The following is a 287,185-nucleotide window of genomic DNA, read 5'->3' on the forward strand; positions in this document are numbered from 1 at the left end:
ATCTCCACTGCTACAATGATCAACACCCCATCCTACAATGCACCTTTCAAGATCAGTGGGTCCTACACATGCCCATCACAACATGTGGTTTTCCTCATCCAGTTCACTAAATGCCCCAATAAGAACAAAGTGGGTGAAATGAGACAACAACCTTCAAATGAACTCACACAGAAAAATGATGGAAGACAAAAACATGTTACCATCCAGGGACAAACACTTTTCACAAAATGATCACTCCATGTCTGACCTCTCAGTCCTCATCCTCAAAGGAAATCTGCACAACACTTGCAAAAGAACTAGACACTTAAAAAAATAAAAAAAAAATAAAGTGAATAGAGACACCTGATTCTTGGCTTATTACAAGAATCTGTAACCCACTGAACCCCTTTCCCCACACCTTTTCCACCCTCTTTCTCCCCCTATGACTGGAGAGATGTTAACAGGCTACTTCACCTTTTATGTTCCCTTGAAATATGTGTTAACTTCTTATGCTAAACAATCTGTTTCCACCTTGCATTGAGCTGTGAAACACAGAGGACCTTTTCCAGACCTGAAGATGAGTTCTGTGTAAGCTCCAAAGCTTGTCTCTCTCACTCAGATAAATTAATGCAATAGGATATCACCTTACCCACCTTGTCTTTGACATATCCTCGGATCCACATGGCTACAACAAAGCTGTGTAAATCCAAAAAAGATATCAAGTTCAACAATCGCTGAGCTGTACACCCATTGGGACAGTAGTGGGCACTGTTGCCACAACAGGTGAATTCCTGCTGGGTCGGTATCTCTTGGAGACAGGGAACAGAGTGGCAACAAACCCTCTGTCCAGTATTCAGGGGCCATGAGGTGCAGATGTGGGGCGAACGCCAGGCAGAGCAGTTACAGTCAGACGCAGACAGGAATCCAGACACACACACACAGAGGCTGCTGCATCAAGCATTGCACCACAAGTGGCATGTGCCGGCTGGAAGGAAGAGGTTAATGAGGGCTTACTCAGCTGTGTCAAGGAACCAGTGTGAACAGAGTGAAGGGTTCATGCACAGGGCAGAATGATGGTCCACACCAGGAGAAGTAGGAACTGAAAAGTTCAGATACGGGACCTATCCCCTGTAGAGGGTAGCAGCTCTATTCGGACCTCAGGAAGTGGGGATTTGATGGCTAATGGGGGAGAGGGAAATGGGACATAGGGACTTTTCCCTCTAGGGGGTGCTGGCTCCAATACCAGCCTTTCTATAGTTGTTGTTGTTTTTCTTTTTTTTTTTTGCACCATCCAAAAGGGTTTAATAGAGAGAATCTGATCCCTGCTCTAGAATCCCACAGGAGAGTCAAAAAACTCTGAGAGACACAAAGGGTTTTATCTCAACATCTATGGACTGCTTCCCCCACCCCCAATCCATTTTGATACCAATCAATTCATAGCATTTTTCTAAGAGTAATGAAGATAATCTGCATTTCACACTCAAAGCCTAGTTAGCCCATGGCTGGTCTAGCCAGGCAAAGAGCCAGGAAAATGGATGTCTACTTCAGTGCTGTTTCTGCAGAATGTTCTGGATACAGGGGATGAAGGTGGAGAGTCTTGTGAACACGCTTGGGTGGTAGAAATTCCCATCAACATATGAAGCGATTCCCTGGGCCACTCCCTCACATACCAAATAGCCACTAGAATCACCTGGGATTAGGAAAAACCCTAATTATGTTTGCATTTCTCTAGCATGTCTTTTTATCTACAGATGTGATTGCATGAGAGTAGAGACAGTTCAAATATTTGGAAAGAAATATGTTTTCTGTAAATAATAGACTTTTTTCAACTTTGGCAACTTCACTAAAATGTTTTCTGTTTGGAAGTGTTTCCTTTTTTTGTTTGTGAAGCACTTGGTAGGGTTAGACAGAGTTTGGTAGAGTTGTGTTTCAGTTGGATAGCATTTCAATTGAGTGGATGTTGGTACGGATGAGTTTGGATAGAGTTTAGTAGGACAGGGGGTATGTTGGGTAGAGCTGGATAGGACAGGAGTTAATTTAGTAGAGATTTGGGAGAGTTGGTAAAGTTTAGGGAGAGTTGGGGTTGGGGAGAGTTTTACAGGACAGGGGTTAAGTTTGATAGAGTTGCATAGGGTTGTTGGGGGTGAGTTTAGTGTAGAGTTGGTAGGTTTGTGTAGGGTGGGGTTTGCATTTGGGGTAGGGTTGTGTTGGTAGGGTTGAGTTTGGGGTAGAGTTGTGTTGTGTTGTGTTGGCCAGGGTTTTGAGATGAAGGAACGTCAATAGCCATGTATAATAATGTATCTTGGCCAAGCTAGTGGGAGCTGTGATGTGCTGGTCTCATGATCGCCTCACTCTTTGGGCCAATCTGCTGTCTCCATCAACACCCCGTCTCCTGAGCTGGGCTAGGTTGGTAGAGGATCACTGTGCAATTAGATATTTAGCCCTGGAAACCACCTCCCACTTCCCTCCCAGCAGCTGCCTCCTGGAACCAAGGAGCCTCTAGGTCAGCAGGATACTTACCCGATAAGGTAATTTCCCCAGGCTGGGCTTCACCACACACAACATTGATGAGAGATTGTACCTATGGTTCAACTGACACATGTCGTCCTTCATGACCTCCAGGTCCACCTCACGGAGAGTATCAGTTCTTTAGTTCCAGCCAGTCTGACCGCATCCAGCCACGCTTCACATGGATCCTGGTCTCACCCTGGACTTGGTCTTTGGCAGAGCGATGAGCCGCACCCAGCTGCCATGGATGTGAAGGAAAACAGGGAACCAGATCAGCACTGGGCTTGGAGATGGGAGGGGCCAACACGTCCTAACAGAGGAAAATGGAGATGTGTCCAATGCTTGAGTGTGAGGTCGCTGGGGGTGGGGTGATGGAATGGGGATGGTACTTGCAGCAGTGGAAGGTCACTCAGGGCGGGGTGATGTGAGAGAGGGGTGGTACCTGCACCAGTGTGAGGGCACTGGAGGTGAGATAATGGGATGGGTTGGTATCTGCACCTGTGTGAGGGTCCCGGCTGTGAGGTGATGGAATGGGGGTGCTACCTGCAGCAGCATGATGTCATTGTTAATGTTCTCACTGTTGTATTGCGGGTGGGGAATCTGGCGACACATGGGATCTCTTGTTGGCTCTGTTCCTGTTTGCTAATGTTATGGGCTCCCAGCTTGACAGTGATCTCGCTGTAAAAGCCAAGAGCAATACCTGGGGCATTAGGGGCAGGAGCATACGTGTGGTGGGGGATGGGCACATGTGGGTCTGACTCATGTACAGTGACATGGAGGGGACAGGGCAGTCTGGGGTTCTCATGCAGAGATCTCGGATTCAGCTTCTGACCTGCACTGTATATAGCACTGTACACCTTGCCAACTCTGATCTGGCACCAGGGCTGGGGACTGGCTGGCTGAGGAGGGCAGGAAAAGGCATGAGCTGCCTTTCCCCTCTAGGCAGTGCTGGCTACAGCAGAAAACACCTGCCCAGTGGCTTTAGGGTCCCAGCCTGTGTCTGCACCAGCCCCTTGTGCTGTTCTCCTGAGCTGCTTCACTCCCCATTGTCCTCCCAGCCCCTGGGTCTCAGCTCTCCTGCACCCCAGTAATCTCTCCCCAGTTAGATCCAGACAGGAGTCTATTCCTAGCTCCCCCAAGCCCAGATCCTTGCCGAGCTGTCCTGAGATTCTGAGCCCCTCCCTGCCCTGATCTGGCCAATGGGCCAGACCCCCAGTTGCTGTCAATGGCCTAACTCCATAGATTTTCCCAGCGCTGGATCTGGACCATGGTTTGCAGAGACCCCTAGGCTCTGCTCTCCCAGCATGTGGTACTAGTTGCTCTTTCCCTGTAACCTACGATGGCGCTAGATCTCCCAGCTCCCCCATCACTCGCTAACGTCCGACCTGCCCCGACAGAAGAGCCAGTCTGAGTCCTGGTCTACACTAGGATTTTAGGTCGAATTTAGCAGCGTTAAATCGATTTAAACCTGCACCCGTCCACACAGTGAAGCCCTTTATTTCGACTTAAAGGGCTCTTAAAATCGATTTCCTTACTCCACCCCTGACAAGTGGATTAGCGCTTAAATCGACGTTCCCGGCTCGAATTTGGGGTACTGTGGACACAATTCGATGGTATTGGCCTCCGGGAGCTATCCCAGAGTGCTCCATTCTGACCGCTCTGGACAGCACTCTCAACTCAGATGCACTGGCCAGGTAGACAGGAAAAGAACCGCAAACTTTTGAATCTCATTTCCTGTTTGGCCAGCGTGGCAAGCTGCAGGTGACCATGCAGAGCTCATCAGCACAGGTGACCATGATGGAGTCCCAGAATCGCAAAAGAGCTCCAGCATGGACCGAACGGGAGGTACGGGATCTGATCGCTGTTTGGGGAGAGGAATCCGTGCTATCAGAACTCCGTTCCAGTTTTCGAAATGCCAAAACCTTTGTGAAAATCTCCCAGGGCATGAAGGACAGAGGCCATAACAGGGACCCGAAGCAGTGCCGCGTGAAACTGAAGGAGCTGAGGCAAGCCTACCAGAAAACCAGAGAGGCAAACAGCCGCTCTGGGTCAGAGCCCCAAACATGCCGCTTCTATGATGAGCTGCATGCCATTTTAGGGGGTTCAGCCACCACTACCCCAGCCGTGTTGTTTGACTCCTTCAATGGAGATGGAAGCAATACGGAAGCAGGTTTTGGGGACGAAGAAGATGATGATGAGGAGGAGGTTGTAGATAGCTCACAGCAAGCAAGCGGAGAAACCGGTTTTCCCGACAGCCAGGAACTGTTTCTCACCCTAGACCTGGAGCCAGTACCCCCCGAACCCACCCAAGGCTGCCTCCTGGACCCAGCAGGCGGAGAAGGGACCTCTGGTGAGTGTACCTTTTAAAATGCTATACATGGTTTAAAAGCAAGCATGTGAAAGGATTACTTTGCCCTGGCATTTGCGGTTCTCCTAGATGTAGTCCTAAAGCCTTTGCAAAAGGTTTCTGGGGAGGGCAGCCTTATTTCGTCCTTCATGGTAGGACACTTTACCACTCCAGGCCAGTAACACGTACTCGGGAATCACTGTAGAACAAAGCATTGCAGTGTATGTTTGCTGGCATTCAACCAAAATCCGTTCTTTATCTCTCTGTGTTATCCTCAGGAGAGTGAGATATAATTCATGGTCACCTGGTTGAAATAGAGTGCTTTTCTTCAGGGACACTCAGAGGTGCCCGTTCCTGCTGGGCTGTTTGCCTGTGGCTGAACAGAAATGTTCCCCGCTGTTAGCCACAGGGAGGGGGGAAGGTTGAGGGGGTAGTCACGCGGTGGGAGGAGGCAAAATGCGACCTTGTAACGAAAGCACACGTGCTATGTATGTAATGTTAACAGCAAGGTTTACCCTGAAAGAGTGTAGCGACTGTTTTATAAAATGTGTCTTTTTAAATACCGCTGTCCCTTTTTTTTTCTCCACCAGCTGCATGTGTTTCAATGATCACAGGATCTTCTCCTTCCCAGAGGCTAGTGAAGCTTAGAAAGAAAAAAAAACGCACTCGCGATGAAATGTTCTCCGAGCTCATGCTGTCCTCCCACACTGACAGAACACAGACGAATGCGTGGAGGCAAATAATGTCAGAGTGCAGGAAAGCACAAAATGACCGGGAGGAGAGGTGGAGGGCTGAAGAGAGTAAGTGGCGGGCTGAAGAGCGTAAGTGGCGGGCTGAAGACAGGGCTGAAGCTCAAATGTGGCGGCAGCGTGATGAGAGGAGGCAGGATTCAATGCTGAGGCTGCTGCAGGACCAAACCAGTATGCTCCAGTGTATGGTTGAGCTGCAGCAAAGGCAGCTGGAGCACAGACTGCCACTGCTGCCCCTCTGTAACCAACCGCCCTCCTCCCCAAGTTCCATAGCCTCCACACCCAGACGCCCAAGAACGCGATGGGGGGGGCCTCCGGCCAACCAGCCACTCCACCACAGAGGATTGCCCAAAAAAAAGAAGGCTGTCATTCAATAAATTTTAAAGTTGTAAACTTTTAAAGTGCTGTGCTTAAAGTGCTGTGTGGCATTTTCCTTCCCTCCTCCACCACCCCTCCTGGGATACCTTGGTAGTCATCTCCCTATTTGTGTGATGAATGAATAACGAATGCATGACTGTGAAGCAGCAATGACTTTATTGCCTCTGCAAGCGGTGATTAAAGGGAGGAGGGGAGGGTGGTTAGCTTACAGGGAAGTAGAGTGAACCAAGGGGCGGGGGGTTTCATCAAGGAGAAACAAACAGAACTTTCACACCGTAGCCTGGCCAGTCATGAAACTGGTTTTCAAAGCTTCTCTGATGTGTACCGCACCCTCCTGTGCTCTTCTAACCGCCCTGATGTCTGGCTGCGCGTAACCAGCAGCTAGGCGATTTGCCTCAGCCTCCCACCCCACCATAAACGTCTCCCCCTTACTCTCACAGATATTGTGGAGCACACAGCAAGCAGTAATAACAGTGGGAATATTGGTTTTGCTGAGGTCTAAGCGAGTCAGTAAACTGCGCCAGCGCGCCTTTAAACGTCCAAATGCACATTCTACCACCATTCTGCACTTGCTCAGCCTGTAGTTGAACAGCTCCTGACTACTGTCCAGGCTGCCTGTGTACGGCTTCATGAGCCATGGCATTAAGGGGTAGGCTGGGTCCCCAAGGATACATATAGGCATTTCAACATCCCCAACAGTTATTTTCTGGTCTGGGAATAAAGTCCCTTCCTGCAGCTTTTGAAACAGACCAGAGTTCCTGAAGATGCGAGCATCATGCACCTTTCCCGGCCATCCCACGTTGATGTTGGTGAAACGTCCCTTGTGATCCACCAGAGCTTGCAGCATTATCGAAAAGTACCCCTTGCGGTGTATGTACTCGGCGGCTTGGTGCTCCGGTGCCAAGATAGGGATATGGGTTCCGTCTATAGCCCCACCACAGTTAGGGAATCCCATTGCAGCAAAGCCCTCCACTATGACCTGCACATTTCCCAGGGTCACTACCCTTGATATCAGCAGATCTTTGATTGCGTGAGCTACTTGCATCACAGCAGCCCCCACAGTAGATTTGCCCACTCCAAATTGATTCCCAACTGACCGGTAGCTGTCTGGCACTGCAAGCTTCCACAGGGCTATCGCCACTCGCTTCTCAACTGTGAGGGCTGCTCTCATCCTGGTATTCATGCGCTTCAGGGCAGGGGAAAGCAAGTCACAAAGTTCCATGAAAGTGCCCTTACGCATGCGAAAGTTTCGCAGCCACTGGGAATCGTCCCAGACCTGCAACACTATGCGGTCCCACCAGTCTGTGCTTGTTTCCCGAGCCCAGAATCGGCGTTCCACAGCATGAACCTGCCCCATTAGCACCATGATGCATGCATTGGCAGGGCCCATGCTTTCAGAGAAATCTGTGTCCATGTCCTGATCACTCACGGGACCGCGCTGACGTCGCCTCCTCGCCCGGTATCGCGTTGCCATGTTCTGGTGCTGCATATACTGCTGGATAATGCGTGTGGTGGTTGATGTGCTCCTAATTGCCAAAATGAGCTCAGCGGCCTCCATGCTTGCCTTGGTATGGCGTCCGCACAGAAAAAAGGCGCGGAACGATTGTCTGCCGTTGCTCTGACGGAGGGAGGGGCGACTGACGACACGGCTTACAGGGTTGGCTTCAGGGAGCTAAAATCAACAAAGGGTGTGCCTGTACATCAAGGAGTATTTCAGGCAGGACTGCACGGAGGGTTCCAATAAGAAATGGTGCACCTAAGTTATCGTTGTTATTGGAACAAGGAGGTTAGCCTGGCCTCTGATTGATACATGGCTAGATTTACCTCGCTGCACCTTCTCTGTGAGTGACTGCAGTGTGATCTAGACAGGGGAGGAGGAAAATGAGTACAAAACAAATCTGGTCTATTTCTTGTTCTGACCCACTCCATCTATCTTTTACATCTTTGGCTGGCAGCAGACGGTGCAGAAGGACTGCATGCCATCCACATCTCATGGCTGCCTGGCATAAGATGGTACAATACGACTGCTAGCAATCCTCATCTCTTGCCTGCCTGGCAGAAGATGGTACAGTACGACTGCTAGCAGTCCATATCGCCTGCCCGCTCACCATAAGACGGTTCAATAGGACTGCAGGACTAAAGAGAATGACCTGGTCAAGTCACTCTAAATTTAGTCCCTGCACCCATGTCTGCCCAGGCGCTCCCAGCCGACGTGGCCAGGAGCACCTCGGACACGACGAGGACGACTACCAATCGTATTGCACCGTCTGCTGCCAGAAGGCAATGGGTTGCTGCTACTGTGCAGCAAAGCCGTACCGCGTCTGCCAGCACCCAGGAGACATAGGGTGACGGTTACCTGAGCTGGCTCCATGCTTGCCGTGGTATGGTGTCTGCACAGGTAACTCATGAAAAAAGGCGCGAAATGATTGTCTGCCCTTGCTTTCACGGAGGGAGGGAGGGAACGGGGGCCTGACGACACGTACCCAGAACCACCCGCGACAATGTTTTAGCCCCATCAGAGTGCTCCATTGTGAGTGCTCTGGACAGCACTCTCAGATGCCCGATTGTTTGCCATTGCTCTGACGCTGGGAGGGGCGCTTACAGGGTTGGCTTCAGGGAGCTAAAATCAACAAAGGGGGTGGCTTTACATCAAGGAGTATTTCAGGCAGGACTTCACGGAGGGTTCCAATAAGAAATGGTGCACCTAAGTTATTGTCGTTATTGGAACAAGAAGGTTAGCCTGGCCTCTGATTGATACATGGCTAGATTTACCTCGCTGCACCTTCTCTGTAAGTGACTGCAGTGTGATCTAGAAGAATGAGTCCCCTAGACAGGGGAGGGGGGGAAGCAAATCTGGTCTATTTCTTGTTTTGATCCACTCCATCTATCTTTTACATCTTTGGCTGGCAGCAGACGGTGCAGAAGGACTGCATGCCATCCACATCTCATGGCTGCTCGGCAGAAGATGGTACAGTACGACTGCTAGCAGTCCGTATCGCCTGCCCACTCACCATAAGACGGTTCAATAGGACTGACTGCAGGACTAAAGAGAATGACCTGCTCAAGTCACTCCAAATTTAGTCCCTGCGCCCATGTCTGCCCAGGCGCTCCTGATCGACCTCACAGAGGCGACCAGGAGCACCTCAGACATGACGATGACGGCTACCAGTCGTACTGTACCGTCTGCTGCCACAAGGCAAGGGGTTGCTGCTCCTGTGTAGCAATGCCGTACCGCGTCTGCCAGCACCCAGGAGACATAGGGTGACGGTTACCTGAGCGGGCTCCATGCTTGCCGTGGTATGGCGTCTGCACAGGTAACTCAGGAAAAAAGGCGCGAAATGATTGTCTGCTCTTGCTTTCACGGGGGGAGGGAGGGAACGGGGGCCTGACGATATGTACCCAGAACCACCCACGACAATGTTTTAGCCCCATCAGGCATTGGGATATCAACCCAGAATTCCAATGGGCAGCGGAGACTGCGGGAACTGTGGGATAGCTACCCACAGTGCAACGCTCCGGAAGTCGACGCTTGCCTCGGTACTGTGGAAGCGCTCCGCCGAGTTAATGCACTTAATGCACTTAGAGCATTTTCTGTGGGGACACACACACTCGAATATATAAAAGCGATTTCTAAAAAACCGACTTCTATAAATTCGCCCTAATTTCGTAGTGTAGACATACCCTTAGAAGAGAAGTGTGAAAAAGCTGGGCTGGATTAGCCTAAAATGCAGGCTGAGATGGGGTCTGATTAATCTCGATATTAGTGGTGAGGAGGGTGGAGAGTTTTTGGAACGTCAGTCAACCTTGTATGGGAAGAGGGGGCTGTAGAGTTTGGATGGTCTCCTCCTCAGGAGACAGGGGGACAGGGGGATGGGATGGGAGTGGAACTTGCAGCTGTGTGAGGTCACCGGGGCGGGGGGATGGGATGGGGCGGTACCTGCAGCAGTGTGAGGTCACCGTGGGCGGGGGGATGGGATGGGGCGGTACCGGCAGCAGTGTGAGGTCACCGGGGTGGGGTGATGGGATGGGGCGGTACCGGCAGCAGTGTGAGGTCACCGGGGCGGGGGGATGGGATGGGGCGGTACCGGCAGCAGTGTGAGGTCACCGGGGCGGGGGGATGGGATGGGGCGGTACCTGCAGCAGTGTGAGGTCACCGGGGGCGGGGGGATGGGGTGGGGCGGTACCGGCAGCAGTGTGAGGTCACCGTGGGCGGGGGGATGGGATGGGGCGGTACCGGCAGCAGTGTGAGGTCACCGGGGGCGGGGGGATGGGGTGGGGCGGTACCGGCAGCAGTGTGAGGTCACCGGGGCGGGGGGATGGGATGGGGTGGTACCGGCAGCAGTGTGAGGTCACCGGGGCGGGGGGATGGGATGGGGCGGTACCTGCAGCAGTGTGAGGTCACCGGGGGCGGGGGGATGGGGTGGGGCGGTACCGGCAGCAGTGTGAGGTCACTGGGGGCAGGGGGATGGGATGGGGGAGGTACCTGCAGCAGTGTGAGGTCACCGTGGGCGGGGGGATGGGATGGGGCGGTACCGGCAGCAGTGTGAGGTCACCGGGGCAGGGGGATGGGATGGGGACGGTACCGGCAGCAGTGTGAGGTCACCGGGGCGGGGGGATGGGATGGGGACGGTACCGGCAGCAGTGTGAGGTCACCAGGGGTGGGGGGATGGGATGGGGCGGTACCGGCAGCAGTGTGAGGTCACTGGGGCAGGGGGATGGGATGGGGCGGTACCGGCAGCAGTGTGAGGTCACCGGGGCGGGGGGATGGGATGGGGCGGTACCGGCAGCAGTGTGAGGTCACCAGGGGTGGGGGGATGGGATGGGGCGGTACCGGCAGCAGTGTGAGGTCACCGGGGCAGGGGGATGGGATGGGGCGGTACCGGCAGCAGTGTGAGGTCACCGGGGCGGGGGGATGGGATGGGGCGGTACCGGCAGCAGTGTGAGGTCACCAGGGGTGGGGGGATGGGATGGGGCGGTACCGGCAGCAGTGTGAGGTCACCGGGGCAGGGGGATGGGATGGGGCGGTACCTGCAGCAGTGTGAGGTCACCGGGGCGGGGGGATGGGATGGGGACGGTACCGGCAGCAGTGTGAGGTCACTGGGGCGGGGGGATGGGATGGGGCGGTACCGGCAGCAGTGTGAGGTCACCGGGGCGGGGGGATGGGGTGGGTACAATACGGTGCCAGTAGGTGGGACATAATACTACACATAATAGTACACCGGCAGCAGCATGAGGTCATTATTACGGGTCTCTCTGTTGTATTGCGGATGGGGGATCTGGTGGCGCACGGAGAGTTTCTGTTGGCTCGGTTCCCCTTGGTTAATGTCATGGGCTCCCAGGCACACACTGATCTTGCTGTAAAAGCCAAGAGCAAGACATGGGCACTTGGGGCAGGAGTGTACTGAGGTGAGGGCTGGGCACATGTTGGTCTGACATAAGTACTGATCTTGTGGGGACAGGGCAGCATGGGACACTCAGACAGTGATCTCAGATGCCTTCATTCCCCTTGACCCCTGGGTCTCAGCTCCCCTCCAGCCAGGGGACCCCGCCCAGCTAGATCCAGACAGGGGTCTATGCCCAGTTGCCCCCACCCCAGAGCCCTGCAGAGCTGTCCTTGGGTTGTGAGACCCTCCCTGCCCCGATCAGGACAGTGGGCCAGCGCCCAGCTGGTGTCAACAGGACATAGCTCCATTGGTGTCAATGGGGCCAGACCCCAGCTAGTGCCAATGGCTGTGGCTCCATTGACTTACCCAGTGTTGGAGCTGGACCATGGTTTGCAGAGGCCCCTAGAGACAGGCTGACGCCCTCTGAGCAACTCAGACCCCTGGGCTCTGCTCTCCCAGCCTGTCACACTAACTGCTCCTTCCCTGCAACCTACGACGGTGCCAGAGCTCCCAGCTCCCCGATCACCCTCTAACCCCGACCGGCCCCGACATCCCCAGCACAGAGGCGCTTACTCTCCATTGCAGTGAGCGGCCGTCAGCACGAAGTTCTCCACCACCAGGAACCCTCCACAGTGAGACCTCTTGTCTCCGCGACGTATATCCAGACAGGCCATGTATGGCCTGGAGTGGGGCTGGGCTTCCCAGCCTCCGATGATCTCACCTGAGGGGGTGGGGGAACAGATTCATATAAAGAGCCCCATTGTTTCCCTGGCCCAGGCTGGGGTCAATCTCCCCATCCCAGGTGCGTAGATGTATTTAACAAATGGCTGTTATTTGCATGAGGGTTGCACCTAGACTGAGATCCAGGATGCCATTGTCCCAGGTGCTGCGCAGAAGCTAACCGAGATCAGGGACCCCATTGTTTCAGGCCTTTCACTGACCGACAAACACAGCCCCAGAGAGCATCCAGTTCAAACAGACACAGACAGAATCATTCTTCACATTATACTGATGGGGAAACTGAGGCCCAGGGAGCTCGTCCCTGGACCTGCATAAGGGATTTGGGTGCCCATCAGCAATCCATGCAAACTCCTGTCCACAGAAATGCTGGGCAGAGTTGGGAACTGGTCCCAGATTTCTTGGGTCCCAGCCCTGTGCCTTAGCCCCACGACTGGCTTCCCAGTGTGGGGCACAGAATGGCAGTGGTGTCGCAAAGGAGCCTGTGAGCACTGGGTCACGCAACCCTTGGGCTGCTCTGAGAGCCCCAGCTGCACTCAAGAGAGGCTGCAGGGTTTGCTACAGCCTCTTGGCCCCAGCAGGATCAGGGGGAGACCCTCACAGCTCCACACAGCTCCCCCTGCTGGGTGAGGGCCCCACTCCCCATGGGCTCTGATCCCACCCCAACTTACCAGCCTCAGCCCCAGGGGGCAGGAGAAAGGCCATGGGGAGCAGGACCAGGATCAAGAGCTGCATCATCAGAGCCATCCAGGGATGGGCACGGAGCCTTTGCCTCAGCCCCGGGGGTTATATGGACCAGGGAAAGGGAGGGAAGGGCAGCGACTGGCAACCACAGAGACGTGTACCCTGCTGCCCAGAAACCCCCACCCCGGATAGTCCAGGGGTGGAGATGCTGATAGGAGAAGCCTGCAGCCACAGCTGTGCCCACATCAGGGTGGGGGGGCTTCCTCCCTGATCTGGTGCCAGCCCGGCCTGGCTGCGGATGTGGTTAATCCTGCCCCCTCCCTGCTACAGGTGAAGAAACACTCCTGGGCTTCTCTGCACCGAGATACCCAGACCCATAGATTTCAAGGCCAGAAGGGACCATTGTGACCTTCCAACCTGACCCCCTGGGCACCCATAGCCAGAATCCACCCAGCTACTCCTGCCTCCACCATGGGTCCAGGACTGTTAGAATCATAGAATCATAGAATATCAGGGTTGGAAGGGACCCCAGAGGGTCATCTAGTCCAACCCCCTGCTCAAAGCAGGACCAATTCCCAGTTAAATCATCCCAGCCAGGGCTTTGTCAAGCCTGACCTTAAAAACCTCTAAGGAAGGAGATTCTACCACCTCCCTAGGTAACGCATTCCAGTGTTTCACCACCCTCTTAGTGAAAAAGTTTTTCCTAATATCCAATCTAAACCTCCCCCACTGCAACTTGAGACCATTACTCCTCGTTCTATCATCTGCTACCATTGAGAACAGCCTAGATCCATCCTCTTTGGAACCCCCTTTCAGGTAGCTGAAAGCAGCTATCAAATCCCCCCTCATTCTTCTCTTCTGCAGGCTAAACAATCCCAGCTCCCTCAGCCTCTCCTCATAACTCATGTGTTCCAGTCCCCTAATCATTTTGTTGCCCTTCGCTGGACTCTCTCCAATTTATCCACATCCTTCTTGTAGTGTGGGGCCCAAAACTGGACACAGTACTCCAGATGAGGCCTCACCAATGTCGAATAGAGTCGAACATTGTTCCAATGGCTCCGTGTTCAATGTCTGTATATTAGTCTCAGCCAGACCTTTTCTGACTCCAGCTCAGAAATGATAACGTGATCATTGAACATCGTCTGCTCTACATGAACCCATGTTGGCTGGCATTAACTTTGTTTCCATCCTTTAGTATCTGCCTATTGGTAGATCCAATCTCAGCCATTCCATTATTTGGCTCTGGATTCCCCTGTTGGAATTGGCATGTCTGATTAATGAGGGGTGGGACCTGTCCATCCAGATATCAGCAGATCTGTGTGTTACCATGTAGAACCATTCCAGATCTGCTCTGTATCCATTCAAGATCAATACAGATGCATGAATTCCCAACCAACTCCATTTAAATTCAAGCTAGATTCATTTCAGTTGATGCTGTTCTAAATCTATCCATACCCATATAGCTACCTCTCGATACCTTCTAGATCAATGCACACCCCCGTACATCCATTCTAGAGCCATCTAGATTTCCATACATCCATTCTAGACCCATCTCCCCACCCTACCATTGATGGACCCACCCGCTATCTGGACCCTACAGGAGGGGTCACTGACCTGACTCGGGGCCAGCAGGGGGATTGGCTGGGAGCATCCATGTCTGGTCCCTGGGGAGGTGGGATGCAGGAATGACTGGATCAGTGATGCTCCTGGCTCTTTGTGTGTGAATCCCCGTAAGGGGACAGCACCTCCCCTGACAGGCCAAGGACCCCTTGGGTGGGGATGGGGCTGAGCCCCCTTGGGGGTTGAAAAACTCAGTGAGGCAGCAGAAGCAGGGGAGTTGTCTGTCTCTGACAATGTGGTGGTGGGGGGGGGGTCAGAGACACTTTGGGTGTTACGTACACAATGTCTGGGGTGGGGCACTGGTATCCGGGTGATCACAGCCACCCACCTCTATCTCACACACAGGGGGACGGGGTGTGTTTTCTCACTCAGCACCGACACCGATCAGTGTTACCCACAGCCCATGGAAACAGGTGAGCTGGGGAAGGGCAGAACTTGGTGCTTGGAACAGTGACAGCAGCACAGAGATGCCCTAGAGGGGAAAGGCCCCACACCTCATTCTGCACCCCCTGAACCAGCCAGTCCCCTGCCATGGGGCTGGATCAGAGCTGCCCCCTCATAGGGGAAAGGCCCCATGTCCATTCCCCACCCCCCAGAGGCAGCCTATCCCCTGCCCCGGGCCCAGTATCAGTCTCACCAACGCTGCATAGAGAGGCAAAATCGTTTTTCTGCTCCTATGCCCCTGTTTTTACAGCCCAGGCTCTGGGCAGTTTTGCCCCAGCGGTGCATGGGGAGCTCATGGCACTGCTTGTTCACTGTATGCCCTCCTAGATCCTTTGCAGAGCCCCAGTTCTCCAGGAGAGAGTCCCAGCTCTGGGGAGGTGACCAAGTCCTTTGGGAGAATGTTTCATTGGCTGGATTCACACCCCTGGTGTGTGACTGGGCCCAACTCACCAAGTGCCCCAGCTCGACCCCTGTACCTTCCCCCGCCTTGTCAGCATTTACCGCACTGCCCAGTGTTGTGACAGCGGCAGATTTGATGGCAGCTTGAGCTGGGACACTGGGTGTGTTCAGTTTCAGGTGTGCCCAGAGTACCAGCCCCCTGTTGTGCTGGGTGCTGTACATTAATTATTAGGTGTATTACAGTAGCACCTAAGTGCCCCAACCATGGCACAGGACCCCACCATGCCAGGTGCTGAACAAACATAGATCACAGTGATGGCCCCTGGACTAGGTTTGTGATGCACCTTTGTTGCAGGGGAGCTGTTGCAAACGGCAAAGAAGTTTGCCCCCTGCCTGAATAGCCCCTGGCTAGAGTTAGATGGGGAGAGAGTCATAGGGGCTTTCTGGGATCAGATCTTGACATCTGGGCTGAGATGTCTGATGGAGGGGGCTAGCCTGCCTGCTGTTTGTGACCCCTCTGTCCCAGAATACGTGCACAGAGTGGAAGAGGAATGATGTACAAGGGAAACGAAGAATACCCTGGTACTAATTTCTCCTTCAGTGGGCCTAAAGTGCACTCCTGTTGGCAGTGAGCTGGTCCAGGTGTCAGCAGTGGGATATCAGAGTCAGGAGAACTAACAATAAATGCAGTGATTCACTTTTTCACTCATGATTTTCCTTGTCTTTCTAGGAGACCCAGCATGAACTATTCCTAACCTAGGGGATTCATTCCCCACGGGGCTGAAACCAGACCATGGTTACACCTGCAAGGTACAACAATTGGCTGTGGGTCCGAGGCTGGGGGCATTCGTTCAATTCCCAGAAAGGTAACACTTCATTGTTTTGCAACTTCATTTTTATTCATTGCTGGTGAAGAGGCAGCGAGCAAAATGAGCAGGCCACATGGAAGGGCAGGGAAGGGAAGGTTAGAAGGAGGCTCTCAGAGCTGTCATTTCATCTGAAATCAGTTCAGGACATTTGCTAATTTCCTTTCCCATGAACAAACTCCCTCTGGCCTTGCCCATCCTGGGAACATGTGGTTTGGAATGGGAAGTGGCCAGTGCAGGGTAACTAACACACGGGAAAGGCCCAGTGAGGACAGGGCAGGCTGCAGTTTTAACACAACTTAGTAAATTAGGTAACAATGTGGGCCTTCCCTAAATTGTCACTCGATCAGTTGAAATGGGGAAGACCTACAAACTTCCGAGTCCTCATGTCCGTTACTCCAGGGGCAAATAAACCAGCTGTTTCCGAAGCGAAGAGGCAGCCTATGAGATGGGATTTCCAAGGGAGCCAACGAGATCTGGCCTTGAACCTGGCTTCTAACTCCCCTAGGCTCCCTGCCTTGATGCTCACGGATTGGGCACTGCCTGAGCAGAGCGATAGCTGTGGGACTCAGCCTTGGGGGAGCTCATCCCCTCTGTGAAGCAGCCCCTAGATCTGGGCCTCTCCAAAGGAAAGACGTGGCATTGCTCCAGCCCCTGTAGCGATTCCCAGCGTGGCTCAAGGCTTCAGCCTCCTCCTCATCGCCCAGATCCAGGGGATAAAGGTGGAGACTCTAGTACACACTGCTGGGGCCAGGGGGTCCCATCCTCGGATCCCCAAGAGACAATGCCCTGGGTTGTTCCCTGGTACACCAGGGGGCCCCCAGAGTCACCCTGTGAAATGAAACAAGAGACAGTTAATTAACAGGTCTCAGCAGCATCCCCTGCAAGCCCAGCCAGTCTCAGCATCACATCCTCCCATCCCTGGCAGCCACCTGGTCTCCACCTCCTCTGGAAGAAGACCAGCTATTTTCCCATTCATTTGTACAACACCAAGTGCAGCGGGGACTGACCTCTGATCTTCTCTCTGCAGCCCGACTGCAACGTCACCAGACTCTTAAATAATAACAATTTGTCAAGGGAGCTTGAAGGCAGGAGGAGATTTACTTGGAAAGAACTTTTGCCCTTCTCTGGGTCCCCCCTCACATAATGGTGGAGGCGTGATAGTCACGGTAGAGCCCATCAGGATTCCTCAGACACGCAGCATCCTGCATCACCACCATGTCCACCTCCCATAGCGTGGCTGAGGTCAGCTCATTCTGTGCACTAGTCCAGCCCCAGCCGGCGACACTGCACACAGTCCCTGGACACAATCGATGATCATAGAATCATATAATAGAATATCAGGGTTAGAAGGGACCTCAGGAGGTCATCTAGTCCAACCCCCTGCTCAAAGCAGGACCGATCCCCAATTAAATCATCCCAGCCAGGGCTTTGTCAAGCCTGACCTTAAAAGCTTCTAAGGAAGGAGATTCCACCACCTCCCTAGGTAACGCATTCCAGTGTTTCACCACCCTCCTAGTGAAAAAGTTTTTCCTAATATCCAACCTAAATCTCCCCCACCACAACTTGAGACCATTACTCCTTGTTCTGTCATCTGCTACCACTGAGAACAGTCTAGATCCATCCTCTTTGGAACCCCCTTTCAGGTAGTTGAAAGCAGCTATCAAATCCCCCCTCATTCTTCTCTTCCGCAGACTTAACATCCCCAGTTCCCTCAGCCTCTCCTCATAACTCATGTGGATGATGGGCCAGGGGCAGAAGAATGAGCCCGACATGTTCACTGAGCCGTGCTTTGTGCCCCAGCTACAAACAAGAGGGGACACAGGGACCAGGGTCAATACAATGGTCAGAGACGATGATGGGCAGAGACATCCCGATCCAAGAAGAGAGAAATTAGAGCCAATGCAAAGCCAGAGAGTCACTGGCAGTGAGGAGATGGGATTGGGGCAGTACCTGCAGCAGCATGAGGTTACAGGTGTGGGGCGGTGGGATGGGGGCGGTACCTGCATCAGTGGGAGATCACTGGGGATGGGTTGATGGGATGGGGGTGGGTACCTGCCACAGTGGGAGATCACTGGGGATGGGTTGATGGGATGGGGGGGGGTACCTGCAGTAGTGTGAACTTCTTGGGGCAGAGTTATACAAATAGGGTGATACATGGAGCAGCATGATGTCATTTTCATGCATTTCATCATTGTATTCTTTGTGGGGGATTCAGTGACGTACCCCAATCTCCTGCCTCCCTGCTTCATCTATTTCAGCATTGTGGGCCCCCAGCAGCACAGTGATGGTGCTGTGAAATACAAGGGGATGCAGGTGCTGCAGACCGGCCAATACAATGGATTCAGTCATGGGCCGTTAACCTCCTTAAAGTGGGTGGGTCCCACAGTCGTCTTGGTCTCAGGATCAATGTACAGAAGCCATTATAAGCTTATTTAGGTAACAAGGAAGCTGAATCATTAGAATCATCACCCATCACACAGGCCTGGCCTACACTTAAAACTTAGCTATGTAGGTTAGGGCTGGGAAAACCCCACATCCCTGCCCAAAGTAGCTAGGCTGGTAACCCCCCAGTGTCAAGGTAGCTCTGTTGATGGAAGAGGGCCTCTGTCAATGTAGCTAACATTATTTGGGGAGGTGGTGTTCCTACACCAGCAGAAAAAACCTGTTTTGTCTGAGTATACTGCATCAGCTCTAGAGCGCTGGACTGATACAGGCTGTTTCATGTAGACATAGCCACAAGCATGTCAGAGGAGTAGAAGCTGAAGTGTTTGACCCAAGGGGTTTCCCTGGGGATCAATCTAGCAAACACAGGGGCTGGGGCATTGATCGGTGGAGCTGTGTGTGTCTGCGAGAAGCAGCAGAAAGACCAGAGAATCTGCCAGAGAAGGCACCAGTCACATCCAAAGAAGCATGGGTAGCGTGACCCTGCTCTGAGCCTGGGGAGAGAGATTTTGGGCAGATTGCTGGCTGAAGGAAGCTTGGGTCTGGGAGTAAAGAAACAGTCACTTGTTGTTTCATTCCAACTGCATTCAGAGAAACAGGACTTTGGACATGCTTTGCAAATAAACAGGAAATAATAGACCTAATGCTACAATCGATTTTTCCTCCTAAGGAAACATCCTGCAACACACCACTTGCTGCTCAGGCCAAGGGGGGGTAACCATTCCTGGAGCAGCAGATCAGGCTATCTGTTGCCGACACCTTCTGTACCCAGCCCAATATTAGTGGCCCAAAATGACAAGAGGCAAGCCCCAGGACAGGGGCTGGCTGGCTCATGGGGCAGGGAATGGCACATGGCACCTTTCCCCTCTAGGGGAACTTGTTCAGATATGCCCCAGGACAGGAATCGGCTTGCTCAGGGATGGCAGTTGGTGCATTTCTTACCCCAGGTTGCAGTTACAATGAGCCGCTGTCACCACCACATTCTCCTGGATCCAGTGTAGTAGTAGGATTTTATGTTTGTATTTTGTATAATTTAGAATGAAGGATAAAGAATAATAATGTAGTGTGTATTAAATGTATTGATGTATGATTTGGCCATATCCTGGCAGCCACCCTTTTTGAATAGCAGAAAGGAATGGCCTAATGAACCATTGATAGAGATGCATCAGCCAGAATCTGTGTTTGGACTGATTTCAAGGCAGTAACAGACCTTTTAGGGTCACCACTTTGTTGTAGGTTTAGCATTTTAAAATAAGTAAAAGAATGCAATGATTGTTTTTCTTTTGCTTTGCAACTTGAAGTTCCCATTCAAAATGTTCTGTGTAAATCAGTTCTGGTTTGTGTGTGATGTGTTAAGAGATAAGAGCGAAGGTCATCACCGAACCAGATGTTCTAGGGAGGAACTGAAGACAGATGCAAGGGTGCCAGGAGGCTGAACACGCCCCTACTGAAATGTCAGAGGAGGGCAGATTGGCGACTCTAAAGATGAGACAGGCACCTATCAATGGGGACAAGATAGCGGTGATCACACTAGCATGGGGTAACTCCTTGAGAGACTTGATGAAAGAACAAGATAAAGGATGAGAAAACAATTTAAGAAAACAAGCATTAATCAAACCACAATTGATTACAGCATAACGGTGCAAAACTCATTGGTCCCAATGAAGGAAAATCACTGTATAAACAGGGGGCCTTGCCATGAAACTTTGGGTTCATCCTGTCAAGACTTCCCCGGACCATCGTGTCGTGACCGACAGAACCTGGCTCCTACCTATCTGTGATCAACCTAGCTGGCCACTAGATTGATCCAGACTCTGGACTGGTAACTATAACATCGACTGGTGGGCACTGTGTGTGTGTTTGTGTGTGTGTGTGTGAATGCATATAGTAATTGTTGTATCTTCAATAAACGTGGTGTATTGCCTTTTCCCCTGAAAAAGATCCCATGTGCTTCTTATAAGCATAACACAGGAATCTTCCACCGCCTCCTTCTCCATCTCCTCTTGTCTCTATATTCACAAAGGCCATGTAGGGTCTGGAGTGACGCCCAGCCTCCCATCCCCTGATGATCTCCCCTGGCAGAGAGAGGGGAGGGGTAAAACTCCCCTGCTTTGGGACAACATGAGGCTGGACAGTTTAACCAAGGACCCCAGTTCCACCCCCACCATCATCCTCAACCTCTGCTGCCCCAGATTGGCCCCTCAACCAGCCAGCCCAGTTTCCCTGCCTCCTTCTCCTGGATCAACCCCTTGACCCAGCTAATGTGGAAATCACTGACAATCCCCTCCCACCCCACTGAGTTCACTGGAGAATCCCATTGAGGCCAGTGGTTGTGGAGCTCTCTTGAAACTCTGCCCCACATGTCTCAGATCAGCTGTGCCCCTCCCCTCCATCATTGGGGTTTTGGTCTTTCCAGACCCACCCTGCCCTTGCAACACCCGCCCCATAAATCAGCTGTAAGCACAATGACTCTGGCAGGCCCCCCAGCAGCCTAGGACTTGGAGGAGCAGATCTATGCCAGGCCATGGAGGTGCCTGGCTCTGACCAGCTACCAGAATGGCCCCTTGGGGCACAGACAGGTTAGGGCAGCCCCGAGGTCATTGTGCCCTGCACAGATGGCCAGAGGAGTCAGCTGCGTTTGGAGCACTGCTGTGCTGGCTACTGGTGCAGGAAGAGTCTGTCTCCAACCAGGGTTGGAAATTGGGGTGGGTTCCCAATCGTGCTGATGCAATAGCCTCCCACCTCTGTGGTTGACCCCAGCCCTGGGGCACAGTCCTTGAGCTAAAGGGGCAAGGCTGTTAGCTGGCAGCAGTAGGAGGTTATTACTTTGCATGTGGCCCCCACGGGATGTCACATGCCCACGGTCTGTGGCTGATGTTCTTTGGTGAAAAGCTTCGCTAGTGCAGACAGGAACCCCATGGATCTATAGAAACAGCTTCCCCCCCTCTGCTCCCCATTCCACCAGCCCACAGATGCCCACCCCACCCCAAGATGTGTGTGAGGAGAACCTGCCTCCTTTCAGAGCTCCCCAGGATTGCTGTATTGGGGGAGCAGCCACAAGTCCTTTCACCAAGCCATGTGCAGGCTATGCTCCCTGTGCGACCCCCCCACCAATACTCAGCAGCTCGAGCCTTGGGGGGCAGAGGAATGGCCATGGGGAGCAGGAGTAGCAGCAGCATCCTCTTCACCAGAGCAGGGAAGGAGAAGGTGCTTCAAACACAGCCCCAGGGGTTTTATAGACATGGCTGGGGCGGAACACGAAACCTCAGCATCAAACTCTCTGCTGTGTGGCTCTCTGAACACCTTCTCGCGTGGGCGGGGAGGAGAGTCAGGCGCTGCTGAGTCTGCACAGCTGGGCATCTTCTGGGGATGCTCAGCAACTGGAGCCTGGCACAGCTGGGGCTGGCCCATGCCCCATTGTGCACAGCTGGAGCCCTGCAGCCTCTGTCTCCATGCACATTTGGTGCTGAGCTGGGGGACGTGAGTTTGCTGCTAACATTAGAGACACTAGAGTCTCTCCCCGCCTATTGTAGTGGGGGCTGTGGTTAACCTGAACTCATCTCAGCTCTGGATGGGAACCTGGCCTTTTGATCCTTCTCACATCTCCCCACACCATGAGAGAGACAGGGGGAAGTGCTGAGGTCAGAGAGACCAAACACTGCATGTCAAGGTGTTGGTGATAGCAGGGCCTCTCACGCGTACCGTGCTGAGGCCGGGAAAATACAACCCATTGAGCCAGCCAGTTCTCTTCCCTGGGACCATATGGGAGCGGCGGCTCCTAGAGGGAAAAGGCCCCAGGTTCAATTTGCCACCACCCCTGAGCCAGCCAGTCCCCCGCTATGTGGCCAGATCAGAGATAGCGCTGCTTGGACAGGAAAAGCCCCATGTCCCATTCCCTGCCCCCTCACCAAGGTAGTGGCTCACATCCCCAGTTGGTGTCAATGGGGCATAGCTCCATTGGGGTCAATGGGCCAGTTCCCAGCTGGGGTCAGTGGGGCATAGCCAGTGGTGAGCTGGAGCCGGTTCGCACCAGTTCACTGGAACAGGTTGTTTAATTTCGAAGCCCTTTTAGAACTGTTTGTTCCGCGAGGGAGAACCGGTTCTAAAAGGGCTTCGAAATTTAACCGGCCAAAAGTGGTGCCTTAGGCGCCGACTCCACGGGTGCTCCAGCCCTGGAGCACCCAAGGGGAAAATTTGGTGGGTGCAGAGCACCCACCGGCAGCTTCCCACCCCACCCCTGGCCCCAGCTCACCTCCGCTCCGCCTCCTCCCCTGAATGTGCCGCCCCCCGCTTCTCTGCCCCCCGCCCCTCCAGGCTGCCCGTGAATCAGCTGTTCGCGGGGGAAGCCGGGGCGAGCTGAGAAGCAGGCGGTGGCTTCCCGCTCAGACCCAGGGAGGTGGAGGTGAGCTGGGGGGCGCGAGGAGGGCCACCCGCACCGCAGCAGGTAACCCGGGGGAGGCACGCAGGGGAACCGCTCCCCGCCCCAGCTCACCTCCGCCACCCTTGGCCTGAGCGGGAACCCGCCCCCTGCTTCTCAGCCCTCCCCGGCTTCCCGCCGAACAGCTGATTCGCGGGAAGCCGGCGGGGGGTTGGGGGGCGCGGAGAAGCAGAGCGGGGCGGTGCGTTCGGGGAGGAGGCGGAGCAGAGGTGAGCTGGGGCCGGGTGCGGGGCAGGGCGGGGAGCTGCCGGTGGGGGCTCTGCACCCACCAAATTTCCCCCGTGGGGGCTCCAGGCCCGGAGCACCCAGGGAGTCAGCGACTAAGGAGCCACTTTTGATGTGATCAGTGGGGGGAGCGGTCGCTCCCCCTACTCCCCCCCAGCTACACTCCCCCACCCCTAGGAACCAGAGGGACCTGCCGGATGCTTCCTGGGAGCTGCCCCAGGTAAGCACCCCCGGGACTCCCCACCTTGCCCCCCGGCAGGTCCCTCTGGCTCTTAGGGGCGGGGTGGACACCCACTACAGTGGCCCATGAGACCCTCCTGCCCAGTTCTTGGGGAAGTCAGGGGACAGGGGAGGGGGGTAGATGGGGCAGGGGTCCTGGGGGGGGCGTCAAGGAACTTGGGGGGTTGGATGGGGCAGGAGTCCCCGGGGGGCGGGGGTGGGCAACGACCTCCTCGTGGGATGAGGAGGGAACCCGTTGTTAAGATTTTGGCAGCTCATCACTAGGCGTAGCAGTGCAATAACCCGCAGGGTAACTCTCAGCAGTTAGGGGTCTACCCTCCCAAGCGTGGGAGAACCCCGCGGTGTTTGTTACACGGCCGGAGACAGACTCTGTTTAACAGGAATTGCCCTAAATACAGAGAAGGAAACACCATGAAGGTGGGAAGGTTTCTGTCACATCGATGCTGAGCTCTTCGTAGAGCCGGAGAGGTGACAGCCAGCGGGGACCATCAGACCATCTCCTCTGCCCCCACCCCCATACAGTGCGGGCCAGAGCGCCCAGCCCAGGGGATCTGAATGACGTTTTCTGGGAATTTCTCATTCAAATCCCTTCAGTGGCTGGGCCAGTGTCAGGCTCAGAGACGCTGCTGCCAAGGCCTGCGCTGGATTCTCCATCCCTGGTGACGTGTAACTCAAGACAGGATGTTTCTCTAACAGCTCTGCTCTAGTTCAAGCCGGGATTAGCTCAGGGCCGTCCCAGGGCCACGGCTATGCAGGGGTCAGGTCAGATGGGAGGAGCACCGTGGTCTCCTCTTCTGGCCTTTTAATGGACTAATCTATCAAAGGAATGTGGCTTTCCTATTGCAGCAGGTTGGGGTGGAGGGGTGCAGGGCAACTGAGGTCAGCTCTGGGAATCTCTCTCATGCCTCTGGCTCAGACAAATCTGGCTTTTAGCCAGACACGGATCAGCATTACGGCATCGCCCGGTACCGGGGAGTGCTGCCGAGCACTGCACTTGTTGCCAGACGGAGAGAGCCAGACAAAGGGGAGTGTGGAGACACACAGATCAGTTTTGTCTGCATCTGCTCTACAGCCCCTGGGTTTGGAGGTGGGGATGGGGTGAATGTAATTCCAGATTATAGGTGTTACAGCCCCACACCCTCTAACCAGAGACCTGCCCTGCCCTGGTGGACCCAGCGCCTGCCCCAGATGTCTTGGGTCAGGAGGGAATTGATTGCTGGAGACATTTGTATCAGATATGTACTGATTGCAGAGCACTAAAAATGGGAAGTGAAATTAACAAGAAGTGTGGTGGAGGGGCTGGGGAGGGGGGTGCTGCAGGGCCTGGAACTGCCTGACTGAGGTGCTGTGAGTTGGGGGGCAGCAGTGTGGCCTAGCAGCCACAGTTCCCAGTTCTGAGGCTGGGTGACTTTGGACAAGTCATGGCCCCTGTCTGTGCCTCAGTTTCCCCATCTGGGAATAATGATCCCAACCACCTTTGAAAAGTGCTTTGAGATCTGCTGAAAGAAAGGTATGGCTCAGATCCTTAAACATACTTAGGGACCTGGTGATTTCAATGAAAGTTAGAATACTCAACACCTCTGAGGATGTGGGCCTAGATGTTCTTATTTAGCACTAATTTGTTTATGGCTCATCCCAGCTTCCTTTCATCCCCCCCACTGCCTTTATCCTCCCCCAATCCTGGATCATTCACACACAGAGAGCCCAATCTACAGGCCAGTGGTAGAAAAGGAAGTGTGAATTGTTCAAAGAAAATGTTTTTTTATTCAAAAACAGCTTTTTTCCCTCAAGTGCCATTTGTTTTTCAAATAAAGGTTCGTTTTCAATATTTTCCAAACATTTGGAATATTCTTTATTTTGTCCCAATATAGCTCAGCAATGCTTTCCAGGTTCCCACGATCTGGGTTTTTCCTACCTCCAGTCAGTATCACAATAATAAATTGTTTCAATGTGCTATTGTCATGGTCTGTTTAATTCGGCTAGCCACGCTTTGTGGTATTATATTGGCCATCTAAAACACATGGCCTTGTTCCTATTCCCTGATTCGGTGAAAGTTTTAAAGCCAGTCAATGACACGCTGCAGCTAGGAATTTTGATAAGAACATAAGAACGGCCATACTGGGTCAGACCAAAGGTCCATCAAGATGAGTATCTTGTTCTCTGACAGTGGCCAATGGCAGGTGCCCCGAAGGGAATGAACAGACAGGTTATCATCAAGTGATCCATGCCCTGTCACCTAATCCCAGCTTCTAGCAAACAGAGGCTAGGAACACCATTCCTGCCCATCCTGGCTAATAGCCATTGATGGACCTAACCTCCATGAATCTATCTAGCTCCCTTTTGAACCCCGTTATAGTATTGGCCTTCACAACACCCTCTGGCAAGGAGTTCCAGAGGCTGACAGTGCGTTATGTGAAAACATACTTTCTTGTGTTTGTTTTAAACCTGCTACCTATTAATTTCATTTGGTGGCAACTTGTTCTTGTATTATGAGAAGGAGTAAATAACACTTCCTTATTTACTTTCTCTATTCCACTCATGATTTTATAGACCTCTATCATATCCCCCCTTAGTCACCTCTTTTCCAAGATGAAAAGTCCCAGTCTTATTAATCTCTCCTCATTCTATAGCCCTAATAATTTTTTTTGCCCTTTTCTGAACCTTTTCCAATTCTAATAGATCTTTTTTGAGATGGGGCGACCACATTGGCAAGCAGTATTCAAGGTGTGGGCGTATCATGGATTTAGATAGAGGCAATATGATATTTTCTGTCTTATTATCTATCCCCTTCTTGATGATTCCCAACATTCTGTTCACTTTTTTGACTGTGGCTGCACATTGAGTGGATGATTTCAGAGAACTATCCACAATGACTCCAAGCTCTCTTTCTTGAGTGGTAACAGCTAATTTAGACCCCATCATTGTCTATATATAATAAGGATTATGTTTTCCAATGTGCATTACTTTGCATTTATCAACATTAAATTTCATCAGCAGTTTTGTTGCCCAGTCACCCAGTTTTGCGAGATCCTTTTGTAGCTCTTCGCAGTCTGCCTGGGACTTAACTATCTTGAGAAGTTTTGTATCATCTGCAAATTTTGCTACTTCACTGTTTACCCCTTTTTCCAAATCATTTATGAATATGTTAAATAGGTCTGGGCCCAGTACAGATCCCTGGGGGACACCACTATTTACCTCTCTCCATTCTGAAAACTGAGCATTTATTCCTACCCTTGGTTTCCTATCTTTTAACCAGTTACCAATCCATGAGAGAACTTTCCCTCTTATCCCATTACTGCTTATTTTGCTCAAGAGCCTTTGGTGAGGGACCTTGTCGAAGACTTTCTGAAAATCTAAATACACTATATCCACTGGATCTCCTTTGTCCGCATGCTTGTTGGCCCCTCAAAGAATTCTAGTAAATTGGCGAGGCATGATTTCCCTTTACAAAAATCATGTTGATTCTTCCCCAACAAATTGTGTTCATCTATGTATCTGACAATTTTGTTCTTTACTATAGTTTCAACCAGTTTGCCCAGTACTGAAGTCAGATGTACCGGCTTGTTATTGCCGGGATCACCTCTGGAGCCCTTTTTAAAAATTGGCATCACATTAGCTATCCCCCAGTCATTTGGTACAGAAGCTGATTTAAATGATAGGAAGTGAGCTGTAGCTCACGAAAGCTCATGCTCAAATAAATTGGTTAGTCTCTAAGGTGCCACAAGTACTCCTTTTCTTTTTGCGAATACAGACTAACACGGCTGTTACTCTGAGACTACAGTGAGTAGTCCTGCAATTTCACATTTGAATTCCTTCAGAACTCTTGGGTGAATACCATCAGGTCCTGGAGACATATTACTGTTTAGTTTATCAATTTGTTCCAAAACCTCGTCTAATGACACCTCAATTTGGGACAGTTTCTCAGATCTGTCACCCAAAAAGAATGGCTCAGGTTTGGGAATCTCCCTCACATCCTCAACAGTAAAGACCGATGCAAAGAATTCATTTAGTTTCTCTGCAATGGCTTTATCATCTTTGAGTGCTCCTTTTGCACCTTGATTGTCCAGTGGTCCCACCGGTTGTTTAGCAGGCTTTCTGCTTCTGATGTATTTTAAAAAAATTGCTCTTACTTTTGGAGTCTTTGGCTAGCTGTTCTTCAAATTCTTTTTTGTCTTTCTAATTATATTTTTACACTTCATTTGCCAGAGTTTATCCTCTTTTATATTTTCCTCATTAGGATTGATCTTCCACTCTTTAAAGGATGCCTTTTTTCCTCTCACTGCTTCTTTTACTTTGTTGTTTAACCACGGAGGCTCTTTTTTGGTTCTCTTAATATGTTTTTTAAATTGGAGTACACATTTAAGTTGAACCTTTATTATGGTGTCTTTAAAAAGTTTCCACACAGCTTGCAGGGATTTTACTTTCGGCGCTGGACCTTTTCATTTCTGTTTCACTAACCTCCTCATTTTTGTGTAGTTCCCCTTTCTGAAATTAAATGCTACAGTGTTGGGCAGCTGTGGAGTTTTCCTCGCCACAGGGATGTCAATTTTAATTATATTATGGTCACTATTACCAAGGGGTCTAGCTATAATCACCTCTTGGACCTGATCCTAAGCTCTGCTTAGGACTAAATCAAGAATTGCCTCTACTCTTGTGGATTCCAGGACTAGCTGCTCCAAGAAGCAGTCATTTAAGGTGTCAAGAAACTTTATCTCAGCATCCCTTCCTGAGGTGACATGTACCCAGTCAATACGGGGAGAGTTGAAATCCCCCATTATTATTATTGAGTTTTTTATTTTAATAGCCTCTCTAATCTCCCATGGCATTTCAGAGTCACTAACACCATCCTGGTTAGGTGGTCTGTAATGTAGCCCTACTGCTATATTTTTATTTTTCAAGCATGAAATTACTATCCATAGAGATTATATAGTACAATTTAGTTTATTTAAGATTTTTACTTCATTTGTTTCTGTGCTTTCTTTCGCAAATAGTGCCACTCCCCCACCAGCACGACCTGTTCTGTCCTTCCGATATATTTTGTATCCTGGTAATACTGGGTACTGGTAGAAAACCAGTTCAGTATTTGTAGAGGGCTTATGGAATTCAACAGAGAAAATTCTAACTTTGCTCCAGAATCCCCTAGGCTGATGTAAAACCCTATACAAAAGTGGGAATTCTAACAACTCAGGAGGAAAGGTCGTCACCGAATATTGTTCAGGGGTAATGGTGCGTGTGGATCGGACAGACACAACAGAAACAGAGAGACCCTGGGACAGAAGCAAGTCAGACACAAAGTAAAAAGCCAGGCAGACACAACGTGTTAGGGGGCTGGAGCACATGACTTATGAGGAGAGGCTGAGGGAACTGGGATTGTTTAGTCTGCAGAAGAGAAGAAATGAGGGGGGATTTGATAGCTGCTTTCAACTACCTAAAAGGGGGTTCCAAAGAGGATGGATCTAGACTGTTCTCAGTGGTGGCAGATGACAGAACAAGGAGTAATGGTCTCAAGTTGCAGTGGGGGAGGTTTAGGTTGGATATTAGGAAAAACATTTCACTAGGAGGGTGGTGAAGCACTGGAATGGGTTACCTAGGGAGGTGGTGGAATCTCCTTCCTTAGAGGTTTTTAAGGTCAGGCTTGACAAAGCCCTGGCTGGGATGATTTAGTTGGGGATTGGTCCTGCTCTGAGCAGGGGGTTGGACTAGATGACCTCCTGAGGTTCCTTCCAACCCTGATATTCTATTATTCTATGATTCTATGAACGTGGAGGCACAGGAATATGGCCTTGAGAGACATAGCCTAGAGAAGAAGCTTTTTGGACATAAGAGTCTTGTCTGGAAAGGCAGGCTCAGGACAGTGAACAAAGGAGCTGTCTGCTGCTGTTTGATTCCGACTGTACTCAAAGAAACAGGACTTCAGATATTCCTTGTATTCCTTGTATATATTCCAGATTGCATCAAAGGAAATACCAGACTCCATTGTCAATTTCTGTTCCCAGCTGGAACAACCGCAGCACCCCGAACATTGACTAGCCGCTTGGGTGGACAATAGAATAGAATAAAACATTGATGGGGTATTTCCAGCCACAAGGCAATTTCAGGACTGAGCCATTCAGAGCATTTCTCTAACCCTAGGAAATAATATTCTGATCTAAAGCACCTCAGGGGTTCCACCCAGGCAAGGATCCCAGTATGGCTAAGTTGGCCATTTAAAGGAGAATGTCTTCTTTAACTCATCTTCATTGGAGATGATGCCCTAGAACACCCCTTCACACACCAGGGGCCCACTGGAATCGCCCTGCCAATAAGTAGAATAACATCGATGACTGGCATTTCCCAGCCCAGCCTGTCCTCCAGAAATCTCAGATGGCATGTGGGACAGTTGCTCTCTGCTGCTGAAGGCTCAGCCCTTTTTGCCAAAAAGAACCGTCCTGGAAATGGGTCAGCAGAGAGAGAAATCTAGAGCTGCACAGCATGATGTAACCATGGAAATGGCAGTTTCTACAAAATTTAAATATTCCACAGAAAAAAATGAATTTTCAATTTTTGCTTTAGGAAAATTGAAAGGAAATATTTCATTTTGGGTCTGTTCAACCTGAATCAGAATATTTTGCTTTTAAAAAAATGTCCTGAAACATTTAGTTTGGAATCAGTTCAACAAGGTGTTAAACTGCTTTCTCCTTACCATGCATTGGCTTATGGGAGTTGTTGTTCAGGTCTTCATTCTCTCCTAAGGACATGGCTCCCTGGAGCAGTATATCTCCCATAATGCAACTCGGATTTGCTTCTGACTGAGCTCTTTGGGGCATCATGGGAATCACATGACTCAGTGCATTGTGGGAGATGTAGTCCCCACAGGGACTACAGGGAGTACATAAGGGAAAATAGAGGCCTGAACTACAACTCCCAGAAGGTAATGTGCTGATAAGGATCTGCTTCTTAATGTTGATCTCATTTGAAATGAAGCATTTCAGGTGAGGTCAACAAACCAAAATCCTACAATCATAGAAATGTTGGGCTGGCAGGGACCTAGAGAAGTCATCTAGTCCAGTCTCCTGCACCGAGGCTGGACCAAATAAACCTAGACCATCCCTGACAGATGTTTGCCCAACCTGGTCTTGAACACCTCCCATGAAAGGGGTTCCACAACCTCTCTAGTCAACCTGTTCAGGAGCTTAACTATCCTTAGGGTTAGAGAGTTTTTTTATGGAGAACATTTGATCACTGTCTTCTTTATAACAGCCCTTAATGTATTTGACAATGGTTATCACATTCCCCCTTCAGCCTCATCTTCTCTAGCCTGAATATGCAGAATTCTTTCAGCCTTTCCTCCTAGATAAGGCTTTCTAAATCTCTGAACTTTTTTTTGTTCTTGTTTCTCTCCTCTGGACTCTCTCCAGTTTATTCACACGGAAGGAAATGTTTCAATCTGTTCATATCTCAGCATGTTTCATTTTGATTAAAAAATGTTGCAATGAAACATTTCAACATTTGTGAGTCAAGTCTGCTTTTGGAATTTCCGTTCTGCCAAAAATGTTCTTTGAAAACAAAGATTGAAATGTTGCTATTTCCTGTGAGATGGGAACACTGATTCTCCCTCAGCTCCAGTGCCATCCTGGCCCAAGGGACATCAACAGCAAAGCTCCCATCCACATGTATGAGGCCAGGATTTCACCCAGGGTCCTATCTGTTGGGTGGCCTCAGGGTTGAGTTCACCAGTAGAGCCTCCAGTGAAGGTGAAGAGTAGAGATGGTCAGAATACGTGGTGGTGCGGGGGATTCCCCTTTTTCATCAACCTTTTCCCTGGAACAGTTTGCTAAAAAATCAAAGCCCAACAATGTCTCGTCATGGTGCATCATGGGAGGTGTATTTCAGGTGCCTCATGCCCTTATGGAAACACAGGACTGGAAGGGCCCTACCGAGTCCAGTTCCTGCTGTCTCAGGCAGCCCTGTTTTATCATCCCATCAATAAACTTATCAAGCTCTGTCTGCATCCTTGTTAGGTTGTTCCCCCCCCCCACCCTACTCCACTCCAACTGCTCCCATTGGAGGTTGTTCCAGAACCTTCTCCCTCTGATGGTTACAAACCTTCTTCTCATCTCCAGCCTCCATTGATCCCTGCCACATTTATCTCCATTTGATTTGTCCTTTAGCTTCAACAGCTTGTCTCCCTCCCTGGTATTCCCTCCCCCTCCTCATGTATTTATAGAGCAATCAGACCCCGCTCTGCCTATGTTTTAGGCTAACCTAGCCTATGTGTTTTATTCCCCTTTCATCAGACTGTGTCTCCATTCAACTGATCATCCCACCAGCCATTCTTGGCACCTGCTTCAGCCGGGATCCCTCTTTCTGGGACAGGGCTGCCCAGAACTCTGCACCAGATTCCAGCTGAGCTCTGCCCGGTGCCTTCTCTACTGGCATTAAACCCTCTCTCTCTACCTGAGACACCTGACCTGGTCCATCCCAGGATAGCATGGTCCTTTCTCTCGGCCATGGCCCATGGTCATCCAGCAATCTATTGACACATCCAGGTCTCCGCCCTGCTCTGTTGCTTCCAGCTGATGAGCCCCTGACTCAGAGAAGTAATTCTTGTTATTTGTCTATGTGTGCATCAACCCATGTTACATTTCCTCCTGTTTCCACCAGCACCTTGCACAAGGCCACTAACACTGGAGATACCTCTCTGGAGACATCCTAGATACTGGTTTCCCTGGGTGGGCTGTATCTCCCATGATGCACTATGGGCTTCCTTCTTGGAGCACTGGAGCATGGGAGAGGCACGGTCATATTGGTTTCAACCAGCTCCTTGCACTGGAGCAGCTTAGTGTACCCCAAGTGTCTCTGGGTCGGGGGGATCTTTACCTAGAATGCTGGTTTCTTGGTGGGGGGGAGCATGGTGATGGGGTTGTCATGGTGGTACCAGTCTCTGCACAGGCGGTCTGACACCACCTCCTGCTCCACCTCCTGCAGCCTGTCGGTGGTGGTGTTCACGCCGGTCTGACCCCACCCGGCCATGCTGCACTCGGAGCCTGGGCTGACGTGGTGATCGGCCTACAGCAGGTGGACGAGCACCACTGACTCGGTCAGCTCCGTGCCGTGCCACAGCCGCCATGGGCAGGAGAGAGAGAGAATGAGTCAGCAGTGTGCCCTTGTTGCCAAGAAGGCCAATGGCATTTTGGGATGTATAAGTAGGGGCATAGCGAGCAGATCGAGGGACGTGATCGTTCCCCTCTATTCGACATTGGTGAGGCCTCATCTGGAGTACTGTGTCCAGTTTTGGGCCCCACACTTCAAGAAGGATGTGGATAAATTGGAGAGAGTCCAGCGAAGGGCAACAAAAATGATTAGGGGACTGGAACACATGAGTTATGAGGAGAGGCTGAGGGAGCTGGGATTGTTTAGCCTGCAGAAGAGAAGAATGAGGGGGGATTTGATAGCTGCTTTCAACTACCTGAAAGGGGGTTCCAAAGAGGATGGCTCTAGACTGTTCTCAATGGTAGCAGATGACAGAACGAGGAGTAATGGTCTCAAGTTGCAGTGGGGGAGGTTTAGATTGGATATTAGGAAAAACTTTTTCACTAAGAGGGTGGTGAAACACTGGAATGCGTTACCTAGGGAGGTGGTAGAATCTCCTTCCTTAGAGGTTTTTAAGGTCAGGCTTGACAAAGCCCTGGCTGGGATGATTTAACTGGGAATTGGTCCTGCTTTGAGCAGGGGGTTGGACTAGATGACCTTCTGGGGTCCCTTCCAACCCTGATATTCTATGATTCTCTATGATTCTATGACCCGGATCAGTGCATGGTTAGCAGCTGGCAAGGAGCAGCAACACCCAGGCAAAGTATGAATGTGAGTCCAAGGAGTGAGTGTGAGCTCACTGGGGGCAGGCTGATGGGATGGGAGCGGCACCTGCAGCAGTGTGAACTCAGTGGGGGTGGGCTGATTGGATAGGGGTGGTACCTGGAACAATGTGAGGTCACTGAGGGTGGGCTGATGGGATGGGGGCAGTACCTTCAGCAGCATGATGTCATTGTGAATGTTCTCCTTGTTGTAGTCCGGGTTATGTGACAGGGCCGGATCCATTGCCAGTTCTATCCCAGGTCCATAAAGTCTGTGACTCCCAGGAAAACAAAGATGTTGCTGGAAAAGCCAAGCGGAGAATATGGGGGCTTTAGTGCCCATTGGACAGCGGGGTGGGGCCATCACAGCCCCTCTGGAAGGGACACCTGCCCTGCTCCTGGACCTGTGCAGATTTCTACCTACATTTGTGTGACTGAGTAACACAGAGACCATTTTATGCACCTACATATGGATGGACTTCCTCCTTCTCCTCTCTGGTTGGCCAAAGAGACCCCAAAAGACTGACCAATGGACTGCTCTGCTATTCGGGGTGACCCATCGTCCAGTTCTTGCATCCACAGTTCAAGAAAGACATTGATAAATTGGAGAGGGGTCAGAGAAGAGCCACACAAATGATGGAAAGGTTGGAAAGCCTGCCTTATACTGAGAAACTCAAGATAAATTGGTTTGAAATGCAGAGGGACTATACAGGATTCTGTTTGTTTTTCTTTCTCAATGATTGTTTCATGATATGAATTTTTAACAAGGACTATAACTAACCATTGGAACAATTTACCGAAGGTCATAGAGGATTCTCCATCACTGACAATTTTTAAACAAGACTGGATTTTTTAAAGATCTGCTGTAGATCAAAAGGAATTATTTGGGAGACATTCTCTGACCTGTGTTGTACAGGAGGTCATATGAGATGATCACAATGATCTTGGACACGCTGAATCATTGAACTGCATATGGAAGAAGAAGGAAAATACCCATGGGAAGGTCTAAGGCCCTAACCTAGTTGTAACTTTGAAATAAGGTCACTGGAGTGAATAAAACATACAAATAAGAAAAGGATCAAAGAGTTTTTTATGCACCGTCACCATATCCTGGATACAGATGGAAGTAGCAAGAAGCCCAGATCTGCCTGTTCAAATAACCCTGGAGAGAGAGGTCATTATGTGGGATGAAAGAGCTTGCTGAGTGCATCAGAGAAGATGTGGAAGTCCAGAAGGGTTCCCAGATGCTTGGCCTAGCCCCTCTGGACAGCTCCTTCCCTCCTCCAGGGTTAGCAGGACAGGAGAAGTAGTGGTGAGACTTCATGACAGAGACTGAATCTCTTCATCTTTCTTTAATCTCAGTATCTGGGTGTCCCCCGGTTGACTCTGCTCTTGGCCTAGTGAGTCCTCAAGGAACCATAACTTGGATTTTAACTAAGCCAGGCTCTCTGCCCGTTTCTCCTTCATAAGTCACATCAATGGCCTACGAGAACCTCCAACAATAACTTGAGGTGAGTGTATTGGATTCTTTAATCTAACACCCCCCCAACAAAACTAGAACTAGCAGGGACCACATTCATAGAGCGCCATAAGGCAAAGGGCATCTTTAGTGCTCAGAGAATTAATGATGTGCAGAGTGAGAAATGTGCTAAGGACACGGAGCCATTGATGGCTGATGATTGTAAGTGAATGTAGTAGGAAATCCTAGGGATTGGATCAGTCTCTGGTGCAACAGCTGAGCCCCAGAGCTTATCTATGTCAATTGCCTACAGGGTTGTTCTGTTCAGTAGGGCTCAGGTCCCCAAAGGCAAGTAGGGGGCTTCTTGATTGATTAAGAACAGCCAAGTCTCTGGGTCTGTGAAGCGATGGCCAAGGGAAAAGACCTGAGAAGAAGCCACATTTCAACTGAGTGAAGTGACTCAATCACAGGGATTTGAATACAAAGGTCAGCTGGGATATTCACCATGGTAGTTTGGGGGGTTGGGCTTTAATATCTAACAGGCACCCAGGGAAATTTGTAATTTTCACATCCCATAAACATCTAGTCTTTGGGGCAACATATTGCCAGCTCCAGTCCTGCCCCAGGTTGCAGTTACAATGAGCTGCTGTCACCACCACGTCCTCCCTGATCAGGAACCCTCTGCAACTTCCTGTTGTCCCAATTTGCACGTAGGCCATCCAGGTTCTGGAGCTGAGAGCGGCTTCCTGGCCCCCGATGACCCGATATGCAGTGAGACAGGGAGGGGTTCAAAAGGGAGTCTGGAGAGTAAGACCAAGAGCCCAGTGCAACACCTAATCCATCAGCCCCATCCCCTGCTGGCCTGGATCAGCTCCTTTGCCCCCCCCCCAGCCTGGCCTCCCCCTGGATCATCCCCTCACCCCAACCAGCCTGGTCTCTACCCATAAACTTACCCGCTGTACACCTACATATTCCCACATTGACCTGTCCATCCATCCATCCATCCATCCATCCATCCATCCCTTATTGCACACTCGCCCATCCATTCGTCTGTCTGTGGGGCCACCCCCTGGCCATCTCCCCACTCAGAGAACTAGGCAAGGGATTCCTTATTGCTCCCCCTCCCTGGACCTATTTTCCCATCTCCTGACACCTGCCTGAGGCTGAGGGTTAGTTCTATTCCCCTGCCCCTGGTGTGGGCTGCACTGCCCATGGGCCCAGATCTCCCCTCTCGCACCAGTAGAGCAGGGCAAAAGATTTTACACAATTGGTAAATTTTCCAAAAAATGCAACTTTGGGCTGTGACGTTGCACCCCGCAATGCTTTATAGGAATATGCTTATGAGTGTAAATATGACATAACTGGAATATGTTTTATGCTTGATAGGCCATGTGACATATCTTTGCAAAGGTTATGATCTACTGAATATATTCATCCTATTTGTATGCATGCATCATTTTTGTAATCGCAGTTGTGAATATTGGCTGTGTACCTGTTTGATTTTAAGTAGCCTCAGTGAAGCATTTGGTCAGCTTCTTGAGAAAAGTCTATTCTCAGTAAGTGCCCAATCAAAAAAACACTTAAGTTGACAATGGACTTTGATAGATGCCAATCCACATCTGAGCTTTTCTGGGAACATTCGGGCTAACATGTGAACCATGGCGTTGCCTGTAAAGAACTGAGTCATGCATGGACATGTGACTTGCCCATGTGACTCCAAAACTCCATCTTGTAGCTGTGATTCTACACGGGGGAGAGAGGGGTTTCCATCCACAAGAGAGGGACTATATAAGCCCCTGGAAACACCTCCATTTTGTCTTCAGCTGGCTCAAGAGATAGCCTCTCCACCCCAAAGGATGCCTGAAAGAAACTGGAACAAAGGACAGTAACTACGGGGTGTGTGAGTGATTGCTGGACCCAGACTAGGAGGAAGTCTAGTCTGTCAAAGAAGCTTATTGGAACATCTCTGAGGGTGAGATTTACCTGCATTTAGTTTCCTACTGTACTAGGCTTAGACTTGGGTATGTTTTATTTTATTTTGTTTGGTAATTTACTTTGTTCTGTCTGTTATTACTTAGAACCACTTAAATCCTACTTTTTGTATTTAATAAAATCACTTTGTACTTATTAATTAACCCAGAGTAAGTATTAATAACCAGGGGGAGGGAAGGGGACAAACAGCTGTGCATATCTCTCTATCAGTGTTACAGAGGACGAAAAATTTATGAGTTAGAATATCAGGGTTGGAAGGGACCTCAGGAGGTCATCTAGTCCAACCCCCTGTTCAAAGCAGGACCAATCCCCAATTAAATCATCCCAGCCAGGGCTTTGTCAAGCCTGACCTTAAAAAAAAGGAAGGAGATTCTACCACCTCCCTAGGTAACGCATTCCAGTGTTTCACCACCCTCCTAGTGAAAAAGGTTTTCCTAATATCCAACCTAAACCTCCCCCACTGCAACTTCAGACCATTACTCCTTGTCCTGTCCTCTTTTACCACTGAGAATAGTCTAGAACCATCTTCTCTGGAACCACCTCTCAGGTAGTTGAAAGCAGCTATCAAATCCCCTCTCATTCTTCTCTTCTGCAGACTAAACAATCCCAGTTCCCTCAGCCTCTCCTCATAAGTCATGTGTTCCAGACCCCTAATCATTTTTGTTGCCCTTCGCTGGACTCTCTACAATTTATCCACATCCTTCTTGTAGTATGGGGCCCAAAACTGGACACAGTACTCCAAATGAGGCCTCACCAATGTCGAATAGAGGGGGACGATCACGTCCATCGATCTGCTCACTATGCCCCTACTTATACATCCCAAAATGCCATTGGCCTTCTTGGCAACAAGGGCACACTGCTGACTCATATCCAGCTTCTCGTCCACTGTCACCCCTAGGTCCTTTTCCGCAGAACTGCTGCCTAGCCATTCGGTCCCTAGTCTGTAGCTGTGCATTGGGTTCTTCCGTCCGAAGTGCAGGACCCTGCACTTATCCTTATTGAACCTCATCAGATTTCTTTTGGCCCAATCCTCCAATTTGTCTAGGTCCCTCTATATCCTATCCCTGCCCTCCAGCGTATCTACCTCTCCTCCCAGTTTAGTATCATCCGCAAATTTGCTGAGAGTGCAATCCACACCATCCTCCAGATCATTTATGAAGATATTGAACAAAACTGGCCCCAGGACCGACCCCTGGGGCACTCCACTTGACACCGGCTGCCAACTAGACATGGAGCCATTGATCACTATCCGTTGAGCCTGACAATCTAGCGAACTTTCTACCCACCTTATAGTGCATTCATCCAGCCCATACTTCTTTAACTTGCTGGCAAGAATACTGTGGGAGACCGTGTCAAAAGCTTTGCTAAAGTCAAGAAACAATACATCCACTGCTTTCCCTTCATCCACAGAACCAGTAATCTCATCATAGAAGGCGATTAGATTAGTCAGGCATGACCTTCCCTTGGTGAATCCATGCTGACTGTTCCTGATCACTTTCCTCTCATGTAAGTGCTTCAGGATTGATTCTTTGAGGACCTGCTCCATGATTTTTCCGGGGACTGAGGTGAGGCTGACTGGTCTGTAGTTCCCAGGATCCTCCTTCTTCCCTTTTTTAAAGATTGGCACTACATTAGCCTTTTTCCAGTCATCCGGGACTTCCCCCGTTCGCCACGAGTTTTCAAAGATAATGGCCAATGGCTCTGCAATGACAGCCACCAATTCCTTTAGCACTCTCGGATGCAACTCGTCCGGCCCCATGGACTTGTGCACATCCAGCTTTTCTAAATAGTCCCTAACCACCTCTTTCTCTACAGAGGGCTGCCCTCTATTCCCCATATTGTGATGCCCAGCGCAGTAGTCTGGGAGCTGACCTTGTTCGTGAAGACAGAGGCAAAAAAAGCATTGAGTACATTAGCTTTTTCCACATCCTCTGTCACTAGGTTGCCTCCCTCATTCATTAAGGGGCCCACACTTTCCTTGGCTTTCTTCTTGTTGCCAACATACCTGAAGAAACCCTTCTTGTTACTTTTGACATCTCTTGCTAGCTGCAGCTCCAGGTGCGATTTGGCCCTCCTGATTTCATTCCTACATGCCCGAGCAATATTTTTATACTCTTCCCTTATCATATGTCCAACCTTCCACTTATTGTAAGCTTCTTTTTTATGTTTAAGATCCGCTAGGATTTCACCATTAAGCCAAGCTGGTCACCTGCCATATTTACTATTCTTTCGACACATCGGGATGGTTTGTCCCTGTAACCTCAACAGGGATTCCTTGAAATACAGCCAGCTTTCCTGGACTCCTTTCCCCTTCATGTTAGTCCCCCAGGGGATCCTACCCATCCGTTCCCTGAGGGAGTCGAAGTCTGCTTTCCTGAAGTCCAGGGCCCATATCCTACTGCTTACCTTTCTTCTCTGTGTCAGGATCCTGAACTTGACCAACTCATGGTCACTGCCTCCCAGATTCCCATCCACTTTTGCTTCCCCCACTAATTCTTCCCGGTTTACCCTGTATAAGCTTTATACAGAGTAAAATGGATTTATTTGGGGTTTGGACCCCATTGGGAGCTGGGTATCTGAGTGCTGGAGACAGGAACACTTCTTAAGCTGTTTTCAGTTAAGCCTGCAGCTTGTGTGGGATGTGGTTGAGACCTGGGTCTGTGTTTGTAGCAGGCAAGCGTGTCTGGCTCAGACAAGGCAAGGTACTGAAGTCCCAAGCTGCCAGGGAAAACGGGCTCAGAGGAGGCACATCAGGTGGTAGTTCCCAAGTGGGTTTCTGTGACCCAGCCCGTCACAGGGGCATCATAAGAACCTGCCAATTCTGGTGGATTATTTTGGCTACAAAAATGGATCTTGATTCTCTTAGGTTTGGGTCTGCGGGTTCCGGAGATGCTGAAGGCAGCATCAAAATCCCTTAGCAACCTCTGCCTCCAAGAGAAATTGTAGGGCCAGATCATAAATTATGCTAAGACCCCCAAGTCCGACTGGGGTCTCAGCAGCAGTGCAAGTCCAGAATCTATCTATCTATCTATCTATCTATCTATCTATCTATCTATCTATCTATCTATCTATCTATCTAAAGAGATCTCTGAGGCATTATTGGTTATCTTAGAGAATCATGGACGACGGGAGAGATCTCAGAGGACTGGAAAAGGGCAAAGATAGTACCTGTCTATAAAAAAGGGGAATAAGGGCAACCCAGGGAATTATAGACCAGTCATCTATATTTTGGTACCTGGAAAGAGAATGGAGCAAATAATCCAACACTCAGATCTCCATCCTTAGAGGTTTTAAGGCCCAGCTTAACCAAGCCCTGGCTGGTATGATTTACTAGGGTTTGGTCCTGCTTTGAGCAGGGGGTTGGACTAGCTGACCTCCTGAGGTCTCTTCCAACCCTAATCTTCTATGGATCTATGTTTCTATAATTTTAAGCACCAAAAAGAAAAGAAGGTAATAAGTAAGAGTTAACATGTATTTGTCAAGAACAAATCACGTCTAACCAACCTAGTATCCTTTGACAGGGTAGCAAGCCTAGTTGATAGGTGGGCAGCAGTACATGTGATTTATCTCAAGTTTAGTAAAGCTTTTGTTATGTCTCACATGACCTTCTCGTAAACAAATTAGGGAAATATAGCCTAGAAGAACCTACTATAAGATGGGCACATAACTGGTTGGAAAACGGTTCCCAGAGAGTTGTTATCAGTGGTTCACAGCCAAGCAGGAGCAGCATATTGAGTGGAGTCCTGCAGGGATCTATCCTGGGTCAGGTTCTATTCAATAACTGCATAAATGGCATAGAGAGTACACTTATAAAGTATGCAGATGATACCAAGATGGGAGGGGTTGTGCGCAGTTCGGAGGACGGGATTAGAATTCAAAATGATCTTGATAAACTGCCGAGATGGTGTGAAATAAATAGGACACAACTCAATAACGACAAATGCAAATCACTGTACTTAGGAAGGAACAACCCATTGCACACATATGAAATGGGAAATGACTGCCTGGGAAGGAGTAGATCACAAATTAAATATGAGCCAACAGTGTAATCCTGTTTCAAAACAAGTGAACATCATTCTGAGATCTATTAGCTGGAGTGTTGTAAGCAAGACACAAGAAGTAATTCTTCTGCGCTATTCAGCACTGATTAGTCCTCAACTGGGATTTTATGTCCTGCTGAGGGTCCAGCATTTCAGGAAAGATGTGGAGAAATTGGAGAAAGTCCAGAGGAGAGCAACAAAAATGATTAAAGGACTAGAACACATGACCTATGAGGAAAGATTGAAGAAACTGGGTTTGTTTAGTCTGGAGAAGAGGAGACTGAGGAGGACATGATAACAGTCTTCGAATACCTACAAGATTGTTATGAATAGGAGAATGATAAATTGTTCTCCTTTACTGCTGAGGAAAGGACATGAAGCAATGGCTTAAATTGCAACAAGAGAGATTTAGGATGGACATTAGAAAAAAAAATCCTGACTGTCAGAGTAGTTAAGCACTGGAATAAATTGTCTAGGGAGTTTGTGGAATCTCCATCATTGGAGATTTCTGAGAGCAGGTCAGACAAACATCTGTCAGGGATGGTCTAGATAATACTTAGACCTACCTCAGTGCAGGGGACTGGACAAGATGACATATCAAGGTCCCTTCTAATTCTTTCTTTCTTTCTTTCTTTCTTTCTTTCTTTCTTTCTTTCTTTCTTTCTTTCTTTCTTTCTTTCTTTCTTTCTTTCTTTCTTTCTTCTCATTTTTGAGTTGTTCAGATCTTATTTGTTTGTTTGTTCATGTTGATTTAATTCTGGGTAATTCTTTGAGGTTAGGTTGTGCTTACTAAGGCAGGAGGGTGCATCAATGTTGTGAGTGTCATCATTATGATGAAAAAGCCCATCCATCTGTTCATCTGTCCATCCATCTGTCCCTCCATCCATCTGTACCTTCATCCATCTATCCGTCCCTGCCTGTCCATCCATCCATCAATCTGTCTGTCCATGTCAGCCATCTGTACATCCATCCCCACACCTAAATTCATAGATTCCAAGACCTGGAGGGACCATGGTGATCATCTAGTCTGACCTCCTGTGTAACACTGCCCAGAGAACTGCCCCACAATTATTCCTAGAGCGAATAATTTAGAAAAAACATCCAGTCTTCATTTTAAAATTGTCGATGATTAAGAATTGACCATGATTCTTGGCTAGTTAATTACCCTCACTGTTAAAAATTTACACCTTATTTCTAGTCTGAATTTGTCTAGCTTCAGCTTCAAGCCTTTGGATTGTGTGAGACCTTTCTCTGGAAGATTGAAGTCCTCATTATTAAATTTTTGTTCCCTGTGTAGTTACTTCTAGACTGTGATCATGTCACCCAATAGGTTTCTCTTTGTTAAACTAAACAGATTGAGCTCTTTGAGTCTATCACTATAAGGCATGTTTTCTAATCCTTTGATCATTCTCATGGCTCTTCTCTGACCCCTCCCCACTTTATCAAAATACTTCTTTAATTGTGGGCCCCAGATCTGGACATGGGATTCCAGCAGCAGTTGCACCAGTGTCAAATCCAGAGGTAAAATAACCTCTATACTCCTACTCAAGATTCCCTTGTTTATGCATCCCAGGATCCCATTAGCCATTTTGGCCACAGCGTCACACTGGGAGATCATGTTCAGCTACTTATCCACCGTGACTTCCAAATCTTCTGCAGAATCTCTGCTTCCCAGGATAGAGTCCCCCATCCTGTAAGTATGGCTGACATTCTTTTGTCTTGGATGTATACACTGACATTTAGCCATGTTAAAATGCGTAATGTTTGCTTGCATCCAGTTTACCAAAAAATCCAGATCACTCTGTGTCGGTGCCCTTTCCTCTTCATTATTTATCACTCCTCCAATTTTTGAGTCATCTGCAAACATTATCTGTGATGACTTCATGTCTTCTTCCAGGGCATTGATAAAAATGTTAAATTGCATAGGACAAGAACTGATACCTGACCCCACAGGAAACACACCTATTTGATGATGATTCCCCATTTACAATTACATTTTGAGACCTCTCATGTAGCCATCTTTTAACCTATGTCACGCGTGCAATGGTAATCTTATATCATTCTACTTTTTAATCAGCATGTGCAGTACCCAGTCAAATGCCTTCCAGAATTATAAGTATACAACATTAACACTGTTACCTTTATTGACCAAAGCTGTGAGGGGATATCTTTTATTGGACCAACTTTTGTTGCTGAGAGATACAAGCTTTCGAGTCTACACAGAGCTCTTCTTCAGATCTGGGAAAGGATATTGGGGTGTCACAGGTAAGTACGTGGAACAGGTTGTTTAGCATAAGTACTTAGTACATATTTCTCTCCAAACTCATCATAAGAAGCAAGCTCCGCACAGTCCAGGACCCACCAACCCGAAGTAGCATGAGACCTTGCCAGAAGAAAAGATGCAAAACTTGCAGAAATATCTCCACTGCTACAATGATCAACACCCCCTCCCATAATGCACCTTTCAAGATCCATGGGTCCTACACATGCCCATCACAACATGTGGTTTCTCACTAAATGCCCCAATAACAACCAGGTGGGTGAAATGAGACAACCACTCTCATATGAACTCACACAGAAAAATGATGAAAGACAAAAACACCTTATCACCTGTCACAGACTCACAGGTTGTGCCCACTCTTGGCCCCGTGTGGTCCGTGAGGGGAACCTCCTTCAGTGAGACAGCCCTTCTTGGGGGTCCACTCTCTCTCAGGAGTTAAGCCCCTCCACCTCCTGCAACCGCACCTCTCTGAGCCTTAGCAAGCCTGTCTCTCACCGTGGGCCCCCTCAGGGAGTCCACTCGCTCTGGACCCCCAGGGCCTCCACTCTCAGAGAGAATAATGTAACCCTGTTCTCTAGACCAGAGTGACTCTCAGCCAGCGTAAAACAGGAGAGTTTATTGAGCATTTAAACACAGCATAGGAAACTCTCAAGCCCCTCAGACCTGGCCTCCCTCAGCACAGCACATCCCAGTCTCCCCTGCATCCAGTCCTACTAACTGTTCCTTCCCTGGAACCCACGACGGCTCCAGAGCTCCCCCATCACCCTCTAACCCCGACCTGCCTCGACATCCCCAGCACAGAGGCGCTTACTCTCCATTGCAGTGAGCAGCCATCAGCACAAAGATCCCTGCCACCAGGAACCCTCCATAGCGTTACCTCTTGTCTCCGCGTCATATATCCAAATAGGCCATGTAGGGCCTGGAGTGAGGCTGGGCTTCCTGTCCTCCGATGATCTCACCCGGTGTGTGGGGTGGGGGAACAGATTCATATAAAGAACCCCTTTGTGTCCTTGGGCTGGGCTGGGATCACTCTCCCCATCCCAAAGGGGAGTCCCCACAGCCTCAACCCAACCACTGTGATGCTATTCCTGGGGGATTCCTGTAGCAGGAACATTGCCCTGTGCTGAGCTTTCCCCCACACTGAACTCCCCACGGTGCTGGAGGGTAAATCTAAAGCTCTCACCTTGCTGGGTGGAGAATCAGTACCAAATACACCAGGAGTGGGTCAGTAATCGCACTGCCCTGAGTTAACAGCTTTGGGGACCAGTATCACCCAGAACGCCACTGACATGTCCCCTGCTGATGTTTTACCTTCTCCATCAAACCACAGTGACAAGCCAGGGCTGCTCCCAAGCTGGACCTCCAAACTGTTTTTGTACAGAAAATAGGGTTTTCTAGATAATGAAAAATCTCCCAGAAAGCATCTCCTTGCCTCAAACATTTCAGCATTTTTCTTGGCAAACTGATCATTTCCCCCAGCTTTCGGCACTTTTCAGCTGACAATTTGTAAGTTTTCGGTCACCAAAATAATTTTCTCTATGGTCACGCTAAAGATTAAGAAGGAGTGGCAAGGTATGCAATGGAAACATGCTGTTCCTCATCCGTTTAGCTCTGATGCCATCACCATCCCTGACCCTTTACTGCTGTCATTTCTCCAAATGTTACCTAGATTGCCGAGACCTATGGCAACATTATATGCACAGCTAGCCAGCAAATTTGAACGAAACACTGATCCTCTAAAAAAGCATTGGGAGGAGGAACAAGACCAATTATTTTCTGCTAACCAAATGGAAACAAACTTTAGCCAGTGCTCCAAACTGTTCCTTGGAGCCTCATTTAAGATGAATTCCACAGGAAATCCTATGGAGGATGCATTGGACCCCTCTTCAACTGTTCAATGCACATGCTGCTAAATCAGCTGTGACACAGAAGGTGCTGACTTCACCCATATAGAAGTCATAGACCAGTAGGCTTTGGGCAGAACTGAAGGGGACGGTGTTTTTTTCCCCCCATCAAATAAAATTAAACCTGTAATTTTCAACCTAGTGGGTGTTAACTGGAAGCAGAATAAAACAGAAAGACTTTGGCTAAGCAGAGCACTAACAGCAGTGAAAAGCAAGTACCGCCAAAACGGAAATCCAAAAAACAACCAACAATCAAAGATTAGAGCGTAGACATCCTCAGCTTGGCTGCCAAGGGAAAGAGCTATTGACTGTTACAGAGATTCCCAAGAGAAGTTGTTAGAGATATGAGATGCTTTCCTGGAAGTATCTGATCATCCTGTCAAATGCATGGGTCCACTTCACCACCCCACTTCCCTACCCACTTCCTTCCACTCCCTGTATCTATCCCTCTCATTTGAATTTTGCTTCTAGCCTTTATCTTACTTTAATAACTTTTCTTTAACTAGCGGGATTTTTATAACGCATATTTTGTTTGTAAATTGTGGAATACAATAAGGGATTGATATTCTAACCATTCATATTATAGATAACTAAATATTTGAAGCCTAGCTAAGGTGAGGTAGCAAATACTTAATACCTTATGAGGTGTTTATGCATTATGAGAAATTTATGTATATTTTGCTGTTTGTTTTTGTTTTCTCACTGTCTCTATATATCTTTTGAAAAAATAAAAAAAAATACTCGAAAAACAAATTACTTTGGGGGTTTTCAATGAAAAGTTGAAATTTCCCAGGGAAAAACTTTTCTGACCAACTCTGAACACGTCTCAGCCCACGTGGATGAAGTCAAAGCTAGACAATTGGTGTAAAGACATCAGGGTGGAGGTGACAGGAGGGGCAGGGAAGAGCTGGTGAAGCTGAAGGACAACGTAGGCAGAAGAACAAATGGGGATAAACTGGGCAGGGATAGATGGAGGTGGAAGTGAGAGGGTCTCTAACCATCAGAGGGATGTAGGACTTAGGAATTGCCAGACTGCATGGTTTGTTTTAACCTTGTGCAAATGCACGTCCTGAGACACTTGTATGGGTTGAAGGCTGGTTCTCTGAGGTTAACTGGCCCCTGGGAAGTTTCCGATGCTTTGGCCAGGTTTAAATCAATATCAGGGCAGCCACAGGCAGAGCTGACCCAGTTGAACTACAGATGTGGTTTAAAATCAGGTTAATTAAAGCCATACAAGTTTGTGTGCAGCTCACATCTGAACGTTTTAACAGACGACTCATGGATGTTAGTTTGACGTCCATATGAAGGAGGCTGTTTTGATAGTCTGGTGCTGTTATTTGCATATGGTGCCACCAACCCAGAGGAGGGCCCCGTTCTGCCGGGTGCTGCGCAGACCCTCAGGGAAAGTCAGTCCCTTCCCTAAAGAACTTCGATTTAAAATGACAGCACAGACAAAGGAAGAATGAGCTAGAACCCAGGAGTCCTGACTCCCAGCCCCAGCCCTGGTCTAATGACTAGACCCTACTCAGACCCTACTCACTAGCCATTCTGGGGCCCTACGCAGCCCCAGGCCTCCGTGGGGTGGGCAGGGGAGAAGGGGGGAACTTCCCGCCACCGGTGAGTGCAGGCCTGACCCTGCTGCAGTCCTCAGGGGAGTGGGGGCGGGGCTGGGGCGGAGGAGGGGCGGGGGCCATGGGGAAGAGGCGGAGCAGGGGCTGGACAGCACGCAGCTGCGTACTTTGTGTATGGTTAGGGACGGCCCTGACCCTACTCCGAAGCAGGGGATAGAACCCAGGCGTCTTGGCTCCCAGCCCCCACTTGAGATACCCCAGTGTCTCTCTCCTGCTCTCTGTCTCTCTGTGTGTCTCTCGGGGCCATTATCTCAGTACCAGCTCCACCACCCAGCCTTCACTCCCACCTCCAAACCCTTCCCTAGCCGGGTCCTGGGAGCCAGCGATCACCCTGGCAGATGTATCTGACTCTGCGGAGGATCTGGGATTTGCAAACAGCCCAGAAAGCTCCCGGCTCCACTCCCCATGATCCCTGATGCTCCCGCACTCACCAGCCCCAGCCCCAGGGGGCAGGAGAAAGGCCGTGGGCAGCAGGATCAGGATCAGCATCGTCACCGTCTGGGGAAAGTGACAATGCTCGAGCCTAATTAAGGTGGTGGGACCGACTCCTGGGGCACTCCACTTGATACTGGCTGCCAACTAGACATTGAGCCGTTGATCACTACCCGTTGAGCCCAACAATCGAGCCAGCTTTCTATCCAGCTGGGTTGATCTTATCAGGTAAGGCAGTTAGACTGAGATCTTTGTGTCACAGAGACGATCATTATTTAGTTATGGAAACTGAGTTAACTTAGCATCTTTTTAGGCTTCGGTTATTTCAATTTAAGCCTGTGTTTTTGCTGCAAAAGTTTGGAGCCTTTTTAAAAAGCATGCTGCTTCAAATTGCCCTGACTGCATGCTAACTCTTCGTTTTGTATTGAAAAACGTTATGTAAACGCCCCTCACTTGCGACAGGTTTCAGCTTCTACTCGGCTCCTGGTTTGGTGCTTGAAAAACACTATTTTTCAAAGGCTAGGCAAGTGTATCGTGAACATTTTTATGTCACTGAACTTCTACAAAATACTGCTAAAAAAGACACCTGGTTACCTTACAGCTCATACAACACTGGTTTTTATGGTTTACTGAAGGCTTGTGTTTCCTCAGATAACCAGGGTGGGCGTTTATCTTAGGAGATGCATCTCTTTGTTGTAAAATACAAGGGTTTCCTTTTTTATTTGAAAAAAGGAGCGACTTTTTGTATAAGCTGCTTTCTTAGCACCATCCACTGTACGAACCTGCTAATATAGGTTCTTTTGAACTTTTATTGTCAATGCTGGGAATGGGACTTTCACGCTTTACAAAGTTTTTAGCTAAAGTCATTTTATGGCTTGGGGTCTTTCTGAGGGTTGGGGTTTTTAACCCTGGAGTTGTCGGTCATTATCTTTATTTTAGAAGCGGGGCCTCTGGTTGTAAAAAGTTGTATAATTTCTTTACAGAATTTTTCCTTTGGGCAAAAGTTTAAAAAGCAAGCCAGTGTTTTTTGAGAGAAGTAGAACATCTTTTCTTAAAAGATGTATCTTTGTATTCACTCTTAGCCAAAGAATTAAGAAAGGAGCTTATCTTCAAAACAATTAGAAGGGAGTTTTATCTACTTCCTTCTCACTGTTGTCTTCTAGGCACAAAAAGGAAGGGGGACCTGTTGCTACATAATTTTTCTCCTTTAAACTTTTACTGTCAGTGCTGGGAATAGGACATTCACTGTTTCGTATAAATCTAAAGCAAGTTGGTGTATTTTTTGAGGGAAATAAAACATCTTTTGTTAAAAGGAGTATCTATATTTTCACTGTTAGCCAAAGAAAATACTTATCTTCAAAACAGTTAGAAGGGGGAGGGGGGGGAGGAGAAAATACAAGGTTTTCCTTTTAAATTTGAAAAACGTAGCTAATTTTTGTTTAAGCTGTTTTCTTAGTGTCATCCAGTATAAAACCAGCTAATATTCCTGACATGCAGTTATGTTATTTCATGATAAGAAAAGAATTCCTGGGCTTTGCAAAAGTGTTAAATGGAGGAAGGGGGGTTTCTTCAGACAGGCTATCTCTGAGTTTCACAAAGCGATAGTTTTTGTCTTATAAAAGCATGCTAATGAACATTTTATCGCAGTAGATAACAGCTTCAAATAACAAGGGAGAACGTGGGGGTATTTAGCATACTCCTTCACGCAGTTACACATTTCTTTTGAAATGTTCTTGGATGTGACATCCTCCCTTTATAAAGCTTAACAGCTGGGGGAGGGGAGAGGGATGGAGGGAGGTGGAGGGCTCTTGTTTTAAAATCTTGGTATGATATGATTGGTTCAGGAAGAATTTGTGTTATGACATAGCTGTAGAACAGCTTCTGATTGGTCCATCCGAGAGGCATGATTTGCTCCCAAGGCTCCCCTCCCTGAACAGTTCTCAGTCGGGGGACAGGGGAAAGGCCGGGGGAAGCAGGACCAGGGTCAAGAGCTGCATCGTTGGAACCATCCAGGGACATGAACGGAGACTCTACCTCAGCCCTGGGGGTTATATGGACCAGGTGAGGGGAGGGGAGGGCAGAACCTGCCAACTACAGGGGCATGTACCCTGCTGCTTGGAAACCCCCATCCTGGTTGGGCCAGGTGCAGAGACACCCAGTGGGAAATTGTCAGGTCACAGCCGCACCCACAATGGGGGAAAGGTTTCCTTTCTGCTCTGTTGCCTAAACAAACTGGCTGGGGACAGTGGCTAATGATGCCCCCGCAATGTAGCTGACACTGCTTCCCAATACCCCTGGCTGAGGATGTGGTTAACATTGCTCCCCCTCCAGCTACCAGTGTAAGGAAACCTCTGGACTATTCTGCACCTAGATTCCCAGACACATAGACTTCAAAGCAAGGAGGGACAATGCTGACCTTCCAGACTTACCCACCTGGACACCCCAGAGCCAGAACCCACCCAGTGTCTCTGCCCTCCAGCCCGGCACTGCAGGCAGAGCTAGGGCAGATCTCTAGAGAGCTGACATCTGGAGACCCTTCCTGGTGGGGAGAGCTCCAAGAAGAGCAATCTCCTGAGGGTACTGGAGGCAAAGAGGGGACTCAGCCCCCATCTATAGGCACCTCCATGGGGTGGGGGTTTCTGAGAGCAGAGGGTTCTTCAACCTCACTGTTAGGGGGCTTATTCCTTCACCCACTTACTTCCCTGGTCCTTCTCGCATGAACAGAGAGCAACAATACCCGAAGTCCAAAGGTGCAAACAATTCGATGTTTATTGGGGTGAACTTCCAGCAAGCATGATTCCAGTTTCCTTCCTTAGTTTCCCCCTTCCCAGCTCTGACACCACAGAATCTTATCTGTGGCCCTGTTCCCATTCCTACCCTTAGCCAAACATGATTCCAATTTCCCCCCCGCCCCCATTCCCTGTTCCCATTTCCCTCTTTAGCTAAACATGATTCCCATTCCCCCACCACACACACACTTCCTGATTGACTGCAGACTATATAGTAAAACTTGAGTTCTGCTTAGCTATACCTTAACCAATCATTTTCCTGAAATTTAACTAACCAATCCTAACATATTGTAACATGATTATGTAACCAATTATATCCCACCACCTTAATTAGTTTACACCCAGCAAAATTAATTATACAGCAGACAGGAACAATCACAGAACCAGACAGAGATTATACAGACAAACAATAGGAAAATGGGGACTACAGTGATACAACAAACACAGAAATGAGGATTTCACATCCTAGCTATTGCTAAGTGAGTTCTTGCCAGACAGGATGCTATCAAACTAAGTTTCCTTTTACATCTTCGAGGCACGTCCCTTTCTCTGGAGGTGACAGGCACTATCAGGACAGGATTGTATCCTAACAGCCCAATAGCACCTTCTTTCAATGTGACTAGTTTGGAATGTGAGGAGGTGACCGGTCGCTTCCCAGCTTATGGCTGCCTCTGTTACTTAGCCAAAGGCCTTAGCCTAAGCACAGGGCCTCAGACTGTCACCGTAAGAGAAGGCCCTTACACTGGCAGACAGTGATTTTGATTCTTTCTTTTATACCTCTGTAACTAGCTAAGTGATAAGAATACACCTAAATTCTTAGAGTCTAGGCCTTTACAGACAGTCCTGAATATCTATATCCTCACACTCACTGGCCAAGGCAGGACAAGACCCAACAGCCAGGAGCTGGAGTCAGAAAAGGGTCTGGCTGGGACTAAAATGTGCAAACATTAAACATGGAGCCATGGGAACAACTGACCTGGGGCCGTGGTGGAGGCAGGAGTCGCTGGGTGGGTTCTGGCTCTGGGATGTCCTGGGGGCCAGGTTTGACTGTCACCATAGTCCCTCCTAGTCTTGCAATTGATGGGTCTGAGTATCTCAGTGCAGAAAAGCCCAGGGGTGTTTCTTACACCTGTAGTACGGAGGAGATAGGGTTAATCACATCTGCAGCCAGGCCTGGTGGACACCAGAGCAAGGAAGAAACCTTTCTCCTGCTCCAAGGGGCCCAGTGTCCAAGGGGTGAGGGGGAATGGGGTCTGTGGGAAGCAGGGCCTTCACCCGGTAGCGGAGTTGTGGGCTGCAATGAGGGTCTTCCTGCTGATCCTGCTGGGGCCAAGCACCTGTAGCAAACCCTGCAGCCTCTCCTGAGTGTGACCAGGGCTGGATTTCCCATTAAGCACAGTAGGCATGTGTCATAAACATACAGCTAAGGGTAGCATAAAATCCCTCCTTTACCTGTAAAGGGTTAAGAAGCTCAGATAACCTGGTTGGCATTTGACCAAAAGGCCCAATAAGGGGAGAAGATACTTTCAAATCTGTGGGGAGAAGGTTTTTGCTTTGTCTCTTTGTGTGTGTTCTCTCATAGAGAAAGAGAGAGATCGAGCAAGTAATCTAGCTCCTATTGAATGATACATGTAAACTTACAGAAATAGTAAGTAATAGCAAGGAAATGTGTTAGAGTATCTTTTGTTTTAGCTTGTGAATTTTCCCTGTGCTAAGAGGGAAGTTTATCACTGTTTTTTGTAACTTTAAAGTTTTGCCTAGAGGGGAATCCTATGTGTTTTCAACCTGATTACCCTGTAAAATTATCTTCCATTCTCATTTTACGGAGGTGCTTCTTTACTTTTCTTTTCTTTATAATAAAGTTCTGTTTTTAAGAATCTGATTGGTTTTTAGTGTCCTAAAAAACCCAAGGGTCTGGTCTGTGCTCACCTGGTTTACCTATTTGGTTGGTAGATTATTCTCAAGCCTCCCCGGGAAAGGGGGTGAAGGGGTTTGGGGGGATATTTTAGGGAAACGGGAACTCCAAATGGTCCTTTGCCTGAATCTTTGTCTAACTCGCTTGGTGGTGGCAGCAGTACCCATCCAAGGAAAAGGAAGGATTTGTGCCTTGGGGAAGTTTTTAACCTAAGGTGGTAGGAATAAGCTTAGGGGGTGTCATGCATGTGGGTTCCCACATCTGTACCCCAGAGTTCAGAGTGGGGAGGGAACCCTGACAGGTGCCTGGGGTGCCAGCATTCTAGGGGCACCTAAAAATTCAAATTTTGCTGCTCCCAGGTCTGGCTGGGGGCAGAGGTGGGGCTGAGGGGAAGACGGCTACATGCAGACTTCGCTCAGCCCGGCAGACAGAGTCATTTCCCAGTGAAGCCGCTGAGTGCTTGAGAGAGGGTCTCTGGGGCAGATTGTGGGGGGTCTCTGAGCAGTGAGGGGTGCTGGGCACTGGGGAGTCTGTGTGGGGCACTGGGAAGTTGTGGTGGGCCTGTGCGATGGATGCTGGGCAGTGGAGGGTCTGTGGGTGGAGGGGCTCTAGATGGTGGGGTGCTTAAAAGATAAAAGTGGTGGGTGAACCTCCACTGCCTGCAGCGGTGTGTGTGGGGAGTTCCAAACCCCTGCTTCTAGGGGTGGCAAATCCAACCCTGAATACAGCTGGGGCTCTCAGACCAGCCCAAGGTATTGTGTGACGCAGCCCCCAGAGGCGCCTTTGGGTCCCTTCTGCCAGTCTATGCCCCAGACAGGGAGGCCAGCTGCAGAGCTAAGGCACAGGGCTGGGACACAAGAAATCTGGGACCAGTTCCCAGATCTGCCCAGGATTTTTGTGGACAGAGATTTCCATGGAACTGCTGATGAGCATCCAAATCCCTTAGGCAGGTTTACAAACAATCTCCCTGGGCCTCAGTTTCCCCATCAGTACAATGTGAAGCATGATTCTGCCTAGGTCTGGACACTATTTGCCAACTTTCCCAACTGGACTGATTGCTGCAAATGGCATCCAGTTGGGAAAATTGGCAACCCTAAGCAAAGGCCAGAGAATTGCTCCACAGTTATTTCTAGAGAAGATCTGTTCAATCAACATCCAACTTTGATTCAAAAATAGCCAGCGATGGCCCATGACTCTTGGTAAATTGTTCCAATGGTTAATTACTCCCACTGTTAAAAATGTTACACAATATTGCCAGTCTGGATTTGTCTGGCTTACTCTAAGGCAGGTTTTCTAAACTTGAATCATTCTTGTGGCTCTTCTCTGATCCCTCTCCATTTTTTCAGCCTCCTACTTGAACTGTGGATACCACAACTGGACATGGCATCCCAGCAGCAGTTGCATCAGTGCCACATAGAGAGATAAAATAACCTCTCAGCTCCTACTCGAGATTCCCCTCTTTGTACATCCCAAGATCACATTAGCTCTTTTGGCCCAGTATCCCACAGGGAGCTCACATTCAGCTGATTAGTTACCAAGAACTCAAATCCTTTTTCCAAGTCCTGGCTTCCCAAGATAGAGTCCACCAACCTCTAAGTATAGATGGCAAACTTTACTCCTACATGTATATTTGACGGGTTTCCTTCCCGCCTGGGGTGACACCTGGAATTGGGGTACCACTGAGCCCCTCTGACCCTCCAGCCTGGGCTCTCTCATATACCGTACTGAAGTGACCAGCCTGCCAAGCTCTCTCCAGGCTCCATCCTGCACTTTCACCAGCACATGTACAGGTAGGGACATGCACATCTGCAGTTATATGCAGTTGCTCTGACCAGCTATTGCACGGGAAGGCTCCAGCTAGGGAACATCCCAGCTAAACAAGCACACACCCCCTCTGGAATGTAAAGCCAAAATTATGCCATCTTGCACTGCACAGGGAACTGTACAGTGTAAGCTCATGAAATTTGCCCCCTCCCTCAATGTGGAGAGGAATATAGAACAGCTTTCTGCCCCTGTTGTATGGTTCCCACACACTGGTTTTAGACAAAGCAAAAACAAGTTTATTAACTACAAAAGATAGACTTTAAATGAATATAAGGGCTAGCAAGCAGATCAAAGCAGATTATCTAGTAAAGAAACAAAAAACTAAGCTTAATATACTGCATAGATCATCTATGAATATCAAATTCTCACCCTAAGTGATTATACAAGCAGGCTGCAAATCCTTAAGGGGCCAGCTGCACTTACTTACAGCTTGGAATCCCCAGGTGTTCCATTAATAGGCTAAAAATCCTTTTAGCTTGGGTCCAGCACTTCCCCCAGTTCAGTCTTTGTTCCTCAGGTGTTTCCAGGAGTCTTTTTGGGTGGGGAGTCAGTGAAGAACCACAATGATGTCAATCCTCTGCCTTATATACTTATATATTGCCTTATTTTGCATATGGCGGGAACCCTTTGTCTCAAAGCTTGGTTCCCACACCAGTCAGTGGAAAAATCCTGACATCACAAGATGAAGTCCGGCATCAGGTGACCTGGTCACATGTCCCTGTAATGTCACAGCAGAGAATTGCTCGCAGACTCTCTGTTGCATCTTCTGGAAGGCTCCCCAGGTGGGAAGTAGGTTTCGTTTTAAGCTTATTGTTTCTTCCTAATGCTTATTAACCTGAAGGGGCCTTCCCAACCAGCCATCTAGACTGAGAGCCTTTTGCCTTGTGGGCATTACTCAGGTGTAACTACATGTGAGATACAGATTCATAGTCAGTATTCATAACTTCAGATACAGAAATGATACACGCATACAAATAGGATAATCATATTCAGCAAATCATAACTTTTCCATTGACACCTCACATGCCTTATCTTGCATAAAATACATCATAACTATGTTATAATCATATCATAATAATATCTCTATGAAGAATGAGGGGTGTCGTGTCACTGTATACATTTCCGTTTACCCGTATTTAAACACATTATTTGCTTGTGCCCAGTTTATCACAGGATCAAGATGTCTCTGTATCAGGGATCTGTCCTCTTTATTATTTACCACTCCCCCAATTTTTGTGTCATCTGCAAACTTTATCAATGAGGATTTTATGTTGTACTCCAAGCCATTGACCTGGTCTCCCAGGTCTATGGGGCTGCAGAGCTTTAATGGCCCCCACTTCCAGAGAAGGGGGACCAATCTCCCTGGGCACAATCTGGCTAAAGGAGTTAAGAGGGGGTTAAACTAATAGTCAAAGGGGTAGGTAAAAAGAGGAAAGTAATGAGCTCCCAGCACAAAATTGAGAACAAAATTAATCAAGGAACCCAAGGACGCAATGAGAAAAAATTCTTGACTTTCCTGTACCTCAATATAAGGATCCTTTTGAACAAACATGAGGAATTGGAACTGCTCATCTATGACCATGATTTGGTCTAGTTCATATGACTAGAACCTGGTGAGATGATTCCCATGACTGGACGGTCAAAATCAATGCTTATAACCTATTCCGGAAGGATGAAGTGGACAAAAGGGGAGAGGCACTCTATGTTGAAACTGATACCACCTGTTTCTAAGTCACTGATACCTTGGAAGAAAATGATCCTGAATGCTTATGGCTCAATGTCCTAGCTGATAAAGCACAAGAGGGCATATTAGTTGGTGTCTGATACAGAGAAGATGGGAGAGGATGAATGGTTCCTCCTGCACTTATCTATAACATGTATTAAAAAAACTACTTCTTCGTAGGAGACTTTAATTGGAGTGCATTTTCTGGAGAGTATGTACTGCCAGCACTAAAACGTCCTCAGAATTAATAAGTATTATAGATGGTGATTTCCTAACTCAAAAATTGTTGCCCATGAGGGAATTTTGTCCTGGCCCTTGTCATGCCAAATAAAGAGGAATTGAGAGCAGTTCTGCGGAAAAGGACCTGGGGTGACAGTGGACGAGAAGCTGGATATGAGTCAGCAGTGTGCCCTTGTTGCCAAGAAGGCCAATGGCATTTTGGGATGTATAAGTAGGGGCATAGCGAGCAGATCGAGGGACTTGATCGTCCCCCTCTATTCGACATTGGTGAGGCCTCATCTGGAGTACTGTGTCCAGTTTTGGGCCCCACACTACAAGAAGGATGTGGATAAATTGGAGAGAGTCCAGCGAAGGGCAACAAAAATGTTTAGGGGTCTGGAACACATGACTTATGAGGAGAGGCTGAGGGAACTGGGATTGTTTAGTCTGCAGAAGAGAAGAATGAGGGGGGATTTGATAGCTGCTTTCAACTACCTGAGAGGTGGTTCCAGAGAAGATGGTTCTAGACTATTCTCAGTGGTAGAAGAGTACAGGACAAGGAGTAATGGTCTCAAGTTGCAGTAGGGGAGGTTTAGGTTGGATATTAGGAAAAACTTTTTCACTAGGAGGGTGGTGAAACACTGGAATGCGTTACCTAGGGAGGTGGTAGAATCTCCTTCCTTAGAAGTTTTTAAGGTCAGGCTTGACAAAGCCCTGGCTGGGATGATTTAATTGGGGATTGGTTCTGCTTTGAGCAGGGGGTTGGACTAGATGACCTCCTGAGGTCCCTTCCAACCCTGAGATTCTATGATTCTGTGATTCTATGATCGCAGAACTAGAAATTAATGATACCTTAGGTACGGATGATCACGGCTTGATCACATTTATAATGTGCAATCAGAGCAAAGTCCAGCCCAATGACAGGAATGCGTGGTGCTTTTAAAGGGCCAATTTCCTAAAGCTGAAAATAATTATGAGCCAAATCGGCCATAGGAATTTAACCAGAAAGATGTCATGGTTAATTGGGAATTTATTCCTGAGGGAATTCTTCATATCTGTGATGTGTCCCACGTAATTTCCCACACCTCACCCCAGCAGAAAACATATTTCCACCGAAGAAGTGCTTCAGATCCACCTTCTGCCTACCAGGGCCTCTGTGGCTTCAGAAACCCAGCAGCAGGAATGCAGCTGGCTGGTCTGTTGCCACAGTGGCCTTTTGTGGGCAAACGACAGAACTGCAGCGCTTCTGTTGCTCTATGTATTTTCTGTGTGGGGGGAACGTTCCATGTTAATATGTCTAGCAAGGAATTCACTTGCTGAAAAAATAAAAAGACCAGAATCTTTTTTTTTTTTTGGTCTGTATTTTTAAAGACCTCCTGGCTGACAGATATTTTGAAATAAATTACCAAAATAATTGAAATTGGCATGATTATATTGCTTTATTTTGACAAATAAAATATACAAAATTTTGCAGAATTTTAAAATATGGTGTGCCGAAATTTTAATTTTTGGCACTTTTTTTTCTGGCACAGAATTTCCCTATGAATAGGAATTGTTGCAGAAGACTTCACTCGATGCCTAGAAAGACACAATCAAGGAAAGAGTCTGTGTTGGTTAAAAAATTGTCCAGTGGCTTCCTTTTATTTACTTCCTTCAGCATCCAAGCCCACAGTACTTTTTTGCAGGCAGCATTTCCCATCAACAAGAAGTCCATTCAAAAATCCTTTTTAATGTTAAGGCCCGTGATAGCCCACCTGATTCTGATAGTCCTTCCGGATGTGTGGGGTGTGGGGTGGAGGGAAAATTCCAATGCTTGGGTTCTCATGTTCAGAGCAAACATTTTGGTGTTATAAATCAAAGTGTGCATATTTCCTTATGGAATGTGTTGGAACACAGACATTGAATGTGAGATAGATGCAGGGAGGTACTTCTGAGCATTTCATAGAGTCTGAACAGTAAATGCTTTCTTGTAAGACTCATCTCTATTTTGGATGAAACAAACACACAGGTGAAAAGTCTGGTCTCCAGCTATGGGTTTGTTAGTTCTCAGTTAATGCCAGCTGCCTGGGTCCGTCTGTGTCACATGGTGTGGTCCACCACTGGCTAGCTGTGTGGGGAGAGGGAGGGGGATGACAGCTCACTCCTGCATGAATGGGCCATCCCCAAGCCATGAGATTCCCTGGATGGTCACCCCAAGACCATTAACCGTAGGTGTCAGGGTAAGGATGTTAGCCATCTATACACACAGCTTACAGTGAGCATGAGACTTGACAAGTTTCCAGCTATCAGTAAAGCCCTCACATCCACTAAAGCCCAGGGAAGTGGTGTCTTAGGTGTAGTGAGTTTGTCTGGTCTGAGACCGGAGTGGCTTGTGAAGGACAGTAAACACTTTGCTTGTTGGCACCAATGGGGTCACAGAGGGCTGGGAGCCAGGAGTCCCTAAGTTCCCTGTAAGCTGCGCAGCCATGCAGCCATCTATTTAGCGCTGCGCAGGTGCTCAAGGAACCTGCCTGGGGACATGCCGCAGCCAGGGGAGAGCCGCCTCTCCCCGGGCGCCAACCTAGCTGGTCCTCCAACATGCCATGGGTGGGGGAGGGGTGGCTGTAACCCAGCCCCGCCCTGGACCTGCCACTGATGGGGTGGCCCTCCCCTGGCTGCAACACTGCCGCGACCCGAACCCAGCCGAGGCCAGGGCGCCCTTACCCTGGCCTGAACTCAGCCGCGGCCAGGGCAGCCCGGAGCTACTGCGGCCGGGGCACCAGGATCTGCGACCCTCCCCTTGTTCCAACCCAGCCCCAGCTGGAACCTGCCAGGTCCGGGAGAGGGGCGCCTTTCCTGCAGCCCCCGCCCTGGACCTGCCATGGTGGAGGGAGGTGCCTCTCCCCCCCAGGTGCTTCTGTAAAGAGAGAGCTGGGGGGAGTCCTCTCTCCTTGCGTTAGCCACAGAGCACCGTCCTTCACCCCAAACCGCTCATCCCCAGCCCCACCCCAGAGCCGGCACCCACAGTCAGAGCCCTCACACCCATGCACCCCAACCCTCTGCCTCAGGCCTGAGCCCCCTCCCACACTCAGAACCCCCCCACCCCGCCACATGAATGTTGTTATGTGCACCAGTCTGAAGGTGATGTGTCACACAGGGTCGTGTCACACCTCACCTCCACACTGGTCCACATAAGAAAATTTATTCCTCAGAGGAGTGGGAAAAATGAGAGGGAACACTGGTGCCGGCCCCAGAACTCCTGGGTTCTAGCCCTGGCTCTGTGAGGGGAGTGGGGTCTAATATTTAGAGAAGGGGAAGAGGAGGGGGTTGGGAGCAAAGTCTCCGGTGCCCCATCCCTGGCTCTGGGAGGGTTGTGGAGTCTAGCAGTTAGAGTGGGGGAAGGGTAGATGGCTGGGAGCCAGGACACCTGGGTTATATCGCTGGCTCTGCTGTGTCACTTCCCCTCTGGTGCTGCAGTCGTCGCTTCCAGCTGTACAACATCACAGATGCTGCCACATCCTCTTCACGAGGTCACAGACTCCCAAAAGGGTGGGGGGGGGGGTTGCCAGAAATGGCTGGTCTGCCCAGACCCACCCAGCTCACAGCTGGGCCAATATGAGAAAGATCCACATTCCTACCAGACACTGAGATCAGTCGCTGTCACTCGTAGCCCCCATAGCAGAGACACGGGCAAGGAGCTGAGCAAGGATGGAGCCAAGTGAGTTTGAGCTGCAGATCTACCCAGCGCTGTCTTCTCCATCCAGTGGTGCATCATCCATCCAGCTGAGCAGGGACCCAGCCATGCAGGATCCAGCCAGCTGTACAGGATCACCGGCTCACGCACAGCGTGTCCTTCCTCCCAGCCCGTGTAGTTGGCTGTGGTTGGAAATTGAGATGCCTGAGCTCTGCATTTAGATGAGTGTGTGGGTGACACTGAGGTTTCCTGCCCCCCCGATACCCCCAAGCTGAGTCTATAAAGCCTGCAGGCCTGAGGCAGATTCACCATCCCTGCACTGACTCCAAACATGCAGGCCCAGATCTTGCTCCTGCTCCCCATGGCCTTTCTCCTGCCCCCCAGGGCCTGGGCTGGTAAGTACAGCTGGGATTAGGGCCCCTGGGTCATTCGGGTGAATGGGGGGGTCTCAGGGATTGGGGTCAGTGGTGGTATCTAGGGGGTCTGTGACAATCTGTACCCATATGGTCACTACTTTTACAGGACTATGATATATTTTATGCAAAGAGTGCCTTGTGAATTATCATCTGAAAACTCATAATTTGCTGATCATTATTGTTCTGGTAAAATATTTGTGGCATGTAAAGTTGTCATAAATATTAAGGGAAGGGTAATATCATGTTTTTGTGTCTTTTTGTAACTTAAGGTTTTGCCTAGAGGGATTCTCTATGTTTTGAATCTGATTACCCTGTAAAGTATTTACCATCCTGATTTTACAGAGGTGATTCTTTTACTTTTTCTTTAATTAAAATTCTTCTTTTAAGAACCTGATTGATTTTTCATTGTTCTTAAGATCCAAGGGTTTGGGTCTGTGTTCACCTGTACCAATTGGTGAGGATTATTATCAAGCCTTCCCCAAGAAAGGGGGTGTAGGGCTTGGGGGGATATTTTGGGGGAAGACGTCTCCAAGTGGTCTCTTTCCCTGTTCTTTGTTTAAAAAGCTTTGTGGTGGCAGCATACTGTTCAAGGACAAGGCAAAGTTTGTACCTTGGGGAAGTTTTTAACCTAAGCTAGTAAGAATAAGCTTAGGGGGTCTTTCATGCAGGTCCCCACATCTGTACCCTAGAGTTCAGAGTGGGGAAGGAACCTTGACATTATAAGATTTTATTGCATGGTATTACTCAGACATGTTTCAAGTCTGGGGAGCAGCCACAAACCACTTCCCTGGAGACAAACAGCTAGCTGATGCCTCAGCCAGGTGTCAGTGTAATCAAATGGATCATCACCTGCTTAAGCGGCTAGTCTTGGGCAGGAAAGATGTGGGTGAAAAATTTACATCTCGACACAGAAACAGCTCAGTGTTACTGTCTGCTCAGACTTTCTGTCTTCTCAATCCCAGCGGGAGATGGTTTTTGAAAAAGAGAAAGACCTATAAGAAGGAGAGCAGACCCCTCCCCCCAGTGACCTCTCCCTTTCTCTCTAACCACTGCACTCACAACACCAGAAGTACAAAGGAAGCAGCATAGGGGACAGAAACTGACTGAAAGCGACTCAGTCAGTAAGATTGCAGAAACATGTGATGAGCCAGACCTCACAAGGCATGCTTTGTACAGAATGTATCGACATCCTGTAATGGGTTTAACACAGGGGTACAGAATGTCAGGGGATCAGGGCATGTTGTCTCACCCAGCACTGTTATCGATCAGTGTCACCCATCACCTGCATAAGGAAGAGCTTGGGAAGGGCAAAAACAGCGACAACAGCACCAAGCAGTTCAGCACCGAGCAACAGACCCTATGTCCCATTCCTCGCCCAGTCCCCTTCTGGGGGCTCTCTGGCCTAATCTGGGGTGATGTTGGCCCCCAAAGCTGTGAACTCAAGGCAGGGCAATTACTGCCGCACTCCTGGTGCGTTTGTCACCCATTGTCCATCCAGCGACATCAGAGATTTAGATTCTCCTGTCAACCCCAGGGGGTGTCCAGTGTGGGGGAAAGCTGAGCAGGGGGCAGGGTTCCAGGCCCAGGGATCCCCCAGGGAGAGCATCACAGGGGTTGGGTTGAGGCTGTGGGGGCTCCCCTTCGGGATGGGGAGCTCGGTCCCAGACCAGCCCAGGGAGATGATGGGGTTCTTTAGATGAACCTGGTCTCCCCCTGCAGGTGAGATCATTGGAGGAAAAAATGCCAAGCCCCACTCCAGACCCTACATGGCCTATCTGGATATACAACGCAGAAACAAGCTTATCAACTGCGGAGGGTTCCTGGTGGCGGAGAACTTCGTGCTGACGGCCGCTCACTGCCAGGGAGAGTAAGCACCTCTGTGCTGGGGATGTCGGGGCAGGTCGGGCGTTAGTGGGTGATGGGGGAGCTGGGAGCTCTGGCGCTGTCCTACGTTGCAGGGAAGGAGCAGTTAATAGGACAGTCTAGGAGAGCAAAGCCGAGGGGTCTGATCTGCTCAGGGGGAGGCAGCGTGTCTCTAGGGGCCTCTGCAAACCATGGTCGAGATCCAACACTGGGTAAGTCAATGGGGCTACTGCCAGTGACACCAGCTGGGGTCTGGCCTATTGCCCAGATCGGGGCAGGGAGGGGTTCATTGCCCCAGGACAGCTCTGCAGGGCTCTGCGCTCGGGGGAGCAGGGCTTAGGCCCCTGTCTGGATCTAGTCAGGGATTGTTCTTTGGGGTGCAGGGGAGATGAGCCCTGGAGAACAATGGGGAATGAAGCAGCTCAGGGGGACAGCACAAGGGGCTGGGGGAGACACTTTGTGCTGCTGCCCTTGAGGGGAAAGGCCACTTGTGCCATTTCCCACCCCCAGCCCCCCCGGCCCCTCACACCTCTCCGAGCTAGCCAGTCCCCAGCCCTGGGGTGGGATCTGCATTGGCAAGGTGTACAATGGTGTATACATTTTTGCAGACCAGAAGCCGAGTCCATGATCACAGCCTGAGAGCCCCAGGGTGCCCTGCCCCATCCATATCATTATTCATGAATCAGACCCACATGTGCCCACCCCCCACCTCATGTACACTCCTGCAACGGATGTCCCATGGGTTGTGCTTGGCTTTTTCAGCAAGATCACTGTCAAGCTGGGAGCGCATAATATTAGTAAACAGGAACGGAGCCAGCAAGAGATCCCTGTGTGTCGCCAGATCCTCCACCCACAATACGACAGTGAGACCACTAACAATGACATCATGCTGTTGCAGGTACCACCCCCATTCCATCACCTTGCACCTAGTGACCTCACACTGCTGCAGACACCGCCCCCAGCCCATCACCCTGTCCCCTTTGACCACATGGTCAACGGGTTTTGCTGGGAACAGGGTGTGTCTGGGTGTCCATGAGTGTGACCCTCACATTGATGTTCATCATTCTTGTCGCTCAGCTGGCAGAGACAGTGAAGCTGAATAAATGGGTGAAAACCATCCCCCTGCCACGCACCAACAAGAGAGAGAAGCCAGGGACCAAATGCAGTGTCGCCGGCTGGGGCTGCACCAGCAAACAGAGTGAATCAGCCCCAGCCACCACACTCCAGGAGGCAAATTTGAAGGTGCTGGAGGATGACGTGTGTCTGAAAAATCCCGATGTGACCTACTATGACTATGACGCTTCCACCATGATGTGTGTGGGAGATCCGAAGAAGGGCAAAGCCTCTTTTAGGGTAAATCTCCTTCTGGCTTCAAGCTCCCTTGATAAATCGTTATTATGAATGAGGCTTTTGATGTTGCAGTTGGGCCTATGAGAGACCAATAGGAGATCAGGCTCCACTGTGCTTGGTGCTGTACAAATTAATGGGCAAAGAACTGGTCTTGTCTCAGGGGAAGGCAGAGACCTGCTGGACAGGGGAGTGGATGTGGTGTTTAGACCAGCTGGGTCGTGGGGTGCCAGAAGAGCTGTGTGGACATTGTGGGGTGACACTGGGACCAGCTGAACCAGGGGGTGTTACTGAGCTGCACATCAGTAGGAAATGACTCACTGAGCTGTTCTCCATCTATGGCTTGTTTAATTTTGCAGGGTGACTCTGGGGGCCCCCTGGTGTGTGGGAAAAGAGCCCAGGGCATCGTTTCATGGGGATCCCAAAACAGCGCCTCCCCTGGAGTATACACAAGAGTCTCCACCTTCATCTCCTGGATAAAGGAGACGATGAGGACGCTGGAGCCCCGAGCCGAGCCGGGAATCGCTGCACGGGCCAGAGCTGCACCACTTCTGTCCTTTTGAGAGGCCCAGATGTAGGGCCTGCTTTGCAGAGGGCAGAGCCCCCCTAGGCTGAGCCCCCTCCCCCAGCTTTTGTTACCATCAGGCAGCTCCCCCCCCCCGCGTCATGAGTGTCAAGGTAGGGAGCTTAGGGGAGTTAGGAGCCAGGTTTGAGGCCAGCTCCCATCAGCTTCCTTGGAAATCCCAACCCTTAGACTACCTCTTTGCTGGGGAAACAGGTGGGTTATTTCCTCCCAGGTAACAGACTTGAGCTGAACCCTGGGGAGGACCCAGTGGTTGGTAGCTCTCATCCGTGTCAGCTGGTCAAGTGACGGTTTATGGGAGATCCTCGTCGTTACCTTGACCTATTAACTCCTGTTGGAACTGCAGCCTGCCCTTTCCTCAATGGGCCTTTCCCAGGGGTTTGTTCCCCCTGGGTGGCCACCTGCTGTTCCAAACACACCTGTTCCCGGCGCCAGCAATGCCAGTGGGAAAGGAACTCAGCAACGGCGACGCTGAACTGACCGCAGATCAAACATTAGTGCTGATCCTCCCCTTCTCACTTCCTCTGCCCTGCCGCGCTGCCTGCTGCATTTCGCTCCCTGCTTCGTAGCCAGCAGTGAATAAAATGAAGTTACAAAAAAGAGTAATTTGTGTACTGCCACATTAACCTGAGCCGTGAAATCCAGAGCAGCCGCTGCATCTGCCAAGGCCAGGAGGGAATTGACCCCTACAGGGAAAGGTGGGCTTGTGGTTAATGAGCTAGGCTGGGACCCAGGACACCTGGGTTCAGTGATTTCATGCAGAATGAGGATCTGGTGGGTGCCAGTGGGGAATTAACCCCCTCAGGGCTGGAGGAATCCCTGCCTGCTGGGACAGAAAGGGAACTACAAGGAAGAAAGCAGCCTGAGCAATCAGCTGTCCAGGTTCCAGAGGTTCAACTTCTGGGACAAAAGTGGGACAGGTTTGAAATAGTTCTAGTGACAAGAAATTGATCTGCCTCTTCCCATCCCCATCCATCGATCTATCCTATCCTGATCTATCTCTCTAGGCAATCCCCATCCGTCCATCTATCCCCATCCCACCCTCACCCACACCCACACCCACCCACCCTTCCATCTATCCCCATCCCACCCCCAGCCCTCCATCCATCCATCCCCATCCATCCATCTATATATCCCCCTCCATCTATTCCTCCATCAAACTATCCTATATCTATCTATCTATAGTGTCTCTCCCCATGCTATGTCAGAACCAGTTTTCATCTCTTTCATCTCTAGGAGGTGTGGGGACTGCCTGGCTCAGTGTGGCAGGGAATGGGACATGGGGCCTTTCCCCTTTGGAGATGCTGGCTCCTGTCTGGCCTGGGCAGGGGGACTGGCTGGCTCAGGCGAGTGGAGAATCAGACACATTATTCCCCCCCCACACACACCTTATCAAGGGGTCTGCAGGAAACCGTGCTATCACAGATTGGGGGATCTGGTCTCTCTGACCCACATCCCTCCTCCCAGCTCATACCCACACTCAGGGCGGGAGGCAGTTGAGAAGAATTCATGGCTTCCTAGATTCCAAGGCCAGAAGTGACCATTGTGATCATCTAGTCTAAGCTCCTGACTTACACAGGTCACAGGCCTGCCCCACAAGAATTCCCAGAGCAGGTCCTGTAGAAAAGCATCCAATCTTAATTCAAAAATCAGCTGTGCTGGACTCTTGGCAAATTGTTCCAATGGTTAATTACTCTCACTCTTAAACATTTACACATTATTTCCAGTCTGAATTTTTCTAGTGTCAACCTCCAGCCATTGGATCACGTTAGACCTTCCTCTGCTAAACTGAAGAGCCCATTGTTAACTATTGCCTCTAGATATTTAGAGCCTGTCATCAAGGAACCAGGTAACCTTCTTTTTGTTAAGCTTCAGAATGAGCTCCCTGAGTCTCTCACTCTAAAACAAGTTTTCTGAACCTTGACTCATTCTTGTGACTCTCCTCTGATCCTACTTGCACTGTGAACACCAGTAGGACGAAACAATAGGCCTAAGGAGAAATTTCTCTCCCAGCTGGGGATCCTTCCTGAAGATGCTATAGAGAGTCTGCGAGCAATGGCTGGTGTGACACTACAGGGACATGTGCGCAGGAATGGGTGGGTGGAGGTGGGGGTGGGGGTGGTGATGGGGACAGATGGATGGATGGGGATTGCCTAGAGAGATAGATCGGGATAGGATTGATCGATGGATGGGGATGGATGGATCGGGATGGAAAGAGGCAGATCAAGGGGTTGCACCAGTGCCACATAGAAAGGTAAAATAACCTCTCAGCTCCTACTCGAGATTCCTCTATTTGTACATCCCAGGATCACATTAGCCCTTTTGGCCACAGCGTCCCACTGGGAGCTCACATTCAGCTGAGTATTCACCAAGATTCCAAAGATTTTTTTTCCAGATCCCTGCTTTCCACGATAGAATCCCCCATCCTGTGCGTACAGAGTGCAAAACTTTATTCCTACATGTATATGTGATGGGTTCTCCCTGGGGGTGCCACCTGGAACTGGGGTATCACTGAGCCCCTCTGACCCACCACCCTGGGCTCTCTCATACACTGCACTGCAGTGACCAACCTGCAAAGCTCTCTCCAGGCTCCAGCCTCCACTTTCACCAGCACATGTACAGGTAGGGACACGCACAGCTGCAGTTACATGCAGTTGCTTTGACCAGTTACTGCATGGGAAGGCTCCAGCTAGGGAACATCCCAGCTACTCAGGGACCACCCCAGTTCTCCTCCACCCTGGAGTGTAAACCCAAAATTATACCATCTTGCGCTGCACAGGGAACTGTACAGTGTAAGCTCATTAAATTCGCCCCCTCCCTCAGTGTGGAGAGGAATATACAACAGCTTTCTGCCCCTGAGTTATGACTGCCACACACTCGTTTTAGACAAAGCAAAAACAAGTTTATTAAGTACAAAGATAGACTTTAAGTGATTATAAGGGATATCAAATAGAGAAAGGCAGATTACCTAGCCAAAAAAAAAAAAAAAAAAAGCAAACTAAGCTTAATATACTGCATAGATTGGCTATGAATAGCAAATTCTCACCCTAAGTGATGATCCACACAGGCTGCAGATTCTTAAGGGGCCAGCTGCACTTGCTTACAGCTTGGAATCTCCAGGTGTTCCATTCACAGGCTAAAAATCCTTTTAGCCTGGGTCCAGCACTTCCTCCAGTTCAGTCTTTGTTCCTCAGGTGTTTCCAGGTGTTTTTTTGGGTGAGGAGTCAGTGAAGAACCACAATGATGTCAGTCCTCTGCCTTATATACTTATATACTGCCTTATTTTGCATATGGCAGGAACCCTTTGTCTCAAAGTTTGGTTCCCACACCAGTCAGTGGAAAAATCCCAACGTGGAGTCCTGCACTAGGTGACCTGGTCACATGTCCCTGTAGTGTCACAGCAGAGAATTGCTCACAGACTCTCTGTTGAATCTTCTGGAAAGCTCCTCAGGTGGGAGATAGGTTTCATCTTAGGCCTATTGTTTCTTTCTAATACCTCATCAACCTGAAGGGACCCTTCCCAGCCAGCCATCTAGACTGAGAGCCTTTTGTCTTGTGGGCATTACCCAGGTGTAACTACATGTGAGATGTACATCTTTCCTGATCACTCTTGTTACAGTCTGTATGGTAACACCCATTGTTTCATGTTCTCTGTGCATATAAAATCGGCCCACTATATTTTCCACTGTATGCATCTGATGAAGTGAGCTGTAGCTCACAAACGCTTATGCTCTAATAAATTTGTTAGTCTCTAAGGTGCCACAAGTCTTCCTTTTCTTTTTATGTATACGGACTAACACGGCTGCTACTCTGAAACTTGTGAGATATAGATCCATAGTCAATATTCATAACTTCAGATACAAAAACGATACATGCATACAAATAGGATAATTGTATTCAGCAAATCATAACTTTTCCATTGACACCTCACATAACAACATAAGAACATCAGAACAGTCATACTGAGTCTGACCAAAGGTCCATCATAGCCCAGTATCCTGTCTACCAACAGTGGCCAATGCCAGGTGCCCCAGAGGGAGTGAACCTAACAGATAAAGATCAAGTGATCTCTCTCCTGCCATCCATCTCCACCCTCTGACAAACAGAGGCTAGGGACACCATTCCTTCCCAATCCTGGCTAATAGCCATTAATGGACTTAATCTCCATGAATTTATCCAGTTTTCTTTTAAACCCTGTTATAGTCCTAGACTTCACAACCTCCTCAGGCAAGGAGTTCCACAGGTTAACTGTGCGCTGTGTGAAGAAAAACTTCCTTTTATTTGTTTTAAACCTGCTGCCCATTAATTTTATTTGGTGGCCCCTACTTCTTATATTATGGGAACAAGTAAATAACTTTTCCTTATTCACTTTCTCTACACCACTCATGATTTTATAGACCTCTATCACATGCCCCCCAGTCTCCTCTTCTCCAAGCCTATATTGGAATAATAACATGACTTATCTCGCATAAAATACATCATAACTATGTCATAATCATATCATAATAATATATGAAGAATGTGGGGTGCAGTGTCACCATATACATTTCCGTTTAGCCATATTTAAACACATTATTTGCTCGTGCCCAGTTTACTACAGGATCAAGATGTCTTTGTACCAGGGATCTGTCCTCTTCATTATTTACCACTCCCCCAATTTTTGTGTCATCTGCAAACTTTATCAATGAGGATTTTATGTTGTATTCCAAGTCATTGACCTGGTCTCCCAGGTCTATGGGGCTGCAGAGTTTTAATGACCCCCACCTCCGGAGAAGGGGGACCAATCTCCCTGGGCACAATCTGGCTAAAGGAGTTAAGAGGGGGTTAAAGTAATAGTCAAAGGGGTGGGTAAAAAGAGGAAAGAAATGAGCTCCCAGCACAAACTTGAGAACAAAATTAATCAAGGAACCCAAGGATGCAACGACAAAAAATTCTTGACTTGCCTGTACCTCAATACTAGGACCCTTTAGAACAAACATGAGAAATTGGAACTGCTCATCTATGAGCATCAGTTTGGTCTAGTTCATATGACTGGAACCTGGTGAGATGATTCCCACGACTGGACAGTCAAAATCAATGCTTATAACCTATTCCGGAAGGATGAAGTGGACAAAAGGAGAGGGGGAGAGGCACTCTATATCGAATCTGATACCACCTGTTTCTAAGTCACTGATACCTTGGAGGAAAATGATCCTGAATGCTTATGGCTCAATGTCCTAGCTGATAAAGCACAAGAGGGCATATTAGTTGGTGTGTGATACAGAGAAGATGGGCGAGGATGAATGGTTCCTCCTGCACTTGTCTATAACATGTATTAAAAAAACTGCTTCATCGTAGGAGACTTTAATCAGAGTGCATTTTCTGGAGAGTGCTGTGGAAGTGTGAAAGGGGAAAAAAAACGGATTTGTGTGCAACCATTTAGTTTGGTTCAGAGACAGAGCAAGACTCAGGCTAACCCTAACTCTAATAATGCCAGACTTTAAGGCAGGGCTGGGCAAGTGGGAAAACTGTAAGAGATGCTGTTTTTTGACCTTGCTTTAGATAAGAATGGAATGCTGATTGTAACAGGAATTGCTGAGAAAAATAAGATATCAGGAAGGAATATTTACAAACAAGACACAGCTATTGACCATTACTGTATGTAACAAAAAGTATAAATGCTTGCCCTAACTGTTTATCTTTCAGAGACCTGCCTAAGGGAGGGATATTCTTTGCCCATGTGCAGACTCCCCTTGCAATTCCTTGAAAATAAACTGTCTCTGACTTGTTACTGACAACATAAGAGTGAAGACTGAGTTTTCTTCTACAGTACGTATTGCCAGCACTAAAACATCCTCACAATTAATAAGTATTATAGATGATGATTTCCTAACTCAAAAATTGTTGCCCGTGGGGGAATTCTGTCCTGGCCCTTGTCATGCCAAATACAGAGGAATTGATCGCAGAACTAGAAATTAATGATACCTTAGGTACGGATGATCATGGCTTGATCACATTTATAACGTGCAATCAGAGCAAAGTCCAGCCCAATGATAGGAATGCGTGGTGCTTTTAAAGGGCCAATTTCCTGAAGCTGAAAATAATTATGAGCCAAATCGGCCATAGGAATTTAACCAGAAAAATGTCACAGTTAATTGGGAATTTATTTCTGTGGGAATTCTTCACATCTGTGGACGTGTCCCACATACTCCCCCCACCCCTCCCAGCAGAAAACACATTTCCACTGAAGAAGTGCTTCAGATCCACCAGGGCCTCTGTGGCTTCAGAAACCCAGCAGCAGGAATGCAGCTGGCTGGTCTGTTGCCACAGTGGCCTTTTGTGCGCAAACGGCCGAACTGCAGCGCTTCTGTTGCCCTATGTATTTTCTGTGTGTGTGTGTGGGGGGGAACTTTCCATGTTGATATGTCTAGTAAGGAATTCACTTGTTAAAAAAAAATAAAAAGACCAGAATCTCTTTTTTTTTGGTCTGTATTTTTACAGACCTCCTGGCTGACAGAGATTTTCAAATAAATTACCAAAATAATTGAAACTGGTGTGACTACACTGTCTTATTTTGACAAATAAAATATACAAAACTTTGCAGAATTTTAAAATATTGTGTACCGAAATTTTAATTTTTTGGCACTTTTTTTTTCAACTCAGCCCGTAAGACCGAGAAATGTGGTGAGCGAGACCTCACAAGGCATGCTTTGTACAGAATGCATCGCCATCCTGTAATGGGTTTAACACAGGGGTACAGAATGTCAGGGGGGATCAGGGCATGTTGTCTCACCCAGCACTGATATCTATCAGTGTCACCCATCGCCCGCGTAAGGAAGAGCTTGGGAAGGGCGAAAACAGCGACAACAGCACCGAGAAGCTCAGCACCAAGCAACAGACCCTGTGTCCCCCTCCTCGCCCAGTCCCCCTCTGGGGGCTCTCTGGCCTAATCTGGGGTGATGTTGGCCCCCAAAGCTGTGAACTCAGGGCAGGGCAATTACTGACCCACTCCTGGTGCGTTGGGCGAATTAATCCCCGCCGAGCGGGAGGGGTCCTCGCGGGCCGGAGCAGAGATGCAAGGGGAGCTCCAAGGAGAAAAGCAGCCTGAACAATCAGCTGTCATGACCCAGAGGTTCAAGTTCCACAGGTTTAAAACTGTTCTGGTGACAAAATAATCGATCTACCTCTTCCCATCCCCCTCCATCCATTTATCCCCAACTCCAGCCACCTGTCCCCATCCATCGATATATTCTATCCCTATCTGTCTCTCTAGCCAATCTCTGTCTAATCTATCTATCTATCTAATCCCCATCCAGCTCTCCGTTTCCTTCCCTCTCTGTCTATCAACCCCCCCAGCCATCCATCTATCCCCACTCTTTGGAAAAGGCAACCGGGTGTCACTGCCAATTCCGGCTGAGGTGCACGCGTCCCAGGAGAGTGTAAACGTCTCCGAGAAGGAGTCTGTCTCAGTTGGCTTCACCGGGAAGAGCTCACGGGGTGCAGCAGGGAGGCTGGAGCCCAGGAGCTCAGTCTTAGAGGTGGTGATGCCACATGCCACGCCCCCCTTAGGCAGAGGTGGACCCTGGGGGGCTGGCACAATGATGGGGATCTGAAAAGCCAGGGTGCAGCAGAGATCCTGTGGGGTGGAAGGGAAATAATGTGTCAGTGGGGAGACGCACAGGCTGGGCTGGCCCTGCTGATGGTGATGGCCTCAAAGAGGGACACAGAGCCCCCAGGAAAGGGAAGCATGGCAACCAAAGCAAGTGCTGGGCTGCAGATGTGCACGGCCACCACGGGGTCCAGCACCCCAGATGTGCACTGCCCTAGGAGTCAGTGGGCCAGATCCTGAGCTGGATTCAGTGGGGCCAGACCTCAGCTGGTGTCAAAGGGATATAGCTCCATTGGGGTCAATGGGGCCAGATCCCAGCTGGGGTCAGTGGGTGTAGCCGTGCAATAACCCACAGTGTAACTGTCAGTGGTTAGGGGTCTCCCCTCCCAAGCGGTGGGAGAACCCCGAGGTGTTTGTTACACGACTGGAGACAGACTCTGTTTAACAGGAATTGCCCTGAACACGGAGAAGGAAACACTGTGAGGGTGAAAAGGTTTCTATCATGTCAATCCTGAGCTGTTCCTAGAGCCGGAGAGATGACATCAGAGGGAAGCATTAGATCATCTCCTCTGCCCTCCCGTACCACAGGGGCCGGAGCACCCAGCCCAGAGGATTGGAATGAGTTTGCCTGGGAATTGGCCATTCAAATCTCTTTGTGGGCTGGGTCTGGATCAGGCTCGGAGATGCTGCTGCCAAGGGTTGGGCTGGATTCTCCATCCCGGATGACATGTGACTCAAGCTGAGACGTTTCTCTAACAGCTCTGCTTTAGTTTGAGCCAGGATTAACTCGGGGACATCCCAGGGTCGGGGCTACACAGGGGTCAGACGGGAGGAGCACCGTGATCCCTTTTGGACTTGGAATGGACGAGTCTATTGAAGGCATGTTATTGCAGCAGGTCGGGGTGGAGGGACCCAGGACATCTGAAGGCAGCTCTGGGAATCTGTCTCATGTCTCTGGCTCAGACAAATCTGGCCTTTAGCCAGACAGGGATCAGCAACATGGCTTCGCCCGGTACTGGGGAGCTCTGGCCAGTGCAGTACCTCTAACCAAACAGAGAGAGCCAGACGGAGGGGAGTGTGGAGATACACAGATCGATTCTGTCTGTATCTGCCCCACAGCTATTGGATTTGGGTGTCAGGGTGGATCTGGGAGTAATTCCAGCCCTATAGTTGCTACAGCCCCATCCCCTGCAACCAGAGACATTCCCTGCCCTGGCGTACCCAGTGCCTGCCCCACATGACAAGGGGCAGGAGGGAACTCAGTGCTGGAGACGTTTGTATCAGGTCTGTACTGACTGCAGAGGATACAAGACAGGAAGTGAAATTAACAAGCTCTGCGATGGAGGGGCTGCAGGGCCGCAGGCCCTGGGCGTGCCTGACTGAGCTGTTGAGAGTTGTCGCGAAACAGTGTGGTCTAGTAGTCAGACCACAGACCTCTGCTTCAGGATGCATGGGTTCTGTTCCCAGCTCTGCTGCTGGGTGACCTTGGAAGTCATGGTCCCTCTCTGTGCCTCAGTTTCCCCATCTGGGGCTAATGATCCCAACCGCCCTTGTAAAGCACTTTGACATCTGCTTATGAGAAGAGCTAGGGGCCCAGATCCATAAAGGCATTTAGGCTCCCAGTGATTTCAATGGGTGTTAGGCATCCAAACACCTCTGAGGTTCCAGGCATAAATGGTCTTATTTAGTTTTAATTTTGTTTATGGCTCAACCCAGCTTCCCTGCATCCTGCCCACCGCCCAATTATCCTCCCCAACCCTGGATCATTCACACATGCAACCTCCAATTTAGAGGCCAGTACTGGAAAAGGTAGAGTGAATTGTTCAAACAAGACTATTTTTTAATTTTTTTAAAATGGATTTTTTTCCCCTGAAGTGCCGTTGGTTATTCAAACAAGTGTCCATTTTCAATATCTTCCAAATAGTTGGAAATACACAATTCTTCTTTTGTCCCAATGTATGTCAGCAATGCTTCCCAGGTTCCCTTCCTTTGGTTTTTCCAACCTTCATTCAGTATCACAATAATAATAATTAATTAAATAAATAAATATCTGTGGGGTGGCAAAGGGAAAAAGAAAAGAAAAGAAAATACTGAAAATAAATAAAAGTTGGGTCCGGCTCAAAATGCACAAAACAAAACATTCAAAATTTAAATATTTTCACACAACCATTTCGGTGTCCTATTTTTGTGTGCTATTTAATTCGGCTAACCATGCTTTGTGGTGAGATGTTGGCCACCAAAACCAAAAGGCCCCATTCCTGCTCTCTGGCTGGGTGAAAGAAAGTTTTTAAGACACCAATGACACACTGCAGCTAGGAATTTTGATGGTAGAAAACCCTTGAAGACTGCAATAGATATAAAAATGATCAGCATTTGTAGAAGGCGTATAGAATTCAACAATGAAAATTGTACCCTTACTCCAGAATCCCCTATGCTGATGTAAAACACTCTGCACACTTGGGAATTCTAATGAATCAGGAAGAAAGGTTGTCACTGAATATTGTTCTGGGTAATGGGGTATGTGGATCAGACAGATATAACACAGAGAGACCTGGAGACAGAAGAGAGACAGACGGAGAGTAAATAGCCAGGCAGACATAACCTTGAAGCACAGAAATGTGGCCCTGAGAAACAGCTAAGCGAAGTAATTTTTTGCGCACAGAGTCTTTTCTGGAGAGGCAGGCTTTGGACAGTGAACAGAAGAGCTGTCTGTTGCTATTTGATGCTGATTGTGTTCAGGGAAACAGGACTTTGATATTCCTTGTAAATAAACCAGATTTCATCAAGTAAATACCAGGCACTATTGTGAATTTCTGCTCCGAACCAGAGCACCCGCAGAGCCCCAAAGATTGACTAGCCGTTTGGGGTGACAAAAAAAGAACAAAATTTCAAACATCGAAGGAGCATTTGTAGCCACAAAAGAATTTCAGGACTGAGCCATTTGTAGCATTTCTTCAACAGTGAAAAAAAAATCCCTCCAATATAAAGCATCTCAGGAGTTGCACACAGGCACGGAGACCAGTATGGCTAAATTAACCCTTTAAAGGGGAGCGTCACCTTTAACTCAGTTTCTGCAGAGTTTCACTGATCCAGGGGATGAATTTGGAGATTCTTGTGTATATGCTGGGGGGGCGCCCATCCGGATTTCCATTGGAGATGATGCCCTGGACCACACCATTGCACACGAGGGGCCCACCAGAATCACCCTGCTAATAAGAAAAATAACATCAGTGACTGACATTACCCAGCCCGGTCTGTCCTCTGGAGATCTCAGATTGCATGTAGGACAGGTGATCTCTGCAGTTGAAGGCCCAGGGCTCATCGCCAAACAGAACCAGCCTAGAAATGGGTGGGCAGAGAGAGAAATCTAGAGCTGGGCAGGATGATGTACCTGTGGAAAAGGCAGTTTCCACAACACTGAAATTTTCCATAAAATGTTTTTGATATTCCTGAGAATTTTCCATTTTTGCATCAGGAAAATTGAAATTAAATATTTCATTTTGAGCCAGTTCCACCCAAATCAGAATATTCCATAGTTAGTAATCAGTTCGACAAAATGTTAAACTGCTTTTTCCTATCTGTGCTGTGGCTTATGGGTGTTGTAGTTCAGGTCTTCATTCTCTCCTAAGGGCTTGGCTCCGTGGAGGACTTCATCTCCCATAATGCAATTCAGATTTGCTTCTGATGGAGCTCTTTGGGGCATCATGGGAATCACCTGGCTCAGTGCATTGTGGGAAATGTAGTCCAGACAGGAGCTACTTAAGGGAAAATAGAGGCCTGAATTACAGCTCCCAGAAGGCAATGCGCTGATAAGGAACTGCAGCTTAATGTTGAACTGGCTTGAAATGAAGCATTTTGAGTGAACTCAACAACCAAAATCCTAGATTCATAGAAATGTCAGCCTGAAAGGAACCTTGAGAGGTCATCTAGTCTAACCCTCTGCATGGGGGCCGGATCAAATAAACCTAGATCATTCCTGATAGGTGTTTGTCCAACCTGGTCTTAAAAACCTCCAATGACAGGGATTCCTCAGCCTCCTTAGTTAACCTGTTCCAGAGCTTAAGGACCCTCAGAGTTAGAAAGTTTTTCCTAATATCCAACATGAATCTCCCTTGCTGCATATTAAGCCCATTACTTCTTATCCCACCTTCAGTGGACTTGGAGAACATTTTCTAACTGTCCTCTTGATAGCAGCCCTTAAAATATTTGGAAATGGTTATCATGTCCCCTCTCCAGCCTCATCTTCTCTAGCCTAAATATGCTCAATTCTTTCAGCTTTTCCTCCTAGGTCAGCTGTTCTAAACCTCTGATCATTTATTTGTTCTTATTTCTCTCCTCTGGACTCTCTCCAGTTTGTTCACAGAGAAGGAAATGTTTCAATCTGTTCATATCTCACATGATTCATTTTGATTAAAAATGTTGCAATGAAACATTTCAACATTTCTGAGTCAAACCTGTTTTTGGAATTTACATTCTGCCAAAAATGTTGACATCTCAACTTTTCTTCGAAAACAAAGATTGAAATGTTGCCAATTCCCGTGAGATGGGAACACTGACTCTCCCTCAGCTCCAGTGCCTTCCTGGCCCCATAGATGTCAAAAGTAAAGCTCCCATCCACATCTATGGGGCCAGGATTTTACTCAGGATCCTGTCTGTTGGGTGGCCTCAGGGTTGAGTTCACCAGTAGATCCTCCATTGATGGTGAAGAGTAGAAAGGGTCAGAATATGTGGTGATGATGGGGGGGGGTTCCCCTTTTTCATCAACATTGTTCCTGGAACATTTTGCTAAAAAATCAAAGCCCAGCAATTTCTAGTTATGGTGCATCATGGGAGGTGTTTTTCAGGTGCCTCATGCCCTTATGGGAACACAGGACTGGACGGGCCCTACTGGGTCATGGAGTCAAGTCCTCGCTATCCCAGACAGCTCCATTGTATCATCCATCCATAAACTTATCAAGTTCCATGGGCATCCTGGTTAGGCTGTTCCCCCAAACTGCTCCTGTTGGAGGTTGTTCCTCTGATGGTTAGAAACCTTCTCCTCATCTCCAGCCCCCATTGATTCCCACCCCTGATTAGTCCTTTAGCTTCAATGGTCATCTTGCTCCTTTGTGTTCCCCCCATCCCGATGTATTTATAGAGCAATCAGACTCCTCTCAGCCTGTGTTTTAGGTTAAGCTAGCCCAGGTATTTTTCTCCCCTTTCGTCAGACCGGCTCTCCATTCCCCTGATCATCCCACCAGCTCTTCTCAGCACCTGGTCCAGCTGGAATCCCTCTTTCTGGGACAGGGATGCCCAGAATTGTGCACCAGATTCCAGCTGAGCTCTGCCCAGAGCCTTCTCTGCTGGCATTAAACCCTCCCTCTCTACTGGAGACACCTGAACTTCTCCATCCTAGGATCACATGGGCCTTTCTCCTGGCCATGGCCCACTGGCTGCCCATAGTCATCCTGCAAGCAACTGACACGCCCTCCCCGTCCCCCTCTGTTGCTTCAAGATCATGAGCCCCCAGCTCAGAGCAGCAATTTTCTTGTTACTTGTCCTTATATGCATGAGCCCATGTTAAATTTCATCTTGTTTCCACCAGCACCTTGCACAAGGGCACTGACAGTGGCAATTCCTCTCTGGAGACATACTAGGTGCTGATCTCCCTGGCTGGGCTGCATTTCCCATGTTGCACCATGGGCTCCCCTCTTGGGGCACTGGAGCATGGGAGGGGCACGGCCATACTGGTTTCCACCAGCTCCTTTCCCTGGAGCAGCTTGCTGCACCCCCAGTGGCTCTGGGCCGGGGATATTTACATGGAACGGTGATTTATTGACATGGGGGCTGCCGGCACACAGCATGGTGGTGGGGTCGTAATGCCGGTACCGCTCTCTGCACAGCCCGTCCGACACGACCTCCTGCTCCGCCTCCTGCAGCCTGTCGGTGGTGGTGTTCACTCCGGTCCGACCCCACCCGGCCACGCTGCACTCGGAGCCTGGGCTGACGTGGTGATCGGCCTCCGGCAGGGGGATGGGCATCACCCACTCAGTCAGCTCTGCGCTGTGCCACAGCTGCCATGGGGAGGAGAGAGAGAGAATGGACCCGGATCAGCACCGGGACTGGGGCTGGGAAGGGGCAGCACCACCTGGCCAGAGCATGGATGTGAGTCCAGAGAGAGATTGTGAGGTCATTGGGGTGTTAGGATGGGGCGGTGCCTGCAGCAGTGTGAGGTCACTGGGGGCGGGGTGATGGGATGGGGCCAGTATTGGCAGCAGTGTGAGGTCACTGGGGTGGGGTGATGGGATGGGGACGGTACCTGCAGCAGTGTGAGGTCATTGGGGGCGGGGTGATGGGCTGGGGGCGGTACCTGCAGCAGTGTGAGGTCACTGGGGGCGGGGTGATGGGATGGGGGCGGCACCTGCAGCAGTGTGAGGTCACTGGGGTTGGGGTGATGGGATGGGGGCGGCACCTGCAGCAGCATGATGTCATTGTCAAAGTTCTCATTGTTGAAGTCAGGGTGCTGGACCCAATGACGGGCCTGGATCCGTTGCCAGTTCTGTCCTGGCTCCATGAAGTCTTGGACTCCCAGGTAGACAAAGATGTTGCTGGAAAAGCCAAGGGGAGAATATAGGGGATTTAGTGCCCATTGGATGGCAGGATGGGTCTATCATGGGCCCTCTGGAAGGGACACCAGACCTGCTGCTGGCCTGTGCAGATTTCTACCTAAAGTTGTGCAACTGAGTAACACAAAGACCATCTTATGCACCTACATAAGGATGGACTTCCTCCTTCTTCCCTCTGGTTGGCCAAAGAGACCTCAAAAGACTGACCAACACACTACTCTGCTATTCAGAGTGACCCACTGTCCAGTTCTGGTGTCCATGGTTCAAGAAAGACATTGATAAATTGGGGAGAGGTCATAGAACAGCCATGAAAATGATCAAACAATTGGAAAACCTGTCCTATACTAAGAAACTCAAGATCATTTGATTTCAAATTCAGAGGCACTACAAAGGATTCTGTTTGTTTTTCTTTTTCAATGATTGTTTCATGGTTTGATTTTTTAACAGGGACTGTAACTAGCCAGTGGAACAATTTACCAAAGGTCATGGTGGATTCTTCATCACTGGCCACATTTAACCAAGACTGGATTTTTTTTAAAGATTTGCTGTAGATCAAAATTATTTGGGAGATGTTCTGTCGTCTGTGTTATATAGGAAGTAATGCGAGATGATCACAATGATGTTGCAATCTATGAATCTTTGAACTACATGGCAGAAGAAGGAAAACACACCTGGAAATGTGTAAGGCCCTAACCTGGTTGTAACTCTGAAATAATAAAAGAAAAAGGGGGAATCCAGATGCCTAGGCTGGGCCGGCACAGAAATAAGATCGATGGAAGGAATGAAACATACAAATAAGAAAAGGATCAAATAATTTTTTATGCACTGTTGCCATCTACTGGGTATGGACAAAAGTAGCAGAAAGCCCAGATCTGTCTGTGGAAATGACCCTGGAGACAGAGGTCAGTATGTGGGATATGAGAGGTTGCTGAGTGCATCACAAAAGATGTTGAAGTCCAGAATGGTTCCCTGATGTTTGGCTCAGCACCTCTGGACAGCCCCTTCCCTCCTCCAAGATTAGCAGGACATGAGAAAAAGTGGTGAGAGTTCATGGTAAAGATCGTATCTAGTTTGTGGGGGTTAGGCTTTAAAATCTAACAGGCACCACAGGGAAATTTGTAATTTTCACATCCCGTAAACGCTTCTAGTCTTTGGGCCAATGTATTTCCAGCTCTGATCCAGCCCCAGGGTGGGGGACTGGCTGGCTCAGGGAGCCTTTCCCCCTGGGTCTTTCCCCTCCAGGGGCACCAGCCCCAATCCAGACTCTGGGCAGAGATCAGCTGGCTCAGGGGTGGGGGTTGGCTTGTTTCTTACCCCAGGTTGCAGTTACAATGAGCCGCCGTCACCACCACGTCTTCCTGGATCAGGAACCCTCCACAGTTTCCCGTTGACCCGATTTGCACATAGGCCATGTAGGGTCTGGAGCTGAGCAGGGCTTCCTCACCCCCGATGACCCAGTCTGGAGAGAGACAGCGTGGGGTTCAAAAGGGAATCTGGAGAGTGAGACCAAGAGCCCAGTGCAACCCAGACCCTAATCCCTCAGCCCAGCCCATAGCTGGCCTGGGGCAGCCCCTTGGGCCCCCCAGCCCAGCCTGCCCCTGGATCATCCCCTCACCCCAGCCAGTCTGGTTCCCATCCATACATGTACTCACTATATATCTACCTATTCCCACATGGACCTGTCCATCCATCCATCCATCCATCCATCCATCCATCCATTCCTTATCCCATACACGCCCATCTATCTTCTGTCTGTGGGGCCACCCGCTGGCCATCATCATTCCCCCTCACCACCGGGCCCCATGCCCAGGACTGGCTCTAGGCGCCAGCAAAGCAAGCACGTGCTTGGAGCTGCACAATTCCAGGGGCGGCATTCTGGCTTTTTTTTTTGCTCTTGGAGCTTGGGGCAGCAAAAAACCTAGAGCCGGCCCTGCCCATGTCCCATCTCCTGATACCCATCTGAGCCTGACAGTTAATTCTATCCCCCTGCCCCTGGTGTGGGCTGTGCTGCCCCTGGGCCCTGATTTCCCAGATCTCACCACTAGAGCCAGGTAAAAGTTTTTAAGCAATTGGTTAATTTGCCAAAAAATGCAACTTTGGGGCATCAGAAGAACCAAATTCTGAGGATTATTTTGGCTTCAAAAAAAGGATTTTTTTTTCTGGAAAAAGTAGGCAATTTTCATTCTAGGTATCTCACTTTTTTGTTTTGAAATGTTTTGTTTAGAAATGGAGTGAAGTATTTTTTTAAAAAATAAATGATTAAAACAGTGGGGAAAACCCCTCTAAAGAGAGCTGAACTCAAATGAAAAACACCCCCCCCAAATTTTGGGGGGGATTGAAGGAAGCACCTGAAAGCAAATAAAAAAGAAAACAAAATTGGTTCTGTTTTCAGAGTAGCAGCTGTGTTAGTCTGTATTCGCAAAAAGAAAAGGAGGACTTGTGGCACCTTAGAGACTAACCAATTTATTTGAGCATAAGCTTTCGTGAGCTACAGCTCACTTCATCGGATGCATTCAGTGGAAAAATTGGTTCTGGATCAACGTTTTCTTTCACAATTGCATTTTGGTTCAAAACTCAGCTAATTAAAGAAAATAAGGGTGAAAAACACCTGAAACAGACCCCAAAATGAAACCAAAAACAAAAAAAGAAAAATTTATTTCAGGTCGAAGGAAATGCCCCGAAGAAAATGGAAAAAAATGAAAAATATTTGCTTTGAAATCATATCTTTTTAGGGTTTTCATTCGGGAAGAAAAATATTATTTTGGGAGGAACCCCACTTTTGTCCGAATTTTTGGACCCTGAACCAAAAACTCAGCGACTCGATCAGCCCCACTCTGACTGTGAACCCCCCAGGGCCGGGGCATCAACCAGTTTCTCAGCTTCACTCACCCATATGAGGCCTCGGGGGCAGGAGCAAGGCCGCGGCGAATGGGAGAAAGGCTGTGAAGAGCAGAAGCAGCATCCTTGGTTCAAATCCAGGGGCTGGGACTGGTGGGTCTGTCTCAGCCCCGGGGTTTATATAGAGTGGGTGGTGGGGAGGGGCCCCTGGGTAGAGGAGAGCTGGGAAGTGCAGGGTCACGTACCTGGTTACCAAGTAATTCCCCAGCAGTGATGTGTCTGGGGTGGAGATTCCCTGAAAGGAAATTTTGAGCGACATCCCCTTCTGCATTGGGCGGGTTTCCTTCCTGCTCTTGTTTCCTCCCTGCCCCCGGCTGGGGCCGTGGCCAGCACTGACGCCTCCCAACTGCAGATGGCAAACTCCCCCCTTGTCTGTTCGGCCCCTGGATGTTTAGATCCACATATGTTCAGGCCAGCAGGGTCCATTCCACCCTCCTGTCTGCCCTCCTGAGTGACCAGGCTAGAGAACCTCACCCAGCTCCCCTGGTCTGAGGCCCATCGTTGGTGCTCTCTGCATGCCTCTTCCAGCAAGGCAGCCGGGCTGGGTCTGATGCCAGCAAAAGACAGAGAAACCCCCTTGCCTGAGGGAGCTGGTTTCCTGGTCAATCCCCCTCCCTGTCCCACATTGGGGTTTCCTTTCCTGTTTGATTTTGTTGGGCTTCAGCTATCCTTATAGGATCTTGCGCTGCCTTTCCCTGCTGGATTGAAGAGATTCCCGATACTTGGCTTCATCTCTCTGTGAAGGTCCTTGTGCCCCGAGCACAGGCACCTCCCCAGGAACTTATGGAGAAGCCAAACAAAGTAAGCTGAGCTCTTTCAGTCTCTCACTGCCAGACAGTTTCTCCAGCTCTCCAATCATTGTCCTGGCCCCGTCCTGCCCCATCTTCAGTTTGCCACCATCCCTTTTAAAATGCACTCTCCAGAATTGCAAAAAGAAAAGGAGTACCTGTGGCACCTTAGAGACTAACCAATTTATTTGAGCATAAGCTTTCGTGAGCTACAGCTCACTTCATCGGATGCAGCTTATGCTCAAATAAATTGGTTAGTCTCTAAGGTGCCACAAGTACTCCTTTTCTTTTTGCGAATACAGACGAACATGGCTGTTACTCTGAAATCTGTCCCCAGAATTGGTGCATGATCCCAGGATCCCCAGGGAAACACTGCTTCCTGCTCATGCTCACCATAGCCCTGTTTACACGGCCAAGGAGAGCACTACCCCTTGTGCCGCTGCCTCGCACGGGGAGGTCATGGGTCTTGTTGGGTCAAAATAACATTTTGCTGGAGAATTCCGCACCAGCTGGGATGGGAGAGGAGCTGCTTCAGGAAAGAGCTTGGTTCTCTTCGGTTTGTTTGTGGGGCACCCTGAGAATGCCGAAGGCAGGATTAAAATCCTTCAGCAACCTCTGCATCTGATAGAAACTGTGGGCCCAGGTCTTAAATTATGCTCAGCCCCCAAAGGCCAATAGGGATCTCAGCAGCAGTGCAAGGCCAGCGTCTGTCCCTCTCTCTCTCTCCCTCTCTCTCTCTATGTATCTATCTATATCTCTGAGCCATTAGTGATTATCTTTCAGAACTCATGGACAATAGGAGGGATCCCAAAGGACTGGAAAAGGGCAAAGACAGTGCCTGTCTATAAAAAGGGGAATAAGGGTAACCCAGGGAATTATAGACCAGTCATCTATATTTTGGTACCTGGAAAGAGAATGGAGCAAATAATCCAACACTCAGATTGTAAGCACCTAAAAGAAAAGAAGGTGATAAGTAAGAGTTAACATGGATTTGTCAAGAACAAATCATGTCTAACCAACCTAGAATCCTTTGACAGGGTAACAAGCCTAGTGGATGTGGGGAAGCAGTAGATGTGATTTATTTGGACTTTAGTAAAGCTTTTGATACTGTCTCGCATGATCTTCTCATAAACAAACTAGGGAAATGTAGCCTAGATGAACCTACTATAAGGTGGGTGCTCAACTGGTTGGAAAACCATTCCCAGAAAGTCATTATCAGTGGTTCACAGCCAAGCAGGAAGGGCATAATGAGACAGGTCCTGCAGGGATCTGGCCTGGATCAGGTTCTAGTCAATAACTTAATAAATGATTAGATAATGGTGTAGAGAGTACCCTTATATAGTATGTGGATGATGCCAAACTGGGAGGGGTTGCGAGCACTTTGGAGGACAGGATTAGAATTCAAACTGATCTTGACAAACTGGAGAGATGGTCTGAAATAAACAGGACACAATTCAATAAGGACAAATGCAAATCTCTGTATTTAGGAAGGACCAATCAGTTGCACACATATGAAATGGGAAATGACTGCCTGGGAAGGAGAACTGCAGAAAAGTATCTGGGGTCACAGTGGTTCAAAAACTAAATAAGAGTCAACAGTGTAATTCTGTTGCAAAACAAGCGGATGTCATTCTGGGATGTATTAGCAGGAGTGTCGTAAGCAAGACATGAGAAGTAATTCTTCGGTTGTACTCAGCACTGATTAGGCCTTAACTGGAATATTGTGTCCATCTGAGGGCACACCACTTCAGGAACAATACGGAGAAACTGGGGAAAGTCCAGAGGAGAGCAACAAAAGTGATTAAAGGACTAGAACACATGATCTATGAGGAAAGATTGAGAAAATTGGGTTTGTTTAGTCTGGAGATGAGAAGACTGATGGGGACATGATAATAGTCTTCAAATACCTAAAAGATTGTTATGAATAGGAGGGTGATAAATTGTTCTCCTTAACCGCTGAGGACAGGACAGGAAGCAATGGGCATAAATTTCAGCAAGGGAGTTTTACGTCGGACATTAGGAAAAAATTCCTGACTATCAGGGTGGTTAAGCACTAGAACAAATTGCCCAGGGAGGTTGTGGAATTGCCTTCTTTGGAAATTTTTAAGAGCAGGTTCCACAAACACCTGTCAGGGATAGTCTAGATAATACTTAGACCTGCCTCATTGCAGGGGACTGTACCAGATGACGTATCGAGGTCCCATCCAGTCCTACATTTCTTTCTTTCTTTCTTGCTTGCTTCCGAATTTTGAGTTGTTCAGATCTTATTTAGTAAAATTTGTTTGTTGTTGTTGATTTCATTCTGGGTAATTATTTCAGGTTATGTTGGGCTTAATAAGAAGGGTGCGTCAATGTTGCGAGCGTAATTCTTATGGTGGAAAAGACCACCCCTCCATCCACCATCCATCCCTGCCTATGCATCCATCCGAGCCACCTTTACATCCTTCCATGCCCATGCATATCCATACATGCACTGATCCCCTCCTATCCATCCATTCATCCGTGCATCCATCTCTTCATCCATCCATCCCATTCATTTGTACATCCATCCATCCCCATAAACTTCCATCCATCCATCTGGCAGGAAAGAGTGAAAATTTAGCTAACATCTAAGACAAAAACTGCAGAACAAGCAGGAATGCTTCAATAACATTCAGTAGCAAGGACACTGACAACCGTAAACAGCTGATAAGATTATATGGTCAATGCCCGCCCAGTAATTCAGTTCTTAGAACAGGACAAACTCTCCCTTCACAGCCCACCGGATATCTGTAAGCACCCATCCCTACCACCCGCCATCCCGCCTCCTTCCCCCACAAGGTAGCCATAGTCATTTGATGGAATTAGAATGACCTCTATATGTACGTACTGTTCTTATTTTTATCTTTGTTCAGGGTTCTCTCTTGACTTGTAACAATGTCTGTCTCTGTATGTACAGATAAATGCAAATGAATTGATAAGAGAATGTATAAAACTGGCCACTAAGGCACCATATCTCGGAAGCTGCTTGTCAGTCTTCCCGGTACCGTGATCAAACCCCCTTCAGTACTGTCTGTGCTTGCCTGATTCTTGGGGAAAAGAATCTTTTGCCGAACAGTTTTGGCGCAGCGAGCAGGGTGTGATCGGGAATCCTCAGAGAGTTTCTCACAACCAGGGATAGAGCTGAGGACCGTTTTACTTACCACCTCTAGCACACACCTTGGTTTGGGACTCCCCTCTGCACCCCTTTTTAATAGGAACCACATATAGGACACACAGGCAAGAGGACTGAAGGGGACTGTGTTTGTGGCCAAGATTGTTGAGGTGCAGGGATCGCTGGAGGGGAAGGCAGCACTGCCAGGCACTGAGCACCAGGGCGTGTCCTGCGCGGATCGTCGGGGTGCGGGGGGAGGCGAAGGCTGCGGGGATCGTCGGGGCGCGGGGGTCGCCGGAGGCGAAGGCTGTGGGGATCATCGGGGCGCGGGGGTTGCCGGAGGCGAAGGCTGCGGGGATCGTCGGGGCGCGGGGGTCGCCGGAGGCGAAGGCTGCAGGGATCGTCGGGGCGCGGGGGTCACAGGAGGCGAAGGCTGCGGGGATCGTCGGGGCACGGGGGTCGCCGGAGGCGAAGGCTGCGGGGATCGTCGGGGCGCGGGGGTCGCCGGAGGCGAAGGCTGCGGGGATCGTTGGGGCGCGGGGGGAGGCGAAGGCTGCGGGGATCGTTGGGGTGCGGGGGGGTCACCGGAGGCGAAGGCTGCGGGGATCGTCGGGGTGCGGGGGGTCACCGGAGGCGAAGGCTGCAGGGATCGTCGGGGTGTGGGGGTCACAGGAGGCGAAGGCTGCGGGGATCGTTGGAGTGTGGGGGGAGGCGAAGGCTGCGGGGATCGTTGGGGCGCGGGGGTCGCAGGAGGCGAAGGCTGCGGGGATCGTCGGGGTGCGGGGGTGGCTGGAGGCGAAGGCTGCGGGGATCGTCGGGGTGTGGGGGTGGCTGGAGGCGAAGGCTGCGGGGATCGTCAGAGTGCGGGGGTCGCCGGAGGCGAAGGCTGCGGGGATCGTCGGGGCGCGGGGGTCGCCGGAGGCGAAGGCTGCGGGGATCATCGGGGCGCGGGGGTTGCCGGAGGCGAAGGCTGCGGGGATCGTCGGGGCGCGGGGGTCGCCGGAGGCGAAGGCTGCAGGGATCGTCGGGGTGCGGGGGTCGCCGGAGGCGAAGGCTGCGGGGATCGTCGGGGTGCGGGGGTCACTGGAGGCGAAGGCTGCGCTGCCAGGTACTCAGCACCATGTGGACAAGGGTGTGCTCAGTCAGGCTCCCCTGAAGCGCCGCTGAAGTGGGTTTCAGCAAGCTGGGATACAATGTCTTATGAATTGACCCCGAATTCATCAACGATTCCCTCATGGGGTGGGGGGGGGAGGACTCGCTGGCGTGCCCCAGGGCGCACCAGTGGTGCCCTCTACGGGAGGGAGACTCACTGACTGGCCCTGGGGAACATCAGAGATGCCCCCCAAGGGAGAGAGACTCATTGATTTTATAAAAGGGAAACATGAGACGGTTCAAAAGACAATGGCAAAAGCTGGACGGAATGAGGGTATGAGTCCGATGAATAGCGTGTTGTGGTGCGCTGCTCAGAGGAAAGGAAGATTCGAGAAAGGGATTGTAATAATGTATTGCGAATATGAAAGGAAATTGCAAGAGTTGGAAACACTCCAAATAGCTCTTACATCAGAGCTGAATCCAAAGGCAGATTTCAGCTACAAGCTGAGTGAGCTTGAAGCAGAAAACAAGGCTCGAAAAACAAAACTCAGAAAACCCAACTCCTCTGCATGTCGTATTGTTGCTAGCACACAACAGAAGGGTGATTTTACTGACCCTGACTCAAGCAGCCATACGGATAAGGACCAAAATGAAATTAATTGGAAACACCTTGAGAAACAAATTCAGAATTGGAACCTGGCACACACGGGGGAAGATCAAGATAATTGGCCCCCTCCTCCTCCTCCCCCCAACCCAAAATTAAGTGCCAGTGCTCCCTTGGCCCCTCTCCAAGTGACCACTCGGTGGTCAGGGACAGGTGAAAACAGAGTGGCTCATAATACTTATAAGCACACTCCTCTCATCACAGAGGAAATGAGGGGCTTACTGAAAGATCTCCCTGATCTAAAGCCCAAAGACCCAAATTTGATATTCTGGAAAAGAATAAACCAGATGGTTACCTTACATCCCAGGGATCTTCATATCTTAACAAAAGCTAAATGCCCCAATCTATCATGGGTCATGATACGTGGCTCTGGGAAGAAGGATAAAGGAGTTTGAGGCGCAAGTGGTGTTCTCGTCCATCCTCCCTGTGGAAGGAAAAGGCCTGGGTAGAGACCGTCAAATCGTGGAAGTCAATGAATGGCTACGCAGGTGGTGTCGGAGAGAAGGCTTTGGATTCTTTGACCATGGAATGGTGTTCCAAGAAGGAGGCCTGCTGGGCAGAGACGGGCTCCACCTAACGAAGAGAGGGAAGAGCATCTTCGCAAGCAGGCTGGCTAACCTAGTGAGGAGGGCTTTAAACTAGGTTCACCGGGGGAAGGAGACCAAAGCCCTGAGGTAAGCGGGGAAGTGGGATACCAGGAGGAAGCACAAGCAGGAGAGCGCAAGAGGGGAGGGCTCCTGCCTCATACTGAGAAAGAGGGGCAATCAGCAGGTTATCTCAAGTGCCTATACACAAATGCACAAAGCCTGGGAAACAAGCAGGGAGAACTGGAAGTCCTGGCAAAGTCAAGGAATTATGATGTGATTGGAATAACAGAGACTTGGTGGGATAACTCCCATGACTGGAGTACTGTCATGGATGGATATAAGCTGTTCAGGAAGGACAGGCAGGGCAGAAAAGGTGGGGAAGTTGCATTGTATGTAAGGGAGCAGTATGACTGCTCAGAGCTGAAGTATGAAACTGCAGAAAAACCTGAGAGTCTCTGGATTAAGTTTAGAAGTGTGAGCAACAAGGGTGATATCATGGTGGGAGTCTGTGATAGACCACCAGACCAGGGGGATGAGGTGGATGAGGCTTTCTTCCGGCAACTCGCAGAAGTTACTAGATCGCAATCCCTGGTTCTCATGGGAGATTTCAATCACCCTGATATCTGCTGGGAGAGCAATACAGCGGTGCACAGACAATCCAGGAAGTTTTTGGAAAATGTAGGGGACAATTTCCTGGTACAAGTGCTGGAGGAACCAACTAGGGGCAGAGCTCTTCTTGACCTGCTGCTCACAAAGCGGGAAGAATTAATAGGGGAAGCAAAAGTGGACAGGAACCTGGGAGGCAGTGACCACGAGATGGTCGAGTTCAGGATCCTGACACAGGGAAGAAAGGAGAGCAGCAGAATACGGACCCTGGACTTCAGAAAAGCAGACTTTGACTCCCTCAGGGAACTGATGGGCAAGATCCCCTGGGAGAATAACATGAGGGGGAAAGGAGTCCAGGAGAGCTGGCTGTATTTTAAAGAATCCTTATTGAGGTTACAGGGACAAATCATCCCGATGTGTAGAAAGAATAATAAATATGGCAAGCGACCAGCTTGGCTTAACAGTGAAATCCTTGCTGATCTTAAATACAAAAAAGAAGCTTACAAGATGTGGAAGATTGGACAAATGACCAGGGATGAGTATAAAAATATTGCTCGGGCATGCAGGAGTGAAATCAGGAAGGCCAAATCACACCTGGAGTTGCAGTTAGCAAGAGATGTTAAGAGTAACAAGAAGGGTTTCTTCAGGGATGTTAGCAACAAGAAGAAAGTCAAGGAAAGTTTGGGCCCCTTACTGAATGAGGGAGGCAACCTCGTGACAGAGGATGTGGAAAAAGCTAATGTACTCAATGCTTTTTTTGCCTCTGTCTTCACAAACAACGTCAGCTCCCAGACTGCTGCACTGGGCAGCACAGCATGGGGAGGAGGTGACCAGCCCTCTGTGGAGAAAGAAGTGGTTCGGGACTATTTAGAAAAGCTGGACGTGCACAAGTCCATGGGGCCGGATGCGTTGCATCCGAGAGTGCTAAAGGAGTTGTCAGATGTGATTGCAGGGCCATTGGCTATTATCTTTGAAAACTCATGGCGATTGGGGGAAGTCCCAGATGACTTGAAAAAAGCTAATGTAGTGCCCATCTTTAAAAAAGGGAAGAAGGAGGATCCGGGGAACTACAGACCAGACAGCCTCACCTCAGTCCCTGGAAAAATCATGGAGCAGGTCCTCAAGGAATCAATTCTGAAGCACTTAGAGGGGAGGAAAGTGATCAGGAATAGTTGGCATGGATTCACCAAGGGCAAGTCATGCTTGACTAATCTAATTGCCTTCTATGACGAGATAACTGGCTCTGTGGATGAAGGGAAAGTAGTGGACGTGTTGTTCCTTGACTTTAGCAAAGCCTTTGACACGGTCTCCCACAGTATTCTTGCCAGCAAGTTAAAGAAATATGGGTTGGACGAATGGACTATAAGGTGGATAGAAAGTTGGCTAGATTGTTGGGCTCAACAGGTAGTGATCAATGTCTCCATGTCTAGTTGGCAGCCGGTATCAAGTGGAGTGCCCCAAGGGTTGGTCCTGGGGTCTGTTTTGTTCAATATCTTCATAAATGATCTGGAGGATGGTGTGGATTGCACCCTGAGCAAGTTTGCAGATGACACTAAACTGGGAGGAGAGGTAGATACCCTGGAGGGTAGGGATAGGATCCAGACGGTCCTAGACAAATTAGAGGATTGGGCCAAAAGAAATCTGATGAGGTTCAACAAGGACAAGTGCAGAGTCCTGCACTTAGGACGAAAGAATCCAATGCACCGCTACAGACTAGGGACCGAATGGCTAGGCAGCAGTTCTGCAGAAAAGGATCTAGGGGTTACAGTGGGCGAGAAGCTGGATATGAGTCAACAGTGTGCCCTTGTTGCCAAGAAGGCCAATGGCATTTTGGGATATATAAGTGGGGGCATTACCAGCAGATCGAGGGACATGATCGTTCCCCTCTATTCGACACTGGTGAGGCCTCATCTGGAGTACTGTGTCCAGTTTTGGGCCCCACAATACAAGAAGGATGTGGAAAAATTGGAAAACATCCAGCGGAGGGCAACAAAAATGATTAGGGGACTGGAACACATGACTTATGAGGAGAGGCTGAGGGAACTGGGGATGTTTAGTCTGCAGAAGAGAAGAATGAGGGGGGATTTGATATCTGCTTTCAACTACCTGAAAGGGGGTTCCAAAGAGGATGGCTCTAGACTGTTCTCAGTGGTAGCAGATGACAGAACAAGGAGGAATGGTCTCAAGTTGCAGTAGGGGAGGTTTAGGTTGGATATTAGGAAAAACTTTTTCACTAGGAGGGTGGTGAAACACTGGAATGCGTTACCTAGGGAGGTGGTGGAATCGCTTAGAAGTTTTTAAGGTCAGGCTTGACAGAGCTCTGGCTGGGACGATTTAGTTGGAGTTGGTCCTGCTTTGAGCAGGGGTTTGGACTAGATGATCTCCTGAGTCCCTTCCAACCCTGATATTCTATGATTCTATGATCCCTACAGAAGGACACCGAAACAGCATTTGGGCCTCTGTTAAATTTGAATCTGAAAATGATATGACCCGTGCCTGCACTGAGTTTAAGGAAGCTGTCCAAGAAGCCTTGGGGAACAGAGCTGGTAACTGGGGACTGATCGTGGGCTGTGTACAAGGCATGAATGAGTCTGCCTCTCAATATTGTGAGAGAAAGTGGGAGATGTATTCCAGCAATGCAGGTACTGCAGACCCCCCAAAAAACTAATCAGTCATTTTAAAAAATGTTAAAGGAAGATTTTAACTCCCACCTGCAAACAGCCCTTAATTTGGGAGTGAACCCAGGCTCTGATTATGAATCCATCTGTACGTGGGCCTCTGAATGCGAAGCCAGACAGGCCAAAGAGATAAAAAGCAGAGTCAGGGACAGAATCATGGCCAGTCGAATCCTGGCAGCACCTCACTGCCCTTTCAATCTGGTCCTGGTCCCATCCCCACCTCACAGTGTTTTGTATGTGGGGAAAACGGACATTGGGCAGCTGGATGCCCAAGCTGAGTAGCCCTGGGCAACTGGCCTCAACTGGTATTTCAACCAGCTGCCAACCCTTACTCACACCTAAGCAAAGAGGAAATAGCCAGGCTTTTAAATTCCATGGCCCGCTAGGATCCAGCAGACCCCACCCCCATCCTTTGCCTGTCAGTACTGCTGATGCAGGTATAAATCCCTCAAGTCCACACTCACAAGCCTGGATAAGGGGCCGACCATGCACAATTCTCATGGACTCAGGAGCATCTGTTTCCATTACTGACCTCCCCCTCCCCACTACTAAACAGTATTTTACTATTTCAGGGGTGGGAGGTGCACAACTCACGGCTTACAAAAGCTACCCTGTTCTTGTAAAATCTAATCTAGTCTTCTGGACTCAGTCTTTTTTTAAATGTAGCTCCAAATGCAGAGGGGACTATTTTGGGCATGGATGCCCTCTGTAACCTTGCAGCAACTCTTAACCTCGCTCAGAGAACAGTTACTAATAAACTTCTGCATCCCCCTCCGCAATGATACATCCCTCTCTTCGGTTGCAACTACCAAATCTGTGACTCTCACTTGGGACACCTCTAACGCTTTTCAAGAATTATGTTCCAGGTTCCCCTCTGTTTGGGCAAAAATAAGCTGTCTTGCATTGGTGCCTGCTCATCTCTGCCCACCCATCCAGGTTACCAGCCAACTCCCTCCACCTACCAAGCAATACCCTCGCAAACCTGAGGCCATGAACGCAGTAGGTAGCATTATTCACTCTTTACTTCAGCAAGGCATACTGGTTCCTCCACAAGGAATCACCTTCTTAATGCACCTTCTTAAGCCCAGGACCCTCCAGAAACCGCCTCTTGGGCAGACGTACAGGAGGGAGAACAGGTCATGGTGACACACACAACCCCGGGGTACTTCAGTCAAAATACTCCAACCTGCACATGGTATTGGCCCACACAAATACCCCTGTGAAAATGAAAGGAATTCCAACATGGGTCCATAAAACCAGAATTAAAATGTATAAATACGTTCATTCTGTTTATATTGTATCCTTTTAGGTAACAACTGTGACTCCCCATGTTAATCCTCCTGGCAAACATACCTGATGCAGCCTCCTAGGACCCGCCCTTGGTACATGCTACACAAGATACCTGCTTCAAAGATGGCCAGTATGTGCAACTGCCTGCAGGAGACAGTGGCGAATGGGTAAAGAAACCAGACACTTGGCTTGCCCCCAACCTGAACCATCTGGGACCTATTGTGGTAACAGCTCGCTTCCCAAAACATCTAGGCTCCAAGGTCTCAATCTGACTACCACAGCCCGGGAGCAGTCTTCGGCTCCCTCCCTGCATTTCACCAGATCTGGACTGTAACTGTGTATTTAGCTTCAGGGGATGTGGGCACACACATATAGGACCCCCACTCAAGCCCTTAGACATATCAACACCCGGTTATCTTATGCTCTGACTGCAATTCATAGATTCATAGATATTTAGGTCAGAAGAGACCATTATGATCATCTAGTCTGACCTCCTGCACAGCGCAGGCCACAGAATTTCACCCACCCACTCCTGCAAAAAAACCTCTCACCTATGTCTGTGCTATTGAAGTCCTCAAATCGTGGTTTAAAGACTTCAAGCAGCAGAGAATCCTCCAGCAAGTGACCTGTGCCTCATGCTACAGAGGAAGGGGAAAAACCACCAGGGCCTCTTCCAATCTGCCCGGGAGGAAAATTCCTTCCCGACCCCAAATATGGCAATCAGCTAAACCCTGAGCATATGGGCAAGATTCATCAGCCAGATACTACAGAAAATTCTTTCCTGGGTAACTCAGATCCCACCCCATCTAATATCCCATCACAGGCCATTGGGCCTATTTACCATGAATATTTAATTACCAAAACCATGTTATCCCATCATACCATCTCCTCCATAAACTTATCGAGTTTAATCTCAAAGCCAGATAGATCTTTTGTCCCCACTGCTTCCCTTGGAAGGCTGTTCCAGAACTTCACTCCTCTGATGGTTAGAAACCTTCGTCTAATTTCTAGTCTAAATTTCCTGGTGGCCAGTTTATATCCATTTGTTCTTGTGTCCACATTGGTACTGAGCTTAAATAATTCCTCTCCCTCACCGGTATTTATCCCTCTGATATATTTATAGAGAGCAATCATATCTCCCCTCAATTGACGTAGCCATAGAGGATTTTTACAAAATCATTGAGAAAACCTCAAATGCTATAGTCAACCTGGCCAAGTCACAAGCTAAAGGTCGTGCTTATGATATCCTGGCTCGTAATCTGTTTAATATTTCAAAAGAAGACATGCTAGATGTATGCCTGGGTTTTCCCCCATCCCATACCCTTTCCTGCCCCACCCTTGCCCACCTTGCGGGCATCTCTACACAACTAATAGTAGCCTCTCTACTTCCTCCAGGCTCACCCTCCTCCTTCAATTTCCTTCTGGTGTATCCCTCTGTTATTCCTACTCATGTGTTTCCTTCTTCTTCCCATTTCAAGTCTATTGAATATATGGTTAATAATATGGCATAGAAAGTAGGGCTGTCTGGATACCTGACACCACCCCCTGGCAATGCTACACTGATGACAACTTCGGACTGTTGAACAGAAACGTGTGTACATTGTGTGTTCCTGTTCTACTCTTCACCCTTTGACCTCATCCTCTTGTGTTGCTCTGGGTGGCCTTCCTCTTGCGCATGGTGAAGTTGCTGTACAAGTATCCACTACCCAGTGGTGTTTCATCACCACTGCATCTTACTACATGTACGGATCATTACAGTGCCAGGCAAACGCTTCCATGTGCCTGCAGATTACTGACTCCTTTACCCTAGGTGATGTGCACCTCCCCGGCCGTGTGTTCTCTGGAATGACAGCAGCTCCTCGGTGGTATAATAACCTATATCTGGACAAGTATCAGAGGGGTAGCCATGTTAGTCTGGATCTGTAAAAGCGGCAAAGAGTCCTGTGTCACTTTATAGACTAACAGACGTATTGGAGTAGAAGCTTTCGTGGGTGAATACCCACTTCGTCGGATGCATGTATCTGGACAATACACCGGTTCAACTGGCCAAGGAGCTACTTCTCAAAGTGGTCCTGGCTGCTGCATCTGCGTTTACCACCGTTCATAACCACGTCACCAAAGATCACATTCAAGTCCAGCTCTCTAATCAAACTGTGACCTGACTGAAAGATCCTGTTCGTAATGCATCTTACAGCCCCATCTCCTGGTGGACAATTGTCCAAATAACAGCTGCCACTTCTATATTTGTGTTACTAGTCTCTCTTGTCATGTGTGGGCACTTTAGATACATGCTTAAAAATCTTACTATATTTCCTACCTTTACCCCCTTCCCCCAATTCCCTGCTCCCTCCCCCCTCCCACCTTCCTCAGGCAACCTTAAAACAGATCATGTATATCAAAGTATTTAAAGTATTGACTTTATCTGACTTAAAAGTTCGATTTGTCAAAAGGAGGGAACTGTCAGGAAAGAGTGAAAATTTAGCGAACAGCTAAGACAAAAACTGCAGAACAAGCAGGAATGCTTCAGTAGCATTCAGTAACAAGGACACTGACAGCTGTAAACAACTCATAAGCTTATATGGTCAATGCCCGCCCAGTAATTCAGTTCTTAGAACAGGACAAACCCTCCCTTCACAGCCCACCAGATATCTGTAAGCACCCATCCCTACCCCCCGCCACCCCGCCTCCTTCCCCCGCAAGGTAGCCATAGTCATTTGATGCAATTAGGATGACCTCTATATGTACGTACTGTTCTTATTTTTATCTTTGTTCAGGGTTCTCTCTTGACTTGTAACAATGTCTGTCTCTGTATGTACAGATAAATGCAAATGAATTGATAAGAGAATGTATAAAACTGGCCACTAGGGCACCATATCTTGGAAGCTGCTTGTCAGTCTTCCTGGTACCGTGAACAAATCCCCTTCAGTACTGTCTGTGCTTGCCTGATTCTTGGGGAAAAGAATCTTTTGCTGAACACATACTTCCATCCATCTAAATTCATTGATTCTAAGGCAAGAACGGACCACCAGTGATCATCTAGTCCTACCTCATGTATCACACAAACCAGAGAACGTCCCCAAAATAATTCCTAGAGCAGATTATTTAGAAAAATATCATCCAGTCTTGTTAGAAAAATTGTCAGTGATGAAGAATGCACCTTGACCCTTGGCTAGTTGTTCCAATGGTTAATGACCCCCACTGTTAAAAATGTATACCTTATTTCCAGCATAGGCACTGACTTCCCCTCAGCCCGGTGGGCGCTCAACCCTCCCCCACCCCTGGCCCTGCACCTGCCCCACCCTTGCCCCATCCCCATTCCACTCCTTCCCCAAAGTCCCCAACCCACCTCGCCTTTTCCCACCCGAGCCCTACCCCTTCACGCCCCCATTCCCTCCCTTTCCCCAAGTCCCCACATCTGCTCTGCCTCTTCTCCACCTCTTACCCTGAGTGCGCCACATACTCACTCCTCCTGCTCCCTCCTGGAGAGTCCTAAGTGCTGCCAAACAGCTGTTAGGTGGCAGGGCAGAGGGAAGCGCTGGGAGGGAGTGGGAGGAGCAGGGGCTCAGCACACTTAGGGGGAGAGGAGGTGAGGAGGGGAGAGCTTGGCTGCTGGTGGGTGCAGAGTACCCATTAATTTTTCCAGCCCCGGAACACCCACGCAGTCAGCACCTATGATTTCCAGTCTGAATTTGTGTAGCTTCAGCTTCCTGCCTTTTGATCATGTTAGGCCTTCCTCTGCTAGGCTGAAGAGCCCGTTATTAAATATTTGTTCTCCGTGTAGTTACTTAGACTGTGATCTTATCACCCAGTAGCCTTCACTTTGTTAAGCTTAACAGATTGAACTCTTTGAGTCTATCACTGTAACGTAGGTTTTCTAATTCTTTGATCATTCTCATGGCTCTTCTCTGACCCCTCCCCAATTTATCAAAATGCTTCTTTACTTGTGGGCCACAGATCTAGACATGGGATTCCAGCAGCGGTTGCACCAAGACCAAATCCAGGCTAAAATAATCTCTCTTCTCCTACTTGTGATTCCCCTGTTTATGCATTCCCAGGATCAAACTAGCCCTTTTGGCCACAGTTGTGCACCTGGAGCTTACTATTCACCTTGACCCCCAAATCTTTCATAGAGTCCCTGCTTCCCAGGCTAGAGTGCCCCAGCCTTTGTTCCCAGGGAGTTGGTGACTAAGGCGCCTCTTTTGATGTGATCGGTGGGGGGAGCGACTGCTCCCCCTGCTCCCACCCTAGCTACGCTCCCCCACCCCTAGGAGCCAGAGGGACCTGCTGGATGCTTCCTGGGAGCTTCCCCAGGTAAGCACTGCTGGGACTCCCCATCTCACCCCCCAGCAGGTCCCTCTGGCTCTTAGGGGTGGGGGGGCACCCACTACGGTGGCCCACAAGACCCTTCTGCCCAGTTCTGGGGGACGTTAGGGGACAGGGGAGTGGGTGGATGTGGCAGGGGTTCTGGGGGGGGCGTCAAGGAATGTGGGGGATTGGATGGGGCAGGAGTCCCAGGAGGCAAGGGTGGGCAACGACCCCCTCGTGGGGTGAGGAGGGAACCGGTTGTTAAGATTTTGGCAGCTCATCACTGGCTACAGCCCCATCCCCTGCAACCAGAGACCTTCCCTGCCCTGGCAGACCCAGTGCCTGCCCCACATGACAAGGGGCAGGAGGGAACTCAGTGCTGGAGACGTTTGTATCAGGTCTGCACTGACGGCAGAGCATAGGAGACAGGAAGTGAAATTAACAAGCAGTGCGGTGGAGGGGCTGCGGCACCTGGGACTGCCTGACTAAGGTGCTAATGAGTTGGGGAGAAGCAGTGTGGCCTAGTGGTGTGACCACAGACCTGCACCTCAGGATGGCTGGGTTCTGTTCCCAGCTGTGCTGCTGGGTGACCTTGGAGAAGTCATGGCCCCTCTCCATGCCTCTATTTCCCCATCTGGGGCTAATGAACCCAACTGCCTTTGTAAAGCATTTTGAGATCCCCTGATGGGAAGAGCTAGGGGCCCCGATCCTCACAGGTATTCAGGCTCCTACTGACTTCAATGGGAGTTAGGCACCCAAACATCACTGAGGACCCAGGCTTAGATGGTCTCATTTATTTGTTCATGGCTCAAGCCAGCATACTTGCATGTTGCCCACCACCCATTATCCTCCCCCAGCCCTGGATCATTCACACACGCAACGTCCAATCTGCAGGCCAGTATTAGAAAAGATAGACGAATTGTTCCAACAAGACTGTTTTTATTGCTAAAAAAAAAGAAAAGAAAAAAAGCTTTTCCCCCTCTCAAGTGACATTTCCTTTTCAAACATGCATCTCTTTTAGATATTTTCAAAAAGAGTTGAAAATACACAATTCTTTCTTTTGTCCCAACGTATCTCAAAGACGATAAGGCCACTGTGGAGGAACTAAATGAATTCTTTGCATCGGTTTTCACTGTTGAGGATGTGAGGGAGATTCCCAGAATTGAGCCATTCTTTTGGGGTGATAGATCTGAGGAACTGTCCCAAATGGAGGTGTCATTAGAGGAGGTTTTGGAACAAATTGATAAACTAAACAGTAATAAGTCTCCAGGACCTGATGGTATTCACCCAAGAGTTCTGAAGGAACTCAAATGTGAAATTGCAGGACTACTCACTGTAGTCTGTAACCTATCATTTAAATCAGCTTCTGTGGCAAATGACTGGAGGATAGCTGATGTGATGCCAATTTTTTAAAAGGGTTCCAGAGGTGACCCTGGCAATTACAGGCCAGTAAGCCTCACTTCAGTACCGGACAAATTGATTGAAACTCTTGTAAAGAACATAATTGTCAGACAGATAGATGAACATAATTTGTTGGGAAATAGTCAACATGGTTTTTGAAAAGGGAAATCACGCCTCACCAATCTACTAGAATTCTTTGAGGAGATCAACAAGCATACGGACAAAGGAGAGCCATTGGATACAATGTATTTAGATTTTCAGAAAGCCTTTGACAAGGTCCCTCACCAAAGGCTCTTAAGCAAAATAAGCAGTCATGGGATAAGAGGGAAGGTTCTCTCGTGGATTGGTAACAGGTTAAAAGATAGGAAACAAAGGGTAGGAATAAATGGTCAGTTTTCAGAATGGAGAGAGGTAAATAGTGGTGTCCCCCAGGCGTCTGTACTGGGTCCAGTCCTATTCAACATATTTATAAACAATCTGAAAAAGGGGGTAACGAGTGAGGTGGCAAAATTTGCTGATGACACAAAACTACTCAAGATAGTTAAGTCCCAGGCAGACTAAGAAGAGCTACAAAAGGATCTCTCAAAACTGGGTGACTGGGCAACAAAATGGCAGATGAAATTTAATGTTGATAAATGCAAAGTAAAGCACATTGGAAAGCATAATCCCAACTATACATATAAAATGATGGGGTCTAAATTAGCTGTTACCAATCAAGAAAGAGATCTTGGAGTCATTGTGGACAGTCCTCTGAAATCATCCACTCAATGTGCAGCGGCAGTCAAAAAAGCGAACAGAATGTTGGAACTCATCAAGAAAAGGATAGATAATAAGACAGAAAATATCATATTGCCTCTATATAAATCCATGGTACGCCCACATCTTGAATACTGCATGCAGATGTGGTCTCCCCATCTCAAAAAAGATATATTGGAATTGGAAAAGGTTCAGAAAAGGCAAGAAAAATGATTAGGGGTATGGAACAGCTTTCATATGAGGAGAGATTAATAAAACTGGAACTTTTTAGCTTGGAAAACAGACGGCTAAGGGGAAATATGATAGAGGTCTATAAAATCATGACTGGTGTTGAGAAAGTACATACGGAAGTGTTGTTTACTACTTCTCATAACACAAGAACTAGTAGTCACCAAATGAAATTAATAGGCAGCTGGTTTTAAACCAATATAAGGAAGTATGTCTTCACACAACGCACAGTCACCATGTGGAATTCTTTGCCAGAGGATGTTTTGAAGGCCAAGACTATAATAGGGTTCAAAAAATAACTAGATGAATTCATGGAGGATAGGTCCATCAGGGGCTATTAGCCAGGATGGGTAGGGATGGTGTCCCTAGCCTCTGTTTGCCAGAAGCTTGGATTGGGTGACAGGGCATGGATCACTTGATGATAAGCTGTCTGTTCATTCCCTTTGGGGCACCTGCCATTGGCCACAGTCAGAGGACAGGATACTGGGCTTGATGGACCTTTGGTCTGACCCAATAGGGCCAGTCTTATGTTCTCCTGCACCCTGTACCCCCTCCCAGAGCCAGCCCCTCATACCCCATCCTGCATCACAAGCCCTGGCCCAGCCCTGAGCCAGCACCCCATACCCATACTCCCTCCTGAACCCCATACCACCTCCTGCACCCAAAGCCCCTGCCCCAGCCCTAAGCACCCTACCAGAGGGAGCCCCCCCTGTCCCCTGTCCTACACCCTGTAGCCCCTGCACCAGCCCTGAACCCCCCCAGAGACAGCACCCTATGCCCCCTCCTGCATCCCAACCCCCTGCCCCAGTCCAGTGAAAGTGAGTGAGTGTGGGGGAGAGGGAGGATGGAGTGAGCAGGGTGGGGTTTTGGGGAAGGGGCGGGCCTTTGGGAAGGGGTGGGGCCTCAGGATGTGGCACTCACATTGAAGGTTTTTTACCAAAGTGGCCCTCACTTCAAAAATAGTGAAGAGCACTCCTTTAGTATCTATCTCTTGATAGATTCGATCTCAGCCATTTCATTATTTTGATCTGGATCCCCCTCTTGGAACTGGCATTTTTGATGAATGTGGGATGGGATCTATCCATCCTGTTATGAGTAGATCTATGTGACACCATCTAGAACCATTCCAGAACTGCTCTATATCCATTCAAGTTCAATACAGATGCATGAATACCCAACTAACACCATTTACGTTCTTGCTAGATTCATTTCAGTTGATTCTGTTCATTTTAGTTCTGTCCTTACTCAAGTAGTCACTTATAGATTCCTTTTAGATCGGTGCTCATCCTTGCACATCCATTCTACACCCATCTTCCCACCCTACCACCCACTGTCTGGACCCTGCTGGTGGCTCCAATAGGGGTCTCCGACCTGACTCAGGGCCAGCAGGGGGGTTGGGTGGGAGCATCCATGTCTGGTCCCTGGGGAGGTGGGATGTAGGAATGGCTGGACCAGTGTTGCTCCTGGCTCTGTGTTTGTGAATCCCTGTAAGCAGTCGGCACCTCCCCAACATGTCAGGGACCCCCTGGGGGGGATGGGGCTGAGCTCCTTTGGAAGTTGATAAACTCATTGCGGCAGCGAGAGCAGGGGAGTCATCTGTCTCTGACAATCTGTTTGTGGAGGGGTCAGAGAGACTTTGGCTGTCACATATACAGTGACCCTATGGATAGGGGATGGAGCTGAGCCCCTTTGGGGGTTGATAAACTCAGTGTGGGCAGCAGGAGCAGGGGAGGCAATCTGACAATCTGTTTGGGAGGGGGGGTCAGAGATGATTTGGGTGTCACGTACACAATGTCTGGGGTGGGGCGCTAGTATCAGGTTGATCTGAGCCACTGGCCTCTATCTCACACACAGGGGGACAGGGGTGTGTTTTTTCACCCAGCACCGATACCGATCAGTGTTACCCACAGCCCACGGAAACAGGCGAGCTGGGGAAGGGCAGAACTTGGTGCTTGGAACAGTGACAGCAGCACAGAGATGCCCCAAAAGGAAAATGCCCCACGTCCCATTTTGCACCCCCTGAGCCATCCAGACCCCTTCCGTGGGGCTGGATCGGAGCTTCCCCCATGTCCATTCCACACCCCTTCCCCCCCGAGCCAGTCTGTCCCCTTCTGTGGGGCCGGTATCAGTCTGATTGCCCCAGCCTTTGTTCCTAGATGTGTACATTGACATTTGGGTATGTTAAAATGTGTATTGTTTGCTTGCGCCCAGTTATCAAACAATCCAGATCACTCTGTGTTGGTGCCCTGTCCTCTGCATTATTTATCACTCCCCACATTTTTGAGTCATCTGCAAACATTATCAGTGATGATTTTATGTTTTCTTCCAGGCTATTGATAAAAAATGGTAAATTGCATAGGACAAGAACAGATCCCTGAGCTCACAAGAAACACACCTATCTGATGTTGATTGCCCATTTACAGATACATTTTGACACCTATCATTTAGCCAGCTTTTAATCCATGTCATGTGTGCCATGGCAATCTTATATCATTCTAATGTTTTAATCAACATCTGCAGTACCAAGCCAAATGCCTTCCAGAATTATAAGTGTATAACATCAACACTGTTACCTTTATCAACCAAATTATAATCTGATCAAAAGCAGATAAGGTCTGTGAGGTGGTATCTTTTATTGGACTAGGTTGTGTTGGTGAGAGAGACAAGTTTTTGAGCCTACACAGAGCTCTTCATCAGATCTGGGAAAGATTCTCGGGGTGTGACAGCTAAGGACAAGATGGAACACGTTTTTGTAGCCTAAGTAGTGAGCACATATTTCTCTCCAAGCTCAACATAAGAAGCAAGATCCGCACTGACCAGGACCCCCCAACTCAAAGTAGCATCAGCCCCTGCCAGAACAAAAGATACAAAACTTGCAGATATATTGCCACTACTATGATGATGTTACGAATTACACCTGGTAGGACACGCGCACAAATGTTGCGAATTATACCTGATAGGACATGCACACCAGTGCTGCGAATTACACCTGAGAGGACACGCACACAAATGCTGTGAAGCACACCTGGTAGGACACGCACACCAATGCTATGAATTACACCTGGTAGGACATGCACACCAGTGCTGCAAATTACACCTGGTAGGACATGCACAGTTCAAATCTAGGCTGAGGCACAGAAACAAAGTCCACAACTGCAGAGTTCCCAAAAAACACTAAGTTTATTACGCTCGAGCGTGGTGCCCCCCTGCTAGCCAGGAGGGGACCACGAATACAGATTATACAAAGGTTATATACTTTTTAGCAAAGCATGTTGCCCTCGTGCATCGGAAACCTTAGCCAATAAACAAACCCTTGTCTTATCTACCACCTATCCCTGCTTGGTGCATTCCTCGTGCTATACCAGTATGTTAATTACACAGCATGGTCCTAAAGCCATGCATCAGTAACTTTTATTATCAGGATGGGAGGCCTCACATCAAGGCCAAGAGACAGGGAGTTAGAGACTGACAAAAACCAGATACTGGGAGTCAAGGCAGGCTGGAGACAAGGAGGAGGATTTCCACAGGGATTCAGTATCTAAGGATCACTCCTCCTGGTGTATGATGTGCTGGCATTTAAACAATGGTGGGCCCCAAACCAAAATGGAGTCACATGTGCTAACTTTTCCTTAACAATGATCAACACCCCCTCCCACAATTTACATTTCAAGACCCATGGGTCCTACACATGCCCATCACAGCATGTGGCTTCCCTCAGCCAGTGCACTAAATGCCGCAATAATAATTAGGTATGTGAAATGAGACAACTGTCCTTGAATGAATTCACACAGAAAAATGATGAAAGACAAAAACACCTTATCACCTGGACAGGGGCGAACATTTTTCACAAAATGATCTCTCCATAGCTGACCTCTTGTCACAACAGGGGAGTTCCCGCGGAGTCAGTATCTTTAGGAGATAGGAAACAGGCAGTGGGGGCTGGAGCTGGTTCGCGCCGGTTCGCTAGAACCGGTTGTACAATTTAGAAGCCCTTTTAGAACCAGTTGTTCAGCGAGGGAGAACCGGTTCTAAAAGGGCTTCGAAATTTAACTGGCCAAAAGTGATGCCTTAGGCGCCAACTCCATGGGTGCTCCAGCACTGGAGCACCCCAGGAGAAAATTTGGTGGGTGCAGAGCACCCACCGGCAGCTTCCCACCCCACCCCTGGCCCCAGCTCACCTCCGCTCCGCCTCCTCCCCTGAACGCACCGCCCCCCCCCGGCTTCTCTGCCCCCCCGGCCCCAGCTCACCTCCGCTCCGCCTCCTCCCCTGAACGCACCGCCCCCCCCCGGCTTCTCTGCCCCCCCGGCCCCAGCTCACCTCCGCTCCGCCTCCTCCCCTGAACGCGCCGCCCCCCCCCGGCTTCTCTGCCCCCCTGGCCCCAGCTCACCTCCACTCCGCCTCCGCCTCCTCCCCTGAACACGCCGCCCCCCGCTTCTCCGTGCCCCCCCGGCCCCAGCTCACCTCCACTCCGCCTCCTCCCCTGAACACGCCGCCCCCCGCTTCTCCGCCCGCCACGCCTCCAGGCTTCCCGTGAATCAGCTGTTCGTGCGGGAAGCCGGGGCAGGCTGAGAAGCAGGCGGCGGCTTCCCGCTCAGGCCCAGGGGGGCGCGAGGAGGGCCGTCCGCGCCGCAGCAGGTAACCCGGGGGGGGGGCGCGCAGGGGAACCGCTCCCCGCCCCAGCTCACCTCCGTCACCCTCGGCCTGAGCACCCCCTGCTTCTCAGCCCTCCCCGGCTTCCTGCCAAACAGCTGATTCGCGGGAAGCCGGCGGGGGGGTCGGGGGCGCGGAGAAGCAGAGCGGGGCGGAGCGTTCAGGGGAGGAAGCGGAGCGGAGGTGAGCTGGGGCCGGGCGCAGGGCGGGGAGCTGCCGGTGGGGGCTCTGCACCCACCAAATTTCCCCCGTGGGGGCTCCAGCCCCAGAGCACCCGTGGAGTTGGTGCCTAAGGGGCCACTTTCGATGTGATCGGTGGGGGGAGCGGCCGCTCCCCCTGCTCCCACCCTAGCTACACTCCCCCACCCCTAGGAGCCAGAGGGACCTGCCGGATGCTTCCTGGGAGCTGCCCCAGGTAAGCACCTCCGGGACTCCCCACCTCCCCCCCCCGGCAGGTCCCTCTGGCTCTTAGGGGTGGGGGGGCACCCACTACGGTGGCCCACAAGACCCTCCTGCCCAGTTCTGGGGAAAGTTAGGGGACAGGGGAGGGGGGTGGATGCGGAAGGGGTCCTGGGGGGGGCGTCAAGGAATGCGGGGGGCAGGAGTCCCGGGGGGCGGGGGTGGGCAACGATCTAACGGTCCAATAGGGGATGGGGCTGAGCTCCTTTGGAAGTTGATAAACTCATTGCGGCAGCGAGAGCAGGGGAGTCATCTGTCTCTGACAATCTGTTTGTGGAGGGGTCAGAGAGACTTTGGCTGTCACATATACAGTGACCCTATGGATAGGGGATGGGGCTGAGCCCCTTTGGGGGTTGATAAACTCAGTGTGGGCAGCAGGAGCAGGGGAGGCAATCTGACAATCTGTTTGGGTGGGGGGGTCAGAGATGATTTGGGTGTCACGTACACAATGTCTGGGATGGGACACTAGTATCAGGTTGATCTGAGCCACTGGCCTCTATCTCACACACAGGGGGACAGGGGTGTGTTTTCTCACCCAGCACCGATACCGATCAGTGTTACCCACAGCCCATGGAAACAGGCGAGCTGGGGAAGGTCAGAACTTGGTGCTTGGAACAGTGACAGCAGCACAGAGATGCCCCAAAAGGAAAATACCCCACATCCCATTCTGCACCCCCTGAGCCATCCAGACCCCTTCCGTGGGGCTGGATCGGAGCTTCCCCCATGTCCATTCCACACCCCCTCCCCCCTGAGCCTGTCTGTCCCCTGCTGTGGGGCAGTATCAGTCTCACCAATGCTGCATGGAGAGGCAAAATCCCCTCTCTGCTCCTTTGTCCCTGTTTTTTACAGTCCAAGCTCTGGCCGGTTTTGCCCTGGCATTGCATGGGGAGCTCATGGCATTGCTTGTTCACTATAATCCCTCCTAGATCCTTTGTGGAGCTCCAGTTCTCCAGGACTCAGTCCCCGCTCTTAGGAGGTGGCCACGTCCTTTGGGCTGGGATGGAGAATGCTGCATTGGCTGGATTCACACCTGTGGGATGTGACTGGGCCCAGCTCACCAAGGGCCTTAGCTCGCAGCCTGTGCCGGCCCTGGTCTTGTCGGCATTTAACTTTAGTTAACTTTTAGCTTACTAGACCTGTGTTAAAAGTGTTAAAAGGTACACAGAACTTTGCAAGAGCTCATGTGGGTAACACAACAATGTTTAACAACACTTGGGACTTGTATGGTCAAAACCTAAAGAGGACCTTGGGCCCAGTGACTCTGCATTAGTCAGTGACTAACACTCTTGCAGTAAACTAAGGGGGGAGGTGTGACACTCTCTATCTCAAAGTAGCACCCTGGAACTCACCTATTCATCACTAATGTATAATTATGATATGTTTTGTACAAAGCATTCCTGGTGAGGTATCATTTTGAAAGTCTAGATCTGTTGAACATTAATATCCTGTTGGATTGTATGTGCTATCATTGTATGTGAAGTTATGAAGTACTGCTGTATGAGTTACTGAAATATGTTGTGATGTTGGGAACGATCAACCTTTTGGTTACAACAAAGGGGTAGCCATCCCTCGCCAGATGGCGTTAATGGCTCATCAACACACAATCCACTATCACAGAGGCCTCTCTGAGAAGGCACATATGCCATGGGGGCTGACCAACCCACATCGCAGCATAGACCTATCCAGCAAGCTGGAAAGAAAGTGTAAAAGAGGGGAAGTAACATCATCACTTGGCTTCTCTCCCCTCCCTACCCTATCTCAAAACTGGGAAAGATGTCTGGAAAACAAAGACTTTGAAATGGGAAAGGGTGGTCCTAGGCTGGAAAAGAGTCCCAGTCTGTGTATTGAGGATCTGTAACCTTCTGGTACCGTCTGTCAGGGTAAGACATTGCTTGAGTCAAATCCTGTTTAATTAGTAGAACTTAGACTGCACATTTATTTTTATTTCTTAAGGAACCAACTTTGATCTCTATGCTTGCTACTTATTATCACTTAAAAACTATCTTTCTGTAGTTAATAAACTTATTTTAATGTTTTAATCTTACCAGTGAGTTTTTCTAAAGTGCTTGGGAAATCTCAGCTTGTGTTAAAATAGCTGGTGCATGTCCACTTTCCTATGAAGAAGTGGTGAACTAGGCAATGAACTTACATTGGTCAGGCTTCTGACCAGTGTAAGATGGTACAATTCTGGGGTGCCAGGCTTGGCAGCTGGGTGGAATTGGCTGGAGCCTCCCTATTGATGGTTCATGAGTGGCTGGGGGATCATTCATTAACTCCATTGGGTGTGTCTCTGCCTGTGGATGGCTGTGTAAGTGCAGTGCCTGCCAGAGGTTTGCCGCTAAACATCAGCATCACAGTGTGAGAGGCAGTTCAGCGGACCCACAGTCCAGGTTGCACCCTGGGGACCACAGCACAGACAGCATTTGATCAGTATCAGACTCCAGGTGAAACAACACACCCAGATCCTCCCCATATGGGAAATAGACAAGGGGTGGGTCTGATCACTCCGATACCAGCCCTCATGGATAGCGTACATTATGCCCAGAGTGCCTCTGACCACCAGGTACATTGTTAGAGCCAGTTGCCTCCTCTGTTTCTGCTGCCTCATTGGGTCTATCACCCCACAAAGGGGGCTCAGCCATATCCCCTGTCCAAGGGGTCCCTGATATGTTGGGGAGGTGCCGTCTGCCTACAGAGATTCACAAACACAGAGCCAGGAGCATCACTGGTCCAGCCATTCCTGCAGCCTGCCTCCCCCAGGGGCCATTCCTGGGTGCTCTCAGCCAACATCTCAAAAGGACTTGGAGCCAGGTTATGTGGGCTGAGAACTGGCAGGGTTGGGGAAATGGGTCTAGAATGGATGTATGGGCTCTAAAGGAAACTAGAATAGACGTCTATGGATCTGGTTGGATCTAGAATTGATGCACATGTACTTATATGGATGTGTATAGGTCTAGAAAAGACTAGCATCAACTGTATTGAATCTAGAATGAATTTAAATAGAGGTAATTGGGTATTCCCATATCTGCATGATCTCCAGTGGATTTAGAGTGGCTCTGGAATGGTTCTAGATGATGACACATAGTCCTGCCTGTATTTGGGTGGATGTGATGGGGTCCCTGGCGTGCAACCTGGACTGTGGGACCACTGAGCCCTCCAAACCCACCAGCCTGGGCTGCCTCTCAACCTGTGATGCTGATGTCAGGCTACAAGCCTCTGGCAGGCCCTGCACTTACACAGCCATCCACAGGCAGGGACACACCCAACTGAGACTCATGAATGATCCCCCAGCCACTCATGAACCATCAATAGGGAGAATCTGGGTCACAGGGGGTTGGGGGTCAGGACTCCTGGGTTCTATCCCTGGCTCTGCTATGTCATTTCCTTTGGTGCTGCACAGACATAGCTCCCAGCAGTAGGGTATTGCAGAGGCTGCCACGTCCTCTTCACGTGATCACAGGCTCACTGGGAGTCTGCGTGGTCTGCACTACAGTTAGGTCAATGAAAGGAAGCTGCGGATGGGCTGCTTATGTCAGTGCACACACTGCAGCCTTGTCCCACCAACATCATAACTCCACCTCAACCAGAGGCACGGGACTTATTTCAGTGTAGTTAGGGTGACAGAGTGTCTGTGTAGATACCGGTTTCTTATATTGACTGTTGCCTGTCTTGTCAATTTCATGGCCCCACTAGAACCATGAAATTGACAAGAAAGCCTGGCTCCCAGCTCTCTTCATCCCAGCAGGGTTGCTTCCAGGTTTCCGCTCCAAGCCAGGCTTTCACCTAGGCTCCCAGCTTGCTGTGCTATCTGGGCTCCCTGCTCCCCACTGGAAGCCCTGCTGCCCTTCCCCCACAAGGTCCGGTCTTCTGGCTACGGCAGGGAGCCTGGCTGCACCGAGGTTCCCGGCTCCGCTGCTTTCATTTCCCGCTGGGAGCACGGTAGCCGACCAGACTACGGGAGTGGATCTCCCCACCAGAGATGAGAAGGCTTTCATCCTGCTGCCAGCTGGGAGCAGGAATGAATGCGAGAAGATGAGGGAGCAGCTAGGGTCCCAGAGGGAAGCTGTGTGGAGCTGACATTCCTAGCTTTCAGTTCCTCACACTGCCCCTCTTCAATCAGTGGGAACACTCCTGGTGAGGACACAGACCACAGACAGAAAGAAGGTAGTTTAGGCCTCAGCTGTGCAGTAATTACTGCAGCGGCTGTAAATCAACCTAACTTAGTTTGACGTAAGATTGTAACGTAGACATGTCATCAAGAAACTCTCCCGCCACTGTCGCTGTGATCGGGGCCAACAGCTGGTCTATCCAGCCAAACCCTGCTCATGGCTGGGCCACCGTGAGAAAGATGAAAGGGCCACGTTCCCCACCACCGAGATCAGTCAGTGTCAACTATTGCCCCCACCACAGAGACATTGGTAGGTTGCTGGGTAAGGATGTGGCGAGGTGAGTAATGTTAGGATATAGATATTCAGGCCTGTCTGCAAAGGCCTGTACTTTAAGAATTTAGGTGTATTCTTATCACTTGGCTAGTTAGAGATATAAAAGAAAGAATCAAAATCACTGTCTGCCAGTGTAAGGTCCTTCTCTTACTGTGACAGTCTGAGGCCCTGTTCTTAGGCTAAGGCCTTTGGCTAAGCAACAAAGGCAGCCATAAGCTGGGAAGCGAACGGTCACATCCTCACATTCCAAACTAGTCACATTGAAAGAAGGTGCTATTGGGCTGTTAGGATACAATCCTGTCATAGAATCATAGAATCATAGAACCATAGAATATCAGGGTTGGAAGGGACCTCAGGAGGTCATCTAGTCCAACCCCCTGCTCAAAGCAGGATCAATCCCCAATTAAATCATCCCCGCCAGGGCTTTGTCAAGCCTGACCTTAAAAACTTCTAAGGAAGGAGATTCCACCACCTCCCTAGGTAATGAATTCCAGTGTTTCACCACCCTCATACTGAAAAAGATTTTCCTAATATCCAACCTAAATCTCCCCCACTGCAACTTGAGACCATTCCTCCTTGTTCTGTCATCTGCTACCACTGAGAACAGTCTAGAGCCATCCTCTTTGGAACCCCCTTTCAGGTAGTTGAAAGCAGCTATCAAATCCCCCCTCATTCTTCTCTTCTGCAGACTAAACATCCCCAGTTCCCTCAGCCGCTCCTCATAAGTCATGTGTTCCAGTCCCCTAATCATTTTTGTTGCCCTCCGCTGGACTCTTTCCAATTTTTCCACATCCTTCTTGTAGTGTGGGGCCCAAAACTGGACACACTACTCCAGATGAGGCTTCACCAGTGTCGAATAGAGGGGAACGATCATGTCCCTCGATCTGCTGGCAATGCCCCTACTTATACATCCCAAAATGCCGTTGGCCTTCTTGGCAACAAGGGCACACTGTTGACTCATATCCAGCTTCTCATCCACTGTAACCCCTAGGTCCTTTTCTGCAGAACTGCTGCCGAGCCATTCGGTCCCTAGTCTGTAGCGGGACATGGGATTCTTCCATCCTAAGTACAGGACTCTGCACTTGTCCTTGTTGAACCTCATCAGATTTCTTTTGGCCCAATCCTCCAATTTGTCTAGGTCCCTCTGTATCCTATCCCTACCCTCCAGTGTATCTACCTCTCCTCCCAGTTTAGTGTCATCTGCAAACTTGCTGAGGGTGCAATCCACAGCATCCTTCAGATCATTTATGAAGATATTTAACAAAACCGGCCCCAGGACCTGTCCTGATAATGCCTGTCACCTCCAGAGAAAGGGAAGTGCCTAGAAGATGTAAAAGGAAACTTAGTTTGATAGCATCCTGTCTGGCAAGAACTCACTTAGCAATAGCTGGGATGTGAAATCCTCACTTCTGTATTGTTTTGTCATTATAGTTCCCAATTCCCTATTGTTTGTCTGTATAATCTCTGTCTGTTCCTGTCTGCTGTATAATTAATTTTGCTGGGTGTAAACTAATTAAGGTGGTGGGATATAATTGGTGACATAATCATGTTACAATATGTTAGGATTGGTTAGTTCAATTTCAGGAAAATGATTGGTTAAGGTATAGCTAAGCAGAACGCAAGTTTTACTATATAGTCTGCAGTCAATCAGGAACTGAGTGGGTGTGTGTGTGTGGGGGGGAATGGGAACAGGGAATGGGGGTAAGGAAGTTGGAATCATGTTTGGCTAAGGGCAGGAATGGGAACAGGGACACAGGTGTGAGGCTCTGTGGTGTCAGAGCTGGGAAGGAGGACACTAAGGAAGGAAACTGGATTCATGTTCGCTGGAAGTTCACCCCAATAAACATCGAATTGTTTGCACCTTCGGACTTTGGGTATTGTTGCTCTCTGTTCGTGCGAGAAGGACCAGGGAAGTAAAGGGGTGAAGGAATAAGCCCCCTAACAAGTAAGACCTCCAGATATGCCCAGCTGCCCAAACATGTGCTAGCACCTACAGCAGCCCTGGATCCCGCTAGACACGTCCCCACCAAGATCTTCTCCACCCAGTGATGCACCATCCAGCCAGCTGTGCACAGACCCAGCCATGCAGTACCCAGCCAGCTTTTCAGGACAACCAGCTGCTAGGTACTCATCCTGCATTTGGATGACTGTGTGGGTGACCCTGAAGTTTCCTCTCTTCCCCCGCCCCCGCAAGCAGATACACCATCCCTGCCCTGACATTAAACATGCAGACCCAGATCTTGCTCCTGCTCCCCATAGCCTTTCTCTTGCTCCCGTGTCTTCGGCTGGTGAGTAAGACTGGGATCGGGATCCCCTGGGTCTTTGGGGTGAATGGAGGAGTCTCAGGGATGGGGACTCAGTGGGTGGTAACTAAGGGCCTTTGACAGTCTGTACCCCTATGTTCACCCCTTTTACAGGTCTATGATAAATTTCATACAAAGTACGCCGTGAAAGCTCATAATATGCTGATCATACGGTTCTGGTGAAATATGTGTGGCATGTGTGGTCAGATGTTTGGCTGTGTGTGTCTGTTCTGTGTGCTGGATACTCAGTCATATCCATTTCATCGCTTCTTATTTCTTTACATTCTATCTCATCATTGATATACAGTGCTACTCCACCACCTTTACCTTTATTTCGGTCTTTCCTAAACAGCACATACCCTTCAATACCTGTAGCCCAGTCATGACTACTATTCCACCAGGTCTCTGTTATACCTATAATAACAGGTATATTTATGTCAGCCAGGCTTGACCACTACTTTAATTCAGGCCTCAGGCCTCACACCAGGCCTCTGATAAAAGGGCTTATGTCTCAGGCTCTCTTCCCACGACATTCCCCCCAATTTCTTGACCTTTTCATGGCGAAGATATTTACCCATTTTCCCAGAATAGCATAATGCATGGACTGAAGATGACCAATTGGGCTAAACACTTGTCATAAATATAAAGGGAAGGGTAAACCCCTTTAAAATCCCTCCTGGCCAGAGGAAAAATCCTCTCACCTGTAAAGGGTTAAGAAGCTAGGATAACCTCGCTGGCACCTGACCAAAATGACCAATGAGGAGACAAGATACTTTCAAAAGCTGGGAGGAGGGAGAGAAACAAAGGGTCTGTGTCTGTCTGTATGCTACTTTTGCCGGGGATAGAACAGGAATGGAGTCTTAGAACTTTTAGTAAGTAATCTAGTTAGGTATGTGTTAGATTATGATTTCTTTAAATGGCTGAGAAAGGAACTGTGCTGAATAGAATGACTATTCCTGTCTGTGTGTCTTTTTTGTAAGTTAAGGTTTTGCCTAGAGGGATTCTCTATGTTTTGAATCTAATTACCCTGTAAGGTATCTACCATCCTGATTTTACAGAGGGGATTTCTTTACTTCTATTAAAAGTCTTCTTGTAAGAAAACTGAATGCTTTTTCATTGTTCTCAGATCCAAGGGTTTGGGTCTGTGGTCACCTATGCAAATTGGTGAGGATTTTTACCAAACCTTCCCCAGGAAGTGGGGTGCAAGGGTTGGGAGGATTTTGGGGGGAAAGACGTGTCCAAACTACGTTTCCCAGTAAACCCAGTTAGAGTTTGGTGGTGGCAGTGGAGATCCAGGGACAAAGGATAAAATTAATTTGTACCTTGGGGAAGTTTTAACCTAAGCTGGTGAAAGTAAGCTTAGGAGGTTTTCATGCAGGTCCCCACATCTGTACCCTAGAGTTCAGAGTGGGGAAGGAACCTTGACAACACTGTTATGTGGTTACCTTACTTTACCATTCATACACTCATGCCCATCTGTCCCTTGGTCTGCACATTTCCTCTTATGACTGATAGACAGATTTTATTTTCCAATTGCGTCTAGTCCCTTATGGTGGGAATGTTAGGCCTGGGACTTTGAGGAATGTAGTTTTGTGACTGAGCCTTGGGGGCACTCCCAGATAATTAATATATATGGGTAATATGGATATGGTATTCATATTTGCAGTGTATATGGGTATATATGTGTAGTCTGTATATGTACACATGACAGCACCTTATATCCAAGCATAGGAATCCTTTTCCAGTGTTGTGTGGTCTGGCCCTTTTACTTTGGTGCCATGAAAAGCAACACATTCCTATTAGGGCAATTACAGTTACCACCCGTATTATTATTATTCCTTGTAAGCTGAGTGTTTTGCAATACTAGGATAGGCATTATTACAGTGCTATGTGTATGAGAAGTAGAAGAAATTAGGAGTAGTGACATTATAAATGAGGCCTTTATATATAAATATTTTGTAATTAGTTACTACACAGTATTGTCCATCCATATTATAGGTTACCCTTATTGCTGGTTGTTACCCTGTGGTAGGATTTGCTGGGCAGGAAACAGGAACGGCGAGCTTCTCTGTTCCATTGGTTGCATTGCTCTCTGATACACCAGTAGTTGACATAAATCCAGTTGTTTCTGATGGCTGCTGTCTTCCAGATAACCTACGGAATGGACAGTAACCAATTTAACAAATCTTGCTGTGTCAGGATTTAATATGGGTACCCAGACACTGAACAAGATGTTTATTGAATAACATGTGCCTCAGTTCGGATGCAGAGTCACTGATCCCAAATCGGGACTGGTACTAACAAGGATTTTGTCTACCTGATTGGTAGTTACTGTGTAATTTAATTTCCTTACTGATTTGTTTTTTTTTTCCCTTGCCTTCATGTTGTTTGCTGCCATTCATTTGTTGATTTTCACCTGTGAGTTGGTGAAACACTTTCCTTATGCACTTTGTATACGTTGTACAGAAACAATACAGCAGTGACCCAGGAATACAGCAATGATATGGTTGCTTTCACACAGTAGCCAAATTCAAATGAACTGACAGTGGTTTCTAGCTGACTGCCCGCTTAATTGTCCATATATGGGAGACTGAGGTGTGGTTGACCAGTCTGTTATTCATAAAGCACTTCATTTTTTGTTCTTGATTCTTGGGAGTTTCTTCACAGTGTACGGCTATCTTCTGATGCCTGTGGTCTGTGGGATGCAATCTGAAATAGCTTAAGTTAGTTAATATAATAAAGTTGTTTGTTTGTTTTACATTTCTTCTTGTGTTCAGTAACCCAAATTTAATACGCAGACTAACGTAGTGGGTTTACAATGTAGTGGGGACCAAGTCTTTCATAACTCCAGTTCTCCTTCAGCAATTGTTGTGTAGACGTTCACTTTTACCTGAGCTGCATTACTAATATTTTATACTAAATATAGTGCTTAATTGGTAAAATAGATGCTGACTATGTCGTATAAATAAGGCTATGTTTTAATCATGGATATTTTTAGTAAAAGTCATGGACAGGTCACGGGCAGTAAACAAAAATTCATGGCCCGTGATCTGTCTGTGACTTGAACTATATACCCCGACTTTATCTCGGGGGCGGGAGGCAGCCCGGGGTGCTCGTGGAGGGCGACCTGGGGGGCGCCATGAGTGCTCAGGGGGGCGGCCCAGGGGTGCCATGGGTGCTGAGAGGGGTGAGGGAGGCCATGGGTGCTCAAGGGGGTGGCCCAAGGGTGCTGTAGATGCTTAGGGGAAGCAACCTGGGACCCCCACTGGTGCTGGGGTGGGTGACAGCACATGGCCTGGGACCCCCGCTGGTGCTGGGTAGGAGATTGGTGGATCTGGCAGGCTCTCTACCCGGCTCCCCAGAATCATGTCCCTCCCTCAGGTCCTAGGTTTACATGCTGCCTCCACCCCCAAGCGCCAGCTCCACAACTCCGATTGGCAGGGAACTGCGGAAATGGGAGCTGCAGGGGCGATGCCTGTGGGCGGAGGTGGCGGGCGGAGCTAGGAGCTGAGGGAGGGACATGTCATCGCTTCCAGGGAGCCCCCCAAGGTAAGCGCCACCCAGAACCCTCACCCCCTCCCATGCCCCAACCCCCAGCCCTGACCTCATCCCACACCCAAAGTGCTGCTGCTGTGCGGGGGTGGCGGGTCCGAGACTGCCCCAGCCAGCTGGTGCGGCTGGCCCATAGGCTGCCCGAGCTGCTCAGGCAGCCCCCGTCCAACTGCACCGGCCACTGCAGCAGCCACGGAGGTCCTGGAGTGTCACAGAATCTGTGACTTCTGTGACCGCTGTGAAGAACTCGCAGCATTGCCTATAAGGAGGTGTATTGCTTTCCCCTGCTGAGCACTCTGTTTTAGAAAAGGCATTCGTAATGTAAGGTTTACCAAGCTTTTTAGAGTCCATTTGCTTGTGATACCAATTCCACTGCTTCCCTTTAACATAACATAAAAGAAAAGTGTGTAAATTCAAACCAAAGTAAACTTTAAATGCAAGTCTGTGCAAACACTTTGAGGGACTACATTTTTGTGACACTTTGTTGCGTTTGGGAGGCAAAAGTGGAAACCTGTTGGAAAGGTGTGGAAACCTGTTGAAATTGTTTTGTTCGCTTTATGCTTAAATGATCTTTAAACATTTTTGCTATGACATTCTTATAATTATATATCTAATACTTAATAAAGGTATAAACAAGTTAATAAAAATCCAAACAAGTCACTGACATTTTGTTAATATTACCTTTACCTTAATGTTGGTTTCCCCTTACATTTTTTTCTTTGAATAAAAAATTAAAAAACCCAAAATGGTAATTAGTAAAAGAGAATTCTTTTTGTTTGCAATTGCATTATTTATTGAGGCAGAAACATATGTTCACATATTTTTACTAAGACTTGTTTGAACTTCCCCCCAAAATTGGTATTAATATTATGATGGTTACACCAACCATAATATTAAAATAGTGCAGTACTACGTATATTAAAAAGGCATAAAATTGACTTTTCATAGAATCATAGAATCATAGAATATCAGGGTTGGAAGGGACCCCAGAAGGTCATCTAGTCCAACCCCCTGCTCGAAGCAGGACCAATTCCCAGTTAAATCATCCCAGCCAGGGCTTTGTCAAGCCTGACCTTAAAAACCTCTAAGGAAGGAGATTCTACCACCTCCCTAGGTAACGCATTCCAGTGTTTCACCACCCTCTTAGTGAAAAAGTTTTTCCTAATATCCAATCTAAACCTCCCCCACTGCAACTTGAGACCATTACTCCTCGTTCTGTCATCTGCTACCATTGAGAACAGTCTAGAGCCATCCTCTTTGGAACCCCCTTTCAGGTAGTTGAAAGCAGCTATCAAATCCCCCCTCATTCTTCTCTTCTGCAGGCTAAACAAGCCCAGCTCCCTCAGCCTCTCCTCATAACTCATGTGTTCCAGTCCCCTAATCATTTTTGTTGCCCTTCACTGGACTCTCTCCAATTTATCCACATCCTTCTTGAAGTGTGGGGCCCAAAACTGGACACAGTACTCCAGATGAGGCCTCACCAATGTCGAATAGAGGGGAATGATCACGTCCCTCGATCTGCTCGCTATGCCCCTACTTATACATCCCAAAATGCCATTGGCCTTCTTGGCAACAAGGGCACACTGCTGACTCATATCCAGCTTCTCGTCCACTGTCACCCCTAGGTCCTTTTCCGCAGAACTGCTGCCTAGCCATTCGGTCCCTAGTCTGTAGCTGTGCATTGGGTTCTTCCGTCCTAAGTGCAGGACCCTGCACTTATCCTTATTAAACCTCATCAGATTTCTTTTGGCCCAATCCTCCAATTTGTCTAGGTCTTTCTGTATCCTATCCCTCCCCTCCAGCGTATCTACCACTCCTCCCAGTTTAGTATCATCTGCAAATTTGCTGAGAGTGCAATCCACACCATCCTCCAGATCATTTATGAAGATATTGAACAAAACCGGCCCCAGGACCGACCCTTGGGGTACTCCACTTGATACCGGCTGCCAACTAGATATGGAGCCATTGATCACTACCCGTTGAGCCCGACAATCTAGCCAGCTTTCTACCCACCTTGTAGTACATTCATCCAGCCCATACTTCCTTAACTTGCTGACAAGAATACTGTGGGAGACCGTGTCAAAAGCTTTGCTAAAGTCAAGAAACAGTACATCCACTGCTTTCCCTTCATCCACAGAACCAGTAATCTCATCATAAAAGGCAATTAGATTAGTCAGGCATGACCTTCCCTTGGTGAATCCATGCTGGCTGTTCCTGATCACTTTCCTCTCATGCAAGTGCTTCAGGATTGATTCTTTGAGGACCTGCTCCATGATTTTTCCAGGGACTGAAGTGAGGCTGACTGGCCTGTAGTTCCCAGGATCCTCCTTCTTCCCTTTTTTAAAGATTGGCACTACATTAGCCTTTTTCCAGTCATCCGGGACTTCCCCGGTTCGCCACGAGTTTTCAAAGATAATGGCCAATGGCTCTGCAATCACAGCCGCCAATTCCTTCAGCACTCTCGGATGCAACTCGTCCGGCCCCATGGACTTGTGCACGTCCAGCTTTTCTAAATAGTCCCTAACCACCTCTTTCTCCACAGAGGGCTGGCCATCTATTCCCCATGTTGTGATGCCCAGCGCAGCAGTCTGGGAGCTGACCTTGTTAGTGAAGACAGAGGCAAAAAAGCATTGAGTACATTAGCTTTTTCCACATCCTCTGTCACTAGGTTGCCTCCCTCATTCAGTAAGGGGCCCACACATTCCTTGGCTTTCTTCTTGTTGCCAACATACCTGAAGAAACCCTTCTTGTTACTCTTGACATCTCTGGCTAGCTGCAGCTCCAGGTGCGATTTGGCCCTCCTGATTTCATTCCTACATGCCCGAGCAATATTTTTATACTCTTCCCTGGTCATATGTCCAACCTTCCACTTCTTGTAAGCTTCTTTTTTATGTTTAAGATCCGCTAGGATTTCACCATTAAGCCAAGCTGGTCGCCTGCCATATTTACTATTCTTTTGACTCATCAGGATGGTTTGTCCCTGTAACCTCAACAGGGATTCCTTGAAATACAGCCAGCTCTCCTGGACTCCTTTCCCCTTCAAGTTAGTCCCCCAGGGGATCCTGGCCATCCGTTCCCTGAGGGAGTCGAAGTCTGCTTTCCTGAAGTCCAGGGTCCGTATCCTGCTGCTTACCTTTCTTCCCTGCGTCAGGATCCTGAACTCAACCAACTCATGGTCACTGCCTCCCATATTCCCATCCACTTTTGCTCCCCCCACTAATTCTACCCAGTTTGTGAGCAGCAGGTCAAGAAAAGCGCCCCCCCTAGTTGGCTCCTCTAGCACTTGCGCCAGGAAATTGTCCCCTACGCTTTCCAGAAACTTCCTGGATTGTCTATGCGCCGCTGTATTGCTGTCCCAGCAGATATCAGGAAAATTAAAGTCACCCATGAGAATCAGGGCATGCGATCTAGTAGCTTCCGTGAGCTGCCGGAAGAAAGCCTCATCTACCTCATCCCCCTGGTCCGGTGATCTATAGCAGACTCCCACCACTACATCACTCTTGTTGCACACACTTCTAAACTTAACCCAGAGACACTCAGGTTTTTCTGCAGTTTCGTACCGGAGCTCTGAGCAGTCATACTGCTCCCTTACATACAGTGCTACTCCCCCACCTTTTCTGCCCTGCCTGTCCTTCCTGAACAGTTTATAACCATCCATGACAGTACTCCAGTCATGTGAGTTATCCCACCAAGTCTCTGTTATTCCGATCACGTCATAGTTCCTTGACATCACCAGGACCTCCAGTTCTCCCTGCTTGTTTCCAAGGCTTTGTGCATTTGTATATAAGCACTTGAGATAACCTGTTGATCGCCCCTCATTCCCAGTATGAGGCAGGAGCCCTCCCCTCACAGACATTCCTGCCTGTGCTTCCTCCCGGTATCCCGCTTTCCCACTTACCTCAGGGCTTTGGTCTCCTTCCCCCGGTGAACCTAGTTTAAAGCCCTCCTCACTAGGTTAGCCAGCCTGCTGGCAAAGATGCTCTTCCCTCTCTTCGTAAGATGGAGCCCATCTCTGCCCAGCACTCCTCCTTCATGGAACACCATCCCATGGTCAAAGAAACCAAAGCCTTCTCTCCGACACCACCTGCGTAGCCATTCGTTGACTTCCACGATTCGACGCTCCCTACCTAGGCCTTTTCCTTCCACAGGGAGGATGGACGAGAACACCACTTGCGCCTCCAACTCCTTTATCCTTCTTCCTAGAGCCACATAGTCCGCAGTGATCCGCTCAAGGTCATTCTTGGCAGTATCATTGGTGCCCACGTGGAGAAGCAGGAAGGGGTAGCGATCCGAGGGCTTGATGAGTCTCGGCAGTCTCTCCGTCACATCGCGAATCTTAGCCCCTGGCAAGCAGCAGACTTCTCGGTTTTCCCGGTCAGGGCGGCAGATAGATGACTCAGTCCCCCGGAGGAGAGAGTCCCCGACCACCACCACCCGCCTTCTCCTCTTGGGAGTGGTGGTCGTGGAACTCCCAACCTCAGGACATAGCATCTCATGCCTTCCAACCAGCGGAGTCTCCTTCTGCTTTCTCGCCCCAGACATATCATCTGGTCCACTCTCCGCAACGATACCTGTGGAGAGAACATGAAAGCGGTTAGTTACCTGTGTCTGTTGCAACAAAATAAAAATCAAAGCAGGACAACATACAGGACATATTTCAGAGTAGCAGCCGTGTTCGTCTGTATTTGCAAAAAGAAAAGGAGGACTTGTGGCACCTTAGAGACTAACCAATTTATTTGAGCATCAGAAAGCTTATGCTCAAATAAATTGGTTAGTCTCTAAGGTGCCACAAGTCCTCCTTTTCTTTTTGCGAATACATGACATACAGGACAAACAATTAAAAACAAACAGTGCCAGAATTCTATTTATAACTACACAAAAGAAGGCATTACATCAATGCATTTTAAAAAAAACTTACGGGTAAACAAAGGGGTTAAACATTTAAATAAGCAAACTATTACTTCTTTTTATTTTAAAAAGATAAAAATTGATACAAAAATCATATTAAATGATTTGCCAACTTTGTTGTATTAATTTAATAAAGTAAGGCAGTTTCCATTACTTTATATTAACTTTATTTTAAAACTCTGCTATATGGAAAAAAGGAAAACCCATGTTCCAAATAATCCAGTGGTTAGGATTAGAAGCAGAGTCTGCGTTTCTGTTGCTCGGCAACCATATCTTCCAGACCCCTGGGAGTAATTCCAGCTGTTGCATTCCTGAAGAGTTAAAATAATTAATTTACTGGATTTATTAAAGTTTTTGCCTTGTTTTCTCTGTTTGTTTGGTTTTCAGTTGCTTTATCTTTTGGAGGTTTCTGTAAAAAAACAATTAACTTTTAACTTTTAAAACAAAGAGAAAGAGCAGAAGTGAGGAGAGGCAAAGGAAAACATGGGAGAAGAACAACCGAGGAATATAGGGAGATCTGAGCCAAGAGAGTTTAACTGTATCAGGATATCTTAAAGTACAGGCAGGAGCAGCAAGTTTAGCAAACTGACAAAGGATATAAAGGAAAACTTAACTGGAATGTAAAAATATTTGAGAAAGAAGGTTATATTTTTAGCTCTGAGTGAAGAGTGTGGCTCTGTGGGTTGAAGCAGTTGGGAACCCTCACCCCTGGTTTTTACCCTGGCTCTGAGAGGAGACATTACCTGCTCTTGTAAAACCTGAATTAGTTTCCCCAGTGCATGTTGCTTTTGTGTGCATGCCCAAAGGGATTGCAGGAGTGCCCTTTTTTTTGCTGCAGTTAACTGTTTGGGGGCAACTCCTTCTGTTAATGCATCACTTCGAGGTGTGCTCACTTCCAGTTTTTCACTTTGAAATTCTTTATCCACTCCCCTGCAATCGCGTTGCAGCTCCTCTGTACCAGTGTGAGCTGTGCACTTTCATGTTTTCCCTTCATTGGATTACCAATCCCATGAAAGTATCGTTTGCTACTTCTCCCTCCTGTGCACTTACTTCTCCTGCTCTGACAGGGACCAGTCTAGGTTTCTGTTTTACCTGAACCTGCCTTTTGCCATATAGTGCTGGTTGCACTACCGGCCGCCGTTTCATTTCTTAATTTTGCTAGGGCCACCTTCTTCCATTTCTGTCCCCATTCTTCAGGCACAGGGTAGTTACCTGAAGCCTGCCATCGACTACCAATATGTATAACAGAGGATGGCACATCTCTTTTTTGCAGATTCTTTTCAGCTGTTTCCAGTGGTTTATTCTGTTCCCATGCTTGCTATAAGGTATAATGTCTCCGGACCGCTTGCCGCCTTGCTGGGGGAGCGGGAGTGTTCCAGGGCTCTGTAGCTTCCCCTGCTTCTTTTAACTCTCCCTGTTTCTGTTACTTACCCAGCCAAGTTCATGCCATGTTCTCTTAACCATTTAACAGCCATGGTTATAGTTTGCAATTGTCTACATTGCAAGGCTACAGTTTGTGCCCTAGTCTTACAGATTTCATTCCATGTTTCTTCCCCACTATATTTTTAAAATTTCATATGGACCTCCTTGGCTAGCAACCCAGCACATCCAGACCTTATTAAACTCTGTGGGGATTTGCAGGGAGAGGCGAAGGGGATTCCCTAACATATAGTTTTCTGCCATGTTCGATCATGATTCCTACAGAGGGCAGCTCACCTACTTACCAGATCCATGGTCGGGGTCACCAGCGTGGTCAGATGTTTGGCTCCATGTGTGTTCTCTCTGGGTGCTGTCCCAGCTCTGTGCAGACAGCTGGCAGAGCAGACCTTGATCAAACAGTAACTGCAGACTCGTGAGTAGTGAAGGAACTTGGTCAGATTTATTGTCAACGAACCATGGTCCTAATGCCCTGGCTCAATGGTTAAAGGTACACTGACACATGTATGCCAATTGCAATGGACCAGCTCAGTGAACAGCGGGGCTTTCCGTTCACCCGTTGGCCAGACAGAGACACTCCTTTTAGGCTTCATTTTATACATCAATACAAACAAGTTACATATTGTCCCTCTGATATGATTAGTGACTGCCCTCTGATGTGGTCTGTTACAGCCCATTACCTTGTACATATTGGTTTGATTCAAACACCTCTATGTATCACACTGTAATCCTGACCTTGTCTCTAGGAAGTGTCAGTAAGTCCTCGTTATCTTCGGGGTGTGTTTGTACCATACTTGGTATCAGGGTATTCTAGTGTCACCTTTCTGGAATGGGTTTGTGTGAGTGTCCTGTGCCTAGCACTTCTCAGGAATGTGTGTTTCTGCAATGTCAGCCCTGTTCTTGCCAGGTTCTGTGAGCTTGCATGCAGGCAGAGCCTGACTTCTGCTCACTTTGCTTCTTTGCTTTATACCAACAAAGCTTGACCACTACTTTAATTCAGGCCTCAGGCCTCACACCAGGCCTCTGATACAAGGGCTTATGTCTCAGACTCTATTCCTACAACAGCATGTAAAGTTATAAGATTATACTGTATGGTGTTACTGAGACATGACACCTCAGCCAGGTGTCAACAAAATCAAAAAGACCATCACTTGGTTAAGTAGTCATTCTTGCACAGGAAAAAGGACAGGGGCGAAAAAGCTACATTTTGACAATGAAAGAGCTCAGGGTTCCCGTCCACACAGACGTTCTGTCTTCTGAACCTCAGCTAGAGATGATTCTTGAAGAAGAGAAAGAACTATAAGAAGGGAGGACAGACGCCACAAATGATCTCTCCCTTTGTCTCTAACCATGGCAATTCATAACACCAGAAGTACAAAGGAAGCAGCACTGGACTGGAGGAGGGATTGAAGGAAATTGAGCCAGTAAGATTGCAGAAATATGTGGTGAGAGAGACTTTGCAAATGATATCTCACAAGGCACACATTGTACACAATTTATCACTGTCCTCTAAAGGGGTGAACACAGGGGTACAGAGTGTTACAGGGGATCAGGGCGTATTGTCTCACCCGGCACCGATGCCACTGAGTGTTAGCCACCACCCATGTAAGGAACAGCTGGGGAAGTGCAAAAAAATCCCTTGGAACAGTGACAGCAGCAGCAAGCTGCCCTCCAGGAGAAAGACCCCATGTCTCATTCCCCACCCCTGAGCCAGCCAGTCCTCTGGCTTGCAGCCATAATAGAGCCTGCTCCCCCAAAGGGGAAAGGCTTCCAGCAGCTGAGGCACCAAATATTGGAAACAGGAAGCCCAGTTGTGTTGAGCTCCAGACGCTGCACAGCTCTTGCCATGTGGCTTTCCAAAGCATGATCTTTCCCCATCACTGACAGAGGCGGGGGCCTGCCAACTAAACTCCAGGGGATCTATTCTTCCCTTGATCTCCCAGTGCTGTCCTAAAGGTTTCGCACTGGCCAACTATGGGTTGCGGTGGCAAATGTCTTAAGGCCAAGAAGGCCAGAGCTACCTGGGAGATGTAGCCTCCCCAACCCCTTTCATTTGAAACCAGGGGGGTCCAGCTCCCAGGGAGGAGATGGGCCAATGCTATTGTTGCAGGTTGGGATAAACTTTTACCTGGGTGGGGCCTCTCGTAGATCAACGCGAAGTCCTGTGTTCCCATAATGGCATGAGGCACCTGAAATAAAACTCCCATGATGCATCATGATTAGACATTGTTGGTGTTTGATTGTTTAGCAGAATGTTCCAGTAAAAGTTTTGATGAAAAAGGGGAACCCCCTCCCCATCCCCCCACATGTTCTAGCCATCTTCACTCTTCACCATCACTGGAGGGTCTACTGGTGAACTCAACCCTGAGGCCACCCAACAGACAGGACCCTGGGTGAAATCCTGGCCCCATAGACGTGGATGGGAGCTTTGCCACTGATGTCCGTAGGGCCAGGTTGGCATTGGAGCTGAGGGAGAATCAGGGTTTCCATCTCACAGGAAATGGCAATATTTCAATGTTTGTTTCTGAAGAAAAGTTGAGATTTCAACATTTTTTGGCAGAACGGAAATTCCAAAAGCAGGTTTGACTCAGAAATGTCAAAATGTTTCATTGCGCCTTTTTTTATCAAGATGAAACGTGCTGAGACGTGAACAGACTGAAACATTTCCTTCCGTGTGCACAAACTGAAGAGAGTCCAGAGGAGAGAAACAAGGACAAAAAAAATGGCCAGAGATTTAGAAAACCTTATCTAGGAGGAAAGGCTGAAAGAATTGGGCTAGGGAAGATGAGGCTGAAGGGGGAACATGATAACCATCATCAAATATATTAAGGGCTATTATAAAGAGCACAGTGACTAAATGTTCTCCATGTCCACTGAAGGGAGGAAATGAAGAATGGGCTTAACCTGAAGCAAGAAAGATTAAGGTTCTATATTATGAAAAGCTTTCTAACTCTAAGGATAGTTAAGCTTTGGAACAGGTTAACTTTGGAGATTGTGGAATTCCCATCACAGGAGGTGTTCAAGACCAGGTTGGGCAAATAGCTGTCAGGGATGATCTAGGTTTATTTGCTCTGGCCTCGGTGCAGGAGACTGGATTAGATGACTTCTCCAGGTCCCTGTCAGCCCAACATTTCTATGATTCTAGGATTTTGGTTTGCTGAGCTCATGCAAAATGCTTCATTTCAAGCCAGTTCAACATTAAGCTGCAGTTCCTTATAGGTGCATTGCCTTCTGGGAACTGTAGTTCAGGCCTCTATTTTCCCTTAGGTAGCCCTTGCCTGGACTACGTCTCCTACAATGCACTGAGTGATGTGATTCCCATGATGACCCAAAGAGCTCAGTCAGAAGCGAATCCGAATTGCATTATGGGAGATGAAGTCCTCCATGGAGCCAAGCCCTTAGGAGAGAATGCAGACCGGAACTACAACATCCATAAGCCAATGCATGAGTAGGAAAAAGCAGTTTAACATTTTGTTGAACTGATGACTAACTATGGAATATTCTGATTTGGGTGGAACTGGCTCAAAATGAAATGTTAAATTTCAATTTTCGTGATGCAAAAATGGAAAATTCTCAGGAATATCAAAGTATTTGTATGGAAAATTTCAGTGTTGTGGAAACTGCCTTTTCCACAGGTACATCATCCTGCCCAGCTCTAGATTTCTCTCTTTGCCCACCCATTTTCAGGCTGGTTCTGTTTGGCGGCAAGGGCTGGGCCTTTAGCTGTAGAGAGCACTTGTCCCACATGCAATCTGAAATCTTCGGAGGACAGGCCGGGCTGGGAAATGTCAGTCACTGATGTTATTCTCCTTATTGGCAGGGTGATTCCAGTGGGCCCCTGGTGTGCGATGGGGTGGTCCAGGACATCATCTCCAATGGAGATCGAGATGGGTGACCCCCCAGTGTATACACGAGAATCTCCAAATTCAACTCCTGGATCAACAAAACTCTGCAGAAGCTGAGTTAAAGGAGACACCCCGCTTTAAAGGGCCAGTTTGGCCAAACTGGGCTCCATGCCTGTGTGGAACTCCTGATATGGTTTACATTAGAGTATTTTTTTCTACTGTTAGAGAAATGCTACGGATGGCTCAGTCCTGAAATCCTTTTGAGGGTAGAAATGTCCTTTTGATGTTTGAAATTTTGTAATATTTTATTGTCACCCCAAGTGGCTAGTCAACATTTGGGGCTGTGCGGGTATTCTGGTAGGGAGCAGAAATTGATGCTAGGGTCTGGTATTTACTCTGATGCAATATGGTTTATTTACAAGGAATATCCAAAGTCAGAATCAAACAGCAGTGGACAACTCCTCTGTTCACTGTTCCCGTCCTGCCTCTCGTGCCAAGACTCTTTGCCAAAAAGGGTTCCTCTCTTAGCTGTCTCTCAGGGTCATATTCCTGTACTTACAGGTTGTGCCTGCCTGGCTTTTTAATTTGCATCTGCCTCGCTTCTGTCCCCGGTCTCTCTGTTTGTGTTGTGACTTTTCTGATCCAAATGCCCCATTACCCCAGAACAATATTCAGTGACAACCTTTTCTCCTGAGTCATCAGAATTCCCCCCTGTGTACAGGGTTTTACATCAACCTAGGGGATTCTTCAGCAAGGGTAGAATTTTCTCAGTTGAATTCTATAAGCCCCCTACAGATGTTGATTATTTTTATATCTAATCTATTTGGAAGATATAGAAAATGGACACTTGTTTGTAAAACCGATGGCACTAGAGGGGAAAAAATCCATTTTAAAAACTTAAAACAGTCTTGTTTGAACAATTAACTCTCCCTTTTCCATCACTGGCCTGTTGATTGGACATCACAGTGGGGGCAGTGGGCAGGATGCAGGGAAGCTGGGTTGAGCCACCAACAAAATTAGAGCTAAATGAGACCATCTAGGCCTGGATCCTCAGAGGTGTTTGGGTGCCTAACGCCCATTGAAATCAGCAGGAGCCTGAATACCTGTGAGGATCTAGGCCCCTAGCTCTTCCTTCTGGGAGATCTCAAAGTGCTTTACAAAGGGTGGTCAAAATAATTTTCCCCAGCTGGCTAAACTGAGGAAAGACAGGGGCTGTGACTTGCCTAAGGTCACCCAGCAGCAGAAATGGGAACAGAACCCTGTCGTCCTGAGGTGCAAGCCTGGGGTCTGGCTACTAGACCACACTGTTTCCCCACAACTCCCAGCAGCTCCGTATGGCAGTCCCAGGCACCACGGCCCCCCAGCCCCTGCACCACACAGCTTGATCATTTCAGTTCCCGTCTTGTATCCTCTGGAATCAGTACAGTCCTGATACAAATGTCTCCAGTGCTGAATTCCCTCCTGACCTATGTTGTCTGGGGCAGGTGTTGGGTCCGGCAGGGCAGGGCAGGTCTCTGGTTACAGGCTGTGGGGCTGCAACACCTATAGGGCTAGAATTACATCCACCCTAAGTCGAGGGCTGTGGAGCGGATACAGACAGAATCGATATATGTATCTCCACACTCCCCTCCATCTGGCTCGCTTTGTCTGGTAACAGGGGCAGTGGTGGCCAGCACTCCCCAGGACCAGGTGGCGCCGTACTGCTGATCCCTGTCTGTCTAGAGGTCAGATTTGTCTGATCCAGAGGCATGAGAGAGATACCCAGAGTTGCGCTCCAACACCCTGGGTGTCGCTCCCCCCATTATGAGTCCAGAAGGGGCCACAGAGCTAGTCCCATCTGACCCCTGGGTAGCCCCAGTCCGAGGACGGCCCTGAGCTAATCTCGGCTCAAACTAGAGTAGGGCTGTTAGAGAAACATCCCGGCTTGAGTCACACATTGCCAGGGATGGAGAATCCAGCCCAGCCCTTGATAGCAAAGCCTCCAAGCCCGACGCTGGCCCAGCCACCGAAGGGATTTGAGTGAGAAATTCCCAGAAAACGTCATTCAGATCTCCTGGGCTGGGTGCTCTGGCCCCCACTGTATGGGGTCAGGGGGAAGAGGAGATGGTCTGATGGTCCCCTCTAGCCATCACTTCTCCGGCTCTACAAACAGCTCAGCATCGACATGATAGAAACCTTCCCACCTTCACGGTGTTTCCGTCTCTGTATTCAGGGCAATTCCTGTTCAACAGACTCTGTCTCCAGCCATGTAACAAACACAGTGGGGAGGGAACCTGCCTTGGGTACGGCATCTCTACAGACCAATATATGGTAGAGCTGAGGCCGCAGCTCGGTGGACCCTTAGCTGAGGTGGTGGCTGAAATGCCTAAGGAACACATGAACGAGTATGAACTGTTTAAAACCAAGGCGAGAGTCAGAATTGGGCTAACACCCAAGCATTCCCGTCAGCGGTTAAGAGCCCTAAGGTAGAAACCAGACGTGTCATTTCCCCGACATGCCTACCACATTGTGAAACATTGGGATGCCTGGATATCAGGAGCAAGTGTTGAATCTCCAGAAGATTTGCCCTTCCTAATGCAAATGGAGCAGTTCTCAGAGGGTGTTCCTGAGGAAATAGAAAGATACATCCTAGATGGGAAGCCCAAAACTGTAGTCGAGGAGGGGGAGATTGGAGCCAAATGGGTGGAGGTGGCAGAAAAGGAAAAAAACTGGTCGCAGTTGGAGCAGATACCAGAAGGGACAACCCCAGACCACACCCTACTACCGGGGGCTGCCCAAGGACCCACCTACCCCCCAAGGAACCCTCCAGCCACCTTATCGTCCCGCCACACCATTCTCCAGCAACCCACCTTGCCCCAGTGACCTGTCAGATGGACGATATTTTAAATGTAACAAGCCGGGGCATGTAAGGGCCAACTGCCCCAAGAACCCCAACAGATTACAGTCCATTGCACCTGAATCACACCAGAGATCCTCAGGCCCAGATACCATTGGAGTGGAGGGAAACTGTGAGTGTGGGAAGGAAGAAGGTCACCACGTGGAGGGACACCGGAGCACAAGTGTCAGCTATCCATGCTTCCGTAGTGGACCCCAGTTTAATCAACCCAGAGATCCAAGTAATGATTCAACCCCTCAAGTCAAACTCTTTCGATTTGCCTACAGCCAAGTTGCCTGTCCAGTACCAGAGCTAGTCAGAAACGTGGACTTTTGCAATCTATGTTGATTATCCCATCCCCATGCTGTTGGGAGAAGACTTGGCCAATAGTGTGAAGCTAGCCAAGACAGTGGGAATGGTCACCCACAGCCAGGCTAGACAAACCATGACACCTAGCTCTGTTCCAGAAACTTCTACCAGGACCCGGTCAGAGGTGATGGACCCGGACCCCAGGCCAATGTCTGCAACAGCAGTAGTGGATCCAGTCCCAGAGACCCAGACGGAACCAATCCCAGAACCGGAACCAGCCGAACAACCAACACCAGACCCATTGCCAGCACTGAATCCAGTACTTGCAACCTCAACACCAGAGGGCCCCACCGAACCTGAACTGGCAGCAGCCCATAACCCTACACAAGAGGCTCAGCCAGAGCCTGAACCCCAACATAGTGTCCCAGCGGAGAGCGGTTCACAGTCAACAGAAACAGCCCCCTCCCCTGCATCTCTTCCAGAGGGACCAAGCATAGGTCCACAATCCAATGAGGAACTGATGTCTCCAGCATCAAGAGAACAGTTCCAGAGCGAACAGGAAGCAGATGAAAGCCTCCAGAGAGCTTGGACAGCGGCACAGAGCAACCCACCGCCTCTCAGCTCTTCTAATCGATCCAGGTTTGTTGTATAAAGAGGACTTTTATACAAGGAAACTCTTTCTGGTGGACACCAGGAAGACTGGCATCCTCAGAGACAGTTGGTAGTTCCAACTAAGTACTGGGTCAAGCTCTTGAGCTTAGCCCACAATCATCCTAGTGGCCATGCTGGGGTGAACAGGACCAAAGACCGTTTGGGGGAGTCATTCCACTGGGAGGGAATAGGCAAGGATGTTTCTACCTATGTCCAGTTTTGTGAGGTATGCCAAAGAGTGGGAAGACCCCAAGACCAGGTCAAAGCCCCTCTCCAGCCACTCCCCATCATTGAAATTCCATTTCAGAGAGTAGCTGTGGATATTCTGGGTCCTTTTCTGAAAAAGACACCCAGAGGAAAGCAGTACATCCTGACTTTCATGGATTTTGCCACCCGATGGCCGGAAGCAGTAGCTCTAAGCAACACCAGAGCTAAAAGTGTGTGCCAGGCACTAGCAGACATTTTTGCCAGGGTAGGTTGGCCCTTCGACATCCTCACAGATGCAGGAACCAATTTCCTGGCAGGAACTATGGAAAGCCTTTGGGAAGCTCATGGGGTGAATCACTTGATTGCCACCCCTTACCATCATCAAACAAATGGCCCGGTGGAGAAATTTAATGGGACTTTGGGGGCCATGGTACGTAAATTCGTAAATGAGCACTCCAATGACTGGGACCTAGTGTTGCAGCAGTTGCTCTTTGCCCACAGAGCTGTACCCCATCCCAGTTTAGGGTTTTCTCCATTTGAACTTGTATATGGCCATGAGGTTAAGGGGTCATTACAGTTGGTGAAGCAGCAATGGGAGGGATTTACACCCTTCTCCAGGAACTAACATTCTGGACTTTGTAACCAACCTACAAAACACCCTCCAAACCTCTCCAGCCCTTGCTAAAGAAAACCTACAGGATGCTCAAAAAGAGCAAAAAGCCTGGTATGATAAACATGCCAGAGAGCGTTCCTTCAAAGTAGGGGACCAGGTCATGGCCTTAAAGGCGCTCCAGGCCCATAAAATGGAAGCATCGTGGGAAGGGCCATTCACGGTCCAGGAGTGCCTGGGAGCTGTTAATTATCTCATAGCATTCCCCACCTCCAACCGAAAGCCTAAGGTGTACCATATTAATTCTCTAAAGCCCTTTTATTCCAGAGAATTAAAGGTTTGTCAGTTTACAGCCCAGGGAAGAGATGACACTGAGTGGCCTGAAGGTGTCTACTACAAAGGGAAAAGTGCTGGTGGCATGGAAGAAGTGAACCTCTCCATGACCCTTGGGCGTATGCAGCAACAGCAGATCAAGGAGCTGTGCACTAGCTACACACCGATGCTCTCAGCCACCCCAGGACTGACTGAACGGGCATACCACTCCATTGACACAAGTAATGCTCACCCAATTAAAGTCCAACCTTACCGGGTGTCTCCTCAAGCTAAAACTGCTATAGAACGGGAGATCCAGGATATGTTACAGATGGGTGTAATCTGCTCCTCCGGCAGTGCATGGGCATCTCCAGTGGTTCTAGTTCCCAAACCAGATGGGGAGATATGTTTTAGTGTGGACTACCGTAAGCTAAATGCTGTAACTTACCCAGACAACTATCCAATGCCACGCACAGATGAACTATTAGAGAAACTGGGATGGGCCCAGTTCATCTCTACCTTGGACTTAACCAAGGGGTACTGGCAGGTACTGCTAGATGAATCCACCAAGGAAAGGTCAGCCTTCACCACCCATGTTGGGCTGTATGAATTTAATGTACTCCCTTTCGGGCTGCGGAATGCACCCGCCAATTTCCAAAAACTTGTAGATGGTCAGCGGGATTAGGAGAATATGCAGAAAAGGACCTCGGGGTTACAGTGGACGAGAAGCTGGATATGAGTCAACAGTGTGCCCTTGTTGCCAAGAAAGGCCAATGGCATTTTGGAATGTATACGTTGGGGCATTGCCAGCAGATCGAGGGACATGATTGTTCCCCTCTATTCGACATTGGTGAGGTCTCATCTGGAGTACTTTGTCCATTTTTGGGCCCCACACTACAAGAAGGATGTGGAAAAATTGGAAAGAGTCCAGCGGAGGGCAACAAAAATGATTAGGGGACTGGAACACATGTTCCAAAATGTTGACTATTAATTTATTATCAATGAGTTCATGTAGGAAAGAGCCAATTACCGGCCCATCAGGTACAACAATGAAGAAGCCAGACACAGAGCTAATGGCCCATTAGCAAGAGAGACAGCGGATTATGCAAAAACTTGGTTTTCCTGTAAGCATGAGGATTAGCCTGTCAGAAATGGCTACTGGCTCTGCAACAACCTGTGACCATGTCACCTGATGCTGGAATCCATCTTGAATTCTGTACTTTTCCACTAGAAGGGAGTTGGGAGACAAAGGAGTCTCACGTTATGCAAATCCTATTTAAGGGTGGGAAGTGAAATACTCTTGGTTGTCAAAAAGAAAAGGAGTACTTGTGGCACCTTAGAGACTAACCAATTTATTTGAGCATAAGCTTTCGTGAGCTACAGCTCACTTCATCGGATGCATAGCTTATGCTCAAATAAATTGGTTAGTCTCTAAGGTGCCACAAGTACTCCTTTTCTTTTTGCGAATACAGACTAACACGGCTGTTACTCTGAAATCTGTCTTGGTTGTCAGTTTTCCCCTGCTACCCCACCCAAGATGACTGCTAGAAACAACTAAAGACTGAACTGGGGACAAGCACTTGGGCCCAGACTGGAAGGGCATGCAGCCTGTGCAAAGATTTTTAGAACAACTGGGGGGGGGGTAACATATTACACGTAACAACAACAAGGAGTCTTATGGCACCTTAAAGACTAACAAATTTACAAGACTCCTCATTGTTTTTGCTGAAAGAGACTAACACAGCTACCACTCTGAAACTCATCTACATGGAACAAGTTTCCTTAGTGTATTATGTTTAGTTTGCGTGTTCTGTTTTATTTTGCTTACTAACCTACTTTGTTCTGTGTGCTGTCACTTATGACCACTTAAATCCTACCTTTTATACTTAATAAAATCACTTTTGCTTATGAATAAACCCAGTGTAAGTAATTGTTACCTGGGGGGGAGCACGGAGTCTGTGCATATTCTCTTCCACACGGAGGGGAGAGGCGAATTTAATATAATTTTGGGCTTGAACTCCTAGGAGGAGTGGACATTTGGGTGCTGTGGGCAAGTCCCTTAAGCTGAGTCTTCTCAGAGTACATCTCTGTCTCTATGTGCAGCTGGGTGTGGCTCTGCCTGTGTGTGGTTCGCTGGAAAAAGCTGGAGGGAACCTAGCCCAGCAAGTCCAGGTAAAAAGGAGGCCCATGCTAGCAGGAGAGTCTGGCTCAGTGGGTGTTCCAGCACCACAAGTGACACCCCAGGTGGTCCAACTTGTCACAGGAAGCTCCCAGTGCACTCTGAAGAGTGATGGGAGGTGTTTGCTGTGGTCACAGCACTGGTCCAGTGCAGCTGGAATGAGGTATCCCATGCCACTAGGAAAGGTGCCTGGTGGTAGGCCTGACCCCGTGAGCCTGCCTTGGGAGCCCCACAGCTATGGACAGTGGCTTGGCTTGGCCCACATACATCTGACGTGCAAGCATGTGAGGGTCGGATTTGGGTCTGCTTGCGACGGGGTAGAGCCTGCATGGCAGGGCTGGGTCAGATGTAACTGGGACAATGCCTCCCACTCAAGAGTCCCAGCCAGGGGAAGAAGGAAATGGAGAGGTTCAGCCCCTCAGAAAACCCAGGTGACACATGCACAGTCCTCTAGGGGATGGGTGTGGCTTCTGGATGAAACCCTCAGAAACCTCTGAGTCATCATGCAAGTGCTGTGGTTCCTTCTTTCTCACATTCAAGATGTAGGGGATAAGGCCACTTGGTAAGGAACAGCCCACAGCCTAGAGCGCTGCACAGCTGGGGCCATGCAAAGTTGGAGCTATGGCATGCTCAGCTGGAGGTATACAACAGACAGTAGGGGCCATGCACAGCTGGAGTTTTGGAATGCACAGCAGGGGCCTTGCACAGCTGGAGCCAGGCCTACCTAGAGCTGAGCTCGGGCAGTTCTGCAGCCCATGGGAGGTCCTTCCACACACACGTGCACCCCCATCCGCACTGGTCTGATGATGAATGTGGCTAATGCTCTTTATTGATGTGAGACATCCGCCCGCTTACTCACATGAAGGGGACGGGATGCGGCTTCAACTGGAGATGCAGATGGGGATTTAGAAAGAGCAACTTAGTGCAAGCTTTGGCCTGTGGATTCCAGGCCTCAGCTGAGATTCTGTAGCATTCCCTGCTCCCCGCAAGCCAGTCAGTCCCCCAGACATGGGTCCTGATCAGAGCCAGTGCCACTCAGAGGGGAAAGACCCCATCTTGTATTCCCCATTACCTCTGACAGCATAGGTGGATACATATTGAGTGGCTGGATCCTAGTGATTTGTTTTTCTTACAGCTCTGGTCTGACAGACAGCTCAGACTGCTGGGCTTAACCACTGAGAGGCTGGGGCTCCCCTTGCCCGGCTGACAGAGCTCCAGGAGAGAAGGAAACACTCACAGGGATGGGATTTCATAAAACTCTGTGTTGATTCCAGAGGACACAAACCAGCCTGTGAAATTAACAAGTAAAGAGGTCAGATGGTGGGGAGAAAAGGGGACTTTAACTACTCAGACATCTGCTAGAAAAGTAATGAAGCAAGACACATTTCCAATAAGTGCCTGGAATGGCTTGGGAACAACTTTTTATGTCAGAAGGTGGAGAAAGATGCTGGGAGGGAGAGGCATTTTAGATTTCATTCTGACCAACAAGGAGGAATTGGTTGTAAATCTGAAGGTGGAAGGCAATTTAGGTGGAAGTGATCCTGAAATATAGAATTCCTTATCTTAATGAAATGAAGGAGTCAGAAGGAAAAGGAGTACTTGTGGCACCTTAGAGACTAACCAATTTATTTGAGCATAAGCTTTCGTGAGCTACAGCTCACTTCATCAGATGCATACTGTGGAAAATACAGAAGACGTTTTTATACACACAAATCATGAAAAAATGGGTGATTATCACTACAAAAGGTTTTCTCTCCCCCCACCCCACTCTCCTGCTGGTAATAGCTTATGTAAAGTGATCACTCTCCTTACAATGTGTATGATAATCAAGGTGGGCCATTTCCAGCACAAATCCAGGTTTTCTCCCCCCCCCCAAAAAACAAACCCCAAAACCACTCTCCTGTTGGTAATAGCTTATCTAAAGTGATCACTCTCCTTACAATGTGTATGATAATCAAGGTGGGCCATTTCCAGCACAAATCCAGGGTTTAACAAGAATGTCTGAGGGGTGGGTAGGAAAAAACAAGGGGAAATAGGTTACCTTGCATAATGACTTAGCCACTCCCAGTCTCTATTCAAGCCTAAGTTAATTGTATCCAATTTGCAAATGAGTTCCAATTCAACAGTCTCTCACTGGAGTCTGGATTTGAAATTTTTCTGTTGTAATATCATAACTTTCATGTCTGTAATCATGTGACCAGAGAGATTGAAGTGTTCTCCAACTGGTTTATGAATGTTATAATTCTTGACATCTGATTTGTGTCCATTTATTCTTTTACGTAGAGACTGTCCAGTTTGACCAATGTACATGGCAGAGGGGCATTGCTGGCACATGATGGCATCTATCACATTGGTGGATGTGCAGGTGAACAAGCCTCTGATAGTGTGGCTGATGTTATTAGGCCCTGTGATGGTGTCCCCTGAATAGATATGTGGGCACAGTTGGCAACGGGCTTTGTTGCAAGGATAGGTTCCTGGGTTAGTGGTTCTGTTGTGTGGTATGTGGTTGCTGGTGAGTATTTGCTTCAGGTTGGGGGGCTGTCTGTAGGCAAGGACTGGCCTGTCTCCCAAGATTTGTGAGAGTGTTGGGTCATCCTTCAGGATAGGTTGTAGATCCTTGATAATGTGTTGGAGGGGTTTTAGTTGGGGGCTGAAGGTGACGGCTAGTGGCGTTCTATTATTTTCTTTGTTAAGCCTGTCCTATAGTAGGTGACTTCTGGGAACTCTTCTGGCTCTATCAATCTGTTTCTTCACTTCTGCAGGTGGGTACTGTAGTTGTAAGAATGCTTGATAGAGATCTTGTAGGTGTTTGTCTCTGTCTGAGGGGTTGGAGCAAATCCAGTTGTATCGCAGAGCTTGGCTGTAGACAATGGATCGTGTGGTGTGGTCAGTGTGAAAGCTGGAGGCATGTAGGTAGGAAAAGCGGCCAGTAGGTTTCCGGTATAGGGTTGTGTTTATGTGACCATTGTTTATTAGCACTGTAGTGTCCAGGAAGTGTACAGGAGTCAGACCAGCAGAATAAGGACAATGAGCTTTAAACAAGCAGACTAACCAGTTCAGAAAAGTATAGGTGAGCTCCCACATGAAGAAAATATAAGTTTTAAAGGAGTTCAGGAGAGCTTTCAGTTTCTGAAGAGGACAATATTAAAGGCCCACTGCAAACTATTCCTCTGCAAAGGAAAGACGTGAAGAACAGTAAAAAGAAAAGGAGTACTTGTGGCACCTTAGAGACTAAGAAATGTATTTGAGCATAAGCTTTCATGAGCTAAAGCTCATTTCATCAGATGCATTCAGTGGAAAATACAGTGGGGAGATTTATATCCATAGAGAATATGAAACAATGGGTGTTACCATACACTGTAACCAGAGCAATCACTTAAGGTGAGCTATTACCAGCAGGAGAGGGGGGGTAGGGGTGGGGAGGGGGGAACCTTTTGTAGTGTTAATCAAATGGCTCCAAGAGAAGCTCTTTAATGACCTGAAAACCAAAGAAGAATCCTACAAAAAGGGGAAACTTGGAAAAATTACTAAGGAGGAGTACAAAAGAATAGGACTGCCATGTAGGAACAAAATTAGAAAGGCTAAGGTACAAAATGAGTTTCACCTAGCAAGGGAAATAACAGACAATAAGAAGAGGTTCTTGAAATGCATTAGGAGCAAGAGAAAGATTCAGGGAAGTGTAGGTCTGCTACTTAGCCAGGAAGGAGAACTAGCAAACAAGAACATGAAAAATGTGTTTAATGTCAGTTTTGCTTCAGTCTTCTCTAAAAAGGTTAATGGTGAACAGATACTCTTAACAATTAATATTAGCAAGGAGAAAGGAACACAAGACAAAATGGAGAAAGAAGAATTTATAGAATATTTAGATAGGTTAGATGTATTCAAGTTAGCAGAGCCTGATGAAATTCATCCTTGGGTACTTACTGAATTGGTTGAAGCAATCTTGGAATCATTAGGAAGTATGTTCAAGAACCTCTGTAGGAGATATAAGGTCCCAGAGGACTGGAGAAGGGCAAACATAGAACTTATATTTCAAAAGAGTAATAAAGAAAATGCAGGGAATTATAGACCAGTCAGCCTAACTATGATACCTGGAAAGATACAGGAGCAAATTGTTAAACAATCAATTTGGAAGCCTCTAGAGGATAATAGGGCTATAAGAAATAGCCAGGATGGGTCTGTCAAGCAGAAATGATGCCAAAACAATCTAATTTCCTTCTTGCACAGGGTTACTGGCCTAGTGGATAGGGGAAAGCAGTAGACATGTCGATGTCTAGTTGGCAGCCAGAATCAAGCCAAGTTCCCCAGGGGTCGGTCCCGGGGCTGCTTTTGTTCAACATCTTTATTAATGATCTGGATGATGGGATTAATTGCACCCTCAGCAAGTTTGCAGATGACACTAAACTGGGGGAGAGATAGATATGCTGGAGGGTAGGGATAGGGTCCAGAGTGACCTAGACAAATTGGAGGATTGGGCCAAAAGAAATCCGATGTGGTTCAACAAGGACAGATGCGGAATCCTGCACTTAGGAAGGACGAATCCCATGCACCGCTACAGGCTGGGGACTGAGGCTAAGCAGCAGTTCTGCAGAAAAGGACCTGGGGATTACAGTGGAGAAGAAGCTGGATAAGAGTCAGCAGTGTGCCCTTGTTGCCAAGAAGGCCAACGGCATATTGGGCTTTATTAGTAGGAGCATTGCCAGCAGATCGAGGGAAGTGATTATTCCTCTCTATTCGGCACTGGTGAGGCCATACCTGGAGTATTTGCATCCCAGGTGTCCACTACAGAAGGGATGTGGACAAATCGGAGAGAGTCCAGCAGAGGGCAACAGAAATTATTCAGGGGCTGGGACACAGGGCTTACAAGGAGAGGCTGAGGGCACTGGGCTTACTTAGTCTGCAGAAGAGAAAAGTGAGGGGGAATTTGATAGTCGCCTTCAACTACCTGAAAGGCGGTTCCAAAGAGGATGGAGCTCTGCTGTTCTCAGTGGAGGCAGATGACAGAACAAGGAGCAATGGTCTCAAGTTGCAGTGCGGGAGGTTTAGGTTGGATATTAGGAAACACTATTTCACTAGGAGGGTGGTGAAGCATTGAAATGGGTTCCCTAGGGAGATGGTGGAATCTCCATCCTTAGAGGTTTTTAAGACCTGTCTTGACAAAGCCCTGGCTGGGATGATTTAGTTGGGGTTTGTCGTGCTTTGAGCAGGGGATTGGACTAGAGGACTTCCTGAGGTCTCTTCCAACCCTAACATTCTGTGATTCTATGATGCTATGACATAACAGATCTTGATTTTAGTAAGGCCTTTGCTACAGTGCCACAAGAGATTCTCATAACTAAACTAGGGAAATTACCATAAGGTGATGGCAAAATGGGTTGAAAAAGCGTACTAAAAAACTATCAGTGGTAGTGTGTCAAACTGGGAGAACAATTCTAATGGGGTCCTGCAGTGGTCAGTCCTGGGTCTGCTACTGTGTAATTAGTGGCTTAGATGATGGAGTGGACAATGTACTTATCTGTAGATGACACCAAGCTGGGAGGGGCTGATAACACTTTGGAGGGCAGCATTAGATTTTGAAACAAATGTCACTGAGCTGTGCATGATCAGGAATGACTCACTGAGCTGTGTGCCATCTGTGGCTTGTTTTATTTCACAGGGCGACTCTGGGGGCCCCCTAGTGTGTGGAAAAACATCTTAGAGCATCATCTCTTTGGGATTCCAGAAGGGGACACCCCCTGGCGGATCCCAGAGAAATCTTGACAGACCGTGGAGCAAATTTCATGTCTCTAAAAAGTTATGGGAATTATAGTAAAACAAATAAAGGCTGCTCCCAATCATACAGAAATGGATGGGCTTTTGGAATGATTTCATAGGACTTTAAAAGCTATGCTAAGAATATATATATCCAGGCATGAGAATGACTGGGACGTGTGTCTCCCTTATCTTCTATAAGCTGTGAGACAGGAGGGCCAGGGAGCAGTGGTAGAGTGTTTTTTTTTTTTTTTGAAGCAGAAAAGAATTTTATTTATGTAACACTTACAAAGAATCACCAAAAAGGATAAAGCAAACCTATGCAACAAAACAAAAGCAAACACAAGGTATAACATACAGCCTTCAGGAGGGAGAAGTGTTCAGGCTAGCCTGGGCCCAGAGCGGGGGGGGCTTCCTCGACACTTGTGGTCTTCCACCCCCTCGAGTTACCTAGTGCCACGCCCAGTGTCACCGATTATTCCTCTCCTGAGAGTGCCCGACAAGATGGGCACGGCTGCGAGGTGAGCGGTTTGGGGGTCGGGGCGGGACGTACACCCACGTGTGATAGGACCCCTCCTCGGTGACAGTGATGATGGTATCCACAGTGGCAACAGCTGGGGCTGGGGTCTCTCGCTCTTCCCCTCAATCAAAGGGTCAGACGGAGGGAACTGGACGGGGTCACCAAGCAGAGAACCTCGGACAGCGCCCACCGCTCCTCGAAGGCGTCAAGAGAGTCAGTGGATGCCGCCCAGATGAACTCCGCCCGGATACGTGAATGTACTGAAGATCGGAAAATGGCCCTACAATCGCAGGACGCTTCATTAGCCAACCTCCCCTCTCTGGTTTTATAAATGGCTGTTTTGGCTAGGGCTAGAAGGAGGTTAGTGGTAGAGTGTTAGAGGGGAAATATATAAGCCCTAGGCTAATTAAGGTGTGGTTTCCCCTGTAGACTAGGGAGGGTTGCTACAGGTTAATTGGAGCACCTGTTCTCAATTAAGGCCCTGTCAGGAACCTAATAAAACCCCCTGCTTCAGGCAGTCGGGGGGGGGGGGGAGGAGGGGGAAAAAAGAGAGACTGGAGCCTGGAGGTGTGTTTTGGAAAACCAGAGAACTGAAGTAGGGGAGACCCTTCCCCAGCATCTAAGGACTACAGGTACCCCAACCAAGGGGGAAGAGGGTAAGAGCCCGCTGGGGGTGAGAGGGGCTGGGGCTCAGAGTGAGGAGAAAACCCAGACCCCACCCCTGCTTCCCTCCTCTACCACTTTTCCGGGTCACTAGGGGGGAACCTCAGTGCCCCAAGAGCAGGGGCAAGGGGTGGCATCTTAGCCCCCCACCAAGAAAAGTGCAGGACCCACCATACTAACATTGGCCATCTTGTCACAATGCCTACAGAAGTGTTCCTCGGGAAACTATTGGCTTTGCCCCGCTTTGATCTCCTGTATGGGAGGCAAGTGAGGGGACCCATGATTTGATTCAAGGATCTAGGGAAGGCAGTGCTGTGGAGAGAAGACATCCAGTAGGGGAGTATATCCTGTCTGAAGGAGAATTTACTGTGTATGATGGATTTAGTGCAACAGAACCTTCAAAGAATTCAGGAAACCCAGAAGAGTTGGTGCTTACAGAAGTGTCATATGTAAGACAGAGGAGGAAATTGTTCCATTCTCCTTGGCACTGGTGAGGTCTCAGTTAGAGTACTGTGTCCAGTTCTGGGTGCCACACATTAGGGGAGATGTAGAGAAATTGGAGAGAGTCCAGAGGAGAGCAACAAAAAAATGATCAAAGGTTTAGTAAACCTGACCTAAGAGGAAAGGTGAAAAAAAATGGGTATGTTTCTGCTAGAGAAGAGGTGGCTAAGAGAGGACCTGAGAACAATCTCTCAATATGGGGGGGGGAGGCAGGGGTAGTTCAGTGGTTTGAGCATTGGCCTGCTAAACTCAGGGTTGTGAGTTCAATCCTTGAGGGGGCCATTTAGGGATCTGGGGTAAATATTGGGGATTGGTCCTGCTTTGAGCAGGGGGTTGGCCTAGATGATCTCCTGAGGTCCCTTCCAACCCTGATATTCTATGATTCTATGTGAATGGCTGTTATAAAGTGGACATGGGTCAGTGGTTCTCCATATCTACTGAAGGCAGGACAAGAAGTGATGGGTTAATCTGCAGCAAGGGAGATTGTGGTTAGTTGTTAGGAAAAACTTTCTAACCCTAAATGGAGTTAATGTCTAGAATCAGATCACAAGAGAGGTTGTGCAATCCCCATCAATGGAGGGTTTTAAGACCAGGTTGGACAAACACCTGTCAGGGATGGTCTAAGTTGATGTGGTCCTGCTTCACAACAGGGGGCTGAATCAGGTGACTTCTCGAGTTCCCTTCCACCCTGATATCTCTATGGTTCTAGCCTGTGAATTGTCTTCTGAGGTTAAATCCTCTGAGCTTCCTTTTCCTCCATTGCCCATTATCTGGAGACTGGCCAGGCAGATGTGAAACATCAAACCAAGAAAACAAAGTTGGTCTTGAAAAGTTCCTGAGAATCAGAAGTAAAAGGAAATGACTCGGCAAATGGGAAGTAAAGAAATGACAAATTTGCAGACAAAGATGTAGACTTCTAATAGTCTTGCCGGTGTGGGCCAGAGGCTGGGGGAAGGGGAGGAATGCAGGGTCAGATTCCCCCCACCCCCAGATTTGCTGCATGGCTTGTACTGAGCGTGCTCACATGGCCTGAGGATGCTCAGAAACACCGCTGAAGCCGGCTGCCCTCACTCTGCCCCCTTTCCATGGGCATGGGTCATCTCTGCCGGTGACTCTCAATCCTGACCTGCAGCACCCCCGCCCCATCCCAGTCCTGGATTCTCACCCTCAGCCAGGTCTGCTTATGCTCCCTAATGTCTGACTCTGAGAACTGTTTCTGTTCGTGACACAACTGTGTGTGGAGACACACCTTTCACTGCCTGGGGGATTGGGAGAAGTCCCTGCTCAGACACTTGGCTTGACAGTCAGGCCTCAGGGCTAATAGTCTGCTACAGATGGGAGGGTTTTATCTTCCAAGGAATGGCCACTGGGGGTACATCACCATAGCAGCAAGTTTCAGAGAGTGAGTCAATTGATCCCTGGGTGTGGACCAGACTGGACACAGCCCCAGCTGTGCAGGGCGCAATATGCCATGCATCCACAGATGTTGGGGGCCTGTCCTTTCTCCCTGCCATATGTCTGGGTGTACAGGCCCTGGGACCCATACCCTGTCCCCACCCAGTTGGGGCTGCAAACCTCCTGGGTCCAGATAGAAGCACTCCCCCCCTCCTTAAACTGGCCATGAAAATGCCACTCGTGGGGGATTGGAGGAGGCCCCCTGGGAGAGAAAGGGAGGTTCCCACACTTTGTAGGTGATGTTTATGGGGCACCATAAGGAAGTGGGACAGGTGAGGAGAAGGCCAGGGGGCTTTTTACATTTAGGGGTCTTGTCTTCAAGCTCTTCTCCACAGGTTCATAGACTTGAAACATCCAATTTGAACACACAAGAAGGTGAGATTTGCAGGTGTTCCTGTGACTCCTGGCACTGGAGCTTAACAAAAAAATACAGAGCCATTTCAGGGGGGCTCGGAGAAATGGGGCCGGGGTCTCAGGGTGATTTTTAAGCTGTTTTCTGGGGCAGAGACTTGTAGGCACGTGAGAGATTCAAACGTCTGGACAGCCAAGGTCACATTTCCTGGTGGTCAGCCTTGTTGTGTGGGGTGTTTGCTCTTTACTCAACCATGCCTGCCATGGGGCAGGCTCACAGGGACACGGCTCCTGTGCCGGCTGTTCAGGGCCTTCCCCATTGCCCATCCCCATGGTAGCTGTGCTGCCCCAGGTCCACCACCTCGCAGGACACGTGCTCCCCAGCCTCTGGGAGAACATCGGCTGTGGGCTCTGTGGCTGGGCTCCAGAAACCCACAGCCGGGACCGGTCTTCAGCTTGCTGCTCTGAAAGACACGCTGGGGAGGAAGCGGGGAGCTGAGCCAAGCCAGCGGGTGACTCAGCATCGGCTGCACTCCCCACCAGATGAGCTGTTGGAGGGAGGAGTTGGAGAGATCCAGATGAGCTCGGTGAAAGGTGTGCTGGGCTCCAGGCAGGCCCCAGGGGGCACTGATCCCAGATGCTCTGGGAGAGGGGGCAAAGATGCCCTGACCCCGAGTGACTTTCCTCTGGGCTCCTTCCCCCAGAGGGAGGTTGTTTTCCAGCCCCAGCTCCCTCCCTCCTGTCCCCCACGTGTCAGCGGCGTGATGCTGAGGTTTCTGAGGGTGCCTGTGTGGTCCCAGCTCCCCGCGAGGGGGTTGCGTACATGACCTGTGGTTTGCTGCTGGCTCTATAAATGCCCCAGGACTGAGGCTCGAGCACTGTCACTATCCCAGGATGGTGACGATGCTGATCCTGATCCTGCTGCCGGTGGCCTTTCTCCTGCCCCCCTGGGCTGGGGCTGGTGAGTACGGGGAGATGAGGGATCATGGGGAGTGGAGCCGGCAGCTCTCTGGACTGTTTGCAAATCCTGGCTCCTCCCTAGAGTCAGATGCTTCTGCCAGGGCGACCGTTGGCTCCCAGGACCTGGCTAGGGAAGGGTTTGGAGGTGGGGGCGATGGAACCCGGGTGGCAGAGCTGGTACCGAGATAAACCCCCTGAGACACAGAGAGAGCAGGAGAGAGACACAGGGGGGTCTTAAGTAGGGGCTGGGAGCCCAGACTCCTGGGTTCTAACCCTAGCTTGGGAGTGGGGTCCAGAGGTTAGAGCAGCGTGCGGGGTTGGGAGTCAGGACTCCTGGGTTCTAGCTCCTTTGTCTGTGTTGTCACATTGGGTTGAAATTGTTTAGGGAAGGGGCGGTGCTGTATCTGGCACAATGGGGCCCTGATCTCGGCCAGACTCAGTGCAGCGCCTGGCACAATAGAGACACTGATCTCGGTCGGGGTCTGTGCAGCGCCTGGCACAATAGAGACACTGATCTCGGTCGGGGTTTGTACAGCGCCTGGCACAATAGAGACACTGATCTCGGTCGGGGTCTGTGCAGCGCCTCGCACAATAGAGACACTGATCTCGGTCGGGGTTTGTACAGCGCCTGGCACAATAGAGACACTGATCTCGGTCGGGGTCTGTGCAGCGCCTGGCACAATAGAGACACTGATCTCGGTCGGGGTTTGTACAGCGCCTGGCACAATAGAGACACTCATCTCGGTCGGGGTCTGTGCAGCGCCTGGCACAATAGAGACACTCATCTCGGTTGGGGTTTGTACAGCGCCTGGCACAATGGGGCCCTGATCTCGGTTGGTTGTACCATATGCAAATAACAGCAACAGACTCTCAAACAGCCTGGTTGATATGGATGCCAAATTAACATTCCTAAGTCATCTCTGAAAGCGGTCAGGTGTGAGCTACACACAGACTTACATTGGTTTAACTAAACTGATTTTAAACCACATCTGTAGTTCAACTGGTTCAGCTTTCCCTGTGATTTAAACTTGGCTGATAGCATTGGAAATTTCCCAGGGGCCAGCTAGCCCCACAGAACCAACGGTGGGTCAACCCATATGAGTGCCTGCATATGGGGGGGTTGCCCGGGGTTAAAGCAAACGGTGCAGTCTCGCAGTTCCTAAATCCTGCATCCCTCTGATGGTCAGAGACTTTCTCATTTCCACCTCAATCTATTCCTGCCCAGTTTATCCCATTTGTCCTTGTTAGGACATTGTCCTTTAGCGTCACTAGCTCTTCCCTTGCCCTTCTGTCCCCTCCACCCTGATGTCTTTACATCGATTGTCTAGATTTTATTTCATGCCCAGAGACCCATGTGTGTTGGGACTTGTTCTGAACTGGTCCGAAGAGGCTTTTATTTTTCCATGGGAAATTTTGACTTTTCTTTGAAAGCTCCCAAAGTTAGGTCTTTTTCTATTAACTTTTTATTAATTTTTTAAAAAGACAGAGAGAGAAAGTGCGAAAATAAACAACAAAACATACATAAACTCCTCATAAACCAAAAACTTCTCATAAGATATTAGATATTTGCTACTCACCTTAGCTAGGCTTGAGATGTTATCTGTAATATGAATGGTTAGAATATTAATCCCTCACTATGTTCCACAATTTACAAACACAATTTGCTTATAAAAATCCCACTAAAGGAAAATTATTAAAGGAAGAAAATGACTAGAAGCAAAAGTCAGAGGAGGGGGATAGAGATGGGTAGGGGAAGGAAGTGGGTAGAGAAGAGAAGGAGGTGCGGGGGGCGGGGGGGGATGCATTTGATCGGATCATTCGGATACTTCCAGGAAAGCATCTCATATCTCTAACAGCTTTTCTTCGTATCTCTGTAACAGTGTAGAGGGTTAGCGATTATCCCTCCCCTTCTGGCTCACTATATCACAGGGGCACCGCCCAGTATTGGGGAGTTAGCGAATCAAACGTATGGACCTGAAGACCCTTTAGTGGGGTAGGGCTGAGTTGCCACGTAGGCTCGGTGGCGCTGATCCTTGGGCATGGCATAGCAACAAACAGGCCATTCCTCCTAAGGTGAGGATGTTGCCACCCCAGGCAACAGGAGTAGGAAGGACCAGGGCCCACCCTACTCCACTGGGTCACAGCCCAGGGCTCTAACAAGGGCAGATGACTCAGCGGGGATCCTACCACAACATGGTGACTTGGGTTCTGACAGACAAACTGGACCAGCATCTGTTTTCCCTCAGCTACTTCTGACCACAGTCTGAGCAAGGGGTTCCGTAGTCCACGGGTCCTCTGTCTCATCGAGGTACTAACCTGCCAGCAATCCTGGTCAGTCCCCTCCACTCTCAGCTTCCTCTGGAGTCAGGGTGATCCTTGACTCGGCAGCAGGCCCTGGACATCTGTCTCCTTCCCTGGCTCAGGCTCAACAGGCTAGAGGCTCCTCTTATACTTCCTGTCACACCCCTCAGCCACTCCACCACACTACACACAGTCTGCCACTCTTTACATGCTGGCCAAGCTTAGGATGTCTATGGTCCAATCTTTGATTGTTGGTCCCTTTTTGGATTTCTGTGTTTGTGGAACTAGTCTTTCCACCACTGTTAGTGCTCTGCTTAGCCAGAGTCTTTCAGATTTGTTCCGCTTCCAGTTAACACACATTAGGTTGAAAAATACATGTTTAATTTTATTTGAATAAAAAAAAACCCCTCTCCAATTCAGTTCCACCCAAAGCATCTAGGTGCCTTCCCAGAGCACATGGGTTAAGTCAGTACCTGCCGAATTACAGCATCAATATTTGTCTGACTTATCGGCATCTGTTTTGAATGATTAGAGAGGCACAATACATCCTCCATATTCCTGTGGAATTAATCTTAAATGTCGGTCCAAGAAGCAGTTCAGAGCACGGGCTAAAATTTGTTTCCATTTGCTTAGCAGAAAATAATTGGCCTTGTTCCTCCTCCCAATGCTTTAGGGGATCAGCGTTTAGTTCAAATTTGCTGGCCAGCTGTGCATATAATGTTGCCTCAGATCTTGGATCTGGCAAAACATTTGGAGAAACGACAGCAGGGTTGGGTCGGGGTTGGGAAGGAAGTGGGATAAACAGATGGGAGACAGCATGTTACTGTTGCAAACCTTGCCACTCCTCCTTACTCTCTCACATAGTTATTCAATAGGCGGACCATGGACCAAATCTGGACCAAATCTGGTCCAGACACTTTTGAATGGACCCCAAAAGCTTTTTATTTACTTATTATTATTACCATTATTGTTGGCTTTTTATGATTATGTTCTGTGGCATTTATCCTTGATTATAACTTGACCAAGAAATGTGGACCTTGACAAAAAATAATTAACTATCCCTGCTCTGGCAAAATAGTTACAAATATTAAACTGAAAAGTGCCCAAAACTGGGGGAAAGAATCAGATTTTGAAGAAAAATGCCAAAATGTTGAGGAGAGGAGGTGTGGTCTAAGAAACTTTTCATGATCTAGAAAACCCAGTTTTCTGTTGAAAAAGAATTTGGAGGGCCAGCTTGGGAGCAGCCCTGGCTTGTCACTGTGGCTTGATGGAGAAGGTGAAACATCAGCAGGGGACATGTCAGTGGGTTTCTGGTTGACTTTGCCTCCCAAATCCGTTAATTCAAGGCAGAGCAATTATTGCCCCATTCCCGATGTGTTTGACACTGATTCGCCACCCAGAGAGGTCAAAGCTGTAGATTTACCCCCAGCACTATGGGATGTCCACTCTGGGGCAGAGTGGAGCAGGGGGCAGGGTTCCAGGCACAGGGATCCCCCCCAGAAAAGCATCACAGGGGATGGGTTGAGGCTGTGGGGACTCCCCTTCAGGATGGGGAGTTCGGTTCCAGCCTGGCCCTGGGAGAAAATGGAGCTCTTTGTATGAACCTGGTCTCCCCCACAGGTGAGATCATCGGGGGCTGGGAAGCCCAGCCCCACTCCAGACCCTACATGGCCTATCTGTCAATACAACGTGGAGACAAGAATCTTTTCTGTGGAGGGTTCCTGGTGTCGCAGAACTTCGTGCTGACGGCCGCTCACTGCAAGGGAGAGTAAGCGTCTCTGTGCTGGGGATGTCGGGGCAGGTCGGGGTTAGCAGGTGATGGGGGAGCCGGGAGCTCTGGCGCCATCATAGTTGCAGGGAAGGAGCAGTTAGTGCGACAGGCTGGGAGAGCAGAGCCCAAGGGTCCGATCTGCTCAGGGGGCGTTGGCCTGTCTCTGGGGGCCTCTGCAAACCATGGTCCAGAACCAACGCTGGTTAGTTCAATGGAGCTATAGCCAGTGTGAGCAGCTGGGGTCTGGCCCATTGCCCAGATCAGGGCAGGGAGGTTCTCACAGCCCCAGGAAAGCTCTGCAGGTCTCTGGGAGGCCTGGGCATGGACCCCTGTCTGGATCTAGCTGGGAGGGGTCACAGGGATAAGGGAACCTGAAACCCAGGGGCCGGGAGGACAATGGGAGTGAAGCTGCTTGTGGGACAGCACAAGGGCTGGTGAAGACACATGCTGGGACCCCAACACCTCTGGGCAGATGCTTTGTGCTGGAGCCAGTGCCTGACATAGGGGAAAGGCCCTTGTGCCATGCCCCACCCCACCTGAGCAAGCCAGTCTCTCTCCCAAGATGGATCGGAGCGAGCTCTGCTAGAGGGAAAAGGCCTTGTCTCCCCTTCCCCAGACCCCCAAAAGAGTAAGTCTCCAGTCCAGGGTCTGGATCAGAGAATGGGAATGGGAATCTTACATTTTTACTGGCTGCGAACTGAGTCCGAAATCACTTCTTTAGACCCCAGGCTGCCCTGTTCCCACAAGTAGCCGTATACCTGTGTCAGACCCACACATGCCCATCCCATCCCATCCCATCCCATCCCATGTTCTAGCCCCTACAACCCACATGTTGCTCTTGGCTTTTGCAGCAAGATCACTGTCATCCTGGGAGCCCATGACATTACCAAATGGGAAGGGAGCCGACAAGTGATCCCTGTGAGACGCCAGTACCCCCACAAGGATTATAACAAGGAGTCCTATAACAATGACATCATGCTGCTGCAGGTACTGCCCCATCCCATCCCACCCCCACAAGAGATCTCACACAGCTGCCGGTACCTCCCCCATCCCATCCCCCTGCCCCCAGTGACCTCACACAGCTGCAGGTATCTCCCCCATCCCATCCCCCTGCCCCCAGTGACCTCACACAGCTGCAGGTACCTCCCCATCCCATCCCCCTGCCCCCAGTGACCTCACACAGCTGCCGGTACCTCCCCCATCCCATCCCCCTGCCCCCAGTGACCTCACACAGCTGCAGGTATCTCCCCCATCCCATCCCCCTGCCCCAGTGACCTCACACAGCTGCAGGTATCTCCCCATCCCATCCCCCTGCCCCCAGTGACCTCACACAGCTGCCGGTACCTCCCCATCCCATCCCCCTGCCCCCAGTGACCTCACACAGCTGCAGGTATCTCCCCATCCCATCCCCCTGCCCCCAGTGACCTCACACAGCTGCAGGTATCTCCCCATCCCATCCCCCTGCCCCCAGTGACCTCACACAGCTGCAGGTATCTCCCCATCCCATCCCCCTGCCCCCAGTGACCTCACACAGCTGCCGGTACCTCCCCATCCCATCCCCAGTGACCTCGCAGTCATGGGTTTGCCTGTTTCTGGGGGTTGGGGTGTGTCTCTGTGTCCCTGAGTGCGACCCTCACATTGATCTTCATCGGTCTTGTGTCTCAGCTGGCAAAGAGAGCGAAGCTGAACAAATCGGTGGATACCATCTCCCTGCCCCGCGCCAGCGAGAGAGTTGAGGCCGGGGCCACCTGCAGCGTCGCCGGCTGGGGCCGCACTCACACAGATTGTACATCGACCCCGGCCAGGCTCCAGGAGGTGGACGTGTTGGTGATGCAGGATGCTGCATGTCCTACGAATACTTACAGGCCATACCGCTACTATAATGCTTCCACCATGATGTGTGTGGGGGATCCAAAGACGGGCAAAGACTCTTGGAAGGTGAATGTCCTTCTGGCTTCAAGCATCCTCGATAAATCATTATTAATGAGGCTGCTGGTGTTGCAATCAGGCCTACGAGCAGCTGTCAGCGATCAGGCCCCACTGCGCTGTATAAATGAAGGGGAAAATATCGGGTCTTCTCCCAGGGGGAGGCAGAGAACAGTTCTAGGGGTGGGGGCACGGGGGCTCAGACCAGCTGGATACTGGGGGAGCCAATCAGGGAATGGGTGGACATAGGGGGATGTCACTGAGCTGTGCGTCAGCGGGAATGACTCACTGAGCTGTTCTCCACCTGTGACTTGTTCTATTTCACAGGGCGATTCTGGAGGCCTCCTGGTGTGCAGGAATACAGCCCAGGGCATCGTCTCTTGGGGGCCTCCCACCCCTCCCGGGGTGTACACGAAAGTCTCCACCTTCATCCCCTGGATACGGGCAACGATGAAAAGGCTGCAGCCCAGAGCCAAGCCGGGAATAGCAGCGGGGGCTGGAGCTGCATCGCTTCTGTCCTCTGGTGATGCCCAGATGTAGGTCCTGCTTTGCAGATTGGCTGAGCTCCCCTCTCCCCAGGATAGCCCCCTCAGCCATCGCTCCACTCAGGCAGTGCCCAACCCATAAGCATCAAGGCAGTGAGCCTAGGGGAAATAAGGAGCCAGGTTCAAGACCACATCCCTTTGGTTCCCTTGGCAATCCAAACCCCGACCCTTAGGCTAGGGAAACAGCTGGTTTATTTCCTCGAGGGTAACAGACATAAACCAAATCCTGGGTCAGACCTGGCGGTTTGTAGCTCTCCCCCATGTCAGCTGGTTGAGTGATCATTTATTGGGGGATTTTCATTGTTACCTGACCTGCTAACTCCTGTGAAAACTGCAGCCTGCCCTGGCCTCACTGGACCTATCCCATGGGTTAGTTCATCGGGCTGGCCACCACCCGTTTCAAATACTCCTGTTCCCAGTGCTGGGAAGGCCAGTGGGAAGGGAATGCAGAAAAGGCTGCACTGAACGGATTGCAGATCCATCCCCGGCGCTGATCGCCTCCTTCCCACCTTCCCTGCCGCGCGGCCTGCTGCATTTCGCTCCCTGCTACATTGCCAGCAATGAATAAAAATGAAGTTACCAAAAAAAAATAAAGTGTTTCAGGTATTGAGCCATCAACCCAAGCTGTGAAATCCAGAGCAGCTGCTGCATCGGCCAGGGCCAGGCGGGAATTCACCCCTACAGGGGAAGGCTGGGCTCGTGGTTAATGCACTAAGCTGGGACTTAGGACACATTGTATGGGGAGATTTTGGCAAACCAGTAAAGTGCCTGAAACCACTACTGCTTATTGCTAAATGCAGCCAAGTCAGCAGGCCTTAAAGTGGCCATGCAGCAGCCTCAGCTTGACCAAGGCAGGAGGGGAGGGGGTTTGGGTGACACAGAAGGGGCAGCTTGACCCCGCGTCCTTCCTGATAAGAATTGTGTTGAAGCTGCTGATACATGCATTTTAGAAGAGCCCCAGGAATGTCTACTGGGGCCTCAAGACTGCAAACTATGGAAAAACCCACACCTGGTTAATCAATAATCAGAAGGGACCTCTTGCTTGACCATTGACACTGCTTGTTTAATAAGTTTTCTTTAAGGGACATGTCATTGTATTACTAATCTATAAATAAGGGGGAAAAGTTTGAGGTAGTTGGACTGGACTCTCCCTCTGGATGAATCTTGTGTTCCCCACCGGCGCTGTGCCACTCGAGAGCCACACTCAGCTTCGGTAATTATCGAGGGTTGGGGGTGTTTTACTAACCTGTTTAGCTTTAAGTGAAAGCACTCTTGTGTCGTCCTATATGTGCCAGCCATCTATCGGTTGGACGGCTGTGTCTCCCCTGATTTATTTCCTGACACCACCTCGCACAGAGTAAAAGTTACCAAGAGCTTTGGGTTGAAAGAACTCCGGGTAACAACATCACATGGATTTTTTCCCTACACATTATAGAAAGGTGCTCAAGGGGCCACACATCCTCTTCCCAAGTGTGATGTGATGGTCTATAGCTGACACCAACTAACCTCTCATGTGTTTTATCTGGTAGGACATTGATCCATAAGTATCCAGGATCATTTTCTTCCCAGTTATCAGTGACTTGGAAACAGGTGGTGCCATTTTTGACATTGAGTGCACGCCCTCCCCTTTTGTCCACTTGATCCTTCCTGATCAGCTGGTAATCATGGATTTTAACCGTCCAGTCACAGGAATCATCCCACCAGGTTCCAGTCACACCTGCTACATCAAACTGCTGCTCCGAGAGGAGCAATTCCAGTACCTTGTGTTTGTTCCCCAGACTCCTTGCACTGGTGCAGGGGCAAGCCACGAATTTCTTCTCTTCATTTAGTTGGGGTTCCTGGATTAATTTTGTTCTTGATTTTTGCTGAGAGCTCATTTCTTCCCCCTTTTTACCCTCCCCTTTTCTTATTAGTTTAGCCCCCCGCCTTGACTCCTCTAACCAACCTGTCCCCATGGAGATTGGTCTCCCTTCTCCTGAGGTGGAGGCCATCCAAACTCTACAGCCCCCTCTCCCCATAGAAGATAGACTGATGTTCCACAAACCCTCCACCCCCACACCACCAACATAGAGAGTAATCAGACTCCACCTCAGCCTGCATTTTAGGCTAATCCAGCCCAGCTCTTTCACTCTCCTCTCGTCAGACCTTCTCTCTGGTCCCCTGAATGCCCTCACAGCCCTTCTCTGCATCTGCTCCGGTCTGAATTCCTCTGTCCTGCACACGGGTGGCCCAAATTGGTTCCAGATGGGAAGCTGGGTTGACGGCATCTCCTGGCGCACCCTGAAGAGTGATGGGAGGTGTTTGTTGAGGTTGCAGCACTGGTCCAGGACAGCTGGAGTGTGGTATCACACGCACCCAGGAAAGATGCCCAGTGGCAGGCCTGGCTCCAGGAGCCTGCCTTGGGAGCTCCAGAGCTAGTGGCAGTGGCTTGGCTTGGCCCAGATGTATCTCGCTCAGAATCACGTGAGGCCTGGCATTTGGGTCTGCTTGTCACAGATTAGCTCCTGCACGGTGGGGCTGAATCAGGTGAAACTGGGATGATGCCTCCCCCTCTATAGGCAGAGGCAGGGGGAGCCAGAAATGGAGAGGTTGCACCCCTTAGAAAGCCCACATGACACACGCACAGGCCTGTGGGAGATTGATGTGGCTTCTTACTGAGACCCTCAGAAACTTCAGGGTCATCATGCACATTGTAAGGAGAGTGATCACTTTAGATAAGCTATTACCAACAGGAGAGTGGGGTTGGTTGGGGGTGTGTGAAACATGCACACACTGTGGTTCCTGTGCCATGGAAGCACTTGGTGCAGCCAAGGAAGTGGAAGAAGAGCTGGGCCACGCAGCCCTAGCAGGAGATGGCCCCACCGCCTGGCAGAAAGCTGGCCACGACCTTGGGCACGACCACCGAGGAGGCCATCATGTCGAGGAAGGACAGGTGGCAGAGAAACCAGTACCTGGGCTTGTGCAGCTGGGGCTCCCGGGCCACTGCCAACAAGATGACAGGTTTCAGAGTAACAGCCGTGTTAGTCTGTATTCGCAAAAAGAAAAGGAGTACTTGTGGCACCTTAGAGACTAACCAATTTATTTGAGCATAAGCTTTTGTGAGCTACAGCTCACTTCATCACTTCAGCAAGATGAGCAGGTTCCCACACAGCATCAACAGGTAGATGAGGAGGAAAAAAAGGAACAAGGGAACCCACAGCTCTGGGGGGGTATGGGAGCCCCACCAGGATGAAATGGGTTCAGCTGGGATCAGTTCCCACACTCCATTCGCTCGGTCTGTGTTTTTGAAGGTGAACCCGGGGTGTTAATTAATGAGCAGAGAAGCAATGGATGATCTTTGCAGCAGCATTTGGGACAAGATTCACTCCTGTGCCAGGGGAAGAATCCAGCCCAGAAGCTCTGACTCCCAGCCTCTTCCCCTCTGCTCTACGCCACTTGACCCTGCTCAACTCCAAGAGCTGGGACCTGAACTTACGAGTCCTGGCAAACAACCCCCCTTGCTGTAACCCTCTGGACTCCACTTACCTCCCAGAGCTGGAAATATAACCCAGGAGACCTGACTCACATCCCCTCCTCACCCCTGACATCTCACTTACCACCCAGAGCTGTGAAAATAATCCAGAAGCCCCACCCCACCCCCAATCTTACCCACTGGACCCCATTCCCTTCCCGGGGCTGGGGTTACAACCCTACAACCCAGGAGACCTGCTCCCAGTGTCCCCTCCTCATCTTCTAACTCCCTGCAGCCCACACTTGACAACAGGAAGTCCTTCTAGAGCCCCCCATCTGAGGAATTAGGTGTCTAGTCCTCATGCTAGTCCCACTGTGCAGGTGTGGATTTCAACCGGGGTGCTCCACAGATCAGAAGGGGATAAAACTTTCCACTTTGGGGTCAAACTCAACTTCTAAGTGACCTGGGATAGGAAAAAAAACACTCTGGAAAGTCAATACTGGAACTGTGCCCTGCAGAGGTTTTTGCCCTTCCCCTGATGTTGCCAGTTCAGGCCACCATCAAGGAGCAAGTGGCTGTTCTGTGGCATGAAGGACTCACTTACCATGGGAAATGGGAATGCAACCCTAAGCAGGGTTGTCAGGGTGGTTAGGAATAATTTGCCTAAGGAGGTTGTGGAATCTCCATCATTGGAGATTTTTAAGAGCAAGTTAGACAGACATCTGTCAGGGATGGTTTAGATCAGGGGTGGGCAAACTTTTTGGCCTGAGGGCCACATCTGGGTATAGAAATTGTATGGCAGGCCACGAATGCTCACAAAATTAGTGGTTGGGTGCAGGTGGGTGTGAGGGCTCCGGCTGGAGGTGCAGGCTCTGGGGTGGGGCTGGGGGTGAGGACTTGGGGGTGCAGGAGGGTGCTCCGGGCTGGGACTGAGGGGTTTGGAGGGAGGGAGGGGGATCAGGGCTGGGACGGGGGGTTTGGGAACGGGAGGGGGTCGGGAGGACAGGCTCCCAGTGGCGCTTACCTCAAACAATTCCCAGAAACAGTGGCATGTCCCTCTTCCGGCTCCTATGCAGAGGTGCGGCCAGGCGGCTCTCCGCGATGCCCTGTGTGCAGGCACTGCCCCTGCAGCTCCCCTTGGCTGCAGTTCCCAGCCAATGGGAGCTGCAGAGGTGGTGCTTGGGGTGGGGCAGCATGCAGAGCCTCCTGAATGCCCCTACGTTAGGAGCCAGAGTGGAGTTGTGATGCTGCGTCTGGGAGCCATGCGGAGTGGGGCAAGACCCCGAACCTGCTCCCCAACTGGAGCACCGGAACGGGACAAGCCTCAGACCCCACTTCCCGGCGGGAGCTCGAGTGCCGGATTAAAATGTCTGGAGGGCCAGATGTGGCCCCTGGGCTGTAGTCTGCGCACCTCTGGTTTAGATGGTACTTGGTCCTGCCATTAGTGCAGTAGACTGGACTTGATGACCTCTCAAGGTTCCTTCCAGTCCTACGTGACTATTAGTCTATGATTCAGTCATGGTGAGAACAATGGGAGATATATGGCCATCAAACTGGGCGCATTATTTCCTGAGTCTCATTAAGAACAGTGGGAGATGGCAGCCTTGTGGGAAGAGGGCAGATCTACATGTACCTCTTGTAGGAGCATGTTGTTCATCAGACCCTTCTGAGGAGAAATTTTCATGTATGAAAAAAAATTGGGGGGATGGACCATGGACCCTAATTAAAGTCTCCAACTGTAGCCAACACACAAGATTTCAAGTAATTTTAACTATCTGGGAAGTTCGACACCTCAGAGCTATTTCGTTGTTAAGATCCTTCACCTCAAAGAAATGATCTGACACCAGGTGTTAATATTAAAAGAACCCATTTTAACCCATCAACAAATTAACTGATTTATTTGTAAATCATGAGAAAGGTCATCCTGTGCCCAGAGAGTAAGAGCTGTAATATTTTACTATGCTGTGATTTTTTTCATGGATTCCTGGATTTTAAGGCCAAGATTAGATCTTCTAGTAACAGAGGCCAGAGAATTTCATAAGGTTTCTCCTGTAGTGAGTCCAATAACTTGTCTTTCACTAAAGCGTATCTTCCAGAAAGGCATCCCACCTTGATCTGAAGACTTAAAGAGATGGAGAATCCACCATTTCCCTTGGTTGCTTGTGTTAATAATTGACCACCTTTCCTGTTAAAAAAATTCATGGCTTGTTTCTAATTTGCGCTCGTCCAACAATAGTGTCCAGTCATTAGTTCTTGTTGTGCCTTTCTCTGCTAGATGAAAGAGGTGATTAGTACCTGGTCTTTTCTCCCCACGAAGGTTCTTATACACTGTCATCAAGTCACCTCTCAATCTTCTTTCTGATAAGCTACATAGATTGACCCCCTTAAACCTCTGTGGAGCAAATTTTTCCAGCCCTCAGGTCATTTTTATAGCTCTTCTCTGAACCTTCTCCAATTCCTTTGTATGTAACAAAGGTATTGAATCCTTACTTTAAGTCCAAGCCTCAGCTCCACCTTAACAATGGAACTGTGGTCAACCACCTCCATACTGGTACAGCTACGTAGGTCAAAACAAACTGTTCAGACATTAAAGTATTTAAGAAGCAGCCCATCCTTGCCAGCTGTCATTTCACTGAAATGATGTAAAATCCAATGATTGCTCAGTAGGCTGATGCCTCTATTTCCACTTTCTCTGGGAAGCTTTTCTCAGGGATGAAAGAAGAAAGATCAAAAACACTTCCTCCTTTAAAGGTTTACTCTTCACTTCAACTGTTTCACCTGGAATATGAGCACAGCAGGATACTTGAAACCTCCAGCTCCGGGAAACAAACCCAACCACTCCACAAAGTGGGTTAAGTAAATACTTCACCTGTACATGGGCAATACCATAACTAACCGCTGCAGAGTGTCTTACATGATCCCCCGAAGCACAGAATCATAGCATCACAGAAAAGTAGGGCTAGAAGAGATCTCGATAGGTCATCTAGTCCAACCTGCCCACTCTGAGACAGGACAAAATATGCCTAGACCATCCCTGACAGGTGTTTGTCTAACCTTTTCTTAAAAGCCTCCAGTGATGGGGATTCCACAATCTCCCTTGGAAGCCTGTTCAAGACATTAACTATCCTCAGAGTCTGAAAGATTTTCCTAATATCTAACCTAAATCTCCTTTACTCCAGATTAAACTCATTACGTCTTCTCCTACCTTCAGCTGACATGGGGAGCAATTTGTTACCATCCCCTTTATAACAGCCATTAACGTATTTGAAGACTGTGTACTTGGCGTGGTTCACCCCTATCTCAGACATCTGCCCCTTTTGCGGTGTGAAGGGAACCCTGGCGCACATATACCTGGAGTGCGCCAGGCTGCAGCCTCTAGTCCGGTTCCTTATGAACCTTTTGTTAAGATTTTGGTTGCACTTTTCCCCTCACCTCCTTATCTGTGCACTCCCTATCTGTGGCCCCACAAAGTCCTGGTCAGCCTCCTCCTGATCCTGGCTAAAATGGCCATCTATAAAACCAGAGTGAGGAGGTTGGCTGATGGAGTCTCCTGTGACTTGGGGCCTATTTCCAATCCTCCGTCCGTTCACGCCTCCGGGCAGAGTTCCTCTGAGCGGCGTCCACTGACTCCCTTGACGCCTTTGAGGAGCAGTGGGCGCTGTCCAGGGTTCTCTGCTCGGTGTCCCTGTCCGGTTCCCTTTGTTTGACCCTTTGACCACTCTCCTGTCCCTGTTATTTCATTAGTTGTCCCCCGTATTTATTTGGTGTCCAGATCCTGTGGATCCCCCTCTTGGAGGGGGAATCCTTTAGTAGTGGGTGGGCTTCGCCCGCCCACTTCCTGGATCCCAAAAGGGCTACTCTGCTGTACCCAACTGGCCTGGGTCTATCACAGTATGTAAATGCTACACCCACACTTTGAATACTGCATGCAGTTCTAGTCACCCCATCTCTAAAAAGATATATTAAAATTGGGAAAGGTACAGAGAAGGGCAACAAAAATTATTAAGGGTATGGAACAGATTCCATATGACAAAAGATTGAAGACTGGGACTGTTCAGCTTAGAAAAGAAATGGGATATGATGAGGTCTATAAAATCGTGACTGGTGTGGAGAAAGTAAATAATGAAATATTATTTACACCTTCACATAATACAAGAACTATGGGCACCAAATGAAATTAATAGGCAGCAGGTTTAAAACCAAACTAAGGAAGTACTTCTTCACACAACGCTCAGTCAACCTGTGGAACTCATTGCTAGGGGATGTTGTGAAGGCAAAAAGATGTTGTGAAGGCAAAAAAGAACTAGATAAGTTCCTGGAGGATAAGTCCATCAATGGCTATTAGCCAAGATTGCCTGGGATGTCACCCTAAGCCTCTGACTTCCAGATACTAGGACTGGATGACAGCAGATGGAGCACTCGATAAATTGCCCTTTTCTTTTCATTCCCTCAGTAGCACTTGGCACTTGCCACTGTCAGAAGACAGGATACTGGGCTAGATGGACCATTGATCTGATCCAGCATGTCCATTCTTATGTCGATTACATTGTTGGCTCATATTAAGTTTGTCATCCATCTAGTACTGGCTATCATTGGAGGCAGAATGCTGTACTAAATTGAACTCTGGCCAGCAATATCTATGAATCCACAGTGCTCTTCTTTCTAAGAATGAGGAATATGCTTCTCTCTCTCTCTCTCTCTCTCTCTCTGTCTCTTTCTGTCTCTCTATCTGTCTGTCTGTCTATCTCCCCATGTGTCACTCAACCAAGATTTACTTGTAAATTGTCAGACAATTCACCATGTGCTTCTTCCTCACTAAATTATATCATTTTCTTTTCTGCCTTCAGACAAAAGTCCATAGCAATAGGAACCACGTTAGGGACAAATGCAAAGGCAGAATGTCACCCATGTGCTGAAATTCACCTTCCTGGGATTTTCTGAGGCACAGGAATGGAAGATTGACTTTTTCCTGCTCTTTCTAGCCATCTACCTGTTGACTCTGCTGGGGAATCTTGTCAGCCTGTTGACCATCAGTCTCAGCCCTCAGCTACTCTCCCCTGTGTACTAGTTCCTCAGAGAGCTGTCCCTCCTGGACATATGTCATTCTAGTGTCACGCTCCCCAGGATGCTGGCTGAGTTCCTGGCGGGCTCCCACTCCATCTCCTTTGGCTTTGCATGGCACAGCTGTATTCTTTCCACTTCTTTGGAGGTGCTGAGTGCTTCCTGCTGATGGTCATGGCCTACGACCAATACATGGCTACATGTGACCCTCTTCAGTATGCCAGCACCATGAACCAGAGGGGATTTGTCCATCTGGGGGAAGCAACAGCAGCTAATTAAAGGGAGCAGGATATGGCAGCTGGGATCAGGGTCCCTGGGCTGGAACGCAGAGTGGTGGGTTCCTCCACCGGCCACTGACAAAGTCTCCTTTAGAAGTCTGAACCAAGGGTGGCATTTAAAAGGCCCAGTGACCGGGTTGAAGTCCCGGGTGAAGGCACACAGTTTGATGGACTCTTTGCTACTCTGGAGCAGGTCCGTTTTTATACTGTGTGACTTGGCCAGAGGGCTGAGCCACTGAAGACCTGGAAGGGGGTTGGCAACCTGGGAGGGTGGGGGTGTGAGGAGGTCATGAGCGGAAAAAGATTGCAGTATCACACATAGCTTCTAGGAGGGCACTCAGGAGGTGGGTAGCCTCGATCCCAGGAGCCCAGGTGAAACTTAATGTCTCTGGTGCTCACCCTGTGAAATGGGGACAATAACCCTTCCCTACCTCACAGCCGTGAGGATAGATTCACTGGTGTAAGTGAATTCAGGGGGTGGGGGGGGGGTCATAGAGGAACCAGCGAGAGGCATGCCCTCAAAGTCTCCAGACTCCAGCCCTAGGTGGCCTTAGCTCAGCCAGATGCCAGGAAGAAGGACCTTTGAAATAGGAGATTTGGATGGAAATTTTCTGGGGAAATGTTCCTGACTTTTTAGTTGGAAAATGCCAATACACCAAAATGAAAACTGCTCGCGAAGCAGTTTTGCATTCAGTGGAACACCCAACTCAAAACATTTTTGGCTAGAAAAGTTTCAACGATAGTTTGAGGAGTTTTAACTTCATTTTGAAATGTAGTAAATATACACTAAAACGTTTAAAAGGGAAAAAAGTTATCATAGAAGGTTAACAGAGAAATAACATAGAAATAAAACATTGTTAAATTATCTAAAAACAACATTTTTTTATTTTATTATTTTTTTATTTCAGAAATTTTGTGGGTTTTTTAAAATTTTTTGATTCACCCAAATTATTTTTTTTCAGATTTTTAACTCACAAACATTTTGACTTTTCATCCTGATTTATAACAGGAACAATTTCAAAATGCCAAAAACTTCCATGGAATGGGAAAACCATCTGCTGCCCAGGCCTGCTTTGAAAGCAGACCTGCTCTCGTATAGTCCGAGAGCCATGCACCGAGGAGACTACATGTTACTACCAAGAGTCAAAGTGAATTTTCTCAGTGTAAGAAGACAGAGGGGCAATAACTCCCATGATGCCTTGGCAAATTACTCCAGCTGGGGGTACGACCTGCTCATTAGAGCTGCCTCTGTAACTGGAATGGAATTAACAAAGTTAGCATGTAGCCAGAAAGTGAAGGGTAAAATATCTTCTTTGACCAAAAAGTGCCATGAGGTTTCCAAACACTCCCTGCTGAGCCCCACAAGACCACTCTCTGCAGCAGAGCGCCCCTTGCTGCCATGCTGGGACATGGGGGTCAGCAATGACTCAGAGAGGACAGGGCCATCTACTGAGCCCCCCACTGTCCTTCCAGCAATACAATGCCCCCCTAGGAGCTTGCTGGGACACTGGGCTTGGCACTGACTCCAAGCAGAGCGCACATCCTAATGAGTAACCCACTCCACTCTCTGCAATACAGCACCATCTCGCAGAGCCCCGGGCTCAGGACTGGCTCAGAGCAGGAGGCCAGGCCTGGAATATCAGGGAGAGCAGTTTTCTGTGAGAATTGCTGCATTACATTAAAGAAACACAGGACCTTCGGTGTAATGCCCATAGTGATCACCAGATGCAACCTGCACGAGCCACCCGTTCTAGCATGGCCACAGACTTTCCTCTCTGATGAAATACATGAACGAGCTCTTTCACTTTGCCCCAAACAACGATTCTAATAAGGGCCATTGGAGTTTGCCAGTGGGAGGGCATCATTATGTGCTTTAAAACACAGCCAATGTCAACAGTTTAACACTGACCTAGCTCTGTGTGACCAGGGGAGTGAAATACACCGGGGGAAAAGTGGAGAGAGAACAGAGAAGGTGCAAGGTTATAAGAAGCTGCAGAAAGAAAGGACATGTCCAAGCTGAAGAAGAAACTAAATAGAGCAGAGAAAGGAATAGAAATAGAGCAACTACCTGTTAGGATTAGCATCCCACAGTGCCTCATGCCAACCAGGTGTCCCACAGTGCCTGGTACCAGCTGTGTCAGAGGCAGGGGCAAGGACCCTGAAGTGGGCAACTCTGGGCTAATCTCCACATGCAAGTTTCCCCTTAAGCCCTTCCAGGCTGAGGTTGGCTTCACGTGGGGGACAAGGCTACATTCTATGTGAAGGGTTGGGTGCGGGAGATGTAGAGGGGTGAAGGCCAAGGGAGATCTCAGGGCATGGCATGGAGCAGGTGAGAATGGCTTAGCATGCTGGCCATAGCAGCCCAGCTTGGACGCATAGCCAGGCACCACAGCCGGATGTGTGGATTCATAGACTGATAGATTAATGCCAGAGGAGACCAGCAGCAGCATCTAATCTGACCTCCTGGATACCACAGAATGTCATGCCCAATAACTCATGTCTCACTAACACCTATTTCAACAAAGGCCATCTTGACTCGAAGATCGCAAAAGTCAGAGCATGCCTTACTTCCCTTTAGAGTCCATTCCCACGGCTAATCACCCTCACACATATCAATGTGAACTTTGTTTGTAATTTGAATGTGTCTCTGTTTAACTCTGGGGTTCTGTTCCTGGGTGTGGGAGAAGAGGAGGGTCTAGTGGGCTGAAGCATTGGAGCTGGGAGCCAGGACTCCTGGGTTTAGGCTGACCAGATAGCAAGTGTGAAAAATGGAGACGGAGGTGAGGGGTAATAGGAGCCTATATAAGAAAAAGCCTCAAATATCTGGACTGTCCCTATAAAATTGGGACATCTGGTTACTTTACATGAATTCAAAGCTGGCTCGGGAAGGCAAATGGGGTTCAGTGGGGGCTGAGATTCGGCCCATGCAGGAATGGGGAGTGCGATCTACTGGATTAGAGCAGGGCAGGCTAGATGTCAGAACACCTGGATTCTATCCCCAGAGATGGGAAGGGATTGGGGTCCCCTGCACTCGCTGATAGAGACCGCACTGACCTTCCAGCTGCCCTATGGCCAGGGGAACCGAGTGGGATACATCTTCTGTCATATTCTGGCTGTGCTGAAACTGGCCTGCGGGGACATGGCGCTCAACCAGCTGATGACATTTTTGGATATTGGCTTCCTGACCTTCACCTGCTTCCTGCTGATCCTGACATCCTATGTCTACATTATCTCGGCCATCCTGAGTATCCACTCTGCCGAGGGCAGGCACTGGGCCTTCTCCACCTGCGAGGCTCACGTCACCATGGTGGTGACCTACTATGTCCCTGTGGTCTTCATCTACCTGAGGCCAGGTTCCCAGCACAGTGTGGACAGGGTGGTGGCTGTATTCTACACCACGGTGATCCCGCTCCTGAACCCCTTCATCAACATGCTGAGGAACAAGGAGATGAACGATCATAGAATCATAGAATATCAGGGTTGGAAGGGACCTCAGGAGGTCATCTAGTCCAACCCCATGCTCAAAGCAGGACCGATCCCCGACTAAATCATCACAGCCAGGGCTTTGTCAAGCCTGACCTTAAAAACCTCAAAGGAGGGATATTCCACCACCTCCCGAGGTAACGCATTCCAGAGTTTCACCACCCTCGTAGTGAAAAAGGTTTTCCTAATATCCAACCTAAATCTCCCCCACTGCAACTTGAGACCATTACTCCTTGTTCTGTCATCTGCTACCACTGAGAACAGTCTAGAGCCTCCTCTTTGGAACCCCCTTTCAGGTAGTTGAAAGCAGCTATCAAATCCCCCCTCATTCTTCTCTTCTGCAGACTAAACATCCCCAGTTCCCTCAGCCTCTCCTCATAAGTCATGTGTTCCAGTCCCCTCATCATTTTTGTTGCCCTCCGCTGGACTCTTTCCAATTTTTCCACATACTTCTTGTAGTGTGGGGCCCAAAACTGGACACAGTACTCCAGATGAGGCCTCATCAATGTCGAATAGAGGGGAACGATCACGTCCCTTGATCTGCTGGCAATGCCCCTACTTATACATCCCAAAATGCCATTGGCCTTCTTGGCAACAAGGGCACACTGTTGACTCATATCCAACTTCTCGTCCACTGTAACCCCTAGGTCCTTTTCTGCGGAACTGCTGCCGAGCCATTCGGTCCCTAGTCTGTAGTGGTGCCTTGGATTCTTCAGTCCTAAGTGCAGGACTCTGCACTTGTCCTTGTTGAACCTCATCAGATTTCTTTTGGCCCAATCCTCCAATTTGTCTAGGTCCCTCTGTATCCTATGATGAGGATCCTGTATCCTAGGATGCCCTGATGAGACTGAGGGACAGCAAACTGCTGGGGCCTGAGCCATGATTGTCCTGTGTCCAGCAGGAGCTGTCTGGGAATTGGACAGGGAGAGAGGGATCTGGAGATTAGCATCAGGACTTGGGGTTCTCTCGCTGGCTCTGGGAGGGGAGTGGGTTCTACCGATTGAACTCCTGGTTCCTCGGAGCTATTGGAGTTTGTTCCAATTCTCTGGTGGGTAGAGACACTCAGACTGGCACTCCTGGATTGTATTTCTGCTTCTTGGAGAGGAGTGGTGTCTGGTAGTAAAAGCAGGGAGGGCTGGGAGTTAGGACTCCTGGGTTTTTTGTTTACAGCTCTGCTGCAGGCTCCTGCATGACCTTGGGCAAATCACTTGGCATCAGTTTCCTCAGGCGTGTCATTTTCTTACTGCCTAATGTTAGGGGGCTTATTCCTTCACCCACTTACTTCCCTGGTCCTTCTCGCATGAACAGAGAGCAACAATACCCGAAGTCCAAAGGTGCAAACAATTCGATGTTTATTCGGGTGAACTTCCAGCAAGCATGATTCCAGTTTCCTTCCTTAGTATCCTCCTTCCCAGCTGTGACACCACAGAGCCTTATACCTGTGTCCCTGTTCCCATTCCTGCCCTTAGCCAAACATGATTCCAACTTCCTTACTCCCATTCCCTGTTCCCATCTCCCCCTTTAGCAAAACATGATTCCAATTTCCTTACCCAAATTCCCTGTTCCCATTTCCCCCACCCACATCCACCCCCTCCCACCCACACCCACTCACTTCCTCATTGACTACAGATTATATAGTAAAACTTGAGTTCTGCTTAGCTATACCTTAACCAATCATTTTCCTGAAATTTAACTAACCAATCCTAAAATATTGTAACATGATTATGTAACCAATTATATCCCACCACCTTAATTAGTTTACACCCAGCAAAATTAATTATACAGCAGACAGGAACAATCACAGAACCAGACAGAGATTATACAGACAAACAATAGCAAAGTGGGAATTATAATGACAAAACAATACAGAAGTGAGGATTTCACATCCCAGCTCTTGAGAAGTGAGTTCTTGCCAGACAGGATGCTATCAAACTAAGTTTCCTTTTACATTTTCTAGGCACTTCCCTTTCTCTGGAGGCGATGGGCACTATCAGGACAGGATTGTATCCTAACAGCCGAATAGCACCTTATTTCAGTGTGACTAGTTTGGAATGTGAGGATGTGACCGGTCGCTTCCCAGCTTATGGCTGCCTCTGCTGCTTAGCCAAAGGCCTTGGCCTAAGAACAGGGCCACAAACTGTCACAGTAAGAGAAGGCCCTTACACCGGCAGACAGTGATTTTGATTCTTTCTTTTGTACCTCTATAGCTAGCCAAGTGATAAGAATACACCTAAATTCTTAGAGTATAGGCCTTTACAGACAGGCCTGAATATCTATATCCTAACACCTAACACCGAGGGTTGTGAGGAGCCAGAGAAAAGCCATTCTGGCCACGTTTCAAGCTCATCTAAGAAGAGATGAATCCAAGATGTTGACTTGCTTTAGGAACACAGCAAAGGCCAAACAACATCAGACCATTGGGCCATCCATCCCATTAGTCCAGCCCTTGGAACTGTCCAAGCTCTTCCGCTCATAAAAATAACATGACGGCATATGTCACCACATGATCTTATCTTTGTAAAACTCACCCCTACCCCACCCCGGTATACCTCATGCACTTGATTTGTCTTGTCTCCGATTAGAACGTCCTCTCTTCAGGGCCTCTATCTCTGTGCAGCAGACATGTGATCCTTGCCAGGGGCCTGTAGGCATGTCGGTGTTATGAAAAATAACCTGCAATGATTCCCAGCGAAGGAAGGGTCTGTGGTGAAGGCACTGGAGTGGGACTCCACATAGGCACAGACTCCATGGGTGCTCTGGGCTGAAGCACCTACAGGGAAAAATTGGTGGGTAATGAGCATCCATCGGCAGCCCCTATATTAGTTGCCCCCACCCGCTGCTGGGCCCTGCTGACCAGCGCCTCTCCCTCCCTCCCTGTGCCTCCTGGCCGCTGCAATCAGCTGTTTTTCAGCATTTGTGAGGCTCTGAGGGGGAGAGGGGAGGAGCAAGGACGTGGCATGTTCGGGGGTGGGGGTGAAATAGGCAGGAAGAGGTGGGGCAAGGGTGGAGCAGGGAAGAAGAGGCAGGGAGGAGGAGGATTTAGGGGGAAGGGGTGGAGTGAGGTGCGGCCTAGGGCAGAGCCAGGGGTTGAGCACCCCCCTACACTTTTGAAAGTCGGTGCCAGTGGGACTCCAGACAGCCTGTGTCACTTTCACTGTGCATGCCATGGTTTCCCATCTGTAAAACGGGACTAGTGCCACTCCCTTTAGGCTGGTTAGGACATAAGCGCTTTAGGACAAGGACTGACTCTGCACAGTGCCTTAGCTCAGTTGGAGTCAATGGTTCAGATCTCCAACTCGTGTGAATTGAAGTATTTGGGGACATGTCAGTTTATACCAGTAAGGGGCTGGTCATATGGCCATATCTATATGTAGTGAGATTTCTATAACTTTCTGGCCCAGTAGAATTACTTTCCTTGGTGCTCAGTTCACTGTGTGTCGACGTAATCAATTTCTCAGTCGTAGAGGTTCACGTTCCCATCTAGTGGGTGATTTCCCCTGTGCAGGTCTGTTGAAAACCCAATTTTCCACCAAAGAAAAGCTTCAAAGGATCATTTATTACTAGTCCTTAATAAAGATGACATTGACTGACTTTTATATAACTCAAGATGTTCTCATCATCTGTACACCTGTCTGACCCTTTTTTGAAATCTAAAAAGCTCTTGGCCTCAATATTTTGTGGCCATGAGTTTGTCAGGCTAAGTGTACAAATATAAAAAATGGTTTAGGGCTTAAGTGGTATGTAACCAGTGAGCAGACCATCACACTTTTACTTTAGGTTGTGAATTTCAAAGGCACCTGCCAGGATCTAAGTGTCTAACTGCCATAGACTTTTGTCTTCCTTTGGAAATTCCAGCCTTAAAATCCAACTATTTTTTCATTTCATATTTTTACTGTTCTCTTAAATTTCACTTGTTCTCTGCCAGTCTTATAAATGGGCCCAGTCATAGAATCATAGACTATCAGGAGGTATCTAGTACAACCCCCTGCTCAAAGCAGGACCAGACCCCAACTAAATCATCCCAGCCAAGGCTTTGTCAAACCTGACCTTAAAAACCTCTAAGGAAGAAGATTCCACCCCTTTAACCTATTCCTGTGCTTCGCCACCCTCCTAGTGAAAAAGCCTTTCCTAATGTCCAACCTAAACCGCTCCAGACACTGGTTTCCAGATTTATTTTTCATTGGAACACCTAGAAAAAGCACAGAAAACTTAGAGACAAGTTCCAATCAAACAACAGCTGAGGGCAGGGGAAAAAAAGTTTTATTCCTGGGTTAGGTTTATTCCCACCGCACATTATTCAAACTTCAAGCACAACCGCGTGCAGAAGACACAATACATAAGCAGCACAAACCCAAAACACATTGTGTGTGATGAGTGTAGAGTCCTCACATTAGTTAAATCTTCTATTAGCATTTTTATTCCTTTTTTTTTTACTTATTTATCTTTCTAGCTCTATCTAAGTAGGGGTGAATTTTTAAAAAAACACCTAATTGACCTAGGAAAGTAGGTCCCATTTTCAAAAGCCATTCAGGTGCCCAGTTCTCACTGAAATTCCATGGGGACATTGGCCAGATTTTCAAAGGTATATCGCCACCTACAGGTGCAGATAGGCAACTAGTGGGATTTTCAAATGGGCCTTGGTGTTTCGGTCCAGATTCTTGTCACAGTTCAGAGCAACTGCACTGGTATTTCTCCATAGTGGTCCAGCAGGGGCATCTCCCTCAGGCTTCCAGCTCCCTACCTGTAGGCTTCCTTGGGTGGAGACCTATGTCTCTCTTCCTCCTGACTGGGGCTTTTCCAGGCTTAACAGTTCCCTTCACCATGCTATTCCCTCAAAAACCAGCCTACCTAAGCAGCCCTGCATTGCTTCTTCCCTCTGGGTGGTGCACGGCGTAATGGCCTCAGTTATGTTACCATACAGTTCTTCCTAAGCAAGCGTATTTTATTCTTAAGGTAAAAGCAATACAGAGAAAAAACATAAAAGAACCTGCATGCACAGTAATAAGCTTAGCAGAGATCACCCCAACTCCAACATGGGCTCTGTCAGGGGATTAGTCCTTCAAACCGCACAACCAGGTCTCTTCCATGGTCACCAGCTCATAACAGCCTCAGCTCAGAACTAGCTCCAGCATGACAAGTTTAGTTCATTCTTTATGCAGGATGGGGGTCTTTGATCTGGAGTTTCCAGGGGCAGGTAATCCATAGAGAATGGGTTTTTTCTCCACGCGGCATAGCTTTGAAAGACCTCCAGAGTACTCCGTGACCCCCTTCACACGTACTGTCCCAAACAGTTCTTTGAAGTTTCTCACATTTCCCCAAGATTTCATTCATCAGTCTCCTACAAAAGTTACATTCAGTCCACAATAACGCATGCACAATTGTATTTGTAATACAACAGACCCCAAAGGGATTAAACTTAATTCAATAAGGTTTATTCAGGAAATTCCCGTATCTGTCACACCTTGAAAAATCTGGCACTGGACATCTAACTCTCATTGATTTCTATTAGAAAATCTTTTGAAAATCCCACTAGGTGCCTAATTATCTTTAAAAATCTGCCATAAGGTGTAGATTTATGAAGGGGTTAAATAAATTCCACTAGGCACAAAGAGCTTCTAAATAGGCTAAGTGTTTAACTCCTATGGAAAGTAACTGGGAGTCTGGTGCCGGACTCACTCAAGGTGCTCTTAGAAACCTTATTAGGTGTCTAAAAAATGCCTTTGAAAATCTGGTCCTCAGACACGTACTTCCCACAGCCTTTCAGAGAGAATAAGACTCCTAAATGCCTCCATCAATTTTGAAAGTGAGAGTTAGGTTCCTAAATCACTTAGGTGGTTTTTGCAAATTGTACCACAAATAAGTTGATCTTTAGGGCGTGGTGAAAAATCCAGTGGTTCTCCCAGGAATTTTAGGCAGCTACCTAGGGCAGGTGCTTGGTGAGCTGTGGTTCATGCCAGAAGATGAAGGGAATTTTTTTCCTTCCCCTTTGGTTTGCAGAAGATGCTGCACTTGCTTCTGCAGATCTGTGTAATAAAGATGAGATTTTCAGAGTCTTCTACAAAATTTGGCACTCCAATTACTTTTAATTTTGATGCAGACTGAGTATGATGGGCCCTTAGGCAGCTTTGAAAATGTCAGCCTTACCGTATGTTAAACGAGAGGAAGGGATTTTCAGGAGTGTTTCTGCGATTTGTAGAACTCCAGATAGATAGAAGGGGCTGTGTGGGGATGGGGAGACACACCGAGGCTCACAGAAGCCACGATGCAAGCATGCAGATGTATTTGTAGATGTATTTCCATGCAGACTCACGTGCAATTCCTGCAGCTGCTGCACATCAATGTGCAGGCATTAGACCCCCTCTCAGTTTTTTCAGAGCCACTTTCACCTCCTTCTTCCTCAGCGTGTAGATGGCTGGGTTCAGCATGGGCGTGACCGCGTTGCCGAAGATCTGCACAGCAATCGTCAGCACTTTGCTCTGCTGGGGCTGAGTGTAGATCAGGGCACAGGGACTAAAGAACAGCGTCACCACTACCAGATGCGAGGCGCAAGTGGAGGCCGCTTTGCGCCACCCTTCGGCCGAGTTCATATTCAAGACGGAGTAGATGATCCTGATGTAGGATGCGAGGATGAGGAGGAAGCAAGTCATGGGCACCAGACCAATGTTTGTCAAGGTCACGGTCTCGATGATGTACGTGTCTGCGCAGGCCAGCTTGACCACCGGGAAGATGTCACAGAAGAAATAGTCCACCACATTGGACCCACAGTAGGGTAGCGTGAAGGTCAGGCTGGTAAGGATGGTGGCGTGGAAGGAGCTAGTGATCCAGGTGCCGGCGGCCAGGAGGGCGCACACCCTCCGGTTCATGATGAGCAGGTACCGCAGCGGGTGGCAGATGGCCACATACCTGTCATAGGCCATGACAGTGTAGAGCAGGCACTCGGTGCTGCCCAGGAAGTGCCCAAAGAAGACCTGGGACATGCACCCGCCCAGCGAGATGACTCTGCTCTGACCCCAGAGGATGGTCAGATATTTAGGGATGATGATGGAAGAGATTCCAACGTCTAGCAAGGAGAGATTGCAGAGGAAGAAATACATGGGGGTGTGCAAGCGGGGGTCAGCGAGGATGGCTGAGAAGATGGTCAGGTTGCCCAGTAGCGTACAGAGGTAGAAGGCTAAGAATATGATGAAGAGGATGGTCTGGAGGTCATCGGCATTGGGGATCCCTAAGAGGATGAAATGAGTCACCACAGTGTGGTTGACCAGCCCCATGTGAGATTTATTCCTGGGTAGGGGAGAGAAATAATGACAGTGAGTTACTGAAACAAAAAGACCTATGTCCTATAGCTGCAATGGTCACCCTTCCTTCCACTGCCCCCGTTACTCACTGTCATTTGGAGTGGTGTATATTTCTGTCACTGGGTTGCCAGTTGGGATCACGTCCTCACTGGGCTGGCGCTGATCATAGAGAGAGAAAATATCTGCCTTGAAGATCTTACTGTCCAGAGAAGAACAGACAAGGGGGACGTCTATTCTATTCTATTCTATTCTATTCTATTCTATTCTATTCTATTCTATTCTATGTTCTTCTTCTCTTCTCTCCTTACCTACTCCAATTTCTTCAGTTCTGTTCTATCTAGGCCCTTACCCCCCATTCTCACCACAGTACCTCAGAGCCTTCCATTTGTGGCTCACATTTCTTACTAGCGGTTTGTTCTCTCTCTTTCTCTCTCACCCTCTCTGCAGAGGAATGGCCGTGTGTGCAGTGCAGCGCTGTGTTTTGGTCGGGTTTTGTTGATATAAATGCATGAGCTGCGACAGGTTTGTGTTAAGAAAGAGGGGGCGGATGGAACATACAAACCAATGAATGTGGTGATGAATGACCTCAGCTTTGTTCGTGCTGTGCGTTGTTTGGGGGTATTTATGGGGGTTAGAGAGGGAAGGAAAAGGAAAGAAGGAGAAGGGGAAGAGCCACAGCCAGAGGTGGTGGAACTGGGAGCTTGACATAGTTTCCATCATATCCAGGGTTCACAGTTTGGTTGAATGGCCCTCAGCATCCTCACTCCCCATTGTTCCAGGGCCCCGAGGCACAGCTTGTCATCACTCTGCTGTGAACAGCAGGCTGGACTCTGCGGATGTGAAGGGGGCTTTCTAAGGTGAGATTTGAAGGACAATGGTGAAGTGCCTGTTTGCATTTTGCCAGGGAGTTTCCCAGGCAGGAGAGGCACAGGAAGTGGAGATACTGGTGGGTTCAGGTTCTGACAGATGGAGAGAGGAAGATAAATGATACAGAGACAGGCAGGCAGGTACTGCACAGGGAAGGATGGATGGATGGCTGGATCAACTTCTCTCTAAAGAAAATATTTGTCTGACACCTTTCTCGGCGCAAGGCAGAGACTGGCAGGTTCAGAGACAGAGACAAACTGAGGGACAAAGAGAGAAGAACTTTACCAAAGGAGCCTTACATTGGCTGCATTGGGAGAGGCCGCTCCAGCTGACAGGAATTCTCCCTTTCTGTCTCCCGGCCGTGAATCTTGTCTAGCACCATCCAGCTTTCTTATCCCAAATGGCCCATCGCCCAGGAGAGGTGCACAGCCTGGGTGCTTGGTATCCAAACGGGAGACCTAATCTGCAGCATATCACCCCACGCTGTTGCAGACCCCACTGCTTTCTCACAGCTTCCAGCCTCCTTACGGCTCTCCCTGGTCTTTAAATCTCCTTCGGGCCCTTCAGGACCAGGGCCCTCAATTCCCAAGAGGCTCCTGGTCTGAGATCTTGGAAGAGTCTTCAATGAATGGAGATTTGGCATCGTTTCAGCTAATGCTCATGGAGCTCTGGGACCAGGCCCTCAGGCAGCATCAGTAAGTGTAGCGCCATGGAACTGAATCGGCCAGATCCCTACTCTACCTCCATCCATCCATCCATCCGGATTCAAGTCTTGCTCCCCCTGACCTGATTCCTGAGCAATTCCATTGGATTCCCTGGGGCTCTCTCCCCTAGCACCTAGCCACGCACCTGGTGTAAATCAGGAGTTACACCACTAGAATCAAGGGAGCTGTGTAGATTTCTACCAGCTGAGAATCTGGCCCAGCCATTGAAGGGGGGATGGGACATTCATGCTTGTCTAGGCTCTCCGGCTCTGTGACACAAGCCAGGGAATTCCTCCCCCTCCCCGCCCCGTGGCGTGAAATAGGAGTAAACTGGGCCAGAGGTTCAGCTGGAGGGCTCTGTATCCAGCACAGCTTTCTCCTGGGTTTATATGTCCTGTTCCCCTGCCCTCATCTCTGTGTCTCTGTATGCACAGGGATGTATTCATGCAGTGATGTGGTTATGTGTGAGGGTGAAATTCACCCCTCTGCAGATGGAGGACAGCCTGCGCACGACTTCACATTGCTTTTTACAAGATACTAGAGACTCCAAGAAGAGCATCGAGTCGTTTTGGGCAGTACAGTAGGTCCCAGCAACTCCAGCTAGATCCTGGCACTGTTGTTCTGGATGCCGCTCAGACACAGGGCGAGACAGATTCTGCCTGTCAGAGCTCACTAGCTAACTAAACCAAACACAGTGAGAGTTATCAGCCACATGTTACAAGGGGAAACTGAGGCACAGTGAATTTCAGGGTGGGATTTTCAAAGGAGCCAGGCTCCCACAACTCATTCCAGTTCACTGGGCATTGGACACCCAATTCCTACTGGCTGCTGAAACTCTCAGTCAGATTGAATTGTCCAAGGTGGTAAAGGGAGGTTGTGGAAGAGCTGGGAATCTGGTCCAGATTTCCTGGGTTCCAGCCCGAGCACTGGCCGTAACAGCCTTCTCCTTCCATTGGGATGAACCTCGCTCTGCATCTCTTTAAGCTTCAGGCCTGTTCTCTTACCCTCCTCTTTGTGCAAGCAGGGTTCAGGAATCGTGGCCTTTAGAGTATTGGGGCTGATTTAACTGAACCAAAGCTGCTTCTTTACAAGCCAAGAAAGTGGAATAATAGACCCACGCCTTGTCTCGGACCCCTACTGTGCATCTGCGCTAAGGGGTCAGGAGTGGTTAGCTAAATAGGTGTGAAGTACTTTAATGTGGACATATCCACAGACCCCTGCACAGAGAGGGATGTGAGAGAGACAGGGCTAGATTAAGGGGGTTTCCAGCAATGATCTCATCCATCCATTTCCTGGTGTCCTAGCAGTGCAGTTATAATAAGGTCCCTTGTGATTCCTCTAATCTCTCTCATTTCCCGCTCTTCCTCTGGGGGGCACCGTACTTGGGAGCCAGAACGCATGGGCAGAAGCAGACATGATAATTAATCTCTGTAGATGTGTTACCCCAGCCCAGGCATAACATCCCATGAGGTGCAATGGCCACTGAGATTAATTAAAATGTTAATATTTCTAACGAGCCCCCAGGCTGAGCCTTCTCACTGCTCAGACGTTGCTCTTGACTTGCATGAGCTGAGTTCAGTGTGTCGTTGCCACAACCACCAGAGCGGGAACTGCCTTTGGGTATTTTAGTTTGTATTATCACTATTTTTATCATCGGTATAATGGTAGGACCTACAGTCTGGAACTGAGATGTAGGCCGCTTCTTGCCATACCCCGCAGAGACACAGAGTAAGAGACAGCCCCCATCTGAATGTGATAGACATTTAAAAGCTGAGAGTGACAAAGGATTTAACTAGCCATGTATAAGAGATGGGGAAACTGAGGCACAAAGCGATTTAGTGAGTTACTGAAGGGCAAACAGGGACACTTCTACAGAGACTGTACTGGAACCCAGATCTCCTGTGTCCCAGGCCTTTGTCTTACCCACAAAATAATGCTTTGCAAATAATTCTCACGGGCTCTTTAAATGTAGGTGTGTTGAGTTAGGGTGACCGGATGTCCTGCTTTTATAGGGATAGTCACAATATATGGAGCTTTTTCTTATATAGGCACCTATTACTCCATGCAGTGAGATGTCTGGCTGCATGTGTGTGTTCCCTGTGTGTGCCACCCCAGCCCCATGTAGACACCTGGCACAGCAGATCTCGAGCGAACCACCCAATGTCCACAAGATCTGTTAAGAGATGAGGGCATTCAGCCAAGTTTATATTCGATGAAGCATGGTACCAGTATCCCGCAGACCCTATCAGACTCCTAATACATGTGTGCCCGTAACAATGTACCAACTCAGTGAACAGTGGGACTTTCCATTTCTCCCTAAGGACTGACAAAGACACTCCCTCTGAGATACATCTTTATACCCAGAAACAAACAAATTCCATACTGCCCCTATGACATAGTTAGTTACTGCCCCCGCCTCCTTGATCTGGCTAGTTATCACCCTCACCTGGTATATGTTGGTACGATCAAAATATCTCTATTATGTACTGTCATCCAGACCTTAACTTTTAAGAGGGGCCAGTGTGTTCCTGTTATCCTTGGAGAATGCTTTTGTACCATCCTTGATATCGGGATGCTCTGGCACCACGTGATATCAGGATGGGTTTGCGTGAGTGCTCTGTGTCTGGCACTTCTTAGGAACCTGTATTACTGCGATATCAGCCCTGTTCTTGCCTGATTCGATGAGCCGGTCCTGCCTCTTCCTCACAGCTAGTCTGTACTTTATATCAATACTACTTTAGCCCAGGCCTCAGACCGGGCCTCTGCTACAACGGCTTATGTCTCAGGCTCTCTTCCTACTTCACAACCCACCCCCTGAACTGATTTTTCACCTTGCTGTCTGATCACCCTGGTTGAGTTGATACAGTTCTCAGTTACAAAATACTATAGCCATCTGCTCGCCCTGCTTCTCCCTCTACGGCCACCCAGAGCCCATGGCTTGGAGGTAAAGAGAGCTTTCCTACTGTCCATCAGAAGCTACTGCGGTTTTTGAAATCAATGGGCACAATTTCTCCACTGAACTTCCATTCCAGGTTTTCATTTCTCAGGCAGCATAGTCTGGATTTGTGGCTCTGTGGAAATTGGTTCCCTGGAGAAAGACAAAGAAACAACAGAGAAAATTCAGGACAAACCCCCACAGTGCAATGGGGGCGCTGCAGCACAGGGGGTGGTGCAGGAAACTCAGTAGGGGGCGCTCTTCGCTTCGAGTCAGGACTGTTTCTGTGGCCGTGGTGTTGGGCTCGCATGTGCTGCTCTGCAGGGAGAAGGGCCAGGGGCCAGGCTCACAGCATCTCCCCCAGGTTCCTTTCACTTCTTTTGTTGTATTATTTCTTCATTTCAAGGGACAAGGTTAAAACCCATATCCTATGTGTCAGGGATAATTCTGAACAATGCACTATTGCTTCTGTTGTGTGGAAGCCGAGTTGCAATAGGGGCTGCACCCACACATGGCCAGAGACAGCCCCTGCCCCAAAGAACTTACAAGAGAAATGGATGGGAGAAAGGAATAATTTTTACCACAGTAAAAACAACAAGGAATCCTTAAAGACCAACAAATTTATTTGGACATTTATTTGGACATATTCATGAGCTATAATCCACTTCCTCAGATGCATCGAGTGGAAATTACAGTAGGCAGGTATAAGAACATAACAATGGCCCTTCTGGGTCAGACCAAGGGTCCATCTAGCCCAGTATCCTGTCTTTCGATAGTGGCCAGTGCCAGGTGCCCCAGAGGGAATGAAAAGAACAGGTAATCATCAAGTGATCCATCCCTTATCGCCCATTCCCAGCTTCTGGCAAACAGAGGCTAGGGACACCATCCCTGCCCATCCTGGCTAATAGCTATTGATGGACCTATCCTCCATGAATGCATCTAGTTCTTTTTGAACCTTGTTATCGTCTTGGCCTTCACAACATCTTCTGGCAAAGAGTTCCACAGGTTGACTGTGCGTTGTGTGAAGATATACTTCCTTTTATTGGTTTTAAACCTGCTGCCTATTAATTTCATTTGGTGACCCCCTAGTTATTTTGTTATGAGAAGTAGTAAACAACACTTCCTTATCTACTTTCTCTACACCAGTCATGATTTTAAAGACCTCAATCATATCTCCCCTTAGCTGTCTCTTTTCCAAGCTGAAATGTCCCAGTTTTATTAATCCCTCCTCATACAGAAGCCCTTCCATACCCCTAATAATTTTTCTTGCTCTTTTCTGAACCTTTTCCAATTCCAATATATCCTTTTTGAGATGGGGCGACCACATCTGCACACAGGATTCAAGATGTGGGCGTCCCATGGATGTATAGAGAGGCAACATGATATTTTCTGTCCTATTATCTCTCCCTTTCTTAGTTATTCCCAGCATTCTGTTTGCTTTTTTGACTGCCACTGCACACTGAGTTGATGTTTTCAGAGAACTATAAACATACTAAGGGTATGTCTAAACTACGGAATAAGGTCGAATTTATAGAAGTCGGTTTTTTAGAAATCGGTTTTATATATTTGAGTGTGTGTGTCCCCACAGAAAATGCTCTAAGTGCATTAAGTGCATTAACTCGGCGGAGCGCTTCCACAGTACCGAGGCTAGAGTCGACTTCCGGAGCGTTGCACTGTGGGTAGCTATCCCACAGTTCCAGCAGTCTCCGCTGCCCATTGGAATTCTGGGTTGAGATCCCAATGCCTGATGGGGCTAAAACATTGTCGCGGGTGGTTCTGGGTACATATCGTCAGGCCCCCGTTCCCTCCCTCCCTCCGTGAAAGCAAGGGCAGACAATCATTTCGCGCCTTTTTTCCTGAGTTACCTGTGCAGACGCCATACCACGGCAAGCATGGAGCCCGCTCAGGTAACCGTCACCCTATGTCTCCTGGGTGCTGGCAGACGCAGTACGGCATTGCTACACAGTAGCAGCAACCCATTGCCTTCTGGCAGCAGACGGTGCAGTATGACTGGTAGTCGTCCTCGTCATGTCCGAAGTGCTCCTGGCCACGTCGGCTGGGAGCGCCTGGGCAGACATGGGTGCAGGGACTAAATTTGGAGTGACTTCACCAGGTCATTCTCTTTAGTCCTGCAGTCAGTCCTATTGAACCGTCTTATGGTGAGAAGGCAGGCGATACGGATTGCTAGCAGTCGTACTGTACCATCTTCTGCCGGGCAGGCAAGAGATGAGGATTGCTAGCAGTCGTATTGTACCATCTTCTGCCAGGCAGGCAAGAGATGAGGATGGCTAGCAGTCGTACTGTACCATCTTCTGCCGAGCAGCCATGAGATGTGGATGGCATGCAGTCCTTCTGTACCGTCTGCTGCCAGCCAAAGATGTAAAAGATAGATGGAGTGGATCAAAACAAGAAATAGACCAGATTTGTTTTGTACTCATTTGTCTCCTCCCCTGTCTAGGGGACTCATTCCTCTAGGTCACACTGCAGTCACTCACAGAGAAGGTGCAGCGAGGTAAATCTAGCCATGTATCAATCAGGCCAGGCTAACCTCCTTGTTCCAATAAGAACAATAACTTAGGTGCACCATTTCTTATTGGAACCCTCCGTGAAGTCCTGCCTGAAATACTCCTTGATGTAAAAGACACCCCCTTTGTTGATTTTAGCTCCCTGAAGCCAACCCTGTAAGCCGTGTCGTCAGAAGCCCCTCCCTCCATCAGAGCAACGGCAGACAATCATTCCGCGCCTTTTTTCTGTGCGGACCCCACACCAAGGCAAGCATGGAGGCCGCTCAGCTCACTTTGGCAATTAGGAGCACATTAAACACCACACGCATTATCCAGCAGTATATGCAGCACCAGAACCTGGCAAAACGATACCGGGCCAGGAGGCGACATCAGCGCAGTCACGTGAGTGATCAGGACATGGACACAGATTTCTCTGAAAGCATGGGCCCTGCCAATGCATACATCATGGTGCTAATGGGGCAGGTTCATGCTGTGGAACGCCGATTCTGGGCTCGGGAAACAAGCACAGACTGGTGGGATTGCATAGTGTTGCAGGTCTGGGACGATTCCCAGTGGCTGCGAAACTTTCGCATGCGTAAGGGCACTTTCATGGAACTTTGCGACTTGCTTTCCCCTGCCCTGAGGCGCATGAATACCAAGATGAGAGCAGCCCTCACAGTTGAGAAGCGAGTGGTGATAGCCCTGTGGAAGCTTGCAGTGCCAGACAGCTACCGGTCAGTTGGGAATCAATTTGGAGTGGGCAAATCTACTGTGGGGGCTGCTGTGATGCAAGTAGCCCACGCAATCAAAGATCTGCTGATATCAAGGGTAGTGACCCTGGGAAATGTGCAGGTCATAGTGGATGGCTTTGCTGCAATGGGATTCCCTAACTGTGGTGGGGCCATAGACGGAACCCATATCCCTATCTTGGCACCGGAGCACCAAGCCGCCGAGTACATACACCGCAAGGGGTACTTTTCGATAGTGCAGCAAGCTCTGGTGGATCACAAGGGACGTTTCACCAACATCAACGTGGGATGGCCGGGAAAGGTGCATGACGCTCACATCTTCAGGAACTCTGGTCTGTTTCAAAAGCTGCAGGAAGGGACTTTATTCCCAGACCAGAAAATAACTGTTGGGGATGTTGAAATGCCTATATGTATCCTTGGGGACCCAGCCTACCCCTTAATGCCATGGCTCATGAAGCCGTACACAGGCAGCCTGGACAGTAGTCAGGAGCTGTTCAACTACAGGCTAGGCAGCAGTTCTGCGGAAAAGGACCTAGGGGTGACAGTGGACGAGAAGCTGGATATGAGCCAGCAGTGTGCCCTTGTTGCCAAGAAGGCCAATGGCATTTTGGGATCTATAAGTAGGGGCATAGCGAGCAGATCAAGGGACGTGATCGTCCCCCTCTATTCGACATTGGTGAGGCCTCATCTGGAGTACTGTGTCCAGTTTTGGGCCCCACACTACAAGAAGGATGTGGATAAATTGGAGAGAGTCCAGTGAAGGGCAACAAAAATGATTAGGGGTCTGGAACACATGAGTCATGAGGAGAGGCTGAAGGAACTGGGATTGTTTAGTCTGCAGAAGAGAAGAATGAGGGGGGATTTGATAGCTGCTTTCAACTACCTGAGAGGTAGTTCCAGAGAGGATGGTTCTAGACTATTCTCAGTGGTGGAAGAGGACAGGACAAGGAGTAATGGTCTCAAGTTGCAGTTGGGGAGGTTTAGGTTGGATATTAGGAAAAACTTTTTCACTAGGAGTGTGGTGAAACACTGGAATGTGTTGCCTAGGGAGGTGGTGGAATCTCCTTCCTTAGAAGTTTTTAAGGTCAGGCTTGACAAAGCCCTGGCTGGGATGATTTAATTGGGTATGGGTCCTGCTTTTGAGCAGGGGGTTGGACTAGATGACCTCCTGAGGTCCCTTCCAACCCTGATATTCTATGATTCTATGGTACAGGCTGAGCAAGTGCAGAATGGTGGTAGAAATGTGCATTTGGACGTTTAAAGGCGCGCTGGCGCAGTTTACTGACTCGCTTAGACCTCAGCGAAACCAATATTCCCACTGTTATTACTGCTTGCTGTGTGCTCCACAATATCTGTGAGAGTAAGGGGGAGACGTTTATGGTGGTTGAGGCAAATCGCCTGGCTGCTGGTTATGCACAGCCAGACACCAGGGTGGTTAGAAGAGCACAGGAGGGCGCGGTACGCATCAGAGAAGCTTTGAAAACCAGTTTCATGACTGGCCAGGCTACGGTGTGAAAGTTCTGTTTGTTTCTCCTTGATGAAACCCCCCGCCCCTTGGTTCACTCTACTTCCCTGTAAGCTAACCACCCTCCTCTCCTTCCTGCGATCACCACTTGCAGAGGCAATAAAGTCATTGTTGCTTCACATTCATGCATTCTTTATTCATTCATCACACAAATAGGGGGATGACTACCAAGGTAGCCCAGGAGGGGTGGTGGAGGAGGGAAGGAAAAGGCCACACAGCACTTTAAAGGTTTACAACTTTAAAATTTATTGAATGACAGCCTTCTTTTTTTTGGGCAATCCTCTGTGGCGGAGTGGCTGGTTGGCCGGTGGCCCCCCCACCACGTTCTTGGGCGTCTGGGTGTGGAGGCTATGGAACTCGGGGAGGAGGGCGGTTGGTTACACAGGGGCTGTAGTGGCAGTCTGTGCTCCAGCTGCCTTTGCTGCAGCTCAACCATACACTGGAGCATACTGGTTTGGTCCTCCAGCAGCCTCAGCATTGAATCCTGCCTCCTCTCATCACGCTGCCGCCACATTTGAGCTTCAGCCCTGTCTTCAGCCCGCCACTTACTCTCTTCAGCCCGCCACCTCTCCTCCCGGTCATTTTGTGCTTTCCTGCACTCTGACATTATTTGCCTCCACGCATTCGTCTGTGCTCTGTCAGTGTGGGAGGACAGCATGAGCTCGGAGAACATTTCATTGCGAGTGCGTTTTTTTTTCTTTCTAAGCTTCACTAGCCTCTGGGAAGGAGAAGATCCTGTGATCATTGAAACACATGCAGCTGGTGGAGAAAAAAAAAGGGACAGCGGTATTTAAAAAGACACATTTTATAAAACAGTGGCTACACTCTTTCAGGGTAAACCTTGCTTTTTACATTACATACATAGCACGTGTGCTTTCGTTACAAGGTCGCATTTTGCCTCCCCCCACCGCGTGGCTACCCCCTCAACCTTCCCCCCTCCCTGTGGCTAACAGCGGGAAACATTTCTGTTTAGCCACAGGCAAACAGCCCAGCAGGAATGGGCTCCTCTGAGTGTCCCCTGAAGAAAAGCACTCTATTTCAACCAGGTGACCATGAATGATATCTCACTCTCCTGAGGATAACACAGAGAGATAAAGAACGGATGTTGTTTGAATGCCAGCAAACATACACTGCAATGCTCTGTTGTACAATGATTCCCGAGTACGTGTTACTGGCCTGGAGTGGTAAAGTGTCCTACCATGAAGGACGCAATAAGGCTGCCCTCCACAGAAACCTTTTGCAAAGGCTTTAGGAGTACATCTAGGAGAACCGCGAATGCCAGGGCAAAGTAATCCTTTCACATGCTTGCTTTTAAACCATGTATAGTATTTTAAAAGGTACACTCACCAGAGGTCCCTTCTCCGCCTGCTGGGTCCAGGAGGCAGCCTTGGGTGGGTTCGGGGGGTACTGGCTCCAGGTCCAGGGTGAGAAACAGTTCCTGGCTGTCGGGAAAACCGGTTTCTCTGCTTGCTTGCTGTGAGCTATCTACAACCTCATCATCATCATCATCATCATCTTCTTCATCCCCAAAACCTGCTTCCGTATTGCCTCCATCTCCATTGAAGGAGTCAAACAACACAGCTGGGGTAGTGGTGGCTGAACCCCCTAAAATGGCATGCAGCTCATCATAGAAGCGGCATGTTTGGGGCTCTGACCCGGAGCGGCCGTTCGCCTCTCTGGTTTTCTGGTAGGCTTGCCTCAGCTCCTTCAGTTTCACGCGGCACTGCTTCAGGTCCCTGTTATGGCCTCTGTCCTTCATGCCCTGGGAGATTTTGACAAAGGTTTTGGCATTTCGAAAACTGGAACAGAGTTCTGATAGCACGGTTTCCTCTCCCCAAACAGCGATCAGATCCCGTACCTCCCGTTCAGTCCATGCTGGAGCTCTTTTGCGATTCTGGGACTCCATCATGATCACCTGTGCTGATGAGCTCTGCATGGTCACCTGCAGCTTGCCACGCTGGCCAAACAGGAAATAAGATTTAAAAGTTCGCGGTTCTTTTCCAGTCCACCTGGCCAGTGCATCTGAGTTGAGAGTGCTGTCCAGAGTGGTCACAATGGAGCACTCTGGGATAGCTCCCGGAGGCCAATACCATCGAATTGTGTCCACAGTACCCCAAATTCGAGCCGGCAAGGCCGATTTAAGCGCTAATCCACTTGTCAGGGGTGAAGTAAGGAAATTGAATTTAAGAGCCCTTTAAGTAGAGATAAAGGGCTTCATCGTGTGGACGGGTGCAGGTTTACATCGATTTAATGCTGCTAAATTCGACCTAAAGTCCTAGTGTAGACCAGGGCTAACACATGAAAAGATGGGAGTTACCTTTCCTTCCTGATTGAATTGGCCTCCTTAGCACTGGTCCTCCACTTGGTAAGGTAACTCCCATCTGTTCATGTGTTAGTATATTTATACCTGCCTACTGTAATCTCCACTCCATGCATCTTACAAAGTGAGTTATAGCCCAAATAAATGTCTTAGCCTTTAAGGTGCCACCCTTAAAATCACCCTATCTAAGTGATTTTCTGCTCACAAAGAGCCAACTGAAGGCTTCACAGTCTTAACATTTCTATTTTTATGCCCCCCACTTTGAGGTTACTCCTTACTCATTGAAAGGTCTTCACTGAAAGATTGCAAAAAAGAATGATGTCTCATGATATGAGATCTGCTTTATTTACTTTAATATAGAAGATGAACAAAGGTGGTTGCAACTGTGGCGACTTCTGCCCCCCATCTCTATTTGACACATATTGTAAAATAATTGCAAACATTTTAGCGACATGACTGAACACCATCATCCCATCAATTGTACACACAGATTAGGTTGGTTTCATTAATGGAAAATTGGCTGCTGATAATATTAGAAAAGTTTCAGAGTAGCAGCCGTGTTAGTCTGAATTCGCAAAAAGAAAAGGAGGACTTGTGGCACCTTAGAGACTAACCAATTTATTTGAGCATAAGCTTTCGTGAGCTACAGCTCACAGCTACAGTACTCCTTTTCTTTTTACGAATATTAGAAAAATCGCTCATTTGATCCAGCAATCCTGAGATGTCAGATGTGCCCTCTGTCGCTTTATCTCTCGATGCAGAGAAAGCATTTGACAGGGTTTTACAAAGTTTCTGGTTGGCCCGTACCATAGGGAACTCTTGTGTCCATTCATTATCTGGTAACACCACACGTGATATCGCTTTGCAAGCTCCTTTGCTTAATCCTCCTGAAATCACCTGCTCGCTCACCATCTCTGTCTCCCTCTTCCACAGCCAACCTCCTACCAGATCAATTGCCCGTTGCTCCTGCTGTACCACATCTGCACCTGAGATAGGATTTTCAGTCATGCTATCACAGACCACGGTATCTGTCCAAAACTTACGGTGTCCTATCACTGGGACCACTGTAACCTGTTTGATTGCTGTAAGAGACTTCGCTGACTGCCTTCTAGGTGGAACCACTTCTGCTTTCCACCTTTTCTGCCTTTTGGGCCATTTTAATCAGTTTGGCCTGATCCAGCTCCTCTCGAGAACCTATAAACATCTTAATAGGTTCCCTTAAACCATCATATAACAAATCTGTTACCTGCCTTTCCTTCATATCAGCTAGAGAACCTGCCAACAACATTCTAGCACAATAAGCCAGAATGGACTCTCCCTAGCAGGAAAATTTGTAAAACCAGTTCCTCAATATTCTTATCCTGCAGAAGGTCTCCACACATAGAGGAATTGCTACAGGATTTAAAAGAACAAGGAGTGAATCATAGAATCATAAAATCATAGAATATTGGAAGGGACCTCAGGAGGTCATCTAGTCCAACCCCCTGTTCAAAGCAGGACCACTCCGCCACTAAATCATCCCAGCCAGGGCTTTGTCAAGCCTGAACTTAGAAACCTCTAAGGAAGGAGATTCCACCACCTTCCTAAGTAACGCATTCCAGTGTTTCACCACACTCCTAGTGAAAAAGATTTTCCTAATATCCAACCTAAACCTCCCCCACTGCAACTTCAGACCATTACTCCTTGTTCTGTCATCTGCTACCACTGAGAACAGTCTTGATCCATCCTCTTTGGAACCCTCCTTCAGGTAGTCGAAAGCAGCTATCAAATCCCCCCTCATTCTTTTCTTCCGTAGACGAAACAATCCCAGTTCCCTCAGCCTCTCCTCATAAGTCATGTGTTCCAGACCCCTAATCATTTTTGTTGCCCTTCGCGGGACTCTTTCCAATTTTTCCACATCCTTCTTGTAGTGTGGGGCCCAAAACTGGACACAGTACTCCAGATGAGGCCTCACCAATGTCGAATAGAGGGGAACGATCACGTCCCTCGATCTGCTGGCAATGCCCCTACATATACATCCCAAAAATGCCATTGGCCTTCTTGGCAACAAGGGCACACTGTTGACTCATATTCAGCTTCTCATCCACTGTAACCCCTAGGTCCTTTTCTGCAGAACTGCTGCTGAGCCATTCGGTCCCTAGTCTGTAGCTGTGCATGGGATTCTTCCGTCCTAAGTGCAGGACTCTGCACTTGTCCTTGTTGAACCTCGTCAGATTTCTTTTGGCCCAATACTCTAATTTGGCTAGGGCCCTCTGTATCCTAGCCCTACCCTTCAGCATATCTACCTCTCCTCCCAGTTTAGTGTCATCTGCAAACTTGCTCAGGATGCAATCCACGCCATCCTCCAGATCATTTATGAAGATATTGAAGAAAACCGGCCCGAGGACCGACCCTTGGGGCACTCCACTTGATACCAGCTGCCGGCTAGAGATCGAGCCATTGATCACTACCCATTGAGCCCGACAATCTAGCCAACTTTCTATCCACCTTGTAGTCCATTCATCCAGCCCATACTTGTTTAACTTGCCGGCAAGAATACTGTGGGAGACCTTGTCAAAAGCTTTGCTAAAGTCAAGGAACAACATGTTCACCGCTTTCCCCTCATCCACAGAGCCAGTTATCTCGTCACAGAAGGCAATTAGATTAGTCAGGCATGACTTGCCCTTGGTGAATCCATGCTGACTGTTCCTGCTCACTTTCCTCTCCTCTAAGTGCTTCAGAATTGATTCCTTGAGGACCTGCTCCATGATTTTTCCAGGGACTGAGGTGAGGCTGATTGGCTTGTAGTTCCCAGGATCCTCCTTCTTCCCTTTTTTAAAGATGGGCACTACATTAGCCTTTTCCCAGTCGTCCAGGACTTCCCCTGATCACCATGAGTTTTCAAAGATAATGGCCAATGGCTCTGCAATCACAGCCGCCAATTCCTTTAGCACTCTCGGATGCAACTCGTCCAGCCCCATGGACTTGTGCACGTCCAGCTTTTCTAAATAGTCCCTAACCACCTCTTTCTCTACAGAGGGCTGTCCATCTACTCCCCATGCTGTGATGCCCAGCGCAGCAGTCTGGGAGCTGACCTTGTTAGTGAAGACAGAGGCAAAAAAAAGCATTGAGTACATTAGCTTTTTCCACATCCTCTGTCACTAGGTTGCCTCCCTCATTCAATAAGGGGCCCACACTTTCCTTGGCTTTCTTCTTGTTGCCAACATACCTGAAGAAACCCTTCTTTTTCCTCTTGACATCTCTTGCTAGCTGCAGCTCCAGGTGCGATTTGGCCCTCCTGATTTCATTCCTACATGCCCGAGCAATATTTTTATACTCTTCCCTGGTCATATGTCCAACCTTCCACTTCTTGTAAGCTTTTTTTTTATGTTTAAGGTCCGCTAGGATTTCACCATTAAGCCAAGTTGGTCGCCTGCCATATTTACTATTCTTTCGACACATCGGGATGGTTTGTCCCTGTAACCTCAACAGGGATTCCTTGAAATACAGCCAGCTCTCCTGGACTCCTTTCCCCTTCATGTTAGTCCCCCAGGGGATCCTACCCATCCGTTCCCTGAGGGAGTCGAAGTCTGCTTTCCTGAAGTCCAGGGTCCGTATCCTGCTGCTTACCTTTCTTCCCTGCGTCAGGATCCTGAACTCAACCAACTCATGGTCACTGCCTCCCAGATTCCCATCCACTTTTGCTTCCCCCACTAATTCTTCCCGGTTTGTGAGCAGCAGGTCAAGAAAAGCTCCCCCCTAGTTGGCTCCTCTAGCACTTGCACCAGGAAATTGTCCCCTACATTTTCCAAAAACTTCCTGGATTGTCTATGCACCGCTGTATTGCTCTCCCAGCAGATGTCAGGAAAATTAAAGTCACCCATGAGAACCAGGGCGTGCGATCTAGTAGCTTCTGTGAGTTGCGGGAAGAAAGCCTCATCCACCTCATCCCCCTGGTCTGGTGGTCTATAGCAGACTCCCACCACTACATCACCCTTGTTGCTCACACTTCTAAACTTAAGACACTCAGGTTTTTCTGCAGTTTCGTACCGGAGCTCTGAGCAGTCATACTGCTCCTTACATACAGTGCTACTCCCCACCTTTTCTGCCCTGCCTGTCCTTCCTGAACAGTTTATATCCATCCATGACAGTACTCCAGTCATGTGAGTTATCCCACCAAGTCTCTGTTATTCCAATCACGTCATAATTCCTTGACATCACCAGGACCTCCAGTTCTCCCTGCTTGTTTCCAAGGCTTTGTGCATTTGTATATAAGAACTTGAGATAACCTGCTGATCGCTCCTCATTCTCAGTATGAGGCAGGAGCCCTCCCCTCACAGACGTTCCTGCCTGTGCTTCCTCCTGGTATCCCGCTTTCCCACTTACCTCAGGGCTTTGGTCTCCTTCCCCCGGTGAACCTAGTTTAAAGCCCTCCTCACTAGGTTAGCCAGCCTGCTCGCAAAGATGCTCTTCCCTCTCTTTGTAAGGTGGAGCCCGTCTCTGCCCAGCGCTCCTCCTTCATGGAACACCATCCCATGGTCAAAGAATCCAAAGCCTTCTCTCTGACACCACCTGCGTAGCCATTCATTAACTTCCACAATTCGACGGTTCCTACCCTGGCCTTTTCCTTCCATGGGCAGGATGGACGAGAAGACCACTTGCGCCTCAAACTCCTTTATCCTTCTTCCCAGAGCCACGTAGTCCGCAGTGATCCGCTGAAGGTCATTCTTGGCAGTATCATTGGTGCCAACATGGAGAAGCAGGAAGGGGTAGCGATCCGAGGGCTTGATGAGTCTCGGCAGTCTCTTCGTCACATCGCGAATCTTAGCCCCTGGCAAGCAGCAGACTTCTCGGTTTTCCCAGTCAGGGTGGCAGATAGATGACTCAGTCCCCCGGAGGAGAGAGTCCCCGACCACCACCACCCACCTCCTTCTCTTGGGAGTGGTGGTCGTGGAACCCCCAAACTCAGGACAGTGCATCTCATGCCTTCCAGCCAGCGGAGTCTCCTTCTGCTTTCTCCCCGCAGACATATCATCTGGTCCACTCTCCGCAATGGTACCTGTGGAGAGAACATGAAAGCGGTTAGTTACCTGTGTCCGCGTTGCTGGAACCCGGACATTCCCCCCTAGTTGAGCTCTGCCCCTAGTAAGAGCTCTGCCCCTAGTTGGTTCCTCCAGCACTTGCACTGGAAATTGTCCCCTACACTTTCCAAGAACTTCCTGGATTGTCTGTGCACTGCTGTATTGCTCTCCCAGAAGATATCAGGGTGATTGAAGTCTCCCATGAGAACCAGGGCCTGCAATCTAGTAACTTCTGTGAGTTGCCGGAAGAAAGCCTCGTCCACCTCATCCCCCTGGTCCATGGTCTATAGCAGACTCCCACCACGACATCACCCTTGTTGCTTACACTTCTAAACTTAATCCAGAGACACTCAGGTTTTTCGGAGTTTCATACTTGAGCTCTGAGCAGTCATACTGCTCCCTTACGTACAGTGCAACTCCCCCACCTTTTCTGCCCTGCCTGTCCTTCCTGAACAGTTTATATCCATCCATGACAGTACTTCAGTCATGTGAGTTATCCTGACAAGTGGTGGTGGAATGCCAAAGTCCATACAATTCTCCCATCTGACCTGTGCGAAAACCAGACGGAAGGTGGCGTCTCACGATTGATTATAGAAAAGTCAATGTGGCTACAGTCCTGATGGCACCAATAGTAGCTAATCTCCCAGCTGTACTAGCTGGTATATCTGCAGCCACTGAATGGTTCTCTGTGCTGGATATTGATAACTGTTACTTTGCTATTCCGTTAACCCCTGAGAGTCAGTCTCGGTTTGATTTTACATTCCAGAACATTCAGCTCACATTTCAACGTGTCCTAGGGTGACCAGATGTCCCGATTGTATAGGGACAGTCCTGATATTCAAGGGTTTTTCTTATATCAGCGCCTATTACCCCCCACGCCCTGTCCCGATTTTTCACATATGCTATCTGGTCACCCTAAGGCTACCACGATGCTCTGGCTATAGCACATGTTCACGTGACAAGGATGTGAGACCAACTCCCTGATTTGGATAAGCCGGGGGTTGCTTCTTATGTGGTTTCCCAGGAGGAGGGTAAACATCTAACTAAGCTGGTTTTGGGAATAATGGAGAAAGCAGATTTTAAATGATCATGGGGCAAGTCACAGCTGGTACAGCAAGAAGTTGACTATTTAGGCACTGTTTTGGGACAGGAGGGTTGTACTACCAGGAAACAAAGAGTGGAAATTTTAAGCACCCTCCCTAAGCCACTGGATGTGCATTCAGTTCGGGTATTGTTAGGAGCTATGGGATTTGTCCAGGATTTTATCCCAAATTTTGTTGCAATTTGCAGACCCCTGTGGTCCCTAATAAAGAAAAAACGACAATGGGACTGGGGCCCAGAACACGATGAAGCATTCAAAAAGTTAAAGGAAGCTGTTGTGACTGCACCAGCATTAGCATATCCAGATTCAACTAAATCTTTTTACTTAACGGTATCACACAGCTTGGGAGCCCTGGGTGCAGGACTATTGCAGGAAACATGGAAAGTAACACTCAGGTGCTTACGGAAGCCGCAAATTAACACCCCATGAGTCCAGATTTTCTCCATGGGAACGAGAATGCTTGGCTATTATAAGGGCTTTACAGAAATCGGAATACATGACAGGACAAGCTCCTGTTATTGTCATCACAGCTCATATTCCTGTGAAGTTGAGCCTGCAAAGAAAGAGTTCTGATATTAGAGTAAGTGATCATCGTTCGGCTAAGTGGGCCCTAGTTCTACAGAGCCGCAGGCTTGTGGTGAATAAAGTAAAGGAACCCCCACTACTTCCATCTGCTCTAATAATAGAAGGGCAACACCATGAGTGCCCCATACCCGTACAGACACAGCACAAGTGGCCTGTGCAGGAAACCGGGGATTTACTACAGGCACTATTGGATCACGAGGGGCAGGGTTTACAGATGGGTCAAGTTAGTACAAGGAGGGTGAACTTGTCTGTGGAGCAGCAGCTGTTTGTTTGTTTCCAGAACAGGAACGAGTGATCCCATGTAAAAGGGTGTCAGCCCAAAGATGCAAAGTGGCAGCAGTCAAGCTGGCATTTGAAGCAACCACCCCGCCCCCCGCCCCCGGACTATGACATGGCCGTATGTTCTGATTCTAATGGACGGAGCAAGGAGTGAAGATATGGGCACCCATGTGGGAACAACAAGAGGGCAAAGAAGTTGCATACTGGGATTACTGGAAAACCATTATTGATATTGTCCAGAGAAGGACTGGCTCTCCAGGAGTCAAGCATGCCAAGGCTCATGCTAGACAATCGTTTAGAAGGATATGATATTGCTAAAGTGGATAAGAAGGCCAAAGAGGCAGCAACTGTGTCACCTTCTGTCCACAGTAACGGCAAAGTGGTAACTCAAACTCAGAAGGAAAAAGAAGTAAACCCAGAAAAACTGGAAACAAACACTGATACCACTGATCAAAACCTTCTGGAGCAACACAAAGCATTCACACAGTATGAAGAACAGGAATGGAAACTAGTGAGACAAAGGATAACAGGAGTAGAAGGAAAATGGGAAATAACAAAAGAACAGGATGTTGTTAGAGGGCTTATCCCATCACTCTCCCACTTCCTTGGTTCTTCTCGTGTGATCAGAGAGCAGCAATACCCGAAGTCTGGAGGTGCCAACAATTCAATGTTTATTGGGGTTAACTTTCACAAAGCAATCATAGAATATCAAGGTTGGAAGGGACCTGAGGAGATCATCTAGTCCAACCCCTTGTTCAAAGCAGGACCAATCCTGCCAATTTTTGCCCTAGATCCCTAAATGGCCCCCTCAAGGATTGAACTCACAACCCTAGGTTTAGCAGGCCAATGCTCAAACCACTGAGCTATCCCTCCCCCATGAGTTTAGTTTCCTTCCTCTGTGTCCCCTGTCACCACAGAGCGTTTACCCCATGTTCCATTCCCAGCTCTGACACCACAGAGCATTTACCCTGTGTCCTCCTTCCTAGCTTTGACACCCCACAGTGTTTACTCCATGTCCCCTTCCCAGCTCTGTCACCAAAGAGCATTTACCCCATGTCCCCTTCCCAGCTCTGTCACCACAGAGCATTTACCCCATGTTCCATTCCCAGCTCTGACACCCCACAGCGTTTACTCCATGTCCCCCTTCCCAGTTCTGTCACCACAGAGCGTTTACCCCATGTCCCTGTCATAAATATAAAGGGAAGGGTAACAACCTTTATATATGCAGTAACATCAAATCCCTCCTGGCCAGAGGTACAGAATCACTTACCTGTAAGGGGTTAATCATTTCCATTAACCTAGTTGGCATCTGACCAGAAGGACCAATGGGGAAAGAAGATACTTTCAAATCTGGGGAGGGGGAAGGGGTTGAGGTTTTGTGTGTGCTCTCTGTGTCTCGAGACAAAGAGAGAGACCAAGCAAGTAATCCAGCTTCTACTGAAATGATACATCTAAAATTACAGAAATTGTAAGTAATAGCAAGGAAATGCATTAGATTATCTTTTGGTTTAGCTTGTGAATTTTCCCTATCCTAAGAGGGAGGGTTATTCCTGTTTTTTGTAACTTTGAAGTTTTACCTAGAGGGGAATCCTCTTTTTTTTTAAAATCTTATTACCCTGTAGAATTACCTTCCATCGTGATTTTACAGAAGTGCTTCGTTTACTTTTTTCTTTATAATAAAGTTCTGCTTATAAGAACCTGATTGGTTTTTAGTGTCCTAAAAACCTAAGGGTCTGGTCTGTGCTCACCTGGTTTACCTATTTGATTGGTATATTATTCTCTAGCCTCCACAGGAAAGGGGGTGAAGCAGCGTGGGGGGATATTTTGGGGAAACAGCAACTCCAAATGGTCCTTTTCCTGAATCTTTGTCTAACTCACCTGGTGGTGGCAGCAGTACCCATCCAAGGACAAGGAAGGATTTGTGCTTGGGGGAAGTTTTTAACCTAAGCTGGTAGAACTAAGCTTAGGCGGTCTTTCATGCGGGTTCCCATATCTGTACCCCAAAGTTCAGAGTGGGGAGGGAACCCTGACAGTCCCCCTTCCCAGCTCTGACACCGCAAAGCCCTGCCTGTGTCCCTGTTCCTGTTCCCCCCCCTTAGCAAAACATGATTCCAATCCCCTCCCCTTTACTTCCTGATTGACCTCAGTCTATACAGGAAAACTTGAGTTCTGCTTAGCTGTACCTTAACCCTTGAGATACAAACACCTAGCCAATATTCATAACTTCAGATACAATGATAGTACATGGATTTAAACAGGATAATCATACTTAACAGACTATATCTTTTCCATTGATACCTTACATGGCACACTTTGTACAACATTTATTGCAATTTTGTAACAGTGGTGACTATATTAGTGTAGCCAGTTAGCTTCCTTTTTCTACAGCATCAAATCAATAACCATATTTAATACCAGGCACTCAAGTTCACTCACTTTAGTATTTAGACATCTAGCATTTGCATACAACCTCTTTCCAAATTTCTCAATATTTAAGTGTCTCAGTGCTCTGTGCCCAGCCTCTCCCCGGTCTCTGGTGACAATTTGAAGGGCCTGGGGCTCCTGGGACTTTAATGTTGCTTTAACGGGGCAAAAGGAGCATTAACTTTGCTGCCCCTTTTGCCCCGCAGCGAAGTGCTGCCATGGCAGTGTTGCTGGACCCTACTGGCAGGGCTGCCAACAGAGGGGAGCAAAAGAGGGTGCGACATGAAAGAGCTGCCATGGCAATGCTTGAACATCAGCTGTGTATGGGCCGGTAGCAGTGGCTGGTTCTTCCTGGCATGCTGTACAGGCCCGCACCGACCCACTTTCACCTCTGCTGAAGACAAGCCAGTTTCCCCCCATTCTGTATTTGTGCCTTTGGTTTTTCTTCCCCAGATAAAGCACCTTACATTTGTCTTTGTTGAATTTCATTTTGTTGTCTGTAGCCCAGTTCTCCAATTTAAGAAGTTCCCTCTGAATTTTAGCGCTGTCCTCTAAAATGCTAGCAACCCCACCCCGCTTTTGTGTGACCTGCAAATTCGATCAGTATGTGATCTATCCTCACATATTGGTCCTTTCTTAATCACCAGTATGTAGGGATAGATAGCATACTGATCAAATGTTAAGCAACACCTAACACAGAACAGATCTCTGAGGAACCTCTCTTGAGACCTCCCTCCAATCCAGCATCATTCCCTTAATAGTTACTCTTAGTTTGTGGTTGTATAACCAATTATTGTTAGGATATAGATATTCAGGCCTTTCTCTAAAGGCCTATACTCTAAGAATGTAGGTGTATTCTTATCACTTAGCTAGTTATAGAGGTACAAAACAAGAACCAAAATCACAGTGTGCCTGTTTATAGGCCTTCTCTCGCTATGATAGTGTAAGGCCTTGTTCTTAAGCTAAGGCCTTTGACTAAGCAAAGCAGCAGCCATTAGCTGAGAAGCAGAAAGTCACATCCTCACGTTCTATCTAAATTACATTAAATTAGTGTAACATCAGGCTGTTAAGAAGGGGACCCTGCCCACCGAAATGGTACCCTATTCCTCGGGAGGCACTGGTGGGGGTGGGGTCAACGACTGGGGAATTGGAACAGAGGGGACTGATTAGAGCGGTTACATCCCCTTGTAATGCTGCTGTGTGGCCCATGAGGAAGCCAAATGGTACCTAGTGCCTCACTGTGGATTACAGGGCACTAAACGCTCTGGCCAATTTACCAGCCTCAGCGGTGGCAGCGTACCCTGAAATGCTTGCTCATATTGGACCCCAATTCCGAATTTTCACTGTTTTGGACATAGTGAATGGGTTTTGGTCTCTGCCACTAGCTACCTCGTGTCAGTATAAAACTGCATTCACATGGGAGGGCAGACAATTCTGCAGGATAGTTCTACTCCAGGGATATCGGGACTCCCCTGCAATTTTCCACAGATACATGAGAGAAGCTCTGGAGGGGGTGGATTCAGCAAGGTGAACACAATATGTAGATGACCTATTGCTAATGTCAGGGACAGAGGAGGAAGACAGGGAACTAACCGAGCAGGTCCTGCAAGCTTTGGCAAGAGCAGGGCTAAAGGTCAATGGGAAAGGAAAAAGGCTCAAATAGAACAGACAAGAGTGACCTATCTAGGGGTGGAAGTGTCCCAGATGGGAAGGGAAATCGATAAGGGACAGATGCATTTGATCCAGTCCCTGCCAATCCCTTTTACGGACGTTAAAAGTTTGCAAAGTTTTCTGGATCTAACTGGATTTTGCAGGGATTTTGTGGCCAACTATACAGAAATAGCCCGGCCTCTATTTCACCTAACCCGAGTCTCAACTTGGAGGTGGTCGGAAGAGTATCCTGAGGCAGTGAGGGTACTAAAGGAAAACCTGGCCAGTGCTCCAGTGCTGGCCTCCCCAGATGGGGAGAAACCCTTTCATCTGTACCCTTTGGTATCCGACACCACCATTGGGCGTGCGTTAACACGGGAGTATGGGGCAAAGGACCGAACCGACTTTTCAGTGCTGTGGAACTGAAGTAGGGATGGTGTGGAAAGGTCTTGTGCACCTACTGCGGGGCAGGGAAATTCAAGTGCCTCCCGGGAATGCAGAAAGTAGTAGTCGGATCTCATCACAACCCCTGTGGCTGTTAAACATGCACACTGTCTTACAGGGACCAGTGAGTGGGCAGCGTATTGCCCAATGGTTGCTGGCTCTACAGGCAGAAAACATCACAGCAGAAGTGTGAAAGGAACCCGTAGTCTGGGTAGCTGGATTACATCTGGCTGGCACCCCACACCAATGTGAAACCAGCCCAGGTAAAACCCAACATCAGGTGTTTCGGGCTGCTAACCCCAATCAGGTGAAGGAGGGGACACTGGTGTGGTTTTTGGATGGGAGTTGTAGGTATCAAGAGGGTTGGAAAACTGCAGGCTTATCTGTTGTGGGAATCCAGGGCAATGAGACAGTCAGCACCACTGGTTTCTCACTAGAAGCAAGGTCAGCTCAGGAGGCAGAACTGGCAGCCTTGCTAACAGCTTTAAGTGAAGTGGATCCCAAATTGGAGCCAGAAAGTTGGGTGGTGGGTTTGGATTTTGTATTTCGTGGGGTCACTGTCACTGTCTCTCTCTGGGGACAGCTTGCCCTCCCAAATAAGGCTCGGAAGGCTGCAGCGTAATGCAGCACCCATGTTTTTTACTCCCTTTAGAATTTCCCCACCACAAGTGTTCAGCTATATACAGACTTTACCGGCTCTTTCTCCTTTTACAGGTAGAGTCAGTCCTCAGCTAGGAGACTTCCAGCTCCCTCCCTGACTGACTTCTCCCTGGCTGCCCCCCCCCCACCTTCTGTCTCCTTCCCAGACTTTATAGCCCTTGGCTCATCAGGCCGGCAGGTGCTGCCAATCCTCAGGCCGGCATAAGGCATTTTCCTCAGCCCCAATCTGTTCCTCTTTATTGGAGCTGAGGGGGAAGGGGATAATTAGGGGCTCTTGCACCAGCATCCTGACACATACCTTCCCCCTTAAGCCGGTGTCAGGCCTGATCTTGCTTGGCCCCACCTTCCTCGGCCTGGGGGGTGACTCTGGGGAAGCCCTTCCTGACCACCTGGGGGGTTCCTGGGACCACTTTTGTGGGGTTCTGGCATCCTCCACCCACAAAAGGTGCACTTGGTAGGAGATGGGCCGCCCCACAAATCCACAGCATCCCAGAGGCCATTGCCCCAGCCACAACCTTGGACAGGTTGCTCCAGCCATTCCCCTTCCTTCCCTGGCAGGGGAACTGGACTCGGGAAAACTGCACCCCGGTGTCCAGTGCCTCGGGTTCTGGGCCTCTAGCTATCGGGGTTTGGGCCTCCCACTCCAGGATTCCTACCCTCGGGGCTTCCTTCAGCCTCTCTTCCTTTCTCTCTGGAGTTCCCTCCTCCCGGTGGTCCAGCTGGTGTTAATGGGCCAGATCCCAGTTGGGATGTGAATGGGCAAGCCCCCAGCTGGGGTGCGAATGGGCAGTAGCTCTATTGGTGTCAATGGACCAGCCCTCAGCTGCTTTTATTGGCCTTAGCTCCACTGGGGTGAGTGAAGACAAGTTGTTGTTGCCTTCAGGGATTTACTCCTGGTGTCACTGAAAAGTTTTTCCCTTGAAAGAAACAGAGAAGTCTCCTGACATGTCCTAGTCCAATCCCACGTGCACATGATCGTCTCAAACTGCCTTGATCCTTCTGCCAACTGCTCCCGTCTTTCCCCATCCCCTTTGTCCCCACTGTGACAGGTTGGGTCACAGAGACCCCCTTGGGACTGCTACCTGATCTGCTGGGACTACCTCTGAATCTGTTTTCCCTGCCAGCTTGGGACTTCATTACCCTGCCGTGTTGAGCCAGACACGCTAGCCTGCTATAAACACAGCCCCAGGTCTGAACCATGTTCCACAAAAACTGCAGGCTTAACTGAAAACAGCATAAGAAGTGTTTCTGTCCCAACACCCAGATACCCAGTTCCCAATCCATTTTACTCTGTATAAAGCTTATATATAAAGTAAAGGTAAAGGTAAAGTCAGGGTAAAGTCATAAATTTATGAGGGTAAAGTCATAAATTGTTCACCCTCTATAACACTGATAGAGTGATATGCAAAGCTGTTTGCTCCCCCAGCTATTAATTACATACCCTGGGTCAATTAATAAGCAAAAGGTGATTTTATTAAAAACGATTTAAGTGGTTCCAAGTAATAACAGACAGAAAAAAGTGAATTACCAAGCAAAATAAAAGAAAAACACACAAGTCTAAGCCTAATAGAGTAGGAAACTAAATGCAGGTAAATCTCATTCTCAGAGATGTTCCAATAAGATTCTTTGACAGACTAGAGTCCTTCCTAGTCTGGATCCAGCAATCACTTTCACACCCCTGTAGTTACTGTCCTTTGTTCCAGTTTCTTTTAGGCATCTCATTGGGGTGGAGAGGCTCTCTTCTGAGACAGCTGAAGAGGGTTTTTTTGGGCCTGTCATGGTTCCTTCCCCACTCTGAACTCTAGGGTACAGATGTGGGGACCTGAATGAAAACCTCCTAAGCTTACATTTACCAGTTTAGGTTAAAACTTCCCCAAGGTACAAATTATTTTACCCTTTGCCCTTGGATTTCCACTGCCACCACCAAACTTTATCTGGGTTCCTGAAAAAATGCAGTTTGGATACGTCTTTCCCTCCAAAATCCTCCCAACCCTTGCACCCCACTTTCTGGGGAAGGTTTGGTAAAAATCCTCACCAATTTCCATAGATGACCACAGACCCAAACCCTTGGATCTTAGAACAATGAAAAAAGCATTCAGTTTTCTTACAAGAAGACTTTTAATAGAAGTAAAGGAATCACCTCTGTAAAATCAGGATGGTAGATACCTTACAGGGTAATTAGATTCAAAACATAGAGAATCCCTGTAGGCAAAGCCTTAAGTTACAAAAAAGACGCACAGACAGGAATATTCATTCTATTCAGCACAGTTCTTTTCTCAGCCATTTCAAGAAATCATAATCTAACACATACCTAGCTAGATTACTTACTAAGTTCTAAGACTCCATTCCTGTCCTGTCTCCGGCAAAAGCATCACACAGACAGACATAGACCCTTTGTTTTTCTCCCTCCTCCCAGCTTTTGAAAGTATCTTGTCTCCTCATTGGTCATTTTCGTCATGTGCCAGCGAGGTTACCTTTAGCTTCTTAACCCTTTACAGGTGAGAGGATTTTTCCTCTGGCCAGGGGGGATTTTAAAGGGGTTTACCCTTCTCTTTATATTTATGACAGGGCCTTTTATATTCTCTCTCTTGTGCAACATCCCAGCCACAAGACGGAGTCTGTAGCCACCTGGGCAAGTCACATGTCTATGAATGATTCAGCTTTTTGCAGGCTGATGCCACTGTTTACATGTTAGTTTGAACATTCCCAGGAAAGCTCAGATGTGGATTGGCATCTCCCAAAGTCCATTGTTAGTTAAGTACTCCCAGTTACTTGAATAGACCCTTCACACTATGTTGACCAAATCTGTCTTATGTGCTTCCAACAGCAAACACTTTATATACAAGCATAGAGCCAATGCCCATAACTTCAGATATAAAAATGACACATGCCTACAAATAGGATGACTATAATCAGTAGGTCATAACCTTTGCAAAGATATTACGTGGCATATCTAGCATAAAACATATTCCAGTTATGTCATTTTTACACTCATAAGCATATTTCTATAAAGCATTATGGGGTGCAACGTCACACCACCCCAGGGCTCCAGTCCAGTCCCTGGGTCACTGGTACCTCAGAAAGATTCCCTGGGCACAGACATCTTCCGCAATGACAGTGGAGACTGCATCATCTGCTCTGACCTGGGCTGCTACCTGCAGACAGAGCTCCTTGAAAATGGGCACAACATCAATATCCAGAGATTGCACCCCTCGTGCCAGGGCAGGGACCACTACCTGGGCTGTGTGGGGGACCTCAATATCTACATAATCAAGGGCAGCTCCTGCTAGGTGGTGAAGGACTGCAGAACGGATGAGGGAGCCACGACTGATGAGCTGCATCCCAGCTGCTGTGGTGGGGACCGCTATGGGAAGACTTTGTGATGGATTTTTCATCATTTTCCAAAACCAGGGTGAAATCCACTGGGTGAGTGATTTGAGAACAGATGATGGTGAAAAAACATTGTCCTGCACTCTGAATGCAGGAAGGGCCTTTACTATTTCAGGATTAGTGAACTCCTAACTCTGATCAAGGTGGATGAGAAGGGGGGGCTCAGTTCTACTTGTACAATGAGATGAACTCTGCTAACCTCAACTTCTTCCCTGGGGATTTGACCCTCACCAAGGGCATCGCCTGTGGGGGATGGGAGTGCATCAAGACGCTGCACAACAACTCCAACTCCCCCATCACCTGGTCCAACAAGGTCACCCGCAAGGTTGGCTACACAAAGCAGCAGATGCCCAGCATTGAGCACAGCTGGAGCATCTCCACTGAGATGCCCCTCTAGGCCGGGGACCTCACCAAGCTCTTCACCCAGCTCCAGTTCTCCCTCATAGAATCATAGAATATCAGGGTTGGAAGGGACCCCAGAAGGTCATCTACTCCAACCCCCTGCTCGAAGCAGGACCAATTCCCAGTTAAATCATCCCAGCCAGGGCTTTGTCAAGCCTGACCTTAAAAACCTCTAAGGAAGGAGATTCTACCACCTCCCTAGGTAACGCATTCCAGTGTTTCACCACCCTCTTAGTGAAAACCTCAAACCTGAGTGTGGTGGAAAAGCCATCCACATGGAGCAGAAGAACTGGACTGAAGCTCGAGAAGAAGAGGAGTCAATTCAGGTGTCCCTGAAGAGCAAGCAGAACCTCTACATCTGATAGTACTGCCTCGGTGTAGACAACAAGCCCATCTTGTTCTGCAGGGATGTCCAGTTCACCAAAAAAACCCAACATCCCTGTCTCTGGTCTCCTGAGCATCTGCGATGATGGAGGATGCCAGCACCACAATGATATTCTGGATGTGTGCATGTGAGCTTCTTTGCCCTAGTATTTCCTGTTCAGATTTTTTTCCTGAGCTGCCCAAAATTTTTCCCACCTCATCCCAGTTGGTTCTCCTCCTGGTTTTTCTCCTGTTCCTAGCTTTACCCAAATCTCATTTGCAACAAAGATGGTTTAATTAAACACCTTTCCCTTCCTATTATTATTATTAGAACTGGTCAGAAAATGGTGTTTGATTTTCCTTTGAAAAATTTAGACTTTCTATTGAAAAACTAAAAAAAAAATGACTAAAAATGGCCAAATCCCCAGAAAATACGGCAAAAAGGTGCTGAAATCTGAAAAAGATATGAAAAAAATTATTGGAAAAATGGTGACAAAACAAACAAAAATATACTTACTGAAAACTGAAAAATGTTTATTGGTAGCTAAGCATTTTCAGCTTTTCTGACCCAAAAAATGGCACAGCATTTGAGGGAAGCTGACTCTTGTTATGAATATTTTCCTTTTGCAAAACAATCCAATTTTCCCTCAAAACCAATATCTCAACCAGTTTTAATGATGAGGACACATAGCCTGTCCAAACTTCTCCCCACTCCATTTCTGCTTTTTCCATTCTCCTTCCTCCACTTCCTTCACAGCCTTTCCCAAACCTCCTTCCAAATCTCGTCTATAATGTCAGTGATTGAATGGCATGTTCTCTCTCCAATTGTTACTGTTAGTCACAGCCTAGAGTTTGCTTTGGGCTCCTTCAGAGTCAAGAGTTCAGTAGAAATCAGAGGAATCCCTGAAGTATTGTAATGAGAATTGGGGTCAATACCATGGATTTGCCAAAATGCCAGAATATCTTTGAAAGGTGAAATTTAGCAAACTGAATTTTCCATCCATGTCTGAATGAAATTTATTTAGGATTACCCTGTATTGTTGAGTGCTGGGAGTGTTAGCTTTCTCACTTTAATGCTAAACTCTTCTCAGGTGTACTTTCACCCTGGACAGTACTTCTGCAGTCAAGAAGGTATATATTTATCAGCTTTCTAGATAAAAGCTTAGGTACACCAAATGTCCTAGGGATGTACCAAACTCAAAATACACATGTAGTCTGGCACTCAGTGGTCATAAATAGACCAGTGTTAGGGCTCAGCACTTATGCCATAGACCAAACAAGCAGGCAGATTTCTTATTACATTTATTTATAGTCATCAGTTCTTCCATATTGTTGCCGGCACCCAGTGCTGAGAGGCAAAACAACAGCAGGGGTTCGTTACCTGGTGTGTTTCACTCAATAATCACAATGGGGTGGAGAAGCAGAAAAGTTTATTTGCAGCTGCAAACAAAGTACAGGGAGAATAGAATCTCAAATCCTGCACACCAGAGCAGGTCATTACATACACTTTTATATTCCTTAATGCTACTGCACTACACATCAGCCAATTAAAACTTTGCACAAATACTTTGCCTTCCTTATATGGGTTACAACAATGTTTATTTCCTGCAACCTCTAACAAGCATTCCTAGCAACTTAAACAACCAGCACATTCTGTCTGGCCTTGTAGCTGTCTCTCCTATTATCTTTAACTTGGCGTCAGCAAACCTTACACTATAAGGCATTATCTGCGGCTGCAACATTGTTTTAAGAGCAAAAGAGCTTACTCAAACCAGCCAGGCCTGAATTCTATTAAGGGGGGGGGGTGGTTAAGAAGAAGCCCTTAGGCCTTCAGCAGGGAGACCTCCTCGACCCTTATGGCCTTCCATCCCCTCGACTTAACTAGTGGCCATGCCCTGGGGTCTCCAACAATATCTTGGATATATTTGCCACCCCTCATGTAATTCTCTACTGCACTTTGTCTGTAGGCACTCTAGTAATGTGGTCCTTACTGTTTCTAGTGTTTGGTTTAAACGGGACTAGTTTAACTAACAAAAGCAATTGCTTAAATTTCTCGTAGGAGGTTCTCTTAGGCCATTGACTTGGATGGACGAAGCAGAAACATGCAGATGGCATTGCTGGGCTAAAATCCAAGATGTGGTTCCTTGGGGGTCATGCTAGAAAGTGCAGATGCAGCAGGGGATCTTTCAGACACTGCAATTAAAGAAACACCAAGAGATGCAATCTCTGAAAAGAAGTTTCAGCACTTCTTCTCAGCCTGGTAAACCTGAGACAGGAGCAAGCGGGACACGTGGATTGTCCATGTGGTGTCTGGTAGAACTTGTTGGTTCTCTAGCTTCACTGGTGGGTTCAGCAAAACTCTGAAGTTCAGCATGTTGACACTGTTTTGGGGTTTGTTGGAGGATGGAAATCCTCTTATTTTCTATTGGACACTTGCCAATAGCTGCTTCCATCACTATCCAGTAGATGGCGCTGATGCATCAACATTCTCTGTCATTCTTTGCTTATCTGAGGCTCTTTTTGTGTTAGTCATTCCAAACGTACTTCTGAATTAACCCAGTTTATGAATTACGTCCCCCTTCCCTTTCTAAACAATTTCTTTTAATGTTTCAAGTCACACACATGCTCGATGCCTCTGTCTTTCAATATTTGTTTTCCTTCTTGGGCCAGACAATTCCTGTCATTTCCCAGGGGCAACAATCAGTTTGAAAGAAAACAAACACAATCTTGTATCATTCTTTTAAACCTAGTGGACAGGGAGCCAGCTTTTTAAAGGTATTTAGGTGGCTGAAGCTGCACAATGGTGCCTACTGGGTTTTTTTTATGAAATCAAGAGCTTCTTGGGTTGAATCTTGTGTTGGCCTTCTGGAAATCAATAGGATCAAATCAGTTCCTTCAAATCCATGCTTACAACTGCCCAGCGTCTTCCTCCCAGCCTGCTCACTCAGCTCATCTACTTCCTATTCCCCAGCTTGTCTCCAAATCTTGTTACCAAAGCTAATGATTTCATTACATCTCCCTGTCTTCTCTCATTGTAACCCACAGACTGAATTCTGATTTGGAATAATTTTGGGGTCAAATCTCTGCCGTTTATTCTGAATAAAGAATTTATTTTTCAGCATTCACCAAGTTGTTTGTGTTGAATGTCCTTGGTTTTCTCCTTGGTTCGGGTCTATCCTGTACAAACAGATTCTCAGCATCCATCCCCTGTTCAATGGAGCCCCACAGAAATGCCAGTCTTTGGGCACCCAAAGGAACAGTGTATCCCACTTTACCAGTTTTACCTTAGCCCCCTACCCCTGTTTTACGCACACCATTTGAGTTCATTTATACAGCAGAAGGAAATCTGTTACAGAAAGACACAAGTAAAAAGCAGCACAAGAGATGGGGACAAATGGCTACGTATAAACCAAACAGCAAAATGTCCTTTCTAGAGACTAAATTTAATTCACAGGTTCTCCTGGCTAGAGAAGCATATCTCAGCCAACATCATCTCCAGTGTTTTCAATCAAACCTGCCTGAGATCCCTTCTCATGATGCAACCTCACAGTCTGTTTACTTCCCAGGTGAAGGATGCCAGGGTGTCTCTTTGTTCCCCTTGAATATACCAAAGAGACCTTTGATCTTCATCCCAAGGTATCCCCACCACCGCTGTCGACCTCTTCTCTTAGTTTTCTTCTCAAGTCTTCACCAGCTCTTCATTCGCAAAATCAACAATTCCAGGAGACCATTGTAACCATCTCATCTTGACCTTGTGGATAAACCCAGGTCAGAGAACATCCCCAAAATAACTCCTAGAGCAGATCTTTTTTAAAAATATCCAATGCTGATTTTGAAATTGTCAGTGATGGAGAATCCACCCCAACTCTTTGTAAATTATTCCATTAGTTAATTACTTTCAACTGCTAAACATTTACACCTTATTTTCTGTCTCTGGTAACTTCCAAAAGATTGGAAGGTCCTCAGTCCATTGGTGGGAACGCTCCTTTTAGTTTAAGTCCATAGTCCAGAAAGCAGAGCAGGAAAGAGGCAAAATGGAGATGCTTCCAGGATTTTATATACCTTCTCCCATGTGGAGGGAACGCTCTCAGTCTTTGTTTGCAGAAAATTACAGACCTTATTGGAATATCTGAGTGGTGGGTGGGTGCAAGCCTGCCAACTTGTAAAGGCCCCTCCCTCAGCCTTGAAGGAGGGACCACTGGACCCAGGAACCAACTGAAGTGGTGGGACAAAAACTGAATAACAGGGTCAGTAGTCGCAAAAAGAAAAGGAGGACTTGTGGCACCTTAGAGACTAACCAATTTATTTGAGCATAAGCTTTCGTGAGCTACAGCTCACTTCATCGGATGCAGTGAGCTGTAGCCCACGAAAGCTTATGCTCAAATAAATTGGTTAGCCTCTAAGGTGCCACAAGTCTTCCTTTTCTTTTTGCGAATACTGACTAACACGGCTGCTACTCTGAAAAGGGTTACTAGTGAAGCTCACAGGTTCAGAACTAGGGATCCAGAGAGTGACACTGAGCAGAGAACCCCGACAGCTCCCATTGCTCCTCACAGCTATCTAGGGAGCCAGTGGACGATACCCAGAGGAACTCTGCCCGGATGCATGAGACCAGGGAGGAGTGGAAAACAGGCCCCACAGTCGAAGAGCACCCCCTCGTCCAGCATCCTCCTCCTGTGTTGAAGATGGCCTCTTTGGCCAGTGCCAGGAGGAGGTTGACAAGGAGGTCTCTTGATTTTGTGGGGCCTCAGACAGGGTGTGAATAGATAAAGAGGTGTGGGGAAAAGTGCAGCCAGACCCTCAACAGGAGGTTCTGGAGGAGCCAGAATAGGGGCTGCAACCTGGCACATTTTAGGTAAACATATGCCAGGTTCTCCCTCATGCCGCAGAAGGGGCAGGTGTCGGGAACAGGGGTACATGCCTGTTCTCACAGCTCTGTGAAGGAGCCACAAACCAATATCCCCAGTGGGCTGTGGGACCAGGCTGGATTCACCCTCCACAGGTGGTAGAAAGTCCCACCACTTGGTGTCTGGATGGGACATGAGGGTGAGGAAATGAAACATGTGGAGGACAAGCATGTACAGTTGATCACTGGGCAAAGTTCGAAAGTGAGCTGCAGCCAGCTGGGATTGTGAAAGGGATGAGCCGGGGGGCTGGGGTACAGGGTTGGGGTGCAGGGCTGTGAGGGCCCCGGCTGGGGGTGTGGGTTCGTCGGTGGGGCTGGCGATGAGGGGCTCAGGGCTGGGACAGAGGGTTGGTGTGTGGCCTCATGGTGGGGCTGGCGATGAAGGGCTTAGGGCTGGGACAGAGGGTTGGGGTGTGGCCTCATGGTGGGGCTGGCGATGAAAGGCTCAGGGCTGGGGATGAGGGGTTTGTGGTGCAGGAGGATGCTCCAGGGCTACAGCGGGGAGAGAGGACTCCCCACTGCTCTCTCTCCCCACAGCAGCACCGGAGCTGGGGGAGAGGTGCCTCTCCCCACCACAAGAGGGCAGCTCCGGGGCTGGAGCCACAGGATAGGTGCCCCTCCCCTGGCCCTGGCAGGTCCGGGTCGGAGCTGGGTTCTGGCGGGGTAGGGGTGCTCCAGCTGTGGCAGGTCCGGGCTCCCCAGCTGCGGTGGGTCTGGGCCACAGGCAGCAGCGTTGGGGGTAGGGGAGGGCTGCAGGTCCGGGCCAGGGCTGGGTTTGGGCCGCCCCTCCCCCGACTGCAGCAGTTTGGAGGACAGGCTAGGTGGGGGCCTGGGGAGGGGCACCCTCCCCTTGCTGCGGCAGGTCCCCGGGTGGGTTCCCTAAGCACCCGTGTGGCGCTAAATAGGCTGCTGCTTGGCCATGCGGCTGCACAGGTTACAGGGAAATTAGGAATCCCAGAGAGTTTACACAGACACAGGACGGATCCTCATCCCCATTTCACACACTGGGAAATCCAGGCACAAGGAGAAAAATCGACTCGCTCCAGATCATTGGTGCAGTGTGCGGTAGAATTGGAAAATGAACTCAGGATGCCTCGTGCCCCCCTCCCAACCACGAGAATCTACCACTGCCCTCAGTGCCCCCAGAACCCACTGCCCTCCCTCAGCGGGAAGCTGAACCCAGGAGTCCTGGCTCCCAGCCCCCTCTGCTGCTCTAACCACACAGAGCTGCATTTCCTGTCTAGGGGCCAGCTGTTCACACCAATGTGTATTGAGCTTCATGGTGTCCCCTCCACCTCAGGGCATTTGTTATTATATCATCAACCCTCTCCGCTCCGCCTGCCCCTTTAGCTCCCTGCCCACCTGCCCCCAGACTCTACAGCTCCCTAGCTGGGTCCTGGACACACGTCGATAACTGCCCCAGAGCCCACGGCCCTGAGGCTCCCCAGCTGGCTGCTGAGCAGCCACCAATGTCCCCACAAACCCCATGGTACTTCAGCTGGGTGCTGGGGACACACCGATGGCCCTGGTGGAAGCATCTGACACTAGGGAGGAGCCAGGGTTTGCAGACAGCTCCAGCATATCCAGGCTCTGTTCTCTATGGGGCTGGGGGGGCGGGGCTCTTCCCCATGTACTCACCAGCCTGAGCCCGGGGGGCAGGGGAAAGGCAATGGGGAACAGGAACAGCCACAGCATTGTCAGAGGGACATCAGGGAAGTGGGTGATGGCATCTGTTTCTGGGGTCATTTATAGACCTGACTAGGAGGGGCTGGGCCCCCCAAGTGACACTTGGCACAGGGTAAACCATAGCCCCTGGTTCCTGCTGGGGAGGAGTTCACACGTGGGGTGTCGCTCACCAGCCGCCCTGCAGAGCTAGCAGAGAGTAATCTGCTGGGCCTGGGAAAATCTGGGGCCCGGTAGTCCAGGGGACATGCACATCTGGGGCCCTAATGCCCCCGCTCCAGGCACCAGCCTGAGCACCCGTGAGCAGCAGCACTATCAGGCCCATGGGGGGCAGCATCTGCCCGGGAGGTGGGTTACAGGCCTGGCCTGGCGGGGCAGCGGGGATGCAAGGCAGGAAACCTCCAGGCCATGCACTCCAGGGTGTGGGTGGAAGACCTGCCATCTCAGCGCTTGGACCCCACACCACACCAGCTGCAGGGAGGGTGGAGAAGGAGAGTCACCATCTGGGGTCCCTCAGCTGTTGAGTCTATTCTGGTGGGGCCATGGGCATTGCAGGGCTGTGCTCACCCTGGACAGTGCCCTGCAGCCCTGCAGAGTTGGGGGGAGGAGAAGTGGCTCAGCCGCTAAGAGGAGGGGCCTAGTCTGAGGCCTGTGCTGTGGTTAACCCGGCCTCATCTCAGCGTCTCTCTGCACTGGGAGGGTTCCTGTGTCTGGTCGGGAACCTTCACAAGCTGCAGGCTCACAGACGCCTTTGCCTGCTGTCTTGCACAGCAAAACTGCTCCCCCTCCTCCCTGGCACCCAGGTGAAGGAGCTGCAGGAAGGTTCCTCTGTTGCTCTGCGCCCTCCACAGCTGGGGCTGGGGCACATATGGGCACTGGCCCAGCCTGGAGCTGTGCATATCTGGGGTGGAGCTGAGCCCTGATGCAGCTTGCACTACCCCCCAGCGCCCGCTCCAAGCATGCATCAGATGAGGCGTGTGGCTAGGGCTGAGACATCCATTGACAGCTTCACTGGCCTCTTCCTTCAGACATCTGGGTCGGAGCAGAGACGGGGGCTGGGGGGGACACGTCAGTGTGATGTTTCCACCTGCCAGGTGGGGCCTCGGCCATCTCTGTTCCTGGAAACCCCACCACATGGGTGTGGTGGGGGAGACCAGTCCCCACATCTGAGCCCCTGGAGCCCTGCCCAGCAAGGGACTGCCCATTCTGGTGCCAGGCACAGCTGGGGACACACCTAGCTGGGATCTCCCCCTCTACACCCAGTAGCTGTGCACAGCTGGACACCACACACATCTGGAGCAAAGATGGGGGAGGGGGCTCAGCAGCTAACAACAGAGTCTGCCTTGGTGCTAATGTGGGAGGAGCCGTGGTTTGACCAAGACTCAGATCAGCTTCTGGTGGGAACCCGGCCCCTTGATCCTTTTCAATGGCTCTCCTTCCCCTCCGTGTGGGTGTGAGCTGGTGGGAGGAACATGGATCTGGGAGACCAGAGCCCCCTGTCTTTGACAGCATGGCTTCCCAAAGACCCCCGCATTGCAGGTGGAGGCAGAAACAATGCATCTGATTCTCAACCCCCCTGAGCCAGCCAGTCTTCAATGGGAGTTGGCTCCCCCTAAAAGGGAAAGGCCCCATGTCCCATTCCCCATCCACCCATTCAGTACCCAGCCCTGGGTCTGGTTTGCAGTCAGAGCCCCCTAGAGGGGAAAGGCCCCATCTCCCATTCCCCATCCCCAGGAACCAGCCAGTCCCTGGCCCTGGGGCTGGATGGGGGATGCTGCCCCATAGAGGGGAAACACCCGTATCCATTTCTCACCCACCCCCACATGAAGGGTTGCTGTGTACTGTGAGGCTGAGTCCCATGAGGAGCTGCTCCCATTGCACTGGGTGAGGGGCTGAGTGGACTCCTGTGCGTACCTGCTCCTGGCCATACATTCTAGGGGGCTCATTGCATGTTCGGTGCTTATAAAAATCTCCCCATATCCCCGAATTGGGAGATGCTGGGAGCTGAGCTTCAATGGGATTGAGACCCAGAACTTGACAGGATGGGCTGGGAATTGTAAAGGGGGTGGGATCAGGGTATTAGGGGCCCAACTCCCACTGAAAGTCAATGGGATTTTGATACCTCACTCCTGCAGGTGGCTTTGAACATTCCCGCTGGCTGTGTGCAATAGCGGTGGCCATTTCTAAAAGCCTTGGAAGGAAATAAACACCCAAGAAGGCTGAATGTCACTACACTCGATAGATACCGACAGCTACAGGACAGGGAGTGAAATTAAGAAGCAAACATGGTGGAGGTGAAGGCGCCAACAGGGCTGAGATACTAGAGCAATGGGTAACACTGTCAGGGAATGGATGGAGGGAGAGAGGGAGTGTATGGGGAGGGAGGAAGGGATGGAGACTTGCATATTCCTAGGGAGATAGGGAGAGAAGGATGGCAGGATGGATTGATAGAAGGGTGTGGATGGGGAGGGAGAGAGGGACAGATAGAAAGGGTGGATGGACATGGAAGGTATAGTCGAAAGAGAGATCCTGAGACATGAGGCCTCCCCTAAAGGGTCTGGTGTAAGGCCTAAGGCCTGAACTAAAGTCAGGCCCTGCTGAGATAAGGTAAAGTTAGCAAGAGTCAGTCTATGAGTACAGGTCAGGCCCTGTGACAAAGCAGATGCCAGCTTGCGTATTCACTATCTGATACATGAACTTGCCAAGCACAGGGCTGGTGTTGCAAAAACACAAGCACTCCTAGGCGCTAAGTGTTCACATAAATATATTCCAGAAGGACAGTGCCAGAACATCCTAATACAAGGTAAACTCACTTCCTGAAGGTGACACAAGGACACACCGACTCTCCTAAAGATAAGGTCAGGATGAAAGGGTGATGGATAGAGATATTTTGAGCCAACCATCAGGGACACAGTAAAGAGTGGTAACTAACCACATCACAGGGGCAAGACATACCTTATTTGTACCAGTGTATAAAAGGGGGGTCACAGAGGGGTTGTCTTTGCCTGGTTTTGGGGGGAGTGGAGACTCACCCCCCTCAATGAGCCGAGCCCATTGTCACAGGCATAAATGTCTTAGTGTACCAGTAGTACATATAAGGCAGTGATACTGTGCTTTGTCGGCAATAAACCTGGCCGAGCACCTTCACCGCTGAACTGTGTCTGTGGTCTTCTTTGACAGTTCGATAGAAGTCTGCTGTACGGGCTACCTGGCCAGAGCCAGTGTAGCACACAGAGAGAACGCACATGCAGCCAACAACTGACAACCCTGGTGACCCCGACCGCTAATCTGGTAAATTGGTGAGCTGCCCTCTGTCGGAGTCATGAACTAACGTGGCAGAAAGCTATGAGCTAGGGAACCCCCTTATCTCCTCCCTGCAAATCCTCACAAAGTTTGATGAGATATGGAGGTGCTGTGATGTCAGTATAGGACGTCCATATGAATTTTAGAAAGATAGTGTGAAAGAAACACATAATGGAATCTGTACGGCTAGGACAGCCACTGTAGCCTTGGAAAATAAGAAGAGTAAGTTCTGTCTGGAGGGAGATCTCACGGCAGGCTCGATTGTTTGTTCATTTCTCTGGAACATTAATAGCTTTCTGTCCTCCTTTCCTCTGAAATATCCCTCCATACATCCTTCTTCTATATCCATCTGTCTTCTCATATACTATGTCCATCCATTCATCGTTCACCAGTATCTATTCATGATCATCCATCCTTCTTCAATATCAATCCGTCTATTCTCTTGTAATATACATCCATTCATCTATCCATCTATCCAGCCATCCTTCTGCAATATCCATCCATCCATCCATCCATCCATCCATACTTCTGTATTGCCCATCCATCCATCCTTCTACCTTCTCATCTGCCATGTCCATCCATCCATTGTTTCACAGTATCTATCCATCCTCTGTCTATCCATCCTTCTGCAATATCCATCCATCTGTTGCCTTTTCTTTCATTTAAAGGGAATTTTGTAGTGTGGTATTACACCACCGTAGGTTCGGCTCTAGTGGCTACAGTTTCAAACTCACAGAGTGAAAGTCACCTCTGCTACTTGCTTCAGATTTAGAGTCTCTAGGAACACAAGGACAAAGGGTTGTGACCACACATACATTTCACGCATAAAAGGCCCTGTCTGTTTTACAAGTTTTATTGAAGTTACAGTTAAAGTTATGATTACCCAAACATCTAGAAATTCTATAAAGACCGGTGAACAAGTGACAAATATACTTCTACTCACATCGTTTCATGATATTCTAAAGGTCTGATGGATGCCTGGCCAAATGATCATCTCTAGAGGGGTGGTTCCTGCTGGTGTTTCCAATAGGAAGCTCAATTTTCCTGATCTGGGCATCCTTTTTTTATAATGTGATTTCAACTATGCCTCATTAGCTTTTATGCACATTATGCACCCTACAGTTAGGGCACATGTTAGAAAAATGTCACTGCCGGGGATCTTGTAAGCAAAAAATTACTCTTAGTGTTCATTTTTCGCAGCGCCACATATGGGTACATCTTTCCCCGTAATCTTGTGGCATAGGGTCATTCTTTGGTCACTTATGTCAACCATTTCTTAATCCTATGGCGTAGGGTGGATAAGCTACTATCTTACAGGCCTCAGCCTGTAGACCTTGTGTTTGAGCCCTCCTTACTGAGACCCCTAATACCTAATTATCCCTTCTAACTACTGATCTATCTTATATTTCTGTAATCCTACAATTTAACTCATAACATGTTGTTGAATCATAACATCAAACAATAAATGATCAATCAACTAAAATCATTGGCTACACATCCATCCATCCATCTGCAATAGCCAGCCATTGCTCTGCAATACCTGTCTAGCTCTCCACTCATACTAGAGATGGATGCTCCCCTCTAAGGCTTCAGCTTGCACAGAGTTTTCTTGATCCATGGGACGTATATGGAGAGCCTGGTAAACACACTGGGAGTTGACCAGTCACCGCTGCCATGGGAGACTATGCCCCGGGCCTTCCCATTACAGACCAGTGGGCCCCCAGAGTCGCCCTGAGAAGTAAATACCAGGCACAGGGTTACCGATGTCCAAGCAAAGAGTGGGCTGCATTCTGTATTCACGGTCCTGAAATCCACCTCTGTAACCCACTTCCTGGGGGTTCACAGTCAAGTCACTCCCAGGACATGCCCAGGGCTTCCACCCCATGACCCAACCAACCCCTGTCGCTGAATTCTAGAACCTGCCCGATTCTGGTGTCTGATTTCTAGCATCCATCCCCGATTTCTTTAAGCTGCTCAATTCCTGTCCCTGATTCCGAATCCTGATTTCCAGCATCTGGCTGACTCCTGCCCTTGATTTCTAGGATCTCCTGCTTGTTTCTCAGATCCACCTTGGGTTCTTGATTCAGCCATTCCCCTTTCTGACTCCTAGGATCAGTCTGATTTCCAAACCTGATTTCTGGAATCTTTCCCTCACGATTAAGATCCATCCCTGATTTCCAGGATGTGGCTGATTCATGTCCCTGATTTCTGGAATCTTTCCCTCACGATTAAGATCCATCCCTGATTTCCAGGATGTGGCTGATTCATGTCCCTGATTTCTGGAACCTGTTGAATATCCAGATGATTTCTGTCCCTGATTTCTGTGATCTTGCCAGTTCCTGTCCCAAATTATTAGCATCCATTCCTCATTTGAAAGAACTGCCTGGTTCTTGTCCCTGATTTCTAGCCTCCATTCCTGATTCCTAGGGTCTGGGCAATTCTGATTCCTGGTTCCCAGGATCTGCCTGGCTTACCATGGATCCTGACTCTCCCCATTCTGCCCAGCCCTGTCGGTCTCCTGTTCTAGCAGCACCTTGTCCCAGGCACTGTGTGCCCCTGTCCCACACTCACCAGGAATGGCGACTTCCTCTCCTGGGGGTCCCCCACGCACAGCATCCTGGATGGGACATAGTGCAGATAGGGCTGAGACAGACACATTTTCTTGTCCATGACCATCAGTTCCACCTCCTGCAGGGTCGAGGAGGGCTGGGAGTTTGTCTTGCTACTGGTCTGGCCCCAGCCAGCCACGCTGCACACTGCCCCCTTCTTCACCTTCTTCTGGGACAGGGGAATTGTGCCCACAGTCTGGGTCAGCTTGGCCTTGTCCATCAGCTGTGATGCAGGGTGAAGGGCGGGAGAGAGAAGGGAAATCAAACTCCTCTTGGGGGATGCATCCTATCCTGGGGGGATGGTGCTAGATGAGACCAGGTGGGGCATCCCCATGAGAACTGTGCAAATCTGTGATGCCATGTGGCTACAGGGGGCTTGGTGATGGGACAGAGTGATATCTGCAGCAGAGTGAGGTCACTGGTGGAGGGGTGATGTGACTGTGATGCTACATGCTGCAGTGGGGGGGTCAGTGGGGGGGGGGATGGAATGAAAGTGGTACCTGCAGTAGTGTGGATTCACTGGGGGTCAGGGTGGCATTACACCCCATTGTGACATTGCACTCCATACGCTTTATGAAAATATGCTTATGAATATGACATAACTGCTGTACGCTAAATGCCCCTTGTAAGGTATCATTAGAAAGCTTATAATCCACTGAGTGTGTTCACCCTATTTGTTTGCATGGATTGTTTCCATGTCTGGCGGTAGGCGAACAAGACATAAACTCGTATTGCTGATGCAAACACCTGAAGTGGAAGCCATTAAAGGTGCTTCAGAAACAACGACCTGTGAATGGCACTGATTACCTGCAAGCCACCCTGTGACCTGTGGGCCCACCCAGGAAGAACGGAGGCTGGGGGCCTTACAGTGACATGTGACCCTCTCACCTGATACTTTTCAGAGTAACAGCTGTGTTAGTCTGTATTCGCAAAAAGAAAAGGAGTACTTGTGGCACCTTAGAGACTAACCAATTTATTTGATCATGAGCTTTCGTGAGCTACAGCTCACTTCATCGGATGCATACCGTGGAAACTGCAGAAGACATTATATACACACAGAGACCATGAAACAATACCTCCTCCCACCCCACTGTCCTGCTGGTAATAGCTTATCTAAAGTGATCAAGTTGGGCCATTTCCAGCACAAATCCAGGTTTTCATAGAATCATAGAATCATAGAATATCAGGGTTGGAAGGGACCCCAGAAGGTCATCTAGTCCAACCCCCTGCTCAAAGCAGGACCAATTCCCAGTTAAATCATCCCAGCCAGGGCTTTGTCAAGCCTGACCTTAAAAACCTCTAAGGAAGGAGATTCTACCACCTCCCTAGGTAACGCATTCCAGTGTTTCACCACCCTCTTAGTGAAAAAGTTTTTCCTAATATCCAATCTAAACCTCCCCCACTGCAACTTGAGACCATTACTCCTCGTTCTGTCATCTGCTACCATTGAGAACAGTCTAGAGCCATCCTCTTTGGAACCCCCTTTCAGGTAGTTGAAAGCAGCTATCAAATCCCCCCTCATTCTTCTCTTCTGCAGGCTAAACAATCCCAGCTCCCTCAGCCTCTCCTCATAAGTCATGTGTTCTAGACCCCTAATCATTTTTGTTGCCCTTCGCTGGACTCTCTCCAATTTATCCACATCCTTCTTGTAGTGTGGGGCCCAAAACTGGACACAGTACTCCAGATGAGGCCTCACCAATGTCGAATAGAGGGGAACGATCACATCCCTCGATCTGCTCGCTATGCCCCTACTTATACATCCCAAAATGCCATTGGCCTTCTTGGCAACAAGGGCACGCTGCTGACTCATATCCAGCTTCTCGTCCACTGTCACCCCTAGGTCCTTTTCCACAGAACTGCTGCCTAGCCATTCGGTCCCTAGTCTGTAGCTGTGCATTGGGTTCTTCCGTCCTAAGTGCAGGACTCTGCACTTATCCTTATTGAACCTCATCAGATTTCTTTTGGCCCAATCCTCCAATTTGTCTAGGTCCTTCTGTATCCTATCCCTCCCCTCCAGCGTATCTACCACTCTTCCCAGTTTAGTATCATCCGCAAATTTGCTGAGAGTGCAATCCACACCATCCTCCAGATCATTTATGAAGATATTGAACAAAACCGGCCCCAGGACCGACCCTTGGGGCACTCCACTTGATACCGGCTGCCAACTAGACATGGAGCCATTGATCACTACCCGTTGAGCCCGACAATCTAGCCAGCTTTCTACCCACCTTATAGTGCATTCATCCAGCCCATACTTCCTTAACTAATAATAACTTAGTAATAGCCCATCCAAAGTGACCACTCTCTTCACAATGTGTATGATAATCAAGGTGGGCCATTTCCTGCACAAATCCAGGTTCTTACCAGCAAGAGAGTGAGTTTGTGTGTGGTGGGGTGAGGGTGAGAAAACTTGGATTTGTGCTGGAAATGGCCTAACTTGATCACTTTAGATAAGCTATTACCAGCAGGACAGTGGGGTGGGAGGAGGTATTGTTTCATGGTCTCTGTGTGTATATAATGTCTTCTGCAGTTTCCACGGTATGCATCCGATGAAGTGAGCTGTAGCTCACGAAAGCTCATGCTCAAATAAATTGGTTAGTCTCTAAGGTGCCACAAGTCCTCCTTTTCTTTTCACCTGATACTGAATTCCATCTGGAATCTGGTACTTTTCCAGAGGGAGTGGGATTTCAAATAAAGGTTTCCTGCCTTAGGGAAGTTCTATATAAAGTGGGGGAAGCAAACAAAAGCTGTCTTCAGCTGGCTTAAGAGGTGGCCCCCCAACCCCGCAGAGATACCTGCAAGCACCTGGAAACAAAAGGACTGTAACCACAGGGGTGGGTGAGAACAGGCTGGACCCAGGTTAGAAAAGACAATTGACCTGAGAAGGATTTTATCTGAAGTAACATCTAGGGTGAGAAGTTATCATTTGTGACTGATTTCTTAGTGTATTCAGCTTAGCCTTGCGTGTTTTGTTTTATTTTTCTCTGTGAATACTCTGAAACCTTTGTTCTGTCTGTTATTGCTAAAAACCACTTAAATCCTACTTTTTATACTTAATAAAATCACTTTTGTTTATTAATAAACCCAGTGTAGTAATTGTTACCTGGAGGAGTGGGGTTGGGGGGGCAGACAAACAGTTGTGCAAATCTCTCTTTCAGTGCTACAGAGGGCGAATATTTAATGAGTTTACCCCGTATAAACTTTATACAGAGTAAAACGGATTTAGTTGGGATTTAGATCCCACTGGGAGCTAGGTGTCTGAATGCTGGAGACAGGTGACCTGCTGAGCTGTTTTCAGTTAAGGTCTGCAGCTTTGGGGATGTGGCCCAGATTCTGTGTCTGTACTGCAGCAGGCTAGCATGTCTGGCTCAACCAGGCAGGGTTCTGGAGGCCCAGGCTGGGAGGAAAAACAGGCTCAGAGGTAATTTCAGCACATCAGGTGACAGGGCCTAGGGGATCTCTGTGACCGAGCCCATCACACCCATCTTCTTCATAGTAATGTTAGGATATGAGTATGGCACAATTATAATATATATTGTGCAAGATAAGGCATGTGAGATATCATTGAAAAGGTTATGATTTACTGAACATGACTATCATATTTATATGTATGTATCATTTTTGTATCTGAAGTTAGGAATATTGTTTACACCTGGGGAATATCCACTAGACAGAAATCAATCAGTCTAGATTGATGTCTGGTAAGGACCATTAGGAAGAATAATAGGTCTTAGAAGATGCTAATCTCTTACTGAGGAGCCTTCCTAGGCAAGCCTTCCTGGGAACACTGCAAACAGCCTTTATGTTATGGCTGCAGGTTCATGTGATGAAGCCACCTGGTACTGGACTTCATGATAATATCAGTATTTTTCCACTGACCAGGGGTGGGAATCACACTGGAAGACAAAAAATTCCCGCCATATGTAAAACCTATTTAAGGCAAGGGAGTGACATAATCATGGCTCGTTCTTCACTGAATCCCCATCCAGGATGATGGCTGTAAACATCTAAGAAACAAAGACTGAATGAGGGCAGAATGACTGAGCTCAGGCTGGAAGACTGTCTAGCCTGTAAATAAAATATCTGAAGTTTTAAGCTGCAGGCAAATGCAACTGCCCTTCAAGAATCTCTGCAATCTGCTAAAACAACATTTAGGGTGGGAATTTGCTACTTGTAAACAGTGTAGTATATTAAGCTTAGATTGCATATTTTTCTTATTTGCTAGGTAATCTACTTTGATCTGTTTGCTATCCCTTATAATCACTTAAAATCTATTTTTTGTAGTTAATAAACTTGTTTTGTTTTGTTTAAAACCCAGTGTGTATATGGAAATTATAACTTGGGGCAGAAAGCTGTGCGTATCCCCCTCCACATTGAGGGAGGGGGTGAATTTCATGACCTTACGCTGTATAGTTCTCTGTGCAGGACAAGACGGTGCAATTTTGGGTTTAGTCTCTAGATAGGGGTGTGCACCTGAGTACTGGGCAGTTCCTTAGCCAATCCTTCCCATGCAGTGCTGATCTCAGCATCGTTGTGAAGCTGCAGCTGGATGTGTCCCTACATGTATTTATGCTAGAGGGGATTTGAGAGCCTGTCACACCATTACAGTGTAAAGGGAGCCCAGGCTTTTGGGTCAGGTGGGCTCAGTGGTACCCCAGTGGTACCCAGTTCTAAGCAGCACCCCAGGGGGAATCCGTCACAGTGGAGTGATGAGATGGGGTGATACCTGCAGCAGTGTGAGGTCACTGGGGTGGGGGCTGAGATATGGCCAGTACCTGCAGCAGCATGAGGTCATTTTCAAACGTCTCGTCATTGAATTCTGGGTGGGGGATTCGGCGCCATACCCAGATTTTCTGCGTCCCCAGTTCATCTATTTCAAAGTTGTGGGCCCCCAGCAGCACGGAGATGTTGCTGTGAAATACAAGGGGATGCAGGTGCTGCAGACAGGTCAGTACTCTGGATTCTGGCATGGGTCATTAACCTTGTTAAAGTGGGTGTGTGTAGATCATGCCAGCACTCCAGGGCCTTTCCCCTGCTGGGTGGGGAGTAACTTTGACCTGGCCCCAGGCTCGGAGAATGGCTGGCTAAGGGGCAGGGATCTTGCATTTCTTAACTCAACTCAATGTAACTCAAGGTTGCAGTTACAATGAGCTGCCGTCACCATCACGTCCTCCTGGATCAGGAACCCTCCACACATGTTTCCTCCCTTTCCTTCTCTCTGTATTCTTACAAAGGCCATGTAGGGTCTGGAGTTAGGCTGGGCTTCCTGTCCTCCAATGATCTCCCCTGGCAGACGTGTCAAGAGAAGGATTTAATTCAGGTTCCCGATCCAGCCAGCTGGTGTATCCCTCCGCTAACCAAGATCAAGGCCCCCATTGTCCTAGGCACTGAACAGACCCAGTCCGAGACCAGAGTTTGGTGGAATTGAAAAATGAACCCAGGAGTCCCGGCTCCTAGCCCCTCTTCCCCGGCTCTAACCATACAGACTGCACAGACCTGCATTTCCTGTCTAGGAGTTGGCCGTTCACATCAGCAACGTATTGAATTTCTGTGCGTTGCCTCCCTCTCAGGGGATTTATTATGGTAGCATCAACCCCCTCCTCTCCCCTTGCCCCTTTAGGTCCCTGCACACCTGCCCCCAGACCCCATGCCTCCCCAGATGGGTCCTGGGCATATACTGATGCCCCCAGGCCCCAAAGCTCAGGCGCACCTCAGCTTTGTTCTGGGCACACATACACTGATAACTGCCCCCAGGTCCCACGGACCTGAGGCTCCCTAGTTGAGTCCTGGGAAAACACCAATAGCCCCTGGAGCCCCACAGCACTCCAGCTGGATGCTGGGGACACTCCAATGGCCCCAGTGGAAGCATCTGACTCTGGGGAGGAGCCATGGTTTGCAGACAGCTCCAGTAGTGCCAAGCTCTACTCCCTCTGAGGCCAAAGGGGGCCTATCCCCTCTTGCACTCACCAGCCTGAGCCCCGGGGGGCAGGGGAAAGACCATGGGAAACAGGAGCAGCAGCAGCAGCATCAGAAGGCGTCTGGGGAAGGAGACAACGTGTCTGTCTCTGGGGTCACTTATAGGACGGGTGACGCTTGGCTCAGGGTAAACCACATCCCCTGGATCCTGCCGGGGAGGAGTTCACACATAGAGTAAGGCAGTCACCAGCCACCCTGCAGAGCTAGCAGAAAGCAAACCTTTGGGGCTGTGCACATGTGGGGCCCTAGAGCCTCTGGGGGTGTGCATATATGGGGAATTGCACCCCCTGGGGCTTTGTACATTTGAAGCCCTGTACCCCTGGAGACTGTGCAGCTCTGGGGCCCTGAACACCCTGGGGACTGAGCAGATATGGGGCCTAGCAGATATGGGGGGCTGAGCACATGTGGGGCCCTGTACCCCATGAGGCTGTGCACATGTGGCTTCCTGTACCCCTGGACTGTGCACATCTGGGCCCCCTTAACCCCAGGGCTATTCACATCTGGGGCTCTGCACCCCTGGAGGCTGTGCACTTGTGGGGCCCTGCACCCTCTGAGGTTATGCACTTCTTGGGCCCTGCACCCCTGGGCCTGTGCATATCTGGGGTGCTATAGTCCAGGGGCCATGCATATTTGGGGCCCTGAACCTCCTGGGGACTGTGCACATCGGGGCCACTATGACCCCCCCAATCACCAGCCTGAGCCTTGGGGAGCAGGAGTACGAGCAACATTGTCAGGGCGCAGCTGGGGAGGGGACATCTGCCTGGGAGATGGGTTAGAGGTCTGGATCGGCACTGGGAATGCAAGGCAGGAAACCTCAGGGCCATGTGCTCCGGGATGTGGGTGAGGGCTCTCCCACCTCAGCTCTTGGACCCCCCCACCACATCAACTGGGGGGTGAGGGTGGAAAAGGGGAGCTGCCATCTGGGACCTCTCAGCCCCTGAGTCCATTCTGGTGGGTCCATGGGCATCGCAGGGCTGCGCTCACGCTGGGCAGTGCCCTGCTGACCTGCTGTGCTGGGAGAGGTGGCTCAGCTCCTAAGAGGAGGGGCCAGTTGAGACCTGTGCTGTGGTCAACTCGGCCTCATCTCAGCATCTCTCTGCAACAGGAGGGCTCCTGTGTCTGGCTGGGGCCTTCACCACTCGCAGGCTCACAGACTCGCTGGCCTGCGTCTTGCAAAGCAACGGAGTGGGGATGGGGGTGGGACTCGGGGGAAGAGGCAGGGCGGCTGCAGAACCTCGCACTGGAACACCATTGACTGAGAGGGGATGCAGTGTCGCCCTGGCCGTGGGGCTCTGCAGCTGCCCTGCCTCTTCCCCACAGCGCCCCCACTCCCATCCCCACTCCGTCAATGCCGTCCCCTCTCACGCCAGAGCAGAGCTCTGTGCCCGGCAGCAGAGGGACAGACATTGGCCTCTCCTGATCCTGTAAATTCCCTGGTTCGCGACCGGTCACGTCCCGAAGGAGACAGACCAGCAAGGTACAAGGTGTACCTAATTATCACTTCTCACTACTGATCAATCTTATCCTTCTATAATCCTACAATTTAACTCTATTTTGTATACAATGATTACATATGACCTAACATATTAGTTAATCATAACATCACACAATAAATGAACAATCAACTAAAACCATTGGCTACACATCCATCCATCCATCCATCTGCAATACCCAGCCAGCCAGCCAGTCATGCCTCTGCAATACTCAACTGTCTGTCCAATCATGCGAGAAGAGATGAATGCTCCCATCTATGGCATCAGCTTGTGCAGTTTTCTTGATCCACAGGACGTATTTGGAGACCCTGGTGAAAACCTGGGGTGCTGACCCATCAGGTTTGCCCTGGGAGACAATGCCCTGGGCCTTCCCGTCACAGACCAGGGGGCCTCTGGAGCCGCTTGAGAAGCAAACACCAGGTATGGGTTTACAGATGTCCAAGCAAAGGGCGGGCTGCATTCTGTATTCATGGTCCTGAAATCCAGCTCTGTACCCCTCTTTCTGGGGTCTCATGGTCAAGTCACTCTGAGGACTTGCATGGAGTTCCCACCCCAAGGTCCAGGGATCCAGCTGGACCATGTCCCTGATTTCTAGAATCTGGCCAGTTCCTGTGTCTGATTTCTAGCATCCATCACAAATTTCTTTAACCTGCTCAATTCCCATCCCTGATTCCAAATCCTGATTTCCAGCATCTGGCTGACTCCTGCCCTTGGTTTCTAGGATTTCCTACTGATTTCTCAGATCCACCCTTGGGTTCTCGATTCAGCAATTCCCCTTTTTATTTCCTAGGATCCAGCTGATTCCTAACCCTGATTTCTAGGATCTGTCCCTCACTGTTTAGATCCATCCCTGATTTCCACGATGTGGCTGATTCTTGTCCCTGATTTCTAGAACCTATTGAACATGCAGCTCATTTCCACCCCTGATTTTTATGATCTTGCCAGTTCCTGTCCCAAAATAATTAGGATCCATTCCATATTTAAAAGACCAGCCTAGTTCTTGTCCCTGATTCCTAGCCTCCATCCCTGATTCCTAGGAGCTGGCCAATTTTGGTCCCCGATTTCTGTCCTACAGCCTTTAGTGCTAGGATCTAGTCCAGTTCCAGTTCCTGGTTTCTGACTGGTTCGCCATGGATCCTGGTTCTCCCAATTCTGCCCAGCCCTGCCAGTGTCCAGTTCTAGCAGCCTCTTGTTCCGGGCGCCGCATGTCCGTGTCCCACACTCACCGGGAATGATGCCTTCCTCTTCTGGGGATCCCCCACACACAGCATCCTGGACAGGGCATAGTGCGGATATGGTTGAGGAAGACACACGCCCTTGCCCATGATCTTCAGTTCCACCTCCTGCAGAGTTGGGGAGGGCTAGGCATTTTCCTTGGTAGTAGTCAGGCCCCAGCCCGCCACGCTGCACACCCCCCTTGTAATGGGGTGCATGACCAGCCCCTCTTCCTGGGCCTGCTTGCCCTCCCAAATCAGGCTCGGAGAGACTTGAGGGTTGTGCCACACCCGTGTCTTTATTCACCTAGCCTTGTCCCACCACCAGTGCCAAACGATATAGTCTTTACAGGGTTTCCTCTGTTTACAGGCAGAATCAGTCTTCAGCCAGGAGGCTTCCAGCTCCCTCCCTGACTGACCTCTCCCTTGCTGCCTGCCTCCTTCCCAGCCTTTATAGCCCTTGGCTTGTCAGGCCGGCAGGTGCTGCCAATCCTCAGGCCGGCATCAGGACTTTTCCGTCAGCCCCAAATCTGCTTCCCTTGATTGGAGCTGACCGGGCAGGGGCTAATTAGATGCTCTTGCACCAGCACCCTGCTACACCCCTCCTACACCTGTCACCGGGGCAGGGGGATGGTGCCCACAGTGTGGGTCAGATTGGTCTCGTCCCTCAGCTGTGATGGGAGAGAGAGAGAGAAGGGAAATCAAACTCCTGTTGGAGGATGGGTCCTGTCCTGGGGGCATGGGGCCAGATGGGATCAGGTGGGGCTTCCCCATGAAACATGTACAACTTTGTGAGTCCATGTGCTCACTGGAATGAGGTGATGGGACAGCGGCAGTACCTGCAGCAATGTGAAGTCACTGGGGGTGGGGGGGATGGGATGGGGTGGTATCTGAAGCAGTGTGAGGTCCCTGGGGGTGCAGTGACAGGATGGGGATGGTACCTGCAGCTATATGAGGTCACTGGGGGTGAGGTGATATGATGGAACCTACATCATTGGGACCAGGGTGATGCAAAGCGGGAAGTACCTGCAGCAGCATGAGGTCCTTTTCATCCGTCTCATCATTGAATTCTGGGTGAAGGATTCGGTGATGTACCCAGACCTCCTGCCTCCCCAGTTCACCTATTTCAACATTGTGGGCCCCCAGCAGCACAGTGATGGTGCTGTGAAATACAAGGAGGATGCAGGTGCTGCAGACCGGCCAATACAATGGGTTCAATCATGGATCATTAGAGCCACCCACTTTAATGAGGTTAACCATAGTGTTGCACCCAGGATCAATGTACAGAAGCCATTAAAATTCAAAATGATCTGGCCAAACTGGAGAAATGTAAGTAAGAAAGAAGTAAATAGGATGAAATTCAGTCAGGACAAAGGCAAAGTACTCCATTTAGGAAGGAACAATCAGTTACACACATAGAAAATGGGCAATGACTGCCTAGGAAGGAGTCCTGCGGAAAGGGATCTGGGGGTCATAGTGGACCACAAGCTAAATATGAGTCAACCGTGTAACGCTGTTGCAAAAAAAAGGAAACATTGTTCTGGGCTGTATTAGCAGGAGTGTTGTCAGCAAGACAAAAGAAGTAATTCTTCTGCTCTACTCTGCACTGATTAGGCCTCAACTGGATTACTGTGTCCAGTCCTGGGCGCCACATTTCAGGAAGGATGTGGACAAATTTGAGAAAGTCCAGAGAAGAGCAACACAAATGATTAAAAGTCTAGAAAACGTGACCTATGAGGGAAAATTGAAAAAAACTGGGTTTGTTTAGTCTGGAGAAGAGAAGACTGAGAGAGGACATGATAACAGTTTTCAAGTACCTAAAAGGTTGTTATAAGGAGGAGGGAGAAAAAATATTCTCCTTAACCTCTGAGGATAGGACAAGAAGCAATGGGTTTAAACTGCAGCAAGGGAGGTTCAGGTTGGACATTAGGAAAAACTTCCTAACTGTCAGGGTGGTTAAGCACGGGAATAAATTGCCTAGGGAGGTTGTGGAATCTCCATCATTGGGGATTTTTAAGAGCAGGTTGGACAAACACCTGTCAGGGATGGTCTAGATAATACTTAGTCCTGCCATCAGTGTAGGGGACAGGACTAGATGACCTCTCAAGGTCCCTTCCAGTTCTATGATGCTATGATTATAAGCTTGTTTAGGTAATGAGGAAGCTGAATCACTAGAACAGTGGTTCCCAAACTGGGGTTCGTGAAACATTAGAGGGGGGTCTCAGGCAAAAATTCCCTAATGGCGGACAGACCATCCCTAGGGACTCCGGGCAGCATGGGGTCGGTAGCCCGGAGCTCTGGGGACTTCCAAGAGCTATGCAGATCAAAGCAAGCGCATCCATCACACTGAGGAGATTTAAGCTTCAAGACTCCTTATAAGAAATGGAAAGAAAGGTGGATATTTTTTGCTGTTTTTAAAATTAAATAGGCTGCTAGTGTTGTTTTTAAAATTATTATGAAGAACAAGTTTAAGCTTTGTTTTAACGTGCGTTGTTTGCCTGGACTGCTCACCGCTCGAATACTCGCATAGGAGGAACTCTTTATTTGAGTTGGCTTCTTAAATACCTTCATGCTGTTTCACATCTGATACTCTTTGATGAAACATAGGAGCCTTGTCTTATAACAGGCTTAATCAAAGTGATACAAGCTATGAAACTGAGATCTTGGAAGAGTGTTGCCATTTTCATAATGTAATAAAACTAATACTGTAATGATAAATAATAATTAATAATGAATAGTGTGTCATAAAAAGCCTGTCATAAAAAACAATTTCCAGGATCACTGTTTTTATAATTTATGCTCAGGTAAGGGAGAAAATCCCTGGAAATATTAATTTTTTTGGAGCGGGGTTCGCAAGACTTGACATTTTAGTGAAAGGAGTTCACGGGTTGTTAAAGTTTGGGAACCACTGCACTAGAATCACCACCCATCACACAGGCCTGGCCTACACTTACAACTTAGCTGTGTTGGCTACAGGTGGGAAAACCCCACATTCCTATCCAACGTAGCGGTGCTGACAACCCCCCAGGGTTGAGGTAGCTCTATGGATGGAAGAAGGCCATTGTCGAAATAGCTAACATCGTTTGGGGAGGTGGTGTTCTTACACCAGCAGAAAAACCCTGTTTGTCAGAGTACGCTGCATCTGCTCTAGGACGCTGGGCTGATACAGGCTGTGTCATGTAGACATAGCCACAGGCACATCAGAGGAGTAGAAGCTGAGCTGTTTCACCCAAGGGGTTTCCCCAGGGACCAATTTAGCAAACACAGGGGCTGGGGCACTGACTGATGGATCTGTGTGTGTCTGAGGTAAGCAGCAGGAAGAGCAGAGAAGCAGCCAGAGAAGGCACCAGCCACAGCCAAAGAAGCATGGGTAGTGTGACCCTGTGCTTAGCGGGGGGAGAGAGCTTTTGGACTGAGTGCTGGCTGAAGGAGGCTTGGGACTGTGAGTAAGTGAGTCACTTGTTGCGTAACTCTGACTGTGTTCAGAAAAACAGGACTTTGGACATTCTTTGTAAAAATAAGGATTTCATGGAAAAGTAGATCTAATGCCACCAGCAATTTCTCCTCCTAATGGAAACATCCTGTAAGACCCCACTGACTGCTTAGGCCAAGGGGGGTAACAATACCGTTCCTGGAGCAGCAGATCAGGGTCTCTATTGATGACACCTTCCGTACCCAGCACAACAGTGCCTGAAGCCATTCGTGGCCCAAAAGGACAAGAGGCCAGCCCCAGGACAGGGACTGGCTGGTTCGGGGACGGCAGATGGTGCATTTCTTACGCCAGTTTGCAGTTACAAGGAACCGCTGTCACCACCACGTCCTCCCACATGAGGAACCCTCTGCAGCCTCCTTTTCTATCTCCTCCTGTCTCTATCTTGACGAAGGCCATGTGGGGTCTGGAGTGACACCCAGCTTCCCATCCCCCGATGATTTTGCCTGGCAGAGAGATGGAAATGGGTAAAACTCATCTTTGAGACATCATGAGGCTGGAGAGTTTGATCAAGGACCCTGTCCCATCGCTCCCCTCAACTCAACTCAGCCCTCTGCTGCTCCGATTGGCCCTTCAACCCAGCCAGCCCAGGTTCCCTGCCCCCTCCTCTTTGACCCAGCTAAGGAGGAGATCACTGACAATCCCCTCCCACCCCACTGAGTTCACTGGAGCATCCCATCGAGGTCGGTGGCTGTGGAGCTCTGTTGAAACCCTGCCCCGAGGGCGACCAGAAAGCAAGTGTAAAAAACCGGGATGGGGATGGGGGGTAATAGATGCCTATATAAGAAAAAGCCCCCAAAATCGGGACTGTCCCAATAAAATAGGGACATCTGGTCACCCTACCTGCCCCACATGTCCCAGGTCAGATCTGCCCCTGTGGCCATGGGGGTTTTTATCTTTCCAGACTCACCCTTCCCTTGCAACACCCGCCCCGTTAATCAAGCGCAATCCCTCCGGCAGAGCCTCCCCAGCAGCCTAGAACTAGCCAGGGTGGGGGACGGGGGATGGGACAGGACAGGTCTGTGCCAAGCCCTGGAGGTGCCTGTCTCTGCCCAGGTAATAGAACAGCCCCGAAGTTGCGGGGCCCTGCACAGGCGGCCGGAGGCGCCAGCTGTGTTCACAGCTCTCCTGGGCTAGCTAGTGCTGCAGGAAGAGTTGGGAATCTGGGCAGACTCACAAGGGTGCTGCTGCAATCGCCTCCCGGCTCTGTGGTTGACCCCAGCCCTGGGGCACAGTCCTTGAGCTAAAGGGGCGAGGCTGTTAGCTGGCAGCCGTAGGAGGTTGTTACCCTGCATGTGGCTTCCAGAGGATGTCACACGCCCACGATGGGTGGGTGATATTCCTGGGTAGGAAGCTTCCCTAACACAGACAGGATCCCCACGGATCTATGAAAACAGCTGCCCCTGCTCTGCTTCCCACTCCACCGGGCCGGTGGGGTCTGGCAAGACGGTGAGGAGAAGCTGCCTCCTTTCACAGCCCCCCACCCCAGGATTGCTGTATTGGGGAAGCAGCCCCAGGCCCTTCCACTGAGCCCTGTGCAAAGCTCTGCTCCCTATGCCCCATCCCCCCCATCCCCACCAGCCTGAACCCTGCGGGGAAGAGAACAGCCACGTTGAGCAGGGTTAGCAGCAGCACCCTCTGCACCAGATCAGGGAAGAAAGTGCTTCTCACACAGCTGGGAGACACGGCTGGGTGGGAGAACAGAAAACCTCAGTGTCAAACTCTCTGCCACGTGGCTCTCTGGAGACCGCCCTGCATGGACTGGGGGAGGGTCAGGCCCAGCTGAGTCTGCACAGCTGGACATCACCTGGGGATGCTCAACACCTGGCAATGTGTGACTCACGCTGGGCCGGCACATTTCTCCAACAGCTCTGCTCTACTTCGAGCCGGAATTAACTCACGGATGTCGCAGGGCTGGGACTACACAGGGGTCAAAAGGGTCGAGCACTGTGGCCCCTTCTGGGCTTGGAATGGACAAATATGTACAAGAAACGTGGCTCTCTTATTGCAGCGGGTCAGGGTGGAGGGACCGAGGGCATCTGAGGGCAGCTCTGGGAATCTCTCTCGTGCCTCTGACTCAGACAAATCTGGCCTTTAGCCAGACAGGGATCAGCAACATGGCATCTCCCAGTCCTGGGGAGCACTGGCCAGCACTGCCCCTGTTACCAGACAGAGAGAGCCAAACGGAGGGGAGTGTGATCACACACAGATCAGTTCTGTCTGTATCTGCTTCAGAGCCACTGGATTTGAGGGTGGACGTAATTCCAGCCCTGCGATGTTATATCCCCACACCCTGTAACCAGAGATCTGTCCTGTCCTGGAGGACCCAGCACCTCCCCCAGATGACACGGGTCAGGAGGGAATTCAGTGCTGGAGACGTTTGTATCAGGCCTGTACTGATTCCAGAGGACACAAGATGGGAGTTGACATTATCAAGCCGTATGATGCAGGGCCTGGGGGGCCGCAGGCCCCGGGCATTCCTGACTGAGCTGCTGTGAGTTGTGGGGAAGTAGTGTGGTCTAGTAGCCAGACCCCAGGCCTGCACCTCAGGATGCCAGGGTTCTGTTCCCAACTCTGCTGCTGGGTGACCTTTGGCATGTCCCTGCCCCCCTCTGTGCCTCAGTTTACCCTGCTCCTCACCCTTCCTCCAGGAGCATCCTGAACAGGTGTTTTGCTGGGGGTGGAAGGCCCTCGGAGGGAGGGGGAGTAATTGGTCAACGGAGCTGCTGGTGGGCGAGAGATGCTGGGGAGAGGGGGAAGAGGAGGAGCTGGGCTGCTGGAGGGTGCTGAGCACCCAGTAATTTTGCCCCATGCGTACTCCAGCCCTGGAGCTGGGCTGCTGGAGGGTGCTGAGCACCCAGTAATTTTGCCCCATGCGTACTCCAGCCCTGGAGCTCCCATGGAGTCAATGCCTATGAGCCAATGCACGGATAGCAAAAAGCAGTTTAACATTTTGTTGAACTGATTCCTAACTACGAAATATTCGGATTTGCATGGAACTGCCATGGTATGAAATATTTCATTTCAATTTTCCCCATGCAAAAATAGAAAATTGTCTGTAAAATCAAAATTTCGTTGATCCAGAGGACACATTTGGTGATTCTCGTGTATATGCTGGGGCGACGCATGTCCAGATATCCATTGGAGACAATGCCCTGGACCACCCCGTCACACACCAGGGGCCCGCCTGATTCGCGGAAGGAGAAGAACATCAGTGACTGGCATTTCCCAGCCCAGCCTGTCCAAGAGAGTTCTCAGACTGTGTGACAGTTGCTTTCTGTCTCTGAAGGCCAAGCCCTTTCCACCGTACAGAACCGGCCTGGAAATGGGTGGGCAGAGAGTGAAATCTAGAGATGGGCAGAATGATATACCCGTGGAAAAGGCAGTTTATTCAAAACTGAATTTTTTCACATAAAATTTTGATTTTACAGACAATTTTCTATTTTTGCATCACCTCTGACTGGGTCCTGATAGAAGTTTATGGAACAGAGCTAGGCCTCATGGCTTGTTTAGCCTGGCTGTGGGTGACTATTCCCACCCTCTTGGCCCACTTCACATGATTGGCCAAGTCTTCCCCCAACAGCATGGGGATGGGATAATCATCATAGACTGCAAAAGTCCACGTACCTGACCAGCCCTGGTACTGGACAGGCAACATGGCTGTAGGCAAATTGAAAGAGTTGGACTTGAAGGGTTGAATCGTCACTTGGATCTCTGGGTTGATTAAATTGGGGTCCACTAAGGAAGCATGGATAGCTGACACTTGTGCTCCGGTGTCCTTCCACGCGGTGACCTTCTTCCCGCCCACACTCACAGTTTCCCTCCGCTCCAAGGGTATCTGGGAGGCATCTGGGCCTGTGGATCTTTGGTGTGATTCCGGTGCAATGAACTGTAATCTGTTGGGGTTCTTGGGGCAGTTGGCCTTTACATGCCCCAGCTCATTACATTTAAAACATCGTCCAGCTGACAGGTCACTGGGGCGAGATGAGTTGCTGGAGAACGGGGTGGTGGGACAATAAGGTGTCTGGAGGGTTCTTTGGGAGGTAGGTGGGGCCTTGGGCGGCTCCCGGTAATAGGGTGTGGTCTGGTGTTGTCCCTTCTGGTCTCCACTCCAACTGCGACCAGTTTTCTTCTTCTCTGCCACCTCCACCCATCTGGCTCCAATCTCTCCTGCCTCGATTACAGTTTTGGGCTTCCCATCTAGGATGTATCTTTCTATTTCCTCAGGAACACCCTCTAACAATTGTTCCATTTGCATTAGGAAGGGCAAATTTACTGGAGATTCAACACTTGCTCCTGATATCCAGGCATCCCAATGTTTCACAATGTGGTGGGCATATCAGGTAAATGACACGTCTGGTTTCCACCTTAGGGCTCTGAACCTCCGACGAGAATGCTCGGGTGTTATCCCAATTCTGACTCTCGCCTTGGATTTAAACAGTTCATACTTGTTCATGTGTTCTCTAGGCATTTCAGCCGCCAACTCAGCTAAGGGTCCACTGAGCTGCGGCCTCAGTTCTACCATGTATTGGTCGGTAGAAATGCTGTACCCAAGGCAGGCCCTTTCGAAGTTTTCTAAGAAGGCCTCCATATCATCGCCTGCCTTGTAGGTGGGGAACTTTCTGGGATGGGAAGTGGTACCTGTAGAAGGATTGCTAGGATTTGTTGGTATATTCTGCTGAGCTTTTACCTTCTCCATCTCCAGTTCATGCTTCCTCTCTTTTTCGTTCTCCTCCTCCACATGCTTCCTCTTTTTTCCTTATCCTCCTCCACATGCTTCCTCTCTTTTTCCTTCTCCTCCTCCACATGCTTCCTTGCCTCCATTTCCCTCCTGTGGGCAGCCTCCTGTACCTCCTTCTCCAGCCGCATGAGCTCTATCTGTCTTTCATGTTTCTTTTGTTTTTCCTCAGCCTGAAATCTGGCTAATTCCAGCTTTTGTTGAGCCCTGGATTCTGTCATCCTAACCTCTCTGTTTTTAACTAACTTTACACCCGAGGTTTAGAAATAAACAAAGAAAACTTGGCTGTAAAATTTTGCTGTGCTGGAATAGGATACCTATCCTCTGATAGTGATTGTCAGCCTACAGAAAAAGACAATTCCCTTTGTCTCTGCTCTGGCCCCAAATCAAAGCAAAAAACCTCCAACTACTTGGAAACCTGCTTACCAGCAGCCCAAAGGAAAAAAAAGATTCCTTTTCAAACCTGTGCTCCTTGCAAAAAAAAAATCAAAATCCTAAAAAAAACCCCTGCCACTTTTGTCTCCAGGCAAATGGGTAGAACACGCCCCCCCCCCCCCGGTTTACTTTTAGGGAAAAAAAAACCCTCAGGTTTGTGAAGACTGTATATTTCCCTGCAGGAGATTAACTACTCTGCCTCCAGGCAAAGAAAACCTGCAATTTACAAAGATAATCCCCTTTTGTCTCTGCTCTGGCCCCAAAGCAGAGAAAAAACTAGCTGCTTTCAGTTGGACCTCCTTTCCAGCAGTCCCAAAGGAAAAAAAATTCCTTTTTAAATCTGTTTTTCTGGTTCAAAAAATCTCAAATTGATCTCAGAAGGATTTCAGGTTAATCCCACCACTCTGCCACCATGTCAAGGTTCCTTCCCCACTCTGAACTCTAGGGTACAGATGTGGGGACCTGCATGAAAATCTCCCAAGCTTACTTTTACCAGCTTAGGTTAAAACTTCCCCAAGGTACAAATTAATTTTACTCTTTGCTCTTGGAATTTCCACTGCCACCACCAAACTCTAACTGGGTTTACTGGGAAACGTAGTTTGGACACGTCTTTCCCCCCAAAATCCTCCTAACCCTTGCACCCCACTTCCTGGGGAAGGTTTGGTAAAAGTCCTCACCAATTTTCATAGGTGACCACAGACCCAAACCCTTGGATCTTAGAACAGTGAAAAAGCATTCAGTTTTCTTACAAGAAGACTTTTAATAGAAGTAAAGGAATCAGCTCTGTAAAATCAGGATGGTAGATACCTTACAGGGTAATTAGATTCAAAACATAGAGAATCCCTCTAGGCAAAACCTTAAGTTACAAAAAAGACACACAGACAGGAATTGTCATTCTATTCAGCACACTTCTTTTCTCAGCCATTTAAAGAATTCATAATTTAACACATACCTAGCTAGATTACGTACTAAAAGATGGGATGCAGGTGGTACCTGAAATATCCCATAAATGCTGGCACATGATGGCGTAGATTACATTAGTGGACCGGCAGGTGAATAAACCAGTGACGGTGTGGCTGATCTGGTTAGATCCTTTGATGGTGTCGCTGGTGTAGATATGTGGGCAGAGTTGGCATTGAGGTTTGTTGCATGGATTGATTCCTGAGTTAGAGTTACTGTGGTGCGGTGTGTAGTTGCTGGTGAGAATATGCTTCAGGTTGGTGGGTTGTCTGTGGGCGAGGACTGGCCTGCCTCCCAAGGCCTGTGAAAGTGGGGGATCGTTGTCCAGGATGGGTTGTAGATCACTGATGATGCCTTGGAGAGGTTTTAGCTGAGGACTGTATGTGATGGCCAGTGGAGTTCTGTTGGTTCATTCATTCACCTGCCCATCCACTAATGTAATCTACGCCATCATGTGCCAGCAATGCCCCTCTGCTATGTACATTGGCCAAACTGGACAGTTCCTACGTAAAAGGATAAATGGACACAAATCAGATATTAGGAATGGCAATATAACAAACCCTGTAGGAGAACACTTCCACCTCCCTGGGCACACAGTAGTAGATTTCAAGGCAGCCATCCTACAGCAAAAAAACTTCAGGAGCAGACTTCAACGAGAAACTGCTGAACTTCAGTTCACTTGCAAATTGGACACCATCAGCTGAGGGTTAAACACAGACTGGGACTGGCTCGCCAGCTACAAAAGCAGTTTCTCCTCCCTTGGTGTTCACACCTCCACTGCTAGAAGAGGGCCTCATCCTCCCTGATTGAACTAACCTCGTTATCCCTAGCCTGATTCTTGCTTGCATATTTCTACCAGCTTCTGGAAATTTCCACTACATGAATCCGATGATGTGGGGATTGACCCACAAAAGCTTCTGCTCCAACATGTCTGTTAGTCGATAAGGTGCCACAGGACTCTTTGCCACATTAACATTTAGCCATGTTAAAATGCATAAAGTTTGCTTGTGCCCAGTTTACCAAACAATCCAGATCACTCCTTATCAGTGCCTGTCCTCTGCATTATTTATTACTCCTCCAATCTTTGTGTCATCTGCAATTGTTATCTGTGATCTTTTGTGTTTTCTTCCAGGGCATTGATAAAAATGGTAAATTGCATTGGGCCAAGTACCAATCCCTCACCTCACAAGAAAAACACCCATTTGCTGATGATTCCCCATTTACAATGTCATTCTGAGATCTATAATTAAGACAGCTTTTAACCTATGTTAAACCTATGTTAAAACCTACCATGGATCATGGTAATCTTATATCATTCTAGATCTTTCATCAACCTGTGTAGTATCAAGTCACCTAACAGTATATTACTCCAATACTGTTATCTGTATCAACCACACCTGTAATCTCATTAAAAATAAAAAAGACAAGGTGGTTATATCTTTTATTGGACTGACTTCTATTGGTGAGAGAGACAAGTTTTGGAGCTTACATAGAGTTCTTCTCAAGGGCTGGAAAAGGTTTTCCGGGTGTCACAGCTAAGAACAAGGTGGAACATATTGGGTGGGTCCCATCTCTTCCTAGCACTCCTCCTTCCTGGACCAACATCCCACGGTCGAAGAATCCAAAGCCAACACCACCTGTGCAACCACACATTTCCCTCCAGAACTCGATGGTCCCTACCTGGGCCTTTTCCTTCAATGGGGAGGATGGACGAGAACACGACTTGTGCCTCAAACTCCTTTATCCTTCTTCCCAGAGCCACGTAGCCTGCAGTGACCCGCTCAAGGAAATTCTTGGCAGTATCATTGGTGCCCACGTGGAGAAGCAGGAAGGGGTAGCGGTCCGAGGGCTTGATCAGTCTCAGCAGACACTCCGTCACATCCTGGATTGTCGCTCCAGGCAAGCAGCAGACTTCTCGCGTTTCCTGGTCTGGACGGCAGATGGATGACTCCGTCCCCCTTAGGAGCGAGTCCCCGACCACCACCACCCATCTCCTCCTCTTGGGAGTGGTGGTCATGGAAACCCCATCCCTAGGACAATGCATCCCATGCCTTCCGGGCCAAGGGGTCTCCTAATCCCTTCCCTCAGATACCTGTTCCAAACCATTCTCCGCCATAGTACCTGGGCAGCGAGCCTGAAAATGGTTTCTTACCTCTGTCTGCACTGGGGGTACCTGAGTTCTCCTCCTCCTGGAGGTCACACCCTGCCACTTTTCCTCCCCGTTCTGCCCTCTCTGACTCCTCAGCATGCTGTGCCTGCAGGACTACACGCCGGCTTCTATGCAGAAACTCTTCATTCTCTCTGACGCATCGCAGGGTCTCTAGTCCCTTAACCGTCTCTTCCAATATGGAGACCAGCTTGCATTTCGTACAGATGAAGTCGCTTCTATCCTTTGGGATAAGACAAACTTGGAACATCCTGTGCAGGTCACAACAGCTGATTGCTCACTATCCATATGTTGTGTTTACTGCACACAGAAGCCTGAAAGGCAAACAACTCCGTGGGAACTCCCACCAGGCGAAATCCCAGGCAAACTCCCTCTGTTTGCCTGTCCTGCCGTTCACTGTCCTGGGCCATGGCTGGGGCACATAGGTGCTACCGTAGTACACCTAATAAATAATGTACAGCACCTGGCACAATGAGATCCTTTGCCATGACCTGGTCTTCTACGGGCCACCATAATAAATGTAATTAATACAGTACAGCTCCAGCACAATGGGGCCCTGCTACTCTGACAGTCCCGGCCACGCTGAATGTCTCAGGTTGAACACCCAAAACTGGCATCACCCCAGTGTCTGAGCTCAAGCTGCCATCAGTTCTGTGGGTGCCACAGGACCGGGCAAAGTGGTATGACAAGGCAGGGGCATGTACAGGGATCAAGCTGGGACGCTTGGTGATCTGAGCCCAGTCACACACCAGGGTGGTGAATCCAGCCAATGAAATGTCCTCCATCTTGGTCCAAGAGACCTGGCCACCTCCCCAGAGCTGGAACTCTGTCCTGGAGAACTGGGGCTCTACAAAGGATCTAGGAAGGTACACAGTGAAGAAGCAGTGCCGTGAGCTCCCCACACACCGCAGGGGCAAAACTGGCCAGAGCCTGGGCTGTAAAACCAGGGGCATAGGAGCAGGGAGGGGATTTTGCCTCTCTATGCAGCATTGGTGAGACTAATACCGGCCCTGGGATGGGGGAAAGGCTGGCTCCAGGGGGTGGGGAATACACATGGGACCTTTGCCCTATAGGGGATGCCTGCTGTGAGCCAGCCCCATGGCAGGGGACTGGCTGGTTCAGGGGGTGAGATGAGATGTGGGCCATTTCCCCTCTAGGGCATCTCTGTCCTGCTGTCACTGTTCCAAGCACCAAGTTCTGCCCTTCCCCAGCTCGCCTGTTTCCGTGGGCTGTGGGTAACACTGATTGGTATTGATGCAGGGTGAGAAAACACACCCCGTCCCACTGCGTGTGAGATAAAGGCAGGTGGCTCTGAGCACCCTGATACCAGTGCCCCACCCCAGACATTGTGGACGTGACACCCAAAATATCTCTGACACCCCCCAACAGATTGTAAGAGAAAGACAACTCCCCGGCTTCTGCTGCAGAGCTGTCCTTGGGCTGTGAGCCCCCCCCCGCCCCGCCCCGCCCCGCCCCGATCGGGACAGTGGGCCAGAGCCCAGCTGGTGTCAATGGGACGTAGCTCCACTGATTTACCCAGTGTTGGATCTGGACCACGGTTTGCAGAGGCCCCGAGAGACACTGCAATGCCCCCTCAGCCCCAGGCTCCGCTCTCCCAGCCTGTCGCACAAACTGAGCTTTGTTCCCTTCCGTTGCCCGTTATCTGGAGACCAGCTAGCCAGGGGCCAGGCAGTTATGAAACATCACACCGAGAAAACAAAGCTGGTCTTGAAAGTTTTCTAAGAACCAGGAGAAGAAGGAAATGACTCAGCCCATGGGGAGTGGAGAAATAACAATTTGCAGAGAAAGATGTAGACATTTAACAGTCTTGCTGGTGCAGGCCAGAGGCCGTTTGGTGTGGGGGGGTGGTATGTGACCACAAATGCCCCCCCAGATTTGCTGTTTAGCTTATACGGACCATGCTCACATGGACTGAGCATGCTGGATAGCACTGCTGAAACCTGCTGCCCTCATTCTGTGCCCCCACTATGGGCAGGCATGGGTAATCTCTGCCGGTGACCCTCAATCCCGTCCTGCAGACCCACCATCCCAGTCCTGGACTCAGGCCCTCAGAGAGCTCCGTTTGTGCTCCCTAACATCTGACTCTGAGAACTGTTTCCGTTCGTGACACGGCCGTGTGTGGGGACACACCTTTCACTGCCAGGGAGACAGGGAGATGTCCCTGCTCAGATGCTGAGCTTGTCAGTCAGGCCTCAGGGCTGACAGCCTGCTGCAGATGGGAGGGTTTTATCCTCCAGGCCATTGCCACTGCGGGTACGTCAACTCCACAAAAAAACGCCACGGCAGCAAGTATCAGAGGCCAAGTCAATTGATCCCGTAGGGCGGACCAGACTGGACACAGCCCCAGCTGTGCAGAGCCCAAGACGCTGAGTGTCTGCAGGTGTTGGGGGCCCGTCCTTTCTTCCTGTCATGTGACTGGGTGTACATGCCCCAGGACAGCCTCGCACCCACCTATGCACTGGGAACCTGACCCTAAGGTTTCCTGTCCCCACTCAGCTGGGGCTGCAACCCTTCTGGGCCCAGGCAGAACTGCCGCCCCCTCCTTAGACAGGCCATGAAGATGCCGCTTGTGGGCGATTAGAGGACTTCCTCTGAGAGAGAATAGGGGGTTCTCATGCTCTGTGGGTGCTGTCTCAGTCGTATTAGGGCACCCTGTGGGAGTGGGATGGTGAAGGAGAAGACCAGGGGGCTTTATATCTTTAGGGGTCATGTCTTCAAGCTCTTCTCTGCAGCTTCGTGGGCTCAAAATGTCCAATTTACCACAAGAGAAGTCGAAATTCGCAGGTGATCCCATGACTCCTGTTGCTGGGTCTTTACGAAATACACCAAGGCATTTCAGGAGAGCTTGGAGCTTGATGGAGAAATAGGGCCGGGGCCTCAGGGCAATTTGAAGCCACTTTCTGGGGCCCAGAATTGTAGGCGCGTGAGATGTTCAAACGTCTGGACAGCCAGAGTCACATTTCCAAGTGGTCACCCCTGTTGTGTGGGGACATTTGCACCGCCTGTTTAGGGCCTTCCCCATCGCCCATCACCATGGTATCTGTGCTCCCCCATATCCACCATGGGTGGACTATGTGCTCCACATCCTCTGGGAGAATTTCTGCCGTGGGCTCGGTGGCTGGGCTACAGGAAGTCCCAGCATGGCCCCCATCCCCTTCTTACTGCTCTGAGACGCACGCTGGGGCAGAAGCGGGGAGCTGAGCCAAGCCAGCGGGTGACTCAGCATCGGCTGCAGTCCCCACTAGATGAGCTGCTGGAGCAGAGGAGACGGGCGAACTCCAGATGAGCCCAGCACCAGGTGAGAGATGCCCCGTCCCAGGCTCCTTCCCCTCGAGAGAGGTTATTTTCCAGACCCAGCTCCCTCCCTCGTGCCCCCACGTGTCAGCGGCGTGATGCTGAGGTTTCTGAGGGTGCCTGTGTGTGGTCCCAGCTCCCTGCGAGGGGGGCGCGTACGTGACCTGTGGTTTGCTGCTGGCTCTATAAATCCCCCAGGACTGGGGCTTGAGCACTGTCACTTTCCCCAGACGGTGACGATGCTGATCCTGATCCTGCTGCCGGCGGCCTTTCTCCTGCCCCCCTGGGCTGGGGCTGGTGAGTGCGGGGGCATCAGGGATCATGGGGAGTAGAGCCGGGAGCTCCTCTGGGCTGTTTGCAAATCCCGGATCCTCCCCAGAGTCAGATGCTTCTGCCAGGGTGATCGCTGGCTCCCAGGACCTGGCTAGGGACGGGTTTGGAGGTGGGGGTGAAGGAGTCTGGGTGGTGGAGCTGGTACTGAGATAAAGCCCCCGAGAGACACACAGAGAGCTTGAGAGCAGGAGAGAGACACTGGGGTATCTTAAGTGGGGACTGGGAGCCAAGACGCCTGGATTCTAGTCCCTGCTTGGGAGTGGGGTCTAGTGATTAGAGTAGAGCTTGGGGGTGACAGTCAGGACTCCTGGGTTCTAGCTCATTCTTCCTTTGTCTGTGCTGTCATTTTAAATCGAAGTTCTTTAGGGAAGGGACTGACTTTCCCTGAGGGTCTGCGCAGCACCCGGCAGAACGGGGCCCTCCTCTGGGTTGGTGGCACCATATGCAAATAACAGCACCAGACTGTCAAAACAGCCTCCTTCATATGGACGTCAAACTAACATCCATGAGTCGTCTGTTAAAACGTTCAGATGTGAGCTGCACACACACTTGTATGGCTTTAATTAACCTGATTTTAAACCACATCTGTAGTTCAACTGGGTCAGCTCTGCCTGTGGCTGCCCTGATATTGATTTAAACCTGGCCAAAGCATCGGAAACTTCCCAGGGGCCAGTTAACCTCAGAGAACCAGCCTTCAACCCATACAAGTGTCTCAGGACGTGCATTTGCACAAGGTTAAAACAAACCATGCAGTCTGGCAATTCCTAAGTCCTACATCCCTCTGATGGTTAGAGACCCTCTCACTTCCACCTCCATCTATCCCTGCCCAGTTTATCCCCATTTGTTCTTCTGCCTACGTTGTCCTTCAGCTTCACCAGCTCTCCCCCCCCCCGTCACCTCCACCCTGATGTCTTTACACCAATTGTCTAGCTTTGACTTCATCCACGTGGGCTGAGACGTGTTCAGAGTTGGTCAGAAAAGTTTTTCCCTGGGAAATTTCGACTTTTCATTGAAAACCCCCAAAGTAATTTGTTTTTCTAGTAATTTCTTTTTATTTTTTCAAAAGATATATAGAGACAGAAAACAAACAGCAAAATATACATAAACTTCTAATAATGCATAAAAACCTCATAAGATATTAAGTATTTGCTACCTCACCTTTGCTAAGCTTGAAACATTTAGTTATCTATAATATGAATGGTTAGAATATCAATCACTTATTGTATTCCACAATTTACAAACAAAATATGCTTTATAAAAATCCCGCTAGTTAAAGAAAAATTATTAAAGTAAGATAAAGGCTAGAAGCAAAATTCAAATGAGAGGCATAGATACAGGGAGTGGAAGGAAGTGGGTAGGGAAGCGGGGTGGTGAGGTGGACCCATGAATTTGACAGGATGATCAGATACTTCCAGGAAAGCATCTCATATCTCTAACAACTTCTCTTGGGAATCTCTGTAACAGTCGATAGCTCTTTCCCTTGGCAGCCAAGCTTAGGATGTCTACGCTCTAATCTTTGATTGTTGGTTGCTTTTGGATTTCCGTTTTGGCGGTACTTGCTTTTCACTGCTGTTAGTGCTCTGCTTAGCCAAAGTCTTTCTGTTTTATTCTGCTTCCAGTTAACACCCACTAGGTTGAAAATTACAGGTTTAATTTTATTTGATGGGGGGAAAAAAACACTGTCCCCTTCAGTTCTGCCCAAAGCCTACTGGTCTATGAGCATATGGGTGAAGTCAGCACCTTCTGTGTCACAGCTGATTTAGCAGCACGTGCATTGAACAGTTGAAGAGGGGTCCAATGCATCCTCCATAGGATTTCCTGTGGAATTCATCTTAAATGTAGCTCCAAGGAGCAGTTCGGAGCATGGGCTACAATTTGTTTCCGTTTGGTTAGCAGAAAATTATTGGCCTGGTTCCTTCTCCCAATGCTTTTTCAGAGGATGAGTGTTTAGTTCAAATTTGCTGGCCAGGTCTGCATAACGTTGCCATAGATCCTGGCAATCTTGGTAACATTTGGAGAAACAAAAGCAGTAATGGCTGAAGGGCTGCGAAGGCAGCAGGGCTAAACAGATGGGGGGGCGGCATGTTTCCCTTTCATACCTTGCCACTCCATCTTCGTCTGTAGTGTGACCAAAATTAAAATTGTTTTGGTGACTAAAAACTCACACATTTTCAGCTGAAAACTGTCAAAAACTGGGGGGGGGGGGGGGGGAACAATCAGTTTTCAAAAAAAAAAAAGAAAAGCCAAAATGTTTGAGGAGAGGAGATGCCTTCTGGAAAACTTTTCATTGTCTAGACAATCTGATTTTCTGTACAAAAGCAGTTTGGAGGGGCAGCTTTGGACCAGCCTGGATTGTCACTAGGGGTTGGTGGAGAAGGTGAAATGTCAGCAGGGGACCTGTCAGTGGCGTTCTGGCTGATGTTGACACCCAAAGCCGTTACCTCAAGGCAGTGCGATTACTGACCCACTCCCGGTGCGTTTTGCTCCAATTCTCCACCTCGCGAGGTCAGAGCTTTAGATTTATCCTCTGGCCCCATGGGGTGTCCAGTTTGGGGCAGAGCTCAGGATGGGGCAGAGTTCCAGGCACACGGATTCCCCAGGGAGAGCACCACAGGGGGTGGTTTGAGGCTGTGGGGACTCCCCTTTGGGATGGGGAGCTCGGTCCCAGCTCGGCCCAAGGAGACAGTGGGACTCTTTATATGAACCTGGTCCCCACACAGGCGAGATCATCGGAGGCCGGAAAGCCCAGCCCCACTCTAGACCCTACATGGCCTGTCTGCAAATAAAACGTGGGGACAAGAGCTATCGCTGCGGAGGGTTCCTGGTGGCGGAGAACTTCGTGCTGACGGCCGCTCAGTGCAATGGAGAGTAAGCACCTCTGTGCTGGGGATGTCGGGGCAGGTCGGGGTTAGCGGGTGATGGGGGAGCCGGGAGCTCTGGTGCTGTCACAGGTTGCAGGGAAGGAGCAGTTAGTGTGACAGGCTGGGAGAGCAGAACCCAGGGACATGACCTGGTCAGGGGGCGTCGCCGTGTCTCTAGGAGCCTCTGCAAACCATGGTCCAGATCCAGCTCTGGGTAAATCAATGGAGCCACAGCCATTGGCACCAGCTGGGGTCTGGCCCATTGCCCAGATGGGACAGGGAGGGGCTCACAGCCCCAGGACAGCTCTGCAGGGCTCTGGGGTGGGGGCAACTAGGCATAGACCCCTGTCTGGATCTAGCTGGGAGGGGTCCCCCGTCTGGAGGGGAGCTGAGACCCAGGGGTCAAGGGGAATGAAGGCGTCTGAGATCAGTGCCTGAGTGTCCCATGCTGCCCACAAGATCAGTACTTATGTCAGACCAACATGTGCCCACCCCCCACTTCAGTACACTCCTGCCCCAAATGTCCATGTCTTGCTCTTGGCTTTTACAGCAAGATCAGTGTGTGCCTGGGAGCCCATGACATTAACCAAGGGGAACCGAGCCAACAGAAACTCTCCGTGCGCCGCCAGATCCCCCATCCGCAATACAACAGAGAGACCCGTAATAATGACCTCATGCTGCTGCAGGTAACACCCCACCCCATCACCCCTCCCGCAGTGACCTCACACTGCTGCAGGTACTACCCTCATCCCATCTACATTGGCTGTAGTTTCTCTCTTCTTGGATTCTCTCTCTACCCATCATCAGCTCTGACCTTCAGATTGACCCTGGAGCTTGTGTCCTCTCTTGTTTGTAGCTGGAGCACAAGGCAAAGCTCAATGAACAGGTCGGGCTCATCCCGCTCCCCCTGGCTCATCAGGGAGTGCAACCAGGGACCGTGTGCAGTGTCGCCGGCTGGGGCCAGACGAGTGCACAGAACAAGGAGCTCCCCCATAAACTCCAGGAGGTGGATTTGAAGGTGCTGGATGATCAGACGTGTCTGAAGTATCCTGGTGGGCCATATTCTAAATATAACAGCTACACGATGATGTGTGTGGGGGACCCAAAGGAGAGTAAAGCCTCTTTTAAGGTGAAACTCCCAAGCGTCCTTGATAAATCCTTATTATTAACGAGGCTCCTGCTGTTGCAGCTGGGCCCACAAGCTAAGATCAGAGATCAGGCCCTGCTGCGCTAAGTGCTGTACGAACCAATGGGAAAATATCTGGTCTTCTCTCGGGGGGTGGCGGGGGACAGAGACTGACTGGGAGGAGTTGGGGGTTTGTTGAGACAGGCTGGGCTGTGGGGGGGCCCAAGCAGAGACCATCTGGGTAGCAGGGGGGGTGTCACTAAAGTGTCCACCAGTGTTTAAAGAGCAGTGGGAAATGACTCACTGAGCTTTTCACCATCTGTGGCTTGTTTTGTTTCGCAGGGTGACTCTGGGGGCCCCCTGGTGTGTGGGAAAACAGCCCAGGGCATTGTCTCTTGGGGGCCTATAAGTGGTAGCCCCCCAAGGGTCTACACAAGAGTCTCCACCTTCATCCCCTGGATACAGGCCACAATGAGGAGGCTGCAGCCCTGAGCCGTGCTGGGAATCGCTACATGGGCTGGATCTGCGCCGCTTCTGCCCTTTGCATTGGCCCAGATGCAGGGCCTGCTTTGCAGAGGGGCTGAGTCCCCCAGGCTAATCTCCCCCACCCCAGACACCGCTCCTCTCAGGCAGTGCCCCACCCATGAGCATCAAGGCAGGGAGCCTCGGGGAGTTAGGAGCCATGTTCAATTCAAACTCCCACAACTCCCTTGGCAATCCCAACCCAGGCCCTTAGGCTGCGTCTTTGCTAGGGAACCAGCTGGTTTATTTACCCCGGGGTAACGGACACGATCCAAACCCTGGGGCAGACCCGGCAGTTTGTAGCCCTCCCCCATGTCAGCCAGTTGAGTGACCGTTTATGGGAGATCCTCATCATTACCTGACCTGCTAACTTCTGTTAAAACTGCAGCCTGCCCTATCCTCACTGGGCCTTTTCCACATGTTATTTCCCCCGGGGTAGCCACCGCCCATTCCAAAGACACCTGTTCCCAGCACCGACAAGGAGAGTGGGAGTTTGTTCATGGGAAGGGAAATTGGGAAATTATGCACCTAACTGATTTCAGCTGAAATGACAGCTCTGAGCACCTCCCCCTAACCTCCGCTGCCCTGCCCATCCATGCGGCCTGGTGCATTTCGCTCGCTGCTTCTTAGCCAGCAATGAGTAAAAATGAAGTTGCAAAACAATGAATTGGTGCCTTCCTGGGAACTGAATGAATGCCCCCCAGCCTCGGACTCCCAGCTAAATTGTACCTAGCAGGTGTAACCAGGGTTTTGGGCCTGGTGGTGAATTCACCCCCTGGGTTTGAGTAATTCATGCCGGATCTGCTAGAAAGACAAGGAAAATCACCAGTGAAAAAGCAAATCACTGTGTGACTGATATTTACTCTGGTATCCCACCACTGACACCTAGGCCAACTCCCTGCCAACAGGAGTGCACTTTAGGCCCACTGGAGGAGAAATCAGTACCAAGGTATTCTTAGTTTCCCGTGTACGTCATTCCCCTTCCACTCTACACCTGTCTGGGGACAGAGGGGTCACCAACAGCTGGCAGGCCAGTCCCGCTATCAGGCATCTCAGCCCAGATGTCAAGGCCTGATCCCAAAGAGACTCTGTGTGTCCTCCCAGCCTGACTGGCTCTAATCAAGGGCTATTCAGGCAGGAGGCAAACTCCATTGCTGTTTGCAACAGCTCCCCTGCAAAGAAAATGCATCACAAACCTAGCCCAGTGCAGCAGGGATCCATGGACCAGCTCTGATGCTCTGGGAAGAGACGTCTCAGACTGGGATACGGCACCATCTGCCAATGCCTATTAGTGTCATCTCATTGTTCCCCTGGTTCTTCCCCGTCAGCCTGTCTGTAGCCACTTGTTTTCTCCTGTCCTATACCTAGACTGTGAGCAACTGGGGACAGGGGCCATCACTGTGTTTTGTGTTTGTACAGCACCTGGCACACTGGGGTCCTAGGCCATAGCTCAGAGTCCACCTAGGTTTTACTGCAATACACCTAACAAGTCACCTACAGTGGCAATGGGATTATTTGCCCTGACTGGGTCTTCTAGGCGCTACCATAATACACCTAATAAACAGTGTACAGCACCCAGCACAATGCAGCCCTGGTCATCTGACAGTCCTGGACCTGCTCAGGTTGGACGCCAGAAACCAGAGTCACCCCAGGATCCCAGCTCAAGCTGCCACCAGATCTGTAGATGTCACAGCACTGAGCAGTGTGGTAAATGCTGACAAAGCCAGGGCAGGTGCAGAGAGCAAGGTGGGGCACTTAGTGAGCTGGGCCCAGTCACACCCCAGCGGTGAGAATCCAGCAGATGCAGCATTCTCCATCTCAGCCCCAGGGAAGTGGACACCTCCCCAGATCTGGGACTGTGTCCTGGAGAACTGGGGCTCAACAAAGGATCTAGGGGCGCTTACAGTGAACAAGCAACACCATGAACTCCCCATGCACCACTGGGGCAAAACTGGCCAGAGCCTGGGCTGTAAAAACAGAGGCATAGGAGCAGGGAAGGGATTTTGCCTCTCCATGCAGCATTGGTGAGACTGATACCGGCCCTGGGATGGGGGACAGGCTGGCTCAGGGGAGTGGGGAATGGACTTGAGGCCTTTCCCCTCTGGCGGTGGGGGCTAGCTGTGATACGGCCTCATGGCAGGAGACTGGCTGGTTCAGGGGGTACAGAATGAGCCGTGGGGCCTCCCCTCTAGGGCATCTCTGTGCTGCTGTCACTGTTCCAAGCAGCAAGTTCTGCCCTTCCCCAGCTCGCCTGTTTCCGTGGGCTGTGGGTAACACTGATCGGTGTCGGTGCTGGGTGAGAAAACACACCCCTGTCCCCTGTGTGTGAGATGGAGGCCGGTGGCTCTGATCACCCTGATACTAGCGCCCCACCCCAGACATTGTGTATTGTAAGGGACTGCGGAAGTCTCTGTGACGGCCTAGCTAGGGAGGAACGCTTCCTTGTGCAGACGGTTACTATCGGTCAGTGGCAGACATGAGGAACCGGTCGAAACTGCCCACAACTGGCCTCGACTGCCTCGTGTGGCCCCTTGCCAGTAAAGAAGCACAATCCCTTAGTAATTATACATGAGCTAATAATGTTAAATGTATATTAATGCCTGCTATCCGGCCCTTCGTTGGACTTCGTCCCAGGCATTGCTCCGGTGCGCTGGGCTCTCTGCCTCCGTGACAGCAACACTTGGAGTCCCCGTTGCAGGTGTGTCACTTACCTTCAGTAAAGCCACGAATTCGCCGCTTTGCCACGTTTGAGCCTCGCTTTTTCGGAGCACCCCTGTCAGGCCTCCTGGGCCTAAAACGGAACATGTATGTGACACCCAAAGTGACACTCCCATTGAGTTTATCAACCCCAAGGGGGCTCAGCCCCATCCCCTGTCCATGGGGTCCCTGGCCTGTCAGGGGAGGTGCTCTCCCCCTACAGGGATTCACACACAGAGAACCAGGAGCATCACTGGTTTAGTCATTCTTGCATCCCACCTTTTCAGGGACCGGACATGGATGCTCCCAGCCAACCCCCCTGCTGGCCCCGAGTCAGGTCGGTGATCCCGACTGTAGCTACCAGCAGGGTACAGACAGCGGGTGGGTCTGGTACTGGTAGGGTGGGGAGATGGATCTAGAATGGATGTATGGGGGTCTAGATGGATCTAAAATGGATGTAGAGGGATGTGCATCAATCTAGAAGGGATCTACAGGTGGCTATGGAGGTATGGATAGATCTAAAATGGAACAGCATCAGCTGAAATGAATCTAGCATGAATTTAAATGGAGTTAATTGGGTATTCATGCATCTAAGAGCATAAGAATGGCCATACTGGATCAGACCAAAGGTCCATCCAGCCCAGTATCCTGTCTGCCGACAGTGGCCAATGCCAGGTGCCCCAGAAGGAGTGAACCTAACAGGTAATGTTCAAGTGATCTCTCTCCTGCCATTCATCTCCACCCTCTGACAAACAGAGGCTAGGGACACCATTCCTTACCCATCCTGGCTAAAAGCCATTAATGGACTTAAGCTCCATGAATGTATCAAGTTCTCTTTTAAACCGTATTATAGTCCTATCTGTATTGAATTTGAACGGATCTAGAGAGGTTCTGGAATGGTTCTAGATCGTGACACTGATATCTGGGTGGACATATCCCACACCTCATCCATCAGATATACCAATTTCAAGAGAGGGATCCAGAGCCAAATAATGGAATGGCTGAGATTGGATCTACCAAAAGGCTGATACTAAAACAGGAAACAGAGTTAATGCCAGTCAAAAGGGGTTTGTGGAGAACAGTCCATGTTCAATGACCATTTTCTCATTTCTGAGCAACATTAAAAGTCTGCTGCATTAAGGTGACTGTGCTGATCTGATATATATATGGATTCTTGTAGGGAGTTTGCCCAAATACCACAAAACATTCAAATTAAGAATATGGCTCCAAAACGGGCTAACTGATTTTCCTCAAAGTGTGATCTTCAAAGGGGAATCAGCATCCACATGTGTGTTGCTGGTGGGTCCCACAAAGCTCTGTTCTGGGCCTCAGGTTATTCAGTATCTGTATCAATGATCTGGAAGTTCATGTAAAATTGTTGCTGGCTAAGTCTGCAGAGAACACAAACTTTGGTGGGTGGAGGACATCTCCAAGCTACAGAGCTACCTGGGTCACCTGGTGAGTTGGGTTCAATTAGAACTGCATGTGAATCCATCCAAATGCAAGGTCAAACATTGAGGGACAAGGGATGTTGTTCACACTGGCAGGACGGGAGCTGTGACCTGGAGAGCAGGGGCTCTGAAAGGGAGCATGGTGGAACCCATCCAAACAAGAGGTTTCAGAGCAATTCTGAAGCTAAGCAGGCAGATACCGTCCTTGGGTGCATAAACCAGGGGATATTCAGCAAGGAGGTGGAGTCATCTCTGGATTTGGCCCTTGTGTGACCATGACTGGTTTCATAAATATAAAGGGAAGGGTAAACCCCTTTAAAATCCCTCCTGGCCAGAGGAAAAATCCTCTCACCTGTAAAGGGTTAAGAAGCTAAAGGTAACCTCGCTGGCACCTGACCAAAATGACCAATGAGGAACAAGTTACTTTCAAAAGCTGGGAGGAGGGAGAGAAACAAAGGGTCTGTGTCTGTCTGTATGCTGCTTTTGCCGGGGACAGAACAGGAATGGAGTCTTAGAACTTTTCGTAAGTAATCTAGCTAGGTATGTGTTAGATTATGATTTCTTTAAATGGCTGAGAAAAGAAGTGTGCTGAATAGAATGACTATTCCTGTCTGTGTGTCTTTTTTGTAATTTAAGGTTTTGCCTAGAGGGATTCTCTATGTTTTGAATCTAATTACCCTGTAAGGTATCTACCCTCCTGATTTTACAGAGGTGATTCCTTTACTTCTATTAAAAGTCTTCTTGTAAGAAAACTGAATGCTTTTTCATTGTTCTCAGATCCAAGGGTTTGGGTCTGTGGTCACCTATGAAAATTGCTGAGGATTTTTACCAAACCTTCCCCAGGAAGTGGGGTGCAAGGGTTGGGAGGATTTTGGGAGAAAGACGTGTCCAAACTACGTTTCCCAGTAAACCCAGATAAAGTTTGGCGGTGGCAGTGGAAATCCAAAGGCAAAGGGTAAAATTAATTTGTACCTTGGGGAAGTTTTAACCTAAGCGGGTAAAAGTAATCTTGGAGGTTTTTATGCAGGTCCCCATATCTGTACCCTAGAGTTCAGAGTGGGGAAGGAACCTTGACATGGTGGCAGAGTGGTGGGATTAACCTGAAATCCTTTTGAGATCAATTTGAGATTTTTTTAAACCAGAAAAACAGATTTTAAAAAGGAAGTATTTTTTTTTTCCTTTGGGGCTGTTGGAAAGGAGGTCCAACTGAAAGCAGCTAGTTTTTTCTCTGCTTTGGGCCAGAGCAGAGACAAAAGGGAATTACCTTTGTAAATTGCAGGTTTTCTTTGCCTGGAGGCAGAGTAGTTAATATCCTGCAGGGAAATTCACAGTCTTCACAAACCTGAGTTTTTTTTCCCCCTAAAAGTAAATAGGGGGGGGCGGGGGGTGTTCTACCCATTTGCCTGGAGACAAAAGTGGCAGTTTTTGTTATTTTTTTTATTTAGGATTTTGATTTTTTTTTACAAGAAGCACAGGTTTGAAAACGAATTTTTTTCCTTTGGGCTGCTGGTAAGCAGGTTTCCAAGTAGTTGGAGGTTTTTTGCTTTGATTTGGGGCCAGAGCAGAGACAAAGGGAATTGTCTTTTTCTGTAGGCTGACAATCACTATCAAAGAATAGGTATCCTATTCCAGCACAGCAAAATTTTACAGCCAAGTTTTGTTTGTTTATTTCTAAACCTTGGGTGTAAAGTTAGTTAAAACAGAGAAGTTAGGATGACAGAATCCACAGCACAACAAAAGCTGGAATTAGCCAGATTTCAGGCTGAGGAAAAACAAAAGGCATATGAAAGACAGATAGAGCTCATGCGGCTGGAGAAGGAGGTACAGGAGGCTGCCCACAGGAGGGAAATGGAGGCAAGGAAGCATGTGGAGGAGGAGAAGGAAAAAGAGAGGAAGCATGTGGAGGAGGAGAACGAAAAAGAGAGGAAGCATGAACTGGAGATGGAGAAGGTAAAGGCTCAGCAGAATATACCAACAAACCCTAGCAATCCTTCTACAGGTACCACTTCCCATCCCAGAAAATTCCCCACCTACAAGGCAGGCGATGATACGGAGGCCTTCTTAGAAAACTTCGAAAGGGCCTGCCTTGGGTACAGCATCTCTACAGACTAATAAATGTAGAGCTGAGGCCAGAGCTCAGTGGACCCTTAGCTGAGGTGGCAGCTGAAATGCCTAGAGAACCCATGAACAAGTATGAACTGTTTAAATCCAAGGCGAGAGTCAGAATGGGGATAACACCCGAGCATTCTCGTCGGAGGTTCAGAGCCCTAAGGTGGAAACCAGACGTGTCATTTACCCAACATGCCTACCACATTGTGAAACATTGGGATGCCTGGATATCAGGAGCAAGTGCTGAATCTCCAGTAAATTTGCCCTTCCTAATGCAAATGGAACAATTGTTAGAGGGTGTTCCTGAGGAAATAGAAAGATACATCCTAGATGGGAAGCCCAAAACTGTAATCGAGGCAGGAGAGATTGGAGCCAGATGGGTGGAGGTGGCAGAGAAGAAGAAAACTGGTCGCAGTTGGAGCGGAGACCAGAAGGGACAACCCCAGACCACACCCTATGACTGGAGGCTGCCCAAGGCCCCACCTACCTCCCAAAGAACCTTCCAGACCCCTTATCGTCCCACCACCCCGTTCTCCAGCAACTCATCTCGCCCCAGTGACCCGTCAGCTGGACGATGTTTTAAATGTAATGAGCTGGGGCATGTAAAGGCCAACTGCCCCAAGAACCCCAACAGAGTACAGTTCAGTGCACCAGAATGACAACAGAGGTCCGCAGGCCCAGATACCTCCCAGATACCCTTGGAGTGGAGGGAAACTGTGAGTGTGGGAGGGAAGAAGGTCACCACGTGGAGGGACACCGGAGCACAAGTGTCAGCTATCCATGCTTCCTTAGTGGACCCCAATTTAATCAACCCAGAGATCCCAGTGACGATTCAACCCTTCAAGTCCAACTCTTTCGATTTGCCTACAGCCTTTTTGCCTGTTCAGTACCAGGGCTGGTCAGGAATGTGGACTTTTGCAGTCTATGATGATTATCCCATCCCCATGCTGTTGGGGGAAGACTTGGCCAATCATGTGAAGCGGGCCAAGAGGGTGGGAACGGTCACCCGCAACCAGGCTAAACAAGCTGTGAGGCCTAGCTCTGTTCCGGAAACTTCTATCAGGTCCCGGTCAGAGGTGATGGACCCGGACCCCAGGCCAATGTCTGCAACAGAAGTAGTGGATCCAGTCCCCGAGACCCAGAGGGAACCAGTCCCAGAACCGGAACCAGCGGAACAACCAGCACCAGACCCATTGCTAGCACTGAATCAAGCACTTGCAACCTCAACACCAGAGGGCCCCACCGAACCTGAACCAGCAGCAGCCCTTAACCCTACACAAGAGGCTCAGCCAGAGCCTGAACCCCAACATAGTGTCCCAGTGGAGAGCGGTTCACAGTCAATGGAAACAGACCCATCCCCTACATCGCTTCCAGAGGGACCAAGCATAGGTCCACAATCCAATGAGGAACTGATGTCTCCAGCATCAAGGGAACAGTTCCAGACAGAACAGGAAGCAGATGAAAGCCTCCAGAGAGCTTGGACGGTTGCATGGAGCAACCCACCGCCTCTCAGCTCTTCTAATCGATCCAGGTTTGTTGTAGAAAGAGGACTTTTATAGAAGGAAACTCTTTCTGGTGGACACGAGGAAGACTGGCATCCTCAGAGACAGTTGGTAGTTCCAACTAAATAGCGGGCCAAGCTCTTGAGCTTAGCCCATGATCACCCTAGTGGCCATGCTGGGGTGAACAGGACCAAAGACCATTTGGGGGGGTCATTCCACTGGGAGGGAATGGGCAAGGATGTTTCTACCTATGTCCGGTCTTGTGAAGTATGCCAAAGAGTGGGAAAACCCCAAGACCAGGTCAAAGCCCCTCTCCAGTCACTCCCCATCATTGAAGTTCCATTTCAGCGAGTAGCTGTGAATATTCTGGGTTCTTTTCTGAAAAAGACACCCAGAGGAAAGCAGTACATCCTGACTTTCATGGATTTTGCCACCTGATGGCCGGAAGCAGTAGCTCTAAGCAACACCAGGGCTAAAAGTGTGTGCCAGGCACTAGCAGACATTTTTGCCAGGGTAGGTTGGCCCTCCGACATCCTCACAGATGCAGGGACTAATTTCCTGGCAGGAACTATGGGAAAACCTCTGGGAAGCTCATGGGGTAAATCACTTGGTTGCCACTCCTTACCACCATCAAACAAATGGCCTGGTGGAGAAGTTTAATGGAACTTTGAGGACTATGATACGTAAATTCGTAAATGAGCACTCCAATGATTGGGACCTAGTGTTGCAGCAGTTGCTCTTCGCCTACAGAGCTGTACCACATCCCAGTTTAGGGTTTTCCCCATTTGAACTTGTATATGGCTGTGAGGTTAAGGGGCCATTACAGTTGGTGAAGCAGCAATGGGAGGGATTTACACCTTCTCCAGGAACTAAGATTCTGGACTTTGTAACCAACCTACCAAACACCCTCCAAACCTCTGCAGCCCTTGCTAAAGAAAACTTGCAGGATGCTCAAAAAGAGCAAAAAGGCTGGTATGATAAACATGCCAGAGAGCGTTCCTTCAAAGTAGGAGACCAGGCCATGGTTTTAAAGGTGCTCCAGGCCCATAAAATGGAAGCATCGTGGGAAGGGCCATTCACCGTCCAGGAGCGCCTGGGAGCTGTTAATTATCTCATAGCATTCCCCACCTCCAACCAAAAGCCTAAGGTGTACCATATTAATTCCCTAAATCCCTTTTATTCCAGAGAATTAAAGGTATGTCAGTTTACCAGCCCAGGGAGGAGACGACCCTGAGTGGCCTGAAGGTGTCTACTACAAAGGGAAAAATGCTGGTGGTGTGGAAGAAGTGAACCTCTCCATGACCCTTGGGCGTATGCAACGACAGCAGATCAAGGAGCTGTGCACTAGCTACGCGCTGATGTTTTCAACCACCCCAGGTGTTAGGGCTTATTCCTTCACCAGATGTTAGGGGGCTTATTCCTTCACCCACTTACTTCCCTGGTCCTTCTCGCATGAACAGAGAGCAACAATACCCGAAGTCCAGAGGTGCAAACAATTCGATGTTTATTGGGGTGAACTTCCAGCAAGCATGATTCCAGTTTCCTTCCTTAGTATCCTCCTTCCCAGCTCTGACACCACAAAGCCTTACACCTGTGTCCCTGTTCCCATTCCTGCCCTTAGCCAAACATGATTCCAACTTCCTTACCCCCATTCCCTGTTCCCATCTCCCCCTTTAGCAAAACATGATTCCAATTTTCTTACCCCCATTCCCTGTTCCCATCTCACACGCCCACCCACTTCCTCATTGACTACAGATTATATAGTAAAACTTGAGTTCTGCTTAGCTATACCTTAACCAATCATTTTCCTGAAATTTAACTAACCAATCCTAACATATTGTAACATGATTATGTAACCAATTATATCCCACCCCCTCAATTAGTTTACACCCAGCAAAATTAATTATACAGCAGACAGGAACAATCACAGAACCAGACAGAGATTATACAGACAAACAACAGCAAAGTGGGAACTATAATGACAAAACAATACAGAAGTGAGGATTTCACATCCCAGCTATTGATAAGTGAGTTCGTGCCAGCCTTTCACATTTTCTAGGCACTTCCCTTTCTCTGGAGGTGATAGGAATACAATCCTGTCCTGATAGTGCCTAACAGCCCAATAGCACCTTATTTCAATGTGACTAGATTGGAATGTGAGGATGTGACCGTTCGCTTCCCAGCTTATGGCTGCCTCTGCTGCTTAGCCAAAGGCCTGAGCCTAAGCACAGGGCCTCAGACTGTCACAGTAAGAGAAGGCCCTTACACTGGCAGACAGTGGTTTTGATTCGTTCTTTTATACCTCTATCACTAGCCAAGTGATAAGAATACACCTAAATTCTTAGAGTATAGGCCTTTACAGACAGGCCTGAATATCTATATCCTAACACTCCACCCCTTTTTTTTTTCTTTTTCTTTTGGGATCCTCCTGCCCAGGTATCCCTGGAAAAGCATAGGACATATGGCGACACATTTCCTGATAGGGCCAGGCATCAAGGTGGAAGGTGTCGATATTCCATTTGTCCCACTGCCCCTTGTGTAGTATTGTGCCCTGCACCTTCTCTCGTACGGGCATACCACACCTATTCCAATTAGTGTTCCAGACTTCCCATTAGAGTGGGCCTGAGAAGGTTGGGTCTGGGTTGTCTAGTACACTGCAGGGTTTGGAGGGCTTATTACATTACTTATAGGTTATCTCCATATGCAACGTAACACGAGTACAGTTAACAATACAAAATCCACAGCAACACTGAGTCCTGACCACTGCAGTATGGTCCAACATCCAAGACACCCCCAGAACACTTCCTCTCCTCCTTCGACGGGGTCACGATCTTGTGTCCAGTTGCTGGCAGTTGCAACAAGCTGCTCCTTCAAGTTTTGTATGCTTTTGTCCATATCACAAGTCCATTGAATGTTCACAGAGAAATGGGATATTGTCCAAACCAGCTTGACCACTTGGTATGGAATCAGGCAGTAATCCCTGGCTTATTCACAGCAATAAGATTCACAGATCCATTTGTGCACCAAAGTCCATATAGCAGCATGTAGATGGGTGTAGTTTGGTTATGGGCTGGTGTAATTGTGCCCCCAGTAAGATGTACATTCCCAGCAAAACACCTTATACACAGTACACCCAATTGTCCACCCCTTGCATAGGCCATTGATCCCGCTCCTCTATAGTCATAGGAGAGGGGCACATCCAAACATCTTCTATTAATTTACACTATTTTACACACAACCCCATTGATTTCCAGTGAGCTTCTCCCCTTCTCATTATTTCCATAGGGCTTGTGGGGGCCACCTTAGTTGCCATTCCATTTCCAGGTACCACGGTAGCTATTACACAGGTGCTGGCCTCCTAGTTGAGAATTTGCATTCCCATACACATCTTCCCCCCCAAGGCCAGCCTTTGGAAGCCATCCCCCACCCACATCATGAGGTTTTCTGTTCATTAAAACACAACAATGCTAGCAACAAGACAAACACCACAGACAAACAACACAAAACATAGATCCATGGTATTCTGGGTTATTTTTCCGCTGGCGCCAGCTTGCTTGTAGAGTGTCTGAAAAACAAAAGAAACAATTTCCTTCCCCATGGTGGGGACAGATTATTGCTTAATAATAATACCACTTTCTTTTACAAATGTCCTTGCTACTTGCAGGAAAAACAGAAGAATTACCTCCAGACTGTCCTTATTTTGTTCTATAGTCAGGCTAGTGAATTACCCCACTCACTGGTCATTTATGAAATTCATGAGATGGTGTACCTCAGTTTCCCCTCTTGTACAACAGACCAAGTTTGCAATAGTTTCTCTGCTGTACCAAGCTTTAAGTTTATTCTCAGGTAATAGCTGAGACACAGCTTCAGATTTTAGCACTGTACACACACACACACCCCTTAAGGTTAACCTGTCCCCCTTATTTTCAGGCTTGACTTGTTTTTTTCACCTCCCTTTCCTGAAGGGCCATAATCTGAGTCTTCTAGTAGCTTGTTTGCTGACCAGATGTATTTGTTATTTGCAGCTCCTTTGTGCCCATCAGCTAGGTAATTTGCATTTACACAGAGGCTTACTAGCTTGCTTTTGGATCCAAAGCTGTTAGCAGCTCAGACACTGTCTTAAAAGGGAAGCATTTTACTTCCACCAGAGTTCTGATTACTTTCCACTTTCATCTCCTGCTCCAAAACACAGCGATCTGAAAAAGAAAGCACAACCTATTGTGGCTCCTTTTGGAGCCCTATTAGGATTTTAATGAAGTACCATGTTTTATTTGCATTTCTTTTACTCCTTTTCCAATATACACTGCACATGTCCTGGGAAAATGCAAATTCCTTCCATATAGTTTAACCTCCATAACATCATATTAGCCAAATTAATTTTACACAAGGTATAACTGCCTCCCCCATGCCTACAGAGTTTTCATGCAGAACCCACCAAAGCAACAATCTGATCCCCCAGAGCCATCCCAAGGTTCAGTGTTCCCATCATTCCTCCCCTTTTCCTTTTCTTTTACCTGTGCACACATACACACAAAATTCTCAAAAAGAAAAGGAGTACCCGTGGCACCCCAGAGACCAACCAATCCATTTGAGCATGAGCCTTCGTGAGCTACGAAAGCTCATGCTCAAACAAACCGGCCATTCTCCAAGGTGCCACAAGCACTCCCCTTCTTCTTGCGAATACAGACTAACACGGCTGTTACTCTGAAACCACACAAAATTCTGTTTTGCCTAACATCCCTTGCGCTGTAATTACTCTTTTTACACAACTGTACCCCGATTACACTTCCATCTTGTAGAACTAGACACAACTAGGGGCAGCCAAGTTAAGTTCCAAAAGAAACCTCTTCCATCCTTTAGTGATTTTGATTACATTACCCAATAGTCAAATAATTTTGCTCAGATTCTCTCTCTACCTGCTGCCTGCAGCAGTCCCTTATAGACCATTTCTGTGGGAAAAGGGCCCATTTTCCCTCAGAATAGCTATAAAGGCTTCTGGGGACAGAAGCGTAGTGGTGATAGTAGCCACTCTACCTGACCTCCTTGGAAAATTTAATGACCAAGCTTCCATCCAATGTGACTGCACAGAGTTGCACATACAGTTAACATTTATATAACTGGGTTTTATCATTAAACAAAAACTTCCTTCTTGACGTCTCACATAAGTATCCAAAGTACCCTCCATTAAAACTTCAGAAAAACAAAAGAGTGTGGAAAGGCAGGTTGCACTTTGAAACTTTTTTTTTTTCCTCTACTCCCCCAGGACCAAGTCTCAGATCCAGTCTCTAAAGGTGGTCTGTTAACTCTGCTTTTGACCTTAAACCCTTTTGTGCCAAATCATCTTTCACTACCCCTAACTAATTTACAACCCTTCAGCAGCCCTTGCTGAAGCAGCACCAAACTTGAAAGATTACTGGCAGCTTCCCATAATGCTGCCCTTACTTCAAACCTCTCAAGCAGACTGAAGTGCCTCTTTTCCCTGGGAGGCATTCAGTCCCCATGGGCAGGGACCTTCTTCCCCTACCCATATACCAAGGAGGGTGGGCTCCTCAGCCACCCCCCATACCTCTGAGTCCCCTAACACTTCCTCCATTTCCTTTTTAATCTTATCCCAGGTTGACCCCTGTACCTGGTATGGGCTCTGGTCCTCCCTTATCCATTTATCCAAAAAATCCTTTACCCTGGCTTGCCAGAACCCGCAACTACCATCAGGAGAGTTCGCGATACCCCCTCCAAGCAGCTGCGTGGACTGTTGGGGAGGGGGACTTACAGGCTGCCACTCACCTATCCAATGCGATGCATCCGAGTCATGGCACCAAGATGTTAGGGGGCTTATTCCTTCACCCACTTACTTCCCTGGTCCTTCTCGCATGAACAGAGAGCAACAATACCCGAAGTCCAAAGGTGCAAACAATTCGATGTTTATTGGGGTGAACTTCCAGCAAGCATGATTCCAGTTTCCTTCCTTAGTATCCTCCTTCCCAGCTCTGACACCACAAAGCCTTACACCTGTGTCCCTGTTCCCATTCCTGCCCTTAGCCAAACATGATTCCAACTTCCTTACTCCCATTCCCTGTTCCCATCTCCCCCTTTAGCAAAACATGATTCCAATTTTCTTACCCCCATTCCCTGTTCCCATCTCACACGCCCACCCACTTCCTCATTGACTACAGATTATATAGTAAAACTTGAGTTCTGCTTAGCTATACCTTAACCAATCATTTTCCTGAAATTTAACTAACCAATCCTAACATATTGTAACATGATTATGTAACCAATTATATCCCACCACCTCAATTAGTTTACACCCAGCAAAATTAATTATACAGCAGACAGGAACAATCACAGAACCAGACAGAGATTATACAGACAAACAACAGCAAAGTGGGAACTACAATGACAAAACAATACAGAAGTGAGGATTTCACATCCCAGCTATTGATAAGTGAGTTCTTGCCAGCCTTTTACATTTTCTAGGCACTTCCCTTTCTCTGGAGGTGATAGGAATACAATCCTGTCCTGATAGTGCCTAACAGCCCAATAGCACCTTATTTCAGTGTGACTAGTTTGGAATGTGAGGATGTGACCGGTCGCTACCCAGCTTATGGCTGCCTCTGCTGCTTAGCCAAAGGCCTGAGCCTAAGCACAGGGCCTCAGACTGTCACAGTAAGAGAAGGCCCTTACACTGGCAGACAGTGGTTTTGATTCTTTCTTTTATACCTCTATCACTAGCCAAGTGATAAGAATACACCTAAATTCTTAGAGTACAGGCCTTTACAGACAGGCCTGAATATCTATATCCTAACACCAGGACTGACTGAACGGGCATACCACTCCATTGACACAGGTAACGCTCACCCAATTAATTAAAGTCCAACCTTACCGGGTGTCTCCTCAAGCTAAAACTGCTATAGAACGGGAGATCCAGGATATGTTACGGATGCGTGTAATCCGCCCCTCTGAAAGTGCATGGGCATCTCCAGTCATTCTAGTTTCCAAATCAGATGGGGAGATATGTTTTTGCATGGACTACCATAAGCTAAATGCTGTAACTCGCCCAGACAACTATCCAATACCATGCACAGATGAACTATTGGAGAAACTGGGAAGGGCCCAGTTCATCTCTACCTTGGACTTAACCAAGGGGTACTGGCAGGTACTGCTAGATGAATCTGCCAAGGAAAGGTCAGCCTTCACCACACATCTCGGGCTGTATGAATTTAATGTCCTCCTTTTCGGGCTGCAAAATGCACCCACCACCTTCCAAAGACTTGTAGATGGTCTCTTAGCGGGATTAGGAGAATATGCAGTCATCTACCTTGACGATGTGGCCATATTTTCAGATTCCTGGGCAGACCATCTGGAACATCTACAAAAAGTCCTTGAGTGCATAAGGGAGGCAGGACTAACTGTTAAGGCTAAGAAGTGTCAAATAGGCCTCAACAGAGTGACTTGCCTTGGACACCAGGTGGGTCAAGGAACTATCAGCCTCCTACAGGCCAAAGTGGATGCTATCCAAAAGTGGCCTGTCCCCAAGTCAAAGAATCAGGTTCAATCCTTCTTAGGCTTGGCCAGTTATTACAGACGATTTGTACTGCAATACAGCCAAATTGCCGCCCCACTGACAGACCTAACCAAAAAGAAACAACCAAATGTCATTCAGTGGACCGAAGAGTGTCAGAAGGCCTTTAAGCACCTTAAAGCGACACTCATGTCTGACCCTGTACTAAGGGCCCCAGACTTTGACAAACCATTCCTAATAACCACAGATGCGTCCGAGTGTGGTGTGGGAGCAGTTCTAATGCAGAAAGGACCTGATCAAGAATTCCACCCTGTAGTGTTTCTCAGCAAAAAACTGTCTGAGAGGGAAAGCAACTGGTCAGTCAGTGAAAAAGAATGTTATGCCATTGTCTATGCCCTGGAAAAGCTACACCCATATGTTTGGGGATGGCGTTTCTACCTGCAAACCGACCATGCTGCGCTACAGTGGCTTCATACTGCCATGGGAAATAACAAAAAAACTTATTCGGTGGAGTTTAGCTCTCCAAGATTTTGATTTCCACATCCAACACATCTCAGGAGCTTCTAACAAAGTAGCTGATGCACTCTCCCGTGAAAGTTTCCCAGAATGAGCTGGGATTGTCCTTCAGATGTGGAAAATATTGTTAGTCTTTATGTACTTGTAGTATATTTAGAGGTGCATGTGTCTTATTAACTCAGTTTTTCCTAGAGCTCCAGGAAGAAATCCCAGCCAGCGTTTCACCCTAGCTGAGATATGGGGGGGGGCGTGTCATAAATATAAAGGGAAAGGTAAATCCCTTTAAAATCCCTCCTGGCCAGAGGAAAAATCCTCTCACCTGTAAAGGGTTAAGAAGTTAAAGGTAACCTCACTGGCACTTGACCAAAATGACCAATGAGGAGACAAGATACTTTCAAAAGCTGGGAGGAGGGAGAGAAACAAAGGGTCTCTGTCTGTATGCTGCTTTTGCCAGGGACAGAACAGGAATGGAGTCTTAGAACTTTTAGTAAGTAATCTAGCTAGGTATGTGTTAGATTATGATTTCTTTAAATGGTTGAGAAAAGAGTTGTGCTGAATAGAATGACTATCCCTGTCTGTATCTTTTTTGTAACTTAAGGTTTTGCCGAGAGGGATTCTCTATGTTTTGAATCTAATTGCCCTGTAAGGTGTCTACCATCCTGATTTTACAGAGGTGATTCCTTTACTTCTATTAAAAGTCTTCTTGTAAGGAAACTGAATGCTTTTTCATTGTTCTAAGATCCAAGGATTTGGGTCTGTGGTCACCTATGCAAATTGGTGAGGATTTTTACCAAACTTTCCCCAGGAAGTGGGGTGCAAAGGTTGGGAGGATTTGGGGGGCAAAGACGTGTCCAAACTACGTTTCCCAGTAAACCCAGTTAAAGTTTGGTGGTGGCAGTGGAAATCCAAAGGCAAAGGGTAAAATTAATTTGTACCTTGGGAAAGTTTTAACCTAAGGTGGTGAAAGTAAGCTTAGGAGGTTTTCATGCAGGTCCTCACATCTGTACACTAGAGTTCAGAGTGGGGAAGGAACCTTGACAACTGGAGATTTTGTCCAGCTCTAATGTCCACACTTCTAGCAGGACTTTGGCAAATTGAAAAGAGCTACAAGAACAAGCTGGTGGGGAGAGCTCCAAGGAGAGTGATCTCCTGAGGGTATTGGAGGCGAAGAAGGGACTCGACCCCCTCTGTAGGAACTTCCATGGGGTGGGGGTTTGTGAGAGCAGGGAGCTCTTCAACCTCTCTGGCCAAGGAAGGGAAAGACCCGACGGCTGACAGCTGGAGTCAGAAAAGGACTGGCTGAGACTAATATGCAAACATTAAACATGGAGCCATGGGAACAACTGACCGGGGGCCGTGGCTGGGTGGGTTCTGGCTCTGGGGTGTCCACCAGGGGGTCAGGTTGGAAGGTCACAATGGTCACTCCTGCCTTTGAAATCTATGGGTCTGGGTATCTCAGTGCAGTCTAGGGGAACAGACTTGTGCTCCACCCCTGACACTGAAGGCTGGCTCTGAGTTACAGCGTTTTTCTGGTGCAGCCTGGCACAAGGGGAGGGTAAGAGACAGGCTAGTCGGAGGATGCTGTCCCTGATTTGAGTTCTTGGGTCAGGGATTTTGAAAGGAGCTGAAGGGATTTCATGGAATCATAGACATGGAGGGTTGGTGGGGACCTCAAGAGGCCAGCTGGTGCAGTGGTTCTCAACCTCTTTTCATTTGCAGACCCCTAAAAAATTTCATTGGAAGTATGGACCCCTTTGGAAATCTTAGACTTAGTCTGTGGACTCCCTGGGCTCCACGGCCCACAAGTTGAAAACCACTGACAACCTTTCACGGGCCCCTCACACACCATCCCCATTATTTAGGCTCTCAGATTCCATTGAAATTCAATTCCAGTGCCCAAGAGCATCCCTTATGGCAGAAGAGGAGGAGGAGAAAGGTCTGTTTAATGTCTCGGCACCAGTCCAGAAAGGGGAGGCACCTGGAGAATCTTTCAGAAACGGGAACTGGAATATTACTCACTTAAAAGCAAAATCAGCACCATGGCTGAGCCTGGGATCCAGCAGTGATGTCACAGCTGGATTGCGAGTGACTCCTGCTGCCAAGTGTAATGCCGACAGACCCGGGGTCTTGGCAGGTGGGATTGAACCTGGGAACCTTTGGAGCTAAAGGCATCGGCCTCTACCGCATGAGCTAAAGGCCAGCTGGCACTTAGCTAAGGCTGTAGAGCGGACTCACTCATCTCCCTCAGTGGTCTCTGTGCCTCTGGGTTACACAAGCATGAACCTTACCTCCCTTCCCCTCAATACCTGCCCTGCAGCTGAGTCCCCCATACCCCTCACCACATAGAAAGGGGGCTGGCAAGAGAACTAGAGCATGGAAGAACCAGGGGCTGGAATGAACTGGTGTGCCCTGTCTATAGAGAGCATTGCTGTTTGTAGCGCAGCGCTGTCTGGAGGGCAACAGCCTGAACTGCAGAGAGATCCAGGACAAGCAAACACCTTACTCACCATCGCTTTCCCAAGGGATGTTCTTTCCAAAAGGTGGCATGGTTTTCTCTTTGCTGCTGGTTGATCTTTCCATGCCAGAGCCTGGGCGGCCAGGCCGAGGTGCTGGCTCCAGGACTGCTTTGCTGGGCAGCCACAAGGTTCCCCAGAGCAGGCAAAGGGGCTGTGGCCCCAAGGATGGGAGTGGGGGTGTTGCCTTAAGTCCCTACTCTGACTCAGAGCTTGGGGACTGCATGGCCAGGGAGGGGTTTCCTCACAAGGTCCTTTGGGGCTGCAGCTGCTTCAAAGCAAGGAGAAAAGAGAGTAGCGAGAGCCAGCCAGGCAGCAACTCTGTTGAGCTAATACGCAACCTAAATCTCCCTGTCTGCAGATTTAGCCCATAACTTTTTGTCTCAGCTTCAAAAGCCATGGACAATGATTGGCCACCGTCCGCTTAATAACAGCCCCACATATTTGAAGACTAAGTCCATCCTCATCCCCCTGAGTCGTCTTTTCTTAAGACTAACCAGACCCTCACAGATCAGGTTTTCTAAACCTTTTATCATTTTTGCTGCTCTCCTCTGGACTCGTGTCAATTTGTCTACAACTTTCTAAAAGTGCGGCAGACAGAACTGGACACAATACTTCAGCTGAGGCCTCGCCAGTGCCAAGTAAAATAGGACAATAACCTCCTGTGTCTTACATTTGACACTGCTACTAATACCTCATAGAATCATAGGGTTGGAAGGGACCTCATGAGGTCATGTAGTCCAGTCCCCCGGCACTCATGCCCAGGACTAAGTGCTAGAGAACATAGGGGAGAAATCAAATCAGAATCTTACATGTCTGTATAGTAATGCGAGAAGTATGGGAAATAAGCAGGAAGAACTCAAAATGCTAGTTAATAAACAGACCTATGACTTAGTTGGCATCACAGAGACTTGGTGGGATAATATGCATGACTGGATATTGATATGGAAGGGTAAAGCTTGCTCAGGAAGAACAGGCAGGGAAGAAAGGGAGGAGGTGTTGTCTTATATATCAGAAATACACTGGGACTGAAGTTGAGGTAGAAATAGGAGACAGACTTGTTGAAGGTCTCTGGGCAAGGGGAATAGTGGTGAAAAACAAGGGAGATGTCATGGTAGGTATCTACCACAGACCACCTAACCAGGAAGAAGTGGTAGATGAGGCTGTTTTTAAACAACCAACAACATCATCCAAAACACAGGACTTAGTGGTGATGCAGGATTTCAACTATCCAGACACCTGTTGGGAAGAATCATATTAACCTGTTTCACAACTGCATCCTATTATTGACTCACATTCAGTTGGTGATCCCCTATAAACTGAAATAATAATATAATATCATGCTGAAAAAGAGCATTACAACCACCTAGCTAGATACTCCCCATTTTGTAGTTGTGCTTTTGATTTTCTTTCCTAAGTGGAGTACTTTGCACTGGTCTTTATTGACTTTCATCTTGTTGATTTTTAGACCAGTCTCTAATTTGTCAGGGTCACTCTGAATTCTAATCCTGTCCTCCAAAGTCTTTGTAAACCCTTGGTGTCATCTGCAAATGTTATAAACATAAAGACAGGTTTCAGAGTAACAGCCGTGTTAGTCTGTATTCGCAAAAAGAAAAGGAGTACTTGTGGCACCTTAGAGACTAACCAATTTATTTGAGCATGAGCTTTCGTGAGCCACAGCTCACTTCATCGGATGCATGCCGTGGAAACTGCAGCAGACTTTATTTATACACAGAGAATATGAAAAAATACCTCCTCCCACCCCACTGTCCTGCTGGTAATAGCTTATCTAAAGTGATCATCAGGTGGGCCATTTCCAGCACAAATTGTGCTGGAAAATTGTGCTGGAAATTTCCAAATTGTGCTGGAAATGGCCCACCTGATGATCACTTTAGATAAGCTATTACCAGCAGGACAGTGGGGTGGGAGGAGGTATTTTTTCATATTCTCTGTGTATAAATAAAGTCTGCTGCAGTTTCCACGGCATGCATCCGATGAAGTGAGCTGTGGCTCACGAAAGCTCATGCTCAAATAAATTGGTTAGTCTCTAAGGTGCCACAAGTACTCCTTTTCTTTTTATAAACATAAAGAGCTGCCAAGACTTTACATCCCTGTCTTCCTGAGCTCTGAGGAAAGCCCAGGGGACACTCTATCCACCGCTTCTGCACTTAGGGTACAATTCTCAAAAGCACCTAGGCCATTTAGGATCCTAAATCCCATTGACCATCAGAGGCTTAGGGTCCTAAGTCCAGGTTTTTAAGGGGATTTAGGCATCTAAAAAAGCAAATCCACATCTAGTGGGATTTTCAAAAGTGTGTAGGAACCTTAGGTGCCTACTGAAGATAATATCTCCATCTTTAGGCACTAAATCCCTTTACAAACTTGCCCCTAAGCCCTTTGTGAAAAGGGGGCTTGTCAGGGTTCCTTCCCCACTCTGAACTCTAGGGTACAGATGTGGGGACCCGCAGCTTATTGCAACCAGCTTAGGTTAAAACCTGGTATGCTGCCACCACCAAGAGATTTAACAGGGAATCAGGGAACAGCCCACGTGGAGACGTCTTCCCACAAAATATCCCCCCAAGCCCTACACCCCCTTTCCTGGGGAGGCTTGAGAATAATATCCTAACCAACTGGTTACAAAATGATCAAAGACCCAACCCCCTGGATCTTGGAACAATGGAAAAATCAGTCAATCCTAAAAGAAGGATTTTATTTGAAAAAAGAAAGGTAAAAATCATCCCTGTAAAATCAGGATGGAAAATACTTTACAGGGTATTCAGACTCAAAACACAGAGGATCCCCCTCTGGCCAAAACCTTAAAGTTACAGAAAACAGGAACAAACCTCCCTCTTAACACAGGGAAAATTCACATAAAACAAAAGACAAACTGATCTGCCTTGCCAGGCTTACCTATACTGGTTGCAATATTGGAGACTTGGATTAGGATGGGTTGGAGAAGATGGATTTCTGTCTGGCCTCTCTCAGTCCCAAGAGGGAACAACCACATAAACAAAGAGCACAAACAAAAGCCTCCCCCCCCCGCCAAGATTTGAATGTATCTTGCCCCCTTATTGGTCCTTTGGGTCAGGTGCCAGCCAGGTTAGCTGAGCTTCTTAACCCTTTCCAGGTAATAGGACGTTGCCTCTGGCCAGGGGGGATTTTATAGTATTGTATACAGGAAGGTGGTTACCCTTCCCTTTATATTTATGACAGGGCTCCTAACCCACTTCGGTGCACAACTGTCACTGAACTTCAAAGGGATTTGGGTGCCTAACCCCCTTTGGCACCTTTGAATACACCAGCCTGCAGTTTTTGCCCAGGCTGAGCTGCCCTTTGTGGCACTGCACAGAGGTAGGTGGCTGCATCTTGCAGCTGCGCGTCGCTAATGTTCAGGTAGCTGTGCTTCTCTTTGGTACGGAGCTCAGCTCTGATGTTCATCCCCGACATGGCATGCTCGTTCTTGAACAAAATCCCCAGGAAGGCAGTGTGTTCCCCTGGGTCCTGGGTTCCCCTGGGTTCTCTCCATGCTGGAGTAACGGCAGGTGAGGCTGGAGGCCTGTCCTTCAGAGCCACTCAGGGTCAGCGGGCTCTGCTCCTGTCAAGGTTCCTTCCCCACTCTGAACGCTAGGGTACAGATGTGGGGACCTGCATGAAAACCTCCTAAGCTTACTTTTACCAGCTTAGGATAAAACTTCCCCAAGGTACAAACTATTTTACCTTTTGCTCTTGGACTTTTGCTGCCACCACCAAATGTCTAACCCCGATTACTGGGAAAGAGTTCGCTTGGAAACGTCTTTCCCCCCCAAAATCCTCCCAAATCTTAACCCCCTTTTCCTGGGGAAGGTTTGATAAAAATCCTCACCAATTTGCATAGGTGACCACAGACCCAAACTCTTGGATCTTAAGAACAATGAAAAAGCAATCAGTTTCTTAAAAGAAGAATTTTCATAGAAGAAAAGGTAAAAAGAATCACCTCTGTAAAATCAGGATGGTAAATACCTTACAGAGTAATTAGATTCAAAACACAGAGAATCCCTCTAGGCTAAACCTTAAGTTACAAAAAGACACAAAAACAGGAATATCCATTCCATTCAGCACAGCTTATTTCCTCAGTCATTTAAAGAAATCATAATTTAACGCATATCTAGCTAGATTACTTACTAAATTCTAAGACTCCATTCCTGTTCTGTCCCGGGCAAAGCATCACACAGACAGACCCAGACCCTTTTTTCTCCCCCCCATTTATGACAGATCCATATTAACCTGGCAACTTACACCTAGTGGGAAAGGGACTATATGTTTCTAACCAGAATGATCAACGAATCAGGTCCCTGTATCATCCTTAAATCCCAGGGGAACAGAAGACCGCACTGTTTTCATGTTGTTCTGTTTTCATGTTGTTCTGGCCTCCCCAGGGTTAAGATTTACAAAAGTGACTCGTGGTTCTTGGGTGCCCAATGTGAGGCACCATCGAATCTGATTGCGAGCCGGTCAGAAAAGAGCTACAAGAATGATTTGAGGTGACTTTCAGACTGTGATCCCAAGAATGACTTACGAATGGGATGTCACTGTGAGCCGTTGTCATAAATATAAAGGGAAGGGTAAATCCCTTTAAAATCCCTCCTGGCCAGAGGAAAAATCCTCTCACCTGTAAAGGGTTAAGAAGCTAAAGGTAACCTCGTTAGCACCTGACCAAAATGACCAATGAGGAGACAAGATACTTTCAAAAGCTGGGAGGAGGGAGAGAAACAAAGGGTCTGTGTCTGTCTGTATGCTGCTTTTGCTGGGGACAGAACAGGAATGGAGTCTTAGAACTTTTAGTAAGTAATCTAGTTAGGTACGTGTTAGATTATGATTTCTTTAAATGGCTGAGAAAAGAGCTGTGCTGAATAGAATGACTATTCTTGTCTGTGTGTCTTTTTTGTAACTTAAGGTTTTGCCGAGAGGGATTCTCTATGTTTTGAATCTAATTACCCTGTAAGGTATCTACCATCCTGATTTTGCAGACGTGATTCCTTTACTTCTATTAAAAATCTTCTTGTAAGAAAACTGAATGCTTTTTCATTGTTCTCAGATCCAAGGGTTTGGGTCTGTGGTCACCTATGCAAATTGGTAAGGATTTTTACCAAACCTTCCCCAGGAAGTGGGGTGCAAGGGTTGGGAGGATTTTGGGGGGAAAGATGTGTCCAAACTCCATTTTTTCAGGAACCCAGATAAAGTTTGGTGGTGGCAGTGGAAATCCAAGGGCAAAGGGTAAAATAATTTGTACCTTGTGGAAGTTTAATAAAAAGAAGAATTTTAATAGAAGAAAAGGTAAAAAGAATTACCTCTGTAAAATCAGGATGGTAAATACCTTAGAGGGTAATTAGATTCAAAACATAGAGAATCTCTCTAGGCAAAACCTTAAGTTACAAAAAGACACAAAAACAGGAATATCCATTCCATTCAGCACAGCCTTATTTCCTCAGTCATTTAAAGAAATCATAATCTAACGCATATCTAGCTAGATTACTTACTAAGTTCTAAGACTCCATTCCTGTTCTGTCCCGGGCAAAAGCATCACACAGACAGACCCAGACCCTTTGTTTCTCCCCCCCCCGCTCCGTATTTGAAAGTATCTTGTCTTCTCATTGGTCATTGTGGTCAGGTGCCAGCAAGGTCATCCTAGCTTCTTAACCCTTTACAGGTGAAAGGGTTTTTCCTCTGGCCAGGAGGGATTTTAAAGATGTTTACCCTTCCCTTTATATTTATGACAGCTCCATATTAACCTGGCAACTTACACCTAGTGGGAAAGGGACTATATGTTTCTAACCAGAATGATCAACGAATCAGGTCCCTGTATCATCCTTAAATCCCAGGAGAACAGAAGACCGCACTGTTTTCATGTTGTTCTGGCATTCATTGCCTCCCCAGGGTTAAGATTTACAAAAGTGACTCGTGGTTCTTGGGTGCCCAATGTGAGGCACCATCAAATCTGATTGCCAGCCGGTCAGAAAAGAGCTACAAGAATGATTTGAGGTGACTTTCAGACTGTGATCCCAAGAATGACTTACGAATGGGATGTCACTGTGAGCCGTTGTCATAAATATAAAGGGAAGGGTAAACCCCTTTAACATCCCTCCTGGCCAGAGGAAAAATACTCTCACCTGTAAAGGGTTAAGAAGCTAAAGGTAACCTCGCTGGCACCTGACCAAAATGACCAACGAGGAGACAAGATACATTCAAAAGCTAGGAGGAGGGAGAAAAACAAAGGGTCTGTGTCTGTCTGTATGCTGCTTTTGCCGGGGACAGAACAGGAATGGAGTCTTAGAACTTTTAGTAAGTAATCTAGTTAGGTATGTGTTAGATTATGATTTCTTTAAATGGCTGAGAAAAGAGCTGTGCTCAATAGAATGACTATTCTTGTCTGTGTGTCTTTTTTGTAACTTAAGGTTTTGCCTAGAGCAATTCTCTATGTTTTGAATCTAATTACCCTGTAAGGTATCTACCATCCTGATTTTGCAGACGTGATTCCTTTACTTCTATTAAAAGTCTTCTTGTAAGAAAACTGAATGCTTTTTTTCATTGTTCTAAGATCCAAGGGTTTGGGTCTGTGGTCACCTATGCAAATTGCTGAGGATTTTTACCAAACCTTCCCCAGGAAGTGGGGTGCAAGGGTTGGGAGGATTTTGGGGGGAAAGACGTGTCCGAACTACGTTTCCCAGTAAACCCAGATAAAGTTTGGTGGTGGCAGTGGAAATCCAAGGGCAAAGGATAAAATTAATTTGTACCTTGGGGAAATTTTAACCTAAGCTGGTAAAAGTAAGCTTAGGAGGTTTTCATGCAGGTCCCCACATCTGTACCCTAGAGTTCAGAGTGGGGAAGGAACCTTAACAGCCGTAGTCTAGGCTAATTAGATTGTGAGGTCTCTGGGACAGGGAATCTTTTGTCCCATGTTGGACAGCGCCTAGCACAATGGGGTCCTGGTTCATGGCTCGGGCTCCTGGGTACTAGGGTAATATAAATAATGAATAATAATAGTTACATCTGATTTAAGCTCTGGAAAATCAGGTAGTTTGTGACTACAAGAATGATTTAAGAATTAATACAAGAATGGCTGAAGGCAGTGGTTCTCAATACAGGGATACCCCTGGGGATACGCAAAGGTCTTCCAAGGGGTACATCAATTCCTCTAGGTATTGGCCTAGTTTTAGAAAGCACTAGCAAAGTCAGTGACTCGTTTATAGTGCTCTATGTACCATACACGTAAATACCAGTGCAATACTTATATTCCAATTGATTTGTTTTGTAATTATAGGGTAAACATGAGAAAGTCAGTAATAGTGGGCTGTGACACTTTTGTATTTTTGTGTCTGATTTTGTAGGCAAGTAGTTGTTAAGTGAGGTGGAACTTGGGACTACCCAAGGCAAATCAGACTCCTGAAAGGAGTAGAGTAGTCTGGAAAGGTTGAGAACCACTGGCTTAAGGTAACTTTATCCCAGTCTCCCTGCAACTACATGGGAAGGAGATTTCTGAGCAGATGGCTCTTTAATCTAGCAGACAAAGGCATGACAAGAGCCAATGGCTGGGAGCTGAAGCTAGAGAAATTCAGGCTAGAATCATAGAACTGAAAGGAACCTCAAAAGGTCATCCAGTCCAGTCCCCTGCACTCATGGCAGGACCAGCACCATCTATAACATCCTTAACAGTTGTTTGTGCAACTTGCTCTTAAAAATCTCCAATGATGGAGATTCCACAACCTCCCTAGGCAATTTATTCCAGTGCTTAACTACCCTGACAGTTAGAAAGTTTTTTCTAATGTCCAACCTAAAACTCCTTTGCTGCAATTTAAGTCCATTGCTTCTTGTCCTATCATCAGAGGTTTAGGAGATCAATTTTTCTCCCTCCTCCTTGTAACAATCTTTTAGGTATTTGAAAACTGTTATTATATCCCCTTTCAGTCTTCTCTTTTTCAGAGTAAACAAACCCAGTTCTTTCAATTTTTGCTCATAGGTCATGTTTCTCCAGACCCCTAATCATCCTTGTTGCTCTTATCTGGACTCTCTCCAATTTGTCAGCATCCTTCCTAAAATGTGGTGCCCAGAACTGGACACAATACTCCAGTTGAGGCCTAATCAGCACAGAATAAAGTGGAAGAATTACTTTTCGTGTCTTGCTTACAACACTCCTTCTAATACATCCCAGAATCAGTGGTGAGCTGGAGCCGGTTTGCACCGGTTAGTGCGAACCGATTGTTAAATTTTGAAGCCGGTTCAGAACAGGTTGTTAAAGGGGTGGGGAAGCTCAGACGGAACGGACAGGATCTGGCCCGCGGGACCGTCCTGTCCGCCCCACCTGAGCTCTCGGCTGGGGAGGCTCCCATGTGAATTTGTACTGACCCGGCGGCACTTTGAGCCTTCGGAGGTGGGTCCTTCACTCACTCCGGGTCTTCGGCGGCGTTTTGGAGGCAGGTTCTTCAGTGCCACCGAAGACCTGGAGGACTGAAGGACGTGCCGCCAAAGTGCCACCAAAGACCCGGAGCGAGTGAAGGAACCGGTTCTTGAGCTTCTGGCAGCTCATCGCTGCCCAGAATGATGTCTGGTTTTTTTGCAACAGCGTTACACTGTTGACTTATATTTAGCTTGTGATCCACTATGACCCCTAGATCCCTTTCTGCAGTACTCCTTCCTAGGCAGGAGTTCTGTAATCGTGATTAGCCTTTGGAGCAACTTACCTAAGGAAGTGGTTTAAGGAATATTGATGTAGCGCACACACACCGACATCGGGGAAGCCATACAAATGGTTATAAGCAGCTGGCCCATGAGAGTACAAGGCGAAACATCAACCTGTCTCACTGTCAGGCAAAGAAATATATCAGGAATTTAAAAAAAAAAAGACAAGGGGAAGTGAATGCAAACAGAATTTCAGTGAAACGCAGATTGACACGGCTGTAAGTGGTTGGATTGGAATAGCCACTAAGGGGCAGCAGAGGGTAAGGGATATGGAGAAGGGGCTGGTTTTACCCTAAGGTTTAGCCTGAGAATGGCTTGGAGGATCTGCTGGGCCCTAGTGTCCCATCTCCAAAATAGGCTAGTGCCATACTGTGATTATTTCAACAAGCGCCTAAGGGCCTCATGGAGGATAGGCACATCAATGGCTATTAGTCAGGATTAGGGTGACCAGATAGCAAGTGTGAAAAATCAGGACAGAGGGTGAGGGGTAATAGGAGCCTATATCAGAAAAAAGCCCCAAATACCGGGACTGTCCCTATAAAATTGGGACATCTGGTCACCCTAGCCAAGATGGGCATGGAAGTGTCTCAAGACTCTGTTTCCCAGAAGCTGGGAATGAGCGACAGGGGATGATCACTTGAGGATTATCTGTTCTGTTCATTCCCTCTGGGACACCTGGCATTGGCCACTGTCGGCAGACAGGATACTGGGCTAGATGGATCTTTGGTCTGACCCAGTCTGGACGTTCTTATGCCTCTATAGGGAGCCTGATGGGTGCTGTAAAAACAGATAGTGACAAAGGCTCCCTACGCACAAGAGATTACTTATGCAGCAGGGAAAGGCAGACCAGAAGTGGGAGGGAAAACAGACACACAGAAGGCAGAAAGGACTTGCCCAAGTTCATACAGCCATTAGTGGCAGAGTCAGGAAGTCACCCTTAGACTGTCGGTTCTTTAGGGAAGAGACTAGACTGTGTGTCTGGGTGTCTACACCCCCTCGGCACTACTGCCAACAATGATAAAACCCTTCCACGGTCTACACCGAAGCTCTGTCCGCCAGGCCAAGTTGTTTTCCTATGTTCTTGCCGAGAAAGGCAGGATGAGAAACAATAGCTGGACGTTACAGACAGACAAATGTGAAATAAGTAGGGTTGGCAGAATTCAGGTTTGATGGATCCTGTCCATGGGTATTTTTAAGCATTTTTAAAATTATATTATCTATTTGTACAAAATTAGTAGTGGGAGGGTCGACATCACATGTGAAAATATAAAAGGTCAATATGCTTAAACTTTCCTTACTTTTGTCTATCGGTAAATTTCAGTTTTTATGGTTAGAAATATTTTCCATTGGTTTGTGTGTGTGCATGGGGAAATTGATCTTTACCAACATTTACCAATAAAAATCTGATCCTTCCAAGCTCAGAAATAAGACCTACAGTTTTGTTTTGTTTTAACAGTGAAAGCGATTAACTATTGGACTCAACTATCAAGGGATGGGGTGGATTTCCCATCTCTTGAAGTCTTCAGATCCGCACTGGAGGCTCTTCAGGAAGATGTTTTAGCCATGCACAATTTATTGAGATTAATACAGGGGCTACTGAGAGAACCTCTCCAGCCTGTGTGACGTGGGCGATGAGACCAGATGATCTAAGGGTCCCTTTTGGCCTTAAACTCCCTGTTTCAGAAGGTGTCGGTCCCTATCGTTCATTGTATAAAACCAACCTGGGGGGAAGGAACTGCATCCGGGTGTTCAGCTTTGTCCAGAGCGGATAGGGTGCTAATAGCAACCTTGTAGTTAAAACACAAGGCCGGAGCCTGGGAGATCTAAGACGTGAGTCTCATTGTTATTAGTGGCCTGCTTTCCCGAGGCACACCCTGGCTCCCATCAGCAGTGTCCTTGTTCTCATTTAGTATCACCCCTCCCGCTTTTTTTATATGGGAGGTGCTGAGATTATGGAGAAAAGTAACAGAATAAAGCCCTCAGGCAGTGGCCCTCCACCTTTCCAGACGACTGTACCCCTTTCAGGAGTCTGATTTGTCTTGTGTACCCCCAAGTTTCACTTCCCTTAAAATAAACTTGCTTACAAAATCAGACATAAAAACACACAAGTGTTGCTGAAAAAGGGCCGACTTTCTCATTTTTAACCATAAAACAAATCAATTGGAATATAAATAGTGTACTGACATTTCAGCTGATGTACCCCCTGGAAGACCTCTGCCTGCCCCCGTGTACCCCTGGCTGAGAACCACTGCCCTACGGAATGGAACCCTGGTAGTTGCAGCAACAGTAAAAATGGACAGTCTGTCATCTCTCTTCTTATTTTGTGTGAGACACTTTATCCTTCTACACAGAACAGTTTTGTCGTCATAAAAAGTACATAAGAACATAAGAACGGCCAGACTGGGTCAGACCAAAGGTCCATCTTGCCTTTGTCCTGTCTGCCGACAGTGGCGATCCCAGGTGCCCCAGAGGGAATGAACAGAAGAGGGAATTTAGAATTAAGGGCCCAGAATAGACAGGGGCCGGATGACCCGTGGCTGGAAATCGGCCTCGCACCATTGAAGTCAACGGGCCACACCTGGAGCTGGGCGCACTGGTGTAGTTATAATAAACTCCGTGGTGCCAGATCCCCAGCTGGTGTAAACCAGAGTAGCCACAATACGGCTGCTGAGCCTCCGGCCCGCCGCTGGCTGTGAAGCAGACAGATCTGCAAAGCTGCACAGCTGTAACTAGAGTTTTAAGGAGCTGTGAGGTGTGTTTCCCTGTTGCTTGGTCAAAGTGTTACCACGTGATTTCTGGTACCCACTGAGGCTCGTTAAAAAACTTGCAGTTCCTCCCTGCTTTGACTTTTTAATTGTTGCCTTTGCTCCCTGCTTGCAAAGTGTGTAATCCCCAGGGCTAATTAGGGAGAGCTTTGAATTATTGTCCCTATGGGGCTTGTTAGCCGCAGCAGAAATGTTGGCAAACAGTGAGTGTAAATGAAACCCGACTGCGTGCAGAGGGGAGCTAAGTCAAGGTGAGACATTAGTAAGGCCAAAAATCCCTGGAGAACAATTACAATGTAACAAGCAGAAGCAGACATCTAACACCAGATCCCCACCTGGGGTAAATCAGCCGAAGACCAGTCGAGTTCAGTGGGACTCCGCTGATTTACTCCGGCCAATGAAATGGACCCGGGTTCCGTGGAGAATTTCTCAGCAACAATCCCTCACAAATGGATGGTAAAGACAAGTACAGAGTAGCACGTCACAGCTAAACACCCTGCGACAGCCAGATGGCTCATGGGTGGTCTGGAAATGGGATACGGGGCCTTCCCCCTCTTGGGGGCACCAGCTTCAATCCGGTCCTAGAGCAGGGGGACGGGCTGGCTCGGGTGGTGGTGCAGGGTGGGGAATGGGATATGAGGCTTCTCCACTCTAGGGGCAGCTGGCTCTGATCTGGCCCAAGGCCAAGGGGTCTAGCTGGCTCAGGGGGTTAGGAATAGGATATGAGGCCTTTCTCCATTAAGGGTTGCCACCCCAGCTCCAATCTGGCCCTGAGCTAGTGAATATGGGAATGGCATATGGGGCACTGGTTCCAGTCCACTAATGGCTGAGGGTCATTAGCGCAAAGGGGGCATTCGATTGGCTCAGTAAAAGTATTTGGCAGTGGCCCACCCCACTCCCAGGGCACATACTAGTGGAAACACCAAGACATCGGGCACCAGCTCCCAGCCCTGTTGTATTGCTTGTTGGAGGTGCCAAGTGTCAAATGGGGCAGTGACTCTGAACTCCCTTCCCGCTCCTGGCGCTGACCCTGCCGGGGAATGGCTCTGAGTCCCAGTGTGACGGTGTGCTTCAGGGAGTGAGGTGGGAGGTCCAGTAGGGGGCGCTGGCCCCTCGCAGTCGGTGCTGACCTCAATGCCCCAATGTGGTGCTAGGGGGCATGATGCATTGGGAATTTCCCTCTTTTGGGTTAAACTTGAGACCAACTCTCTGCTCCTAGTCGCCTTGTCACTTTTCCTTAGAGCTGGTGTCCAGCCCAAACTCAGACTCAGTTTGTCTCATTCTGCCTTCTTCTGTTCACTCTTTTGGTCTGACCTTGGTACAGGGCTCTTCTTCCTCTACAGTAATGCACCACTATAGTGCACTGTAAAACAGCCACAGTGTCCCACCGCAGAGGTGGCTACCCTTCAAAAGGCAACGAGGCACCTCACAGGTGGGTTATTTAGATAACATTTTCCAAGCAGTTTCAAGTCTTTGGGTGAAAAATCCTCAGGACTGGCAATCAATCCAGCTATGATTAATCATTACAAAGAATCAGGCAACAACTGGAAATGCTGTTTAAAGCCTTGCACAGGCTTTCTACTGAAAAAAGGTATCTATTTTTATTAACATTCAGCATCCAATAAATGTAAGACAGGATTCCACGGGGAAGAAATGTACTGCAGTCATTGTTATAGCTAGTTTTCAATTCTCTTTGTATGAGTGAGACGAAATAAGGGAGCTCGATGGATAAATGAGATATTGTTTGCCTTGTTGTAGCCATGGTGGCCCCAGGATCTGAGAGAGAAAAGGTGGGTCAGAGAACACCTTTCATTGGGGCAACTTCTGTTGGTGGAGGGGACAAGCTTTTGAGCTAGACAGAGCTCTTGCCCACCTCTGGAGGAGGGAACCAGAGTGTCACAGCTAAATACAAAGAACTTTGGCCCAGATCCTCCCATTGATTTCAATGGTCTGGAGTTTTATTATTGCTATTTTCCAGATACAACCGAAATAAGTAAAAGAATAAAACCCCAAGGAAGATAACACAGCTTCGGCAATAGTTAAAATGGTCAGACTGTCACTTCTCTTCAGGTCATATGTTGTATGAGACACTTGATCATAAGGGGTTCACACATGTTGTAGGAGACCACCTGCAATGAAAAAAGAAAAGGAGGACTTGTGGCACCTTAGAGACTAACAAATTGGTTAGTCTCTAAGGTGCCACACGTCCTCCTTTCCTTTTTGCTGATACAGACTAACACGGCTGCTACTCTGAAACCTGTCACTTGCAATGAAGCCGTCACTTTTAACATCTCTGCAGGCAAAGGACAAAGGAAGTTTAGTAGGCACCACAGGGTCTCTGGTTGTTGGGATTCCTTCCAAAGCCTGTTCCACTTGGCTGATCCAGCTCTGGGAGAGCACTTCATCCAGTTCCCTGGGGAAACTCACTTCTACTCCATATCTTATCACTCAGGTCCCTTTATTCAGAATACAGCAAAGTGACGCTGAGTTGATTTGACTCAGCTCACCCCACTGATGACATGTCTGAGCGACTCGCAAATCTGTCATGGATTTAGCCTCCCAACAACCCCAAGGGAAGCAGAAAATCAACATTAACTGTCCAAAAAGTTGATTAATGCAGAATTCAGTGCAGCCACTCACCGTGCACTGGGCACCCTTAATTCTGCAATGACAGAGAGTTGGGGTGGTTAGTTTCCATGGCTGTGTCAATCCCAGCACAGTGCTCAACGCTGAACTAGTCCATCTCCATGCCCATGAGACGCAGCAGCAGGGACTGGCTGGATGGGTCAGTGAACGGTTTGAACTGGCCTGCTTTCTCTGAGGAGTTATAGCCCGAGGAAACAGCTGGTGGGGCAGCCCCGGAGCTGATTGTACCAGGCGATTAGATCCTCACCGGTTACACTGTTGTTACAGGGAAACTCAGCTGAGCCCCCACACTGGGAGAGAGACACCTCCTCATTGACTCCTCCACCTTGAAAAACTACCACCATTGAGCTCAGACTGTGAACAATAATCTAGGTGCTGACTGGAGAGCTTTGGCTAGCCTCAGGGAGTGAATGGCATTGAAGATGACAACCTCCTAAAGTGGCCAGATAGAAGAGAAATTTTGGCTGGCCTACCATAAGGGTCTAGGAGAACCCTGCACTCATGGGAGATGGGCACCTTGTGTCCTTGGGCTTCTTTGCAAGTCTCCCAGGAGTTGGATCTATCTTATGCATGCAGAGAAAGCGTTTGTCCACAAATCAGTTTCCTCAAGGCCTTTTTCATCTCCTTGTTTCTCAGGGTGTATATAAAGGGGTTCAGCAGAGGGGTGACTGCAGTATAGAATACAGCCACTACCCCGTCGGATGCTTGACTCGAAGAGGGATGCAGGTATATGAAGACTGGGGGCCCATAGTACAGCAGCACCAGGGTGAGGTGGGCGCTGCAGGTGGAGAACGCCCGCTGCCTCCCTTGGGCCGTGCGGATCTTCAGGATGGCGGAGGCTATGTAGGTATAAGAAACGCAGATGAGCAGGAAGCAGCCGGCCACCACTGCCCCAATGTTGGCCAGAATGACGACTTGATTGATGGCTGTGTTGGCGCAGGCCAGCTTCAGCATGGCGGGGATGTCGCAGACGAAGTATTCCACGTGATTGGGGCCACAGTAGGGCAGGCGAAAGGTCAGGAAGGCCTGGATCATGGCATGGATTGAGCCGGTGAGCCAAGTGCCGGCTGCCAGCCACAGGCAGGTCTTTCTGCTCATCACCACGCTGTAGCGCAGGGGGTGGCAGATGGCCAGGAAGCGGTCGTAAGCCATTACCGTATAGAGGAAGCACTCGGTGCTACACAGGAAATGGAAGGCGTAGAGCTGCGCCACGCAGCCGCCGAAGGAGATGGCCCTGCCACCGGGCCCCACCAAGCCAGCCAGGATCTTGGGCACGGTGACAGAGGAGAGGCAGGCGTCGAGGAAGGAGAGGTGGCCAAGGAAGCAGTACATGGGCAGGGCATGGAGTCGAGGATCGCAGAGCACAGTCAGCAGGGTGAGGATGTTGCCCAGCAGGGTGAGCAGGTAGAGGAGGAGGAAGAGGAGGAAGAAGAGAGAGGGAAGCTCCCTGGTGTTTGGGAGACCCTCCAGGATGAATTCCGTCACTGGCGTTTGGTTTCCTGGCTCCATCTGCTTCCCCCCTGTGCAGAGCAACAGTAGCTAGAGCAGTGCGAATCAGAGCAGAAGTTACCCCAGTATGTGTCTGTCTGTCTGTCTGTCTCTCTGTCTCTCTCTCTCTTCCACACTCAGTTCAATGGAGTAACATGCCACCATAACTCAGAGGTCCTTTCACACTAGTCTCCCACCGGCTCCTCGTTGCAAGGCAAAGCACAGCGATTATTCATCCCCTCCGGTATCTATCTAGACCCTGTGACTGTTGCATGTGACAACCTCAGACTTTTAAATGTATTTTTTCCTCAAAATACCTCTCCCAGGGTTTAGCATCCCTGGATTTACAGCCTATGAGCTGAGGCACAGAACAGCTCAAAGACACACAGGAAGCCCGCATCAGAGCAGGAGATTTAAACTCAGGTTTCTCAGATCCATGGCTCGTGACTTCACTGCTGGACTGTCCTTCCTCTCATCTTGTCTCCTCTCACCTCATCTGTGAACAATGTCCTGCTAATGTAGGTAGATAAATAGCCTGATTACCAGTCTGTCACCTCCTGACCAATCACTATAGATTATCTATCTATCTCTCTATCTACCCCTATACACACCACTGTTCTCTCTTGCACAGTATCCATCTAGCCTGGTTCTCCTCTTGTCACCCATCATCAGCCTGCTGGATGCAGGAAGGGCGTGCTGGAGAGATGCCGAGTGTCACAAACCACTGAACGATGCTGGAAGCTGACCCTGTTGGCCCGTGTATCTATTGCATGATTTCAGTTCCAGTTCCCACACTTGCCCACGCAGGAAAGTCAATGGCCAGAGCGCCTGCACAGATGACAGCCAGCATGAAATTAGGGGGATTGTACAAAGCAGGAAAGGGGGTATCCTCTCCTGATCAGGGAATGAGGTGATCCCAAACTGGGAGAGGTTAGGGAGAAAGGACCCACTAGAGGCAGATGAACTCTTAGCTCCCCTCTGTAGGGTTTCTTGTATCATGCGTCCTATGAAAGAGTTGGTACCAGAGCCTCAGATCAGAGCCTGGGCTGGATGGACCTTGGGTTAACCTGGTCTGGCAGTCCCTCTGTCCCTAAAGAAAAGCCGTTCCCCGGCTCAGACACACTCACCACTGTCACGGGACCGGGATGAGGAACAGCCGCTTCGTTGTCTCCGCTGTGGCAAAGTGCCTGAGTCAGCCAAGTATTTGAATGATATTTTCACCCTTGGGTACGCTGCTCACCACGCTCCTGGGAGCTAACTGTCTGATGCAAATCCAGGCGAAGCCTAGCCCCAGGTGTCCCGTTCCCAGGCCTGTCAGCAGGGGAGAGCAGGCATCCCATCGGGATTCTTCGCTCAGTGCCTGGCGTTCGCTACCCAGGGCTGCGTGGCTGCTAGCTACACAGAGATCCTTTTAACGTGCCTCTGGCAGCTTCCAGAGCTTTACTGGGATGAGTCTGCATGGAGCATGATCTAGTGGTGAAAACCCGGCAGGGCAACGCTCAAACAGGCCAGGCACTGTGGGGAGAATCCCAGGGCTCAGATTATAGGGGGCTCTGGGTTGGGACTGCGGGGCAGCAGCCCAGCTAAGGTTGGGGGAAGCCCGTTGCTAGAGTAGCAGTGGGTAATCCCTGCTCGTGTAAATCCACCAGAGCTCCATTGGTGTCAATGTGGCCGGACCCCCATCAGCATCGCTGGAGTCATAGCAGCACCTCTGAATCAGGGCAGCCGCAGAGCTGGCCGATGAGAGCAACCTAGATAAATAGGTCTTGCCACATTCATCTTATGTGGGTCTGGGAAGGAATTTCCCCCCAGGCAGTGACGGCGGGGTTTTCTGGCCTTCCTCTGCCATGGCCACCTGGATATGTCTCACTAAATCAAACCCCCACCAGTGCAGGGACCCTCCACCCCAGGAAATGGTGCACCTCAGTCACTCCTGTTTTCTGCCTGTGGATGTAATGTCTTGGTCTAATTTCATGTGTTGGCTTTAGTGGGAGGATGCTGGGAGGGGTTGGTGGCCTGCGAGATACAGATGGGCAGACTGGCTGTGCTGATGGTCCCATCTGGCCATAGACTCTATGGCATGTTACAACAATTCCAGAAGCCTCCATTTTATGTCCCCGTCTGCCTGGACCGCATGTTCCTGGGGGGTTGTATAGAGGCCTGTGTGTGTGAGGACTGAGGAGAATGAGCAATGGACTTTCAGCTGTTCCTACTCCAAGTCACTGACCCCAGCTCCTCCACAGAACAGAGGCAGAACAGGGGAGGCCTGATTTCTGTCTCCAAGTCCCTCTCTCCCTGGTCAGTTCTCAGGAAGCTCCTGCTAGAAGCAGGATAATCATAGCTCAGGGCCCCAGCAGTTTCCTGCCCCCCAGTCTCATCAGGGTATCCTTCATCTCCTTGTTCCTCAGCGTGTCGATGAGGGGGTTCAGGAGTGGGGTCAATGTGGTGTAGAATACAGCCACCACACCATCCAGTGGGTGTCAGGATCCTGGCCTCAGGTAGATGAATAACCCAGCCACATGGTAGGTCACCACCACGGTGACATAAGCCATGCAGGTGGAGAAGGCCCGGCGCCTACCCTCGGCTGAGTGGATCCTCAGGATCGCCGAGACGATGTAGACATAGGATGTCAGGATCAGCAGGAAGCATGTTAAGGCCAGGAAGCCAATATCCACAAATGTCACCAGTTCGTTGAGCGCCGTGTCCCCGCAGGCCAGCTTCGGAACAGCTGGGATATCACAGAAGATGTATCCCACCCTATTCCCTTGGCCATAGGGCAGCTGGAAGGTGAGTGCGGTCTGTATGGTGGAGTGCAGGGAGCCTCCTAGCCAGGTCACTACTGCCAGGCACAGGCAGGCTTTGTGGTTCATAATGGCGCTGTAGTGCAGTGGCTTGTAAATGGCCAGGAAGAAGTCATAGGCCGTGACCGTGTAGAGGAAGCACTCGGTGCAGCCAAGGAAGCAGAAGAAGAAGAGCTGGGCCACACAACCCTGGAAGGAGATGTCCCCGCTGCCCGGCAGGAAGCCGGCCACCACCTTGGGCACCACCACTGAGGAGACCGTCATGTCCAGGAAGGACAAGTGACAGAGGAACCAGTACATGGGCTTGTGCAGCTGGTGCTCCCAGGCCACCGCCAGCAGGAAGAGCAGGTTCCCACACAGCGTCAACAGGTAGATGAGGAGGAAGAAGAGGAACAAGGGAACCTGCAGCTCTGGGGGTTATGGGAGCCCCAGCAGGATGAAATGAGTCAGCTGGGATTGGTTCACACACTCCGTTCACTCAGCCTGTGTCCCTGAAGGTGAACCCTGGTGTTAATGATTAATGAGCAGAGAAGCAATAGATGATCTTTGCAGGGGCATTTGGGACAAGAGTCACTCCTGTGCCAGGAGAAGAATCGAGCCCAAAAGCCCTGACTCCCAGCCTCTCCCCCTCTGCTCTACCCCACTTGACCCTGCTCAACTCCAAGAGCTGGGACCTGAACTCAGGAGTCCTGGCAACCAAATGCTCTTGCTTTAACCCCCTGGACTCCACTTACCCCCCAGAGCTGGAAACATAACCCAGGAGACCTGACTCACATCCCCTCCTCACCCCTTACCTCTCACTCACCACCCAGAGCTGTGAAAATAATCCAGAAGCCCCACCCCACCCCCAATCTTACCCACTGAACCCCATTTCCTTCCCGGGGCTGGGGTTACAACCCTACAACCCAGGAGTCCTGCTCCTAGCGTCCCCTCCTCATCTTCTAACTCCCTGCAGCCCACACAGGAAGTCCTTCTAAAGCCCCCATCTGAGGACTTTGGTGTCTAGTCCTCATGCTGGCCTCACTGCGCAGGTGTGGATTTCAACCGGGGAGCTCCACAGATCAGAAGGGGATAAAACTTCCCACTTTGGGGTCAAACTCAACTTCTAAGTGACCTGGGATAGGGAAAAAAAATGCTCTGGAAAGTCAATACTGGAACTGTCCCCTGCAGAGATTTTTGCCCTTCCCCTGGTATAGCCAGTTCAGGCCACCATCAAGGAGCGAGTGGCTGTTCTGTGGCATGAAGGACTCACTTGCCATGGGGTGAAATGGGAATTTTCACCAGCTAGGAACCTGGCCCTGTAGTGAGGCAGAGCAGCAGAGATAGGCTGAAACAGGTGACAGACCCGTCCTGCAGCTGCCCCTCTGGATACAGTTACCTGGAGTGTGTTGCAGCTGGGGTGCGTGGCTTGGTCTTCAAGCAACTCCCATTTGCTCTCTTCCATGCTCTGAGATCTCCCTTAAATCCCCCCAGTCAAACATTTCACACAGGAGGTGGCTTTGGCTCCAGTGTGATGCCAGCCCAAACAGGCAGGGACTCGCGGTAAATGTCCCCTGTGGGAGATCATCCCAGAGTTGCTGGATGCAGAGTTTGTGAACTTGCCTTTCATGGTGGGAGACTGAGCTAGGTGGGTCCCGGTGCTGATCGTCTCTGGCAGTTTCTCTGTTTCTATGCATCGTTGCTCCACTCTGTTTAATTTTGCCCTTAGCTCTGGTGTGTCCTTTCTCTCTGCAGCTTCTTTTAACCTGGCTTGCCTCCTGCATTTGTCTCTGTGCTCTCGCCTCTTCCCCCTCGTGTATTTCTCTCCCCCCAGTGCCACTCATATTAAACTGTGGACATTTGCTGTATTTTCAAGCAAGTAATGACGTCACCCATTGGCAAACCCCAATGGTCATCATTAGAAATGGTGTTTGGGGCAAAAATGAAGGCGACAGAGCATTGACTTAGCTGTTAAAGGAGACCATGGATCTTAAAAGAATGGCCCCGTGTGGGACTTCAGGGTGTGAGGTACAGGTTCAGTAGGGGGTGCTCTCCCCTCCAGGCAGTGCTGACCACCATGCTCCAGAATGGCACTAGGGGGCGCTTTGTTTCATGCAATGGGATGAGGGGGGTCAGCAGGGGTTGCTCTCCCCTCCAGGTCCGTTCTGAACCCAAGGTGGCACTAGGGGGTGCTGTGTTGCAGGAACCAGGGTGGTGAGTCTGTTGGGGGGTGCTCTCCTCTCTGAATCAGCGCTGACTGCAATACTCCAATATGATGCTAGGGGTGCTGTTCTTCAGGGAAGTGGGGCAGGGCGCTCAGTAGAGGGAGCTGTCCACTAGCAGTCAGTGCTGAACCCAATGCCCTGGTGCATTGCTATGGGGAGCTGTGCTGCAGGGAGTGGGGCAGGGGCTCAGTATAGCAGGGATCCTCTCACATACACACCCCACCAATATCCCCTTCCCTGCTATACCCCACATTCTCCTACACAAATACACACCTGTTCCACCCCCCTCCTGTACCCCACATTCCCTTGCACACACATACATCAGTTTCCCCTCCCTCCTGCACCCCGTGTTCACACACACACACCAGTTCCTTCCCTCCAGCATCCCACATTCCTCTCCACACACACACCAGTTTCACTCCTTTTTGCAGTCCTCTATTTTCTGTCTATGCACGTACAGTGTTTCCTTTCCCTCTTGTCCCTGTCCCCCCACAATCTAGGTTTCCACTTCCTTCCCTCTGAGTTCCCTCTCTCTCTCTCTGTGTATATATATATAAAAATGTTAATTTTGGCTATTTTTCATAACTGGCATTTTATCTGCTAGCATATAAAATCTTCTCCTTTTGAAGCACTCACAAAGAATTTCCATCTTTCAAAATGGCCTCACTCCCCTTAGCTCTCAAGGGAAGTGAAACAACAGCTTCTCTCAGATGAGCTGCCCTTTTCCAAAATGGCCACCCCTCCCCGCTTGTATCCAGCAAGAATGAAGCCAGCAACCACCGCTGATAAAGCTTTTATGGGCAGCCCAGGAAATTACAGACCAGTCAGCTTATCTTCTGTATCAAGAAAGATAATGGAGGAAATAATTAAGGAATCAATTTGCAATCGTCTAGAAGATAATAAGGTGATAAGCAATAGCATGGATTTGTCAAGAACAAATCATGTCAAACCAACCTGATAGCTTTCTTTAACAGGGTAACAAGCCTTGTGGATGGGGGGAAGTAGTGCATACGGTATACCTAGACTTTAGTAAGGCTTTTGATACAGGCTTGCATGACCTTCTCATGGGCCAGGGTTTTTTACAAATGGACAGCGACATTTGCACCTGCAAAAGATGCTCATAGAATCATAGAATATCAGGGTTGGAAGGGACCTCAGGAGGTCATCTAGTCCAACCCCCTGCTCAAAGCAGGACCAATCCCCAACAAATACTCATGGGGGAGACAAAACGGCTGGCTGTGTTACAAGAGTACTCTGTAAATGGACCATCTCTGTCTGTATGTGGATGTTTGCATTGTTGTAGCTACATACCTCTCCCAGACCTGGAGATGAGCTCTGGGTAGCTAGACAGCTTGTCTTTTTTTCACCAACAGAAGTTGGTCCAACAAAAGATATTCCCTCCCCTGCCTTGTCTCGCTGCATGTCGATCGTGTGTTATCAGACAAAGTGCAGGTAGATGGTGCTCAAGGACACACAGCATCGCTCCTGGTCTTTGTAGGACCAGTCGAACTCACTGTTACCCTGTGTAAATGGTTTACTGTGGGCTAGCTGTGACTCAGGAGACCAGGACTCACTTCCCGGTTTGGCTGTAGGCTCTGTGGCTGATCACTGGGCACTTCAAAGGGGCCTAAGAGAATCATGAACCATGCCAGGATGTACCAAGTCTTCATGGCCTCCTGCTGGGTCCTCAATTCCTGCCTAGAAAAGCTGCACAGAAGCAGCCAATCTCAGCCCATGGGCTCAGATAAAAGGAGCGGCAGGGCCTTGGTGGGTCAGTTCCCAGCTGGGACCAGAGGATCGAGGATGGCAGCTCTGCTCTGGTTGCATTTGTTGGCTCTGCGAGTGAGAAGACCTGAGAACTATAACACGAAGGTAACAAGTGGAGGGGAAGGGAGGAGGTGGGAAGGGGCCCTGGGAAGCAGCAGCAGCAGCTAATTAAAGGGAGCAGCACATGGAGGCTGGGAACAGGGTCCCTGGGCTGGAACCCGGCGTGGTGGGTTCCTCCACTGGCCACTGGCAAAGGGGCCTAAGCTCCAACATGGGGACAAGTCTCTTTTAGAAGCCTGAGCCAAGGGTGGGATTTAAAAGGCCCAGCAACCGGGCTGAAGCCCCGGGTGAAGGCAGACGGTTTGATGGACTCTTTGCTACTCTGGAGCAGGTCTGTTTTTTCACTGTGTGACTTGGCCGGAGGGCTGAGCCACTGAAGACCTGGCAAGGGGGTTGGCCAGCTGGGAGTGCGAGAGAGGAGGGGTCATGAGCGGAAAAAAGATTGCAGTACCACACCTAGCTTCTAGGAGGTGGGTGGCCCCAATCCCAGGAGCCCAAGTCAAACTTAATGTCTCTGGTGCTCAGCCTGTGAAATGGGGACAATAACCCTTCCCTACCTCACAGCCGTGAGGATAGATTCCCTGGTGTAAGTGAATTGGGGGATGGAGAGGGAGGGTCATAGAGGAACCAGCGAGAGGCATGCCCTCAAAGTCTCCAGACTCCAGCCCTAGGTGGCCTTAGCTCAGCCAGATGCCAGGAAGGAGGACCTTTGAAATAGGAGATCTGGATGGAAATTTTCTGGGGAAATGTTCTTGACTTTTTTATTGGAAAATGCCAATTCAGCAAAATGAAAACTGCTCGCGAAGCAGTTTTGCATTCAGTGGAACACCCAACTCAAAATATTTTTGGCTAGAAAAGTTTCAACGATAGTCAAAACCTCCTGTCAAACCAGAAAGTTTGGGGGTTTTAACTTCAATTTGAAATTGCAGTAAATATACACTAAAAATGTTTAAATGGGAAAAAAGGTTAACATAGAAATAAAACATTGTGAAATTATCTAAAACCAATTTTTTTTTATTCACCCAAACTGATTTTTTTCAGATTTTTAACTCACAAACTTTTTGACTTTTCATCCCAATTTATAACAGGAACAATTTCAAAATGCCAAAAACTTCCATGGAATGGGAAAACCATCTGCTGCCCAGGCCTGCTTTGAAAGCAGACCTGCTCTCGTATAGTCCGAGAGCCATGCACCGAGGGGACTACACGTTACAACCAAGAGTCGAAGTGAATTTTCTCAGTGTAAGAAGACAGAGGGGCAATAACTCCCATGGTGCCTTGACGAGTTACTCCAGCTGGGGGTACGACCTGCTCTACATTAGAGCTGCCTCTGTAACTGGAATGGAATTAACAAAGTTAGAATTTAGCCAGAAAGTGACGGGTAAAATATCTGCTTTGACCAAAAAGTGCCATGAGATTGCCAAACATTCCCTGCTGAGCCCCACAAGACCACTCTCTGCAGCAGAGCACCCCTTGCTGCCATGCTGGGACATGGGGGTCAGCAATGTCTCAGAGAGGACAGGGCCATCTACTGAGCCCCCCACTGTCCTTCCAGCAATACAATGCCCCCCTAGGAGCTTGCTGGGACACTGGGCTCGGCACTGACTCCAAGCAGAGCGCACATCCTAATGAGTAACCCACTCCACTCTCTGCAATACAGCACCGTCTCGCAGAGCCCCGTGCTCAGGACTGGCTCAGAGCGGGAGGCCAGGCCTGGAATATCAGGGAGAGCAGTTTTCTGTGAGAATTGCTGCATTACATTAAAGAAACACAGGACCTTTGGTATAATGCCCATAGTGATCACCAGATGCAACCTGCACGAGCCACCCGTTCTAGCATGGCCACAGACTTTCCTCTCTGATGAAATACATGAATGAGCTCTTTCACTTTGCCCCAAACAACGATTCTAACAAGGCCCATTGGAGTTTGCCAATGGGAGGGCATCATTATGTGCTTTAAAACACAGCCAATGTCAACAGTTTAACACTGACCTAGCTCTGTGTGACCAGGGGAGTGAAATACACCAGGGGGAAAGTGGAGAGAGAACAGAGAGGATGCAAGGTTATAAGAAGCTGCAGAGAGAAAGGACATGTCCAAGCTGAAGAAGAAACTAAACAGAGCAGAGAAAGGAATAGAAATAGAGCAACTACCTGTTAGGATTGGCATCCCACAGTGCCTCATGCCAACCAGGTGTCCCACAGTGCCTGGTACCAGCTGTGTCAAAGGCAGGGGCAAGGACCCTGAAGTGGGCAACTCTGGGCTAATCTCCACAAGCAAGTTTCCCCTTAAGCCCTTCCAGGCTGAGGTTGGCTTCACGTGGGGGACAAGGCTACATTCTGTGTGAAGGGTTGGGTGTGGGAGATATAGAGGGGTGAAGACCAAGGGAGATCTCAGGGCACGGCATGGAGCAGGTGAGAATGACTTAGCATGCTGGCCATAGCAGCCCAGCTTGGACGCATAGCCAGGCACCACAGCCGGATGTGCGGATTCATAGACTGATAGATTAATGCCGGAGGAGACCAGCAGCAGCATCTAATCTGACCTCCTGGATACCACAGAATGTCGAGTCCAATAACTCATACCTCACTAACGCCTATTTCAACAAAGGCCATCTTGACTCGAAGATCGCAAAAGTCAGAGCGTGCCTTACTTCCCTTTAGAGTCCATTCCCACGGCTAATCACCCTCACACGTATCAATGTGAACTTTGTTTGTAATTTGAATGTGTCTCTGTTTAACTCTGGGGTTCTGTTCCTGGGTGTGGGAGAAGAGGAGGGTCTAGTGGGCTGAAGCAGGGGAGCTGGGAGCCAGGACTCCTGGGTTTAGGCTGACCAGATAGCAAGTGTGAAAAATGGAGACAGAGGTGAGGGGTAGTAGGAGCCTATATAAGAAAAAGCCTCAAATATCGGGACTCTCCCTATAAAATTGGGACATCTGGTTACTTTACCTGGGTTCAAAGCTGGCTCAGGGAGGCAAATGGGGTTCAGTGGGGGCTGGGATTCGGCCCGTGTAGGAATGGGGAGTGCGATTTAGTGGATTAGAGCAGGGCAGGCTAGATGTCAGAACACTTGGATTCTATCCCCAGAGATGGGAAGGGATTGGGGTCCCCTAGATTGGTGAACAGGGGTTCAAACTGGGTTCTGCATAGCAGAGAGTTTTAGCTCAAACACCCCTGCAAAGATCACCCATTGTTCCTCCTTGGTTAATCATTAACACCCCGCGTACACTGGCAGGGACACAGACCGAGTGAATGGAGTGTGGGAACAGATCCCAGCTGAGACCTTTCATCCTGGTGGGGGTCCCGTACCCCCCAGTGCTGCGGGTTCTCTTGTTCCCCTTTTTCCTCTCCTCTACCTGTTGACGCTGTGTGGGAACCTGCTCGTCCTGCTGGCAGTGGCCCGGGAGCCCTGGCTGTACAAGCCCATGTTCTGGTTCCTGTGCCACTTGTCCTTCCTGGACATGATGGTCTCCTCAGTGGTGGTGCCCAAGGTGGTGCCCGGCTTCCTGACAGGCAGCAGGACCATATCCTTCCAGGGCTGCGTGGCCCGTTCTTCCACTTCCTTGGCTGCACCAAGTGCTTCCTCTATACGGTCATGGCCTACGACCGCTTCCTGGCCATCTGCAAGCCACTGCACTACAGCGTCATTGTGAACCTCAGAGGCTGCCCGTGCCTGGCAGCGGGGACCTGGCTAGGGGGTTCCCTGCACTCGCTGATAGAGACCGCACTCACCTTCCAGCTGCCCTATGGCCAGGGGAACCGAGTGGGATACATCTTCTGTCATGTCCTGGCTGTGCTGAAACTGGCTTGTGGGGACATGGCGCTCAATGAGCTGGAGACATTTGTGGACATCAGCTTCCAAACCTTCACCTGCTTCCTGCTAATCCTGATGTCCTATGTCTACATTATCTTGGCCATCTTGAGTATCCACTCTGCCGAGGGCAGGCGCCAGGCCTTCTCCACCTGCAAGGCTTACGTCACCATGGTGGTGACCTACTATGTGCCTGTGGTCTTCATCTACCTGAGGCCAGGTTCCCAGCACACTGTGGACAGGGTGGTGGCTGTATTCCACACCACGGTTACCCCGCTCCTGAACCCCTTCATCTACATTCCGAGGAACAAGGAGATGAAGGATGCCCTGATGAGTCTTGGGGACAGCAAACTGCTGGGGCCTGAGCCATGATTGTCCTGTGTCCAGCAGGAGCTTCCTGAGAACTGGACAGGGAGAGAGGGATTTGGAGATTAGAATCAGGACTCCTGGGTTCTCTCGCTGGCTCTGAGAGGGAAGTGGGTTCTACCAATTGAACTCCAGGTTCCTGGGGTCTACTGGAGTTTGTTCCAATTCTCTTATGGGTAGAGACACCCAGATTTGCCCTTGAGACTCTTGGGTTGTATTTCTGTTTCTTACAGAGGAGTGGTGTCTGGTGGTAAGATCAGGGAGGGCTGGGAGTCAGGACTCCTGGGTTCATTGTTTACACCTCTGCCACAGGCTCCTGTATGACCTTGGGCAAGTCACTTGGCAACAGTTTCCCCATGCGGGTCATTTCCCTACTGCCTAACACCGAGGGTTGTGAGACCAAAGTCATTACAGACTGGGAGGAGGAGGAGAGGCTCCAGTCGCAGAAGCTAGAGAAACGCCATTTCAAGCTCATGTAAGAAGGGATCCTGGGGCAGAATCCAAGATGTTGGACTTGCTTTAGGAACACAGCAACGGCCAAACAACATCAGACCATTGGGCCATCCATCCCATCAGCCCAGCCCTCGGAAGTGTCCAAGCTCTTCCGCTCATAAAAATAACATGACGGCATATGTCACCACATGGTCTTATCTTTGTAAACCCCACCCCTGGTATACCACATGCACTTGATTTGTCTTGTCTCCGATTAGAACGTCCTCTCTTCAGGGCCTCGATCTCTGTGCAGCACATATGTGATCCTTGCCGGGGGCCTGTAGGCACGTCGGTGTTATGAAAAATAACCTGCAATGATTCCCAATGAAGGAAGGGTCTGTGGTGAGGCACTGGAGTGGGACTCTACAGAGGCACCGACTCCATGGGTGCTCTGGGGCTGGAGAAAAATTGGTGGGTAATGAACATCCATCGGCAGCCCCTATATTAGTTGCCCCCACCCACTGCTGTTCCCCTTCACCTCTCCCTCCCTCCCTGTGCCTCCTGGCTGCTGCAATCAGCTGTTTTTCCCCGTAGGTGCTCCATCCCCAGAGCACCCATGGTGTCGGTGCCTATGTGGAGTCCCACTCCAGTTAGTGTTGTTTTTCTGCTTCCCTTGGGGTTGTTGGGAGGCTAAATCCATGACAGATTTGCGAGTCGCTCAGACATGTCATCAGTGGGGTGAGCTGAGTCAGATCAACTCAGCGTCACTTTGCTGTATTCTGAATAAAGGGACCTGAGTGATGAGATGTGGAGTAGAAGTGAGTTTCCCCAGGGAACTGGATGAAGTGCTCTCCCAGAGCTGGATCAGCCAAGTGGAACAGGCTTTGGAAGGTTTCAGAGTAACAGCCGTGTTAGTCTGTATTCGCAAAAAGAAAAGGAGGACTTGTGGCACCTTAGAGACTAACCAATTTATTTGAGCATGAGCTTTCGTGAGCTACAGCTCACTTCATCGGATGAAATCCCAACAACCGGAGACCCTGGTTTTATTGCTCATTACAACAATTTTGTAACATAATGTGGTGCCTACTAAACTTCCTTTGTCCTTTGCCTGCAGAGATGTTAAAAGTGACGGCTTCATTGCAAGTGACAGGTTTCAGAGTAGCAGCCGTGTTAGTCTGTATCAGTAAAAAGAAAAGGAGGCCTTGTGGCACCTTAGAGACTAACCAATTTGCAAGTGGTCTCCTACAACATGTGTGAACCCCTTAGGATAAAGTATCTCATACAACATATGACCTGAAGAGAAGTGACAGTCTGACCATTTTAACTATTGCTGAAGCTGTGTTATCTTCCTTAGGGTTTTATTCTTTTACTTATTTCGGTTGTATCTGGAAAATAGCTATAATAAAACTCCAGACCATTGAAACCAATGGGAGGATCTGGGCCAAAGTTCTTTGGTGGATAATGAGCATCCATCAGCAGCTCCTGTATCAGTTGCCCCCACCCCCCACCTGCTGCCGGGCCCCGCTGATCAGTGCCTCTCCCTCCCTCCCTGTGCCTCCTGGCTGCTGCAATCAGCTGTTTCGCAGCATTCGGGAGGCTCTGGGGGCGGGGGGAAGAGCAAGGACGTGGCACGCTCAGGGGAGGGGAGTGAAATGGGGCAGAAAGAGGCAGGGTGAGGGTGGAGCAGGGAAGAAGAGGCAGGGTGGGGGTAGGGCCTTGGTGGAGCGGGGGCAGGGCCTGTGGCAGAGCCGGGGATTCAGCACCCCCCGGCACTTTTGAAAGTCGGTGCCAGTGGGACTCCAAACAGCCTATGTCCCTTGCACTGTGCATGCCTTGGTTTCCCATCTGTAAAATGGGACTAGTGCCACTCCCTTTAGGCTGTTTAGATCCCAGGCACTTTAGGACAAGGACTGACTCTGCACAGTGCCTGCCACAGTGAAGGCAGATCCCCAGCTGGTGTGAACCTGTCTTAGTTCCATTGGAATCAATGGTTCAGATTTCCAGTTGGTGTGAACTGAAGTCAGTGGGAACATGTCAGTTTATATCAGTAAGGGGCTGGTCATATGGCCATATCTATGTGTAGTGAGATTTCTATAACTTTCTGGCCCAGTAGAATTACTTTCCTTGGTGCTCAGTTCATTGTGTGTCGACGTAATCAATTTCTCAGTCGTAGAGGTTCACGTTCCCATCTAATGGGTGATGATTTCCCCTGTGCCGATCTGTTGAAAACCCAATTTTCCACCAAAGAAAAGCTTCAACGGATCATTTATTACTAGTCCTTAATAATGATGACAGTGGTTGGCTTTTATCTAACTCAAGAGGTTCTCATCATCTGTACACTTGTCTGATCCTTTTTTGAAATTTAAAAAGCTCTTGGTCTCAATATCTTGTGGCCATGAGTTTGTCAGGCTAAGTGTACAAATATAAAAAACGGTTTAGGGCTTAAGTGGTATGTAACCAGTGAGCAGACCATCTGCGCACTCTGGTGAACTTCCTATCACACTTTTACTTTAGGTTGGAAATTTCAAAGACACCTCCCAGGGGCTAAGTGTCTCACTGCCATAGACTTTTGTCTTCCTTTGGAAATTCCAACATTAAAATCCTTTTTCATTTCATATTTTTACTGTTCTCTTAAATTTCACTTGTTCTCTGCCGGTCTCGTAAATGGCCCAGTCCTCTCCAGACACCGGTTTCTAGATTTATTTTTCATTGGAACGCATAGAAAAAGCACAGAAAACTTAGAGACAAGTTCCAATCAAACAACAGCTGAGGGCAGGAAACAAGAAAAAAAAATTATTCCCAGGTTAGGTTTATTCCCACCGCATATTACTCAAACTTCAAGCACAACCACATGCAGAAGACACAATACATAAGCAGCACAAACCCAAAACACGTTGTGTGTGATGAGTGTAGAGTCCTCACATTTGTTAAATCTTCTATTAGCATTTTTATTCCCTTTTTTTACTTATCTTTCTAGTTCTATCTAAGCAGAGGATGAATTTTTAAAAAAAACACCTAATTGACTGAGGAGAGTAGGTCCCATTTTCAAAAGCCATTCAGGTGCCCAGTTCTCACTGAAATTCCATGGGGACATTGGCCAGATTTTCAAAGGTATATCGCCACCTACCGGTGCAGATAGGCAACTAGTGGGATTTTCAAATGGGCCTTGGTGTTTCGGTCCAGATTCTTGTCACAGTTCAGAGCAACTGCACTGGTATTTCTCCATAGTGGTCCAGCAGGGGCATCTCCCTCAGGCTTCCAGCTCCCTACCTGTAGGCTTCCTTGGGTGGAGACCTATGTCTCTCTTCCTCCTGACTGGGGCTTTTCCAGGCTTAACAGTTCCCTTCACCATGCTATTCCCTCAAAAACCAGCCTACCTAAGCAGCCCTGCATTGCTTCTTCCCTCTGGGTGGTGCACGGCGTAATGGCCTCAGTTATAAGTTACCATACAGTTCTTCCTAAGCAAGCGTATTTTATTCTTAAGGTAAAAGCAATACGGAGAAAAAACATAAAAGAACCTGCATGCACAGTAATAAGCTTAGCAGAGATCACCCCAACTCCAACATGGGCTCTGTCAGGGGATTAGTCCTTCAAACCGCACAACCAGGTCTCTTCCGTGGTCACCAGCTCATAACAGCCTCAGCTCAGAACTAGCTCCAGCATGACAAGTTTAGTTCATTCTTTATGCAGGATGGGGGTCTTTGATCTGGAGTTTCCAGGGGCAGGTAATCCATAGAGAATGGGTTTTTTCTCCACGCGGCATAGCTTTGAAAGACCTCCAAAGTACTCTGTGACCCCCTTCACATGTACTGTCCCAAACAGTTCTTTGAAGTTTCTCACATTTCCCCAAGATTTCATTCATCAGTCTCCTACAAAAGTTACATTCAGTCCACAATAACGCATGCACAATTGTATTTGTAATACAACAGACCCCAAAGGGATTAAACTTAATTCAATAAGGTTTATTCAGGAAATTCCCGTATCTGTCACACCTTGAAAAATCTGGCACTGGACATCTAACTCTCATTGATTTCTATTAGAAAATCTTTTGAAAATCCCACTAGGTGCCTAATTATCTTTAAAAATCTGCCATAAGGTGTAGATTTATGAAGGGGTTAAATAAATTCCACTATGTACAAAGAGCTTCTAAATAGGCTAAGTGTTTAACTCCTATGGAAAGTAACTGGGAGTCTGGTGCCGGACTCACTCAAGGAGCTCTTAGAAACCTTATTAGGTGTCTAAAAAATGCCTTTGAAAATCTGGTCCTCAGACACGTACTTCCCACAGCCTTTCAGAGAGAATAAGACTCCTAAATGCCTCCATCAATTTTGAAAGTGAGAGTTAGGTTCCTAAATCACTCAGGTGGTTTTTGCAAATTTTACCACAAATAAGTTGATCTTTAGGGCGTGGTGAAAAATCCAGTGGTTCTCCCAGGAATTTTAGGCAGCTACCTAGGGCAGGTGCTTAGTGAGCTGTGGTTCATGCCAGAAGATGAAGGGAATTTTTTTCCTTCCCCTTTGGTTTGCAGAAGATGCTGCACTTGCTTCTGCAGATCTGTGTAATAAAGATGAGATTTTCAGAGTCTTCTACAAAATTTGGCACTCCAATTACTTTTAATTTTGATGCAGACTGAGTATGATGGGCCCTTAGGCAGCTTTGAAAATGGCAGCCTTACCGTATGTTAAACGAGAGGAAGGGATTTTCAGGAGCGTTTCTGCGATTTGTAGAACTCCAGATAGATAGAAGGGGCTGTGTGGGGATGGGGAGACACACCGAGGCTCACAGAAGCCACGATGCAAGCATGCAGATGTATTTGTAGATGTATTTCCATGCAGACTCACGTGCAATTCCTGCAGCTGCTGCACATCAATGTTCAGGCATTAGACCCCCTCTCAGTTTTTTCAGAGCCGCTTTCACCTCCTTGTTCCTCAGCGTGTAGATGGCTGGGTTCAGCATGGGCGTGACCGCGTTGCCGAAGATCTGCACAGCAATCATCAGCACTTTGCTCCGCTGGGGCTGAGTGTAGATCAGGGCACAGGGACTAAAGAACAGTGTCACCACTACCAGATGCGAGGCGCAAGTGGAGGCCGCTTTGCGCCACCCTTCGGCCGAGTTCATATTCAAGACGGAGTAGATGATCCTGATGTAGGATGCGAGGATGAGGAGGAAGCAAGTCATGGGCACCAGACCAATGTTTGTCAAGGTCACGGTCTCGATGATGTACGTGTCTGCACAGGCCAGCTTGACCACCGGGAAGATGTCACAGAAGAAATAGTCCACCACATTGGACCCACAGTAGGGCAGCGTGAAGGTCAGGCTGGTAAGGATGGTGGCGTGGAAGGAGCTAGTGATCCAGGTGCCAGCGGCCAGGAGGGCGCACACCCTCCGGTTCATGATGAGCAGGTACCGCAGCGGGTGGCAGATGGCCACATACCTGTCATAGGCCATGACAGTGTAGAGCAGGCACTCGGTGCTGCCCAGGAAGTGCCCAAAGAAGACCTGGGACATGCACCCGCCCAGCGAGATGACTCTGCTCTGACCCCAGAGGATGGTCAGATATTTAGGGATGATGATGGAAGAGATTCCAATGTCTAGCAAGGAGAGATTGCAGAGGAAGAAATACATGGGGGTGTGCAAGCGGGGGTCAGCGAGGATGGCTGAGAAGATGGTCAGGTTGCCCAGTAGAGTGCAGA

At 48.9% G+C, this 287,185-nt stretch overlaps 8 protein-coding genes across 10 annotated transcripts in view; 4 read left to right on the forward strand and 4 right to left on the reverse strand.

The window, feature by feature from the left end:
* The first annotated feature begins 46,823 nt into the window (after positions 1-46,823).
* LOC311529762 (granzyme B-like) lies at positions 46,824-64,329 on the forward strand. Of its 2 annotated transcripts, none has more exons than XM_084645962.1 (5): positions 46,824-47,244; positions 61,295-61,442; positions 62,201-62,336; positions 62,516-62,791; positions 63,145-64,329. In XM_084645962.1, exons 2-5 carry the CDS (start codon positions 61,342-61,344, stop codon positions 63,346-63,348), a joined length of 717 nt encoding a protein of 238 aa, XP_084502088.1. In that variant the 5' UTR covers positions 46,824-47,244; positions 61,295-61,341; the 3' UTR covers positions 63,349-64,329. The 2 variants fall into 2 exon arrangements, with proteins under 2 accessions (XP_084502088.1, XP_084502087.1); XM_084645961.1 differs by lacking the exon at positions 46,824-47,244 and adding an exon at positions 59,460-59,554.
* An 8,694-nt stretch (positions 64,330-73,023) lies between these two features.
* Positions 73,024-101,896, reverse strand: LOC311529749 (mast cell protease 1A-like). Of its 2 annotated transcripts, XM_084645948.1 has the most exons (7): positions 101,859-101,896; positions 82,152-82,198; positions 80,451-80,842; positions 78,876-79,020; positions 77,408-77,543; positions 76,755-77,009; positions 73,024-74,162 (listed from the first exon to the last, which is right to left on the reverse strand). In XM_084645948.1, exons 3-7 carry the CDS (start codon positions 80,728-80,730, stop codon positions 74,016-74,018), a joined length of 963 nt encoding a protein of 320 aa, XP_084502074.1. In that variant the 5' UTR covers positions 80,731-80,842; positions 82,152-82,198; positions 101,859-101,896; the 3' UTR covers positions 73,024-74,015. The 2 variants fall into 2 exon arrangements, with proteins under 2 accessions (XP_084502074.1, XP_084502073.1); XM_084645947.1 differs by lacking the exons at positions 82,152-82,198; positions 101,859-101,896 and having other exon boundaries at positions 80,451-81,226.
* Positions 101,897-102,492: 596 nt separating this feature from the next.
* On the forward strand, positions 102,493-148,075 carry LOC311529767 (cathepsin G-like). Its single transcript, XM_084645967.1, has 5 exons — positions 102,493-102,623; positions 144,850-144,997; positions 145,852-145,987; positions 146,666-146,938; positions 147,254-148,075. The coding sequence occupies exons 2-5, from the start codon at positions 144,897-144,899 to the stop codon at positions 147,464-147,466; spliced, it is 723 nt and encodes a 240-aa protein (XP_084502093.1). The 5' UTR covers positions 102,493-102,623; positions 144,850-144,896; the 3' UTR covers positions 147,467-148,075.
* Positions 148,076-159,265: 11,190 nt separating this feature from the next.
* Positions 159,266-162,392, forward strand: LOC311529915 (olfactory receptor 10G6-like; the record flags this gene model as incomplete). Its single annotated transcript, XM_084646218.1, has 2 exons — positions 159,266-159,661; positions 162,327-162,392. 2 exons carry the CDS (start codon positions 159,266-159,268, stop codon positions 162,390-162,392), a joined length of 462 nt encoding a protein of 153 aa, XP_084502344.1.
* Positions 162,393-166,079: 3,687 nt separating this feature from the next.
* LOC311529916 (olfactory receptor 10D3-like) lies at positions 166,080-167,012 on the reverse strand (the record flags this gene model as incomplete). The annotated part of the gene is made up of 1 exon (XM_084646219.1): positions 166,080-167,012. The coding sequence occupies one exon, from the start codon at positions 167,010-167,012 to the stop codon at positions 166,080-166,082; it is 933 nt and encodes a 310-aa protein (XP_084502345.1).
* A 39,463-nt stretch (positions 167,013-206,475) lies between these two features.
* LOC311529917 (mast cell protease 1A-like) lies at positions 206,476-216,297 on the reverse strand (the record flags this gene model as incomplete). Its single annotated transcript, XM_084646220.1, has 6 exons — positions 206,476-206,625; positions 207,466-207,726; positions 212,279-212,414; positions 212,633-212,789; positions 213,471-213,627; positions 216,199-216,297. 6 exons carry the CDS (start codon positions 216,295-216,297, stop codon positions 206,476-206,478), a joined length of 960 nt encoding a protein of 319 aa, XP_084502346.1.
* Positions 216,298-217,194: 897 nt separating this feature from the next.
* Positions 217,195-236,103, forward strand: LOC311529918 (mast cell protease 1A-like; the record flags this gene model as incomplete). The annotated part of the gene is made up of 6 exons (XM_084646221.1): positions 217,195-217,372; positions 231,490-231,588; positions 234,345-234,492; positions 235,036-235,171; positions 235,342-235,614; positions 235,954-236,103. 6 exons carry the CDS (start codon positions 217,195-217,197, stop codon positions 236,101-236,103), a joined length of 984 nt encoding a protein of 327 aa, XP_084502347.1.
* Positions 236,104-269,130: 33,027 nt separating this feature from the next.
* Positions 269,131-287,185, reverse strand: part of LOC311529919 (uncharacterized protein) — a gene marked incomplete at both ends in the record, with an annotated part of 18,161 nt that continues 106 nt past the window's right edge. Inside the window, 7 exons of the mRNA XM_084646222.1 lie at positions 269,131-270,105; positions 272,574-273,265; positions 277,208-277,287; positions 280,240-280,504; positions 280,616-280,715; positions 280,905-281,098; positions 286,361-287,185. The exon at positions 286,361-287,185 is cut by the window's right edge and continues 106 nt beyond it. Of these exons, the coding sequence (XP_084502348.1) occupies positions 269,131-270,105; positions 272,574-273,265; positions 277,208-277,287; positions 280,240-280,504; positions 280,616-280,715; positions 280,905-281,098; positions 286,361-287,185 (3,131 nt within the window). The remainder of the gene's footprint in view (positions 270,106-272,573; positions 273,266-277,207; positions 277,288-280,239; positions 280,505-280,615; positions 280,716-280,904; positions 281,099-286,360) is intronic.

This window comes from Lepidochelys olivacea (assembly GCF_965140295.1).
Source record: "Lepidochelys olivacea isolate rLepOli2 genome assembly, chromosome: 13".
In the NCBI taxonomy this organism is placed as follows: Eukaryota; Metazoa; Chordata; order Testudines; family Cheloniidae; genus Lepidochelys; species Lepidochelys olivacea.

What these genes read in the sequence shown, in the direction of transcription:
- LOC311529762 (XM_084645961.1), top strand. Translation starts at nt 59,491, where the DNA reads ATGCAGGCCCAGATCTTGCTCCTGCTCCCCATGGCCTTTCTCCTGCCC. An exon ending in GCCCCCCAGGGCCTGGGCTG is followed by an intron (nt 59,555 to 61,294) that starts GTAAGTACAGCT and finishes CTCCCCCTGCAG; the next exon opens with GTGAGATCATTGGAGGAAAA. An exon ending in GCCGCTCACTGCCAGGGAGA is followed by an intron (nt 61,443 to 62,200) that starts GTAAGCACCTCT and finishes TGGCTTTTTCAG; the next exon opens with CAAGATCACTGTCAAGCTGG.
- LOC311529749 (XM_084645948.1), bottom strand. Translation starts at nt 80,730, where the DNA reads ATGCAGAAGGGGATGTCGCTCAAAATTTCCTTTCAGGGAATCTCCACC. An exon ending in GCCCCCGAGGCCTCATATGG is followed by an intron (nt 79,021 to 80,450) that starts GTGAGTGAAGCT and finishes GTCTCTCTCCAG; the next exon opens with ACTGGGTCATCGGGGGTGAG. An exon ending in CATTGTAACTGCAACCTGGG is followed by an intron (nt 77,544 to 78,875) that starts GTAAGAAACAAG and finishes TGGCTTTTCCAG; the next exon opens with CAACATCTTTGTCTACCTGG.
- LOC311529767 (XM_084645967.1), top strand. Translation starts at nt 144,897, where the DNA reads ATGGCCTATCTGTCAATACAACGTGGAGACAAGAATCTTTTCTGTGGA. An exon ending in GCCGCTCACTGCAAGGGAGA is followed by an intron (nt 144,998 to 145,851) that starts GTAAGCGTCTCT and finishes TGGCTTTTGCAG; the next exon opens with CAAGATCACTGTCATCCTGG. An exon ending in ATGACATCATGCTGCTGCAG is followed by an intron (nt 145,988 to 146,665) that starts GTACTGCCCCAT and finishes CTTGTGTCTCAG; the next exon opens with CTGGCAAAGAGAGCGAAGCT.